This window comes from Conger conger, chromosome 10, assembly GCF_963514075.1.
Source record: "Conger conger chromosome 10, fConCon1.1, whole genome shotgun sequence".
Taxonomy (NCBI): domain Eukaryota; kingdom Metazoa; phylum Chordata; class Actinopteri; order Anguilliformes; family Congridae; genus Conger; species Conger conger.
Window position 1 is genome coordinate 29175718 of NC_083769.1, and position 276093 is coordinate 29451810.

Below are 276093 nucleotides of genomic sequence, written 5' to 3' on the forward strand. Positions count from 1 at the left end.
TAAACAAATTCTCACATTAAATGAGGCATTTTCACATTAAACAATGAACTACTTTTTAGTTGTATCCCATTCAACACATTTGGGCACCTCTTTAGTGTGCTATTGGTCAGTTTAAAGTTCTGAATGACAGTCCTTGACAAAGTGTGAAATAAGAAAAGTACAGGCTTTTCTATACTCAAACTTGCCAATCCAGGAAGCCTTCACAAATGTGTGAGCTGGTTGACTGAACCGTTTCCTTTCAGTGATATATTTATATATTTTTATATATATTTTTATTTATTTATTTATTTATTTATTTATATATTGAAATGACGTTTGATATACAGCATACTCATCAGTTTGTTTGTTTTTCGGTTTATTGCTATTGTTTTTTGATATCCTGACTCTCAAACCAATGTAAAACAGATATTTGATCATGTCACATTGTCAAAATAAAGTGCAAGCATTTTCCTAAAATCAACCTTAAATCCATTTCAATATTTAATGTTTAAACATTTAATATATAAATAGTATGATTCTCAAATCACCTGTGGTTGATTGTCCTCAGAAAAAAACCTACAAAATATAATGACAATGTCAGTGATAACACTGCAGTATTGACCAGTTCTTTGATAAACGTTTTATGCAAATCATGGGATAAATGCCCCTCACATATTTGGCCAGATGTGGTCATTTTCCCTGGGCTTAGCAGGCGGTGCTCAGTGCAGGCTGAAACGTGCTACTTTAGCAGGTTGTTGGTAAGCAGGCTGGAGTCCGGGGCAGCGTGTGGCAGCCACAGCCTGGGCTCTGTAGACCCCACCAGCGCAGATATCCCCACTGAGCCCCGCTGCTGGGCTCTGTAGACTTCCCAAGCGCAGATATCCCCACAGAGCCCCGCTGCTGGGCTGCTTTCCACACTGCGCTCCACGGCTAGGAGGAGGGGCTGCTACATTCTATTACCAAACTGAGCCTTTTAATCAATAAAGAGATAAAAGATATTTTAATCAAAGACATATTTCCTTGTTTGTGTAATGCCTCCGCGCACATAATCTTTAAACACTGAAAATGATGCATAATGCTCTCCCAGCGAGCCACTCATCCATATAAATAAAAAATAAGGAAGTCAGCAGAAAAGCACACCCGGCGAATAGGCGCACCACAGCCGCCAAATTGCATTAGGACATTTATATTAAAGAAAATTGCATCCTGTAAACTCAAATATTATCCCCCGCCGCCCTCCTCCCCCACAGCTGGCCATTGGCTATTAGGACCTGGGCTATTTGTCCAACAAGCAGCCGGCTCCTCACAACAGCAAAGGCCAGCAATGAGATTAGGAGGGAAACCCGACCCGGCTGCACCAGCCTGGCTGAGCTCATTCCCCGCTAACAAGCTGCTAGGCAGGGAGGATCAAGTTCCTGTCTCTGGGTTAAATGCCTCTTGACACCAAAGGACTGAGGAGAAGGAGCTAGTGCTGTTATTTCTTTTCTATTTACTGGCTGTTAGAGAGTGGGGTTGGTGCGTTACTCTGCACTTTACTCCGGTTTCTGTCGCGCCGCAAGTTCTGGAGGTTTGGTACAGGTGATCGGAAGGGAAGGACATTTTTACATGACGCCTAAGTGATCTTATATCAGGTTTGTAAGGCTTGTATACTTACAACCAGGCAGTAACCCTTCTGCAGCCCAAGGTGAGATTGTGAACTGGGGGGGGGTTGCTCGGTGAGCGGGCACATGGCCTGTGTCGCCCATGCCTAGAACCGGTTGTGGTTACATCAAATCCCAGACACTGCTGGCAGTGATAATGGCTACTGATCTCAAAAAGAGCAGCAAAGATGGGCTTCCTTTAACAGGCATAAGCCCGCTTATTCAGCCTCAAAGTAGAGCGCCTGTCATTAGCATCGACTGGTCTGCATTATTTGTGTGTGTGGGGGTGGGGGTGACAATTTGAATTAAATTCAATGAGATTAATTCAGATTCAGAAAATGGGCTATTAAACAGGTTATTTTGTGCACCAGAGCAGAGATATTAAGGCCTTCACTGAAAAACTACATGCATTAACATGTACTAAATGTATTAACTTCTGAAATGGACCAATGTAATTATCTAAAGAGCTGTTCACCTGGGGCAAAACAATGGAAAATCCCAACTACGGGAAACAACAGCACATACAATCTTTACTGTAGACGACATGAAGTCTCACTGACAGGTGACAGTGGAATGCAAAATCTTACTGCTGGGTGACAGTAGCATGTAAACTCTCACTGACGGACAACTGGCACACAAAATCACACTCAGAGCTGAGAATGACACTTAAGATCTTTGTGAGGAACGGGAATAGCTCATAACTATGAATGAAGGGTGGCAATGGCCCATAAACTCTCACTAATGGGTGACACTGGCATGTATGTAAAGTCTCACTGACAGGTGACAACTACCTGAGCATTAGCAGTCCCAGATTACAACAGCAGCCATTCCGATCATTTTAAATCAGGCACACTGGCTCAACATTAATTCAGGATTAGCAGGTGGATCCTTTCAATGTGGACCAATAAACAATAATCTGTAGTGGTGGAATCAAGTCCAAAACGTCACCCTGCATCAATCTCCTGGTGCAGTCACTGCAGCCTCAGCCCAGCGCTGCTCCAGGGCTGTTTTCATGTGGCGATGGTAGCAGGAGCGATCTTTTATCAACACAGAGGAAGTGGGAACAGGCGAGCAGGCAGTGCGCCTCGGAGAGGAAACAGCAGCCCCTCTAATAATGATTCATGCTTTCCGTCAGCCGCCCTGACAGCCCAGGTTCGATCCCTGTTCACAGCCCTGTAACACGATCCCCTGGAACATCATCATAACTGCATGTTGGTGCTGTTTGGGCACTGACATATTGATCTGACTTCAGTTCAGAGAGGTGATAGATTACGCCCCACAGTGGATGCAAAAAACTAGAGGGGAGACAAAGCAGGACCTGGGGAGGTGTGTAGGAGGAGAGAGGGGACGGGGGTGACAGGGTGGGGAACCTCAAACTCCGTCTAGCCAGTAAACCAAAACATAAATAAAGTCAAAGATAAAGCCCCAAAGTGACTGGGGGCTTACCAAAACATGGCACTTTGGATTCACCTCTGCCTTCGAAAACATCTGTGTGCAGTAAACTAAATGGCCGACGATGGTAATGAGTCAAAGGTACTGAATGGGCACGACGAACGACCATTAATCACCACATCGCCAGGTAAGCCAATCAGAGACAAAAACCAGAGGCAGAAGTACGGTTTCCGAGCACTGTGAGCCGGCTGATCTGGTCACAGATCACCAGAATCAGGCTGGAGCTAGTTAGGGCCTTTACTGGGCAGCCTACAGCCTGAGTCCCCCAGGACAGAGGGCCTGAGAGCCCAGGAAAGGCTCACACTAACTACAGAGGAAACGCTGGCCGTCAGAGAGGGCCCATTGTTCTGCCAGCCTCTGACAGGGCATGATTTAGCACCGCAGAGGCACTGGGCTCAGGTCAGAGTCGAGCTGTGGGCCCTGAACTATCTGCCCGTAAGATGGCAGCATGAATCATGCCTGACCCAGGGCTGGCCCCTTTCCTACACAAACATGACAAATCTGGTGTTTATTTACTTAACAAGAAAAAGCTGAGAAAAAGTCCCGAAAATCAATACAGAGGACAACGGGCTACGCCACGCTCTTAGTTTCAGCACTTGGTGCCGTTTACAGGCTCAGTGACGCGGTTAACCTCCCGACAAACACAAATTTAAAGGCACAGGTGTCCATGTATGTCCTTCCATGATAGAGGTGCCCTGAGACGGAGGCCAAGGACATGTAGAACCTACCAAACTGCGAACTTTGTGAACTTGCAAAGCCTGAGGATGGAAAAAAAAAGTTGTCTAGGTTCCTAATGGTGTGTCCTGTTTTCTGAGCTGTTTGGCTCGCAAAAACAAGCACATAGTCTAGCCTGGTGATAGTGAAGCAACTTGACTGGTGGTTCTGCATGGACGCACAGGGATCCTGTGCTGTAGGGCGTCACGCACACCATCTCTCCCTGTGACAATGAGAAAACAGATCAGGCATCTTTCAGAGAGGGGGCAAAAAAAAAAAAAAAAAAACCTGTCAAGGTTTCTGTCATATCTTACATCACCGCCCCATCCCTGGTAAACCAAGCCATGGCCAAGGATGAAAGTGCTGGAAAATGGAAGTAATTCTAAACCATTTTCTGCCCAGAAGCCCCCAGCATCAAGAAGACAAATGGGTCCGGGGCAATGACAGAGTGCCTGGCCCACAAATCAGCAGCCACTGCCCCGGCCACTCCTCCCCCTGATCGCCCTCCTCCATTAGTCATCAGCACGCAGAGAGCAGCAGCCAAGATCCGTAATTAGACAAGGACAAATAGCTGGCCGCAGACACGGATGGCTCTCTCCGCTAAATAAGGGGCCGTTACCATACCGACCGATGGGCAGGGCGCGGGGATCGGGGAGAGGGACTCTGCCCCGCTCAGTGGCAACTCATCTGTTATCCCCACACGCGCCCTTCACCCCCCCCCCCCCCCCCAAACCCGCCCGCAATGCAACACACGCCCTTCACTGACACCCCCTGAACCCGCCCACAACGCAACACACACCCTGCACTGACACCCCCTGAACCCGCCCACAACGCAACACACACCCTGCACTGACACCCCCTGAACCCGCCCACAACACAACACACACCCTGCACTGACACCCCCTGAACCCGCCCACAATGCAACACACGCCCTTCACCCCCTGAACCCGCCCGCAACGCAACACACACCCTTCACCCCCTGAACCCGCCCGCAATGCAACACATGCCCTTCACTGACACCCCCTGAACCCGCCCACAACGCAACACACACCCTGCACTGACACCCCCTGAACCCGCCCACAACACAACACACACCCTGCACTGACACCCCCTGAACCGCCCACAAAGCAACACACGCCCTTCACCCCCTGAACCCACCCACAATGCAACACACACCCTTCACCCCCTGAACCCGCCCGCAATGCAACACATGCCCTTCACTGACACCCCCTGAACCCGCCCGCAACGCAACACACATTCTACACTGACACCACCTGAACCCGCCCGCAATGCAACAGGCGCCCTTCACCCCCTGAACCCGCCCGCAATGCAACACACACCCTTCACCCCCTGAACCCGCCCGCAATGCAATACATGCCCTTCACTGACACCCCCTGAACCCGCCCGCAACGCAACACACATTCTACACTGACACCACCTGAACCCGCCCGCAATGCAACAGGCGCCCTTCACCCCCTGAACCCGCCCGCAATGCAACACACACCCTTCACTGACACCCCCTGAACCCGCCCGCAACGCAACACACACTCTGCACTGACACCCCCGGAACCCGCCCACAATGCAACACACGCCCTTCACCCCCTGAACCCGCCCGCAATGCAACACACGCCCTGCACTGACAGCCCCTGAACCCACCCGCAATGCAACACACGCCCTTCATCCCCTGAACCCGCCCACAATGCAACACATGCCCTTCACTGACACCCCTGAACCCACCCACAATGCAACACACACCCTTCACCCCCTGAACCCGCCCACAATGCAACACACGCCCTTCACCCCCTGAACCCGCCCACAATGCAACACACGCCCTTCACTGACACCCCTGAACCCGCCCGCAATGCAACACACGCCCTTCACCCCCTGAACCCACCCACAATGTAACACACACCCTTCACTGAACCCGCCCGCAACGCAACGTACGCCCTGCACTGACACCCCCTGAACCCACCCACAATGCAACACATGCCCTTCACCCCCTGAACCCACCCACAATGCAACACACACCCTTCACCCCCTGAACCCACCCACAATGCATGTGGACATGCTCTGCGCAGGGAGCTATCTGATGCTAGGATGCTGGAACCATTTTTCGGGAAAGCAGACTTAGGCACTGCAGGGGCAGAGGTCATATGGTACTCACCTCACCTTGTTGCAGCAGGACAGTGAGATGAATGTCACAACCTCCTTCAAAAATAATCACCACACAGGCTACCAAAGCAAGATCTGAGCTGCAACTCTGACATCGAAAAAGCAGAAGCCAGTCTTCACTTGCATAGTGTGTACAATCAACACCCTAAAATTTATGTGATACTAAATATACATATATCCTGCCCCAGTAATGCCACCTATGCAATGCTGTTGAGCTGCAAACAGCTACAACAGTGACACATACTTGGTCAAACCAGCCTTCAACTGAGAACAATATACAACCAGCACCATAAGATAAATGTGACAGTCAAAATGCTTCTTGCCCCAGTAAAGGTGCCATCACAATGCTATTAAAGATGATACAAGCAACACAGTAAAATGATTAAAAAAGACTGTATTTGGTTTTGTGCTCCTAACAGTAACTAAGTAATCAAGTCAGCCGTTATCAAAGAGGTCATATCACAACGAGGAAGTGTTCATATTTCATTTCCAGTATATAGTATGCCCAAGGAGACCCAGCCATCATCAGCGGTGTTAAAATAAGTAGACTAAAATGCAATCCCAAACAAATTGTGGCCCAGTATTTGAAACCGCTTCCATTGTGTGTTTAGGCAGAGAGAAAATCCTGCTCTGTAATTTGTTTGTGGAAGGTCAAACAGAAAATAAATAAATAAAACAAGGGCAATAAAAGGTTTCAGAGTACATTAAGCGTAACATTAGAGGGCGGAATTAGCAAAAACGAGTAGCCGGCGAATCAGATTACACAGGGCAGTCGACAAAATATAAATTGCCAGTCTATGAAAAGAGTGTAGACGAAACTCACAGAGGAATGGGGTTTAACGATTGTTTGGACAGGCCCAGCGTTCCGTGCAGAGAAGAGCTTTGGGATCAGAGGGGCCTGAGGACAGCATGAGCACCATACGGAGAGCTGCGGGCACTAGAGCGGTCTCTATTGATTCTGCCTTTTCCTAATTATTTTTATTGGATTTCATAATCATCATTAGGAAAAAAAAGTCAAAACGAAGCAGGAATTTCACGCCAGTAATCACATTTTAAATGGGAAAATGAAGCTGCTTATTTAATTCACGTCTCCAGCTGCTGAACCATTGTGAAGAATTCCTTTGATAGTGCGAACACAGACACGTTTTTTAAGAAAATGCCAAAGATCTCATGCTGACTATTTCCCATGCCAATGTTGTTTAGCGTCGCAAATTTGCTGCATGATTTAGTCGGATCGGTCACACCCTCTCCCCCAATCCCGCAGCTTATTCGCAAAACACTTATAACTTTGTTGCTTAGTAAGAAACACATGGAAATGAGTGTCTGCCAGGAGAAAAAGCATAAGTCTGGAGAAGACCAGTGGGACCCTCCGGATCATCACTAATCTAATATGATCAGGCCTAAGTGCTGGACTGCACATGTACAGTACCAACTTTTCAGAAACTGTCACCGTTTACAGCAGACCATGACAAGAAATAGTCTCTAATCCACAATTCAATTCTGGTACAGCTTGTAGAAAAAAGGATTGCACATATACATACATATTTACGAGTGAGAGATGAGTACTGTATTTCTGCACCTGCATGTGTGGGGGTAACGGAAATGATGAGAAGTGAGAAGTGGAACCACAAAGCTTCAGCTTCTCTCTGTGAGACCTTGACAGAGAGAAGGAGAATGAGAGACAACATGCATTTATGTCTGTGCATGTGCGTGCATGTGTGCGCATGGGTTCAAAGTGTGGTGGCAGCAAATCAGCCGTCAGTTGAAGGGGAAAGACAGAGCAGCGGACCATTACAGCACTAAAGATCAGCAGCCAGGAGAGTGGAACAAGCTTACACATTTTTAAAGGGCTGACTGCCTATGAAAGATAGCAGGGCTCATGAGCAGAGAGAGAGAGGGAGGAAGGGAGGGATGGATGGAGAGAGAGAGAGACAGAGAGCAAACAAGAGACAACGAGAGAGAGAGCCACTGAGAGATACCCAGAAGAAGACTAAGAGAGGGGGTGAACAACAAGCAAAGAAGAATCATCCAGGTGAGCACCTCAGCATGACAAGAAGGTCCAAACAAGATCAAAATCTATTTTATATCAGAGAACAAGTTTGGCTATACTCAGAGGAGTCTGGAAACCTATTTCCCCCTGTGTAATTACTTTGAGTGCAACAGTCAAGTCTCTCCTCTGCGCTGCCTTGATGGCATTTTCAATCCCCCCCAATCGGTTTCAGAGAATTAAAGTCATAGATCAGCTATGCTTTTTACATCAACTTCTGCTGTCGCAAAGAATGTTTTAGCTTGTTTCATTTCAGTTTTTTGTTTGTAATCATGTGGAAGTGCGTTTCTGTGCATTTGTGCTACCGTGCTTGCACTGTCTGAAACAATCGTAATAGGGAAGTCCCCATTAAAGGCCACTCATGACACAGCTAGGCGTATAGCACCTGCAACAAAGAAGACTCCTCTGCCACCAAACAGGGTGCAAACCTCCATTTCCTATCAGTACTCGCTGAAAGTGATCCACTCAATCAGCCTAACCGATCTCATTATTTGCTCATTGACACATGTTAAACGTTCTGCCTTTTTCTACTTTCCACCAGGCCTTTTATATTTCATGATTTAAAATGTGCACTTGAAACAAGGTACAATGCCCATAAAGCATTTTTAAAACTTGGTACAGGGTGGTAAATTAATCCATTAAATCATGCAATGGGAGCACTTAGGTAATGAGAGCATGAGGGAAACAGCAGCAGGGACACCAGAGTGGTCAACACTTCACCCTGCAGATGAATCCTACACAGCAACATTTGATACTGCCATGTCTGTGTGCCACAAGCGAGACTTACTCACTTCTCAAGAGTGTTCAAATAATAGCAGTGCGTTAAACAAAAAAGTGAATAAAGTGCAAATATTTTTGAATAGCTTTTAGTTCAATATTTCAAATGTAGTAGAATCATTACACATTCAATTCCAAATCAAGGTATTAGTCAATTTTATGAAGTCTGTGTTATTCTTTAACAGGAAGCAAAGAAAAGGAATATTAATCTGTTCAAAAAAATGGCAGTGTTGATATTTTTCTCTTCAAACTCTCTTCAAACTGTATAAACTGAAGACATTTTTCAAGATTTAACTTCACTTTAAATTACTGAACTAATATTTAGTTGCATAACCATTGTTTTTGATAACTGCTGTGCATCTGCGTTGCATTGAGTCAATCAACTTCTGGCACCTAGAAACAGTTAGTCCAACCCAGGATGAACAAACTCCATTCCACAGTTTCTGTGAATTTTTGGGTTTTGCTTCAGAAACTGCATTTTTAATGTGACCCCACAAGTTTTTGATGGGCTTGAGGTCGGGGGATTGAGCTGGCCATTCCATTACCTCAATCCTTTTTGTCTGGAACCAAGATGCTGCTCGCTTACTTGTGTGTTTGCGATCGTTGTCTTGTTGAAACACCCATTTCAGGGGCATTTCCTCTTTGGCATATGGCAACATAATCTTTTCAAGCATTTTGATGTATTCAAACTGATCTATGATCCCTGGTATACAAATCCAACACCGTAGTATGAAAAACATCCCCATACCATGATTTTTGCGCCACCGTGCTTCATGTCTTCACAGTGTACTGTGGCTTGAATTCAGTACCCAGGGGTCATCTGATGTACTGTCGACGACAATTTTACTCTCATCAGTCCACAGAATGTTACACCATTTCTCTTTGGGCCAATCGATGTGTTCCTTGGCAAATTTTAACCGATTCTGCACATGCCCTGTTTTCAACAATGGTGCTTTATGGGGGCTTCTTGCTGATAGCTTAGCTTTGATCAAACATCTTCTGACTGTAACAGCACTTACAGGTAATTCTAGATCATCTTTGATCTTTCTGGAGCTGATGAATGGCTGAATTTTTGCCATTCTGACTATTCTTCGATCCGTTCTAACAGTACTTGCTCATTTTCTTCCACTTGTTCCAGGATTTTGTTGCCATTTTAAAGCATATGAGATCATTTTAGCTGAGCATCCTATAATTTTCTGCTCTTCTTTATACATTTTCCCCTCTCCAATCAACTTTTTAATGAAATGACGTTGTTCCTCCGAACAATGTTTGGAACGGCCCATTTTACTGAGCAATTCAGAAGGAAATATATTTTATAGCAATGTGTGAAACATTTGAGTCCCTTCTTCCTTAATAAAGGACAATTAATGACACCTGTTTTTTCATATAATGAATGAATTCTCTAATTAAACTCCACACTGCTGTTATTTTGAACACGCCCCTTTCAATGAATGAGTTAATTACTCAGAACAAGCAGCGTGCATGTCATGACAGTTGGGTCTGTTGTTTTTCTATTACACTACTACATCTACAAGTAAAGTATTATCATGCAGAAATATCACTACTACTAACAGCGGTTCATCAGGTTACTGATGTTGTACTGCTATTTTCTTGAACAAAACTGTACATGTGTTATCGCTCATGCCTTTTCTAACCAGTTTTTCCATTTAGAAAAACCCATGATTTCATCCATTCAACCAAGGCCAGGTGAGTAGAAGGCAGTTATGAAAGCCCAGGACCAAAATCAACCAAATTCAACAGCAAATTGTTTTGTCCTTAAGTTTGAGTGAAATATAAGTACAACTACTGTCAATTTCTTACATTGCACCTTACTCCTTTAGCTGACATTAGTGAAATATTATGAAAAAGAAGAGATCACTCTTTTTTCACTCTCCTTCAAAGAAGTGCAGAAGTGTAAGAGAGAGCTTTAGCAATGCCACTAGAGGACTATAACCAGCACACTGTAAGACATAACTGCCTTCATCTGGTGTTCAGTGCTCCAGGTGTCTATGGGTTATCAGTTATTGTCACTCAGAGATAGTACCACTCCTGCAAACAGCACTAGTGTAGTAATGTAGCTTTTCCTGTAGTACTCTGTGGCCTGTATCATGGAAAACAGTCACTGTCTGGCAGGTGTGTATGCATGGTTAGGGATTGCAAATCTCCCTTTGCAGGCAGGTAGTGCAGCACTGAGTCATGAGGAATAAATGGCAATTCCCAATTCCAAATTGGGTAGAAAACAAACTTTCTTTTGTCTTTTTAAAGACAAAAAACCTATCAGGCAGATTTGATCTAAGACCATTAATTGCTTGAATATGTCTGACTTGACCAAGTTGAAAGTATTTGAGGCTTATTCTTACTATTATTATTATAAGAGGTATTCAGGCGAAGACCAACGCCCTCAAATTCTATCACTGAGGATTATAAAGTAGACCAGCACTACTGCCTGAACACAATCCTGGACACCAGCACATTTCCCACAGCAGAGACTTTTACTGAGCAAATGAGACACAGTAAGAGAATGACCAATTACAAACACTGCCTTCCTGGTTCATAATGAGGGTGTTGACATGAGAGCCCTGCTGAGGCAAATCCCACCGTGAGCCCAGGACTCTGGCAGGTGGACCAGGGCAGGCTGGTGGAGTGAGGTGGATGGCTGAAAAGTGGTGTGTTGGGGGGCACGGGTCAGCGGAACAAGTTTAAATTCCAGTGAAGATGTTTTTGGCCTTGATCACTGGGTGGATCGATTCGGGCTGATTCCCTCTCAGATACGTCTTATTTTATTAGTGGCTTCGGCCTTCTGCAGCCCCATTCCAGTGTGATCAATACTGTGGCTGGGACGGGCTGTATTTTTCTCACTTTTAGTGCCTTAACGCTGTTTAACCGTGTCACCTGATAAACGGCGGGCCCTCCCGAAACGCTGATTTCCTATTGATTTCTCCCTCACTCCGCCATCTCTCGCCCCGTCAGTCTCGCATTGTTTTTATCTCCAGTTATCTCCTCAATCCCTCCGCCTTAAAGAGCCACGGGGCCCATTCCATCGGCAGTGCCACGGAGGACAGTCACGCTGAAGTCTTTCAATGCTACGACAAAAATGTTCTACCAGGCAGACAAGCTTTGAAAGCGTAGTGTAGTATTGATTGGGTACGTTTATAAAGGCTTTACTGTATCTGCATTTATAAAACATTCACACTCAACATTTTCTGAAGAAGAAGCTAAAGATTCAAGTTTCAGACCTGCCAGACATCTGATTCTTGAACCATGAATCTTGCCATGTATTTAATTGAAAGTGTAACTGAGCAAAGATAATTCAAAAATGTAGTTAGTGAATTAATTTCAATTCACCTCCTTTTTTTCCCCACTTAAAGACTGAAATATAAGGGCAGTCTGCTTCTATCAAAAATATACATTTTATGAAGGTAGCCAGAATGCCTGTAACTACCATTCCTCTAAATAAGCAGAACAAAATGTCCACTGTCCTGCTCAGACACCGTTCATGAGAATGACCTGAAGTCAGTCACTTAGGGACTGGCTCACTACTAGAAGTTTGCAGCTGGAGAAATAGCATCAACTCAAACAGCATACAGCCTCTGCACGAGCAGTATTTGGGCCTCATAGCAGAGAGAAAGACATTTTAAGCAAAGTTACATTCCTTATTTCTGCCACTCATAAGTCAAAAGTTGTGGTAACAGATATGCCAATGGTGGAGCCAAGTCAAGAAACAACTTTAGGTTAGTCTGCCATCAAGATAGTTTTGGTTTGCAAAAAAGAAATGGCATCATTGTGTAGTTTGATGGGGTTCAGGACAGCCAGAGTCCAGCACCCAAAAACAAAAAAGGTTAGGGAAGGACAAATGTGCCACTGCAGAACTCCTGCCAATCTTGCAAATAGTTCTACAGACTACAGACACACATTTCTAAATCACGTTGTGATCCTACCCCATAACAGCTGTCTATGGTATGAGAAGGCTTTGTTGTGAAATCCCAGTTAATGGACCATCTCCTCAATTTCCCCTTCAAAGAGAGAGGATTCTGTCTGGCCACAGCCTTCAGTCGAAATACAACGTGCTACACAACTCAATGGCTCATTGCATTATTTATGCAAAATTAAAGCGGTTGCTGCTTCCCCTCTGGAACACCGCATCCCTTATTGATCCCATTCTGGAAGTGCTTCCATAAATTTCTCCATCCCAACCTTAATGGCACAGTGTGCAGGGCCTTATCATTGCGTGATTTAGGGACACACACTGTAAATCGCTGGGATTGGAACTCCAAGTTACCACATTGCATACCATAGGTCTTCTTACTGTAGTTTATTTGTTTCAGCATGGGTTTGTGTGTGCGTGCATGAAGATCACCATGTTTATCTAAGAAATCCACAGTTTAAATAGGAAATCATTCTCCAACTCCAAAAATCTTTAGGAATTAGGAATTTGGAAAAATGGGCAGCAGGGTTTAAAAAAAATGTCCAATAACTTGTGAAAATCTAATTTACAAGTGAGTTGTGAATAAGTAAAAAACATCCATAAAACTCTGTTATATAGTCTGCTAAGGCTGGCTGCTTGGCTTTTATTAGGCCTCTCAACCTTTTACAATGGGTTAAGTGATAAACTGACATTCATTGCCAGCTTGCCAAGTTACACAGCGACACGTTTTGAGAAGCCAACCGTAAAGCCATAACAAGAGAGGCAGAGGCAGGCTTTTCTATTAACACGGGAGAGGCATTTTAGAGTAAGCACAGAGGACTCCCTGCTCCAGTTGCCACCTCCCGCGACCGTCAGGCAGACTAGTGGATCACTAGCACCACCTCGTGGCAGCATCTCCCCATCACAAAGCCCAACGCATTAATCATGACCAGGGGAGTGTAAAATTCAATCGGCTCCTTCCATCCATTTCGAGTTGCCGTCTGAAGGCCGGCCTTGTGTGGCTGAAAAAACCTCCCTACACTTCATCAGGACCCCTACTTCATAACAAATGGAGTGTCTTTCTCATGGAGTTCTGCCATCAGAAAGCAGCGTTCTCTCTATCCATTTAATTCCAGAAGCAGTGGAAGGGTCAGGGTAGGAGCACCTAGCTACATTGAGTACCCAGTGCTTCCCAGTCACGCAGTAAACTACCTTTTAGGAATTGTTTCTCAATAAGAAATGATCAGTCCATTTATCTGCAGCAGGCTGGCTGTCTCTTTGCCTAGACCTCCAATATTTTTCGTTTGACCTGATCAGGGCTATAAACTAGACTGAGACACTTTCAATTTGTCACCTGAGCAGGGAGCTTCAACAACTGATTGCATCTCCAAATGTAAAAATTCCACCTGCTTGAAATTCTTTTTTATTTTTTCAGCCATTTTTTTCAACCGCTTAGCATTCCGAGCAAAATGTTTTCCCCAGTTTCCCCCGTGCTTTGCCATAACTCTGATCCATCTACGGAAGGTATATTATTTAGTCTTACCAATGAGAAATGGACATATCTTTAGATTTACTGTACTACTTGTGCTAAAATGTGAGTAGAATATTAAACCACAACCACTATGCTTTAAAAAATCAAGAGCATAAAGTCAGGAAATTCAAACAACACAACAGAATATATAAGACCATAACAGAATATTTGAATCTACATGAAACCATTTACTCATGCTGTCTAAATTTAATTTCACATACAATACCATGCCAGCTAGAAAAAGAGCACATTCAAAATCCTTATAAGATTAAAAGGGATGCAGCCTATTCCATATTTTTCCATTTAAAATCTTAAACCTGTTTTACTTAATGTTTAGGTTCATTTTTCTGCATGAACACACTTTCAAATGGCATACTATCCATTACGTAACATACAGAAGAAATAAGTATAAAAAAACCAGCATATGTTAATGTTGCACAGTTGCACATACAGTGGCTTCAGAAAGTATTCAGAGCCTATCACTTTTTTGCACACTTTGTGTTTTAATTTGAAATGGATAAAATAGCTATTTTTGCCCATCAATCTACACTCAATAACCAATAATGACAAAGCGAAAACATGTGTTTAGAAATTTTTTCTCTCATTTACATAAGTATTCAGACCCTTAATTCTGGATTTTGTAGAAGTCCCTTTGGCAGCTGTGAGTCTTCTTTGGTAAGTCTCTACAAGCTTTGCACTCTTGGATTTGGGCTGTTTATCCCATTCTTCCTGGCAGATCCTGTCAAGCTCTGACAGATTGTATGGTAAGTGTCTGAACTACCATCTTCAGGTCTCTCCACAGATGTTTTGTGGGGTTTAAGTCCGGGCCACTCAAGGACAATTAGTGACCTGTCCCGAAGCCACTCCAGCATTCTCTTGGCTGTATGCTTTGGGTCATCATTGTGCTGAAAGGTGAACTGTCGCCCCAGTCTGAGGTCACGTGCACTCTGGCGCAAGACCTCTCTGTATTTGGCTGCGTTCATCCTTCCCTCAATTCTGACCAGTCTCCCTGTCCCCGCGATGAGAAGCATGATTCTGCCACCACCATGCTTCACTGTAGGGATGGTATTAGCCAGGTGATGAGCAGTGCCTGGAGTTCACCAGACATAGTTCTGCCCAAAGAGTCAAATTTCTGTCTCATCAGACCAGATAATATTTTATATAATATATAAATAATATAATATTAGTCCTTTAAATGGCATTTGGCAAACTCCAAACTGACTTCTGTCTAGCCACTACCAAAGGCCTGATTGATGGAATGCTGCTGAGATGGTCATACTTCCGGCGGATTCTTCCATCTCTGCGGAGGACTTCCAAAGCTCTGTTAGAGTGACCATTGGGTTTTTGGTCACCTCCCTGACCAAGGCATTTCTTGCCTCTAGGAAGAGTCATGGTAGTTCCAAACTTCTTCCTTTTGACAAGTATTGAGGCCACTGTGTTCCTGGGAATAAAACTTGCAAAAATGTTTTCCCTGTCATTATGGGCTATTGAGTGCAGATTGATGGGCAAAAATCACTGTACGTCATGATATTTCTCATATGACAATAAGCACTTCATGACGTATTTATTAGACTTATTTGTCTTCTTCTGCTGTAGCCTATCCACTTAAGAGGTTTGACGTGTTGTGTGTTCAGAAATGCTCTTCTGCATACCACCTTCCTGGCCCTTCTCTTCAGACCTCTTTTATTAACAACATGTTTTTGCCTGCAGAACTGCTGCTCAAACTGATGTTTTTTGTGTTTCACACTATTCTCTGCAAACTCTGTTATTTATGAAAATCCCAGGAGATCAGTGGTTTCTGAGATACTCAATCCACCCTGTCTGCCACCAACAATTATTCCACGGTCAAAATCACATTTCTTCCCCACTAACATTTGGTCTTAAAAACAGCTGAACCTCTTGACCATGTCCGCATGCTTTTATGCTGCCACATGATTAGCTGATGAAATATTTGCATTAACAATCTGTCGAACAGGTCTACCTAATAAATTGCACACTTAGCGTAAGTTTAAAATAATACATGTATAAATGGTTTTTAGACAGGTATTTTGACAGACACAAATTATTAGAAATGGTTCAGTTAGGCCTTAGAAGTTAGATGTATGGAGTGGGGCTCTTGTGGCATGCATATCTAAAGCATTGTGATAAAACGCTTGTAATTTACTGTCACATCATCACCTTCCTCCAATACAAGTAGGGATTAGTACCTTGCAAGGATCTTGCAAGCCTTGTTTACAATATTCTACAGATGGACATATTCATGGTAAAGCCATTTATCACTGATTGCTATATCACACCCCTAAATTCACGTTAACAATTTATATCATTCATTGACATAATAACACTCCAATAGCACATGGATAGGAACATTTAATGGACTTCACTACACCATAACTATCTAGTTTAAGGAAGTCAAAACTATTATAAATATGGCTTCATCACAATGCACTCCGGCACATTTATATGAATATTTAGCAATGTAATGCCTTTATTTCCTTTTAGCTTGTATAACTCGACACTTATGTGAAATCTCTTCTGAAATCAGGTATAAAACGCGGCCCTGATCCACATCCAGATCGTGGCACAAATGGCTAAGAAAAGACAATACAATTAATTACATTTAACAATAATTTCTGGTGCACTGTGTTATGTGTCATGCAAAGTTATAGTGAGACCACTTGCAAATAATAAAATTTTTAAGCAAAGCTAAGACATAAGCCAAGTAATTAAGTTAATAATGGAACATTTAAGTAAGATGTGCAACATGGCCTGACAGAAGGGGTCACCTCAGACGGATGTAATGATTAGTGTACAATAACATCTTCCCTGTTCCGGCATTAGCAGATTTCCATCATTGAACATGGTTAATGTGTCTCCAGCAGGATGGAACAGTTAGTGTCACTACTGTGCAAAGTTTATGCCAACATGTGTAAGGACAAGGTGATAGAAAACCTAAACTTTGAACAAAGCTAATCATAAATTGTGCAAGTCCAAGAGTCCTGTCTTTTAAGCACAGTTAAATATTCTCCAACAGTACAAAATATCCAACACAACAAGGTGCACAATGTGGGTGAAGCACTAGTTATGAAGACACAATAAGGTTAACTGTAATGTCATGATTTTTTTTTTAAAGCAAGATTATTAATGCATGATGATTCTCCCTTACAGTAATTGAATTATTCTTTGCATTGCTGCTGCCATTATTACCATGATTTCCCCTGAGATTGAACTGTGTGCACGTTTGCATTTGGTAAAGGACAGGAGAGCACTAGGAAGGATGGATTTAATCTGTGAATGCCGGTACAGAGGAAGGCCCTGCCCAGCCCATGGTGTTTCGCTACAACTCCGCGGAGGTAATTGAAACTCTGATACACTCTCCACGGCAGAGCAAAGTCCTCCTTCGTCTCCGTTTCCCTGGGGAACCGTGAAGATGCGCTTTCTGCCGCTTCAGACCGATTGGAGGACTAAGCAAGGAAGTCAGCCCCACTCTCTGAAACTGCTGGGGGAGTGGGGGGGGGAGCAAGTGTATTTACATTTCCTCCCCCTGCTCCGATCGATGGGATTCCCGGAACCCGACACCTACCGCACACCGGAGGAAAAAAAATTACACTTTTAAAATGTCTTTTAATGACTTTACTGCTTTCATTACCATCGGCATTTGTCAACACTGTTACCATATAAGATGCATTCAACAGATATTGAAAGCTACAACTGGAACAGAGCAAGACATATGCAACCACTGTGTATTTAGTTCATACACAAGTAGGCCCAAAACAGATAGCATATTTTAAACAGTATTAGAAGTATTATATCAATAGGTAAACTGAAATATACCATAATAATAAATATTAGTCATTGACTTTCTGATAATGAATGCTTTACTAAAGATTCTTCTTTTTGGTAAAATTATTATTATTTATTATCATGAGTATTATTATTAGTTTTTATTATTTTGTTTTTTTTAATTGATGATGACAAAATCAAACTACAGTGACTAGCCAGCTCAGGCACACCCACGTAAATATCTCTACCTACACTTTACAAATCAATTCACCATCCTTTCAGCATAGGCCTCATCCAAACGTGTGCCCATGTATTTGCATACCATTTAAAATGGTGGTATCAGTGATAATTCACAAGTGTCAGTCAGTGCTATACCTAAATGCATCATGTAATACAATAATAATCATTATTATTATAGTTGTTGTTTATTGTTGTTATTGTTCTGACTACTTCTCCTGTCTTAATTCAAAAATTAGGCAATGGGCTGATAAGCTTGCATAGAAAGCTTCTGAGAGCATCTTAAACCATAAAACTATATAGTGAGCATGACACAAGTACACTACATCATAATATTACGGGTACGGGCACATGTTTGTCCATCTACATTTTAAGAACACATTGAACACATTGAGACCGAATAATAGCTATGGATAAGAGTGTCTGCCAAATGCCAATAATAATAATAATAATAATAATAATAATAATAATAATAAGAATGATAATAATAATAATAATAATAAATCCCAATCAGTGTAAACCCGCATAGGACTCAACAGAGCTCAACAGGAAACCCATAGTTTATTTTTATTTTTAAATAGTTGACCTTTCAAAACCATTTCAAGTTTTCAATGGGAAGTAAAACGATGCCTGGGGTTCTCCCTACTCATGGCAAGCAAATGAACAGATATGACAAGGCTGACACCATTTGGCGATTTAACGTACTACACGGTTACGTTTGGTTGGTTTACCATAGAGCATCAGGGAGCCAGGAACCTGGAGCATCATAGATGCTTCAAGATATTGCCCTGCCTTTTAGGTAGTCAACATGTACTAGGCTAATCATCCAAATCCTCAAGACAGTCGTTAATTAATTATCATTTCAAAGGCTTATAAATACACAAAGAACATGATACATACAGGTTATATGATAAAACACGCATTTAAGGTTTGATATCTAGTGTTCAAATTCCCCAGCAATAATGTAATGTGCTCTTTGTAATTCTTCGTAAAGACCTTAACCCTGAAAACTTTGCATGATAGAGTCCTATGTTTTATAATGACTGATAGGCATATCCATTTGCAAGAAAAAATAACGGAAGACAACATTTTAATCACACAGGTCAGTTCAAAAGATTATCTCTGCACGTTTCAAATAAAAAAATATTAGCCGATTCTTTAAAAGCAATTGTAGGAGTAGCCTATTGTCAATTTGTCAATTTTTTTATTTTAAACAGGGAACATTTGCTCTTGTTCATATGAAAATAAATATTAATATTTGGCTATTCAGGCCAAAATTTAGATTTTAACGCCTTTATGCGGTCATGACATGGATATGGTGACTACTACCCAGGCAAATTTAAGATGGTCCAAATGTAAATTAAAATCCAAGGAACCTTCGCTTACCTTTAAGTTCAAGTGCGTAGGAGAATGCAGACTGACCCGGTCCTAGAGTAAGCTAGCGATCGAGTGACTGGCTGCGTATTTCTCGATTTGATTCAACCACTTCGTCACTTTGCAACATAGGCCCACTTTTATAGCATAGTGGGACGCTTCCCTACTGTAACGTGTAACATTAAGTAGCTGTAGATTTGTTTAGTTTATTCTCGGTACAAACTACTTCAGCGCAAGATTGCAGCAGTGACATACATAGGATACGCCGGGGCAATTACAGCAAAAATGCTTAACGACGAAATTACGTCGTTAAGCGTTTTATAGACCAACGATATACAGTGTGCTATATTCCGGCATTTTTGGCACCATAACTATAACCATAAAAGACGAGGGGGGAAATATATTTCTTAAAACGTGTATTTCACAATTATTGTCACCTATAATTCTTATTAATAATTTTACTTCTTAAAGTAGTCTTTAGAAACACATAAGCAGTCATCGTTGACTTCTTTCACTGTGGTGACAGATGCCAAACTTAGTCATCCATTAACTTGGGGAAGGTAAAAAGACACAAATGGAATGAGCCTAAAGGTTGACCTTTATAAATCAGGCAATAGCTATAAAACAATAGTTAAATATCGCATACAAGCGTATTTTGTGCTGACAAATAATGAAGAGGGTGGTACCAGAGTTTAAAAAAATGCATTCCTTGATTGCATGCTGCAGTCATCAGTTCTCCAAAATTATAATCAGACAACACCTCCATACAAACAAGCGATTTGGAAGGCCAGAAGAAGCCTGCACTGTCAAAAAACAAATGTAAGTGCGGTTAGTTTGTTAAACAAAATTTGACAGGACTGGAGTTCTATCGTCAGATGCAACGAAAATAAAGCTTTTAGGCCACAAACACCAGAGGTGGGTTTGCAGAAAAAGAACAGTCATGCACAAAGTAACCTAATCGGTGTGATGTTTTGTTTCCAAAGGCCCTGGGAACCTTGTAAGGATGCATTGGCACCAAGGAAACTGTCACGTACAAGAAGACCAATCTCTGCCAGATAAAACTGGGTGGGCTGTTTGGATCTTCCAGGAAGACAGGACAATAATCCAAAGTACAAAATCTTGACCAAAACCCAACTTAGTGAGCTGACGAAGAGCCAACAGGCAAAGACAACAAAGTATATAGTATGTATGAAGTATGCAGAATGCTGATTTTCTTTGAGTAAAAATGACAGTTAAAGAACTCTTTATTTGATAAAGTAATGTGAAATTTATCCAGTATGTTATTTTCATACAGAAGATGCCAATAAGGGCACTATACCATGAAATACCGGTATCATATTATGACTAGGCAGGCCCGAGAGGAATAAAATAAATGAATGAATTGTCAGTCTGCAGTTCAAGAGTATTTAAAAAAAATAAAAAATAAAAAATAGAAAGTCATATCATTCAAACTATTCAAATGGTAAATGGTTGGCATTTATATAGCGCCTTTATCCAAAGCGCAGTAGAACTGATGCTTCTCATTCACCCATTTATACACACACGCCGACGGTGTGTGTTTTATACACACCGACGGTGATTGACTGCCATGCAAGGCACCGACCAGCTCGTCAGAAGCATTTGGGGGTTAGGTGTCTTGCTCAGGGACACTTCGACAGAGCCCGGGCGGGGGATCGAACCCGCAACCCTCCAACTGCCAGACAACTGCTCTTACTCCCTGAGCCATGTCGCCCCATGTATTCACCTAAATACAGGTGTACATTATACCAGCTTGAGAGAAAAAGATGACACCAAGAGAACCGTTGATTGAATTCATGATCTTCTGGTTTTATTTTGAAATGTCCTGGACAGACCTTGGGAGATGCGTCTAACCAATGGGAAACTTCAGAGCTTAGACTACAGTCAGGCTGAGTACAGGTTTATGTAGATAGGAGGAGAACATCTTCTCGCAGTCAACTACTTAAATGTAAGACTAGAGGTGATCATCAGGTGTATTTTGAGTATTTAACATGCAAGAATATTCAATTGTATATTTACTTGTGTGTTTGCACATAACCATAGTACTTCTGTGGTGGTCAGCAACAGTGAAACCTAGCCTAATAAAAGACACCAATTGATAGAACCATGCAGACATTTGCCAATAAAGTTATACAGGTAACCTTACTGAAATGAAAGCAGGTTTCAGTGGAGTAAAATTACTTGAAAATCTTTTTTATCTCACTCTCAGAAACTTGGTACTAAGGGCATAAGTCTTCCTGAAAGCTTTTTTCAGCAGGTTATGGTGATAGGTGGCCATCCAGAAAAACAGGATAGGTACAGAGAATGAAAATGAAATACAGATTTTAGTGTTTCCCCTTTGAGGGTTCTGCACTGTATGTGCACTCATGGCCTAAATCAGGTTAGATTCTACTGCAGTTAAGACAAAAATGATTACTTTAATTTTAGATTGGCAATTACTTCTGGTTTAACATGGACCTGAATGAAGTTGTACATCATTTGCCAAAATTAGCAAAAACAAAAACACACTTTTCATCTCCATGTGACAACTTTTGGCACTTGCACATTTCACATATTAAATGCCCGTTACAGCTTGATTTGGCACAAAATAATACAAGCCCAATAAATCCAAGCTTGGGAAAATGAACTGAGAACTTCACAGGAGAACAGTCATAAAACAATTGAGCTTTCTGAAAGTGAGTGGAGCATAAAACCATTCAATCAGTTCAAGCTTTGCTAAGATGTACACCTGGCTTTTTCTATACTGTATCCTTAGAGATAAAGCCATAAATCCTAGATTCTCACTCCTGGGTGGAAAGCTTAGTACGGCCATTACCAAATCTGAGAGCACAAAGCTTGGATTCTCTTTCTAAAATAACCCCTGGGTCTGTCAAACATGTCATATTGTCATATTCCCTCTTAAACTGTTCCGCGTCATGCCGTAACTTAAAAGGATAAAAAAATAAATTCCACCTGCATCTGGCTAACAGACGGCCATGGGTGTCAGCCAGACTCAAGCTTCCGTTTCTATGTACAGATGTGAGAGAAAGTGAGAAAATAAAAATATAATACATCCCTATGTACATGACTGGTGGACACAGTGTTGGTGCTCCTCTTTGGTTCGCATGTCCCACTCCCCCTACACCACTCGTTTCTACCTCTCATTCACTTGCGTATGCAAGCGCTTCTGGCGAAAGCTATGACCATCCCAGCTCCCGCAGGTACGGTCCATGGCAGGAGGCTGTGTAAGGGACAGTGGGACAGGACCTCTGGCTCAGATGACTTTGGACCTCTTGCTGCTCAGCGATCCATGCTGAGAAGACAGAAGAAGGGGCAAATGGAGCGACGCTTGACTTAACAAGAAATAAACATTTGGCTTTGTTCAACTCCGAATGCCTGCTGTCTGTATTGTTATTTACCCTGATAACTGAATGTAATGTGGGTAGAAGAAGGGAATTGGAAAAAGGCAACTTTAGTATTTATCAAGTTTAATTATGTTGAATGGGGGCAGGGCCGTATTCCATTGTCTCCAACATATCTACTTAAAGAAACTAATGTAATGACAGATACTAGCACCAAAATGTTTTTTATGAATGTATTTTCTTTTACCCAATCCTCTTCGCCAGTTTTCCCATATTCAAGGATTTCAAGGCAGTTCTTCCTGGCGTTCAGTTCATACATAGCTCAGAATTTCCATATATTCTTGAGCTCATAAGACTGACTCTCTATATGTGGAAAGATTGCTAAAGTAAAAAATGACCTCATGGTCCAGAATGAAGAACTTTAATTTCTTGCTTCAATAAAGCAAGCACAGAACCCCACAGCCCCTCATAACCCGCGTGCATCTTTCACGCAGGAACAACCCAACACTAGTCCTCAACCCTGCAGATTTCCATACCTTGGCTTGCTTGTAGAAGTGTGGTGCCAGCTCTACCAGCCAGGATGACTCCACTGCAGTCACATCACGCATAAAGTACTGGGAGGTTTGGACCACTTCATTAAACACCACCCTGAAGAAGAGAGGAGCAGCTCAGCACGACACAGCTCAGGCAGTAAGAGCAGTCGTCTGGCAGTCTGCCGGTTCGATCCCCCGCCCAGGCTGTGTCGAAGTGTCCCTGAGCAAGACACCTAACCCCCAAATGCTCCTGACGAGCTGGTCGGCACCTTGCATGGCAGCCAATCGCCGTCGGTGTGTGAGTGCGTGTATGAATGGGTGAATGAGAAGCATCAATTGTACAGCGCTTTGTATAAAAGGCGCTATATAAATGCCAACCATTAACCATTTTACACAGAACTGACAATAAGTGTGAGACAAAGGATGCAGCTTGAGCATTACCATCAATGCACTGGAGACACAAACTCAGGATGAAACAGACAAAACATATCCCTAAGGAATTAATTCTACACCTTGCACTCACTGATACTTTATTAATGAAGAAGATATCATTGTATTGAGCTAGCAACTGAACAGCAGGGTTAGGAAGTAGACTATATGCAGGACTATTAGTCTTGCTGTGGTCCTGTGTTTACAAAAAAAGATGTCTCCTCCCCCACCCTCATACACTGCTTTTTATATCTCAGTTTTTCAATAGCTGTCGCAATTGAGGAAAAGCTATTCCAAGGTTGACTCTGATTTTTGAACGAGCCCTGACGGCTCGTTGTTTCCCCATTCTGTACTTGTGCTTCTTAATCAGCCATTACTGTTGCTAGCTAGTGACAAATGCTCAGCTGAAACTGGATCCCAGCCCACAGGATCTGTAGCCACATTAACCCCCCTACACACAGAAAAGAGCATCAGGCTCAGAGACTAAAGAAACGTCAGAAGAAATACAGGCAGAGATGCATGGATTCGACAAATGTGCAGCATAGATATGACTGAGCATGGTTATTTGATATTTCAATTATATTTTCAAGGCAATCCTGCATAATATTCCTTTAATGTAAGATATGTCACTTCCATGAGTGCAAGTATTACATGGCCTGAAACTACAGACTACAGAGTGATACCAGGGGACTGCATGTTCACAGAGCGGCACTCTCACCATTTTGGGGGCTTCTCACCAAACAGGACTGAGTTAGGATGGATGTGCAGCTCTCGGTCATCTCGAAGAGTCCTAATACAAAGATTCCAGTGTGAGACATGCCAGTGCAGTCAACATACAGTCTTCCACAGAGCACACCTGTTACCAGGATCTACACACAGAATCAAACAGCATAAAAAGGTCAGATATTTACAGCGAAAGTGTCATGTTATGGGGAAGTACCTATATGAGCCTGAATGGTGCATCCGGGCCGCGTTGGCGAAGAACCCAGAGACGATGCAGCGGAGGATCACATCGGGGTCCCCTGGAGGGCCACACAGGAGGTGAGGGTGGGTCAAGGACAAGGATTATACCCAATGCCAGGCAGATAGCCATGTTAGATTCAGCGGACCTACCTTCGCTGGAAGTGCGGGGCACCTTGAACTTGTTCATAAGACGACGGAGTTGCTCCCTCACTGACACCGCACGCAGGAGCCCCTTGTAATTGAGGAAGTGCTCCTGGCACCACTGGGAGCTCTTCTGGTGCTATGGGAAAGAGCCAGAGGGATGGGAAGGACATTGTAATACATAATACCACAGATCACACCACACAGACACAAACGTACACGAACACACACACACACAGCAGCCCTTACCTTGATGAAAGCTTCATACACATTGAGCATCGTGAGATGGTCCCCTTCAGCCACGGCAAACTTTCGGTGCTCCTTAGCCTGGGGGCAACGAGACAAACATAAATATATGCGCAGTGTAAACAGCCTTGGTAGAGGAATGGTCTTCAAAGACAAAACAACGGACTCACTGGGACTTGCTTTGGTGCACAGACGGACTCAACACTCTATGCCATGGGTAACAAAGGTAGACAGCAATGCCAACTGTGTCCAAGAGAGAACCCCAGACAGGCACAAATTCTCTGTGCTATGGGGTGTGATGACAGTGACCATGTTTGAGCTTATAGAGGGCAGAAGTATATTGGAAGTAGTAGTTCAGCCTCACCTCCTGTCACCACCCTGTGAGAAACTTAAATCTCAGGATGAACGTGCAAGGGTCGCAGGCAGGAAATGCTTAGTGCCAATCAGTCTCCATGAGGAAGACCATCCCTGGGAGATAAACTGCGGGCTGATTGGCGTTCCAGGCTAATGCGCCTCACTTCGCACACTTTTTGGATAAATTGTTCTTGGACAAAACATTCAAACAGGGTTCACCTCAGAGGCAGAAACAATGTAATAAGGATGCACTTCAGATTATGGTAACCAACAAACAGGTGACAAAACAGGATGTACAATGTAGGCCATCTAAACTTTGCTGGCTGGACACGCAAGGCATGGGTGAGGTGAAAGGTGAGACAAAGGATATGGGACTTGCCTTTTGTTAGTTCAGAGACAGGAAGTGCAGAAGAGTGAACTACAGGGTAGACATCCGCCTGCTTTGTGGGGACGCACAGTCTACACTGGTGGTCAGATGGCTTGATTATAATGGCGATTCCCAACAAAAAGAAAACATTGGCAATGTAAAACTGAGCCTGAGCGTGTGGCATTTTCAAAAGGAAGCAGCACAGATTCGGCAAGCTTATCTGTTAATTTAAGTCAGGTGTGCCGCGAATCATCTTGGGCTGTACACTTTTGGTAGCTGGATTTTATAACCTGCAATTCAAAATTCCAATAGTAAGCTGCCAATACAGCCTCCTAAAGAAGCCTCCATTTGAACAGCCATGATCCCAGTGAACATGACGAGGCGATGCAGATTCATAGAGCAGTGCACTACTACAGGAAAATATGTTTTTAAATGCCATTTAAGGTACAAGCTTCCCTATTATTCACAATACTCTTGCGATTAAACGTTATTCTTAATATCACATTTAAACACTACCTTTCTGACACGTTTATTCCATTGTTGAATTCTCCAGTCTCATCCATTCTGCCAACAAATCATTTCAATCATTTCATGCTCTGTCTCACTTAACTAATGAATCACCTCAACCACAGGCTAACTATTATGTGTACATCTAGCGTGTCCAGAGACAGACGATAGTAGCGTGTCCAGAGACAGACGATAGTAGCGTGTCCAGAGACAGACGATAGTAGCGTGTCTAGACAGACGATAGTAGCGTGTCCAGAGACAGACAATAGTAGCGTGTCTAGACAGACGATAGTAGCGTGTCTAGACAGACGATAGTAGCGTGTCTAGACAGACGATAGTAGCGTGTCTAGACAGACGATAGTAGCGTGTCTAGAGACAGACGATAGTAGCGTGTCCAGAGACAGACGATAGTAGCGTGTCCAGAGACAGACGATAGTAACGTGTCTAGAGACAGATGATAGTAGCATGTCTAGAGACAGACGATAGTAGCGTGTCTAGACAGACGATAGTAGCGTGTCTAGACAGACGATAGTAGCGTGTCCAGAGACAGATGATAGTAGCATGTCTAGAGACAGACGATAGTAGCGTGTCTAGAGGCTGTTTTCAACAAGCAGCCAAAAACTGGAATTTTCTGGTCTTGTTACGAGACGTTTCTCACCAGCATCAGTGTGGTTGGCTCCAGTAAGTCTGCAGTAGGTCTGCAGCAGGTTCAGCCACCAATGGCAATGGAACAAAACAGTCAATCTTTTTTGCCCACAAGGACATGTTGTTGAAATAGGTTTTTTTCTAATGTCTCTCTCCCCAGATTTGTAATCAGTTATTGTGTCATTTGGACAAACACACTTTGGGGACGACACAGACCATATTATTCTCCATTGTGCAGTCATTGGCTCAGGTACAAGAGGGCGGGACAAAAACTTCTGCGGTTTCACTACGCTCTTCACAAGCCCATGGAAAATCTATAGGTGACATCACACTGAGTCACTTAGTCCATATTTTTTCGAAAGTATATGGTTTTTAACTGATTCACAGGTTACAAACCCAGCCAGCAAAAACACGTGGACAAAATGTACTTCCAAAGTAACATTTCCATAACATGATAAAATCACAAGAGCCTTCAGACTTTGTGGTCCACGGAACACATGACATTCTGTGATGCCAGTGGCTACATGCTGCTCACTGATTGGTTGCTGGTGTATTCTGCTAGATTACACCCCACATTCAAGTGTGGGAGGAGCATCACTGTAAGGAAGCAGGCAGGTATACAGAGAGGTGAAACTCTGCAGGACCTTCAGCCCTCTAACAAACACACACAAGATCACTGTCATTTGCAGTACAGCAGGGCCCCCCTGGCATTGCAAACCATGTGACTCACAGCTGCCTTCTTCTGGTTGGGCGGCACCATGAAGATATTCTGGATCTGCATCATGGCTGCAATAGTGGCGATCTCCTTGGAGCAGCCAAAATTCCCAGACTCCAGCAGCATCTTGGCAAACATGGGGCTGAGAGGGAACTCAGCCATGCGCACTCCCATGGGGTCGGTCAGACGCCCATACTGATCCAAACCTGAGAAGCAAGCAAACAGAGCGTCATCCACAGGGAGACATGTGTCCTCTAGACAAACACATTGGTGTAAGGATGATCTTCAATTACAAAAGCTCTTGGATACGGTCATCACATGAAACTCATTTATCAAAAGACATTAAGCGTAATGCAAAAGATCCCAACATAAGTCTTCTTACCACCCAGGGCATAAAGCAGCTCCAGAGCTTGGACCATGGACTGGGCAGGTGGAGGCTGCAACACAGGTGGTGACCGTTAAGATCAAAGCTCAACATTGGCACTGCAGTGACATTAGCGTTTGGAAAACCTGGCACCGAGGAGGCTTACTGTTCCAGAACACTCGGGCATTGAGTGTTAAAAAAGACAGTAAATCTACAAGACCATCAAATGCTTTTATTTGTTTCTAATGTTTCCCTTTTTCTCCCAATTTGGCATGCAATTGCACCCTATCTATTCCAATTATTTGCGTTAGCTGGGGATACACCGTTTACGACCCCGTCCCTCAGCAGCCCGGATAGTTCTGGCGATCCAGACCGACACGCTTTCTTCAAGCCGCATGGTCTCAGTGCCCATGACCGTGTTTCCGAGGCAACCAGGGCGCTGTGGTATGCGGTGATCCTACTAACCCCTGCCAAGTCCCTCCCACAGAGCGGTGAACCAATTATGCCGCTCCATGTGAGCCGGCAAAACTTGGCTTTGGCAGGACCGGGACACAAATCCCAGTCCTCCCTGTGCAACTGTAATGAGCATCAAGGTCCGTTATTTTAGCCGTGCACCACGACGGCTCCCTAAGACCATGGAATGGTTTTAAGAGCAAAAGAAAAATTATTGGAGGAGAATACTGAGACTATGAATGAGTCTCAGTGACAATATCTTCTGGGGCTGCATGTTACAGTTAAGAATTCTGGTGCAAATGAGGGCTAGCCAGGGTGAGACCAGGACAGAGGGGGTCAGGTCCAGGAACTCACGGAGAGGAAGTTAAATCGAAGCACATTGTCTATTCCCAGGGCCTTCAGCTGTAGGATGACCGGAGCAAGGTTTGTCCTCTGCATCTCTGGGACTGTGGCAGGGGGCAGCTTTTCAAAGTCCTCCTCTGGGTCATGACAGGAGGGGAGAAGTATATCAATGCACAGGCAACACCAGTGTGATGGACAGCAGATGGACTGGGCCAGTTTGAGGAACCCACGTACCTGTATACAGGCGGAAACACTTCCCGGAGCGGTTACGACCCCCTCGGCCTGCCCTCTGGCCGGCCGAGGCCTTAGAGATGGGGGTGACCACTAGAGACTCAATCGCTGTTCTGGGATTATAGGCTCGTAGCTTGACAAAGGCACAGTCAATAACAAACACAATTCCATTGATGGTGATGGAGGTCTCGGCAATGTTGGTGGCAACAATCACCTGGATCAAGAAAAAGGAAACCCTCAAAAATCGGCCAAGGCCAGGAATATTTTTAAATGTTGCAAGTTTATCAAGACGCAGCTGTATCAAAGGTCATGGGTTCAAGAATACATTTAGTTCCCAAAATGTCTATTTTATTTAACATAGCCCATTAGTTAAGCAATAGCAACCAACCCCATGACAGCAATTGTATTAAGAATTCACCTTTCGCACAGTAGGGGGTGCCCTGTCAAAAACCTTCATCTGTTCAGCGTAGGGCAGACCAGCGTACATGGGAAGAACACGAAGGTGCTTCTTCATCCCAAACCGGGAGAGAGCCCGAGCCTGCTCCACAAGCAAGCTGGCCACCTTCTCCACTTCATCCTGCAGAAAGGGTGGCCTCTCAGCAACCATCCACAAAACTTCACTAAGTAAATTACTGAGTAAAATGTGTCCCGTAGTTTCATCTGCCATGTTTATCCAGGGTATAAGAATACCATTCCCTCACACAAAGAAGAGCCATGGAAACAGAGCACATAAGCATACCTGTCCAGTGAGAAAGGCCAACACATCACCATCATCCTCTGTCTCATGGATCTTCAGCACAGTCTCCACGGTGGCCTTCACATAGTCTGGAACAGGGCTGGCGAGAGGGGGAATTAACTGGAATGAAGCCAAACTCTAGCTGGGTTTCACACGCACACAAACCCATCACAGGCACTTGAGTGAGCTGCAAACATGTACATCCCCCCCCCCCCCTTATGGTGTGTTCTTTTACTGTAAGTCTCAGTCCTAGAGATCTAAGGGTGAATGAACTAGTTTTAAGCAGTGGGAGCACACTGCATTAACACCTGAATCCAGGAGAAATGTAAAGCTTTGTCCTGTTGTTGACAGACATGCTGCTGAGGAAGCATTGGAGGGGTGTAGCAGTGTACCTGACTGTGTAAAAGACATCCACAGGGAATGTGCGGCCTTCCACAGTCAGAATACCACAGGTGTCCTTGCTGGGGTCTCCAGATTCATTCAGGTTGAAGAACTCTTGAAATTTCTACATGAAAGGAATGATTAAACTTAACTGTGGCAGTCTCACCTGAAGAAACTGCACTGGTAATCTTGTCAGTTTCAATGGCAAATGGTTTGTTTATTATGAAGTGATTTTTTTTTACATCCTACATCAGTAATCGGCAAGAAACTTCTATTACAAAAAATCTGAGCACTGCAAAGCACCCCAATTACCAGAAAAAAGCCTGACATCGTAATGAAACGTGAGATTTAAATTAAAAAAGCACTGAGCACACCCCGATTGTAAGCAGACTGCTAGCCACTATGCAAATCTGAGCCTCATTTAATTGTTCTTCAATGACATTGAGCTGCAGGCAATAAAACCTGCTAAGCTTTCAATGAACGCCTGTAATCAATTAATCATCTCTTTCTAACCCTCACTGTAATCCCTTATCTGAATGGAGAGACAAGATCACCTTGGCATCCAGAGTGGCAGAGGCCACTATCAGACGAAGGTCCCTCCGCTTTTTCTGAATCTGGTGAAGGAGAGACAGGAGACATTTCAATTCACAAGTAAGCACTGTAGGACTGAAGACTGCCCAGCATCTTTTGTCCCATTTGTGTGTGTCAGACCAAAAACAAAGCCAGTACAAAAGGAGATGGACCTTCTTCAGCAGCCCAATGGCGATGTCTGTATACAGAGTCCTCTCGTGGGCCTCGTCCAGCATCAGGACACTGCAGACAGAATCAGAGTCAAAGAGTTATTCGGACGGTGGTGATCGGACAAAGACGCACATTCTTTATTAATGACTTTCTCATTTAAATAAAAGGCTCTTTATTGCTAGCAGAGTCATAGCTGAGTATGGGATTACATCTATTGGCAAGGCAAGACCCTTAGACAGCAGCTATATGGCTGAATAACTCATACTTCAGTATGGTGGGTTTGGTTCTACAAACAGCTGGATCTGCACAAAGCAGGCTTTACCTATATTTCTTCAACAGCGGGTCAGCCATCATTTCTCGCACCAGCATGCCATCTGTTAGGAACTGAAATTGAATCAGAACATTGTTCAGTTGTTGGATGTTTTCAACCACACCAATTTAATAAATCACACTCATTTCAATAGAACAAATGATGGTTAGAGGTTGCAGCACCTTGATACGGGTGGCATGGGGGTCAGAGCAGTCATCGAAACGAATGGTGTAGCCAACCTCATGGCCCAGCAGGGCACCGCGTTCTTCTGCCACGCGATTAGCAACCTAGGATGAACAGAACGGGACATGATGCTGTAAAACTGCATTGTGAACTATGAATATTAATGAAGCTAGCGCACAGCAGCAGTGTCTGGGGTGAGACAGGGACAGGAAAGAGCACTGACAGCAGGATAAACAGTAGCAGACTTACTGAAATGGCTGCCACCCTTCGAGGCTGGGTCACCCCAATAACCTTGCCCTCCGCTGCCCATCCAGCCTCCAGCAGGTACTTGGGAGAGAGAGACAGAGGGGAAGATGGAGAAGGAGAAAGAGATAAGGAGGGGGTGAGATTTACCAGTCTCCATTTCAAAACTAAACCAAAACTGAAGATGAGAGAAAGGGACAAATGAGTCACAGCACAGATGGAGAAGAAAAGAAAGTACTGCAGCAAGCTACACTCAGGCGATGCGTGTCTCATACCAGTGGATGTTAGACTGACCTGGGGGATTTGAGTGCTCTTCCCACAGCCTGTCTCTCCTACAATCACAACAGTCTGGTAGCTCTCCACCAGGTAAAGGATATGATTTCTGTGCTGAATTCAGAACAGCAAGGCAAAATATGGTGGGTCACTTGCAAGCCTCGATATCTCATCAGCATAACTTAGCATTTAGCACATACAGAACAATATAAATCAGGTCTAACATTGTTAAATGCTGGAGGGAATGCTGGAGGGATTTCAAAATTAAATTTTCAAATATGCAGAACTGATATTTTGAGCAATAACTGCCTTATTCCATCTGCATCCCAAAACAGAGGAGTACTGCAACTACCTTGAAGACTGGAAGTTTCTGCCGCTGTTTTTCAATGGACAGAGCGGTGAAGGGGTTATATATAACGGGGGAGCCAGTAGTCTCTGTTGTGAGCTCTCGCTCTTCTGAAACCCCAGGGCCTTCTGATCCTGGTGGGGGGGAGGAAAGAGTCACTTTTATTTAATTTTTTTTAGTTTTTAGTTTTAGTTTGAGCAATGCACAAAGCACTAAAATAAACTTTATAGACCTAAGAAATAACCCTTCAGATTTAATCACCTCCGATTTATTTGGCGAAGAAAGGATCTCCCACTCTACCTCAGCTGACCTGTGGTGAGTGCTCTGGTGCAAAATGGCTGCTGTGCATCACCCACTCTGCTACACAATGCTGCTGGCTGAGTGCTGTAAGTGCTTTGACTGAGAAAAGTGCTATATAGATGCAAGGAATTATTATTATTATTATTATTATTATTATTATTATTACTTCACCCTACAGGTTTTCAATTGGATTGAGGTCTGGCGACTGAGATGGCTATTGCGAACATTGATTTTGTTGTCACGGAACATTTCTGCATGGATTCTGAGGCTTTAGGTCACCGTCTGGCAGGAAAGTCCACCTACAGCCAAGTCTCAGCCTTCTGGCAGAGGCTACAAGATTATAAAACAAAATTGCCTGATACCTAAACGGGGGAATCCGTAATGCCATTGATCTTAACCAGTGCCCCTGGACCTCTGGTATTAAAACAGCCCCAGAAGTCGATTGCGCCCTACCATATTTAACCATATGTATGAGGTGCCTCTCCTTGTATGCATCTCTGTTACAACGCAAATTATGCCGAAGCTGTATGTGACCAAAACAGCAAGTGCCTGGAGTTTGCCAAGTCATTTCAATTATGATTGGACAAGGGCACTATCCTCAGAAGAGACCAAAATTGGACGTTTTGATCAGATACAGCAATGGCATGTTTGGCGTGAAATTAAATAATTGAAATAATTATTTATTATGAATATGCAAATAAGTAATTATGCATTAGGCAATTAAATATTTATGCCTGATATTATTGTTTATCCTCCTGGAACCACCCAATATGAATCACCCACATTAGTTTTTTTAGCATGAGGGCCTCACTCCCTAAACGTCCCACACATTTCAGGAAAAGCATTTACTCCCCTCTCAAATCAGGTCCCAGGCTAATTCATTTTAAATGTGTTCAATGTCTCTACCGCACATAAACTCTCTCATATGAAAATTATTCCAGTCCACTCTGTCCCTACGATTCTATCCACAGGATGGATAGCTTTCTACATATGGTGTAGCAGTGTTCCAAAAAATAAAGATTCAGAGAGAAGATTTCCTTCAATATCTACAGTACAACAGTCTCATGCTTACCAAGAGTGCTACTTTGCATTGGCTTCAAGTATCTAAATTTCCTATCCCATCACATTGTTATCCTGTTTACTGGTTTCACAAAATAAACTATAGCTTCATGCAGAAATGCCACACTCCTTCTCTTGATTATACGTTTTCTAGATATTGTGTACACAACATGTAGGCTTCAATGGTACATATTCATGAAACGTTAATGATTGGGCGTCTAAAGACGTATTCGCGTATATAGAGCAGAAGAATGCAGAATATAATCTTAATAATCTACTTTCCAAGGTCCTTCCGGGATGGTTTTATTTCGTCACCTGACATCTCCTTACATTTTGTGTAACTAAACATGACTAACACAAAACAGAAAAGTTGTATAATTCTCTAAAGGTCCAATCTGGGAATGGGCATTCTTGAAAGAATGGAAACTTGCTTCCTTGGGTCAACGTTAACGCACTAATTTATGTGTAAATATAGGTTAGGACACATTGCAGCCACGCTACATTTTCCACGCTCCGTTTTATTTTGACATAAACCGTGGTATCAACTTTTTTTCCCCCATGTTCACAGTGGTCATAGACCAGTTTGTCCCAATACAAATTTAATTCCAGCGTGCTAGCAGAGAAGTGTAATGAGAATGACCTCAAACATACGATGTAGGCGAAAAACAATCGTTAATTAAAAAATGGTTTTCCCCTTGCAGGCTGTCCACCTGGTAAGCAAGCTGTAGGGTATTATGGTACCAATAGTTTATTGCATCTTGCTTACCTAACTAGTTAGGCAAATGGATGCCCGCGTATGTACAGATACCCAGCTACCAAGCTAAGATTTACGTTCCGCCGTTTTGGGGCCGACGAAACTATTCCCCATTGCAAATCCTGACTACTAAATATTCCACTTTGCCTTTTGTATTATCGAGCAGTATGTAGTGTGTTATATAGATTGCTAGATTGTCAGTAAATTCAAGTTAGCAGGCAACTACGGGGCTAGCTAACCATGTAGTTCTATTCTGCCTGCTCAGCTAGCTAGCTAGCAAGGAGGTGGAAGCTGGTATGTTACAGCGCAGCTAGCGACTCAGCTAGGTTGAAATGTTACGATAAACATTTAACACTTCCCGATTACACTCTGAAGTGTAAGGTCGCGGAAATGCGGTCATGTATAGAAAGCAATTAACTGCATAGCAAGAAAGTAAGTTAAATCTCTTGATATATCGATTACACGCTTACCGGGTTTCCAGAATTTCATCGTGGAAAGGGGCGCCGCCATCTTGACACAAACGTCATATTTCAAAACTTTATTCATTCGCGATTCTCGAAGACAACCACAAAAGGAGCATGTGAGGTAACGTTATTTGTATTTATTTTTTTAACTTGCTTTATACAAGCCAAGACGGGGTCGCATCGCAGTCTGTCTAAAGTGAATTTAATCAGGAAGCGCAAATATTTTTATTTTGTTGGAAAATATTTAAGCGCCACGTTAAAATTCCTGGACATTTGAGGAGGTTCTGCACTATAATGCAATTACTCCTGAGTTTGACCATTTATCAAGCTAAAGAAAACATAACAGGGTCCATATCAGTGTGCTCGAGAATTACGCTAACATGGTTCGGCATATTTATGTTGAGTGCCAAGTTATTTTGAAACCGTCATCGGCACGCCAACAAAAAAGTTTTTGCGAAGTAACTCGGCACTTGTCAGCTTCCTTGTTACTGTAAATGCTCTAAATTGATCCAATAATTTGCTTTACATTTAGATAAAATCATTTCTAAGCTTTTTGTTTTTTTATAAGCAATGCTCGTCTCAAATGTGACTCTTTTTATTGCCTATTTTACAAGTGAATCAGCGCAGGTGTATACTGCCAACTGCACCAGAGTAATTAGCTGGGGGGAAGCGAAGACCCTGCTTCCACGACCCACGGAACAACTATCCTTTTTAAAGACTGTCAATAACTATCACCTAGAGAAGAATTTGGTCAACTCGAAAAAATAGTGAAATTGTGTCAAACATAGTGTATCCTCAGAAAAATGAACACCGTGTTATAGGTAAGCTTATGCCTTACAAATGGAATGACAAACTTGATTGCACTGCACAGCCACAAAACGAATTTGAAAAAGGCCAAATAAAGCCCACCTTTAATTGAATTCCCAAAAGATGTCAATCACCAAATACAATCCCTCAAATAACCTCACAGCCTCATTAATTTCATATTACTCTCCCTTGTATCAGAATCAATAATCAATTATCCCTCTATTACATTCTCTATCAGTTAATCAACTACAAAATGCTTAATTATGTCCAGTTAAACAAGACATGAGAAAATACAAATAAATTGGTTTAATACATTTTGCATTTGATAAAATGGAAATTCCACAGATAATTTACATATTTTAAATTAAGCTCTGAACATCTGGTAAGATTTGATCTGGAAGCTACTTGAGACAAAACAAAAAAAAATTATTAAATAGTTAAGTGTCCTGTTTAATACAATGCTATTTATAAGATACAAAAAAATCCATGGCAGTGCACAGGACAGTTTTAGCTTAAAAATCTGATGCACAACCAGTCTGGAAGGTCGCTCCTCAGGTACTCATGATGCTCTCCTCCAAAGACCATGTGTGCTACTGAGAACAGAACACACAACCTTGGGTTTCAAAGTTCTCATCTTTACATCTTAATGCAACTAAGTTTCCATACTCTCTCTGGTAAAATGCATTCTTCACAGCTCTTCAGTCATAATGTAGTGCCGTGTAAAATATTATCCATACGACCTGGGGGGGGGGAAAGGGACAAGGATCAGTTCACAATGTTTTCTTCTATTAATAAAAACAGAAAAAAATGCACACCCCTGTTCTAATGGAATCACTCATTTTTTATTTTAAATTTGAATATTTGAGAAATATGAAAACAAAGTAATGTTCGATACCCGTATTGCATCCCCTTATTAACATAACACAACAGGAGGTGCCTTAAAGTATCAAATTTTATAGCATTTCATAACAATATCATTACTAAGTCAATTGTGCAGAAGTATTCAAATTGAAAAGAGAATATAAACTTCATTATTTAATATTACTTCATTTTGAGAAGTAATTTATGTTCTTGTTAACTTTAATTTAGAAAGTAATCCTTTGGGTTCTTTTCCTATCAGTCTATCAAACACAAACCCTCTTACGACATTACTTTTTTTTTTTTGTCACTACACCATTTTTGTCATAAGCAAATTCTTCAAGGACCAAAATTTTGTATGGCAGAGAAAGGTACAACAATATTCCCTTAAATGAATGTGCACTGCAAATGACTTGCCAATCCAGTCATTACTTTGAGATATTTGGCCTGATGGTGGCGCTAGAGGAAAGGTCATGGACCCAAAAGCAATTGTTTTCTTTGGAACATGAATGAAGGACAGACAAACCGACAGACGGACATCATTACATAACAAACTCCTTGGAGGCAACAACATCACATGATATAAGGATACTGCACTGTATGACAAAGGTTGGCACAACACAATTGCAGTCATTATCATAGAATTTCAGAGGAATGTGAATCACTGATTTGTCAGAATATCAGTGCAGTGAATTATATAAATGAACAAAATTGTAATAATTTTAGAATGGACCTAGAAGATTTTTTATGAACGAACACCATTAAATGCATAACACGTTTTGGTGGTCAAAACTTGAAATTGTACCTACAGATTGTGTTACAACTTTCTATAATTGGTGTGCCCAAATTATTTCAAAACTGTCCCAGCTCTAGTTAAATCATTCTTATCAATTAGCTCTATTGAAGTAGCAATGTAACAGTACTATAAAGGAAGTACATGTACCAGGAATAAAGCGAAGGAGGTCATGAAGCCTTCTTTGGTGAGCTCCCATGTCCCTCCATATTCCTCTTCATCCACCTGTTGGAAACTGCTGAAGTAGACATACAGGAGACCAGCATTGATGATGCAGAATCTGGTGGAACAAAGACCATGTTAATCACTCTTTCATACCAGACTTTCACATCTTATACATGTTGATTAAATATATTCTCATTGGCACAAACATACCTGATGCTCAATGGTACCAGAGCAGTGTACAGTGTGGGAATAAGTCCTCTACCCTTACATTACAATATCAAAAATTGGATTCATACACAGACAGTGATTGCATTACCCACATCTATCACATCACATTCATTCTTTTTTTATGTTATCGTTATTATTATTCATTTTCAGTGAGGTTAGCTGTGTGGAGCACTCAAATGTAGTTGCACATTTACAAGTAGTTATCTTTTCAGTGCTCCAATTTTCCCTGTGTAGGAAAATGTTTTATTCGGCTCATTAGAAAATGCAGCAATCAAAAGACAATGCAACCAAATAAGGCATACACTGTGTGGAAAAGCATGCTTATGAAGGACACTAAAAAACAAAACACTACACAATCAAAAGTAAGCGCATCTACTACTACTACTACTACTAGAAAAAGGAAATTTGTGTGTAGATTAATTCAAGATTCATATTCATGATCTTCTTGCTGTTCATCTCAGAGCAAGTGTTCACATCAAAGGATGATACTTACATGGCTATTCCCAAAAATCCTTTCAATGGTGCAATTCCCCAGATTACTCCAAGCACAACAGCAATGATTTGCCGAAACCAGTAAATAACATCTAAAAATTCATCCTGCAAGAAGAAAAAATAACAAAAACGGGAAATGGTGGTTTTCATATACATTTCACTTGCACTGGAGAAAATGGAAAGAAACCTAGCTATGCCACAAATCAGCTGTGCCCAAATCAGTGGTGGTCCAAAACTCCATAATATAAAATCGTATATTAAATTTTAATTACTTGTATACTGCATGACAATAAAACGGTTTTACAAATTATATAATCGAGTCTGTAGCGCGGGGGTTTAAAAATGTCATGTCTTATAATGGACTGGGGCAATACTATTGATAGGCCAAAAGATAGATTTAAATAATGTCTTTCGCTTCATTCATTTCTTTACAACATCAGACTCCAAACCTAGAATAGCTTAATGGACAACACAGAGCGTCCAGACATCAAGGTATACATCAGAAAACGTCCCCAGCTAGTTCACCACACGGGGTTTGTGAGGAAAATCCTGTTGCCTGATCCTCCAGATTCCCCAGATTAAATCTGTCGGTATCCCCAACGTGATTTAGGTACAGTAGCTAGCCAGTTAATCCTCATTGAACTGATAGGCTAACTCAGCTAACTAAAGCCACGTTACGCGTTCATATGTATTGTGGGTGAATCCGATAAGCTTTTTAATAATAAATGTCCAGAATAAATACGAACCTTCTCTTCCCATACGGCGTTACTATTGAACACTTTACTCCATGTGGACAGTTTTACGGCCCCATTGGCCAAATGAACTTCTTCTTTCTTTTTTGAGCTGCTCGTCATTCTCCGCGACGACAATCGAATCTAAGACACGTTTGTGAAATACTTCTCTATAAAAATGAACAAAAACTTAAATCCTTCAGATCACAAGTGTTCACCCCTCTGTGACAAAATTGCTCTTGCTCCGTCTCGTTTCTTTCTACTGGTTCAATTAATTGCCTCCACTCAAAACCACTCGAAAAGTAATTTCGTGAAATACTAGCACTGCTGACTCTACAGATTGATGTCGGACAGTGTACAGTGTCGACGCATGTGCAACCTAGTTTGACCTCATACTAAAAGCCAATAAGACGCTGCGACGTTCAAGCGTTAAACCAATCTCAGCACTATGATGCTTTGGGGGGTCACAGAAATAAAACAGCGACATCTACAGTTGGAGTACTCCGACGATAACCCGATTACCCCGTACCTCACCGGTCATTACTGGCTGGGTGTTGAAACTTGCGGATCCCCATGCTCAGATTTTATTTTGCGTTCTTTATTGTACTTTATTGTTCTGTATTGTACTATTATCATGTGTGGTGTTGATGGTACAGAGCAAAACAGGTCTTGCTTACAGAAAGACAAATAGATGATAGACTATGATTACAATCTCAGACATAAAGGTACTAAAAGTGCTGAAAAAGATACAAATGCTTGCCGCTGGGACAGTCCCCTATAGATACATACAATTGTACCCCTAGCCAGCAATATACAATTAATTAGTTTTTTTCTTGTACCCGAATAGAAAAATACTGTACTTCCAGGGAACGTTTCATTGATCATTGAAGAACAAAAATGTACCTCTACTGTTACTATTTCTGAGAGTGTACCAAATGTTTGGCATTTATCCAAATGCTGTACAATTGATGCTTCTCATTCACCCATTCATACACACTCACTCACACACCAACAGAGATTAGCTGCCATTCAAGGCACCAACCAGCCAATCGAGAACATTTGGGGGTTAGGTGTCTTGCTCAGGGACACTTCGACACACCCAGGGTTGAATCGAACCGGTGACCCTCCAACTGCCAGACGACTGCTCTTACCGCCTGAGCCAATGTCGCCCCTGTGACATTGTTGCCCCTGTGACATTGGCTCTGTTTGTAATCGAACAATTCCCACATGGTCAAAGCACAGACTCAGAGCTTTTATTAAAGTGTATTTTAATACATTTTGGTTTCACCAAGTAGTAAATACAGCACTTTTTATATGTAGTCCCCCATTTCAATTTTTGAGACAAATTAAGATAATGTTAAATTTTTTTTGCATTTGAATGGATCTGTCTGGGAACTGTGGGGTGGGGCTAGATTCAGCTGTAAATTATGCTGATACAGTATAGAACACATTTGTTAGCTAAATGGGTTTAAGTCATCAAGGGTCCAAATGATGGGACTCTGATCCCATCTGCGCTTTGATCACGTGTGAATTTTTTTATTACAAATAGAGAAAATAAAATATTAAATCACAAAAAAAACGAAAAAGACAAGGTGATTCCAAACTTTTGAATGGTAGTGTTTTTCTGAAAATCTAATTTTAGATTTAATATTTAATAGTTAAATATTCGCTGGCATTACTGTCTTGAGATTGGCTTAATTTTTTGTCAAATAAGGTGGTGGTGAGAATCAAGTTAACGTGGAGCAGAGTAGATAGGCCACATTTTCAAAATTCTACCAGACAGTCACAATCCTCGGACAAAATTATAACTGCAATTATTGGCAGAGAGCTACACTCCCAAGCAAATAAAACACACAGAGAGACAGTAATGGTCTGTTTATATCATACACAGACCCTGGAATATACAGGAGCAGTGATAAGCATATACTTCAAAAAAACATTTTTGTATTTATGAACATGGAAGGAACTGTTTGCTCACTGTAACAATTGTAAAAATGAGGAAAATGCAATAATTAAGATCTCTCTCCCTCTCATTGTGTAAAGTTGCAAGATTTGAAGAAGAAACGGAAATGCAGTTAATGCTGAAATATTTAATAATGTTTATTATAGAAAGATAATTAGAATCCGATCATTACAAATCCTGTTTGTAATGAATACCTAAAAACAACGTCATCCTGCCCAAAGGAATCACTTTAACTATCTGTAACAATTATTCTGTCCTCTTCCAGAATTAAGGAACCTAGCTCTTTGTTAATGAATGATAAAGATAATATTAATGATAAAGTGTAGGATCCAAATGTGTCATTTTCTGAAGCATCATACACTGCATATCTGCTAGTAAGTATTTCTAAAGGGCGGCAAAGAGGTCCTGGGTTCGAATCCCGGTCAGCCGGGGCCTCTCTGTGTGGAGTTTGCATGTTCTCCCCATGTTCACGTGGGTTTCCTCCCACCAAAGACATGCAGGTTAGGCTGATTGGAGAGTCTAAATTGCCCGTAGGTATGAGTGTGTGAGTGAATGGTGTGTGTGCCCTGCGATGGACTGGCGACCTGTCCAGGGTGTATTCCTGCCTTTCGCCCAATGTATGCTGGGATAGGCTCCAGCCCCCCTGGTCAGGATAGGCGGGTTAAGTGGATGGATGGATGGATGGATGGATTAATCAACAGGATCCTTAAAAGGTGTGGGCGCATGGCTATAAAAACAAACTATTTGGGAGATAATGAAGAATTCAAAAACAGAGCAATTGATAACCAAACATGCATTGTGGAAACCATAAACTGTATAATAATCATGGTAACACATTTAAGGCACACCTATGTGTTCCTGACAACCTCATTAGGAGCCTATTGCTTCCTCTCAGGCCTGAATTAGATCAATTTAAACTTTTCTGACCTATTTTCATGCAGTTTCTTGCAATATAGCACAAAAAGCACATAGTGAACATATACTGTTCATGGCAAGCATAGCCATTCTGACATACTGTGGCTGAAGATGGTAAATAATCCCAGTAAACAAGAAAAGCATCCAATTAAGAAAAATAACAGATTGTTAAAATTCTGGTGTTGCAATTGTGTTTGGAACAAAAAGCAGTGTAAACAGCCGCCCACCTAGGACTGAAGTTGCAGACCCTTGATATACAGTACAGTATGCCATCTTTCTTGTGCATGAACTATACATGCAGTACAAACTCTGTATATATATATATATATATATATATATATACTATACATATTCATATTGTTAATATTGCATGTATAGTTCATGCACAAGAAAGCTGAAAAAAGGTTAGAGTTGATTCCAGGCATTTCATTTGCATATTTGCTTTTGGAGTCTGTTGCTGTTGTTGTCTCTAAACATGAGCACTTAGCAACAGATCAAGAAAACTCTCCAGGATGTGGGCATAGAAGTGTCAAAGTTAAAATAAAGAGAAGATCACACCACACCTTAGAGGGTTCACTGCATGATGCAAAGCACTGATAAGCCTCAAGAACAGAACAGGCAGTTAAAATTATATTTAACTGTGGAGAGCTGGTACAAACTCAGATGGGCAGATGAGTTGAATATTACCCTGTACCAAAGTGATGGAAAAAGGAAAGTGTGGATAAATGAAGGAACTACTCATGATCTAAAGCACCCCGCCCCCATCTTTGGTGAAGGTAGTGTTATGTCTTGGGCATGTGTGGCTGCCACTGGAACTGACTCATTTGTTTGTGGATGACATGCCTGCTGGAATGAAGTGTACAGAAATATCTGCTCTGAACCAACCAAATGCCTCAAAACTCATTTAACCTAAGGCATTTAACCTTGCAGCAGGACAAAAGCAACCAAGGACCAAAGGCTAAAAGGTGGAATATTTTTGACTGGCTAAGTCAATCACAAAACTTAAATCCAATTGAACATAATGTTTTTCATTTGCTGACAAGACTGAAGGTAAACATTCCTGAACTGAAGATGCCTGTAGTACAGGCCTGGCAGAACATCACCAGGGAAGATACAGTGTCTAGTAATACATATGTTACTTACTATACCTTATTTAAGATTATGCTAATTTGCCCAATTATTTATGGTCCCTTAAAGTGGGGTAGTCTATATATAACAAAAGGCTGTAATTCCTACATGGATCATCCAATGCAGATATAGTACCCACAAATGAAGGCTGACAGCTGACAAATATCGTTTCATTGTCCAAATATTTACAGGCCCATATGCCTATACAGTAAATACATAAATGTTGCTGTTCAGGGGGGGGGACATAGTGTCTTATAAACAAACAAAATAAAGACTATTTCTTTTACAGAAGGGTGTAATATTGAGATTGCAGCATTGTTCCAGCCAAGTAGATGGACCAATTAATGTAATTGTCTAGCAGGCTATGCAAAACAATAGCACCATGCTTCTTTTCACTGCAATATGGCACGGGCAACCTCACCGTTTACTTTTCAGGAACGTAATAATGACTTTGGGGTCTATTCTATTTCTCCTGCCGAAAAACAAACTTTACCCTCTTGAGTCAGAACATACATACACACCTCTCGCAGATGAGAGGGCTTTGCTGGTGGGTGACGCTTTTGATCACGTGTTCTTATCCTGGGTACGTACGTCGTATTTTCTTTTCCCGTCTCTTTCTGGCCGCCGGATCGATTCGAAATAAACAAGACCAGTGAGCCTATTCTAGCTTGTCGCTGTGGACACTGTCGGGTCTTGTGCTTGATTGTACCCAAAGCAGTCCGAGGGAGAGGGTCCTCCCCCTCATCGCAACTGGTATTTACGGGAGCCCAATCGTATATTATTTATTTATTTATATGTCTAGCCACATATTTATTGTTTAAATTTCCTTTTTCCTGGAGCAACTGCAAGGTAAGTTAATTTATGTTGCCAAATACGGAGTTTTACCTTCACAAAGTTGTGTTAGCTTGCTAAGAGGTTTTGCTCCAAGGTGCAAGGCAGTGCATCTAGCGTAGCTACATGGAGTCGCCTGAGTAAAATGGCGACAGTAAGAGGGGGGGGGGGGGCAGGCGAGAGTCTATTTTTTGGGAGACATAGCCCCCCCTTGGGATATGTAGCTAGTCCATCATGCCAAGATTGCTGCTAACTAGCTAGGTAGTCCCGTCGCTAACTCCACGAGTAATCGAAACTTCAGCAGTAAAGCGCAGGCTTGATAACGTTTGGAAACTACATTTCGACAGTCATCTGTCATATTTCCGATGCGCATTCACATTGAATCTTCTGTAGTTTGTGATTAATGCTGGTGTATCACCTGACACAAAGGTACCTTAACATTACCAGTTTCTTATAACATCCCATTATATCTGTGCTGTCAGCTTGCTGAGAATTGACGTTAGCTATAACGGTATAAATAGTTATTTTTTTGACACTGGAAATATTATAATTTGATAACTTTGGAATCTGGACCATTAACGCATTAACTTTAACTTAGTCCCTGTCGTAACTTAACTAAAACGACAACGTGTAACTTAGCTAGTCTAACTTGTGCGTATGGTGAATATCATATGATCTATTTTTTATTACATTCATAACGTTATATAGTGTTTACTATTTAGTTTCCCATTGTGTTCAAAAGGGGCGTGTTTTTTTTTTTTTTTTTGAGGTAGCTATAAACTGTATGAATAGCTTCCTAATACCTTGTCTAGTGTGAACTATGTAGCTGTTACTAGCAATAAGGTTATATGGAACTATCTAGCTATAAATCTGAAGTAGGAAGTTAAATGTTTGCAGCTTAGGCCCATCTCTAAAGGTCGAGCTGATGTTATGCTACAAAAATCAAATTATTTTGAGATGTTTCAGATTCTGAGCTGTGGCCTTTTTTTCCAATTTCAATTAATTGCTGTGATCCTCTAGATTAGTTTATAGTTCAGCTTTTATTTAACATTTTTTGTTTCCCCTCACATTTTCACTGTTTTGAAAATCTTTCTTGTGCCTAAAGCTTGTTTGATCTCTACATAAGCACCCCAGCCATACATCAACCAGTTTGTTATGTAATGAAACTTCACCCACATTTCAGTGCTCCCTCCCGTTTTTAAAACGGAAGGCAAGTGATTTTGGGGTGCACTGCACTTTGTACACAGTACTAGTTTGTGACTCCCCTCCTGTGCAGTAGTGCTGCTGCAATGCCACTGTCTGCCTTTTCGTAGGCAGGTGAAAAAAGTGTCTCTCAGCCCATTCAGAGATTGAAACTTTGGCCTTCCTCGGTTCCTCACTTTGCCTCTTTACAAACAGTCGCATTAATAGCACTTTATCAGTGGATAAAGGGTTATTTCAAATATTGATGGTGATGATCACTGCAATTTTTAGAGTCAGTTGTACTATGTTTATGCTGATGTAGTTATCTCTCAATGTTATGATACTGCATTGCTTGGCTATGCTGTCCTTTGGATGGCAGTTCATATAATCCTCTTCTTTCCCTATTGTACAATGATAACAGTATAAAGCCAAAGATCTAGGCTAATATTTCCTCAAAGCAGTGTACCTAACAGCAGTATGGAGAGCAGAACTTAAAACAAAATATTTTAATAATAACTTTGCATGATGAGGGTTCATTTTCATTTATTTTTCAGTCTTCTTCATGTGTGCTGGACCTTTATTGGTTACTCACCATGTATCAGACAACCCTAATGAAGGCAATGCAATGGCAATTTAATTACAAAAGATTTTTATAGAACAGATTAAGGAGAGAGTCCCTCTGTTGCAAGCCAAAAGGGTTTGGTCTGCAAGAGCCGACATTGTGGCTCCTCGTTGGTTCGGAGACTGTGATGTCAGCCATTTTAGGTTGGACAGCACAGTGCTACGCCATTTTTTTCTTTTGAACAATGTTAACACTTGAAGTGCTGGCTACAGAATTATGGCATCCCTCTCTCCAAAAACAGCATAGAGCTCAAGCATATTTGCCTTTAATACAATGCATTAATTTTTTAAAAATGTAAGCTATTGGCCTAGATAAGTTACAGGCCGAGACATTTATCTTGAACAAAGAATATAGAACACAAAATCAGTGCTTGGAAAGGCGGACTATTCGAAAGATGGAGAGTATCAGTGTCTTCTGTAGGGCAGAGGTCTGTCCTGTGCTCCAGAAGGTGGCCATTCTGTACAGGCAGAACTTGTTTACACCAATTACCAAGTGAAAGAGAGAACAGTCCGTCTCCCCAGTGAACCAAGCCAGTCAGTCACACAAATAGAACACGCAGGGCTGGGCTCTGGGCAGCCGGAAAGAGAAGGCCGATCACTCACAAGCTCGCTCCCACTGTCAGCCACACCTAAGGGACACGTACAGCACGCGAACCCACCAGACCAACACTCGAACACGGAGTCGTCATTCCCAGCGGACCGTGGAAAAGCAAAGCTGCAAGAGTCAGGAAACCTGTCGGTGTAGTCGACTTTTGCACATATGGGTGTGAGTGTGTGGTGTTCGGGGGGGGTGTGGAAGTGGGGTTGGGGGCGGTAGTTGCCATGGAAACCGTAACACGCCAGTGCTGACACTAACCCGTCTCCCAGCGGGCCAGGACAAACTTACTCAGGGAAGGGAGAGAGAGAAAAGGGCTCCATGCTGCACCAAGAATGCTGTGCAGATGCTCAGAACGACAGACCAACAGACAGACCGGGAGTACAGTGCATGGTATTCAAACTGCATCGCTGAAAAAACCTGAGGTCTCAGCATTTTCAGAATTAGTCATGAAGGCAAATTGCTTCTCTGTAGCATTCAGCTGCTATAATTGACACACAACGCATGCTTGTACATGCATAGAGGCATAAAGAACATGATGATATGTTTTTGAGTTCACTGCCAGGACAAGACATACTCATAAGATTTTCCATCCAGAAGGATTTATTAAAGTAGTCATATTCAAAACAACATAGGCCTATGTGGAGGTTGCTTACATAGTTTTTGTTGTTCTTGCAAAACATCTGTATTGCTTGCAGGTATTTCCCAATTTGTATGTCATTCCTTTATTAAAGATGTAATATTCAGACTTAAGACCCTCAGCTACAATGCCCGGATCCCTTACCCCTGATCGGCTGTCAGTGCTGTTGACTGAATACAAGGAGTGAGTGAATTGGCAGGAGCTAGAAAATGAACACCTGTGGTAATGTTATAAAATGAATACCATTTTCTAACATGACTGGAGCTGTAGCCTTTCCCTGGCTGTCCATTTGAAGTTCAGTTCAGAGTGGAACATTCCAGAGGCTTTTGAGAGAGCTGAGGAGGAGAGGATGTTGTGATTGTGTGCAGTGTGTGGGGGGGGTGGCTATTAGGGTAGAACATTCCTTGCTGATACACCTCGCTGCTTCCCCTGGAACTACACCAATGCCCCCCCCCCCTCCCAGAATGCTCTTGCCCAACCCCCCAGACTTTTCCCCCTTCCCACGGGCTCAGAAATGTGTGATGGTTGGTACACGCCACCCTCCCCAAAACCTTTTGTGCTAGCCACTAGAAACGGTGCGCTATAACATGCCTTCCACACCAATGGGCAATTTTATAAAATAAAACCTAGTCGCATTACTGTACTGTCAGTAGGGTCTACTTCACTGTCCCTGATACTGCCACGTGCCCTTCTGCTTTCTATGCCGTCATCCAGCCTGCTCTCCTGTTCAGCTCCTTGCCTATTTTTTCCAGTTCAAGGTATCTGCTGGTAGCCTCACAGACAAATCCTTTGACCTGTACCAAAATCACAACAATGTGCCAGTCTTGGCTGTTGTAAACTTCACAGCTGATCTTTGTTTTCAGAGTCTTACCCTGGCCTTTAGGGCAGCTCTCCCTACAATAGAACATTGTGTTCCCTAGACTGAGGCAGACTCTCACTCTGTCCCTAACAACCCTTCATACATCTATTAATGATCTCCTAGTATGATAAATGTATGTATTTTCATTGTATTTATGAGAATGAAAAGAAGACTCTGTGAGATGCTGAAAATCAATAGTGTCTCATATTTTAAAAAGGTTTTGCATCCCTTTGGTAAAAGCTGTCGGCAATAGTGGATATCGGTTCAAGTGCAGTTTGCAGTCTTGAGTCTGAGCAATATCAGTAGTCACCGTGAGCCACCTAGTTAGAGTGTATTTAAATTAGCTAGCCCTGTGCATCAGTCTGGGGTGATGATGAGTTTGAATCTGCAGGGTGTCCTGACTGGTCTTTATTCTAATCATGTCGCACTTGCAGTGTCCTAATTAATGTGCAACCTAATTTTACTTCCTGGCTTCATTTAACTGTTGTTATTCAAAGCCATTCCCACAGCTGGTGGGTTGACCATTTGTGTAGGTCTGTTGCTAGATAAACACTCATGTAGGTTCACATGGATCTGTTTGGGAAATTCACAGACCTGTCACAATATTTTGACTCCTGGTTTAATGAGTTTGAAACCTAGTACATGCTCACTAGATAATTGAGTGTTTTGGGTTTCTGTATGGGATCGCTTGAGTTTGTTATTGAAGTTCCAGATTCTGATTCTAACCCCAGATTTGAAATAAAGTAATTGTCACTGTAGAAGGGTCCAAGGTATCAAATGAACCTCAAACCATCATGCTGTTGTCAGATATGCTGCAGGGTTTTTTCTCCAGAATAATTTTTCCATTGGGTTCAGTATTATTCAATTATTCAGGAGAAACAACCCTTGAAGTGATCCATCCATATCTACAGCATATATGGCGGCAGCATGATCGTTTGAGGCTCATTTGATACTTTGGATCCTTGATGACTGAAAGCCATTTAGGCAAAAAATGTGTTCTATTCTGCATCAACATAATTTACAGCTGAATCTAGTTTTTTTCCACTTGTTTCGGGTTTTTGTTGCCATTTTAAAGCGTATGAGATCATTTTAGCTGAGCATCCTATAACAATGTTTGGAACGGCCCATTTTACTTAGCAATTCAGAAGGAAATATATTTCATAACAATGTGTGAAACATTTGCTTCCCTTCTGCCTTAATAAAGGACAATTAATGACACCTGTTTTTTCACAGAATTAATTAAACTCCACACTGCTATTATTGTGCACGCGCCTTTCAATGAATCAGTCAATTACTCAGAACAAGCAGCGTGCATGTCATGACAGTTGGGTCTGTTGTTTTTCTTGAACACAACTGTAGGCCTGTTTGCTATGTATCATTCATAGTGCTTACAAAACTGTATGAAATCAGTTGGCTTTTCGCTTAAAGGCCTTTTGTTCATCCGTGAGTTTTGTGTTAAGGAGGATGGGAGGAATGGGTGGCCTGTAGGCTTGTACTCTCTGACCGCAAAAAGCTAACCTGTGTGGACCTTTACCCCTTTCCCGTCAACGGCTCTCTGCGGGTTAACGGCAGGCTGATTAAATTTACCATGACCTTTCTGGTAGAGTGAATGCGTGCATTGGATGTGTCCAGCTGGGATTAGAGAGTAAGATGGCGCTGACCTAGATCTTTGCCAGGAAGGCAGACTTGAGGCAAGACTTTAAAGCGTCTTCTTGGTGACCCAGGACCACTCTTATGTTAATGCTGGCGGTGGAGTGCAAAATTAAGGATAGCTGTGAGAGGGTGATCCCATGATTGAGTCCTCTTCTAGCAGTCATCTCAACGAAGATAAAAAAACGACATTAAAAATTCATGGTGAGCCATGTTAGGCAAATATGTCACGTAGTGAAGCAGAGATCATTAAATGACCGTTTAAGTAACAGCCCCTTTTCTAATGGATATTTCCATTGTTCATTGAGATAATTGGCTTTCACTCTGCCCTCTGAAAAGTACTGGAAGATTCTTTGATGTGAAAAAACCTACAGAAGGCGGTGGGCTGGAGCAGACATCACCCTGGCAGGCGGAAATTCTGACTCAGAGCTTGGACATTTTGTTCAGTCACTGACATATCATGACATTTTAGCTTGGTTAAAAAGCAAAGGCACAGTCACATTCCTGAACCCGTATTAAAGTGTAAAGTTGGGTAAACTGGGTATAGTGGAATGTACTTTCATTTACAATACTGTGGTTGTGGTTATCCGTTTCGCTTACTCTTATTAATTTGCCTTGTGAAATTCCACTTCTGTAGTGTAACAAAACATAAACCGGTCCTCAAATAAATATGACAAAACCATTATTAGATTTAGCCTACTAAATCCAAAGGAGTTCAGAATTTCAGCTTTTATTTCCTGGTATTTACACCTAGATGTATTAAACTACTTAAAATATAGCACCTTTGGTATCAGACCGTCCAATCATTAGGTGAGAAAAAGTATTAGAACTGAGAGTATTCAAAGGTACAATAGCTAAGATTTTTAAAAACTGTTACAAGACCATTTCTGATCATTGAAAAAGGCTCACTGAAATGTTGACTCACCCTCTGTCGGCACCCCCTATTTTGTATAGCTCATTGGTTGAAAATTGGTTCTAATTGCCACAGCCAATTGTGCGGGGGGGTTTCAACGTCAGCGTGTTCACAGAGAAGTTGCTGCAGTTCCTCTCTTGAACATTAGAAGTAAGAAATTACATATTGTACCTTTAAGTAAATAAAAGTAAATAACAATAACTACATCACATTCTACATTCTTCTTTTGTAATGCTTTTCCAAGCTTTTACTGCAGCCTCTTTCAGTTGATATTTGTCTTGGGGGGGGGGGGGGGTTTCCCCATGAATCTCCTCTTCAGGAGAAATGCATGCTCAATTGGGTTAAGATCTGGTGATTGACTTGCCCAGTCTAAAACCTTCCACTTTTCTCTGTTCCTCCCAATTAGTTTGGGCCCATTTCTCTGTAAGTTGGCAGACATGATTTTGGAGACTTCTGAATTCATCCTGCTGCTACCATCATGAGTCACATCATCAATAAAGATTAGTGCTGGTCCACACTTTTGCCCTTCCATCACTTTGGGGGAGGTTAATCTTGGTCTCATCAGTTAATAAAACTTTGTTCCATGACTATTGTGGCTCATCTCTGTACTTCTTCTCAAATTCTAATCTTGCCTTTCTTATAGCAAAAACAGTAATTCACCTTGCTGTTCCGATACTTTTGGAGGTGACTATATATGATTGCTGTACTAGACAACAAAACAAAATCTTACAATATAAAGTTTGAGGCCATAGATGCAAGAGGCAAATTGAGGGTGTAATATTAGTAGGTATGGCTGATAATCCACTTGAAACTACAGATGAAAGCTTTCATTTACTGCAAATAATTGTTTCAGAAATATGTATGTAGAATTGACTATCACCCTTTTCCCTCTTTACCCCTATAGGTGCCTTTTTCTGCTTTTTACCACCACCCAAAGTGTGGACCCAGCTGCAAAGATCACCAAAGTTCATGTAGCTACACCACCTGTTACCCATGGCTGGTGCTTGATGGAAACCTGAGTGCACAACATCAGACTGCATTAAACATCTTAGCCTTTTGCCATTTCACATTCATCTGTGTCTTTCAAAGCCATGGCCAGCAAGAGAAAATCCACCACCCCCTGCATGATCCCACTGAAATCCATGCATGTGCAAGAGGAGGTGGAGCCAGAGGGTGATCCACCAGACTGTTTGTCACATCCAGGCAAGGACAGTAGCTCCCTCTCTGGGGAAGAGACATGTGAACAGGGCACCCAGGAGGTAATTGACCCCTCCAGGCCAGATGGGGACAATGCACTTGAGGAATTAGGCACTTACATCTGCCGACCATGCGGTTTTGAATCCCAAGACTTAAATCTCTTCCTGGACCATGTCTACAGTGGACACGCTGACTTCCGGGCTGAACCCAGCTTCCATTGCGTGGACTGCGGGGTTTCCACTCAAAAGTTTGAAGGACTGGCGCTACACAATGCCCGAGCTCACCCCAGTTCAGCAGCCACCACTCTGCAAGTAAGGAGGCGAGACCGGAGGCTCACAGTGGAGCAGAGCTTGGTTTTTGGCGAGGGGTCAAAGGAATCTGAAATCTCCATCACCAAGACTCCCATCATGAAGATGCTCAAGGGTAAGTCTGAACTCAAGAGAATTGTTGTGTCCCATACAGCAGATGAGCAGAGCCTGGACTCTGTTGCCAACAAGGAGGCGGAGAAGAAAGACATGCCTACAGTGACGCATGTGCCCACCATTGTCCACAACGGAGGACCCAGTAAGGTGACTGTCCCCTCAGCCATACAGATTGTGAATAGCTCAGGAACACTGCCTGTGCTGAAGACCGGAATCACGCAGGTGGTGTCCATGGTGCAGAACCGGACTATTCATCAGCAAGCCCCCATCTCAGCCTCCACATCAACCTCCACCAGCAACTCTAGGAACCTACCAAAGGTGATGATCCCCCTGAGCAGCATCCCAACCTACAACGCTGCCATGGACACCAACAGCTTCCTCAAGACCTCCTTCAGCAAGTTTCCGTACCCCACCAAGGCCGAGCTCTGCTATCTCACCGTGGTCACCAAATACCCGGAGGAGCAGATCAAGATCTGGTTTACAGCACAGCGGCTCAAGCAGGGAATCAGCTGGTCGCCAGAGGAGATTGAGGACGCCCGCAGAAAGATGTTCAACACCATCATACAGACTGCTCCCCCCACGCCGCAGCAGCAGCGCCACAGTCACCACACCTCCTCCCAGCACACCTTCACGGTCCTACCGGCCTCCCTGGGCCCCAGCGGCATCCCACAAATACTGCAGGGTAGCCTGATGGGCCAGGGAGGGGTGATCGTCACCCAACCAGTGATGGCCAACGGGATCCAAGTCAGCAGTGCCCCCGTTGCCTTGGCGGTCACCCCAAAACCCCAAGCAGCAACTAAGCCTCTGATGCAAGCCAGGCCCGCCGCTGCTCTGGTTGCCGACAAGGGCCTTAGCATGGTTGTGGGCACGGTTGGAAGCAGTAGCAGTGGCAGCACTGTCATTACCAGCAACATTGCCAGCAGTGTCATTACTAGTAATAGCATCAGTAGAAACACCAGTGTTATTAGCATTACCGGAAGCAGTAGCAGTAACAACTACAACAACAACAGTAAAAGTAATACCAGCAGCAATAATAACAGCAGCACCAGCAGTACAAGCATCAGTACCAGTAGTACCAGCAGTACAAACAACAATAGCAGCAACAGTAGTAACAACAGCATCAGCAAGGTGACAGACTTGCAGCCACCAGCCCTCAGTGTTAGCCACAGCTCTCGCACACTCCCCAGTAGTTTCTTGGACCCTAGTTTCTACAAGAACAAGAAATCACAGGAGCAGCTGAGTGCCCTCAAGCAGAGCTTCATCCGTTGCCAGTTCCCCGGGCAGGAGGAGGTGGAGAGGCTCACTAAGATCACTGGACTTACTGTGCGTGAAGTGCGTAAGTGGTTCAGCGACCGGCGCTACCACTACCGCAACCTTAAGGGTTCGCGCTCTGGTGTAGGAGGCCTATTCAGCGGGAACTCTTTGCTGGACCTTGCTGACAGCCCTAGCTCCTCCGAAAGCCCCAAAGCCAATCAGTCTGCACAAAGCCCTCCACGGCAACAGCAGCAGCAAATGTCTCCATCTACCCCAACCCGCCGAGCTCCACGGCAACAGACCCCCGATTTCACAGCCATCCGTTACAAGGAACGAGACCCCCAGCAGGTGCGTGCTCTAGAGGCCAGCTTTGGCCAGGACCCCTCGCCCTCAGAGGAAGAGGTGGGCCGGCTGCGTGCCGAGACAAAAATGACCCGACGTGAGATCGACGGCTGGTTTTCAGAGCGCCGGAAGAAGGCAGCAGCTGAGAAAAAGAAAGAGGAGGCGGAGAGGGCAGAGGAAGACAATCTCACTGAGCAGGATGCCGAGGCGAAATGCGGCATGGAGGATTCTCCACAGACATCCTCACAGCAACACGTCAAGGAAGAGAAACACAAGGACGAGGCATCCTGCTCCACACCCAAAGTCAACCCCATAAAAATTAACCTGAAGATGCTCAAGGTGACAGAGTCCAGTGGGGCTGAACCTGAGAGTGCCCAGGCAGCAAAGGTGGAGAGCCAAACGACTCCACCGCCATCCACCTCCTCCAGTGATGGAAAGAACTTGCCCGACCCATTTCATCTGCTCAAGCAGTTTTTTGTGCGAGCCCGCTGGCCCAACAGCGCCCAGCATGACGATCTTTCTGCCAGAAGCGGGCTACCGCGAGCAGAGGTGGTGCGCTGGTTTGGCGATGCCCGCTACAGCCACAAGAACGGGCAGCTCAAGTGGCTGGAGAGCTACCAGCAGATGGCAGAGGAGAGGAAGGACCGAGAGAAGGCTGAAAGCACCGTGCTGAAGGATCACTTGTCTCTGCATGGGAAACTGGAGGAGGAGCACGTGAAGGGGCTGGTGGAGTTGAGCGGGCTCAGCGAGGAGCAGGTCCGCCGCTGGTTCGCCACACAGGGGCCCTCGCTGCTGGAGAGCGAGGTGGCAGCGACAGCAGAGCCAGTACTGCAGGACCAAAGGGCTGTGAAGGAGCAGCAGAACAAAGCAACCGCTGATGCTGCGGTCTTGATTAATGACACTGCACTGGCCACCAATTCCCAGTCTGTGAATCCCAAGCAAGGTGAGTCTTCAGCTGTGTTGAGTGTTTTTAGGAGAGTGCGTGCGAGTATGAAAGAATGGCTCACCCTTTATGACAATTTCACAATGTTCAGGATACAATTTATTTAGGTTGGTGGTATGGTCATTGTGTCAGTGCCTGCCATTATCTCAAGCAGAAAATTTAGGCTGAGATGGTAATGATGGTCTCAGACCTTAACACATTCACTGTATCAATGAAAATGGCTAAAATCTTAAAAGTGCATCAAAGAGCACCGTCTGCCAAGTAATAATACTAAAGAGTTTGTGCCACTTTTTGTTTTTTTATTGCCTGTGAGACTGTGAGAGCATGCTGTAGAAAACAGACATTATGCACAGCATGTCCAGACAGGCACCGTTGTGCATTCATTGTGCCAGCACCATTCTAGAAGGAGTTTGATCCAGTCTGGGGTATTTTACATTGCTGGATTAAATTTGAAATTGTCCACAATTCAGATGGGAAATGGAGGGGGGGTGATCACCTCTGGAATTATCCCAAGAGGTGCCGTCACAGTACAGATTGTTCTGTGGAAATAATGTAATGTGTGCATTTCAGGTACAGATTGAAGAGTAGGCGGTGCCCCAAGGATGAGACCTGTGGTTAGAAGATAGCCTTTTTGGGAGCTTTCAAAATGACAGCAGACAACTGTATTGCTGGAGACCGTAAATAATCCCAACCCCCCTCTGAAGTCTCTTTGTGAAAGAGTACCAGAGTTCCCCTGTCTGGGCGATTGAGACACTCCTCCCCCCATCCACATGGCTGTCCGGCCACTGAGAGACTGACTGCTTCATGGGGAGAGGGACGGGCAAGAGCACTGGCCAACATGGAGCGCACAAATGGGATGGATATTGACCAAGTCAATCCAATGAAGAGGATCATGACACTGCAGAAAGAACCATTCGTCAGGAAGATGGAGTGCATGACAGAAACAAGAGCAAAGGGGTTTCATTCATGACTGAAAAGTATGTCTAGGACATGTTTACTGTATTTTAAATTTTTAGCAACCAGTACTTCAGCACAGCTGTATTCTTATCTTGGATTCTGGAACTTAACGTAAAAAAAGAAAGAAAAGAAATAGGTAAGCTTTACCGGATTTGAAATTTACCAAGGCTTGTTTCCATTTTTACGGATCACACTATTTGCAGAATAAAACATGAACCGAATGAGTGTTTTTCTACTACGTCTCCATAATCGACCAATTGCACAGTTGAAAATAAACTGGACAAAAACATAGCAATTGTTGAATAAGTACTTTAATTTTCAGGCTTGAATATGTATCATATGAAAGGGAAAATTAAAATTTATACTTGTAACATTTTCCCCCCCATAGCTTAGGCACATTACAGAAAGGCTTTGTTTGTAAATAGAATGTCAGTAACCAAAAAAAAAACAAAAAACATTTGAACAGGAAATCTCAGTCGTATGTACAGAGGCACAAGAAAGATAGACAGGTCAGCGACGGCAGAGTTGGGGAAAAGCCTGTTTCCGTTCACATGCACTAACTCCTACATCACAGACAGACATGTATTCAACCAAAGGAGTGCATGACAGGAAGCCAGGGCTGGCATGGGGAGGTGGGTCCGCCTCCCCGCTGCCCGCACACAGAATGGAATGTTTGGACAGCGGTAGGAAGTCTGAAAGAGGGTCAAATACATAAGGCGTCTTCTGAACATAGTGTAACAAGCCTGTGGGTTTCTCATGTATCCCAGTCTGAGTGTAGTTTTCATTATTCAGTCCACTCTACGCAGGTCAATGGACCAAGTAAAGCAAAACAATCTGGGTTTTTATTTGCTGTAAAATCAAAACTGGCATGATGGGATGGCAAAAAGATATCTTTTTTTTTTTTTTTTTTTATTCCCCCAAAGAGGGGGATTTTAACAGCCCACAAACTGGTTTTCACTAAACCGAAACCATATGGCTTTCATGGAAATTCAGTTGTAATAGCTGACACATTTTTATTTGTAGTTACTAGTCCAGTGCAGCTCAGCTACCCAGTTTACATATTACTATACAAATGTTTAAAGCTGTATGGCTGACTTTCAAACATTTTGCCTTCTCCACACCCCCAACATTTCTTCTCGTCTTTAGTACGAGAGCAGTAATCTCCACAGATTGATTGTTCCTCTGGCAGAATGTTTCTTCTGGGTCTCTCACTAGTAAAATCAAACACTTAAAATACAATAAGAGTCTTGAAACAACAATCCCATTCCATTCCACACTGTGGAGATGGGGAATGCAGATTTCAGGTTGCTGCATAAGACGTGACACTCCACTGACAGATTAATGAAAAATTATTTTTTAAAACACAATAAGTCAGCATAAGAGCAAACACTGTTCCTTTACAGAATGGCTGATCTTGATGCAAATTCCAGGGGCTACATGCATGATATGGTGACATCTGCTGGCAGAAGGTTGTTACTGCAATATACTGCAACTTGAACCCCACCCCAGGGTGGCTTTCCTTGTGCAGCATATGAAATGTGAACACAAATCATCCACTGCCATCAAGTATATCATTGCATAACATTTTTTTTTTAAATGCACACTTTGCCACAGATACAGGGACAAATGCAAAGATTGATGGTGGTCCCTTTTATTAAATAATCCTATTTGCAATATTAAAGGAATAGCTTGCTTTCTAGAGTTTAAAAAAATATTTCAGTTTTAGTTTGCTTTTCATGAGCCTGGATAGTTTTGTGGGCTGAAGGACATTTTACATATTAGCAGAAGTTCCTGCAGCCTTTCCGCTTTACAATGGTTGGTATTGGGACATTTACAGGTGCCGTGGTTTAAATTTTATAAAGTCACTACATGTAAATCCAAATCAGCTTGTACAGTGAGATCAAATTCACAGCAACACAATTATATTGCATTTATTCGCAATTCCAAGCAAGATTATCCATTTTGTTTTCTTTGCTTGAATGTAGCAGTCTCAGGTTGCTTATTCCATTGAATTAGGTAATTACCTTGGTACAACCTCTGGAGGCATACTGTTCCTGTTCTTTGGAGTTACTTTAAGTGTATTTTACTCTAAACCACAAATCTGTAACCCCATGTAAAGCCTGCAGGTAATCTGAAAATTCTGTATCTAAAATATTCTTCATAACACTTGAGAACAGTCTGGCTTAAATGAAAACATACAATAAAGCCGGAATATATATTTTACTGTACAACGTGAACCATCCCTTTCGGAACAAATTGCCTTTACTTATAGCTCAATAAAACACTTTGCTCAGCTTGGTACTCATTTTTAGCATACTGTGTGTGACTGAAGACAGCCAAATCATTCTGCACAAACTGCATAGAATGACTAGGGTGTCAGTCTTAAAACAGTCGCATATTGTCAAAAATAAAAAGCCCTCAACAAGCTAAATGTTAAAAACAAAATAAAAAGGCATACTCCAAGGCACCTACGAGCAACATGTGGAACACAATGTCACAGCTAAAATTGTGTCCCTTCACAATCTTTTTTCTGAACAGCTAAAAAAATATTCCCCCTCAAGCATAGACTTCATATTCCAAAGTCAAAAATCAAGTGGTAATAAAATGGCTTTGGCTATCACTGGGGTAACGTACATAGAAGATTGTAGAAGGTTGGACAACAAGGACATATTTGCATTTTTATCATGATCCAGTTCTCCTCAAGAGAAAAAGGGACAGCATGACAAAGGGCAGAAAGGTACACACGCACACACACACACACACAGCAGTTAGTCTTGGAAATTAAACGCATGAAGCACTGCACTATGATTGAGAACTGTTGATTATGTTCAAAATGTAGAAACTGAAAAAGAGCAGGCTCTTTGACTCAATGTAGCGCTGTTCAAATGCCCACAACACCAGCGCTTGGCCTATAGCGTGCTCGCAGTCTGAAATCTGGGCTCTTTCAGTAAAATCAGTCAATATTGTCCACAAAGTGAATAACGTTAAAGTACGAGACAAGGTAGTTTGCATGTACAAACACGCAATTCTCAGTTCACATCTCTTTAAACTAATACGGTATTTACGCAAGTCTCCTGTTTTTTCTATTCTATATTCTTCCGTCTTTGTTGAGCAGTTCAACAGCCTTTAATATGAACTGATTTGATTAACCAAATGCAGTATCTTGTAAATGGATCATTTACAACTGGAACTGTATGCCTTATTGTTTTTTTTCCTCTACTTTACCTTTCAAATCACCCTGGGCATCTACCAGGCGTGCAAGAGTACAGTAACCGGTCAGTCAACCATGCATCTGACTCGTTGAAGAATTAAAAACAATGTGAGATGATGTGCCTGCTTGTTCCAATGGTTGCTGCTTAAAGACAGACAGAGCTTTCTTCCCCATGTCTTGTCACGATTGTTATATTGCAGCCTGACTCTGTCAGTGGTCAGCGTTGGCTCAGACTGAATGCTCATCTCAAAATGCCCGCATGTAAATTAAAAATAAAAATCACATTGTGAAAGTTTAAATTGAAGTTTAAATAAAAAACATGAAAAACAAGCTCTTTGAGAGCAGGTCAGCTGTTGCTGTTGCCGTTCAATGGCAGACAGCAAGCTGGAATAAATATATTTATATATTTATTATATATATATATATATATATATATGTATATATGAGCTGGAAAAAGGGAAAAAATAACCTGGAATCCGTGTCAAACTGATGCCAAAACAACCTGAAGAATCCTGCTGTGGTTGTGTCTGTGGCACAGTGCTCGCTCACAACAACTCAGATGAAAGGCTGTACTTCTTTTTTTAAAGTTTCCGTGACCGATGGCTTTCCCCCACCCACACTCCCTCTAGCGCAGTTTTCTGGGGAGGCCAAGGAGAGAGTAGAGGAAGAGCTGCCTGAAATGTAGGCCAAAGCGGTGACGTTTCCATAGAAACAGCTTTCACAGCAGTCAGTGACATCATCACTACAAGAGGACCTCGATTTGGGCCTTGTTCGGTCTACACCCGGTTCTCACCGCCAACTCTGGTCCTGCGAATTAACCTAGAGGGGAACAAAACAAGCTCAGGTATCACTGCTCCAGCTACACTCTCCTACAAGCACTGTGTATGCCTCTCAAATGTTTCAACAGAGGCATCCTGGGAAGGAAATTCAGTACACACCAGTCGTATTAATATTTTGTCGTATTAATAAATATGTGGTGACAAATTCAACATTGACGCAGTTCATTTTACCAGAACAAAACACAAATCACCATACTTGAAAGCTACTCAAGGGGACCCAGATACGCAGCCACGCACAAGCACTGACGGCTGGACCCACCTTCTGTTCTGAGGATCGACCGAGTCCAGGAGCGTCTCCTGGGAGACCCGGAAGTCATCCAGGGGCGACTGGTAACGTGCTTCGAAGGAACCCTCGCGCCCACGGTAGCCCATGGCCTGGGCCGGGGAAGCGGGGAGGGAGGAGACCGAGCCGGTGGAGGAGGTGGAGCCTGTGTCCCCCAGCCTGTCCCTGCCCACGTGGGCCGCCACAGACGCAGCCAGAGGAGGACTCAGCACCTCCCCGTTCTCCAGCTGTGTGAGAGAAGGGCAATGTGAGAGCGCGCTCCACACGACCACCACCAAAATGAACACAGACAAACAGGCTACTACAAATCTGGAGTAGTTTACTGTTATGAGTGGTCCTCATTCAAAACCACATTGACCTCAACAGTATGTGATCAACAGCACCAGTGGTTCATTTAAATGTAGTCATTTAATGTAACTGTAGACTTGTACTGCTATTGAAGCAATATGACTGAAGTTGCTTTAAGCCTCAGAAGTCACACACCATTTCACTTCTAGGTGGAAAAAACAAAAACATCACTTGGGTCAGTAATAATAAATGTTTTTTTTTTTTTTAGCACTAAAAATACAGCACTATTAGGCGACAGCCTTATGTCAGTGGGGGCCCAATGAGAGGTGATGACTCCAGCTAAAGCATAATATATAGTGGCCAGAACTTGATAGATCCAGATTTCAGGATGGGATATAGGGATAGGAGTCATGTCACCTACCCTGCCACTGAGGATGTCCATGTGCACCAGTAGGGAAGCCAGCTCCAGGTCCTCATTGTAGCTGTTCTTCAATGGGACAGACCTGTAGCCTGTACAGACAACCATGGACTTAATTACATTTATATATGCAATATACTGAGGATGTATTTTAAATTATATTTTAAAGGGAATCCAAGTAACTTTACTCAAGTTAGTGTGCATTTCTCAGTTGAAAAGTATAGACATGCACTTAACTTTAAAACGTTTATTGCCAATGTTATTTGACCGGAGAATGACGGGGTCAGTGGCTTGTCTGTACTGCCGCACTAGAACCTGCTCCTAAGCAAGTGCTCCTTGGGCAGGGCCAAGTCAGTACCTGTCTTGAGGCCGGCGACAGGGAAGGTGGCCTGGGCCAGGAAGTTCTGATCGTTGAACATGTCAATCTCATACACTACAAATCGCAGGAAGGCAAACTCCGAGTTGCAGACAGTGAAGAGGAAGGGCTTCCTTGGCCATATGGGGTTCAGACCGTTGTCAGCTGAATGGAAAGGTAGAAAAAGTAGAGGAATATAGAGAGAAAAAATTATTTTTACATATATAAATTGAAAAAATGATTTTCTGGGCCCAAAAATATTTAGCTACAATTAACTTAAATGTGTAATAAAAAAAAGATAAAGATTTTACATTCAATGTTCTAGACCACTCTGACAACCTCATCCTGTTTCCATAACAGTCCAGTGGACAGAAAGGAGCCCTTAGATGCTACATAGTGAATATCTTGGAAACCACAGGACCCAGGAGGAAAGGTCTTCCCTCACCTTCAGAGTCTGTCTTCTGCTTGGCATTGTCATACTCCGCCCCACACACCTCCACCTCGATCAGCGGGCACACGATGCCACGCCCGTGTTTGGGCAGGTGGCGAGCCCCCAGCACCTGCACCCAAGTACAGAGACACCACATTCAGAAGCTTGGCCTGAATCACTGAATCCTGAAGAGGCCTAGCCTGGCACACACAGGTAATTCACACTGCAAAGCTACACCCGAGTTACATATTCTTCTCCAAGTTTAAACACTGAACACTGTAGGATCCTATCCTCTCTAACTTCAGGTGAAAATAGTGTAGAACATAGTAGAGAGGAGGAGAGTAGTGTGGAATTGTGAGGAGGAAGTGTGAATTTCAGGAGAATTAATGTTAAGAATTGAATATGAATTTTGACTGAAGGGAGTAGTGTGTAGCTTTAATTAGCACAAAGATGACCGAGACCGAGAGAAAGAGGAAGAGAGTCAGGGTTAACTCTGAGCAAAGGCGTCACAACATTGTGGAATACGAGGTCAAACTGCGAAGAGCTGTGGGAAGCAAGGCACAGGGCAGAGTAAAGGAGTGTGCCAAAGTTGTAAACATTACTGTAAATGTACTGCAAGCACTTTGACACCGCTGCCATGACCACAGCCGCCCACAGCCAGTCGAGTGTGAGTAAGGAGCATCACATTTCTATAGAAGGCTGGGGGACATTCAGTAAGGCAAAAGCCTGTTCTGGAATAAATATGTTGATAAATATGTTCTTATGTTGATAGAATTCTGATGTTCAAGATTTCATGTTTTATTTACAATTCAGCAGGTTTTTGGCTTTAGCCATCACCTTTGACAGAAGAGATAATGGTAGATCCCAACAGTTTCTGGTGGTTGATGCACAATTATGTGGCAGTTGGGCGGTGGAAGTGAGGGAGACAGCGAGAGTACCTCTATCTGCAGGGTGATGGGCTCCAGGCCCCGTAGAGAGTGTCGGTCAAAGGGGTCAAAGTTCTCATCTCTCATGATGGCAGGTTGCAGCACATATCCGCTCCGGCCATTCAGCATGAACAGAGCCTGGTTCATCTGCATGGGCTTATCTGGAGGGAGAGGAACAGAGAGCAAGCGATATGTCAGAACGAGAGTGAAAACATACATCGAGTGAATGCATACATTTGTGCGTGCATGTGCAGAGGAAACGGACAATGCTTAATACAGAACAATGCTCCACCATCACATAAAACATTCAACCTCAGGTGTACGTGCACTCAACACAAAATTAATAGACCGGTGATGGTGTCATGTGAAAAGCCCGGTGACTTGCTATGTGTGACCTTTTACCATTTTCTTTTCATTTCCAAATACTTGCCTGTACAATGAATTTCATGATATCCATACATGTTAGAAGACACACCAAACTGGGTTAGGTTTTCAAGAACACGCAGTTTAAAAGCTTAGCGATGTGGAAGGGATCCAGCACACTGAGCATCCTCCATGCTCCCCTCCTCGCTCACCTGCAGTCTGGAAGTTGAGTGCCACCAGCTGGCTGCCGCACAGCCACATGGGCAGGGGGTCGTAGTTGGAGGAGTCGAGCCGCTGGCCTTTGGGGTAGATCCGGGACAGCTGCAGGCGGTTGTACTGCAGGAACTTCTTGCCCTTGATCTTGTTGACGTACTTCTCCGCTTTGGTTTCGGGGAAGGAGGACATGTCCCGGTAGCAGGCACGCTCCGTCCCAATCTCTGTCAGGGAGAGGGCAAGCAGTGCCATTAGATGCCACTTCCTGTACAGGTCGCCCAGGTGACATTCACAAGTATGAATCTGCATGAGTCTGAATTTATTCTGATCTCACGCTGCCATTGTTTAATTTCTGATGGCGTATGGATGTGGGCTCAGAGTATTGACCTAAAGACAGAGCGTTTTAGGAAGAACAATCAAAACAGCCTTACTGTCCTCATCAAAAGGCACAGGCCGGCAATAGATGACCAGATCAGACAGTTCCAGGGCGATCTTCTTCCTCCTCTCCATCATCTTCCCCTCTTCCAGCTATCAGAGAGAACATGTATTTGTAGATTACTACATACACAGAGACCACCATACACAGTCACAACAGCAGGCTTTGTGTAATACACAGAATGACACCATCTTTCCGGGTCTTTCCTAGCACTGTGCCCAGAACTCTTGCCCTGTGCTTTGCCTCCTGGGCATCCGTGCATGCCAATGACTGACCTTGGCTTCCGAGGTCATGGTGACCTCTCGGATCTTCAGCACCCAGACCTTGAGCTCCTCCTGCGTGTTTGCGGCAATGTCCAGGACCTGGGGGGCTCGAGGAGAGGCCGCAGTGTACAGGGAGAAGACGTGGGGCCGGCTGCCCTTCCCATCCTGCCTCACCACTTTTGAGAGGAGGGAATGTTTCCAAAAAAATAAAGGAGGGAAAAGCAAAACCCAGTTAGGAAGCCTGGCCATCAAAGCCATTACTGCTGGCATTTACAGAGAGCACTTTCAGCTGATATAGCAGAATAAAAAAATGTTTGTGACAAAGACATGCCTTTGTCGGCATTGCATTGAGAACACTACAGAGTAAGAGGAGAGCCGATAATTCTCAAACATGCTACCTTTCCCTCCTCTCCCAATGAGACCTTAAGTAAATATTAGGCAGGCTCATAGTGTGAGTAAATGAAGACATCACGTGCACATTTAGCTGTTAGTTTATTGAATATTTAGAGCATGTCAATGCAGATTAGAGCAAACAGTAGAGACTTCTACAGAGGGGCCCGGGGCAAGGTGAACTGTCCCCTGTGCTGCAGTGGGGGAGGGGGGGCACCACTCACCGATCTGACAGGAAGACACGTCCACACTTCCTCTGAGGAGATCTCCCAGAGGGCTGTTCTCTGTCAGTGGCTGTGTTTGAACAGATGGGGGGGGGGGTTGTTAGCACAGTACAGGCTCATTCTGCAGTCCCTACCTCAGTGGCCCACAACAAAGCAGCTCCCTTACCACTTACCACTCGAGGCCCCTTTCACAGTCAATACAGCCTGAGCGTGTGTGGGTCAGCTACGGCATGTGACTGACAGCGCTTTTAACACCACTAAGCCTGGTATGTAAAATCTTTACATGCAGGCAAAGTGCTATAGCAAAACTTCACATATGCATTGTGAACGAGCGGGAGAGAAGCGTACAGATCTGTCCGGTTCCACAACGGTGGGGCTGATCTCCTCCACATAGTTGGCTGGAAACCAGAGCTGCTTCTTCCCGCCACAGTCTCCCTTCCACCTGGTGAGAGAGCAAAGGATTAAACTTTCTGTTCTCTGGACACCTAAACGCATAGCAAACCCCATAATCCGCACCGAAACCACCTTTATTTTCTCCTCCTGTTATAAAGGTTCTATGATAAATGGAAAGGAAACCTGACATTTGCCGCGCGGTTTTGAATGATGGGCGTGTGGCGCACGACTAGATCGCACTACCCCACTTCCTGCCCCAGTTGGCGTCACTCACCAGCCCCCTTCCTGTTTTTCCACGTTCTGGATGAGAGCGTTCTTGCTGAAGGAGAGCTCATCATCACGCTGAGCCTTGTACTCATACAGGGCTTTCACAGTGCACTGTGGGAGGGGGAGGCAGAGGCGTTAGCACAGCAACACAAACAGAAGAGGGAGGGGGGCGCAGACCCACACGTGAACATGTGTGCGTGCATTTCGTAGCCATGTGCTACTGCAGGCAGTGACAAAGTAATGTTTGCAACCACTGTGGGTGTAGGTGGTAGAAATCGTAACAGATACACAACCGCCTCAGCTGCTCTGGAACACGCACCTTAAATGTGGGCATTTGATTGGCCTCTACATAGAATCCAGGATTGCGTCCCTCGTACAAAGACCCATAGTCTGGTTCCTGTGGGGGGAGAAAAAGATGAACAATAATCAATCTGTTCTTTAAGACCCAGTCCTATCAGGGAAATGCATCGGGGGCAATACACAAAATAGTACTAAGAGGTGATGATGAAATTACTTCACTACATCATTCCCTACTCAATCTGGCTGAAAAAGGGAATGCTTGTAGACAGAGCGGCATCGCCGACAGGACAGTCATGAGAAGGGCTATGGTGGCAGCGGCTGGCACAAGCGTATGAGCAGCTTGGGCCTTCAGTAGAGCTGGTTACAGGAGGAACTGAAATAAAGGGCAGGTCCAATAGGCACTTTTACAATAGAGCCAATGGGAAAGCGAGATCATAAGGACACAGAGAATGGACCAGTTAAACTCATAGGAGGCTGAACTGTACAGTGTGGGGTGGCATTGTTTAGACTGGTTTGGGTGTGGTTATTGAAGCTGGGATAAAGGAGTGCCTGGACAGTGTGTGCTGGGGCTCACCGCCGTGCCGATTTTCTCCAGGGTCTCCTCATTGATGGGGTAGCGCAGCTTCATTTTCCTGTACAAGGGGTGCTTCTCATAGTAGCTGATGAGGTCCACCAGGCTGTCAAACTCAGAGGTCCCCAAAACCACTGTCTGACCCTCCTGCTGAACACGGCAGTGCTTGATCTTGCCCTCTGCTCTGATTGGTCAAAAGGGAACAAATTCTCAAGTGACAAGTTCTCAAATCAGAAAAACAGACACACACAACATTATCTATCAGTACTGACAGAGGACACACAGCATTCTTTATCAGTACTGTAAGATCACTAGACAAGTACAAAGAACAGCCATTGGCCCCATTCTATTCCAGTAATAACTGAGTTTAGGAGATATTAACCACATTCTCGGTTTGAACAGAAAGGAAATGGGTCACATCCTCCTGCAGTACATACTGAGAAACGGAGGCAAAACTCGCTAACAATACTAAACAGGGAGAATAGTTACAGCTCAGAATTACTTTCAGGAGCAAGCACAGCAGACTAAATGTTTTTGCAATTCTAAATACTTGTATAAGAAATAACCATACTAAGAATTAAAGTATGATGAAAGGAATAGCACTATTAAGAATGACTTGAAGAATATTTATTTTCAAGATGTTAAAAACAGAGGAGCAGTGGAGTCAGAGAGGGTTTAGGGTTACCTAAAGGAGATGGCAAAGGAGTTGGGCTCCGTCCTCTTCCTCACAAGGAAGGCCCCGTCTCGAGGAACCCTCATTAGCATGTTCTCTGCCTGGCTCCTCGTCAGGTTTGCATGATACCACCTTACAGGATTGCACAGACACATGATATTCCATCACTGGTGCAGGAGAGACAGCATTATTGTTGGAAGATAAATAAGGGCAGTTTTGCATTATTCTAGAAGAAACTAGGACAAAGAGAAAGGGGAGAGAGAGAGAGAGGGAGAGGGGGAGAGGGGGAGAGGGGGAGAGGGGGAGAGGGGGAGAGGGGGAGAGGGGGAGAGGGGGAGAGGGGGAGAGGGGGAGAGAGGGAGAGAGGGAGAGAGGGAGAGGGAGAGGGAGAGGGAGAGGGAGAGGGAGAGGGAGAGGGAGAGGGAGAGGGAGAGAGAGAGAGAGAGAGAGAGACGGTGTAGTGGGGAGACTCACTCCTTGCTCTCGTGGGCATTTGTCTGGGGGACAGGTTCTGTGAGCTTCATCTCAAACTCATTGCAGCGCAGAGCCACTTGCTGGTAGTGCGTGATGAGGGCGAACAGCGTGTCAAACACCAGGTTGTCCGTCAGGTAGAACTTGGGGCTGCCGGCCTCCTGGCGGGAATGGATGCGGCAGTGCTGGACCCTTCCGGAGCGCCTGGAGGTCAGGGTTTGGGAAAGGGCCTCCATGAGGTCAGCATGGGTCAACTGTGCTCATACAGTCATTGTAGCAGCAAACTGTCAATGAGAACATCCACCCAGAGGAGGAACGCCCAGGGGGCAGAAAGTTCTACCAAGGGTTTCTTCCACCCATGAACTCAGTCAGCTCATCATGAATATTCATAAACCGTAATAATTCAAACTGAAACCCCTTACCAATGCAGGTGCTGACCAGGTTACTACAAATCATTTTTTGAGACCAGTGTACAATTACATAATATCAACCTGGAACAAGTAGTTTGCTAAGCAAATACAATTTTGCTAATTGAACAGGACCTATCATTAATTGCAGTTAAAATCTGCTGTGAAATTGTAACTGCAATGAGAAGCAACAAACAGGCATAACCCTCCACTGTTAGCCCAGAACCTGAGAATGAAAAACCAGCACAGACCATGACAACCATATATTTAATCAATGGCTGATCTACAGTTGTGATCGATGCTATAAAATGTACATAATCCAGTGCGGCTGGCTCACAACAGCCTTAATTTATAGGTCTCAGAGAACATGGACGCTGAGATGGCAGACGTGTCATCACTACCAGAAGGACAGGGTGTAGTCTCCCACGAAGGTCTCGCTCTCCCGCACCAGGAAGGATCCATCGGGAGCGCCAGTCTCCAGGCAGTATTCAGTCAGCAGCCGCTCGGCGATCTGCCTCCCATCCCGGCCCGCACCCAGCTTCCCGTGAAACCACTTCTCTGTCACGTGCTGGTCCATGCCATTGGACACCTGGGACAGACAGAGCAGCTGTGGTGAGACGCCTCGGGCATGACGCAGGTCATATTCATTCAGAGTTACTCAGACAGGTGAGTGCCCTGTATCCATTTACCCACGACATCACCGCCATTAATGCTACAGCACAAAAACAGCGGATTGTCAGATTGGTCTTCCTCACCTCTCTATGCTCCTCTTCGTCATCGTTCCCTTGATTGTTTGACGTCTCCTCAGAGTAGTAGATCTTGCTGCTCGTCAAGACGAAGAAGTGAGGATACCACTCCTGAAAAAGGGAGGACGTGTCAACCACGCCACCAGCAGAGAGGATGTCCAGGAAAAGAGGATACAGCCATTCACAGTACATCATCTCCAAACCATATTATGTAATGTCATTAATTTCAGTGTTTGAGGAGGTTTAATGATCAGCAATGTGACCAGTGGTCCTCACATGGTTAATGGGGTCCTCCAGGTAGAGAATGCCATTCTTGATTGAGTTGCTTATGTCATTCTCTGAATATGGTGTAGAGGTGGAGACTTCTTCATATGCACTTCCCTCTGCCAGCTTCTTGTGCTGCACACAAGGATGAAAGAAGATAAATTAGATAAGACTACAAAACACTTCAACATAATAATCTTCTCAATGGTTCATGCCAAAATGTATGCCCCCCTTTTCAGCGGCAGCAGGTTTGAGAACAGAAAAACAGTCTGATGCACACAAAACATAATAGGATTTCAACCCCATATCAGCCAATATGCTGATATGAAAAGTGCTCTCAGAGGCTCACCTTGATGAGGATCTTCTTCTTCAGCTGATTGGGAGAGGGGAGCCCATCAGCTGAAATGTCCACAGCCTTGGTTAGCAGCATGTCTCCAAACACCTTCTTAAAGAAGGTTGCCATGTTCCGCTGCTGGACAATACTACAGTGGTCCTCAATGGAGAGGATGACAGGATACCTAAACAAGGACACATGGGGGTTGGGTCAGACAAACTTCACATTCCCCTGCTAATATTTGCCTTACCAATGTCAAACTTGTAGGGATGATTTGAATTGGGCCACACAGAAACTAAATGTTTAGGAATACTCCAAACAGCATGCCTTTAGTAAACATTTTCTGTGGTGTTCACTCTTTCCTGCACAGTGGCTGTTTTTTTAACTGAACAATTAACAACTCTCCCCAGAGGCAAGAGTGAATATAAGCTCTTAATGGCCATCTTTGTGTTTGTCCACAACTGAAATGCATGCACACAATTTCCAACAGAATGTGCCTTGATCCTGTCTAGGGCTACAAAATGTACACATACCAGTCGACATTTTGAAATCTGGAGCTAGCCACCATTTATATACCCATCAGCAAGGTACATGGATATTTTCTGAAACAGTTCTGCAAAGTGCAGCATGGCATCTACTGGAATGCACTCCAATGCAAAAAGCAGTTGACGCCATTTTCCTGTCTTTGTGTTGAGGACCTGGACACAAACAGGATGGGAGCTGGGTGATAGGTTTGAGCAGTGCCCACATGCAGGTTCATGCTGGAGGGAGGGACAGGATCAGGACAAATGCAGCACGAGAGAACAACCCCATGCAGACTCACTCGGATGTTATGAAGGCGTGTTCCTTTATGGTAGTCAGGACGTCGTAGAACTTTATCTTGGTGGTGAGGGTGTGTCCGTGATAAATCACTGGCATTCCGTCAGGCCCATCCCAGCAGTCCACTGAAAGAAAGACACACACACACCTCAGAAAGCTCATTTCTCATGGGCAGACCCAGAAAAACTATATCATTTTGTTGGAAAACAAGCTGATCATAATGTTCCATTTGTATTCATTTTGGAGATGTGCATTGTCTGACAAATGTTACGGATTGCTGGTCTGTAGCAGATTTGGACAGCAAATTGGTTGAAGTGGGCTGAGTGGAAGAGGAGCCACGAGGTGTCGTGAGATCTGACTGACAGGTGGGCAGGGTATGCGTGTGTGTAAGTGAAGGCGTACTGGGAAGGGCCACTCACATTCTATGCAGCGGCAACCCATCCTCAGACAGCGAGAGTACGCCTCCAGAGAAGACTCGCTGGAAAACTGGTCACCTGTCAGGTAGCTAAAAATAGAAAAGCCTTTCAGAGTTCAGGGCTATTATGACATACTTGACAGACACTGCCCCTTTCAGAATACAATGTACACATGCACCATTTCACTGCAATGTTATACACAAGAAAGTACACTGGTATTTTCCTATCGATCTTGAAAATCTATAACATTCCACTTCTCATAACAAGTGACTAACCAGTTAATATATTTCTATTGGAATTAAATGAATCATAATTTTAAACCGGAAAAAAATGAGCAGACACAGAAGACTTTCAGGGTTGCCGTCCCCTGATCTCCTTACGTGTTGTGGGAGGAGGAAATCCAATAGTGCGACAAAGGATTGTTCATGTCCTCAGGGCACACCTGGTCCAGCTTCCAGTCCCAGATGGTGTTTTCTTTGGAGAACAAGTAGGTAAGGAACTGTGGAGAGAAAGGGGGTCGGGGGACACACTTTAAGGGTTGCGCAGAGAGGGAAAAGGTCTAGGGATTGTGGGTCAGCATTGGCAACTATTGCGTTTTTGGGACAATATCTCTGGTGACTGGTGGACATGATAAACTGGGTGAAACTAGCAAAGGGTAAAACTCACAAACACTTCTTCACTCATTAACCATCTTCATAAATGCCTCTCCGCATAAACACACTTTCTGCATTTGCGCTGTGCATGAAAGACCTGCCATGACTCAGGTGGTTGAGCTAGATTGGAGGATCCCATTGCAGCTACTTTGCCACATGAACATAAAGCCATGGCACCATCATTACCTTGAGGGACAGAGTGGGAGGGAGGGACACTTCAGCCTCCAGGGCCGCTGAGTCATAGCCAATCTACCTCTGTACTTTATGGCTTGCTTTTGATAAACAACCTTTACGCTTTTCACAAATGGTTTTCAACAAATCCAGAGTCCTTTTAATAGCAGATTTACCGGTCTTTGTGCCACTAAATTGAGCCTACAGCGCCAATATCAGGAGATCAAATCTAAAACAGCTGTGGCTCACAGCAAACAACTGAATTCAGGTCAGCTCTGAAAGTCCCAAAACCAGAAGTTGTACATGCATGCCTGGGAGAGGGCAGAATCAAAGCGTCTTTTTTATAAAAGACCCTTTGACAACCTCCAGTGAATCAGAGCTGGAATTAGTGATGATCTGGCCTCATTCCATCATTTAATACACAGGCAGCACATTAAAGCCCCAGAAATACGCTCAAATTTACTGAGTGATGTATTCCAGATCACTTTTTTCAGTGTTCAATGAGCTAAATCTAGCCCAGAGCCCAAAGTCAAACTGCCACCTTAATGATGGTGCCACCTCTTTCCAGTTCAATACATTTCTTCACAAGTTTAGTTTACCATCAATTTACTATGATGGCTAACAAATCTGTCGCAGGAAACTACTGGGCTGAATTCATATCACTGATGATAAAGGTGTTTTTCAGCTTCTAGTATATTCTTCAGTGCACAGTCACTGTTTGTTTTGTTCAGTTATTTCTAAAAATGAACCATTTTTTCCACATTTTTGTGTACAGACATGCTGACCACACTGCCCTGAATTATGGACCATCAAGCATTCAGGAAAATACAGCACATTCCTTCCACTGGAAATTACACAATCAAAAATGACAAACCTTCAACCGCTGTGAAGGAGGGTCACTTGTAGAAAAATGTAATATCCACAGTCATTACAGACCTCGACTGAGAAGTCTTGAAACCACCAGAGTTAGTGTGATAGCTGAAGTGAAGATGAAAGCTTGGTGTCCTCCTCACATTCCTCATTGTGCCTGTAGGGAGAACTCACCTCCTCTGGGTAGAAGAAAGGCTGCTCGATCTCCCTCAGTGGATCCTTCAGGTACTTAAACATGTACTCCTGCACCTGGTTATTGTCTGTGGCCCACAGCTCCTGCACACACACACATACTTCAGAGAACAAGAACCAGGCACACTGAGCCCCCCGTTCACTTCCCAGTCTCCAGGGGCATCCATCACTCCCTTCCTGACATTCAATACCATTGTAAGGCCTCCATCTTATGCTCCAAACTCCTGGGGGAACTGCACAACCAATGCCCTTCCTGAACCATTGATAATGATACATAGATAATGTCAAAAAGTAAAGACTAAAAAGGATTCAGAACCATACTCCTAACACCACTGGGCGTGCCACTCAATGCGGAACACGATGAGTAGGTCAGCTGGTAATGCTCCTCACCTTCTGATACTCCATTAGAAAGCTCTGGAAGTCCTCCAGTGTGACTCTGGCTTGGTCAGGTCTCTCTGTGAACCTGCAGGATACAGCAGGGCAGGGCTACGTTATTACACAGCTCCACAGCAAGACAGTGGTAAAGGACACAAAAGATTCTGGAAATATTTGATCAAAGTAATGACTTGCCTCTGTAGGAAAGGAATTTCCATCTGGAAAAGAAACATGGGGAAAGATAATTTGCCTGGTATACTATATACACATAATTATGCTTTATGCCAAGCTTCAGCATTAACATTGCTTTCATAATCACAAGGAGGATGCAAGATGCAAAACTTAGTTCCTGAAGTGGAGAAGTAGTCTCATAGCCCATATAATTGCACAGCAATAGTAAGGAATGTGCTCTCCAGATTACCATATTAATAAATAATGAAAGCCCTTCCAAGATTTTGCATTCACTGTAAATATTTCACATTTCTTTACACTCAAAAGGAACCAACAACACATCCACAGTGACAAACTCCAATGAAAAAGCAACAGTGATACTTTCCAAAACACAATAAAGCAGTCATATCAGAAATGAGACAGCTGCAAGCACGCAAACAAGAACGTGTTTCGGTTCACCCTCAGCCGCAGAGCAGCCAGAGGCCTAATGGCTTTTACCAGAAAAATCTGTCGGGAGCTAAACTGGGAGGTATTGATTTGGAAGCCATTAGAGAGCAAACGCACGTGGCTGATGCAGATGGGATAAAGACATTCTGCTGATGGGGGAAAGGGCGGCTCGGGGAACGGAAAATCATGGCAGACAATTATGATCAAACAGGTGTGCGCACAGGGCGTTTGATGACATGGCATGGCCGAAGATGGGGAGAGTTCAGGCCATGCATCCTTCAACACCCAACTTCTGAAGAACCCCTATAGTTGTTTCACAAGCATTTGTTGGATCCCCAGTCTCCTGCTCCCTCCATCACACGCATACTCACAGACTTCTGGGCGTCGAACATCAGGCTGCGATACAGCTGGGCAAACTGGCTGTAGGTAACGTCCCCGTTCCTCAGCTCCACATCCTGAAAGCAGGAGGAGAGATGATTGATCTGAAATAAAACCTACAGGCGTACATGCTTTGAGAACTAATAAGGTTACAAAATGCTGGAATAAGGCAAACCTCTACTTTTCTACTCCGCTTTTCATTGACTGCTTTTCAGGTGTTGTATTACAAGTTCAATAAAGTTTACGCTCGTTCACGTTCTGGCAGCACTAGTGGAACTGCCCTTCCCAACAACCCTACAGGTCAGCTGTCAAACACAATATGGCAAAATGATTGCATACTTCAGGTGCGTGTGAACAGATGAGGTTACCCCCAACACACATGGTCCCTGCTATGCATTCAATTGCACCATGTTCAGAGCCCACAGCTGCAGCCTAGCCCATTCAGCCTGCACCTCCATCTATGCCAACACAACTATTTATCTGGGACTGCGTCCACAAAGCATTGTTCATTATGACTCAAGTATAAAGAGTGTTATCAGAGCAATAGTCTCCTTCTCCCCAGGTTCCTTGCGGTAATGGAATAGGAAGAGGTCAAAATGTTTATATACAGGATGCAATTGGCATGATGCATGGACGAGCAATAAAGCAATAAAGATGCCAACCCAAATATTAAATTCGCAATTAGTAAGAATGTGTGGGAGTTAACCATTTCATCGTCACAGCACAGCAAAAACAACTCCGCATCCATCACTGAAGATGAAATATTCCAATTGAATCCATTTCATGAAAAGCTAGAAATGGACATGGCCAATGATGTTATGTCCTTGAACAGAGCTCTTTGGCAATATGCACAAGCAAATACTGCACCAGAAGGTGCTATAGTAAAGAACTAGAAGACAGAAGGAACATAGGACAAAGGAAGTGACCACCTGGTTACCACAGAAAATCTGAGCCAGTACACAGTAAGCATTGAGGTAGAGTAGAATCAGCAATAATGCAAATGCAATGTGTTTGTTGATATCCTGAGGAAGCAAGGAAGCTTCACTTCCGAAAGTGCTCCACATCCTTTCAGAGCAGCATCACGCTTTTCCCTCACCGGTCCAGAGTACACAAATCAAATCCACGCTGATACACAAATATACCGCTGCCACTGCTGACACAGGTGATCAAGCAGTTTGCACACAACCATTCTTATATTAATGCATCAACATTCACATCCTCATCCTGATCTAGATCCAAAGGGCACGCAAGTGGGAGCAGGGGAAAGGCAGGGGGAATCTTATAAAGCCGAGCGTGTTACCGGAAACTTCTCGCGCAGGAATTTCATGTTGGGGACTCTGTAGTTGACCTGACCCAGCATGCTTTTCAGATCCTTGCAGGAAATCCTAAAATAAAGCAGAGACAAACACAGGTATTAAAATAAAATCCAGAGGGTTGAGCACTGGACGACTGCCATGTTATGACACTGGCGCAGGACAATCACGAGGAAGCTGCTAGAGAACAGAATACAAACGCTTTCCGTTAAGCTAACGTATCCACCTTAATTCATGCATGGTGGAAGAGACCATTGCGTATGCGGTTGTATAACAATGGCTGCGAGCTCTGGAGTGCTAAGGAGACCGGCCTGGCCTATCCTCTCTCCCCTAGAACTGAGGGCATGTTCTCAGGTTGCCATGATGACTGCTGACCTGAACTGAGGTCAGGATAAGCCACTGTCCTGAAAGGAGTAATGGCCGGAACTAGGACCAGCCCTGTCATACCTCTCACCGAACACAGTTTCCACTCATAACATGACATTAATGGCAGCAATAGTGCACTGAAATTACAGATTAATATATTCGATTCAAGATATGTAGTTAATGAGGCATTATAAACCAAAGCATTAATAATAGTAGTAGTATGTGCTTTAGTATGGAAATCATATTACCACCTCAAACAGGATATATATTTTATTGAAAAATAAATTGCCAAATAAATGTGCAGGCTTATTGAATGTTTCCATGGTTGAAAGACAAACAAATGCATTAGAAACTCTGACAAACATGCCATGAACAGGCCATCACAAAAGACTGCATAGGTGCATTACTTGGCATGTCAGCTAGAAAAACCATCAGAAACAATACCAACAGCAGGATCAATTGAGAACACTGCAACCCATGCCTACTGTAAAATGTCATTACCAACCACACCTATATCAGATTAAGAGATGAGACTAAATGCCTGAAGATATCAAATGTCACAGAGGAATCTGGAGCCTGCTTCAGGAAAAGGGGAATTGGAGATTAACAATGTTTCTTCTGACCCCAAGAATGCAGCAGGAATGCCAACACCACTCATACTAACCATGACATCAGCATGAAGCATCAGCCTAATTTCTTGAACATTATTGCTTTAGAGAAATATTAATTCTCTTAATTTTGGTCAGGTGTTTAAATACTTTCTTTCCTCCCAATGATTTCTGAAAACAGAACTTACTTGTCTTCTCTGTTGCGATCAACTGCATAGAATTGCTTCCGTAACCACCTAAATGTAGCAAAGAGAAATAGAAAGAGAAAGTGCAATTACTTTCCTGAATCTTTCCATGGTATAATTCAATAAGTTAAGAGAATTACAGGACATCTCTTATACATGGCCCAGACACACATGCTGAACCTGACTTTTGTCGATGAAGACTGACCTCTCGACCTGCAGCGGGGTAGAGGACTGGAGTGTGTCTGTTACCAGGGAGGTCAGACCCTTCTCCCACATGGACATCTCCTCATCCGATGTGGCTGGAACACAGACAGGCAAGTCAGCAATCAGGAGCAGGGGGAAACAGACATTCAACTCTAATGCCCACTTAGGACAGGTGAAGCTTGATGATTAGCTAAAGATAAAAAACCGTGTGTGATCGTGTGACCCTGCCTGCATGAGAGCATTTCTGTGTATAGGCATATTAGTCGGTATGGGCTGTGTACATCTTAAACTGTGTCCATCTGTATGCCTGCACATGTCTGTGTGGGCAAGCTTGTCTGCCTGCCTGATACAGAAACGCATGCATGAGCTTCAGTCAGTCTGTTCCTACAGGTTGGAAGGGTACCTGCCAGGCTGAGGGCCTTGAGCCGGAACTCGGGGCCGTACAGGATGACGAAGCAGTGCGCCTGGTCAGGCCGGGCAGCGGAGTCCTCCACATAGCGCTCAATGTCCCGCGACTTCTGCCCCGACCGGATCTCCTTAATCTCCCGGATGTCGACTGGACAGGAAAAAGAGGGGGGGATGAGCAGGACGGTCAGTGCAGGGGACTCTACATCCTGGGTACAGGTACTCAAGCCCTAGCTCAGCACCTTCAGCAGGACGCTCAGCAGCACAGAGGCCATCAGTCCCCAGGCTCATCCTCACCCCCTCAGGAACAGAGAATGCACTTACACCAAATCCCACGACACAACCCAACAGCCTCCTGGAGAGAACCTTTTAGCAGGAGATAGACAGGCCTCAGCAGACCAGATATCAAATTGCAGATCTCTGATGCTGGTCTCAAAGCTAGAACACAACAAGAGTCCCAGGGGGTGGAGCTACAGTTTGCTCCCTTTGATTGGGGGGAGGGAGAGCCAGCAGGAGGACCAGTCCTGGGACACCAGCGTGCCTCACTGAGTGGTGTGCGTTACTAAACAGATCCTCTCTGAGCACGACAAAGGAGCCCTGTCTGCTGCGGAGGAGAACATGGGCGTGGACCACCCATCCCGCACAGTGCTGCCATTTAGGGTCTCCCCATGGGCACAAATGACAATCAGCATTTTGGTTTGTTTTGGGTTTTGGTTGAGTGTGCGTGTGTGTCAGCATTTGTAAGACTAGCAGTTTTGGCACTCCAGCAGTTTCGTGTAACCCAATTGACTGAGTACACAAGCTATGTTCAGGTTCCTTACAGTACCACATTCCACTCAAATGTACTTTAAAGATGAACGTAAAAACACTGCCTGAGTTAATTGAATGTCATTTGTTGCGCCTATTGGGAGTGTGAGTGGCAGGCTCGGGGTGATGTAATGCTCGAGGGCTGCAGTTTGCAGCAGTCAGCACGGAGGCGGCTGCCGCTGGATCTTCCTGCCCTAACCGCACTTCCTGTGCCGCTCCACTACCTACTTCACACCATCAAACTCAACTTTCAGAGGAACACCTCCGATCCAGACACACACACAGACACACAATTCTTTTGGGGTTCAGAAAGATGAACACGAGACAGGGGTTAAGAAGTTCAGCTTTTATTTACACCTAGATGCGTTAAACTACTTTGAACATAGCATATTTGGTATCGGACCACCAAATATTTTTAGGTGAGCAAAAGTATTGGAACAGAGAGTATTTAAGTGAATGAAAGAAAACACCGTTTGTTTCTCCACACTTTGACCTTTCTTTGGCATCAATTTGGTAGAGGTTCATGTTGGTCCCATCAGTCTATAAAACTTTGTTCCAGAACTTGTGGCTCATCTCGGTACTTTGCAAACAATCTCGCCTTTTGATTCTTACTACTGATGAGTGGTTTGCATCTTGTAGTATAGCCTCTTTATTGCTGCACTCCAAGTCTTCTTCAAACAGTTGATTGAGAATCTCCACAGAGCAGGGGTGAAGGTGTTAGTGATGTCACGGACTGATGTTTTGGAGTTTATTTTCACAGCTCTCACAATGTTTGTCAGCTGCTGTGGTTTTCCTTGACGACCAGTTCAATGTCCGTTGCTCAGTATGCTAGCGGTTGTACAAGCTATCCCCAATGACATGTTCCAAGTTGTTTAACAAATCTACATAAAAAAATACCAGGAAATAAAAGATGAAATTCGGATCCATCCTCACATGTACATCTTTCGAGCTCAAACTCAATCGTCTTCAGTGTACAGCACAAACAAAGGAATTGACCTTGCTGTTTATCAACACAAACACACATACTACATCCACACTACTGTGCTATCTTGCACCTTATTTTGTCTCACGTGTGCATTTTAAATATACAGTGGTGGGAACCCCTTCCACACCTTGATCTGCACTGGTCTTAATCTCGTAATCTTTCACACCAGGCAGCCCACTGCCACATACCAATGCTACTCCTACCCATGCTGTAAATATTATGTATAATGAGCACAAAATAATGAAAGTGAATAAAACAGAGCTGTATAAAGGATAAATATACATTCTCAACCCTAATTATTAAAGACTATGACAGCATGATTTTATGACCTACAATATTCGTTTACCTCAAATGCTCATGGTTAGTGAGACACATGCGCACACGTGCACACGCGCACACGCCAAGAGCTGTTCACTTTAGTAAAAACAAATCATTATATGGGGGGGGTGAATGGTTAAAGCTTCAGTATTTACTGAGGAGCGGGTTTGCACTCCCAGTATGGTTGGTGCATGATGCAGCAGTAAAATTGGGCTGCCGCACTGAGGGTGGGGCACAGCTGGAAGGACCGCGGCATACAAGCACCTCTGATTGTCCCGGATTGTCCCAGGACACAGACATCAGCAGTACATGGATGATTAAAAATAAACAGGGTACAATTGGCCACTAAATAGGGATAACAGGGGGGAGAGAGAGGAAAAAAATAATAATAAAAAAAATCATTATTTGCCAAAATGGACCACTTAAGATTAGTATAATTTGTAGTAGTACGGCAGTATACCGCCTGAGACCCAAATCAACAGCCATGAGGGTTGTGAGCCCCCATTTGAATATTAGTGCTCCAAGCCCTGGAACGGGGACCCATTACGCAAGTTAACTCACACTGATCTCAATAAATCAGGTTTGACTGAACAGCACACGGACTGTTCTGGATAGGATTACAGTAAAGATGTTTTATCCGTTTATGTTGTCAATTAGTTAATTCAGTGAAACAATTACATTTGGGGCTTGGGACCACAATGTCTGTAAAGCGTTTAGTGACATGACCTTTGCGAGAGGCAAAATACAAATAAAGCTGAATTGAATGGAATTAACCATGGTTATGAACACCAATTTTAGAGACAGCTACCCTACATGATCAAGAAGCCAAATTGAATAGTTGGTCACCAGAATCCTTAATTTTCCAAGTAATTTCTAATGGTTGGCATTTATATAGTGCCTTTATCCAAAGCGCTGTACAATTGATGCTTCTCATTCACCCATTCATACACACACTCACACACCGACAGCGATTGGCTGCCATGCAAGGCACCAACCAGCTCGTCAGAAGCATTTGGGGGTTAGGTGTCTTGCTCAGTGACACTTCGACACAGCTCGGGTGGGGGATTGAACCGGCAACCCTCCGACTGCCAGACGACTGCTCTTACTGCCTGAGCCATGTTGCCCCCATTTCAATACGTTTGCCTTCAGATAACTTATCGTAGATCACCTTTATGATCACACAGGCACACGACACAGGAAACCATGCTTTACATCCTGCCCTGCTCAATGATTTAAATCAAAAACAGTCCGAAAAGATTTCTGGAGGTAAATGTGTAAAACAGCTTAAAATATTTATTTCTTTTTTTTTTTTAATAATACAAATAAAAACATTTTAGAAAAGAGTCTAAGGTTTATAATCAGCTTATGATAGTGATGGATTGCAAATTATTTTTTCCCCTTTTAGGTGAGGGCTACAATTATGCAATGCTATTAAAACACACACACACACACTCATTTAAAAAAGATGTAAAGTTCAATGTGTGGTTTCCAATTGCTAATAAAATGAAAATGAGCACAAAATAAGCAAAATTCCATTCCAAATATTGAGCTCCGAGAGCACGGCAGTGAGATGCTCACTTTACTGCATTTCAGGACAAGGGAACACAACAACCACTCCCCCAATTACTCGATTCCTTACAAACCAAAAGAACCTATATCAAGACACCAGATTTGAACCTGGGCGATGTTGCAAGCAGTCTATGAACTGGTGCCCATAGCAACAAGACAACTGCTCTGGGTTTAGGTCACTAGAGGTTCCTCAGGTTTAGCATTAACAACTCCAAAAACGCACCTCGCACCAAGACGTTACCAGTCCATAATGAGCAGTACTACAGCAGTACACTAGAGGGGCAGTACTCCTGTAGTACTGTGTGGCCCACAGTACACGCAGCTTTAGGCGCAAGTATATCAGAGAAATTAAAGCACTTGATCAGCAATGCTCCTCCCATGTTTCACAAAAACATTATATTTGCCACAGGGCTAGTCCACACTGCATACATTTTCCAACTAGATCTTTGGGACACTGGCTTATCAGCAGTCCAACATCCCACCTTGCTGCAAGGAACTTTTGCTTGTCAGGTTAAACAAAGTAATACAATTAGTTAATGCATTATGCATGTCAACTGAAAATATACAGACCACCATGAACATTTCAGTTCATGAGTAGTACCACTAACCCCTAGACCTAGAACTTTAAAAAAAAAAAAGAAATACAACCTATATATTTTCCCAACATATGGGAAATGGAAAGCTGAACGCACAAGGCCATCGGTTTCCACAGCAGCACTATCGTGTCATGGTTTACAAATACTACCCCAAGCCCACATCCAAGGCAACTGCATTCACTCTGACATTTCTCTGCGTGCAAGTAACACTGCACTTTCAAAACCCACGGAACTTCTCACACAAACACTCATTGTATGCGTGCATTTTTTTCTTTACTGAAACACCACTTTCGGCAAAGATGTCACGTTCATCAACAGCTGCAAAGTAATGACGCTCTCACACACACACATCCTACATGGAAATTACGCTACGCCCGCCAGATATTTTGTGCAAAAAATGGGGCAGTAGTAGTATGAACCTTCACAAATCCCCGAGTATGCACACATTTTCCTCTTGGGGTGGGGTGAAGTAGGTGTACCTTTGAAGTATATTACTGTACATTCCTGGCTCCCAGTCAAACTAATGCACGACTGCAATGCTGTCACCCTATAAAAATCAGGGAAGTTTACAATGCAACTTCATGCAACCCTACGCAGCCCAATTCTTATAAGAAGGCAGAGCCTGTGAAAATATAACTTTACAAGTTTTGAAACATACCAAGTATGTGGCCTTTGGCTAGGCTATATTAAGCCTCATTTCCAAACTCACATTATAGCCTGTAGCCTGTTGGTTTTCACTGCAACCATAATTTGCCACCACTACTCAGCAAATTAGAGATCTCAAGCTGTTGAATGAGTGGTGCCTTGTTAGGGTTGCCCTACAGAACATTAGATCTCCAGGGGTAGGCTTGGATAGCCCTGATGACTTAGATCCATTATTCTGGAAATGCTGGGGCCTTATTCACAAATAGAAAAATAATGGGAGTGCCAGTTCTAACTTCAAGACACCTACGTTTTTGAAGAGTGAAAATTCACAAAGCATTTTAGAATTGAAATCAGCTCCAAAATCTGCAAAACGTGAGGGGTTAGTCAATATGCCCAAATTGCAAAATCCCCAAAATTTCCATTTCCAGCAGTCAACCTCATAATTGCATTAATGTTTTAGGAACATTTAATAACATTGCGTTAAGAAAGGTCTCAATTGCAAGGCTACAGTAGAGTGGACAGAAGTGGGAAGGCCAAGGTCAAGAGGTTAAACTATTTTTCAGACCAAGCATCAGAATAGGGATGAAATGAGATTTAATAACTGACTGTGGAATGGTTGTTGGTGCCAGACAAGGCAGTCTGACAAACAGCTGATCTCCTGGGAAAAGCAAAAAACATCCAGTGAGCAGCAGTTCCACGGGAAAAAATAAATAAAATAAAAAAACCACATTGTTCATGAGAGATCAGAGAAGGGTAACAGTAATGCAAATAACCACACATTACAACAGTGGTATGCAAAACAGCATCTCTGAACACACAACGGGTCAAACCTCTTAACTAGGCTACAGCAGCAGAAAACCAGGAAGTCAATAAAATAAGCCTAATAAATACCTAATAAAGTGCTCAGAGTGTGTGTGCTCCCATATTTCTTTCTTGGCTTTGAGAGTGATCCAGACTGCAATTTCCCCTTAATAATTGCAGTCTTGAACCATTTGGTCAAGTAGTAGCCGAAAAGCTGTTCTTGCATCCAGTTTGGTCTTAATTTGCAGGGCAAAGTAGCATCAAATTTGTCAGCCAGTCATTCTAGCCTAATAATTAAAAGGCTGTTAAATGCATCTGATAATTAATTTAGGAGCTGCCATACATGCAAGAGGCTCACAATTGGCTGAATATACTAGACTCCTCAGTATATTGGTTTCCTGTTCACCCGGTGACACTTTGCCTATACTTTAGTTTTGAAAAGATCTTATCCTATCAATTAGCTACAGTGGGCTTACCTAAAAAGCTCATTCATGAAACACAATGAGATCGCAGCAGCTTTGTGAATAGGTTTGAAGAAGAAACTAGGAAAATCTTTTAGTCACATAGGACAACTCTTATTGGTAAGAAATGTTGTTTCGTGACTACAGCACCTGGTAACTTTGCCATTTAGTCTAAATTTGCACCACACATTAGTGGCCATTATGGGACAAGACTCCATGGACACTTCAAACACAAGCTGGGCAGTCCTCCATTAGTCCAGATGAAGACAATGACCATGGGTACACGAGCCCACTGAGACAGACAAAACAGTTAAACGTAGCCTAAACAGCAACATTTTTGTCAAGGCAAGACTGATATTTTGGGTACAATCCAGTAAATAATAAATGTGTACTGATCAACTTCCTGCAAGAATATGGTCATCATCATAATTTCATATACAGTATACTGTATGAATTCCAGCCCAAACAAAATGACAGAACCTAAGCAAAATATGGCCACCCTTGTCAAGACCACACCTCACATCAAAGGTCACCACAATCTTTCATACAAATCTTGCTGAAAGTGCAGAATGAGGCCACATCACCTCATGAGGAGCCGAGATGCCCTCATGAACACATGCGAAGCAGCAGGTTTCTTATTCACTGTATGTGCAATAGCAACAAGTTTAGTATGAACATCTAATCCTTCTACCAAAATACACCACATGCAGTATACCAGTGTTGATGAGCCTGTTAAATGACGGTTGAAGATAAATGAATCAAAGGGATATCACATGCCCAGAAAATTTTTAAATCCCATCAAGAACTGTACATTATGCAATCAACGGTTATATCTAGTTCCCATCCAGCAAGCGATTCCAATCACCATCTCAAATCTCTTTACCTTAAACAATTTTTAACTGGCTGCAGCAGTGACAATATGAATCAAATGACCGCTGTGCATCCTCAGCTCTATGCATCCAAAAAATAAATTCACTAAAATACCAGTCTTCCTTTGTTGGAATTATGCATACAGACGACTGATGTAAAGCTGTGAGCAATACCTGTGGTATTTTGTAGTGTAGGACACCAAACAGAATATACCCGTTATAAACAAAGGAAGGCAGAAGTGGCAACAAAACAATTCTGACAATTACTACAAAATTCAGAGAAAAAAAATAATAATAAATTGTGCTGAATGACAACACTGATTAAATGTATAAACCTGAAGCAGAAATGACAACAACCAATTATGATTCTGCCATTGCCAAGGGGCAGAGAGAAGAGTTTGACATGGTATATCTTTTTATGCCTGTGCTTTGTGGCATCTATAAATACCACAAAATGCTAACACTAAATACATTGGGGGGAGGCAGTGCTTTTTTTTTTTTTTTTGTATACCAATTTTACAAAGCATTACTTTGATATTTCTGGCGATACTTTTGTGCAAATACCTAATATGGTATGGCAAACCAGAGATTGCCATCTAAATTCAATATGCAGTGGATGCTTAAATGAGACATCACACAAAAGAAGGATCAGCAATTTTACAAGGATGCAGATTATGATCAGTGCTTCATCCCCACCTTGTGTGTTACACCTTTATACCTTTGAGTTCTTAACTGAAAAGACCGAAGAATGAGATTCTTCAGATTGTTGTAGGTGTGAATGCAATGATAGAAATCTTGCAGGTGTTCATTCAAGGACAATCACTCTTACTAGACTAGAGATGACCTTCCCTTTTTAAACATCAACGTCACCCCTGCCTCACCTCAGATTAATTTGTGATGTCAAATCACCTGATTTCAGGGATTAAAATAACAAGACTTCAGTCCTGATGCATGTCTCCATAGACACATACAAATATGTGCTAGACATTTCAATTGCTGATTGCAGGCAAGTTAATGAAATCCACCCACAAAATATAATCAGGCTGACCCGAAATTCAGTCAACCTGGTATTTCTACCTATAGCAAACAGTATTTATGGCCCATTCTGCGGTACATTACGACGATGAGAACACAACATGCATAGCAAAACTAATTTAATTAGACGACTGAAGCCCACAATATAGGCAATTTCCTCATTCTATTTTTCGTCAATATACCGATAACACATTGCACAATCCTATCCCGAGTAGGAGGAGGAAAATAATTTCTACCAAAGCCTGTCACCATGAAAACGGAAAGCATTTACGAACGCTTCAGTCGTCACTAAATTTCCCGTAGAAGCAAGTGCTGCTATTTCTGTATCTAGCCTACATTATTAGGCTGCATTCGCCGATATCACCCCACTTGGAGTATCAAGTGGCGGCTGTGAGCTCACATGTATGACAACCACCTTCAGAAAAAAGAAAAGAAAAGAAAAATCGTTTAAGCCTTTTTCCCCCCTCTGCTGCATCCGGAGCAGAGTGCAGCTGTGCGCCAGACATCCTGCATCGCCTAAAAACTGAGGGAACGAGGCGACAGTGGATTCAGCTGTACTTTGGCGTTATACATGGCAGGCGAAATGTAGTCCAAGACATTATCCAACTGCAATTAGCTTACTATATAAGAATAGCCTACCCAAACACAAATTTTGTAATTACTGCTATCAATAGACAATTCCATTAACCTGATTTGTTTTTCAAAAATGGGCCTTGGGGTTGCTTCTCTCTCCAACCAACTCGGCCTCGCGCAAGGCAGTGCGGCAGCTAACTGCACAGACATGCATAGGAATATACATTTTAAATGTTCCATTAGAACGTTTTTAACTGAAAGGGAATACCAAATATTATCTGTCGTTGCAAATGCGTTTCTGCTGCTGGGTTTGTCAGTCATAACGTTTCAATTTCTAAAATGTGAAGACCTGTTTAGCTATACGTTTGTACTAGCCACCAAAAAAATTACAGGGCAGCTCATTAGAATGGTCTGTAGAGTAACCTGTACACACCTGAATGCATGGCGCCCATCAGCTATAATATTTTAGCAGTCGCATCTTCTCGAGCATGCAATTACCACATATTCGAAATAAAGAATTTGTTTCCTTCACCTTGTACCTCAGCCTATAACACGATTCCGATAGTGTCAAAGGATTAAACTTTAAGGCGTTCCGCAAAGTTGCTAACATACTCACTTTCTCCTTCTATTTTATCCGTGCCTCTGGTCCATATAATTTGCCTAGTCTCGAGTTTGACTTGAAATGTTCTTCTCTCTGGCCGCTGGGACTTCTTTGAATAAAACAGGGTCAAAACGGTGCCCAGCTCCAGGTCTCGGTAAAGGTTGTTAATCTCGGTGTCATTTTCAGTCCAGGAGATTCCTGTCGTTCCAGCCATGGCAATTTCCCCTTTTTGTTGTCTTTCTTCAGCACAATTTTCAAACTGGAGCTAAGATGAAGATCCCTAAGGTAAGAAAAGAATCTGGTCACCAAAGGTTTGCAAAGACTTGTATAATTGGTTTGGGCAGAATTTAACAAGATACTATTTTTAGGTAGTTAACATTAGCTGTACAGGAGCCCACCAACAACTAATGCAGATAGTCACACCCTGCAGTCGTCAAGTTTTAAGATCTAAAGTAAATTTAATTACACAACGTTGTCTTTCGAGAGGGGACGAGAGGGGAAAAAAACTTCTAACCACAAGAAAATGTTAAATGCATTAAGAAGAAATATAAACACTTCAAATGCATGTGAGCTGATTAACAAGCAGACATACATTTCCCACAACGATGGGCTAGTGGGAGAAAAGCCACAGGTTTTTATTCCAATCGAATCGGTAAAACAATTAGCAGTTCATCGCACTGCAGCCACTAGCTGGCAAAACAGCGAATTATAGTAATTTGAATTTGGGTTTCCTTTATAGCCTTACGTTTCTCGTTAATTTAGTAAGCAGCTACAAAGTTTCCTTCGTTACTTCGGTCTTGTGCCTTTTTGTAACTCTCAGCATGCCACTGTTGCTAATAATACACATTTTGAACACGTAATGTAGGAAAATCCAGATTTTTCTTCAGGGCCGAGGAAGAAGCAGATGTGAGCAAGGGGAAGTATGGCTGGTCTCACTGCACTCATTTCAGGTAGCTAGCTGCAGTATTTTTGTCGTCTTTCTTGTAGCATACCATTCGCCTTACCTTCTCAGAATGTAATTGCCACTAGCTCAACAAAAGCAGAACACGTCGTCTCATTGCAATCTCGGTCCCGCACATCGTTGTGCCAACCTTGGCTATGTTGTCGTCTTCCTCTTTTGGTGATTATATCATCGCACGTCTGGGCTTGCTAATGCTTTTTAGTCCTGAGAAAAGACTTGTGGTTTTTCCCTCAGCGTCCTGTGAGCTTCCATCGAGTTAGCCATATGCAAGCCTGTCCGTTTCAGACACAGTAGCGGCCCTTCCCCCATCCGACCCCCTATATACAACAAAGCATCGGATAGATCTGCCTCTTAAAGACACAGGTTTGACTTTCTGACTATTAGGCAGATGTTCTTCCAGTTAACCATTGGAATAACGTAAACCATTTAGCAAACTCACTACTCTCCTGTATTGTGAAAAAATCTGTTCAAATAAATAAATAAATATAAAACGAATGATGAAATAGCATATGAAAACAACATAAAGTCAAATAAAAATGGGAAAACATTTAAAAATATTTATTTAAAAAAATGATGAAATAGCAAATAGATTATTAAAAAGCCCAAGTAATTAGTCGGGTTTTAGCTTGCTTTTAAAAATCCTTGTGTGGGGGGCATAGTGGCTAAAAGCTGCTTCTCTGCTTTTTTGTTTAGTACACTAAGCAGCTCTTGAACCTAAGTTAGGGAGTAATAGAGATTTAAGAAGGTGCTATAACATTAAGACCTTTTTATACAAGTGAAAGTACCTTAAAACCAATTCTCAAATAAACAGTGAGCCAAAACATGTGTACTGGATTTTGCTAGAAGTCTTGCAGTTTGAGTTTGAATCTTTCTAAATTAGTAATCTCTCTGTTGGAAGGCCAGTGAGTAGAGCATTACAGTAATATAATCTACTAGAAATGAAAGCATTCATTACTTTGTCAGCGTTTCTCAGATGAAAGAATGCTGTTTGGTCATTTTGTTCATGTGGGCTTTAAAACTAAAATCAGTCAATTACACCAATGCTCTTTACTTCTGATTGAGTCTCCTGAGCTAGGTATCTGAGTCTAATAAAAAAAAAAGTGTAACCTTATTTGGATTAAAAGTATCTGTCTTTTCCTTTTATTTCCAACTTCAAAAATTGTCACTCATCCATTGATTGATAGAAGCCAAACAGTTGGTTAAGGAGCATAGGGCTTTTGGGTCATTTGGCACAACATACATTTATAATAGAGTTGAGTGTCATCTGCATAACAGTGAAAGATGACATTGTCGACTGATGATGTGACGTAATGGGAGCCTCCAAGTGCAAATGCACTCCATGCCCTTTTCTTTGACCAAATTATAACAAAATTACATGTATTGAAATTTGTTCCGGTCGTGTCATGACTAACTAATATTTTGTCGGGTTAATTACACGTTTACATCCTAAGAAATCTGATTTAGTCTGAAAGACTGCACCCAATATTTGTTTGATAAATGATGTGTCTTGGGAGGCAGAAGTGGTGCACTTCGTGAGGTAGGCTTCCTGTCACACACACGCACACGCACATACATCTCAGTGCTGAGGGAAAATGAGTGGAGAGTAACTCATACCCAGATCAACCTCATACTACATCATGTATTGAAGACAGGTCAGGCAGGCATGTAAAATAACTGTTGTCTTTGAAGTTAGTCTCACGACTTCACGAATGATTGCAAGCCTGAACACTTCAACATAACCGAGGTGCAGGGAATTTCTTTCGGCAAATGCATGCATATTGCTGAGCGTTCCTCTGGAATACAGCGTATAGCGAGCTTTTTATTTTTTATTTTACCATTATTTGATAACGGGCATATATAATTACAAATACAAAAAACGAAAATTGCCTTGGGATGACTGCGGTAGCCTATATAGGGTATGTGTATTAAGATTGTTTCTCTCTGAACAGAAATACGTGACGTTGATTACTTACACATAGCCGAATTTTTGTTTGTCACGTTTACGAATGTGACCGAAACACTTCCATTTTAATTGATCTGTATATGGTCGCGTTTGACAATTGATTCGAGATCATAGCGCTCAAAATGTCGGCTATTTCTTTCTGAATATGACACCACAGGCAAATTATATAAAGATACACGTTGGGTAGGCTGTAGTATTGTAGGCTATGACTGTAGCCTTTCGAACCTTTTAGCCTACAAACCAGAATGAATGCTTCTTTTGTAGACTTCACATATTCAACCTGCTGTGATATCCTTTTGTGCCATCAAGAAACTCCAGGAACTCACACAAATTGAACTAGATATGGATGTAGAGAGATATGCTGTAATTACAGTGAGCACCATAATTCATTGGACAGTGATTTGTTTTTTGTCATTTTGGTTCTGTATTCTAGCACTTTGAGTTTGAAAGGATACAATGGCAATGACAGTTTAACATGATGTAGAATAAAGTAATCATTTTTAATATTTGGTCGCATATCCTTTGAATTCTGTAGGCAATAAATGGTTTTGGCCTAAACAACTGTACTGAGTGTATGCCAGCGGATGGCTCTGGAGGAACCTGACGAAAAAGTTAATAAAGCACAGCATTTCTGTTGGGTTACAAACTCAAATTTCAAGTTAGTGGTCAATTTCTGACAGTCAAGTGGTACATCATTGTCCATTTATCTTTCAGTCTGCTTTGTATGTACAGTATGTGCATTCTTATTTATGTTTTGACATAACATTGTTATGTAGTGTAGGGAAATGCATTTTCTGGTCTAGAAAAAGTTCACTTCATAAAAAGCATATGTACCTGGAGTTAAATGTTTGTTTATCAACTGTCATTGTAATACAATGCAGTCTGTGTGAATAGAAGATATTCCAACATTGATGGACAGGAAAAAATACATCTTACAGGTGGTAGGCGGTTTTGGAAAAAAAAAATGTATCAGCAATTATTTTTCACCTGTGTGTTTAACAATCAAATGACAAACCCCTTCAGACATTTTGTTGCAGAGCACGCCAAGAATGATTACAATGCACACCAGAGCTCTCTGTTTATTATATGAAACAAAACTATTGGTCATTTATTAAATGTGAGATACATGTATAATTCCCATGAAATAGCATAATTATGAATCTACCACAAATACTTAAAATTCAAATTCATTGCATATTTTCTTGCACCACTGCATTCTACACTGTACATAAACCTAAAAGGAACTTTTAGCACCCTCCTATGGTCAATGAGAAAATGAACAAATCACAATCGTGGTGACCCATGGCGAAGCGCATAATGCAGGCTTCTTGTACTACAAAGTAGACCCCATGAAAATAGGCGAAAACTTCCAAGCTCTGGTTTAGGCTTCACTTAAAAATGCCTTTTGACCGTTGCATCTTCTGACACAAAAACCTTTTAACATTCTGTGGAACTACTTTTGCATAACAGTGACTTCATTTATAGACGTAAAAAGGCCAAAATGTTCACCCCCACCCAAATACAATTATACATCCAATTGTCCACTTTCGAGTAGCTGCTGTCGAGCATGCTTCCAGGCCTCATTAATCAGAATACGTCTGATGACTTGTGTATGGAAAGGGGTTCATTACATCACACCAAGATTGTTGCACTTATATGAACATGGTGTAGCCTTGTCTCAGTTCCTCTACGTTATCTGTTCATGAAAAAATCTGTTGTACCAGGCCAAAATCCAAAAATGTTAAAAAATCTAAACTACATATACAGAATGATGTTTTTCCAGGGACACTACTGTGCAAGTTCCTTCACACACACACACACACACACACACACAAGGGAACAGAATGTTATATATTGTATTTTTTTATTTTTAAATAACCTACAATGGCAAAAAAATGAAGGCTTGGACAAGAGGAGGAATAAGCTGGTAAATAATTAACATTGGCTGCTTATATTAATGCTAATGCTTCCTATAACAAAACCAAAGTAGAGAGTTACTTTTGAGATTTCACATTAATTCATGTTTGACTGCACCCTCATTCTTTACACAACTGCAAAAAATAAACAGCCTACAATTGTAGTTGTAACTTGATGGTTGATAATGTGTGTTTTTATTTTGTTCCTTCACTTTTCTCCATCTCACTTTTGGGAAGAAAACTTCCCAAACTAGTACTTTAAATAGCCATTGCTTCAAGTAACAAAGACGGGACTGTTGTTGCATTAAAATTAAGTTAAAACCAAACAATGAGAACCATGTATAAAGGGATTTAAAAGCATTGGTTCACAAATACACGTAAAAAAATCCCTGATAAAAACTGTAAAAAAAATCAAAAAAAAAAAAAGAAATCACATTCTGTCTGCTAAAGTTATATTAACAGTAAGTGTTTGCCTGTACACCCTCATTCATGTTCAGAAATACACAAAATTCAAAGTTTAGCTAAAATTAACATTTAATACATCACACACTCACTCAAACACACAGCTTCTTCAGTCATTTCTCAGCTGATCTTGCATTTCACTTTTAAATTTTTTTTATTTTTATTTTCACAAGGCGTGGGTGTACTTTAAGGAACTCTTTGACTTATCTTTTTCTATTAAAATATAGAATTCATCAATAAATCTTAGGGGGTAGAAATGGACCAAATATATATATAGAACACAAAATAATAAAAACACAAGCAGTTGAACTCTTGAGCTCTTGAACACAGTAGCTATAAGCCTCAGAGTTTTTAGTCCTCAGGTGCATTGCCGATGCAGGGTTAAGCCAGTTTGGGCCGAGCATCAAGCCACTGTCATTCCCCAGTCCAGGGGGATTACTGCTATGTGGGTGTTAAGGGCAGTCACTTTGCACAGTCTTCCAGTGTGGACACCTGAAGCCACATTAATCAGACTACCCATAGTCACTCTGCAACCCCCTTCCCCCAACCTGAGCCCTTATGTCAGCCTCCTGTATTAGGACCCAACTTTTCCTCTGACCTCCTCTTTCTCCTTGGTCAGGCTGACCACAGGGTGGAATCAGTGATGCTACAGACATACTTTTAAAACGTCTTTTAAATCACAATGGAAATAAATATTTGGAACTTTAAAATGAGATTAAAATTCAAAGTCTTCATCTGCCATGTCAATGGCCCAGGCAAACTTCTCCCGCTGGGTTTTATTATAGATTTTCTCAATGGACACATCCCACTTCTTGCACCTAGAGGGAAGAGAAGGGAAAGGAGGGAGAGAGACCGAGCACCATTAGTTACGAACTGATCAGGGGAAAGCCTTTGTGCACACTGGCATGGTGGAGACGGCTACATAGACTAAGGTGAAGTATTCAGAAGTATGCAGGGCGGCTGCCAAATTCCCAGGCAGGTTGCTATAATCCCAAAGAAGATAGAGAGCTGCAGGAAAATGTCCATTCAGCTGGAACATTTGGCATCTTGGCAACCCTTTCCCCTGCTATTGTTACTCCAAATTGCAAGTGCACTTCCATCCTCAAACTCCCAATCAGGGCCATATGAAGCCATTTCGGAGGTCAGACATTCAAAGGCAAATTTGAGGCAAAGCCTCCATACCTTTCAAGACCAAACTCAACATTTCTTGGAAATCTTCTTCTCTCCTCAATTTATTCAAATGATTATAATTACATTTAATTATTTCAAAACAATTACTACTGCATTTTTTTTTTTAAAGCACAACATCAACAGCTTCGATTCCTCGAGGTATATGTAATACCAGGCAGTGGTGGAACGCTGAAACCCCTCTGAATGTTGGATGAGCACTTACCAGGCTACCGAGATGCGTGGGTCCAGGTAGTTGAGTTTGGAGGTGCCCAAAGCAATCTGCTTGTTCTCCTCACGGTCTGTTGCCTGCACTTCAAGTTTCATCAGCTGCTCCTCTATCCTCTGCACAGCCTTCTTCTTGGTATCCACAGCTCTGAGGACACAGGGTGAGAGGACCCCTCAGAACCTCTGTATGGCTGCTGACGTAACACATGCAACACAGCCCACACGCCACCTACTTTTTGGTCTTCTCATCTTTCCGCATTTTGGCATCTGCCTTGGCACTCTTCAGCTCTCTCCTGGCGTCAGAGAGCTGGTCCTTCTTGGCATCTATCTGAGACCATGCGCAATCATGAGACAGACAGACGTGTCAGCAAAATAAACAGGAAAACAGGCTGAAGAGGATGACAGGATGACATGGCAGCAGCTTCCTGCTGCCATGATGATGGTGGAACACCTCTTACCTTGGTCTGCAGGTTCTGCATGGACTTCTCAAACGTCTTGGGCGGGGCTCTCTGATGGTTACACAAGATTGCCACCGCTCTGTTGGCCCGATTGTAGGACAGGATCTTGGCAGGAATGTTCTCCTCAGCTAGAGAGAGAGAGAGAGAGAGAGAGAGAGAGAGAGAGAGAGAGAGAGAGAGAGAGAGAGAGAGAGAGAGAGAGAGAGAGAGAGAGAGAGAGAGAGAGAGAGAGAGAGAGAGAGAGAGAGAGAGAGAGAGAGAGAGAGAGAGAGAGAGAGAGAGAGAGAGAGAGAGAGAGGTTACAGTGGAGATCCTGTAGTGATTAATCTACATTCTCCAGTCTCACCTGTTCCAATCACACTGCTGGTGTGTTCTCAGAACATACACCACGCTAATAATAGGGAGTCAAGGACAAACGTACAAGATGAGAACATTTATTTATTAATTTAGCCTGCGTTTATTGAGACCAAGACATTCCACTTAGATTACATATATTTTAAAGAAATACCTGGTCAAAATGGCAGCACTGCAATACATAAAGACACGCAAAGACTATTCAAGCTATTGAATAATCATGAGAATATATTGTGAGCTGAAGAAAATCCTCATATTTATTACAGCTGCAGCACTGTACTCGGAGCTGGGTGTAGAGGTGCTGTTCAGAGCCTTCACAGACGATGTTACCGGGCTCACTTACGAGTGGTCAGCTCCTTCAGCTGCTGCTGCAGGGTGATGGAGGCGTTGTAGGTACGGAACACTTTGGCCGTCAGTCCGTCCATCAGCTCCTGAAGGTGCTTGTTCAGAATTGATGTCTGGGGGACAGAGAGAGAATCAAGTGTGTGATTCTTGCATGCAATACCACAGGAGGTACAAGCAATTATGCCATGTGTGGATGAATGTTTAAGCTCCAAGACACAGCTTTGCAGAGGATGCCTAAAACAGCCCTGCTTACATTGAGGCGGTCAAAGAGGTCATCTTCTGGCTGTTTGTTTTCCAAGAAGAGCTGAAGATTCTTGAAGACCTGAAGATAAAATTACAAGTACTTAATGAAATCAACAATATGAAAATATACTCAGTGAGCACTTTATTAGGTATTTTAGACTCCAGTCTTCTGCTGCTGTAGCCCATCTACTTAGAGGTTTGACACGTTGTGTGTTCAGAGATGCTCTTCTGCATACCACCGTTGCAATTCTAGGTCATTTGTGTTACTGTCAACTTTCTGTCAACTTAAACCAGTCTGGCCATTCTTTGACCTCCCTTGTTAACGCATTTCTGCCCGCAGAACTGCTGCTCACTGATGTGTTTTTCACATCATTCTCTGCTAACTTTACAGATTGTTTTGTGTGAAAATCCCAAGAGATCAGCAGTTTCTGAGATACTCAAACCTGGCACCAACAATCATTAGACGGTCAAAGTCACTTAAATCCCATTTCATCCACATTCTGACATTTGTTCTGAAAAACAGTTGAACCTCTTCACCATATATGCATGCTTTTATGCATTTAGTTGCTGCCAAATATTTGCATTAAGAAGCTGGTGTACAGGTCTACCTAATAAAGTGGTCACTGAGTATAAGAATTTTTGCATTGTCCAAGGAAATATTTCTTAAAAAGAGCAAGTCCTATGACATGGGTATGAAGTGTGCATGCGTTTAGTTTTAAGGCATTTGAATTGGTTCATTTCACCAGAGTGAAAATACAGAACACTTGGCTAATGTGTGCAAACAGTGGCAATTGTATGTGTGCATGTGTACAAGAGTGTATTAAAACACAATAATGCATTAGATGTTAAATGCAAGTATTAATTTGAGAAAAGCAGAGAATTTTTGGCTGAATAAAAGTAGAAAGATCCACTTTTGTGCTGAATGCGTGACCATGATAGTGAAGGTACATTCAATGTGTGTTGAATGTACAGGTCTGTGGCTTTCTGTCGCTGCCCTCCCTCCCTCCCTCCCTCTCAGGATCTGCCTCGTTTCTGTGCCAGTAATAGCAGGAAACAGACCTCCCCGTGAGGCAGTGCTGACGGAAACCCTTTAGAGCCTAGATCACCTGTCTGTACAAACATCCTCCCACATTATCTCTCTCTCACACACACCACCTCTACAAAACCTTCCCACTGCCTGATTATTGCAAACACATTAGAGTTTACAAAACAAAAATAGTGAACAGCCTCATAATCATATTCACATTCACTTTGTTTTCTATTTACATTTGTGAGTGTATTCCAGTTGTAGCTGAAGCAGCAGTGTCTCCAGTACAAAGTCAGTTCCCATTTGATTTCTGTACTCCGTTTGACAGGTGTTCATCTGAAGAGTATGGACACAGCCCTTTTGCAGTCCTCACTGCTTCATGTAGGGGCATTAAAATTACAAGCAGTCAAACCAGCTGGTCTCCGCCTCCTCTTACCCTCTTTTCCACAGGAATTTTATTGTAGTAACGGATGGAGTCCTTTCCCAGGAAATCAAACTCCACCACAAACTCCTGTCCATCAATCTCGGGGTACAGTTTGATGTGCTCCACTCGCAGAGAGCAGCAGCCCACCGTGTCTGCAGTCTCCCCCTCCTCCTTCTCGTTCCCCGCTCGCAGGGCTAGCTGTGTTTGGGAGGAGAGAGGGCACACAGGCTCTTATGGCAGTGTTATGACAATCTGTACTGAACACTGTCCTTCTATGGGGTCAAATAATCAAGGATGTCAAAATGGCTGCCATACTACTAACAAAAAAAAAGGACAAAGGAGATCTGACATAGCAAAAATACAACCCTACTTTAATATGGCAAAATGCCAGTGTTGTGCTGAATGTGCATCATTACTTACCTTACTGTTCTTCAGAATGCACATTTCACTGGCATGTTGTTTTATTTGATCTAAAAATGGCTGACGATTTGGTTGTGATTACCTTGTAGTGATAATTTAAGAAACCGGAAATCAATGTTGCTAAAACCACCATCTGTTCAGAATAAAAGAAAACCTTTTCTGCGTGGACTCGGATGAGATTCTTGATGCAGCCACACAGTGGCGCAGTTTCCCCTGGATTTTGGCTCCTCACCTTGTCAATGAAATACAGGGCTACAGCTCTCTGGCGGATCCTCATCTCCTTGGACTTCCAGTCATCCCGGTACTGCGTGCGGATTCGGTCCACACACTTCTTTAGTCTTCGGGCCGTCTCATACTTCTGCCAGTCCTTCTCTCCCTGCAGGGGGGAGCGCAGGTGCATGGACATGCAGAGGAGGGGTTACTTTCAGGGCCTCAGATGCACAAGCACTTAACTACTTTTACTGTATGTACGGCTTTAAATACGTTTTTTAGTTGTGAGATGAGATCTAAATAACCTCTAAATTCAACAAAAGTTAGGTCATGGAATTTATAAAAACAACACTAGTTTTCTAGCCAAGGAACAACAGGTCTTATGGCAGCAGTGATAAAAAAGGTTACATGGATTAATTGGTTTTATTTTTCTTCAGACAGTTTCAGGAAAGAATATTAGGGTCATCATAGCCCAAGATGGTATTCTGCTACACTCTACACAAAGTACAGATAATAGAATGAACATATTTATCTTTATTAAAAAGGTATTACTACAGAAAACTCGATGGCACCGGCACTCAGACGCAGATATTAGCAGAAAACTAGGAAATTAATAATTTCGCTGACCTCCATCACAGCCTACCTTGATCCTGGAGCTGGGGTTAAGCATGATGTACTTGATGGAGCCCTGGATGTTCTCGGTCCAGGACACCAGCCACGTCACCTTGTTGTCGTGCCGCACCTCCTTCCACTTGGTGCCTGGTGGAGGTTTGGGGTGTTTGGAATCCCTGGAAATGTGCAGCAATTTGGACACGGATTACTACAACATGGAGGCTACGCAATCCGTTTCCCATTATCTGAGCAACTGACAAAGTGCATTCAAGTCGAGATATGCAGATAAAAGATGCCATTACACATGCAAGTGTCAGTACACATGCCAATAACATCAAGTGCCATCGCAGACACAAGAGTGAGTTTTTTCTGAAGGGAGTATGAGACTTCCAAACAGTATTTAAGTTTATAAATAAAATGCATTTCAGTGAGTTCAAACTGAATGCACGTATTTATTAGTGCACCCCCCCTATTGTTCAGGTACCATTAAAGCACAATGGCAGGGGCTCAAGCAGTCTGCTCGTTTGGCTCCTTGATCTGTAAACCTGAAACACTATTCCTTGGAAACCAATGCACGAAATGTAAACAAATTCACATGATTTACATGCATTGTTTCAACCAACTTAAAAGAAGCATTTTCCACCCCCATTTATTTATACATTGAGTGGATCATGGCTTTAATAGTTTTTCAGCTGGATAAACCAGCTGGAAATCAAGAACACACCAATCCCCCATCTGGACCTCAGAGGTCTTCAGAGTCATGTTATTGTTAGCACAGGCGAGGCTAGCGGCAACATGTGCAGGAAACGGCCTTTGACACACTGTCACAGGCAAACACTGGGATAAACACACCGGCACCATGTGGCCCCTAACAACACAGCAAGCAGCATACAGGACGGCACGCCGTGTTTCAGTCCTCCAGCTAAAAATAGCACCGCAGCTAATAACAAAACAGCAGCCCCCACTACCACCATGATGATGATGACTAACTCCATGACAGAAATACTCTGGGGCGGAGCTGGGGAGGAGGTCAGCAAGCAGAGGAACAATGGTTTCTTGGGAAGCGGAGGGCAGGACAATGCAGATGGAGATGGAGAGGGCTTCTACTGGTCAGAGGATGCAGAGACCCCCACACCCCAGAGAGAATGGCATCAGCCACAATAAGCATCGATAAAGATCACACTATCGACACACAGTGTTCCAAACCACCCACTGCAGTCACAAACAGAGAAATGCTTAAATACTATGTTTACCAAGATCCAGACATGACTGTGGAAGCTGTAAATAGTAGTCCTGCAACTCCCTCCTTGCCAGTCTACCCTGTGAAACCCCTCCAACTCCTCTGGAACGCTGCAGCCTGGCTGGTCTTCAACCTGCCCAAGTTTTCATATGTTACCCCCATGTCGTGCAGTTCAAAACACTGGTAATGACCTTCAAGGCCTTCAAAGGTGCAGGTCAGGGTTCAGCCATATGCCCCCACTGGCACCCAGCGAGTGGCCACACCAGGCTGGCTAGCAGTCCCTTCCCTGTGACAGCCTGGCCCTCACTTGGCCAGGTCCAGACTCTACTCCTGCCTGGTTCCCAGGTGGTGGAACAGCCTTCCGCACTACGAGAGCCAACTTCTAGCCTTGATCACAGAATTAGACCCAACACTTACACCATCTGACATCTGAGCTACCTTTCTTGTAAGTGTATGAACGACAGCCGAAGGCTGTTCTTGTGTCCCTGTCCAAACATTTTACTGTGATCTACTCTACAACAGAAACAGTGTTGGTGGCCAATTAGCTAATTTAGCCAGGGTAACTGATGGAAACAAAAACATGCATACACTGGCCCACCAGAAACAGATTTTACCACCTCTGCACAAGACTAATCACCATTCACCTCACGTTTGGACTTTAGTATTACATTACAATTTACTGCTTTTTGCTTGCTTTTCATTAAGTTAGATGCATGTTCTGCCGATTGCTTTATATGAAGTGTATATGTTTCTGTGGTCTATTCCTTACCGTCAGTGCAAACTCCTGTTTTTATGCCACTCAGAAGTTAATCATTGACCCAGTCAGTTTGGAATATTCACACCAGATGCCGTACTCCTTTGTAAGTTGGATTAAGGCATCTGTTAAATACCTAATTGTAGTTGTAAACTGTACTATAAGCAAAAACATGATACAGAAGTTAACACTCTGTGGGCCACTGTTATTGTATCTTTGGCCTAATGCTAATCAAATTATCTTTGCATGAATGAAAATCCATGAATGAATGAAAATGCTCCAAAATAATTTGCTCTAGATATCATTCAAAGGGACATAGAGGCCTCTTGTGGTTGAAAAAAGCAAATGCATGCATGACGAGGTGAAGCTGGAACAGTGGTTCCAATCCTTTTTACAAAGTGGGCAACATAAAATTCTGACTACAGATAACCACTGGGAAGAGATTCCATTCAATATTTGCAAACAGTGTAATATTCACTTTCCTTTAAAAATTGTCCCTGTATAGTAAAAAATGTTTTTAAAAATGGCAAGTTACTCATCCACTGCAAGTGATTGAAATTTGCCATTAGAATAACTACAAGATAGCTACATAGATTTAACTTCTTCATAGATGCACCTCTCTTTTTAATGCTCATTTCAAAAATGAGCATTTTTCTGCCACGGTTTAATTTGAAACAATTTCAATAAATACATTTCACACAAGAACTATGATCCAGTATGTTAATGTGCACTTACATTTCCCATCTACACACTAAAGATTAATTTCATGAGTGGGGCCCCAATTCACCGGAGCCTGTAATTCAAGTGAAACAGGTTTGGCTACATCCCCACAGTGTCTAGTTGAACACGACTGGCTGTGATTAAGTGGCAATTACCTAAATAGGGAAGCCAATCTGATTTGCACAAGTAATCATGTTAAATTGAAAGTATTAAAATTACTAGGATTAGAAATTATGAGACTATTATACAACATTTATATGTTTAGTCATTACACAGACATACTTATCCAGAGCAACTTACATAAATGCAATATTGAATATTATGCAAATGTCAAAAGCAAATTTAACCATTAATGCAGAAATACTGTGAAATGTGAATTACATGAAAATATTTTGTATGATTCTTCTATTGAATAAGGGGCATCTCTTTTCTCCATCCAAATGAAACATCCCAAAATCACAGTTCACAAATTATATTCTGCCACTGGTAAACAATTGTGTATTACTGACAGGTGAACACGAGTACTGCTGAACAAAACAAATAAACGTGTCAATCGCTATGGCTACCACTGTGAAATAGGGTGCAAATTAGTGTAATTAGTTGTAATTCAAATAGCTTGCTAAAATGATTCAGGAGCAATAATGGGATGTTGTTAATTGTCCAACAGGAGGCTCCAAGAGGAGGCTTATCGGCACCTTGCCACTACAGAACTGCATTTATAATCTATAAAACCCATTTAGTGAAAATACAGCCTTATTTATGAGCACATCTGAGGGGTTTTATTCCCTCAGCTCTCGACTCCAGACCAGTGCCTCTCAAGCTTTCTGAGCCCACACGTTCTGTGACCCCGCCCCATATGAAAATGTACCCTGCAGTCCGTAAGTATTTGGACAGTGGTACAATTTCTGTTCTTATGGCTCAGTACTCCAGCACATTGGATTTGAAATGAAACAATGAATATGAAGTGCAGACTGTCATCTTGAAGGTATTTACAGCCATATCAGGTGATCCAATTACATCCCTTTTACATCGTCCCTCCATTTTAGTGGACCAAATGTAATCAGACAGTTGACTTCTCTGCTATTTTGGATTAGTCAAGTGTATTCACTCGCTGCATTAGTGCAGGTATAAGAAAGCTTTCAGTACCAAGTCTTGACTTACCAAACAATATGCCATAATCAATTGTTTGGAATCAGTAGGATCATCATGGACTAAGTGTTAATGTAGTTTAATTAAGAATTAAGTGACTTCATTTTAGTATGCTCTGGTTTACATTACAATATAATTAATTTGTGTGTGGATCAAGTCAGACTGCAAATGGTGAAAATGGTTCTTTTTCTTTTTATTTTTTTATTTTTTTATTTTTTTTTTTTTTTTTTTTAAGTCTACCATTTTTATTTTTAAATTTAGCTAGTGATTACCCATGACAATGTAAGACCTGAAAAACTACAAAACAAATTAAACAGGACGAGAGGGACAAACCATTTAGGGATTTTACCATTTTGGTTTCACCTTAGAGAAATGACAGCAGTTTTTATACAGCCATTTATATGCAGAGAGCCCCATAATGTTTGGGAAAGACATGTATTGCACTCCACAATTTAATCAAACTATTCCGTGAGATCAAGTTCTGGTGTAGCCTACTGTATTATTTTCGGACTGAAATAATGTGTTCTTCTTCATTTGTATTGTGTTTCTGTAAAGTTCTGCATGTTAAAAAAGTTACCCATAAGGCCATGAGCGAGCCTGGGGAACCTGCCCTGATGCCCGCACTGGGTAGCCGTCCTCAGCTCACTCACTTGCTGCAGTTGATGATGATGTCCTCAGGCCGGATGCGGCGTTTCAGCATTCCCATCTTGGGGTGGTCCCCTCGCCCACGGAACAGCCCCGGGGGCTCAATACGGAAGTTTCCAATTCGCTCCTTGTGGTTGTCCATCACGCAGAAGCCATACTCCTGCAAGGTACGCTCATTCTCCTCCCTGATTTTCTACAGGCCACAAAGAGAAATAAAACCAACGTAATTACACATAACTAAACGCTTCATTCAAAATCAGCCCGTGTGCAGTTCTTCCTTGTGTTTTAATGGCTCCACACTCCACAGCCAACAGGAGAGGCTAATCTCCAGGACTTAAACAGAACCAGCAGGGTCAACCACTCACCTGCTTCTCCTCTTTTGTCATCTGCTTTCTGGCCTCTGACTGTGCTTTGAAGTAATCACTCATCTCTGTGAAATCACACTTGTTTAAGTCAGAAATCTTTGATTTCTCCTCCGATGTCATTTCCTGGGGATGGGGGCCAAAATAACAAACAAACCAATTTAGTCAATTTAACTGGAATATTGCAAGAAAGTCTCAAAAGGTATGAGCATAAACTGCCACTGCCATGTGGAAATGCATTACAATAAAAAACTAACCTGTCATCCACTGTTAAGTTAACACCTCTGAAACACTTCTGACCATTCATCACAATTTCCTGAGAGCAGGGACACCAGAATAATCAAATCCCTTACCTTCCTCCAGTCTTTATAGAAGTTTTTGCGGAAGATGTCCTTGGTAGTATACTCATGGTCCAGCATTTTGGCAAAGAAGGTGGCAACTTCCTCAGCTGGTGCACTCAGCTTCATTGGCTTCCCTGTAGAAAACCCAAAATGGGGAAGAAGCCATTTAACCACATGAGTCTAAATGGCACCAAAACAATCACCCTCACCTCATCACTACTCTCCGGAACACCCTACAAGCCTTGCCATTTTGAAGATTCCCCGTCTGGCCCTAACGATTTGGCCCTTGTCAAAGTCACTCAGGCCTTTATGCCTGCCATCCAACACATCGACTATGAGAACAAACGGTTCGCATACCGTCAAATCCCAGAACATTATATGCGCCGTTGTTATGAGATAATCAACATTATTTGCTTGATTAGATTAGATTACATTCATGGCATTTGGCAGACGCTCTTATCCAGAGAGACATACAGTTGATTAGACTAAGCAGGAGACAATCCTCCCCTGGAGCGAAGGCCCAAAGGGCCTTGCTGAAGGGCCCAACATCTGTGTGGATCTTATTGTGGCGACACCGGGGATCAAATCACCGACCTTGTGTGTCCCAGTCATGTAACTTAACCACTACACTACAGGCCGCTCTTGATCTGTGTGTGTTCATAATGTTTTGGCTCATCGGTGCATCTAAACATAGACATTTCACAAAATTTAGCATCCATGATTGTGTTTTTCTTTACACATTAGAATATCAAAAATACGGAAATACTTACGAGTAACCAATAGTCAGAATATTTGTACCCCTTGTCAGTACTTTGAATGGGCATCATCCCAATGTCCTATCAAAGTATGAGCACAGTCCAAAAGCAAATTCTTATTATAAATTTCACTTACCATCATAGTAAAACTTGACATTTTTGGGAAGAGGTTCATACGGAGGCGCAAAGACCGGTCCCTTGTGTTCCAGAAACCTCCATTTTGAGCCGTCGGTGTACCTCTCTTCCTCCCACCTACAGACCATATTGACCAAGTGAGATAAGAACATCAGAGTATCAAGAAAGGGTGTGAACTGACTATTGACTATTTCCATGGATGTTTGTGACATCTACATTTTCTGCACCCCAACTCAAAACAGTAAAGAGGAAAATATGGCCGATTTTTCTGAAATTTGATAAGGCACTACTTTCTTCACGTGAAGCGGTAAATTGAGATTTATTTTCTCTATAACCTTGATTGATGCAGTGACACTTATACTTACTGGTAGTCCAAAGGTCCACTCATCAGTCAATGTCGAAACTAAGCAAGTCAAATACATAAAGTATAGATTTTAGTGAGTTATTCCTCTTTAGTCTCCTGAATCATAGCTTGGGCCAGAGCTAAGCTTCACTGTCAGAGTCAAAGTTCCAACTTCCCCTTGCAATCGTACCATTTCCACTTCTCCTCTGGCTCCTTCTTGGCCTTCTTTTTGCCATCGCCTTCTCCTCCTTTTTTATCTTTTGTCTTCTTTTTGGGTTTTATATCCTGACACATCCAAAATGAAATGAGCAGTTAACTGGAGAAGGGATTCCTTCATCTCTGCAAAGGTAAAATAAGTGATGAGGAGTAAAGAGAGCAGGAGATGGCACCAGGTTGCTTACCTCCTCCTCATCCTCTTCTTGTTTCCTCTTTTTCGTCTTCTTTTCATTTTCAATCTTAATTTTTTTAGGCTTGAATTCATAACTGTAGGGAAGACACACCCAGATATCATTACCTTCACAACCAATACTGTTGAAAATGACAGCCTTCAGAATGTAGCTACTTGGACTAATGCGAAAACCAAAATTACTGGCAACATTTTATTCAAAGCCTTTATTTTCCCAATGATTCAGATAAAACATGAAGCTGTGAGTCAGTAAATGTATGCACGTGCTTGCATATTTGACAATATTCAGTGGATTGTTCTTACAATATTAAATGATAAACAAAAAGGCCAATTTGCATCTTACTCAACTACCCTGGGGAATATGCCGAGTTATTGAGGGGATCAGCATTATCACATTGGCTCAAATTACTCACACAGAGTAAAATATAAGTCAGTTGTTGGCTATGATTCCTCCATTTTGTTTTTGTGGTCCCATTTTAAATCAAATTATCCAACTGTCTTCAGTGAAGAGACTGCAAAGAAACATCTCAAACCTTTTCCAAAATTAAATGACACATCAGCTGACAACTGGCAAGTATTTTCCTGCCAAATCAATTCAATTAATTCAGTCAAATACCATATCTGGTATGGTATGAAACGTGAAGGGATGTAATAATAAGAGTTGAAAACATTTATAAATCCTAAGAGAGGTACCCTCCAAAGCTGATGGGGTTCACAGACTGGATCCTAAATGACTCTTCCCCCATGAACATGAAAATACTGATAATGGCTTCAGTTAACACAAGGGCAGAGATCTCTTCAGAAGGAGGACAACAGCAGACGCACTCACTCATCATGGTCCCGTTCCCTCTTCAGTGACTTCTCGTGTTTGGGAGAGTGATAGAAGTCTTCATTTTCAGGTTCTGACTTAATATGAGGGGGACTGAGGAAACAAGAGGGCAATTTTAGTAATTCAAGCAAATGTAACCTAAATAGTGAGAAAAAACAAGGACACTGCCTTTCTGAGAAATACACAGAATCAGACAGATATGGTGCTATGGTGCCGACATTTCATCTTACAGCAAATCTTGTCAAATCTTGTCAAATCTTGTCTGACCACATCTGCATGCTTTTATACATTCAGTTGCTGCCACATGATTTGCTGATTAAATATTTACATTAGCAAGCTGGTATACAGGTCTACCTAATAAATTGCTCACTGATTGTAGCTTTGACAACTTGAGCTGCAAAAAAGAAATTGACAAGGCACTGAGATTTGAAAATGAAAATGATAGGAGTTTGCCCTGTAAACTATTTGTCCAAATGCACTTTAGTATGTGTCTAAAGCAAAAAAAAAAATGAACGGAATGAACATGATCCAATTATACCAACACCAATTATTCATTGACTTCACTTCAAACTGCAACAAGGTCAGACAACTACCTGGAAAACCCGTTTTCCTTTTCTTTCTTGGGCTTGCCATCAATACTAGAGGACTTGCTCTGGGGGGAAAGTAGAGAGACTTATCATAATGAAATCAAAACATTATGACAATTCTAAGTAAACAACAACCTACTTCATACCTCCAGCAGTTGGGATCTGTATTGGAAAATAAATGATACTTGGATAACAGTAGACACACTGCATCCACTGCCTAGGCTAATTTAATTAAGATTGATAACTGAGCAATTCTACTGGAGACCAACAATATACCCAAGGGTTTTGTGGACAATGACAGAATTATTTTTCCTGTAAGCTTACCTTTTCGTCTCTTCTCTTATCTTTGTCCTTGTGCTTGTCCTTGTCCCTGTGTCTCTCCAAACCTTCATCTTTGTGTTTCACTTTGTCTTTGTGTTTCTTTTCCCAGAAATCCTTGTATTCGCTGGAAATCATAAATCAGAGACAAAACAGCACAAAGGAGATTAGCTAACGCTCACAGATTAAGGGGAAACCAGGTGGACTATCCAGCTAACTCTGTGCCATGATGTACCCCGCAGTCTGGCACGGGATTCTGGGATTACACACAAGGCCATAGAGTGCGCAGGCTGGGCAGGCCTCAGTCAGCAGGGTATCCATCTCATCGCCGAATGGAAACTTTGCTGGCTGACTGGGTGCCAGCAGAGCACGCTATGCAGTCCACGGGTGTAGCAACCGTGCAGCTCAGCTGCTCTACTGCAGAGTGCTGGTGACCAATGGCGAAAGGCAGGCCTTCCAAAGCAGATCACAATTATTTCAAGAACACACACAAAAGAAAAAAAGGCCCATTGCCTAACATTCCGAATATTCTGTTTCATAAGCGCTGATCTGAAGCCAGCCAAAATACAGAGCACACCACTTCAAAAACAAAACGACAAATCATTTGCAGATGTCATTGGAAAAGAGTTACATTCTTGAACATGTAGTATGCCAACAGAGAGGAGCATACTACACTACATATGAGCATATTGAGAAGTAAAAATATGACTTTATGATATGACTGCTAAATAAAAGGAATGAGAATGTGTGTGTATGTATGTACCCAGCTGGGGGGACACTGACCACATCCAGCACCTCTGCATATCCATTTACGTCCCCACCCACCAGGGAGTGGGACCAACAATGGGTGGAGCTGGACGCTACACGTTAAATGTTTTTGGGGTAGACCCTGGACTCAAAGCCTGCTGCTCTCCTGTAGCCATGCCATCCCCTCAAGGACACTTCAATCAAACTGCTTAACTGCTTAGTGCTCAGGGTGATCTCACCTGACACATTCACAGTCATGTGTTTTATTGAAATATAGTGTGCTTCAACCACATGCCCAGCCACCATTCCGCTCCTCTGATCGCCCCCTGAAGCTCAGCCAGTGGTGAACTTGAGGGGGGTCAGAAAAAGCACAGAGTGCACTTGAGAGGATGACAGCTGTGAAAGAACTGGCTTCAGGTACTTGTGTGGTTTATAGCCCTATCTATGAAGCACTTCCTGTCGGTCAATATGCCACTGCCAATCATCGCCCTTCAGAACAGAAAACAACTCTGAACTCTGAAGAGACAGATAGAACGAGAGAGCGATAGGCAGAGCACTGTCAGTCTTAAAGCAGAAATGTTAGTGTGGGTGATGAATGAGACAGAAAACAGAGAAGGGAGGGGAATGGCATACCTGTTAGTACACTTGGATTTCTCCCGCTCCTTGTCTTTCTTGTGGTCTTTGTGTTTGCGATCTTTGTCCTTATGCTTGTCTTTGTGTTTGTGAGAATCTGTGCAAGGAAAGACCCACATTAAAAGTGTTGCCCACAATAGGAAAGACAACGTAATTGGAGCATTGTCTGGCAAGATGAGAAACATTCGTCTTGCCAGACAACGTCACAGTCGAAAAGGATAGAACTCTGTAACAAGGTGAGAAGTGGCACAGCAGAGAATCACTTCCTGAAGGCTTCCACCTACAGTGTTGTTCCATCAGTGTTATCCACCTACTACTGCACTGAGCAAGATTACGGTCAGGAAATTGTCAGAATTAAAATGCATTTCCTGCTTTGCTGGTTCTCTGAATGCAGGCCAAATTAACACAAAATCTGCAAGGCAGAGCCAGGGTATGAGTCTGCATGAGCATGTCCATGATTTGCCAGATATTTTTTAGAACCAATCTCCACTCTCATAAACATCCATTTTAAAGGGTGAACATCTGGGTCCAATCTGAGCTCTCCCTGCTCTCATCTCTGCCTAGGAAAGGCTGACTAGCTGACTGGCAGGAACCATGAACTCAACAAGGCCCAGAATCTGACAGCACAGAACTGTGCACCCACTCTGGGGTGTGAAACTCTAACTACATAGAGGCAGCTGCCCTGAGACATGACCCTGGGCTAAAACGCAATACCACAGATCCTGCCGTGGGACTGAAATATACTGCACATCTACTGCAGGTATGAGGGCAGAAGGGAATTGGTTTGCGTAGAGAGAATTTAAAGGGTGGGGAGGATGCAGGGGAAAATTACATTCTCTCTAAGGCAAAATGATTCAAATAACAGAATGAAGAGTGAGTATAAGCGGTGAGCTGATCCAGCATGAGATTGAGGATCACAGTGATTTGTTTTTGTCACCGAAAACACCCATGTAGCGATATGAGGAACAAAATGAGCAGGACATTCTGCAGCTGATTTTTTGTGCATGTAAAGTGTTGGCCAAAATCGGCTAATATCAGTTGCACTGCTACATACACAACTAATAATATACTTTTCTGAGGAATATAGACATGAAGGCTTATAGAACATATCTGTCAGAATTTAAATCAATTGGGTAAACAGTTGAATTCGTTTTTGAGTATTAGTTTTTATTAAACCCTCACTCAAACACTATGCCAACACATGGCAAAGTGATGTCATGAATGTTAACAAAGACTGCTCCATTTGGCATATTGCCAGTTAATTATCAGTCCATCATTAATGAGTCTGTGCATGGAATATTGCCAAGTTCTCTTTCGTCTGCACACGTGAGATAATTCCATCACAGTAATATGATCCATATCATATAATAACCTTCGTATTGGTGTCAGTGTGCTGGCAGTACCATCTCACCCCTGGAAGAGCAGGGTTTAATTATCTAATAACCAATACTGACAGTGACTTTGACTCAGGATAACACTCTCGCCTTGTGAAAGAGGTCATATTTCAGATCTGGAAAACCAGCAGCCTCCTCATTCAGTCGTACTCTCTCCCTGCTCTCCGTTATTCATCAGTCCTTCACAGGGGTTAGCACAAACCAACAATTACTGCACATACTCTCTTCAACCAGAGACCCAGAGGACTGATGCAATGTGAAACTGCAGCCATGCTCTGCCTTCCACATCACTGATGATAACCTGTTCCTAGTCACCAGACTTTGGGGCAGTTGTGCAGAAATGTTTTCAAACATGCAACAGTCAAAGAGCTTTAATCAAGCTGTGATGTAGAAAATGTGATTATCTGATGTTGTGTGTAGTTTTGCTGGTCCTTGAAGTGAAGCTCAAAGCGAAAAAAGGCTCACAGTACGAGCATGATCAGCATTCTGCGTGATGTGTCCCACTGGCCGTGTCCCCGTTAAAAGCTGCTTCACTGGAGAACTGACAAATTTACAAGCCAACTTAAGGGCTTGCCAACTGCCTGCAAGAGGTCACAAAGCAATCTATACATACAATAATGGAATGAAAACACCATTAATACCTCTGGAGCACTTCTGAACAAAGAGCAAGTGAAATTGTTCAAATATGTCCTGAAGACCCATGTACTCAAGGTAACAAGTCATCTTTTCAACAAAGCATGAAATAAATTGCATAATAGAACTGGATGAAAAATGGGATCTATTACATTAGCACCAGCTTATTTGCTTGTCCTGAAAATGTAAAATAGTGATATCAAAAATCTACAACAACCACAACCCCCCCAGGTCATAAGATATACCAATACCCAAAACTTTATGAATATCAATTTATTCAGCTAGCCAGTACCTTATGAAATATACATTTATTCACGTATTTTGCAGTGAGTTTATTCTTAGAATTTTAAGTAAATTAAACTAAACCCATTTGAGCATTCTCCCCAAATCTCAGTTTTTATCATAACCTCCTTCTTAAAATACACACTTCATCCAACTCAAACCTCCTTTTTTAAATTTAATTAGCTACTTAATCTGGCAAATTTATAAGGCAAAGTCTGCCAGAGGTGCAAATACAGATGAGAAGTTAGGATGATCACATTAAGAGTCAAAAACAAGGGTATCACTGCAGCCTCACCACAGAACACATCCTGGCCTCAGTTGGTAATGAAAAAAAGAAAGAAAAGAAAAACAGCATTAATTCTCATTGGTGTAATTGGTGCACGCAGCTTAAAATTTGTTGCATTTATAAGAATAAATTCAGGTCATGTGGTTGTCCACATTCAAGCATACAAGGGAACGATTTGCATTATCATTTCTGGAAAGGAAATGTTCAAATAACAATAAAAAAGACTAAATAAACAGAAATACCGTCTTTTGTTTCTGCTGAAGAAATTCACTCCAGGGAGCCTGTCAAAATCAACCCCAGCCTTTCAAGCTGGCATAGTCTGCAAGGTTTCTGACAAGCTGCCACAGGGTACAAATGAACGGCTGGCCACTGCAGTCCATCAATACAGAAAAACTAAAAACTGAGTATTTCAGATGTAGTCCTATTAGATTAATTGGATCTGTTCTTGATTCCAGACAGGTGTTATGCTTCTGTTCTGAATTTCCACAATCAGTGGAAGACTAAGCATGTCACCATCCAATAATGAATATTCACTGTGTCACTGTCCGCATCCTCATTAGCTGTACAATGTTTTCAGAAAACTCAACCAGAGGAAGGTTTGTAATGATTGTTCAAATAATTTAAGTGCAGTGAAATTATCTTTGAAAAGAAGGGTGACCCTGCCAAACAGCTTGCTATGCTTATTTTATCACATCACAATCATATATGACTACATGGCCATCTCAATGAATAACAACTTCTGCAATGTCTGGGGTGTATTCCTTAATGATAAATAAAACAAATATGAAAGTGGTGTTCTTACATCTCTGAAAGGTGAAAGAAGGAAACTATTCAAATAGGGCACCCTATTGATATGGAATTCATCCTACTAATTTTCTGCCCAGATGAGTCACAGGCATATTCATCCCAGTACATGCATTACTCTGGTGTTTGATTATGTGAACAAATGAGCAAAGGAAACCTGCCTGCTCAATGCAAGTGCAAGTGCAAGCCTAGCAATTTCCACACAGAGTCATTATCTGCACTGTAATATTTTTACAACAGTCATTTAGCTTCTGATGCAAAAATGCACAGAAATACTACAAATTGTCAATGCTATGCGTTATCCTCTATGCATTTTCTATTTGTAATGTTACGTTAGGTGGCCCCCATATATAGGCCAAGTGTAAATACACAGGAGGGCTGGAAGATGAATAAAAACATATGAAAACTGACAATTGACTTTTTCTGCACATTGAGCATGTGGCATCCCAGTTCCAGTGCAATCTCATGAATGACATATCCTCAGAGTTCATTATGCACAACAGAGCCATGTAAAATAAAAACATAAATGTCCGATAATTTAAAAGAAGGCGACCTAATAATGCATTGTGCACCAATATTCAGTGGCACATTTCCTATTAACAAGGATATTGCTACTCTAATGAATGATAATTCCATGACAACTGGATAATGTTGTGAGTAATGTTGCCCGAGGCAACCCCCAGGAATGCTCAAGATCCAGTAATAAAAAAAGTAATACATAGGTATGTTCATCAGATTTAGGAAACCTGGGTTGGAATGTAGTTTGGGATGGTATGTTTCAGGCATATGAGATACCATTCCTAAGAGTATCACTTACACACAAGCAGAAAGCACTTGGGAATTCCATATAAACGTACATGGGCATTTATATGGAAATCCCCAATGATCATTCCAAATGATCTACGCAAGCATGATCCTATGCATGTGCATATGTTATTTGAAACTGTTTTCAAAATCATTGGTGCCCAGCCATGTGCCCAACCTTGGATGGCAGAGTATACAGGTTTTCATTCTAAACAATCAATACTCCAGCTGATTTCACAAATTAGTTCCCTCATCTCTGGTTGAAAGGTCAATTTGTGAAATCAGCTGGTGTATTAAATGGCTGGATTGAAATCCTACATACTCTCCTCCATGGTACATGATTAGGCACCCCTGATGTAAGGTGACCTTGAGCAGGCACCAGATACATGTATAATTACAATTATTATTAAAATCATTAGAATAATGATGCAGTGCACAATAAACTAAAATTGATCACCAAACTTCTTACATACAATGACAATTGCAGGCTGAAATTAATATTTAACACCGCTAACTTGGTACCATACAGTACATGTGCCTGTAGTGTAGAATAAGCTTCCCATCTTAACATAATATTGGTCAACAGACCCACAAATATGGTCTTTCCCACCTCTGCAGTAATACTTCACTGATCTTAAAAGCCGTGTTGTTTTGATATGGATACTGCACCCACTGGTTTGCACATTATTATGATGATAGAGCAGCATCAAAAAGCTAACCTCTGCAGGCAATATAAAGCACCAGAGAAGTTATTTGAACAATGTCACATGCTTGCTCAGTTTAGAGTTGTGTACAACACCATTATATGCACTTAAGAGTCAGATCAGATTACAAAGCAAAGCCTTTACAAATGGTGAGCAATACTTTCACTACATAGGAGAAACTGAAACGGGGTCTTGTGCTGTACTGAGTGTGGACAGAGCTGTATTTGTTAAAAAACAAGATGTGAAAGGGGAAATTTAACCAGAGCATCACCAGTATCTCAATGCCTGAACAAGTGAGTAACCCCTTTACTCATTGGCCAGGAGCAGGCTTATGCAGAGTGTATCATGCTTTCTGGAGGCCATTCAAAACAGTTACTTGTGCTCTGCATATACATTTGACCGCAGAACCACCGTGGGAACATAGGTACACCACTCATTACTCTGCCCCATGTGGGCTAATGATAGCAAGTGGTGCAAGCTTCAAGAAGCTTCAAATAGCTTGAAAATGCTGGATTTCCATGCCTTCTGATGCAGCATCAAAAATACAGGGCATTTATGAAATGCAATTTGAGAAATTGGTCCAGTCCCCACTTTTCTGAATTTAAAAACAAAGGGCAACAATGGCCACCACACTTTATTTATTTTTGGCCTCTTTTCCTACATTGCATTGCCAACCACAAAATCTTCCAACCATCTGAGATACCATTGCAGATAGCGTGTGGTTGCAATTCCTCTAACCCATAACATCATGTACTGAAAATTGCTGTTCAGTATTTTTTTAAATGACAGCCATTAGCATGTTATGAGTCTGCATTAATAATGTCTTTACAAATAGTTGGACAAAATAAAGTACCTCACTCATTGCATGCAAAATCTTGTTAATGCTTTCAAGGACCTATGAAAGTATAAACTAAATTTTAATATAGCCAGTAGGATTTGGTTCATTTATATGACTGAAGCACACTTTAAATGTCATCCGGATTTCTTAAATGGCAATTTACACAAGTATATGCCAGTCAGATTGAATATTACTGAAACATGTCTTTTTAAGAAAATGCAACATGAGTATGTTAAATACAATGACAGGTAAATTGCAAAAGAAAAGTGCAGACACTGAAATGAAGCTCAGAGGTCATCTGCCCCACTCACTCTCCTGTGTTCTTCAATAACCTTGTAATTAAAGTAAATTCGTGGCATGGTAAGATTCCTTGTAACAGTTAAATTGAGCTACTGTACATAAAGCATCTGCATTCGTTTCCATATTTTTAGCAATACACTGTTACCATAATAATTTGAAACCAAGTTATCCATAATACACTGGCACAAGAATAACAGTGGAACAATTTTAGTTCAATGAAACTGGTAATTACATTTTTTAAAATGTGTTAATTAATTTAGCTTCCATCATAATAAATAAGATGGATGCTGCTGGTATTTACCCTGCAAATCGAAGATGACCTAGCCAGATGTAAACATTTGGAATGGTAAAAGTTTGAATCAAAGTCAAATGCACCAATGCGATTTTTGTTAACTAGATGACATACGAACAGAACAGGTTTTAAAATGTGCGTAGCGTACACCCTGCAATTGAACACATAGCATCCCTCGCCCCTCCATGCCCAGCCTCCATATCACGGCGATCTGCTCTTCATGTTCTCGGTACTCAGACAGCTCAGCAGAGGAAAAGAAAATGGCGCAGAGACTAAGTCCTCAACCCCCAAATCACTACTTTCGGCACCATAATACGACCCTTTAATGAAATCTTCGAACACAAATAAGGTCGTTTTCTTAAAAATAATGTACGGCTCTACCAGAATCCGTGTCCAGATGTAAAAATTTAAAATATGAAATGCCATTTATAAGCCCTTCATTTGAACAATAGGCGCTTGTGAGCAGAGCAGAAGGGACTTAGTCTCTGGGACGCCATTTCTGTCCTTAAAACTGGCTAACGATAGCTGGCCACTAGCTAACGTACCACTACCAGGCTATAGAGAAAACGTACAAAAACTAACGTGGGTCAGTATTGACATCCATTCTCAGTTTATCATTGTAGTATAGTAAACTTACCATTAACCCGATATCCAGAATCGATCTGCAAAAAAAAAAGAAAATATAATATATAACCGTTAGCTAAAATAGTTACTAAAGGTAAATAACTTCAGTTTTAGTGACAGTTAACTTAATGTTAATTGTTCAAAAGACACGGCTGGGTAGCATGCCAAGTAAGATTAGGTCCAAGTATGAGAAAATGTATTTTAAAAGCACTATATGTGGCTATTGCTAATTGTGAACACAACAGCTATGAATTACTGACTCCATGTGGCTTGCTTGTTAGTAAATTATCATCATGACCACTGGGCAGACTGATTTGCCGTGTACATTTTTTTCCACTGTTGTCAGCTTTAGCTAGCAAAACGTTGATTGTCTGCCGTTGTGATACGACTAGCCTAAGCAAAGCTTCATCAATCATGACACAACAAAATATTTCTGAAATTAGATATTTGCGTTACCTGGGAGTCCTTGTGTCCATGATCTCCACTCATTGTCAGTTCGATTAATTTAAAAAAATAAAATATGAAATGTCTGGGATGAAATACCGGCGTGCAGCGGTGCACAGAATGGAGATTGAAATAGTTGTGTAACAGACTAAGTCCGAACTTTCAAGAACTGCGCATGCTCCTGTCCGTTTAAACGAGGAAAAAAGTGATCTGTTCAATAGAACCTCCCTTTTCGAAGACGCTCTCTGGGTTTTTGGTTTTACCATGGTCGGAACGTTAACTTTCTTCTGAAATCATGGATGACCGGGTTGGTAGCGTTTGGCTGCAATATGAAGGATAGAAGAGCTGCAATCAAAGATTGTTGGATGAAAATTAAACAGCACATAACCAGTTATTATTTACTCCAGAAAAGTCTACAGTTTTAGCATATTTTGTGTGAGAATACTTGGCAATCAAGCTACTATGTTAAATGTAGCCTACTTTAAAACTTTTTGCAGAGAATTTAGTACAAAAAATGAATGCAACAGATTACATTTTGCACACCAATTTCACTGATTATATGACATCAGTGTTGATAATATTAGCTTGAGGAATTACACAAATCATTTTTTTGTTTGATCGGTAATAACTAGTTTGTTATATCTTTGTTTTCTTTGTGCTCAGTTTGACAACAGTTTAAAAAAAAAATCTGTCTGAAGTAATATTAGGTTCCTATTCCAGAAACTGCACCTTTCAATGGCCTCCTTGTTTACCCCTGTCACTGAGCAGAGAGAACACATAATTAGAGTTGTATGAATCAAATTATGTGGAGGCCATCCCTTTGCCATGGAGATATCCTGAGAGGATTGCCACCAACTACAGTGCAGCGTGAGAACAGGATTTACACAAAAACAAAGATGCCCATCAAAAAAAAAGTCCTTTCCAATATAGAGCGTGTTACTGGTGCTGCTACACAATGGCCAAATAATCACAGAAATGCTGTTCAGAGCTTACATTGCTTTACTGCAATTACTGTTGCCTGCCTCTTTCAAACTGCTGTCATTGTATACATAATTCCTGTTTGTCTCAACAAACAAGACACCTTTGGGTTGCTGCTTCAAAGATTGTAGTTGCTACTGTGCACAGTGAGAAATAGATACTGGCAGTGGAATATTAGATTCTCACACTTGTGTTCAAGAAAGAGATGTTTCAAAATACTTCCTCATTTGAAGGCAAAACACGGGCTACTGGAAACTGCACATTGTTTATTAATGTAGTATTAGTTTTGTTTCTCATTTGTGTAACTCAGGTGAATTAAAAACATTAGCAGCCATGTGTAAACATGATCTTTGGGTCTTCACAAACTATTTTATGTTAAAATACTGATTTTAAAGTATACTAGGTGTTTGACTTCTAACAATCCTGGGTTACATCATTTGAAAATGGCAAACACTGTTCAATATCACATACATATTCATGTATGGAAAAGGTTTAAGCATTATGTGCGTACAGGGTTACTCATGCCTATTCTTTCACCTTTTTCAGAGGTTTCCTTTTTTCAATTCCTTGGAAATTGGCAACAAAACAAATACACACATTGTTCTGCATACATTCATAATGCCTTCATGGTGTTTAATTGGTGTGATATCCAAAATAAACTTAAAAGTTTAAGACAAAAATGGTAATGGGTGCATGGCAGACATGGCGTCCTTCATATTCAAAATTGTTAAGATTATTTGCAAAGAAGTTCAAGACAAACAGATTATGAAGCACACCCATGGGTCATGTATCCATCTCAACTACATCCCATGAGATATTTCTGAACTAGCAAGTCACTGCATGTTCACTGAGGAACAGCGTGTATACAGGAGAATGTACAGTAGAATGTGTCCCAGATGCAAATATTTTCAGAAAGCTGAAGGCTTGTGCATATGTTTATATATGCTCCTGAGTGGCATAATTTATCATTCTTTCAGATGACAATGGCAAAAACTTAGAAAGTAGAATTTTAATCAATTAATCAAATAAGTGGAATTATCAAAAATATAGGCTTCAAACAAATACCTGAATGTGTTGGAGATCTAGAACTACCAACTCCTGAGAATGACATAAGTCATTGACCTCAAACTGAGGCTGGTTTGATACCTCACTCAGACCATTGATGGCTTAAACCTATTTATCAAGAAAATGTGTTCCATACTGTGATTATGCAAATATGGGTCCTTCTTTCTTTTATCTCATAAATTAACACTACAGACATGTTAGAATATTTTGAAAAGCTTTCTACACCAAACTTTCAATCCTTTTTATATTCATTTTCTACCATAATCTGTTTTATATTTGTCAGAAGGCAGTCATTTTGAATTTCACTATGCAGTTTAATGAGAAAAACAAACATTTAATCAATTAGAATACAATGAATGAAATAAGTATGCCATTTATTTTTGTTCAAAATATACCTGATTCATGTCAGTGCTGTCATTCCGATCACAACAGCAAAAAATGCTTGTAACTCTTTTCAATTTAAAAGTTACTTTGCTACCATGGAAACATAGTTACAGTCAAGCTCATGTATGAGGAGGATAAAGATTCTTGAAGTGATGTCCTGAAGGTGAATTTTCACTACTTACTTGTCATCCCAAACACTGATTTGGCTGTGATGGTAATGACAGGATGTGGTGTATTATAGATTTGTATTTCTATTTCTCTGAAATATTATTTTCTCCACTTGGATATTATGGGACACATGAAAAAATATTTATTTTCATTTAAGGGGGTAATACAATAAAAGGTTATTGCATTTCAGAAAAAAAATTGCACATTCACAACATTCAATATTTGGCATATTTATTTAATGATTTGAAATGTCTTTAAAATCACATTAACAGTTATCAAACACAAAACACATAGAACTATGAGAACTCAGTGGAACAAGGAGAAGAATTAAAATAAATGCTCACAGCTGAATAACATAGTGAAACAAAGTGGAAACGAACACTAGATAACCTAGGTGAATGGACATAATTGCTCTAGTTTAGCAACAGTGCTGAACGTGCAGGTGGTGACAAGTCTACTAAAAGTGGGAAAAACTGGCCTGGTGGCAAAGCAAAGGGTGTGTGGGTGATGCAGGAGTTGAGGTGAACATTCTGACATCCCGGGAGACGGGTGGTCAGATTTCCTTGGAGCTCGGCACAGGGCTCAGTCTGAACACCGAATCACAGGCCTCCAGCAGAACCTTCTTGCATTCGGTACATATGTCCTGGCTGTACCAGTCTCTCATGGCCAAACCAGGCTGGGGGAGTGTATTTGTGATATGAGACTCCAGGACAAGGGGAACCCTTAAATAAAAGCACAGACAGAAATCAAGACTGAATCAAACAAACATATAAACTAATTTCTTTTATCTGGAATGTGTTCCAACATGTTGGGCTTCTGTAAAATGGGACAGTAATGACCTGAATATAATAATAATAATAATAAAAAAATAATAAAAAAATAATAATAATAATAATAATAATAATAGCAACTGAACATTGTATGCTGCTCTGTGGCTCTGGCCAAGCAAAACTTTTAATTAAATGCTGCCTTGCAATATTCAAGCATTAACCTGTAAGAACGCAAAAGTCTGTGCGATGGTGATGATGAAAGCCTGAACTAACCTGGTATGGTCCCAAGTCGAGCGCTCTCTCCAGAAGTGAGATACATCCCGTTCACAGCCGTTGCTCAACACAATCTTCTTGAAAAAACTCACTGGCAGGTTCACACACCACTTATAGGGCAGGTGCATCTGTGACATGTTCCATGGGGGGGGGAGTTTGTTTAAGGACAACCATTCCGGAGAGGGTCAGCATGAGAACAGAGCAGCATTGAACTCCACTTATCCCAGCATGAAAGAGTAATTAACAGCATTCTTACCTTCATGCAACATTCAGGGCACACAACCCTGTGGGACAATCAGGACCGAACTCAAATTCATTAAAAGGAACAGAAACAGGAGGTTCTCAGACAGCCCATCCAATATCATAAATCACCAGATGATGTAGCAACATTAAGGAGAATTATTTTTCTTCTCTAGGTGCTGTGTGTTCTAGGTGTTTTTTTTTGTTTTGCTTTTTTTTTTTTTTTTTTTTTACCAAGCTAAATATGCCATTCCTTGTTTGGCTAAAATCAAAATGACTAAATTGTAGATCAAAAAATATAGAATTACTCTCCAGTGATCCAGTCCATAGATTATACTTTGCTTATAATGAAATGGAAAAATTCTGTGAAAAGCCAACGTTTTGTAAATAGAATGGAATAAGTGTACAATATGAAGTATTAATATTAAAGTAGAATTTGTGTAAGCAGAAATGTGCAATGCAGTGGGAGCAGTTTACCGGTTGCAAAGGAAACAACAGTTATGCCAGGTGAAATAAAGGCTCCTCTTTGAACAACTTGAACATACCTGCAAAATGGCAATGAAAATGTCAGTGCAAGCTAAATTTATGTAAACTATTAGAAATGTCAGTAAGCCACAATGACAACTTAGACACTCCCTCACCCTCCATTTTTTGAATCTGTCAGAGTATATGTTTTTCAAGGTCCTCATCTCAGTCTGGCGCCTCTTGATGACTTCAGAAATAGTAAGGGGAACATTAACCTTGGCACAGCTCCTTTCCTTAAAAAAACAATGGCTGCCATGAAAATACATAGGAGGCTAGTAAGGCCCATTTTTAAGCTAGAACTTTAGAGCCAGCTATTGTAATACTTGCATGCAGTGAGCTCAAGGCAAGTTCTAGGTATAGGCAATATATGCCAATATAGGTCACCTAAGGCACAGTCTGTCTGGGGTGGCAGCACGCTGGTCTGCAATCGCCATCTCCAGCATACACCCCCCCCCCCCACCCCAAAACCCAAATCTACACTGAACTCTGTAGAGGGATTACTAGCCATATAAACACCATAATGTCTGGGAATTAAATCTAATAATTTGAGCAAACACACAAGTTTGTAGAGGTGGCTGCCAAGTGAACAGGATCTAGAGTGTCTTCTTGATGAGCCACAGAAGGGGTCCAATGGTGAAGATGAAAGAGCAGGACAGAATTCCCACTCTGGACCCACTGTGGAAAAAAAAAAATTATAAATTGAGAAACCTGATTCTCAGGTCCTTGGTGTTAGAAACAGCATAATGTGGTAGTGGGAATAATGCTGATGGTTGCACAATCAAAGTTTGAAGTGCTTTAGTAAATATCCTTCTGTGTTTAACTGTTGAGTTAACACTACATAAAGGGTATCCACAAATCAAGAGGTAATTTTGGCAATCTTGTACCTCCAGTGTTGACTTGCTGGAATACTGGCTCTTTGAATGGCTCCTCCTACCATAAAGAGAGGTCATCCTTTACATACAATTCCATTGAATTGTATCACAGTCATCACAGATGGGGGTTAACGGCTCAATATTCCATTTCAGTTTTAGTGAAGCCACAAAGAACTCGCTACACCACTTCAAATGCATTAGAATCCCAGTCAACAGAACAGGCTTTCCACCAGTAACTGTTGCTATGCAACGATAAGCTTTCCTGTAGCATAGTCTAGAAATTGTCGGTGCTAAGTGAAATTCTTGCTCAACTTGATTAAGGAGCAAGTGTATGTCTTAGCCAAGGAATACAATTTAGTTAACGTTAGCTAGGCAAGTTCCGGAAAGGCCTGGCACACCACACTGGGACTTGAGTTTCCCCATACGAGTACTGACATATTTGCAGGCCTTCACTCCAGATTTCAGAAAAATTCTGTTATGTGGAGTAAGTTTTTCACTTTCCTACCTAGGTTTGTTTTTGAATAGATTATTATGCTCACATCTTGACCATTAAATTAAACTTGGATAGTTATGATCCTTGATCTGTCCTCTAAAAGAAATAGCTGTTTTTATGTATATTCAGTCAGGTTCCCCGTAATAACCATTTCCCCCAAAAAAATGTTGTTCCCGTGGGGTTCAGTCAAATGAGGTTCTACTGTAGTCTCCACATTTAACAAGCTAAGTCGAGTCAAGTCAGTAGCCCATAAGACTCCACCTCAGTCTTAGGTGTTAGGAAGGGGCTCAACAGGAAAGGGTTGTCTTCAGTTGCGGTGCCCTCACCGTAGGGAATCGGACAGTTGAGGGGTGAGAAACAATCATCTACATTGATAAGCAAACATGAGACAGGGGGAAAAGAAAACCCAATATCAATATCACTTATGTCATGAACATCTGTAGAATGTTGTACGAACACAGGAAGAAACAAAAATGATGGGGAAAAATATTTAGCACTTTAGGTACCTTTATCAGAAAATCTCTTTTTGCGTGAAGACAAGAGTTTCAGTTGGTCAGCCTTTCGGATTTCCCCCATCAGCAGCTCATGGAGACTGGCCTTTTCTTTGGGCCGTGTCTTAAGTTTCCGTTCCAAGGCCTGCAGAAGATGAACATGCAAACAGGAGCAATCTCTAACCAAGTCATGGATCATTGCAAGTGATTGCACAGCACTCGTCGCACAGAGGGCAGGTTCAACAACATGGCAGCTGGGGTGAATGACTTACCCCGTACTCGCAGTAAATACTATGATACCCTTTAGAACTCACAGGTTTCAAATTAGACCTTGAGGAGATGGCCTTCAGGAGAGCCTCATGATGTCCAGACATATAAGTTTTGCCAACTGTCTGGGTGTGACATAGGAAGAGAGCAATATGAGGCAATACAAGAATGCAACATTCTAAAACAAATGCATCAAGCCATCAAGGTTGTACCTTCAGTCAATAAATGCCTCAAACACCACACACAAAGCCTTATGTGCACAATGAGCTAAGGATGAAGGGAAATGGGCATAAGCATCATATGAAGGGAGTGGGGACCGACAACTGGTCTTGTAAATCTCAATTCCAACACAGCCCTATTTGAGACAAAGAATCTGCTACCCTGGAACATGAGCAACGACAATAGGTGCCTCACCTGGATATTGCGGAGCTTGTACCTCTTGATCTTTATGTCCTCCAAGAGCTGCTGGAAAGGAGAGTGCTCAACAGGAAGGGGAGTGCTCAAGTTTAACCATTCCACAGGCCTGAGTGTTACCCCTCTGCATAAGTCCTCCATCAAGTGCTTCCATGCAAATACCTAGGGGAGGAAAGGAGATGCATCGTCCTTCAACCACAATTCAAGCTGGATTTTAATGCTTTGTCTCATCTCAAGTCACGTCTGTTCAGCATGCGCTGTTCTACAATCTAGAATCCAGAACTGTGTCCTTACCCAGTGCGGTGCATCCTGAGAAACCGTTCTTGTTTCTGGTTCAACAATGATCTTCTGCAGAGCCTAGCAATCATTTGAATTATATAAAAATGTTATAAAAATGTATAGATTTGCAAATTAAATAAATAATGAATTATTTAATAGCATCCATTTGGTGTCTGCTGGATCCAAATATTATAGAAAGCAACACATTGAATCATTGATTAGTGCAATTAACCGGACCATACTACACTGAACGATAGGCAGATCTCCCCATACACTTTCTTGCTGCAAACCACTCCGCTGGATTATCTTACATCTTTGTTGCGCTGAACGTTGTGGAAGTACTGGCACAGTTCCACAGTGTCGGAGAAGAGGGCTGAACAGATGTCTCTGTAATGACGTGCTGCTTGAGCTGGTTCATACAGACGGTTCTCACAGATCTGATGGAGAAACCATGGTCTGATCTCAAAGGCAATACTTTGTATTGGGACATTTTTAAACACAGCAGTAGCAGGTTCTAGCTCTTCCCACTTGACAGCGTCTCTTCACACACTCATTTCTCCACGGGTTATCTACGCATTAAGCATGTGCTTTGTCACACAGTACACAGCCACCAGTATTGCTCCCATTGTACATTAGTCCTCTGCCACCAGAGGTCAGGATTGCCTCTGTCAAGCCCCTTCTCAAACAATTATCCCCTTTTCACCACCACAACAGTCGAAGGGTGGGTCCAAATTCTAATACTAGAACTACACATGTATACTATCATTTGGTCAACATAAGGCGGCTTAATATACCAGTAAAAAGTAAGATGGACACACTACATCGTCACAGGATGCAGACACTTTACACAGTGTGCATTGATGACAGCAGCTAGTTGATGTGAGGAATGAAAACAGAAAAAGATTTAAAACATAAATATGAATTGATTAACTACATTCTACAATGTTAACTACAACTACAAGATTTCAATTTTCATTTAAAAATGTAATTTTTGAATGCAATTCACTTAGGAATATCTGCTTATACAAGTACACATGTCATAATTCAATGTTAAGTGTTCATAGACAAGTTTACGGTTTAAAAGCATTCTTAGGTTGTTTTTTTAATGTTGTGGCTGATGGGTATATATTCATGGAAGCTGATGTGTACTACAATATGCACAACCAAAAAAATGAGAAAAGGGTACAACAGAAGTAAAATTGTAATACAATCAAGATAATTTTACCAACAAAGTCTTCAGGAAGCAGTGCGTGTTCCACTGTTATAAATAAAAGTAGGTAATGAAACACCCTTTTCAAAGACCCTCATTCACAAAGACCAAGTTAGCAAGACAGCTTTCATGGCACAACAGGAGGCAGGCAGGATGATGGATTAAACTCAAGGATGCATACCTGGATGACCTCAGAGAATGTACACAAAGGTTGGAATGACTCCTGCATACTCTCCTGCAGGTTCACCTTGGTCATCTGGCACAACAGAACCTCGAGGGTTTCATTTAGCTCCCTCTCCACACTGCTATCCAGACCCCAGTCTAGGCAGGAGTAGATCAGCCTTCCCAGGTAATCCACCAGCTGCAGGGGAAATTCCATCACAGGCATGGAAGAACAGGGAACATGGGAAAAAGAATAATGTTGCACATAAATCTGTTGAAATTATTTCTAATATAACAGGGATAATGAACATCATTTACCTCATCCTCTGTCTCAAAGGCAAAGTAGTCTAAAAGAAAAACATAGCATACAAATTTCATCCATACAAATTACCTTTTGAAATGCCATCTTATTTGTTTCACATCTTAAGATAAATAAGCATCTTAAAATTAGCCAAATCATCTGGTGAATGAGAGGCATTAATTGTAAAGTGCTTTGGATAAAAGCACTCTATAAATGCAGTTCTTTTACCATCATCTGGCACTGGGGTAAATCATTTTGACTTCATAAGACTACTTAAGATAAGTCAATAAATTAAGGAAAACAATCTTAAGAGAAGAAACCCCATCTTAAATAAATTGTTTTTTCAATTTAATTTAAGCTTAATATACCCATCAACATTTAATTTTTACAGTGCATTATCACTTCAAATGTAAAGGCCATGAAGAGTTCTGATTACAAACACTGAAATAAAGGTCCTCTTACCTGTGCTGCTGTCGTCCATTCTGAGACAAACATTCCCATCATTTATCAGCAAAATGTTATTTCTACCAGGGAGCTGCACCATTCTCCTGGACGTGTAGAACTCTCCTCTTCTCGCATATTGGTCTTCAGATAATAGGGTACATAGCTGGTAACACAATGCCCAGGCTTGTTCTTCGTTTATAGGCTGGTCCTGCAGCTCCAATATTTTGTCCAAAGAAATTTGACTGGTAGCAGTGACATACACGGGGTATTCCATTTACTTGAGGTATGCCCCAAATTCGTTAGTTCGTTTGAACGCTGTTCTGTAGGCGATGGCTCTCAAGATTCTGATTGTATTTTAAAATTCGGCAAATTCGATAGCAAGCTGGCCCTATCAAAGGCAATATAACTGACGGCGAATATAAACGGCCCTTGTAACCTGTGATTAGCCGAATAACAAACACCTGGTCGGCACTGCGACGGCTGAGAACCAAGGGTCAAGGAGCCAGCAATCCAATATATTTTTTGGTGCTGCAGCTACATTTATTTCTTATTAACGTAGGGAAACCTAAATAAATACATTCGATTTAACAGGGTGAAGGAAGGGTAAAAACACCCAGTAACACAATAGCGGTAGCGATTGCTTGTAGATATGACTGTTCACCTGACCAATTTCTGGGAAGTAGCCTAAACTGGAGCTATCGTACTCGGACTACAATCCCGGAAGATGTTGATGTTGCCCGGAAATTATAACTAGGCTACTAGCCTAACAATAGAGATAAATGGCCAACTGTGTAAACAATAATATCAGTAGCCTATTAAACTAAATATTAGAATTTAAGGAAAGTTAAAGTCCCAAGTCCAAGTTAACAAAACACATAGGGATCATTCCAAGACATAAACGTGAACTAGGCAAATGGAATGCCCTTGCGATCGAACTGGTCCTTGCTCCTTCAAAAGTCAGTGGGAAGCCGCGACAGTTAATGTCCAAAAAGTGGAAATGACCCATGAGGCATGGAAAAACATGGAACATGGGGCATGGAACATGAAGACCCATTTATTACCCATTTAAAAAAGTGAATGAAACATGTTTGTTGAGGTTCATGATGCAAAATCAGCGGGAAAATGGGGAAATACACCAGACTACTCTTATGCCAAAAAGACATATTAAAATTGTTCTTCTTCAGAATTCTTCAAAAATATAAAGATGTTTCTGAAGACATTTATGATTAAACAAATCTTAATTTCAACAATAGAGGAAAGTGTTTGGATTGAACATAAACTGGGTATATTTACATGTAGGTGAAACAAAGTGGAAATGTAAACCTCACTTGAGACCATGAGGCCTGAGTGAGCAATGACACTTTCAGAAAAGTCAACGCCAGAGAGACATTGGAACTGTTCAAACTATAATGCTCCAAGGCTAGTCTTTCCCATTAATGGCAGCAAAGTGTTCAGACATAGAATTGCTTAATTGTGATGTGCATTCTATTCTATTAAGTCCCACCACTGCAAAATACTCTTGTACCCTGCTTCTTAAATCATGGTAAAGATGTTGAACAAATCATAACCGCCTTCATCCATTTATTCACAGGAGTAAAGTAGTAGAAAATTTAATTCAGCTTTGCGACAAAATTATACAATACAGACGTGACATTTTTCATTACCAGGGGCCTAAACATAATTAATCCAGCATTTGAAACATAAAAATCAAAAAACTGTCTAAATAAAACCTCACATTGCAGCGGGAGACAAACACCAATATCATATTTCTTATTAAAACAATTATCTGTACATGGTTAATCCATTAAAAAACACATGGAAAAGGCAATAAAATAATTCACAAACATTTACAATTCACAGGTTAATAGTACAGGTGTCATTTTGATTTCCTTCGCTTGGCCTGTGTAGGACTGGCCCCAGTGTTTGCATCTGAGAGAGAGAGAGAGAGAGAGAGAGAGAGAGAGAGAGAGAGAGAGAGAGAACATAAATTTCATAAAACATAAAAACATAATTTCAAGAAAATCTAATTTGTTTCATTTCATTTTTCCATTTCACATACTGTTAGACAAATACAAGGCACATCATGCAATATCTGTTACAATAGGAAGCAACTTTGCCCCAAGTTGTTTCTCTTTTAACTCTTGTGAAGCCAATGCATTTAAATAGACGGCGAAACATTTGCTAAATGCGCCAGCTCTCTGGAGTTGTTCCCCACACAAGATGGGTACGCACTTTGTTGTACGTCGCTCTGGATAAGAGCGTCTGCCAAATGCCATTAATGTAATTTAATGTAACAAGATGAACACATGCCACAGTGTTTGGGCTTTGTGGGAGGGACAGAGTGCACCACTGCGAAGGAAATGGGTGCACTAGAATTACAACACAAGACAAACCATTACTAAATGGAATGGGCACAAAAATAGTTCTCTCGGTTTTCTTGTTTTCATCATTGTGGGAAGCTAAAATCGTAATTGAAAATAAACCTTGATGTATCGCCCAGCCCTAGTACACAGCACATTTAAATAGCATCTTATACAAAGCTAAAAGAAATTTGACTGCATGGATTGATCCGACAAGAATCTCAGTCTTTGTCACAGAAGGCTTGTATGGGCTGAAGAGTTTCTAAGATTGCTGAACCCCTTCTCCAGTAGTGAGCATATGCTGGTGAATGTGCATGTACATTTCTGTGCATGTACCTTTGACAGTGGTGGCAATGGTGGAGGAGGCGGATCCAGGCCTTGCTGTCCTTTTCCTCTGCCCATTGTCAGATGCATCCAGTGCAACTGTGGCCCCTTCTTCGGACTCCTTCTCTGCTCGCGAACTGCGTCGGCTCGGGCCTTTCACCTTCTCTGGGGCAGCCCTGAAGACCAGGGGCAGGAGGATCATTAATAACAGTAAGAATGCAATGGATCTTAGGGGCATTTTGAAGTCATTACCTGTGCCTTCCTTGTTTTTGCCTGGCATATATTTTGTCAGTTTATGAATTTGTTTGAAATGTCATTCTGTTTTTCAATGGCTCTCCAGCTTGTGCTGACTGGGACGTCTTTCAGCTGTTTTTCCCCGCCTAGCACAGATTACGTCCGTCTTCATTCAACAGTATTGGGAATAGTTGACATCATGTGTGTACGTCCAAGCAACACACATACATACCTTTGGACAAGGCTGACGGGCGTCTTTCTTTTCTTTACCCATCTGTTATAGAAGTGGAAAAACAGCAGTAAAATACTGTGATGTTTTTAATAACAGATTCAAGTAAGATTGATCAAAGTGCCCCAATGCCTCCTAGACTCTGGAAATGCCACTGAAAATAAAGTTGAAGTAACTTTTATGAAAAACTATTTCTCTAGCAGTTCTGTTTACTAGTGTTTTGATTAAAACAAGTGGTGTATAACACAAGCTAATAATTTAGAACTCAAATCAATGGCTATATGTGTTGCATAAGATGCATAATGACATCATTCAGATGTGCCGTGCAACACATCTTATTGTGTATAGTATGTCTAAAATCTTGTTTTCCCCATGTTTCCATGTTCTTCCCTCAAAGTACAAAACTGCAGACAGGCTCCATCAACAAAATGAGGAGAAAAGGTTAACATTATGAAACCCCAAACTTTCAGTAATTTTGGCCTAAACTTATTAATTTTTAAATGTATTCAGGACATCTTACCCCCGCTCAGTTACAGTAGCCGTTTCACCTCCTGTGTTGGACAGAAACATAAAACACAGAAACATAAAACCACTATTTGACATATTTAAATCCTAACCTCAAACTAACAGCTCTCCAGGTGTTAGCTTCCCAACACTTGGCAACAAGACTGTTCTATATCACATGTACACTGAATGATAACGAATCAAAAACCATTTTAATGTGATACAAATAAATATTCTGCCTTGCTAAGTTAAACACAACTGCCAGATAGTACTATATCCATAGTATTCTTCTGGTGTTTTAGCAACTCTTCCAATTGAATATGAATCATGCAATCAATTACTTACCAGTTTTCTCACAAATAGGTCCTTCTTGCTGTGGAGGTTCAGACTGAACAGACACTGAATGGAAAATGGTTTTAAAAAACAAGGTTATCTAAAACAATACAATTACACTATTGGATTACTCTCAACAGTATAGAAACTGAGGTTATTTATAGGTTAACAATGTGAATTACCAGCACTCTGGCTGCTCTCTGGCAATCCCACGGCTTCAGGTGCATCATTCTGTGGAGCTGGCATGCTGATCTCCATCACTATGGGGGGGTTCTGTCCCCCCAAGGGGTCAGGTGGTGTTGCTGTTGCCAGAGAGCCATCCGATGGGTTGGGCGGTCCAGGTTTTGTTGGGGCAGTTGGAGAATAAACAGAAGGAGTGGGAACATGGACAGGGGCTGGCGTAGAGATGGAAGAACTGACGGGTTTTACAGGGGCTGTGGCCACAGTTCGATCCACTGCCTCCAGAGGGGCTGTGCTTCCAGAAGCTTGCTCTGGCTGTGCTCTGACCTCTAGGGGCTGGTCACTAGCCTTCTGCAGAGGGTCAGACCCAGTTGTGCCTCTCTTTGAGACAGGTTCTTGCCCTGGTTTACCCTTGGCAGAAGTAGCTGTAGGGGACAGAGGGCTTCCCCGCGCACTAACGGCAGTTCCTGGGCTGGAGCACACAGGAGGTGATGCTAGGGGTTGGGAGAAGGGGGAAGAAGTAGCAACACTGTGGCGGGGAGATGGTTGACTAACAGGGCTCGACTTCAGCACAGGTGTCTCGGCAGAGCTGCAATCCTGCTTCATGGTTCCAGAGAGTAGCTGTTGAGGAGGCTGGGGTAGAGAACCCATGGGAGTTGCCTGGCTTGAGGACCTCTGAACCTGCCCAACAACTGCACGACTGGCTTGGCTGTTGGACGTGTTAACTGGGGAGACCTGGGTTGTGGTGGCTGCGGGTGTGACTTGTATGTTTGTTGACATTTGAATTGGCCCCACCATGTTTCCTGGCTGGGACATTACATTTGTGTTGGGAGGCATCGAAGAGGCAGGAACTTGAAAGATGGAATTGATGAACATTGGGGTGGTGAGGAACTGAGCAGGGCGAGTGTTCGCACCAGCTGGAGCGGACGTCTGCCGCCCCTCCTGAGACCTGATGTTTTTATTAGGAAGAGTAACAACAGTTGAAACCAAAGCAGGGGCTACGTGGGAGGTTGTGGTGGATGAACTTAGAGGGTTGGAAGTGACAAAGACGGTGATCTGGTTGGGAGAGATAGTGGCAGACGAAGAAGCCCTCTGCAAGACTGCAGATACATTTGCCAAGGAGTTAGGGCCAGAGTTGGGGTTCATGGTGGGATTGGGACTGACATTTGAGTTAGGACTAGAACTAAAGGTTGTATTAGGACTAACGTTAATCTTTAGATTGGGGCTGATATTTGGGTTAAATTTTGGACTTGGCATTGGACTGAGCTTAGATTTCAGCTCTGGGTCGTTCGGCAAAGAGGGAACACAAATTTCAGAGCTCTGAGAAGTGCTTGAATTCCGTTGGGTCTCTGGGTCGGTGGGGAGACGAGGGCTCTCCCCCTGGCTCTGATTTCCTTCGAGGAAACTGTCCTGGGTTTGTTTCAGGGGGGTAGTTGAAGCACAGGAACTGTCAAGCAATTGATTTAGAGAGGTTGGGGCATCCCTGAGTACAAGTGAAGAATCACATTTAGGTTCCTGCTGGGCTGGCACCTGGGCCTGGACCTTCTCTGTCACAGATGCATCCACTCTTGCTGGTTCTTCCATCACAACTTTAAGCTCCTGAGAAACATGCAAGCTAGTCATCTTTGCCAGTGGAGAATCTCTTTGAGACTGGACCATTTGGCGCTGCTCTACAGAGGTCACTTGACTCATTTCAGGGGTGATACCTTGTAAAGGGATCTGAGCCTGCTGTAGGTCCAGCTGAGCTGGCGAAATAGCAACAGGGCTAGAGAGGACATGAGATGGATTAACCATGATGTTTTGAGGGTTGACTATGGCTTGCTGGTGTGGGGGAGAGGTGAGGGCAATCTTGGCTCCTTTCTGCCTCCCCGGGCTGGGTGTGGTCTTGCGGCTCAAGGCTGGGCTGGGTCGCCTACTGTTTCCTGGACTGGTTCTTTTTGTTGGGCCACCCGTGGGATGCTTATCAATTTTCCCACTTGCAGCTGCTGTGCTGTTACCTGTGGAGAATGCCTGTTGTCCACTGTTGTTATTATTTGTTAAAGAAGTCAGATTGGGTGGTGCCTGTCCAATCGCTTTCAGGGTTGTAGGATTGAGACCCTGTTGGTCAAAACCACGATTCAGATTAGGCTGCCTGGGAGGTAGGGGAATGTTTATCTTGGGTGGAAAGAGCCCAGCAATGGATGCATTTAATCTTTCAGGGGACAGACTGATTTCTGAAGGTTCTGTGCTGGGAGGGCGATTTGTTGGAGTGAGCGGGTGGTGGTATGCTTTGGGGCTGGCTCGATTGGGCGTCTTAGGTCGGGAGCTTTGCGAGGTGGTGGGGACGCTAGGAAAATGGAGGCCATGTGAGACTGGCATGGGACCTGCTTGCTGGGGCTGGAGCTGTTGCTGTTGCTGAGGGCTTGCCCCCTGATGTTGCGGGACAGGTGAAGGCCCTGACTTCATCAGGTGTGGGTTAGGACCTTGGTTGAGGACCAGCTGGGGAGCAGTGTTGCCAGTCTGTTGAACCATTTCATGGGCTGTTCTTTCCTGCATGATGTGCATGCCAGGGCCTTCCTCTGAGCTCAGTGGTGGACCTCCCTGGAGCCCATCAGGGACTGGCATCCTCCTAGCACTGCCAGCTAATTGAGGATTGACCATGAGGGGGCCTCCCCTAGCCTTTTCTGGGGAAGGTGGGACACCACCATGCCCCTGCAGATTGATCATCACCGGCATGCTGCCTGGCTGAGAAACAGGCATTTTCTGTCCATCTGCTGGATTTAAGAGGCCCCTGGGTGTTTGCCCACCCTGTGACACGGGCATCCTGTTCTTAGCTTGTTCCTGCATCATGAGCATCATCATCATATGCTGCTGCTGCTGCTGCTGTTGTTGTTGTTGTTGTTGCTGCTGCTGTTGCTGTTGTTGCTGATGTTGCTGTTGTTGCTGGTGTTGTGGTTGTTGTTGCTGGTGGTGGTGTTGCTGTTGTTGTTGCTGCTGTAGCTGTAACTGATGTGGATGGATCTGGGGCTGACCTTGGGGAATCATCCCTGCCTGGCCCGGTGGTACCTGCATGCTCTGCATCTGTTGCTGCTGCTGTTGTTGCTGCGGTATGAACTGAACTGGCATTTGCTGCAGGGCCCTTTGGTCTCCTGGCTGACCTGGAAACCCTACAAGAGAACAAAGTTGGAGGCAAGAACCAATTACTAAAAATGAGCAATTCTAGCTGTAAATGAGAGCCAGGAGAAAAGCCACAATGTTTTAAAACCCAACTATGGGGAAATTCATTTAATTTACTTTTGGTCTTTAATTTCACAATCACCTGTGGGCCTATTGTTGAATTCTGACAGTTTTTGGCCAATCGGGTCCATTCCAGCTCCTTGATCCCCACTCAAGCCCTGTGCCTCAGGGTCCTCCAGTCCAGGGGGCTGCACATCAAGACCACTGTGGGAAAAGCCAAAACTCCTGAATGCCTTCAATCTTATCAACAAGAAGAATTACTGAGGACATGCAAAACAAATATTATTCTTACCTCATAATGTGGTCAGATTGCTCTCCCACCAGTCCTCCATTTCCTTTGGCCTTCTTCTTACGTGGGGGCTTCTTTTTCTTGGGCTTGACCTGGTTGGCACCTCCCTGTTTTCCACCAGGACCAAACTGACTAGCCGAAATGTCACTCTGCAGCAGGTTGACCAGCAGGGGGCTTGTGAGGGTAACATCTTTGTTTCCGGGGAAATTGCCTCCCTGAGGACATGGGCCTCCCATACCCATCTGTCCACCAAACTGGGGGTTGAAGGGCATCCCGGGGGCAGGGAAGTGACCATTTCCCACCTGCATGTGCTGACTACCCACCATCATCTGCTGCTGCTGGGCCTGTATTTCAGGGAGCATCTGCTGTAGGGCCATTTCGCCAGTGCCTCCGCTGGCATCTCCAAGCTGCTGGGAATGCTGCTGCTGTTGTTGCTGCAGTTGCTGAACAACTTGTTGCTGTTGTTTTTGTTGCTGCTGCTGTTGTAGTTGCTGCTGCTGAAGTTGCTGCTGCTGAACCAAATGGTGGCCTCCTGGAAGCCGCATTTGTGGTCCATGGAGGCCCATGGCCTGGTTAGGATTACCATTCATTGGAACTTGCTGGGGTTGTTGCTGTTGCTGCTGATGTTGCTGATGTTGCTGTTGCAGATGCTGCTGCTGCTGTTGTTGTTGTTGTTGCTGCTGCTGCTGTTGTTGTTGCTGCTGCTGCTGCTGTTGTTGTTGCTGCTGCTGTTGTTGTTGTTGTTGCTGCTGTGGCTGTTGCTGAACAACTTGAGTCTGGAATTGGGCCAGGTTACCCTGCACATTTGGTGAAGGGCCCCGCATCATCTGCCCCTGCATGACAGCAGCCTGACCTTTAGCCCCAAAGGCCTGCTTGTTTCCTTGCATCTGACTGGCCATCATCTGCTCCATCATTGCGTTCTGCTGCTGCAACATTGCCTGGTGCCCCTGGGTTCCACCAAGCTGGCCATGTCCCTGCATCATTGCCTGACCCTGCTGGGGCATCATCTGCTTAGGAGGCGTCATCCCTCGTTGTGGGCCCATGCTTTGGCCACCCATCAGCATTTGTCCCTGGTTGACGAGCTGTGGCCTGGATAGAACTGTCTGACCCCCGCCTTGGCCTTGTACCATCTGACTAGGGGAAGAGGAGATGGGCTGGTGCTGCATTCCCATCATCTGAGGCTGGACGCCCTGTGAGGATGGACCTATGTTCCCTGCAGCAGTGGTTCCCGGGGGTTGGTTAGCCACACCACTGTGAATGCCCATCATGTTGGTCTGAATAGAATTAGGCTGACCATGGGACCCCTGCATGTGGTTTGGTCCTGAAGTAGAGGGCTGAACACCTGAAATACAATTACAGTATAAAAACAAACTGAGAAGGACTGATTGGTGGTAACCCTGCAAAGTAAACAAAACTACAGGGACAAGCTAATTAAACACACCTGCACCTGCCCAGGAACTACACAAGCAAATGAGCTAAATTCAGGCATGAGCAGCATCGCCTAATCATTTTAGTGATTAACCCAGAGGTTAACCCTCCTCCAGACTAGCAAGTGACTGTGTTAGAAATACCATGGTAATTGTATGGTTTGTCATCATTCTCTGAGTACCTGTATTATTGCCTAGCGAATTTAAAGTATCAGATAGCATAGAGGGTCTTGCATTTGCTACTACAGTTGCTGATAGATGTCTCTTTGGAATAGAGCATTAACACATTGATCAAGCAACAGAAATGAAAAGCCCATGAAGAATAAATGCAGGCTTTAAATGTAAATAAGGCAAAAGGCATTTGAGACAGCTGTGTTTCAAACATGGCGGCAATATTGTCTATAATATTTACAAAGCTCTTGCATTCCCAATAGTAAGGGACTGCTAACTGTACCTGCATGTTGAATGTTGCTACTCTGCAACTGGGAATTGGTGCTTGACACAGGAGTTCCTGCTGGGCTGGGTGTCACCTGGCCTTGTATGAAGTTCTGATTGGCTTGTGCATTTGGGAACCCCAAGGAGAGACGTTTGGACATACCTGCAATTAAAGATCTGGTTTAGTTTCTGTGTGAAATATTCCAAAATGGGATGAAAAGCACCAACACCATATTAATCTTCATTTTTTTTGTGTTGAAAGACTTACCTCCCATTCCAGAGTGGGGGACTTGACCCTGCTGGGACATAACCATGAATCCAGATTGCACATTCCCTTGCTGTCCCAGCACCGCCCTGCCTGGAGAGCTTACAGCTTGAGGAAAACCCTGAGGCGTGGTGGAACGGGGGCCCAGTGGGCCCTGGTTCTGCCCAATCATCGGGGGAGTTCCAGGAGAACCTTGTTGGAAGGGAGAAGGGGAAGAAACCGGGGACTTAGCAGTGAGGTGGCCCTGCTGAGCCGCCTGGGGCGAAGGAGGAGGAGGCCCCCTTGGCCCACCCAACCCTTGAGGTCCCTGGAGCCCTTTTGGCTGGGGTGCTGCAAACTGAGGATTTCCTGGTTGTTGCTGCTGCTGTTGTTGCTGCTGCTGCTGCCCCATAGTGTTGAAGACCTGACCGGCTTGCTGGCTGCCAAAAGGGTATGGAGGTGGAGGATGGCTTGGAGTCTGGACTGTTGCCAAAGAAGGACGTGGTGCCATCTGAGCATGTGGGGGGCCCTTTCTCCAGGCTGTACCCATGGGGCCTTGGGCTGGAGGGGGCTGCAAGACCCCAGAGGGCAGCTGGTTCCATCCAGTAGGGACAGGCATCTGATTTTGGTTAAATGGGGGACGAGCACCACCTAGCTGAGCAAGCTGAGCCTGCTGATGCTGGAGCTGCTGCAGAGTGGCTGGGTTGAGCTGGCGACTGGCCTGCATGGCCTGAATGTGGTGACCCTGTGGAGGCATGGGTGCTGGGCCATGGGGAGGCTGTGGATGTTGAACTTGCTGCTGCATGGCCAGGCCTGACAGCATAGGGTCCAACGAGTCTGCATGCAAATCACATAAAAAACTAAATGAACTGCACATTACAACCTTATTGGTATGCGTTTGCGACTGTATTGTGTTTTAGAAGTGCTCATTGCTTTCCTCTTACCAGTCTGGGAAGGAGGTCGGGGAGCCCTTGTCTGAATCTGCCCGCTGACCCCTGCAACCATAACCTGACCCGACATGCCTGGGCCTTGGGGCCCCATTGGAACTGAGGGGTTGTTCATCCGCAAACCTCCTGTGAGTCAATAAAAGTCCAATAAAATTTTAATCTTCTGAAACAGAGGGGTGCATAAGGAGGGAGGTGCTGACTAACATAGAGCAATCATAAAAAGAAAGAGTCCTACACTCCATTATGCTCCTAAGTAATTTATTGTAAAAACCAACATTTTGACACACAGAGTCTTCTCCAGGGTATATGACTGATCACAGTTGCAATGATTTAACCGGGCTAAAATGAATCTCAAAAAGGTCACAGATCACAAGAAATCGGACAAGAGTCATAATTGTTTTGGGTACTAATACTTTACTTGTCTGGTGTACTGGAACCAATTAAACACTTTCAGCATTGTTGCTAAATATATAAGGTGCACCTCAAGAGTGGTGGACTGATGATTTCTGCAATATGCAACTTTCCAATATATTACAACGAAAAAGCACGCAAATTGTTTAATAATGCTTTGCATGTACAAGCTTGTATGGCAGGGTATACTGTAAACTTTCAGCACCATAACAAACAATCCGTTTCTAAAGAACATACTGTTCTTAAAATTAGCATGACTTTTCACAACATGATAATGTGTTTCAATGTAGCACACTGCTTAAGACAAATAGAATACCACCACAAGAGATCACAAAGCAGATATTTGAAACACTGTGCCTTAGTTAAGCAATAGATAGGGCTTACACTCTCAAAAGCTAATACAATGTCTTTTACTTACTGCTCGTACCTAGTCCACAGACAAACAGAAACAATTCCACATTTCTGTCCCATTTCTAATTTGCTTAAATGTTATTCTGCCTGATATGGACTGTATTTTACCAGCTAATGTATTAACTCAGGCTACTTTGAGGGATTGCTTCAACAGATTCTCAATCCATCCCTATTATTATTATTATGTATATCTTTCACAACCGATACTGGGCCAGGTAGTGGAGGAAGGGCTCGCTGCCTAGCTGCCTAGCTGAGTTCCACCAGAGATTTCCTCCCACCGGGGATTTATCTTTCCATTGCATGAGTGCCTTTTTTCTTCCCAGTTGGGAATTACAGTAGGTTTACATCACTTGCTGTTTTTTGGGGGTTTCAGGCATGCTATACAAATAAGATTGAACTGAACCAAAAGCAAAAATGATGGCTCATCCTGCAATAAAGAAATCTTAATACAATTCCTTACCAGGGCCTTGTTGCATTGGGAAACCCACATCCATCCTCATCTGATTGGCTGCAGCAAGTGGTCCATTCACCCTGACCTCCTGACCTCTGTTTTGCACCATGGCCACATTTATAGCACCTTCCCCTAAACATGAAAGAGTATGGAGCAAGCGATTAGTCTCTTTTTGTTAGTTAACCAGTTGATTTTCTGGTAGCCTTCACCAATTTAGTTAACTTATATTTGAACATACAAATCAGGTATTAACCGTTATAATAGCTCAGATACTATTATATTTTGAAAACAATTACCACACTCCTTCTTAGCAAAAGTATTTTTAAGTAAGGTATCAAACAAAACTATCAAATTGTGTCATTCCTCCTGTTATGATCTTGTTTCCATTCAATTAAGTCCGGTAAGGGAGCCCATTTTGCCATTTCATAAATGTACATGGTCAGCTTGACTGTTCTAATGACCATCTTATCTTAAATATATATAAAATATTCAGCTTCTGAGCAGTTAGCAAAAAACATTCATTATAAAATGGCTGATTTCATATATATATTGCAGAGTACACCTCCTTAAGGTCTAGTAGTAATAGGAATACCAGAAATGCTATAACATGCTCAAATACAAAGTACATGGTACAAAATAAATCTTTCTTTGGCACAATACAATTTATTATACGCTGGCTGGTATGAGCTAAAACTTCCATTTCAGTACAGCTTAAAAGCATCACATATTCGTATTGTACCCTCAATCTGGACAGACAGTATTCCCAGATCACGCAGCTGCTGGTGGTTGTTCTGTGCCAGGAGACGCAAGCGATCTGCAGCATCTCGTGGAATATTGAAAGTGACGCGGACACTGTTCCAGGGCTCCACGTTTTTGGGCTGCAGCCTCTCGGAGTCTGGGAGAGTACAGGTGGATATAAGGTGTGAATATGTGGACATTCAAATCGATATGAGTGCAATAGTTACTCATGAGGCCAGTTTGTTTACTGGTTGTAGGATACATATATGTCAATTTCATATCCATTAATCTAGTTTTACTAGAAGTGAAAAATGCAACTTGTATAAAATCGCCTATTCATCCTTACCTAGTTCCAACATATCAGGGACATTACTTAAGATGTTGTCCAATTTCTCTTGGAAATCATCATCATCCATAGTTCCCTGGAAGGCAATGAAAACGGTAGAGACTTCCAACTGGGCCAGGGATCGACAGGGAAAGTTGTTTCCATGGTTGCTGTCCTCATCCTCCACTCCAGAGTCCTCTGCTTTGGGATCACCCGTGAGGGTTGCTTCCCCAATCAAAGACTGAGTCGAAGCCTGTCCCTGTCCCTGTCGGTGCACCATGGCTCCTTGTAAAGGGCAGCAAGAGTGGTATGACATTGTCGATCCTGCTGGGCACAAAACATGCTAGCTATGGATGCGTGTGGTATCGAATAAAAAATAATTTAGCCCATTAAAACTACTTTCAGGGTGCATGATTTTCACAGGTTGGTAGTTGGAATCACAACAGACACGCAACCATCATAAACAGCTGAACATTCTTGGGAAAGAGTAAGTCACAGTAACTAGTACTGTACGAATCACCGTTAGCCTCTTCCGGTGTATTCTGTTATGCGTTTGATTCCTTGCCATACATCACTGAACAGGTAACATTAGTGATTATGGTACCGTTTTGGTTAAACCCAATTTCTACAAAAAAGCAACACACAGCAATAGATACTGTCAGACAACAAACGATCCATACAATAATAAACTTGCGCCAAGGAGGCTTATTTTCAAAGTTAACTCTAGAACCCTTTGGATTGAGAACAGAAGCAACAATACAATAGAGAAGTTGTGCAAATGGATTAATTAACGTCGCTAGGCTAGCTAATTAGCTTGCTGGTATCAACCATGATACAAATAGTGACTAATTTACGGAACGAAACCAGATTGTTGGCTATCTGGCGAGTTGCAATTCCATTCCTAATACATTACTGCTGAATTTAGTCAGCAAACAAGACACAAATATAGACTTAAGAGTTATAAAAAGAGATATTCTACATTCGCATTTTGCGTATAGCTAATGTTAGCTAACGTACAGCAGACTAACGTTATTTCGAAGCAACGTTAGCTACAGCTAATTAGCTAGCTAACGTTAGCTACCAAATCCCAAATCACTGACCAGCTGAAATGTATTCTAATTTTCAGAAATCGAATAACTAGCTAATACAATTCTTAAAGGCTAAATTCAGGACAAACGTGTATTTAAGTGCAAGGACTATTAAGATACAACTATTGTGGTTTTTACCGATGCACTTCAGATGAAGCCGATGCAGCGAAACCACCTAAATGACATTTAGCGACTTGGTTGGCAATCGCGCATTTCCTTGCGTAGCTAAACCATTTCGCAGAGTAGCTAGTTCGCTAGCTAGCTCACTAACATTGACAATCTACCCAATGAGCTGAAGGTATGGCGGCATTTGACATATTTAACTTCCATATCTACAATACCGCAACATTCCCATATGTTTGTTTTTACAATGCATATCTTCCAAGCTTCATTTTCAAACTCAAAACTGCTCGGAGCATAACCAACTAGCTAGCCATCCACCGCAGGCCGTGGGTTAGCTCGCTTGCTTGCTAGCTAGCTTCTCGTTACGCCACCGTAGATGTCGCACACGAACAAGCTAGCTACACATAACGTTAGCGAGATAGCCTACACACCGGCTCCTCAACTGGCTAACGTAGAGCGACAAATAGCGGTGTAAAGTAAAACATCGAAAGCACAGTTGCCGGTAGCTAGATTATGGGTTTTGAGTAACGTTGGTAATGTTGCATCTTTTTTATTTATTTAAATCAAACTGATCCTACAAGTAAATAAATTAACCCTTACCAGATCACTCCATTGGAAATAACCCCTCCTGTTCATTAACAAAACACGGATCAAGCAACTGTGACAACACGGAGGGGGGAGGGCGAAGGGTTGGAAGAAGGGAGGGTTCCAGTCAGAATGAATTTTAACCCCTTTCGTTTTTTCCGTTTTCTCAGGAAGCACTGCTAACTTTCATTCTCGTAATGAGCGTGAAATCATACAATTGAAATGGTGATCCATAATACTACTTTGTATTTTTATATAGATATTTTTTCACAATTATATATCGTCTCCACTTTACGTTACATGCTGCGCAATTTGCGTAGCCCGAAAGCGGAAACGCCGAGCATTGCAACAAAACTGATCTGGATTGGCTGGGAGGTGCCTAAAAATTGAGTAAGACGAAATATGTCGAGGACAACTCGGCCAATCGCTAAGTTGATTTTCTATGCGCTCAATCGGTCGCATGGAGCGCTGTTTTTGTCATTTGCTGGAGTCGAGCAGTTATGAAGTGTTTTGTAGACATAATGAGCGTGGAAATATGTAACATTCACTATCTTACTTCATAATGAGACATGAATAGTTTGGAAAGAAAGAAAAGCAAAAATTGCATACAAAAGCCAAACATGGATAATACAGTGAAATTGTTAATCGTATGTAATTTGCTTTCGAATTTCACCATGTGAAGCAATAACCGTCAACCAGTCGACCATTAACCTTTTGGTCTGATTGTTCGTATCTGGCTGCAGTTGTTTTACGAGGATAATGCATTAAGTGGAAAACTTGGAAAGGCCGCACAAACTGTTCTTGTAAGTTGTGGGACACAACAACACAATCGTCTATTTATTTTCTATGCTGATTAAGGAAACATGTTCATGTCACAGCACAAATTCTCTGTGAAATGATTCTTTATGAGAATGTTGGAGCATATAATGGCCATAAAGTCAATCTGATCAATGAACAATTCGCAGCTCAATGTTTACTTACATTTAAAAATAGGAATGGCATTATGGATAGCCTAACTGCAAGTTCTCTAATACCATTGAGGACTTTGAAGTTTCCACCTCTCACCTAGCCAAGAATCTTGAGGTGACAATCAGTGCTTTGCCGCACACATAATAAGTATCCTCTACTGCCAAAGCCTGCAGGTTCTTCCTCCACAACATACGCTGGATCCGTCATCTCCTGACAGAGAAAGCCGCCCAGCTCCTAGTCCAGGCAGTCGAGCTCTCTCGCCTGGATTACTGCAACTCCCTCCTTGCTGGTCTCATTGCCTTGTGCTGTCAAGACCCTGCAGCTGGTCAAGAATGCTCCGGCCCACCTGACCAGCAGTCAATCCAGGTCGGCTCATGTCACTTCCCTCAATGGCTGCATATTGCTGCTTGCATCCCCTTCAAGGTGCTACTGTTGGCATTCCAGGCTGCTAAGGGGACTGGCCCACCTTACATCCAATCTTTACACCCCAGCAAGACCACTGAGGTCTGGCAGCTCTGGATGCCTTGTGGTCCCCTCACTACAAGCAACAGGTTGTAGGGCTGCACATGCTGTTGCTGTTTCTCAGTGGTGGAATGACCTGCCTACCACTGTTAGAACAGCGGAATCCCATATTTTGACACAGGCTGAAAGCGCACCTTTTCAGACTTTAACTTAGTCCTCCACCACATCCCTCTTTTATACCATTAAAATAAATATGCACTTACGACTATTTTTTATATTTATGACTGCACTACATGCAAGTGTTTCGCTATTTATGAATTTGATATTTTTCAATTGAGAAACTTATGCACTGTAAATTGTCCTGGATTAAAATAAAGATTGTATGGGATGCTGTTGCACACTGCCCCTCAGCCTGCCAAGATGTCCGAAGGCATGATATCCATAACTCTTTAAGGAAAGTGTTTCATCCACCACTAGCATTTAATGGACAGCAAGTAAAAATATGAGTATTAGTCACTTATCTCCAAAGGAATTTAATGTGAGTTTGGGATAGTTCAATTAGGAAACCTTGTCTAGCAGTCATTCCTTCCAGGCTGAGTGGTGTTACTACAATTACAAATATGGGAAGTACATTGAGAAAGTCAAAATCTTTTAGTGATGTAATGTCACTGCTACAGCATTGGAGTCTACAGAAGTACTCCACCCATATCTTCCCTCTGCTGCTTGCATTTTGTACAATTTTACTTTTAGATGATTAATAAACTTTTTCTATTTTATACAGGTTGTAACATTAAAATATTGTGCATATTTCTTCATTAAAACGGCTAGTTGCAGACAAAAATAAATGAACCCTTCGTATGCAAGCGCCACTTAAAAAAGCAATGAAATGTAACAAAAGAAACTCAATTTGAAGTGTTCCACCTCTTTATTACAAAAACAACAGAGTATAAGTTCAATAAACAATATCACCTGTATTAACATTAAAATATGAATATAATACACAGTACATAATGGCAAATGTATTGGCGTCTGCTTTTTAATGGGATACAACTATTTTCATTCACACATTGAAGGTGAACTCAAATGCGCCATTAAATAAGCAAAAATAATACAATGCACCTTAATTCCATATGCATCAGAATTCATGTCAACTGCCCCTCTCTTTAAAGCAATGAGTATCATTTCTTGGTTCATAACATGCTCTTTATGCCACCGTCCCTTTATGACTTCTGAAAAGCAACCATTAAAAGATAAGGTCAAATGAAACTAAATTAATTTGATGGTGAAAGCCAGTGGCCCATGACACAATCTGGAGAATAAGAGCATAAGAGATTAATCAGACAGCTGGAGGAAAAAGAGCATATGATAAACACCTCTGAATTTATTTTGCAAAAATAAAGATAAAAAATAAATTAAATAAATTAAGATACCGTCTTCTGATTTTGGTATCTGGACATAAAACCTAATTTGATCTTTACCACATTGTTTGCAATGCACCAACAATAATCACAAGTATCCCAACATAATGTGCATTTTGAAAAAAAATTTAAATAAATAAATAAATAAATGAAATCTATTTGTCTCCCCACAGTAACTATCAAAACAACATACCAAAAGTATAACATCACCAAATACAGTTATTGCACGTTCAAGCTATTTGGCTAGTGGTAGGTAGCATAATTACCTGTAGAAACAAGTAGGCAGACAAAAGAAGCAAAAAGAAGCCATTTAAACCACTGTAAAAGATGTTAAATGTGAATGCAATGCTTCAAGGCATGCTGTGACTATTTAATTCGTATATAAAATAAACCTTGAGAAAGCATATTATAATCTCACAACACAGGGAATATAGAGTGCGTTGGTCTAAACATAATAAGCTAATTTTATTTCAGACACTTCAATCCCTTAATTTGAGGACATTCAATAAAAAAAATAAAAAATAAAAAAAACATTGTCAAAAAACAGTACTTGATCCCAAAGGAAAGGTAATCTGATATTCTCCTAAAAACAGCTAAATAAACTCCATTTAGACATCACCATAAATGCAGATATGGTATTTCTTTGCCTCAGATAAGCACAAATAAATTAATTTAAAATGGAATAAATAGCTTAAATGTGTCACATTGATAATTCAGTATTCAATCTTGTACATCAGCCTTGAGCAAACAGATTGGTTTTAGTAGTGAAAATATACAGATGATACAGACAAGAACATAAGATAAATGTCTTAAATATTAAAAATACAATGTTGCAGGAAAACCAGTTAGCGTTAAATAACTTTATGCTCCATCAGTCATTCATCATACATTCAAGAAAAATGCCTTTCACAGACCACAAATCCAGCTAAAAATCAACAACTGTTCCAATGAATTATTGCTGTTGATCAATTCCATCAAGTTTACAAGAAATAACATCCAATGTCAAGACAAAGCTGTAGATCACAAAAGGATCACTACTGTATTAATATTTCAGTAAACATACAACTTGTGTCCATTCCAACACATTCAACCAGTACCCAAGATCCATAGTTTGCTATACTTTTCAAACAACTCACAATTTCACACAGTAAATTCAATACGTTATCAAAATGGTGTAGATGTGAGACTTCCCTACTTCAGAGTGCTCCAGGCATTATGGTACTGAAAACAAATTTGCTGTATATTATGCATTCACCTGCACCTTCCATTCAGAGATAAAATTGCTAGAGACAAGGCAGAGTCATGTATATGGTTTGGCTTTGATGTGTTCAGGATGGGGTGCTGAGTGTCTGAGTGACAGCCAGAGGTGACTGTACCAAGAGTGCGCGTGCAGGATGGTGGTGTTTTTTTCTGCCCTTCTCCCTACAGGGGCAGCATTGATTTTTCAGTGCCTATATACAGTGAGCATGCCAAGACCACACAAGATGGCAGACAACATGCCTTTTCCCCATGCCAGCTCTGCAAAGGCCAAATTTGCTGCTTGGACCAACCCACGCCCCCCCTCCCCCTGCTTCCCAGGCCTCTCTGACCTTGCAGTAGCAGGAGTCAGGGCATGGACATAGTCATAGCTGAGGCATCCGCACTGCGGGGGTCCTTCACCCCAATGATCAGATCATTGGTCCTTCTTGTCCCCTCTACCAGAGAGAGAACCTCCACCTTCTGCACCTCATGCCCCTTCAGCTGCAGGACCTCTATGTCCTCTTCAAGAAACTCAGCTGAGGAGTGAGGAGAGTTACAGCAGGGTGGGGCAGAAGAGAGATTAAAACATGAGAAAGGACAAAGAAAAAGATAAGAACTGAATTTGACTGTAGCTAATCAGTATTTTGAACGCATGCTATTCCATAAATCTGCAGAGAAACCCTGAGCAAGAATTGAGTAGTCGTGGCAGTACTCACAGTCCACGAGAAGGTTGTCGGGCTGAAGTTGAGGGTGAAGCCTTCCATATGAAAGGCTGTCACTTAGGTTTTTGCGGAACGATAAAACGTTCATTAACACCTGCAAAATCAAAATTTCCACAATTAGTGAACACAGGGATGGTCACATCCAGTATGGCTGCAGGTCACAGTTAAAAATCTAATATTTAAAAAATCTATTCAGTCCTCACTAAACATCTTAGAAATGTCTGAAATTCTGCAATACTATTATAAATTAATATTACATTTCTCAAATTGAAATTACCCTAGATGATGTAATGATAATGGAATCAGGGACAGTCTATCTATAGTAGCCTGGCGGCCAGTTCCTTCATATCTTCCATTTCATTATGATGTTCAGGGGTAACAGGAGATTCTAAGAGGTTCCTAAGTACCGTGTCCAAGGACATTCATTTCCATAGTATTTTCCTTGGTCACACCCAATGAATATTCAGAGGGCGCATCAAGTTTTTGCCTCATTGGGGCAGAGACCACGCCATCTCTGCCCCAATGAGGCCATCTGTTCAGTCTTTTGAATTTGTGATGGAGGAGGAGAAGAGCAGAGTCACTAACCTGGGCAATGCCACTGAGCGCATGGTCTCCATTGGAAGAACCAAGGGCCATGTAGGTGCCACAGAACCCTGATGATGGCCTCACTGCAGTAGGCAAAAGAAAGGACAGTGGCCTCTTCCCTGGCTGAACACTGTTTCGCTGGATAGAAACAGATCACAGATGCTCAACAAAGGTTATGCTTGTCAAAATCAGCTGTAACAAACCAGTTTTTTATGCTCTGGCATGTGCGAGTTGTTGTGGATGTCCATTATACGTATAGAGTATTTGATTCTATACTTCCTGTTTGATATGACATTTTGTTTTAGCGTCTCATTTCTGGACATTCTTAAAAATGTAATTTATGTCAAACACTGCACACTCTTGTATGGCTTCAGAAAGTATTCACTTTTTACACACTTTATTGTAGATTTAATTTTAAATGGATGTTCTTTGCAAATGTAATAAACATGGAAAAACTAAAATCTCTTATTTACTTATGTAAATGAGAGATTTCAGCTTCTGATTTTGAAAGAATTTCTAAAAACATTTTCACTTTGTTATTATGGGTTATTGAGTTTAGATTGCCAATTTTAGCCATTTAAAATGAAATCTACAACACGATAAAGTGTGCAAAAAGTGAAGGGGTCTGGGTACTTTCTGAAGCCACTGCATACATGCACTCAGCGTTGGAATGTTATAACAGCACTGATTCTTCTGCTGTATAGGACATTACAGAGTTGTTTGAAGTCAAGATGAGAACCAAGGTAAACCACTTCATGTAAGCACAGTTTTGAGCTTATGTGGATGCAAAAGATTTTCAGCAATTATAAAAGTTAGCATAAGTAAATTTGAGATGAAGGAATGCGTAAGCGTCAATACTGGGTTGGGTGGAGTGGGACTCTGAGTTTTGTTTGGCCAGGAGAAGTCTAGGATCTGGCTGTTAAGGAGGATCCCAGAAGAGCTCACAATTCTACTTCCAAAAGGCCGGTTCAGGGAGCTGGAAGATAAGACAAACATCCACATTTACACTCCACTTTCCAAGTGGGATCCGTACAGTAGAACACATACAGTTCAAAAACAAATTAACAAGCTTTCCAAGCTGTTGCAAAAACACAGAAATTATGAAGGTAAGAAGGTTTCACATAATTTTTGCTGTCTTTTTTTAACCTACTGCTTCCCAATCACAAAACAAAACACATTTTGACTTACACTATTTTCCCTTTGCCTCTTATACCCACCCTCCCCCAAAAAATAAACAAGGAAAGTACCTCATGACAGATACAATGAAGTCATCTGGACCCATGACCATCACCTGGCCTGCAACTGCCCCATTCTCCAGGGCATAGAAAGGGGTGTAATGTCCAGGAGGGGAGGCCTGGGAGTCATTGATCATTTGACGAAACAAAGCAGCCTGGGACTTACTGAAACCCAAAAGTAGAAATGATACTGCTGTTACCACCTCTAGAAATGTTCTGTCATCTCTTTTAATCGTTTTGCCATTTCTGTGCGCCTTCCAAATAGATTTCACGCAGTGTTAAGCCTCATAATGTCTACACCAGACGCCCACACTTTTACCTCAACATCTGAGCTACTGACTCAGAGACAGAGGAGTCAAACATGGGGTCACCCAAACCACTGGCCATAGCTAGTGCAATTTTGAGAGCCTAAAGGAAAAATAAAGGAAGGGAGACACAAATAAAAGACAAAAGTAATTGGTTACAGCAGACTTATTTGTGGGGGGGCACATATAAAGTAAACCTAGGAAGGATTCAACAACTGACTTCTTTGTTGATATAAAGCAGGAAGATGACCTTGTTAAGGGGGCTCTTGCAGTCATACCTCGGCCATTAAGTGGTAGGTGCTGTTCCTTTGCATCTGGCTGCTGATGTTGAAGCCCTCCAGGATGTTGAGGGCTGCTATCAGTGCTGCCCCAGAATGAGGAGCGGGGGCTGCCAAAATTTGATTACCTGCAGAAAAAATACTATACTGGTTATTGTAACAGAAACTCAAGAGAAAAGCAGATGAAGTTATGGATGGCCCAGTCAAACAAACAGGTATGAAACTTTAACATACCCAATTATGGTTTATCAATATCAAGCTTTTTATAATTACTGATGCAAAAAGTGAGAATAATGAGTCTGAGCTGAAATGCTTTGTACTGATAGCACTTATCACTGTTGCTAAATAAAACAAAAATGGAAAATCATCAGTGTTTGATAAGGGCAACAATAAAATTTTTGCAACAGTTTGCAAGAATTGACAGTCAGTCACTGAAAAGGAAATGTATTGCTTGCAAATTGATATTAAAACAAGTTTTAAATCTACAGAATAAGTACCTTATTATTTAAGATTAAGGTTAAAGTATGCAAGTAACAATTCAATTCAAAGGATTCACAAAGATTGGTATTTTCAAAGATCACTTTCTGGATGGCAGGTTCTTTACTTTTCCAAACAACTTCCATTCCTGGTACATGACTACCATTCTTTCTTCAAAGTAATTAAATATATATTTAATTCAATTCATATTCGTGTACCATTTGACAATATTCTAGAGGTAAATTTCTAGAATCGTACCCTGATATAGACCCTCCATTGGCTGCTGTAGAACAGTGCTGTAGTTACTGAAATCCTCTTCAGTAAGAACTCCGCCTGCAGCTCGCACCTATTGCAATTAACAATGAGTGAATAAGCCTTGTCTCAGTGACATTCAACACATGCTTACTATTTAGAGCATTTAATTTGTGTAAAACTGATAGAAAGAGGCTGAATATACAGTTATTCAATTATAGTCATAATCATGGCAAATAATAGTATTATTGTGCCAGCTATTGAGTACACAACATTAACTGAAGAAGATGTCAACAGATAACACAGTTCAAAGCAGCCCCTAACTTTCAGCATGAAATAAATATTTAGTTATTTGATTAATTCTTTAACCTGTATTTACATGCAGCAAGACTGTCTGGGATTCTATCAAAAATCTTAACTTGAATATCAATTAAAATATATTTTTTCCCTTCACACAGTTTGGAAAGTTCAGCAATCAGAAAAACATCAAGTAAACTTGAGCATGTGAAGACAAAAATAAACACAAGCATTATGCATTATAAGTCAAACTGAAGGACAAATGTTGATTGAATACAGGCCTGAGTTGCACATCACAGCAGTCACAGATCGGAGATACACTCACTTCTGCTGCCATTTCCTGGGTCAAGTTGCCATTGTAGAACTCAGAAATCCCACGTTCTGCAATTGCGTCCAAGATGGCTGCCAGATCAAGGCGTCTTGTGAACAGGCCAGAAAGGGGGGATTGTCCATCAGGAAGAAACAAATCCCTGAAACTTTCTGAAATATTCTGATCTTTCACTTTGGACAAGGCCTCAGCTGGAATTAGAGAAATTAATATGAAGAAATAAGGAAAAGTCAGACATAAAAATAGCCTAAATAAAATAGCAATATACATCTGACGACATTTAGCAAAAAAACAAGTTTATTAAAGAAAACATCTACCCAGGTCATGGGTAACATTAAATCCATTCCTGGCAACATCTGCAGCCATGGTAACCACCTCCTTCCACGGCATTCTGGGAACAAATAATAAAGAATACATTTATATTTAACATAATGCATACAACTACCCATCATTATCAAAATATTTTGAACCAATGAAAAGCACTGGAAAGACTTAAAATGCTAAATGGACTGGATCCCTGACTGAATCCTTCATTAGTACTTTAAGTTGTTAACTCATTACCACATTACATTTTACTCATTATCCCATGGAATGTGTCCCCTGACAACAATTAGAGTTGCTAGTAGTAACACATGGAGGACCTAGGTGAAACTTTAAGGTGAGCTGAAAAGAGCTTATGAGTACAGTCCCTGGGGCACTACTACAGTGTGTTCCCAAGCCAGGATAACAGGCTGAGAGGTATACGTACGCTGAGGGGTGTCATTTGTGTGTATACAAGCAAGATACGACGATTTAGAGGGAGATGGGAAAAGGACTGAAATAAATGACCTCACCCACTTTTATTTGCAGTCAATAGGAAATGGGAACATCTAGCATCATATTATGAGAAGTCATTTCCTATTTTAACTGCTAATGACACTTCCACCTTTCACAAAAATTGTATAGACCGCAGTAGGCTTCTCTGCACAATATGTGAACATAAACACAATGACCCCATTCTCTCTCACACACTGATGAAACAACAACTTTCATTTTACCTTCCATAGAGCTGATGGGCCTGGTGCAACCCACTGAGCATGCCTGGGACACCTACTAGCAGACCCAGCTGGAACACAGTGGCAAGGACACAGAAACCGATCTCAAACTTTCATGATTTATTATTTTTACATAACTGCCTAAAGTCCCTAAATGTATAATGTTTTCATGAAGTGGGTGAGCAGTGAACACACACAATTTATTTTTCTTACTTTTTGTTCCAGGTTGAACTGCAACATATCCTCATGGATGGCAGAGGGCGCCGTTTCACGGAAGTCAATCACCCGGCTCTCATTCTTGCGTATATCATGAACCAGCATTACACCTCCACTGAAAAGGAGGACATTTTTATAAAATCTGTCATTGGGATTCTGATCTGCAAGAATACCTTGATCAGAGACTTACTGGAATTTACTAGAAATGTGTCCTTCTTCTGTGTCTGAACTCTATGCAATTACTTATGAAATACCTCATTTGCAACCTACTAGACTGGTTTGTCAGACATTGGTTTAATCATAGGATTAGGTGATCAGGATTCCACTGGTTACCAAACATTGCTTCACAGTAATAAGATGTTAGTCAAACCAGAGAGTAGTCCAACACTCAGACTTACCCCCCAATGCCAGATGTATGTGGGTGAATGATGCCCAGACATAGGGCAGCAACAATGGCGGCATCTGCAGAAGAACCCTGCTTACTCAGGACTTCAAACCCAAGAGAGGTGCAGTGAGCAACATCCGTCACCACAGCTCCCTGACTGAAGATCTGCAAAAGAAACAAAATCCTTACACCGTCAATACAATATTATCAGCATGAGTAAAAATATACTTTCCGATGTACCCATAACAAATGAACATGATTACCACTTTAACTGAGCAATGGCTGAATCAAGCTGTCCCCAAACAGGCCCAATAAATGTTTCTACAGTTGAGCATGTCATGTTATGTTTAGCATCTAAGCTATTCAGCTATTTTTAGGAATATAGCCATTCAGAGGTTTGTTGTTTCTAAAGCAAGAAAACAGATTTCATGAAACTGCAACAGCTTGTATGGTGACTGACATTATACCACCAGAAAGTGAACTCTCTCTTTAACCAGGTGAAGTCCACAAATGCATATGCTGAAGCCTGTACAGGGGCCCCAGCTTACGTTTGTTGGCTTTGGGAATGAACAACAGGTGAAAACTGGTCACTGCTTGTGGAAACACACCTGAGGGTCTCCAAAGTAGATCTGCATGACTAGTGCAACGGTGACCCCTGTTGCGAATGTGAGGCAGGCAGTGATGATGATTGTGAGGCCGTCCTGCCGACAGCTGCAGTCTTCGGCCAGAGGATCACGGTGGGTCTCCCTAAGGGGAGTGGCGTCATGACTGGCCAGGTCCGATGCCGAAGAGGGAAGGCGCTGAAGTCGGGCTGACTTCAGAAAAAGGTCGGGGTCTGTCAATTGCAGGTAACAAAATAAATTTTAAAAAAACATGGTCAACATACATGCTATGTTGTCCATGTTTACACCAAGCAGAAGGATTCATATGAAGAATAATTATCGTATCCACTGCACACAGTCCCTGCTCAAACAATTATGTTCCGTTAAACGTCAAATGTCAAATTAGGCTTATTATATCGAATTTTCTTTCCCTTTTAAAGGAACAACATGACATTGTTGACACAACACAAAGACACAAACATTGCATGTGTAATACAAAAGACATGGACAAAACTTCGTCGTAAGCATCGAAATCGCATAAAAACTATATTACGTAATTTTATGCACTTGGCCAAGCTAAGAACTTACCTGTTTCTTGTTCGCTCAGAAAGTTGTCGTCGTCTTTGCGGGATTTCACCGTATTCTCACCCGACAAAGCATCGTCCTCTGGAAGCCGAGGGAAACTGGTGATGCTCATATAATCGACTGGGGAATAGGCACTCCCGAGCGTTGTCTCCTGGCTAGTATCCTTATCTGCCATATTGCCACTGGAATATCCGGCAACGGCGTCAGCGGCGGGCGTATACATTGCTACACCACCTGTCTTTCACACGGTAGAGAGACGATCAAATATTACGCACCAGTTTTCCACACCTATATATAGACCCGGACTTTATCAACAGATTTAAAAAAAACCTATTGCACCTTTATTTTATTGCACCTTCTTTGAGAGTTCCGATTATAGACAGCCAGTGATGTTTGCTGATAACATCAGAATGTTGTTAAAACAGATTTCACTGGACGATAAAAGGTTTCACTTCATTTTCTTTCCTGCAAAGAGAACGATACCATAATATTAGAACTCCATATTATTGGAGCACCTGCTCTGACGTATCTTAATTAATGTTGCAGAAAACCATGCGCAAATTTGCTGGTCTGCACCGGCTATTCTAACGCAGACGGTTATCAAAATACTTTGATTTAAAAAAACTACAAGATTTCTGGGATAAATTAATAATTTCCTACTCAAAAGACGCTGTCTCACATACAAAATACAACCTAATTAATGATGCCAATATTAAATTAAACGCGACACCGCAATTTACCACAAGTCACATTTCTTGGCAAAAAGGCATTCTCATTCTGCGCTATGTTGTTTCAGAGGCTGTCGATAGAGCATAGCCTAAACTCCATTATGCACGCTTCACAAACATGCATCGACGCATTTTTGTGGCTTCTCTTTTAGCAGTCTTACCGTGAATGCAATGTAGGCCTACCTTTTAAATATCAGCGCTATTGATATTGAACGATGGTTTGTATGTTTAGTTTCATGAGATTTCTAGCGTAAGCGGCGTTTTACACAGGTTATCGTCCAACCACCACCAAACAGAAAAAAACCCTCAAAGAACAGCTGACCGCAGAGAGAATGTCATTGTCTTAAAGGTACAATGCAGTCACAATATGTGTACCATCGCAGCTGAGGTTTGTATTTCCAGCTTTATCCGGGCATATAAATGCTGGCTTTCTGGAGATTTAAAAGTAATCCACATACTGTACCTTAATGCTCTGACCGTTACTGGTGACCAGCAGGAGTTTGTTCCACCATAACATAGAAGAAATGATGTCTAGCCTATATTTGCATCCGATCGGGTCTGTAATCACAGAATGTTACTGCTTAATGTCATCGCACACATACATGACTGTATAGCCCACAGTTAATAATAATGCTGGTCCAAATACAATAATGTAAGAAAGTAAAGAAGACAAACGTTTACACTTTCAGGAAGTGAAAAAGCTAATAAATGTCTGAGCCGCGGAACAAGACATACAACTACAACAATTAAAACCAGGCTCGTATTTCTGGGCGTGTACTAAGCGAAAACGTGGGGTGACACGTAAACCTACTGTATCCTTGTCCTTACCGCACAGTTGCACAGCTACAATGAGCACCTTCTACGCCTTTCTATACTCGTCTGTGTCATTCTGTGTATGGCCAGTAGGAAATGAGAAAATTAGTGTGTTTGAGATATCATAAACGCTACTCACAGATATAAAATAAGATACATTTTATTGAACCCTGTGGGATAATTTCTTCTCTACATTTAACCCATCCAAGTTACTTAGGACTAGTGGGCAGCCACATTGTAGCACCCAAAGACCAACTCCCAATTCTAAGGCCTATGCATTGGTCAAGCCACTGGCAGGAGTATACCTAACCTAACATAGCCTACATTGCAGGAAGAAAATCTGCTTGAGAGCCTGGATGTATCCATTTAAGTTAAGCAAAACATATTATTTGTTGTTCAGGCAGCCATACCATTCAGTTTATAACATATAACTACATATGTAACATTATAAATAAACTGTACACTTGTTCTGCTTTTCAGGCTACTTTTAATTGTGTATTTAACAAGTTCTATTGTAGTTGGGATTTGTTCATGTATAAAATGGCACCTCCATATCAATAAACTCTTTGGAAGAGCGGCATGAAGACAGCCCTTACTGAGCACAATAAACAAAACCAAGCATCTGGAGTTTGGCAGACCTCATTGTAATTATGTTTGGAAGAGTGCATTCAGAAAATGCAATGTTTTGGACATACACACTATCAACATGTTTGGCAAAAGAGGAATGTGTACAAGGAGAAGCCCCTTAAACTTACTGCCAAATATGGAGGGGGCCATTGATACTTTGGAAATGTTTTGCTGCCAGTGGTACAGGGGCACAGTTTCAGACCAATGGCACAAATAATTCAACAAAGTACCAGGAGATGTTCTGGTTGTCTGAGACTTGGTTGAAGATAGATTGTCCAGCAGGAAAGAGAGACAATGACCAAACAACTCAGTCTCCAGACTTAAAGACTTAAAACCCATCAAAAACCTATGGTCTGAACTGAAGAGGGGAGTCTATAAGTACAAACCCTGGGATTTCAATTATTCTGAAAGGTTCTGCATTGAGGAAATGTTTTCTCAAAAATTATCACACAATACAGGAAAAGGCTCATGGCTGTCATCTTTGCCAGGGGTGTTTCCAGGAAGTATTAAACCAAGGGTGTCTATATTGAAGCGTGAGAATAAATTTATTGAAATAAAAGTATATAGTTTTCTCATATGTTTGAACATAACATATTCATCTTCATTAAGGGTGCCAATAATTCTGGAGGCCACTGTGTATATATAAACATTGAAAACCTGGGATTATTTTTTCATGTAATCCTGGAGATTAACAGAAAGTTTTAGGATTTTGAAAATTTTAAAACAAATTAAAGTTACTTCAAAGCTTTGCAAGAACTACTTGAGCCAAAGAAGAGCAAGGAATATTGCACAATCCGCAATTACCTGACCGCAAACCCACTGAGCATTTATGGGGATACTTGAAGTCTAACAAAAACTGCCTAGGCATTTGGCAACATCACAAGATGCTCTTTGGAACATTGTCAAGTAATTCTGGAATAACATGGATCATCAGGTTTTGCGCAAATTTGCGTCCAAGACACCTGAAGTGTATGAATGGGTGAATGAGAAGCATCAATTGTACAGAGTTTGGATAAAGGCGCAATAAAAATTCCAACCATTTACTATTTACCATTTACCCGGTCAAAGTCACTTAGATCACATTTTTTCCCCATTCTGATGGTTGAAGCACCTGACCCATATCTAGACAATTGTATCCATTGCACTGCTGCCACACAATTGGTTGATTAGATTGCATGAATAAGTAGCTAGGTGTAATAAAGTAATAAAGTGCTCAGTGAGTGTATATGCTGGTTTTAAATTGCTATGTGATGGTATGGTATATGTAATTCAATTACATGCAATACAATAATGTATTCCTAGACCCCTCCCTTTTCATGTCCCTGATAACAACTACCCAACTCAAATAACTAACAACACTAGCTGTCCTCCTTTTGCGCACGCGCGCACACGCGCACACACACACACACACACACACACACACACACACACACACAAATTGACACTCCTGAGGCCTCAGGTCCCCATAAACCAGAGATTAAAATAATGAGACATGATTCAGGTGTCAACCTGAGTCTTTATTCATCTTTTTGCCTGGTACCTGCATTTCAGAGTGATTGCTGGAACCCCATCCTTTGTTTGCATAAGTCTCTACTATTGATGGACTTCTGTCCACTGGGGATGGAAAAATCAGTACATCACAAAATCCATGCAGAAAATTGAAAGGCACAATCACCATAGATATCAGATACACCAATCTTTTAATATATATGTTTTTTTTCGTGTGTGTGTGTGTGTGTGTGTGTGTGTGTGTGTGTGTGTGTGGAGTGGGGGTTGGGGTAGGGGGGTGTTACGCAACACATTGGTAAACCCCTAACCAGTTTAATCATTTGGATGCATCTGGTGTTCAGTATATTTCTCTGAAGCTGCCATATTTGAAGGGTGCAAAGCAAATAGAATCCCCCAACATTCAACCCTTATATCTGAAATATGATAGTAACAATAGTTCTAATAACAATAGGACAAAATACAAGCATTTTATTTTTCATCATTTCATCATTAAATCTAAGTTCTCCCCTCCACTGCCTCCCCCTCCCCCTCCCCGTACTGCCACTCACATTACACACACATAGACCTGGTGGACCTGTTCTGTTACATGATCCTGCAAAACCACTCTACCTTACATCACAGAAGAAAAAACAAAAAGGGACCAGAGGTGAGTAAAGGAAAATAAGAATGAAGACATTGTGGTGGGCCCCAAGCAAAGCTAACCCCCTTTAAGGGTGGGCCCCTGTAGCTCCAGAGTTACATGTCCCGTGGTCCCCAGGGGACCTCTTTATAAGAAGCACCATGAACTGAGTCAGAATATCAACCCTAGAGGCACTGTGGTTTAGCAGTAAAAAGTGGGCCAAACAGGGCTGAAAGGACCCAAGTGGGGACCACAGGGAGCTAGTGCATTTACTTTCAGGTAACATACTCAAACAATACCACTGCTCATGCATTTAGGGCTTCCCAACAGTGTCTTAAAATAATCAAACAGATACACACAGTGAATTTATGTGATAGAATTGGCAGCAACAATATAGGGAAATGCTGGTTTGTGTTAGAAAAAATATTGATTTTCTACAGATAAATGATACTAAAAATCATATTTTGTGCTAACTGAAACAGCTTCCCCATAACATTAAAACTCTCAAGAGATCTCTCTGAAAGTGTTGGATTTATCTTAAAATTACTTAAATGACCCAACAGTCTTAGTAATGATGACAAAGACATGGCCATCTCAAATTGAATTGACCAATTCTCCGTATTACCTCTAGGGGCAATCTTGAAACAATTCCTGGTAATAAGGTTGACTCATGTGGAATACATCAGTGAATTCAACAACTATAACTGGAAACTGGGGTTCAGAATGTATCTTGAAACTATTGAAACGACATACTAGTCTGTCCTGATGTATGCTGTTAAGTGGGGAGATGAAGGAAATATATCCTGAGTACTTCTGACACTTTGATCTCTTAAGAGCAGGGATACAAACTTTTAAATACAAGAAAACAAATGAATAATTCTTAGTTTAGCTTTTAAAAATGCACATTTTAACCCGTACACAAAAGCATACATCTCTCACACAAATCTCAGATAGGAACAACGCACAGCACACTGCTAAAACTCACAAAAAGATAAGACGAAAAAATGCAAACTCAGATCCATTATTTTCAATTTACAAACTTTAGTATATATATTCATATACTTCAGCACCATACTTAATGCTAAGCTTTTTTTTTTTTTACTATTATTCTTAATAAATATGCATATCTTTAGGTGGAGGACAAGGTTACATTTGGATGTGCTATCAAAGAAAGACGTCATGGGAAAAGTACACCAGGGTCAGAAACATACTGTCCTTGGAGACTGCAAGTTTGAACCAAAATCAGTGAAACAGATCAAAGTAACACTGAGCAGAAACATCCATGAAAGCAGAAGGGGGAGGGGGGCACAGGGGGGCAGTGGACATAGAGACTGGCTTCCTCCCCAAGCACGCTCATAATACTGTTTCAAAAAGATGGAATTGGCTTCAATAGGATGTCACTTGGGCAAGAGTGAGGTCATGGAAATGGTAGTGTTTTGACAGAAAAAAATGTTGGAGGTGCAAAGAGGAAATAATTCCCTCTGCCTTCTTAAGGTATGGATGTTTCACAGTGATGGCATGAACTCAGCCAAACTGCAGCACTTGGATTTGCATGACTACGGCATCAAGTGCTTTTCGTCATAACCTCAGCCACTACAAGGACAGGCTTTCACAGAGAGACACTGGAAAAAGGGAACCCTAGAATACCTCCAGGTTTATTCAGTCTTGATAACCTACAAATTAAATAAAAGAAAGAATTAAGAAATAAAGATTTGCCTCCTATACCGTCTTTTAACTTACTTAACACACGTCATCCCACAACCCTGTAAGAACCCAAAAACAAAACTTTTTGAGAACACAAAAAACAAGAGATTCTCATTTACGTTGCTTATCACCTCTATATGCAGATTTTCTAATAGTATACAACGAGATAAACTGTAATAAAAGAGATTTAAGTCACAGTTATGCTACATAATCAGCATTTCAAACAGAAAGACATGATGAGAAAATGTTCCTTTCATAGTACTGTAGCATATGTTGAGATAAATTGCTTTATTGCATGTGATTATTGCTATATTGATGAGATATCAGATAAATGAAACTTCCATTAAATGGTTCAAAGAGTTACTCTTCACATAGCACATTTCCTTCCCAGTTCCCTACTTCATGCACACCAGGGCTCTCCAAAATGCCATTTAATGATGGCCAGGTTCTTCTTTTTAATGATGCATACAAGCCAGATCCAAAAGTCATTTATAAAACAATATGTGAATGAGCAGTATGTACATTTGTATGCAATCTTAAAATGTGAACAGCCCTGATGCACATCCTTTTTAGTCAATCTTGCTCTCACATTCCTCTACCTGCATTTAACCCTCTGTGTCCAAACCCTTCCCCTGTCCCTGAGTAGCCATTTTTGTCCATTGTCTCCTTGCAGGGTAAACAGAATAAAGTCCCACTAAACATGACCTGAGATCCTTCATCACTCCAAGGACAGAGGAAGGAAGTTTAACACATTTCACGGTATTCTTTTCTTCCTTTTTGAAATGATAAAAAAAAACTTTTCAATTCATGCTTGAAAGCAAATGAGGGAACAAGACTTTACATGAATGTCCTTGTCCTGACTTTTCTGTAAAGACCCCTGTCTATAAATATGATCACTTCCGCACACATGCACCCACAGTCACACGCACATACACTGTATCAAGGCAGAAGTGTCTTTGAGGAAAGCCTGTCCTTGCCCAGAGACCTAAAGACAAGGTTTTAACCTTTAACCTCTCTACGCTCAGCTTTAAAGCCTTCTTGAGATGCCTACACAGATAAATATTTAAAGCACCTGGGATTTCATGCCATCCTACATTTTACTGCTAAATAAAATAGGAGGCCCAATCTATTTCAGTGATTCCTTGGGTGTTTGGGTCAAATGCATCCCCTTAGGGGAGAATGAGAGAGAAAAGAATGAATAGCATTTATAAGAGAAGAGTGAAACAGACATGCATGTAACAGTGACTCTTTCTTTCTAATATTACAATGAGAACAGGTACCCTGGTTAGACAAAAACAGGAAAAGTTTAAATGTAAAGGAGGGAGGGCTTGTTGAGAATGAAGTTGGAAGCTGGAGAAGGTGCAGAGGGGGTGATAAGGTGTGGGTGAGGGAGTTATAATGCCCTCGGTGTAAACAGCACCCCCTCCAGGCTCCTCAGTGGCTGCAGCTACGCTGGCATGGCTGATGCAGGAAGGGGCCGCGGCCGTGGGCGCCGTGGCGGGGGGCCTGCTCCCGAACGCGGTTCTGCCGCTGCACGCGGTTGCGGCTGAGATGGCGGCGCTCGGACCGAGCTTTGGCCCGCTGCACGCGGGGCATCTGGCTGACTTTGGCCAGGGGCCCTGCCTGTGCGGCTGCCCCCCGGGTCACCCTGCGGGGCATGCTGGTCTGCACAGCAGGGGGCTCAGGATCCGTCACCATGCTGAGAGAGGTGGGAAAGAAAGGACGGGGAGAAAGCACAAGAGGGCAGAGAGGGAGATGAGAGAAAAAGGTAAGACGGTTGATGATATTCACATGAATAAGTCATAAAGAAATTGGTTACTTTTTCTGTTATTAGTCAAGACAGAATAATGCACACATGCTGTTACAGATCCTGTGAGTCCCTACTTACCTTACGCTGACGGCCAGGCTGGCTGTACTCTCCTCGACGATGGACAGGTTGCTAGGGGAGACGTAGACGGACATGCTGGGGTGCTCAATTAGGAGGTCCTCCATGGGGCTGGTTTCAGCAGTGGCCCCTTCTGCAGTGAAACAGGGGGGAGGGGTGACAAACCAGCTCTCATCCATACAGCAGCGCTCAGGGCCGCTGCTACAGTCACTCCGAGAGCCTGGGGATGCCGGGGCGGAGCCTTGCGGGAGAGGGGAGGGGCCAAAGAGCACTGCCCTGTCCTCTGCCCCGTCGGGAAAGACAAGGAAAGAGAGTTCTACTGCTCTCATCCTACCAACTTTAGTCCTGTAGTGATTGCATGGGGGAGGGGCTACTGTCTGTGAGGGCCTGCAGGGCTCCACCCCCAGACAATCATTATGTGCCATGGAACATGGTGGTGCTGGGGTTTCAGTGCTGCCCTCCACTGACACCCAGCCATCTTCCCCTGAGCACCAGGCAACATTCCAAGGGACCAGCAAGTAGGTAGCATTCATACACACCAGTGTATTTTTGGGAAAGGCAGGGAAATATACCCATGCAGGCGTGAAGGAATATAAGCACAATGGAAACACACACACAAACACACCAGTGTAGAAGTGTGAAGATTCAAATAAAATGGAGGGAAGAGGGAGAAGATAAAAACAACAAAGAAAATAAAAAACAGGAATCATTAGTTACTATAACGCCCTGTATTTTACTTTGATACAGGCCAGTAACAGACCCTGCCTTGCTCTCATACTAATTAGCCTAAGGCTAATTCAAATTCAGGTGCTAAAGCATTTGTAAAATGTAGAATTCAGCTCACATTATTTTAAATATTTTTAATGGTGGTTTCTGCAGGCACTTTGCAGAAGTAGCAATAATAAAAAAAAAAGAATTTTGAATTGGAAATTAAAAAATGTATAATCTTATACTTGCTTTAAAAAAGTATTTCAACACCCATCCCCAGGTTGTACCGTCTCCCATTCCCATTGACTTTTGAGCTCAGGAATTTGAGATTATTCAATCAGGTGGACAGTACACAAAGCAGCATGGATGAGAGCCCATGGATCCATGGATTACTGGATCTCACAGGGTCTGACCCCAACCAAGAACATAGATGCAGAAGGACAGTTCTAGCCAGACTGTAGAGTGACACTCACCAGGCAGGTTGACTAGTAGCCATCCTTCCTCGTCTGCTTCAGTCACACATGGCTTGGGTCCCTTCAGGTCTGTAGATGCATCTTCAACCTCTCCAAAGAACAGGCTGCTCAGACGCTGAAACATGGCCAGGCTGAAGGGTTCTGTGGTGGGCTCAGGTGGAATTTGATGGAATTTTGGTGGTCCTCAGAAGAAGTTGTCTTTTATATTAAAAATTCTGCCTGATTTCTTTATCTTCACACAACTGGCAAGGACAAAAGATGCATGCACGTTGCCTTGGCTTTCTTCACCTCACTTCTTCCTGGTCTTGTTGGTGGATTTTCAATGGAGCCAAAATGCTTGCTTAGTGCAAATGTAAGGTTTGACTTGATACTGGTGCAAAGGCCTGTTTGATTCAGAGATGAGAGACACAATATAATTTCATAAATTACAATACTAATTACAATTAATATTCATAAGCATACCATATTAAAGTACATTGTTTGTCTTCCACTTGGACCATTCTCTCAGTGTAACATCCTCACTGTACTCACCACATCATAAGAAATATTCAGTCCCTTTTTAACAATGTATTCTACATACCTATGTTTTATCAGTTGCCTCTCATGCACAAACACACACAGTTTTAAGTAATTAGAAAGCATAGAATAATATAAGGTGAGTGCAGTGAGGATACTATAGTTTAGGAAAGTGACAGTAAACCCCACATGAGCCAGGACCTTGAGAGATTGAATTGGAGTGGCCAGACTGCTATTTCCTCTGAGAGGGGAAACTTGTGACTGAACCAAGAAAGACATTTTTAAAAAGGAAAACCTAAATGGCAGACATTCCAGTGACCTTTTATGGTGTGTTTCCAGAGTTTGCTAGATTAATCTAAAAAGAAGCCATTTTCTCAGAGGAAGATTATTAATGTGCTGCAGGTTTTATCTCCTCTTCAGCACAGACCAAAAATGACTGTTCTGAAATTCTGCAAGCTCACTGTTATAAAATGACATATCTTCCTGATTAGATTAGTGCAGCTGACAATATTTTAGTTCATGCATTTCAATGATGATGATATGGTTTCTTTGGGGTGAATCAAAACACATTTTTTATACATACAGGTATGTTGCGCTAAAAATAAAAGCATCTTATATGTTACAGGGATGACCTCCATGGGCATCACTGCACATCACACACACATTTCTCTGGTGAGGAGTAAGAACAGGCCCCTATCCGATTTGTATGTAAACTAAGGCCTTGACCCCCAATGATCTGCAATCTGTTTCTCTGTCAACATGAGTGACAAGAGATTAAGTCATGCATGAAAGATTAACAGTGTGTCAAAGCAGATATTGTGAAGATATTCTTTTCACTCCAGATCTCAGTTTCTGATACTAACTTCACACTTCACTGACCTGAGGTGACATAGCTGGGAGCAGGTACGTCTAAACATAACTGGTATCATACAGTAGTTACATACAACTTTAATTATAAACACTGAGGGACAGATGGAAAAGTCACAGGTAATCAATTTAGAATTGATTGATATTAAATGATCATATGTGCAGTATCATACATCATAAATGTTCATAAGTCATAGCTGAAGCTTAAACCATTATGTGCCATCAGAGCTCAGTGCAACCAAAGACTGTCCAGAGCTGAGACTTTAGTAGTGAATATTTTTAATCTATAACCAATGTACCAGCACAAAATGTACCAGAACTCTATTGCCAACCAGAACATCCTAGACATGGAAGTACGGGAGACAGCCTGATTATATGGTCTCTGATGCATTTATGTCTCACAGTCATCAATGAAGCCATTTTGATGCTTACACTCTTATACAAACTGAAGCATCTCCTTAAAATGGCTTCCCCATCTTATTCTGTTTTTCTACAGATAGATCGGCTGTTACATCATCAAAAGGCTCTCACTAATAACCACACAAACTGCAATACTTTATCTGGCTCATGCTGAAGTTGACATAACTGATATTCTGTAAATTGTGTTGGAAACTGAGATCTGGGCTTTGGCCACTGTCATTATTTCACTTCCATTAACTTAATAAAGAAATGAGCTTATTTGAGAAGATATGTCCTAAAGTTGCCTTTAATGTTATCTTCATAGATTTGTAGTACACAGAACCAGTTAATGAATAATACTGCAATTTATATATGTGTAGTGGATTCATTCAAATGAAATCATTTTGGCTTACATGACCTTTTCATGAAAATGAACAAGATGCATCCATTAGAAAAGCTACAGCTTTCATTCTCATATATGGTGAATGGCTAATGACTGAACACAATCAAATTCACAGGGGACAACTGTCCTCCTGCTGAGTCCCATTGTCAGAGGCCAGCTGCTTGAGAGCATACGGGGGATGGGCAGCTAAATACAACCACCGATGAAGACGAAGATGAAGATGAATCCACCTGCAAGGCCTGCTGAGGCCTGAGGAGGCTGATAAATGGAAAAATAACACAACCAGATCTGTCCACATTGCTCTGAAGATCACTCCAACCATGAAAGACACGCACAGTGGTTAACATGTGTGAGGCCTCTTCCCCTTAACTGAGTCCAGGTGGCTGACCTCAGCAGACCTCAACCAGCACTGTAGGCATGAATAATGCAATAAAACTCACATCCATATAGGCACTAAAAGCTGCATGTCCCATATGACTGCATCAGGGCAATGTTTAATAACCTGACCATCCAAGTATGCCAAATTACTTCCCCAGTTCATCGCGCCAAAATTATCAATGTTTCGGAAAATATTTCCATAATTCACTTGTTTGCCTTGGCCACTGGACAGGTTTCCAGGTCTATGACAGGCCTTTTGTTTTTGTTACTGCTTGAAAGGGGATTCCACTAATCATAGTATGACTAATTTCTTTTTTTAAAGACAGCCCCCACTTCAAGCAGTTTGACTTCACAAAAAATATATAGGAGGTAAATATCTAAAGTGCATTGCAATTACTTTAAACCTTGGTACTACAAGTAAAATAGTACAAGGTTGGACAAGGTATATTGATAGCATGAATAATATAAGGAGATTAAAGTTTTTTCTAAAAGATGACCATGCAATTGCTTATAGTAATATCAGCTATAGTAGTGGGTTTGCAAGCACTACCAGAACATTGAGCAGTTTTGTTAAGAAGACACAGTATATACGTTCTGAAGCAGAAACAGAAACAGAAAAATGTTGTTCATGGCAATACTGACACTGAGGTGATCATGACATGCACATTCAATAGCAACACTGGCCCATTGGTATCTTCACTCTGTTTACAATGCAAATCCATTCAGATATTAATCAGGGCTGAGCTCTTAAATTAGACTGAACACTATGTTTGTGTCCAAGATTTACAAAACAACAGGGAAAGAAAATTATTTACTAAACTGACCGATAAACTATTATAAATGATTCAATATTATGTGCTTTATTCCAGTGAACAAAGCCCTCTTCTACTTCTCCTGAGACTTGAACCCAGGGAGCTTGATTTGACCTTTACCAATGGTCACATTCAACCAAGTCTCATTGTCAACACTTGGCAAGGGAGGTAGTCACTTGATAAAATGTCATCTGCACAAGGAAATTGGTTTTGTGAATTCCTGTTGATTAATGGCAACTGACACAGCAAAGAGAAAAAAAAAGCGTCATTATGTTGTTGCAGTGCACCACATTAATGCAACCACAAAATTAATGCAAAAAAATTGCCTTGGTGGCACGGATGGTGCAGTTGGTAGCACTGCCGCCTCACAGCAAGGAGGTCCTGGGTTCGAATCCCCGTCGGCCGGGGCCTCTCTGTGTGGAGTTTGCATGTTCTCCCCGCGTTTGCGTGGGTTTCCTCCGGGTACTCCGGTTTCCTCCCACAGTCCAAAGACATGCAGGTTAGGCTGATTGGAGAGTCTAAATTGCCCATAGGAATGAGTGTGTGAGTGAATGGTGTGTGTGCCCTGCGATGGACTGGCGACCTGTCCAGGGTGTATTCCTGCCTTTCACCCAATGTATGCTGGGATAGGCTCCAGCCCCCCTGCAACCCTGTTCAGGATAAGCGGGTTAGGATAATGAATGAATGAATGAAAATAGCCTTTGTACATCCCTCCATAATTTCTGGAACTGTTGGTACAACAATATTGCCAATGGTGGAACCATAATCTCATCAGACGAATGAGGGAAATTTGATATTACAAGTCAGCTGTATACGTCACACTTAAAAGTAGCCTCAGTAATGTTTGCCATTTTGAGTCATTGAGGTTTATTATTATTATTATTATTATTATTATTATTATTATTATTATTATATATGTACTGTTGAATATCTGGTTGATTCCATTGTAGTTAGAATTATTTGTGTATGTAGCAAAGCTATTCATGTAGCAGCTTGTGGGCTAAATATAGCCTGAAATAAGGATACTATTGCTGAATTAATTGGCCACTTTGGTCTTTGAGAATATAAAAAAGTATTTGGACACAAAATGTGAATGTTCAAGTGTGCATCAATATGTAGCTCATATGCCACTAGTCACAGAGGAATATGTTAAAATTAGGAACATATTTTAATAACATATTTTCAGAAGGCTTCCACTTTGCTCTAAATATGTATGCATAAATTGTTTATATATGGAATGTTTTGGTCAATATGTACCATTTAAAAAAAAAAGAAGTAGCTGAAGCATCCTGGCTTATACCACTTTTGTTGTGTAACAAGAGTACACCAGTGTTTACAGATGAAAAATGTACATGTCATTTGCAAGGAAAATCAAGATGCAAGCAGTACAATCGTGTTTTTTGCATGGGATGTGATACCTGTTCTAGAAATGAATGTTAATTATAGAATAGGCTAAAAGTTAGTAGCATAAACAAGACAACTCCTGACACTTAAGTGAGAAGGAAGAGATCAACACAAATCAATGCACATCTTTTTTCTGCAAGCGTGTAAGCTTCAACCTGCAATTAATTTCATTTTCACTTGCCATATCTTGCGAAATCATACTTTTAGGGCCTCCAGCAATCAACATGTTGAGTTAACTCAATAGGCTATAGCAAGAATGATGATTATCCATTTCATGAACCAATAATTTCAGTTTTAGGATCAGCACTAGTCTGTTTAACGCCAGAAGATACAAATGGCCTATTTAAAAAATATAGACTATCGGCCTACAGACGATGTGTGAGGAGACAAACATAACCAACCGACAGAGAGAGGAATGGAGCTAACTATAGATGTAAAAGTCTTCCATGGATACTTCTAACCACTTCATCCTCCTTGTATTAGGCCTACTGTGCCACTAGAGTGTATGAGACAGCAGGAGATACGAGCTCACTGTGCAAGAATATAGAGTTAATCTTAACATTATTTATATTTCGTGGACATGGTTAAGGACAGCGTGCATATAAAAAAATAAGCAATCCTCCAACGTAACGATAATCTGACAGATGGGCTGCGGACGCTCTGCTACGCAGTTTGTACTTGAGTGCCAAAGAGGGAGGGACAGCTGAAATAAATAGGAGGTAGGAGGAGCTTTGCAAACAAAACAAGGCCTCGTACGTAGGCTATCGTATGACGATTTACTTTGACGTCACCGAAGCTGCTGTGGGCCAGCCTACCTAACTGGGGTTGGGAAAAAAACAGGAAAAAGATGAAAGAGAAAATAGGACGAGGGGGTAAAAATATAGACAGTGTAGAAATTATTATGAAACGAGCGTATCCTTCTTACGATGAGAGCAGCAGGGACCGTTTCCCTTCACTAGCATTTGTCACGCATTCACCCAAAAGATGCAAACGCAAAAAATAAAACACAAAAAACATTGCAGTCTATGGATACGGCATCACTAAAACCATGGTTACGTTTGAAACAAGCCAAGATTACGCTTAGAAGATTTTTTCTTTTACAGTCTATTTAAAGGGGACTAAGTCCTTGAAATAAATCCCAGTCGAATGCACAGGCTAAACATTAATTATCCGTGCAAGCTAAACGTCAGTTCTACAGAGCGGTGAGAGCAAGGGGTCAGAGCAATGACAGACCGACACTATGAAAACTGACGTTGAAAAATCGATTGATCCACGGGGAACCGTTTTCTGTATAATGTTGAAAGCGACATTAATATTACAGAAAACACCGATGCATTTCATTTACAAAAAAGCAAAGCGAAAATGTCATGTTTTCGTTTTCCTTCCAAGTGTCTCCTTTGTCGAGCCTTTGACAATTCACTAAATGTACCCTGCGGATGTTACCACTGTTTTTGATGGTTCGCATCAACCATCGACTATTGAACACAGAAAAACCTTCCATAATTTCAGGAAATATCTGTAATAATATCACTAGGTATATATAGGCAATGTAGGTGAGTGGTCTGTACGTGAAAAGAAGTATCTCACAAGCCACAGTGTGCAGACTATTCCCCTGAATAGCCATAGTGAATACTGTTTATAAGCACCACATTTAGCTACAAGTACAGCAAATATGATCAAAATAAGAATCGTGTTTCTTTTGAAAATAGCCAATGCATTATTTATACTTGACTCATATCGTAGGCTAATTAGCATATTCTTCGGTAGTGTAGATGAATACCATACATTTTGTACAAAACACAAACATATCTGACCGTAGTACCATCTTATGTTAGATGAGAAACATGAAATACAAAAATAACGGAAATTATATTAATCGCTTACCTGCCCTCGCAATATTTTTCAAGTTGTAAACACGGTCATCAAAACATTAAAATAACAGTTAAATCTTAAAGCACAGCTTTAGGTAGCCTTTCAATGAGGTAGGTTTTTATATTATAAAAATAAAAAGGCTTTCTTCTCAGAAGAAATACTCCATGTAAAACTGAATTTTCGCCGCTTATTTTTTCCTAAAACCTGCAGCTTTACACTTGTTTTCCTCCTGCAGATTTTCCTGCTGTTATTGCTGCGCCCAGCTGATCCTTGGATCAGAATTTAGAACATACCAAACAGCTGATCGTGAGATCACAACGCTCATAGTAACGCCCTTTCTCCGCCCATTTGGGTTGTTGACCAATCCACATTTTACACAAGCCACAAGCTCGGCCTCAATTTAAAACGACGGGGGTTGGGGAGACAGAAATGTCACCTTGTTCAGTGAATAGAGCAATTCCACAGAGCTTAACGAACACAAGGAAGCCATCGAAGTGCTGCGGCAGTATGATTAAAACAATGAGTCCATTGATTTTATCTTAAAATTTAGCTAGGCTAGAAAAGCAATTACATTTAACGACAATGTTTACATTTCATGTTAATTGCATACAAATAAATACAAACGAAATTTAATTGGCTCACACCAATTATTTTAATAGGTTATAGGTTGTTTTATTTTAGAATTTCGTTATCATAAATTAAAAGAAAGGGATTTGCTTTAAAGTAGTTTTTCCAGATTATTTTCATATTCAAGGTTTCATATAAACTATTCATTTTACAAGAGTTAGGTGTTCTGACTTACATTATATATTGATTATTGGAAACCTATTCAGATAGGTACAAGAAGAAAATGCTCACCTCCCCTAGCAATCATATAGCCTAATACAACGGAAATGCATCCCATGGCTTAACATAAGAGTTGTTGTAAAACACCTCTTCTTGAAATATTTGTAATATTCAAATTATGTTATCCTCCCTCCCTTTCCATATTTTTATCTGATGTGAAAGGGAGGAGCTTCAACTGCTACTTCAGACAAGTAGCCATTTAGACAGGACCCAGTCTGAATGCAGTGCCTAAGCAGCCAATAGAGGCCCATTGCTTTAAAAGCTTTGGTCTTGGTGAAAATAATGGGAATAATATTTATATTTATGTATAGTTATCCAACCTGAGTGTGCAATTATGATTTAGGCTGCACCATTTTTTCTAACATTTCTAACATACATATCTTTTATATAGATTCCCTCCCATCCTGCCAAATGGAAAGCAGGAAAGCCAATAAAAAGGTATAGATCAAACACTTACAATACTGTCATTTTATTTTTTACATCAAAATATTTTTTTAAACACTGATAATTAGGAAGCAAAACAAAGAACACATTGAGCTCAAAAACCTCAAACTGTTATTAACTTTACATTTTATTTTAAGCTGAGAGGTGGTATCCGCTATGGCAGATAACAATGTACAATGTGCCTTTAAGTATAGAACACATGCAGTCCTTTTAAGATGGCTCAGCCCCCTCCCAACACAGGGCAAGGACCCGTTGGAGTGGTCATCTCTGACAGGACTCTGGTCCTCACCTGATCTCACACCGCCCTTAAAAGGGCTTGAGCTAGGCTTCAGATCCCTTCAGCGGGCATGAGTAATGAAGGTGACTGCTAATGGGATTCAGACAGCCTGGGAGGGAGGCTCTGGGTATATTATTACCTAATCCTCAGGACAGGGCAAAGTGACATACTCAATATGACACAGAGACATATGAAACCCTCAATGACCCAGGCCCATGCAGGATAGTCTGCACAGATAGGCCTCTAAATGCACAGTGCCGGCCAATCATGGCCTGGGATAATGAAGTCCAAAGCTCGCTCTGACAGCATTGGCAGTGGATACTGTTCAGGATGTTATTTTTAAAAATTGAGGCTTTGAAAGGTTCTTGACATTTTCACAATTTTACTGGCCGACTGGCCTACATCAACAAGGTTTTCAGGCCTGCCATTCTTGGGCAAAAGTGATCATCTCACAGATTATAGTTTGCTGTACCCTTGGAGGCAATTTGGAGGCCAGTTAAAATCTCCCATAAGACAGATGCAAGGATAGATCTTATCAGATGATGCTGAAATGATTCAGGTATGAACATCATAATAAACAGTATGTTGTTACATAGCTATTTTTAAAGAATACCACAGATACCAAACAATGTAACAAGAAGGAAAAGGGTTGGTGTAATTGCCACTTTGGGTGATTTGCTGCAAACAAATGACTATTTAAAACACAAACACCTCCCTGGTCAAACACACATGTTTCAGTCATGAAAAACCTCTACCTAAACACTTGAGAGCTTTCTCTGCAGGTATCTGCTGCATTTGTGCATGTGCTTTGGTAAAGCTGTTCACATTAAATTCAAAATGAAAAGCTCTTGAAGATGTTGAGGAAGCTGTCAGCATATCCTGTTCCGTCAGCTGCTCCACGCCTTGTTGGCGTCTTTCAAGGTTGCCTATGAGGGCCAGTGCATTGAGCGTGTCCTGCTGCAATGTGATCACAGCATGCTGCTGCTGCACCTCAGTGTGGGCCTGGGCCTCTTCAGTTACCAGGTGCTAAGCAACATGGGACGCGAGAAGGACAAACCGCCTTCTTTTTCATTCCGTGTCTGCCTGACACCTGCAGCATGGAAATTTCCTGAACAAGTACACCCAAGTATATACAGCACTCAGTGGTGGTGTACAAACTATGTATAATGCAGACATTAATATAATTATGTGTACTATCCATCTCGTAAGGAGAAATAGTACCTGCACACTGCTCTTCCTTCTGAATGTGATTATTTTCTTGTGCCTTCAGATGGAGAATGTTTTGACTGAGGTCCAGAGGTCCAGGCCTTTCCCTTCAGAAGTGGGAGAAAGGCCAGATCCTGACCCCACACGTGTTATTATATTATGTAATGAGCTGAGTGTGCTTCACACAAAGGGCCCTGTGGTGCTGCAGGTGCATTGTGGGTATGTAGTTGTATAGGTTCAATGGATGCTGCACTGTAGTTCTACAGGCATGCTAAGAACTGCCTACAGTTGTCTTCGTCAGACTGTTAACAGTCAATCTTCCTCTCATTATCATAGCACTAGCCATTCATCCCTTTTCCAAATACACTGAACCTCACTGTGCCCAATGCAAGGGTATGGAGCTGAGGGCAATGTGTGGCTAGATGCGAAATGTCTCCAGAGCAGACATAGGAATTTGCAGGAGGGAATGGATCGTAGAAGTTGGTTGGTTGTGTGGTAAACCTGATGCACTTAGTTTAGAGGTAAAAGAGGGGGGAGGGTGTTAGGGTTAGCTCAGTGTTTGACATGCACTGTGAATCCACCCATGCATGATGGTGCGATTCAGTTGTTCTGACCCATCCAAGAGCGATTTTTATAGAGTTATACAGTGGGAGCAATAATTATTTGATGCCTTGCTGATTTTGTAGGTTTGCCCACTTACAAAGAATGGAACTGTGTAGAATTTTAATCATAGGTACATTTTAACATTGAGAGACAGAATATCACAAAATAATCCACAATAACAACATCATATAAATTTTATAAATTTATTATGATATTTTTGCATGAAATAAGTATTTGATCCCCTACCAATCAGCAATAATTCTGGCTCCCACAGTCATGGATGGGTCTTCCAACATGACAATGACCCAAAACATACGGCCAAGGCAACAATGGAGTGGCTCAAAAAGTAGCATATTAAGGTCCTGGAGTGGCCTAGCCAGTCTCCAGACCTAAATCCCATCGAAAATCTGTGGAGGGAGCTGAAGCTTCGAGTTGCCAAACGACAGCCTCGAAACCTTAAGGATTTGGAGAGGATCTGCAAAGAGGAGTGGACAAAAATCCTCCCAAGAACTGTACAAACCTGGTGAAAAACTACAAAAAAACATCCGACCTCTGTGCTTGCCAACAAAGTTTTCTCCACCAAGTATTAAGTCCTATTGTTCTATGGATCAAATACTTATTTCATGGGAAAATATGATATTCAATTTATAAAATTTATATGATGTTGTTATTGTGGATTATTTTGTGATATTCTGTCTCTCAATGTTAAAATGTACCTATGATTAAAATTCTACACGGTTCCATTCTTTGTAAGTGGGCAAACCTACAAAATCAGCAAGGGATCAAATCATTTTTGTTCCCACTGTAGGTGTAGGGCTGGATTCTTGCTGGGCAATTCATGCTTTTTTTTTTTTTTTTTTCCAGATTTTTCCCTTTTTCTCCCAATTTGGTAGCCTCCCAAATTTTACCTCGTCTGATTCAATTGGAGGTAGGCGTATTAGATGTACCGCCCGTACCCCGTCCCTCGGCGGCCCGAATGAGAGCGACACGCCTTCTTCAAGCCGTCTCATCTCGTGCCCGTTGCCGTGATTCCAAGGCGCCCGAGGTGCTTATTGTGCCTTAGGTGCTTATCTAATAACCCTGCCAAGTCCCTCCCTCTATTATTGCTGCCCCACGTGAGCCAGCCAATCTTGGCTTTTGGCAGGACCGAGAATCGAACCCCGGTCCCCGGTGTGCAACTGCAGCAAACTGCAACCGCAAGTCATGCTTGAGCCTCTGTCCCCCAGTCATGCCTGCTTCTCTTCTTCTGAAAGCTGCTCGCAGATGATAAGATGACAGCGCAGATGATAAGATGACAGCTGTAGCAGATAGACTTGGCAAGACGTTTTGGACATAAAGTGGTTTCAGCTCTGAGCATTTTTAGAAACCATCCATCCATCCATCCATCCATCCATTATCTGAACCCGCTTATCCTGAACAGGGTCGCAGGGGGGCTGGAGCCTATCCCAGCATACATTGGGCAAAAGGCAGGAATACACCCTGGACAGGTCACACACACCATTCACTCACACACACACACACTCATACCAATGGGCAATTTAGACTCTCCAATCAGCCTAACCTGCATATCTTTGGACTGTGGGAAGAAACCGGAGTACCAGGAGGAAAACCACGCAGACACGGGGAGAACATGCAAACTCCACACAGAGAGGCCCCGGCCGACGGGGATTCGAACCCAGGACCTCCTTGCTGTGAGGCAGCAGAGCTACCCACTGCACCATCCGTGCCGCCATTTTTAGAAACCAACGTGGCAGAATTTCAGACATTGTAACTTGTAAGAATTTTAATTTGTCAGCTTCATTAACAACGTAATGGCATATAACTGTGTGCCAGTTTTACACGCAATGATTGCTATTTAGTGAAGGAGAAAATTCACTTGCTGGGGTTCTGAAACTATTCTTTCAGTTTTATTATGTTCTCAATTGGCACAGGCAGTGTGATATATCTATCTATCTGGTAGGAGTTTGGATGAAGGCAAGAAAAGCAACTCCAAATGACCTTGCACTGTGACATCAAGCCTCCGGGGTTATACATGATACATGTGTATATTACCAGATTAAAAAAATAAAAATAAAGCTATTCTCATCTTTGGTTTTTATGAAGCATGCAGCCTGCATTCAAGAAAGGAAGTAGCATGACAGTACTACATGTCAGAGAAGCACCTCAAAACAGCAAGAAATTGATAGGACTGAAAAATGGCTCTTGCTTTTGCAATTCCAACTTGCAGGGAAAAAAATGTCTTCATGTAACTTTCTAGACAACTACCATTAGAATACCACTCCAGATTAGGGAGGCTCTGGATTAGGGAGTGGACATTTGCATAGAGTTGGAGACGTAGTGGTAGTAAGAGACAGGAGTGAACACTTCGCTGAAACTAAGCAATAATCAGGGATAGCATAGGAAGGCGGAGTTATAGAACAGCATGGAAACTATGAGATAATGCTAGTGAGTTAGTTCCGAGATTAAATCTAAACTACCCAATTTAAGTGACTGTTAGTTTGTTAGTTAGACAGGCAGTAAGTGTATTAATATGATTAGTACTGTACAATATCTAAATTAGTATCAGTTAGTAAGAATAGTGCTTTACAACATTATCTAGAGAGAGAAGCCGGAAGGAAGGAATGCGAGGCTGGAAGAAATGTTGAAAACCCGGAAACTACCGAAACCACCCGAATAGTGAAGCTCAGAGACAGGGGAGTGACTCAGGCTCAGAACATTCAGACAAAGACATCACAGGGGATCACGAATACAATGACTGTAATGGAAACAATAAGCAAACATGATTGAAACAAGAAGAAAATAGAATAAACATGAAAAAATAACTCAGGAACATTACACCTTTAGACAATCCAGATCTATTGAAAAGGCAGTTTGTATCCTTCATTACAAACTAACTGTCTTCACAAAAACACAATATATATTAAAATTGAACTAATAATTTAATCCTATCCACTTTGGCCCCTTGTGGTTGAATCGTCAACATCTGAAATTATTGTTGTGGTCATATTTATATAACACAAAAAACTGTGAGAACAGCAGTTTAGATGCTTATCAGCCTCTTATTTGCAAAGCAGGGCAATAAAACTCCAGCCTCCCCCTTGCCACACTCATGGTTTACAACCCTCATCTCCCCACAGACTCAGACAATAAAAGGCATATCCTAACAATCCTTGATACCATTTCTTTAAGTCAAAAAATGATGTTCCAATATAAGAACAAAAATATACAATTCAGAAGTTGCATGAATTAACACAGTTTTTTTTTCGTAGCTCACCTTTATTGCACATCCGGCTCACATATTTCCAATTTGGTAGAAATGTACATTTGTTTTGCAAACTATTCGATACAGACATATTTCTGGAACCAAATATCCCACCTGGTTATGAAGCTATTTATTTTGTCATCCTTTCAGCCATTTTAGAGAAAACTATGTATTTGCTGGGACCATACCTAAGCAAATGTTATCCTATTGTAATGTAAATGCATTGCATTTCATTTCAGTACACAACTCATATAAAACATGGTAAGCTTCTTGTACAGGGTTTCCTAGCCGTTCCTACCAGGTTTAATGTCTCATATTCAAGTGAGGGTCAGTGCAGGAATATCACTGCGTTCACATAGAAGAATGAATATACAGGATTTGGACTTGCTATAGAATAAACTGTAATTATACTGGCTAACGTGGCTTACATGGCTCTAGTTCACCTAATTTTGAAATAAAATTCCATTTTAAATGCGATGTAGGTTGGTTAGAATGCATGAAGGTGAGTAATCCTTTTTGGGAGAGCTTTTTGGACACTTTGGGCATGCTGTATAAAAACATACTCTCATAAATGGTAAATGGTTGGCATTTATATAGCACCTTTATCCAAAGCGCTGTACAATTGATGCTTCTCATTCACCCATTCATACACACACTCACACACCAACGGTGATTGGCTGCCATGCAAGGCGCCGACCAGCTCGTCAGGAGCATTTGGGGTTTGGTGTCTTGCTCAGGGACACTTTGACACAGCCCAGGCGGGGGATCGAACCGGCAACCCTCCGACTGCCAGACGACTGCTCTTACTGCCTAAGCCATGTCGCCACCTGTACATGCAAAATGTACATGCAAATTAAATGTACATTCTGTGACATGTGTTCTGTCTCAAATGTCTGAATAGTACAAGCCTCTTCTTTCATGTAAGTTTCAACCATGTGTGTGCAGTAAATAGAGATATTGACACTTTTGTAGGTCTAGTACAAAATAGGTGGAAATTTCCCTCTAGGGGGGCAAAGTGGAAAGTGTTAAAAGCTCAAGAAAATGAACTATCCATTTAAGGAAGCTTCAGTGAATGTATTCCCAGATTTTTTCTACCTCTTCTTTCACTCCTTTCTGGAAGAGCACAACAAAACCAACAGAAAATGTCTTGAAAGAGACCTGATTGTGTTTCAGGCCTGTTGCATGCTGCCCACATTATATGCACTAGTTTATGTTCCCTCTTTCTCAGTTCTGTTGACTTTACCTTGATATCTCTTGGGTTCACTGCTGCTTGCAGAACCAACACAGTGGTGGCAATGAGCCAAGGGCTCCCAGCATGCTTTTCTTCTCTCTCCTCCAGAGATGGACGCTTCAGTGCCCTCATGTACCATCTTCTCCCTACAAGGGTAACAAATGCCACCACTGCACTTTGTCCTTGGCAGCACAGGGCATAGGCTATGGGACAGGCAATGTGCAGTGGGATCAACACAGATGATCCAGCCAAACACTTCCACAAGGAATATTACCAGTCCAAACAAGACAGCTATTTCAATCCCAGATGGATTAGAGTTTCCTGGTTACCCCTGTGAAAGTGTTGTCAAAGGACCATCCCTCTCACCCGAGCAAAAGGATACTTTAATAACATTACATTGCATTGCTTTGTTTCCTTATATAATTACATATAGGATGAAACAAATCTAAATTGCTGCCAATGTATCAAGCAGAAATGAATCTGAATAGCATGATAGTATTTAAACATGTTTCTATACCTACAATCTACACACCTATGGATTCTGTGCCAAACACACATACAATGTGCCAGGTTCAAGAGTTCAGAGCACTGCAAAGGGTCACTCTACTCTCACATTACATAACCTTTCTCAGACAGTCCAAAAATATTCCTGCCCACTGCACAGCTTCCCTTGATGGGTCCAACTGGAACATGACCTGAAGGCCTGCCAGTGGGGTACCATTTTACAGGAATACAGACTAAGGTTTTCACGTTTATATATGACTTATGCAATGCCATGGTTGAATACTCAATTCTGATGGGCTGATTTTTCCATAACAGCCCGGCTATGAAGCAGCGCTGTCAAAAGCTTATGAATCATTATATCACTAAACAAGGCAAATGCATAACTGTACCAGTAAATCTTTTGGGTTAACACAGGCTTTATACATTATTACAGCAAATCGCACATAGTGAGCAAGTTAACTACACTCAGCGGAAACTTAGAATGTTTATTTTCCATGCAGACTGAACCCTGCCAAAAAGAAAAAAGGAAGAGCAGCTCTACAAATTATGTGGCTGCGTCATACTAACCCGTCCATGCAGCTACAGGAAAGAGGGGCTCTACAATTTATGTAGCTGTGTCATACTAACCCATTCATGCAGCTGGGTTTACTGGAGTGACTGATGCATTCTGACTGCACTGGGTTTCATGGGAGCCCAGAGAGCACACTGTTTTGTTAACACACCCTTTATATGTAAAAAACATATTTATGTTGACCTGCACTGTACAGACCTGTATTCCTGGTGTTCGTGCTGCTGCTAGGCCAAGTGGATGATGCAACAGTTCCAGTGTATTGCAGTGCTACACACACCAAGCCTTAATCTGTGCAGTTCTAATATGCAGGTAAACCAGGCAACAACAGAACCAAGGTGTTGCATTGCATTACACAATTAGGTTGGTCTAAGCCAACTGACTACACATTTAATGATTCAGATATTTGCTTCGTAATACAGAAAACAAACAGGGTAACGAAAACCGGTCTTTCTGCATTCCAAACAAATAATACCACAATACCAGAATGACAACCTGTTTTTGTGTAGAAGGCTTAAGCCATCATTAGCCTCTCCCATTGGTCATTTGTATCAGCATATCATAAACACTATTGTTTATTGCATAGCAGGGAAGAAACACTATGGCTATTTAAATAAACAATGTATTATCATGTAATAATATTAACACAATTCATTATCTATTTAATGCAGTCTCAAAATATTTTTTGACAAAGTAATACATTTTACTGGCTTGTTATTTCATGTCACCCTGTTAGACCTTATAGAAACTATGTCAAGCTCCATTTTGTTTTTATGGTTTTTTTTACCTCTTCTGGCCAACAAGTGGCGCCATTTTGCAATTAAGTACTTTTACTTTCCAAAATGCTACAATATAAATGTAACCTTTTCCAAACTTCATTGAAATTAATTTAATGTAAGTAATTAAACATATATTTATATTTTATACTAATGCCACCAACATAGGAACTATGTTTACTCAGACTGGTAGTTATTAAATCAAGACCTTGATGCAGTTTTGTAAGAAAGGTTTTGTATCACTAGCACAAAGTTATCCATGAGGTAATCGAATCAAAGAGAGCCTTTTCCCCAACTCAATTCAATCTCATCAAAATGCAAGGTATATTTTAATGATACACACACTCTGAAATAATTTCTGATACTACAGACAAAAGTATTTTTACAAACACATTTTTATGCATTGACTGGCTGCTACAGCAAGCTGTCTCTGGATTCCCATTGCACCCTTGGCCGCTTCAGGCCAAGACCATCTAAAACATAATTCTCAAAGTCACAGATGAAAGACCAATCATTCCTTTGAAGCTGTTAGCAAATGGCCCCTTAATTATACCCATTCAGAATGATGGCTACAGTCTCAGAAAAACAAGCATCTGCATTATAGTCTCATCTCCTGTATAGTCTCAGCACCACAGATCGCCTACATTTCACTTAGAACTCAGCATCCCACAGCTTTAATAAAGGATTTACCCAAATCTATTTTTCAATATCTTATACAATCACGTGATATCCTTATAACATCAATCACTCAATAGGTAAAATAAGACAGACACTGCAGAAGTGGCCCTGGGAGAGTACAGGACTGTGTTTCAGCTTGCTTACAAATTGGCACCACGACTGAATGGCGTGTGACACACTGGCATAGTTAAGTGGAAGAGCAGGTGATGAAAAACATGGATTACAATCAGCTGCATGGAACAGAAAGCTCTACATTACATTACATTAATGGCATTTGGCAGACGCTCTTATCCAGAGCGATGTACAACAAAGTGCATACCCATAACCAGGAATAAGTGCACTGAAAGACCCTCGACCTTGTTTTTTTTTTTTAACAAACAAATAAACAAACAAACAACAAAGCAAAAGTGACCAAACTTAACTTGCCAAACACTGCTTACCTAGCCAAACTAAAAATACCGATACACAAAAAAGTAAATCACAGAAAGACAACAATTAAGGTTCACAGGGAGGTAGGGGGGGTTCATTCCACCACCGTGGAGCCAGAACAGACAGTAGTCGTGAGCGTGAGGTCTAGGACATGGGACATCTCACTGAGGAAACTAAAGTAATTTCATTTTCATCTCTAAAGAACGTGTTGCCGTCAATGCCACAGTTTTGAATTACAAGTATCTGATTTTTCAAGAGGATTCTAAAAGGATCTCTGTCATGAGTGGTGTCAATGGCTGGCCCTGGAGAGCTAAGGCCCAGGAGGTCTTATTAAACTACCAGCTGACAACTCAATAGGGGACAAAGGGCCACAGATAAAGATCAGTGGACAATATTCACTAAACTCATCAATTAAATTAGCAAATATTCACAAATGAATTATACAAAAAGGAATACCTACCTCCCTTTTCGTGTCCTCAACAATATTTTCTATGAAGCATTTTCTATCAATGTTTTAACCCCAGTTTTATCCCACAACTGAAATGTACTCCATTTTGGCAACCCAAGCCAACTGAAATATTGTCAAACAGCACCAGCTGCTGGACCTTTTAGGAATTAATTTAGAGTTCAAACTGAATTTTTGTGAGTGAGTGCCTTCTATCTGTGTTCATAAAAAATATATAACTATGTTGAAATAATGATATCATGTATAACAAAATACTACATTTGTTTTTGCACAAAAATATATGTACACATGCACATAAACACACACACAGTTGTGTGGAGGACATAATTATTATGTGTTTCATGAATAAACATGTTTTTATACGTATATACTTTTGGTTAAGAATCTATTTCCATTTACAGTTACTGCATATAGCTGACTGTTATCCAAATTGGCTTAGAGTTGACTAGATTAAGTGGGGCCAATCCCCCCTGGAGCATTGTGGGGTTAGGGGCCTTGCTCATGGGCCCATTAGCTGCACTGATCTTATTGTGGCTAGTAGACTGGGTCTTGAACCACCAACTTTCCAGACAAACACTTTAGCCACTAGCCTCAAATAGAGTAAATAGCATTAACCAATATTTTCACCCTTTGCACATCAGAGTAGTTCTTTCCCTCAGCCTGCAGTACAAATTGCAGCCTACAGTTCATACTTTTTCTCAGATAAGCTGCAGCCATGGAGGATGTTCCAAATCAATCAAAAGGCCAGCAATAGATATAATGTTACTTCACTTTCCCAGTATGAAAGCTAAAGTATACTGAGAATACCTCTGGGCAAATTCTGCAGAGGTTTTTTTCCCCAAATAAATTATATATTTTTAAAGTAACAGGTTAGATTTGTCAGGTGGCTAGATTTGTATAATTATTAATTTGCTGTACTGCAGGCTGATGTCAAGAAGTTGCTCTAAATGTCCATTATGTTTGAAAGCTCCTCCGTGAAATAATCAAAGCAATCCATCTGCACCTTATAAATACCAGCTGGGTCAGGATAGCACCTGGGCCTGGATTCAGCCAATCAGAAACACTGGATGTTCTATACTTCAGCAGACACAGTGATTATTTTAATGCTCAAATGTTTTTACCACCATAAAAAACAAATGTCATATACTGTAGGCAGGCACTGTTGTTATTTTGTTTGGCTATTGGTGTAATGAAAATGATATGACAGGAAAAAACCTATTGTGATGGTTTCACAGCTATCTGAAATAGTAAATAATTCACGTGTGTAATCTGCTGAAGAGAAGAGGTTTGGATATCTAAAAATGTGAGATACATTTAATTAAATTCAAACATAAAATACATCTGAAGTCTGCCGTGAGGTGTAAGAGAATGTAGACTACCTCTATACTGCCTCACAAGAATAGCAGCTATGGAACTATGTAGCCTTTGCCTGTAACTCTCTAAACATGAGCATGACTTGGCCTGCTGGACCGTAGATGAAGCTTCATGAAAGCACAGCTGCTGCTGATGGGTCGTTTGAGAAAATCGGTCACTCCTCACTTATATAATTTCCCTAGCCCACTGGTAGGGATACAGTGCTGGTAGGGGGCCAAAGTATGAATTAAATGTTAAACTACTGTCCTGGCTGCATTTGGCCTTCAGGAAAATAATAGTTAATTCACCCAAGACCTTGTTTAACCACAACAACTTGATTTTCCCCAATATGGAAAATCAAAATCCCAACGCAGTGAACATTTTTAAGGTGAAAAGTTGGTGAAATTCCATTGAGGCTACATTCGGTTGAAAAGTGAAACTTTTCCAGCCGATTAGGACAAAGCCAGAACATAGCCACGTAAAACCTGAGCTACACTGTGATTAACCTAGTCTGTTTATGACTAAATGTCTCTCAAACTAGATTTACACCTCTCTAGATATCTAGCTACTGCCTTTTGCTCACAGGGAACTGTTAAACAAAGAGTATTCAATGCTTGCTTTTCCATAGTATTATGGCCCAGGTGGGTACCATATGTTACTGGCAAACGTGTCTTTTGTAAAGTATTTTTGTTCCACGTCTTGATGAACAAGCACAATGTATAAAGGATGTTGACATGTTTACATCCACAGCTGTGTCTGGCATAAGCATGACCCCCATGGTCATGGTTAGGTCAGAGTTCACAAATGTATAATAGTCAATGCAAGACTGTGAGTTTGATGGCAGAGCTGACACTCAATTCCACAATTTGAGGGTATGAAGGAAATGCATTTGACAGATACAAGACAGTTCTCAAAGCATCATGCAACAGGTAACAGCAGCAATGCCACTCTACTAGGAAACTTTGCAGCTGTATATTTTGTTAGAAAAGTACCTTTTGATCTTGTGTACTAAGGATGCACATCTGACCAAGAAACAGAAATGGCCAATATTTTTTATTTAACTGCATCTGGGAGTACAATATGGACAACAGAGAAATAATAAACAATAAGAGGGTGTCTTTACATAATTAGATTTCAAATAAAATTAAGTTTTTCCATATTACATGCCAGGCTGTCTAATTATGCACCTATAAGGGAAATGTATGAATACTTTACAAATGGCAAATGGTTGGCATTTATATAGCGCCTTTATCCAAAGCGCTGTACAATTGATGCTTCTCATTCACCCATTCGTACACACACTCACACACCGACGGCGATTGGCTGCCATGCGAGGCACCGACCAGCTCGTCAGGAGCTTTTGGGGGTTAGGTGTCTTCCTCAGGGACACTTCGACACAGCCCGGGCGGGGGATTGAACCGGCAACCCTCCGACTGCCAGACGACTGTTCTTACTGCCTGACGACTGTTCTTACTGCCTGAGCCATGTCGCCCCATAAAAGTGAATAAAAGTGTTTTTTTTACAGAAAGCACTTTTCTTCATAAGGCTATGTTGCGAATATACATCCCATATACATCCCATGATCTGTATTGTTGAGCATAAGCTCCAAAAAAAGATATTTTTGCATGTTCATTGTTACATACTGACACATGAAAAATATACGTCAAACATTATGAGCAGCTAATTTAGCAAATATGTCAAAACTGCTCTGTAGACCATGCTGATTGTGACTCAGTAAAACCTTTCACTTGGTACTTTCCATCTTGTGATGTTATCCAAGCTTTCCATGTGTAAACTGACTGGAGGCGTGCAGTGATTTGTTTCCTAAACAGCGTGTCCAACAACGGAAGTGAAATGTCAACAAGCATTCAACCCAGAGAGAAGTCATGGAACACCAGAAAGTATCAAAATTTGAATGGCCTCTTACGATAGGCTTAAAAAAATGCGCGTAGATGTGGCCTCTTCCTGTGCTCGACCACTTGGCAAACCAGACCCCAAATCACAACAGCCATTCTATAATGTATAAGGTATAGAATAGGAGATGTTTATGATATGCAGCAAAAACCCATAATGGAAATATTGCCTATAGAATCACAGCAAGTATATGAATTAAAGTGATTGTGCTTTGAATCCTGTTGCAGTATAAGTTGCTTATACATCTGAACATCAGTGAAAGGCTGAATGAGGTGCATACAGGCTGTGAGATTCCTGGGAAACAGAACAATGGTCCTGTCAGAGGTGTCCCCTTCATTCACTAGGCTATGGCATTTCCTCAGTCTGCCTTTTTTGCATGCTAAGCAGGCCCACTTAAACCTGTAACATTCCTGTCTGAAGGGCACTGACTGACAGTGCCCCTCAGCTTGGCCAAAAAATGAGCAATTTATTAGAATCAAAGTTGTACTGGACATGTTTTTACAACACAGCCAAAATATATGGTACAGAAAGAAGTGTACCCAGAAATACATTTTTGGCAGCTCCCTTTTAATTACTCATGTGACTTACGTTTTTTTTTTACTATTACTTCTAAAAGCATTTTTTCCAATGCTGAGCTTAGAATGCTCTGCACCAAGATGCAGCGTGGCCAAAACTAGCAAAACTCAGCAAACATGTTTCAAAATTAAATAATTCTACCAAACATCAGTACTAGTTTTCTTACATCAAGAATAATTTGTCAATCATACCACAATGAGCTAAAAACACTTGCAACAGGTGGCATTGCTATAGGTGCACTTTTTGTGTCAATCTTTCCAGTACATCATTTTGTGCTCTCTAGTTTCTCTTCTTTGGTTGATAGTACCAGCCATGTATAGAATATTATATATATTTTCCATTACAAAACAGAAAGGCACATCTTCACTGTGTAGAATGCTCCACAGTATAAGCAAAAGGGACAGGCCATAAATGCTGAAGCAAAGGCTTTATTGGCATACAGCAACTATAAATGAGAATGATGAAGCACAAATTAATCTGTAATACAGCTAAAATGATGTAGTTTACAGTGGAAAAAATACTGGAATTCACAGGTTTTAGTATACCTACTTCATTTGGCCACATGTTCTCATCAACATTGTGCCTTATATCCTCTCTTGCTCTACCCTGGGGAAAGAACCTCCTTGCATGCCTGATCCATCCCTGGCAGACATCAGCTGATACATCCAGTCTTCCGGCATCCATCCATGTTGAATGGCACCTCTCCCTCTCCCCTCCATTATCCAACCATTTTTTCTTCCTCTTTCACTCACTACTCTATTCCATCCTTATGTTCTGTACTTCATTTTGATTATATTCTCTAAGTTGCATGTTATTGCATTTGAGAAATAATTAAATAATACTTTATTTCGCCCTGCTCTTGAACAATATCATTCAAAAGACGTCAACTTTTATAGATGGTCATGATGGACCACGCATTTTAATGTGTTTTTGGCAAAGCAATGAAAAAAAAAATTTCAGTTTGGTCTACTAGAGTGCTGTGTCAAGAACTTTGACAAAGTAAGTAAAGCAGTATCGAAATGCCTTTTAGCAGTGGTAAGAAAAAAGGTTAAATTAAAAAGAATTATGCAAATATTCTCCTTTAATACAGGCTCTGTATCGAATTTGGTTTTCAATGAACACTAAAATATGCCAGTCTTATTATTAGAGGCTGCCCCCTGCAGGGCATATTACGGATAGCATGCAATATCCCGTCATTGGAAAAATGCTTGAAATCACTTATTTCTACAGAAACGGCAGTCGCTCTGCATCAAAATAACAGATAACGTGCAATATTTATTTTCTGAGATAAAGATAAAGGAAGATTCATACGGATGCAAAATGGTTGTTGTACTGTGATTGTTTTACCATTGCCTTCTGGTATTTTCTGCTTTTTTCCAAGATCACACCTGTCATTCACCAGCAATGCCAGCAATAGGCCGTATAAATGTATTGAATTTAATTGCCAAATCATCATTATTTAAGAATCAATCCTTACAGCTTTCCGTGCATATTTTATCAAGATTTAAAACATGTTTATAATTTACTCCGACAGGAGACGCTAGAACCATCGTTCTCAAAGCAAATAGGCAATATCGGTTAAATGCATGTTAAGCACAGCAAAATAAAATAAATTAACTTTACTGTGTTTGGGTCAAAGTCATTTAAGGGTATAACCTGCAGCCCTACTCTGATTTGCTTATACTTGAAAGCACACGTTGGGTGTAAAGAATGCTATTCAAAAACAACTGATTGTGGGAGCACGAGTAGGCTATATGCTATCTAATTTATCGTTTCATATTTTACATTGGGCCAACTCGAGTTTTCCAGAGGAAATGCCAATTAATTTTTAAACGAGTAAAAGGAGTAGGAATGTCAGTAGCGCTGAAAATCTGCAGTTTTATCAATGGGCAATCATGTTTTATGTCGAGGCTATGGATGGCAAATTGGGAAGTGAATGGAGAAATGCGACTGATTAGCATAATCTCTACTGGAATGCGTTCCGCAGAAAGAAACAATGACAGTTCTATTGTATAGCTTGATGTACCTTGATCAATGTGACTGCCGCAGACTTCAAATGTGTACAACTTCCAGTTCGCGCCTCGGGGCACCTGTTTTGCAGTAGGCTCTGACACGTTAGCTGTGTTGGATAGGGATGGGTTTAAACTGGGAGGCGGAGATACGCCTGCACACCCCAGCCCCCTGACTCATCCAGGGCGAGTATATTAGAGGCAGAATACAAACGAGCTACACTGTCACTCGAGATTATCGAGTTAGGAAACAAGTGACTCGGGACATTCCAACGGGACTTTGATCTAATCCGTATATTGGTGAAGTGTAATAGTTTTTAGTCAGTTTTCTCGTCAGGATCCATTCGGGACATCACCTGCAAACCCAACACAAGATTCTCGAGTTACGATTTAAAAGAAGAGAATAAAATGCCTCGATCTTTCCTCGTCAAGAAGTATTTCACCAGCAAAAAGCCCAATTACAGTGAACTGGAAAGCCAAGCTGGTGAGTAGCCTAAGTAAAATGCCTAAACTGCGCTAGTTTTGAAACGCAGTGGTTCACGCCACCTGCTTTTAACAAGAGCAGCACTTGCCAGGCAGAAGTAGCCAATTTGAAATGCTTATGTAAGATATATTTTGCTGTTCTGAATGCAGTTGTTTTCTGAAAATGCTTCTGTCAGGGATTTGTAAAATCAGTTGGTAACGCATTTGAGTGATTGCGATATGTGGCTCGCACAAAGGCAACTATTACATGCGTTTATGGGTCCATAGGCGACACAGCGTAGAGGGAGATGTACATACTTGGCAAAGCCGCAAGTGTATAGTTAACGGTTTATGCAACACCAGTGGGCAATTCTGTGAACTTGGTAACATTACTTTCACCTCCGTAAAAGCTTCCCCAGAAAACCCCGAGCCCGTCACACAAACAATCTACATATGAATGTAGCTTGTTTAACAGTTGGACATCACTTCCAGTGCTTTAGCAACCCTGTGTCAACAAGCGGAGGAAATAGCCCTTAATAGGCCGTAGTTGGTGTAACTTCTGAGATTCAATTCAGAACCAAGCACCTCACCCACATTTTTAACAAGGTGCACTGATAAAACACCCAAGGACCAACAGAAGAAACACACACACACACATTTTATTGGTGGCACTTCAGACTGTGGGGGTTAGGTATGGGAAATCTATGTTTTGGCATCCCTTCATGTTCTTGTGAAAGCTGTGTGATTGTCTTCAAATAATGAAAACTTATCACAGCTAAAGCAAAGGAAAAATGTTTTCCAACATCTAGCTAGGCACCAGACTTGACGCAACGTTTTCTGTGTTTACAGATCCTTTCTCAGCATTGTTGCCAGAAAGGTACCCACTGGCAGAGCTGCCAACTGGAGAAAATGCTGCCTGCTATCCCACAGGGCTGGTGTGGAATGTGGGTATCCTGCCCGCCCTGTACACCCCAGTGTCCCCCAGCGCCGCGTCCCCTCCGGGGCCCCTGGACCTCAGCTCCCAGTCCAGCAGCAGCAGTGAGGAGGATGAGGGTCGCACGTCTGACCCACCCAGCCCGGAGCCGGCCGACTGCTTCCAGTGCACGCGCTGCAGGAAGAGCTACAGCAGCCCCGCCGCCCTCTCCCGCCACCAGCTGACCTGCACGGGGGCCGAGGAAAGGGCCATGGCTTCCGGGCGCTCTGCCTTCCACTGCAAGCACTGTCCCAAGGAGTACAACAGCCTGGGGGCCCTGAAGATGCACATCCGCTCCCACACCCTGCCCTGCGTCTGCACCACCTGCGGGAAGGCCTTCTCCCGGCCCTGGCTCCTGAGGGGGCACATCCGCACACACACAGGTCAGTGCTCTCAGCGGCACCGCACACGCGCTCGTCTCGCTATCGACGTTTCCTATCAGAGAGATACGCAGGATTGTTTGCAGGACTGTTTGATTAGTGCAACGCCAAGACTGAAAGAACTAGTGGACAAGATCAGAGGGGGGAGCGTTGTGGTTTGTTATTCATTGATGACCCTTTTGTGTGGACAGCCTTGTAGAATAATCTTATCTCTCCGATGCGTTAGACTGTGCGTGGATAACATTGTGAGAGAGGGCACAAAGGACAGTGGGCAGCCTGTAATTAAGCCTTCTCCTGAATATTTCTTATCACGATGACAACCTTCCTCTTTTTGTAGTGTTTGCGCTACTTGTGTAATGCTAGAATGTGATCAATGGTTAGGCTAGCAGTGCAATTGATTGTGATGGTTGATTGCCTGATTGATTGACCGCTTGTCCCCTCCCTCAGGCGAGCGACCGTTCTCCTGCACCCACTGCAACCGTGCCTTCGCCGACCGCTCCAACCTGCGGGCCCACCTGCAGACCCACTCCGAGGTGAAGAAGTACCAGTGTGGGGCCTGCTCTCGCACCTTCAGCCGAATGTCCCTCCTACACAAGCACACCCTCACCGGCTGCATCTCCTCCTAGAGCCACACGCACCCACAGACTGAGAACCCCCAAACTAGTTTCAACAAGGAACCCCACCTCCCCCTCTTTGGGCACACTTGAGTCACCCTTTGCCTGCGGAGGGCTCACGAGGGACATCTGAAGAGAAAGAAGAGAAATGTTTGTACGGTGTGTGGCTTGGTATGTGAAAACTGATCTCCTCTTTGATGTGTGGATAAATCCTCAAGTGCCTTTTACTCTGTAATCATGGCCAAAGAAAAGCAAATATTTTCCCCCATATGAACTGGATATGTGTGATGTGCTCATGACAGTGATATGCATTTAGATTTGTAGGTGGGGCGTTGGTGGGGGCAGGTGGACATGTAATTTACTCCCAGGGTGCCCTGCGGTGCCGGCTGGCCCGGGACAGTGGCCTGCTGCAGCTGCTTGTGTGTGTGTGTGTGTGTGTGAGAGTGGGGGTGTCTCTCAGCACGCTCCACACACATCCAGGAATGTATTGAGACAGCTGCCCTGGTGCTGCACTGCAGGGACCGGGTGCTGACAGGTGCGTTAGCCCTGACCTATCGCTCAGCCGACAGGTGACCCCCCCCCCCCCCCCCCCATCCCCCCTTACTCGGAGGCAAACAAGATTGAGCATGGCAGCGTCGAGACCGCATGGCTTGCAGAGTGGCGAGGTGCCTTGTGTGTTGCCGAAAGACTTCCTTCTCCAAACTGACCATGTGCAGTGGAATTGAGGGGGGGTCTGTTCCAGCATTTTCTGTGACATCTTTTCCATTTGCAACATTACCTTTTCTCTTGGTTGTTTCAGCCAAGTTATTCCAATGCACTATAGCAGATTGTAAATCTATTTCTTTTCATGTGCAAATGTATATCTACGATTGTTGGAGAGCCGTAAGTGGTTTTGTCTCTGACAGAAAGGAAGCTTGCTTCAATATTTCAGTACACTTGGTTTAAGTGAGATGGTTCTCAAACCAAAGATATTCTTCCAAACTCAGATGGTCATGTTTTACCATTTTTGTAAATAACTTGCTTGTCTTACAATATGCCATATTTGTTACTTTGACTCAAAATACTGTTAACACCAAGCCCCATTGCTTGGCTACAGGTCAAAATGGTATGTTCTATATGCCTTTTTATCTTTTTTTTTTTTTAAGTATAATTTATATAGGGGAAGCATTTTGAAAATGCTGTGCAATCTTTTTGACAAACTAGTTTTGGTTTCTGTTTTTTTATTTTATTTTTTATCTCCTCACTTTTGTATGGCTGATAGATTGGCATTCAATAAAGATAATTTATGTTTGTAAATTTAAAAAAGTGTCAAGTTTCTCTTTTTACTGGGGCGGTGTGAGGCTTAGAGGGTGTAGGTGTTGGATGGGAGAGGACAGGTGAGTGGGTGAGTGTGTGGAGTGACAGACAGGACACCTGAGCACACCTGCTGGGTTTCAGCACCCGTTGCGCACGGCGGTGACTCACACTGTGTAAACACAGCGTTTCTGCGGGGGGGGTGAAGGCAGGTGGACTGCTGTATTACGCTCGCTGCCCTACAGTAAACTGGCCACCTGAGCCCCCTCACAAGCCTGTGTATCCAGCAGCAGGGGAACCGCACTCGGCAGCTCAGTGCCAAACACACGAGATTTCACCCCGCCGCACTCCTTGGCCACGGCCGTGTGGTTGAATTGGGACTCCTGGCGGAGTTGCCTGACGCCAGACAGTCTTGCTCGGTAACGATGCGTTTCCCCCTGAGTCGGGATTGCGGGGGGAGGGAGGGGGTGTACCTCAAAGAGCAGGCCAAGACTATAACGTTTAACGTGTAATCTAAATTGCAGTTTTCCTGACGCCATTCCTTAAGCATTTTCAATGGGACCTGGTGTTCAGGTCCTGGGATTGCTGCAGAAGGCCTGCTCAGACAATGAGTCAGAGATTGTTGAGTCGGGGACTGAACTTTAGTTGATCCCCCTGGTGTCAGATTCGGCTGTGGCAGAGAAGGGGTGTGTGGGAGGGTGGGTGATGGGGGTGATGTAAGACATTTAGGAGTGCAGTTTCCCCCAGCTTGAAAACGATATCTTTTTTCTGCTCTATGTCCTTTTTTAGTAATGTGCACTGTGGAAAATGCAGTTAGTTGTAGTGTGCGGCAACCATAATTGATGATTGCGCAGTTAGGAATGGCTGCTTTTTCCTTGGTCTTGTTTGTCCCACTGAACAGAGTGGCTTGCATGGTTGTGATCTCTGTGGGCTGCTGGAGTTGTATTGTATGTCTGTCACTAATGGCTCAGGAATGCCACATTAGTCAGGACCCACAAGTGGCATGCTCACAAAACACCAAGAGTTCCAAACCACAAGCTCCTTCAATGCAGCCTAACCTTAAACATATAAACCATAGCCAAGCTGAGTTTATATTTCATTATCACAAATAATACACATTCTCTCATTCCCTGTGTGTGTGTGTGCGGGAGGGGGGTGGGGGTGCTTATGAGTAAGATGAGTGCACTTTCCGCTGACTTGCCGATTGCACGTTTCAAGAGCAATATTGTGGTCTGTGATTTATCGGGGAACCTGCTATTTATGTCTTAGTAAGCCCTGTTCAGTGTGCCTTGTACTCCATTTATGTCTCTGTTTTCTCTATGTGCTTATGTGAAGGACTGTCTATGCAGAGGGTAGGCATCTGTCACGTCACATGAAGTCTCTAATGAATCTCTTTAAGACAGTTCAAGTCTCAGGCAGGAAGCTGGCAGTTTATATTGACCTAGTTTGGAGTGGGGCTAACCTCGTTTTTCAGCAGGAGCAGCCTTTATTCCAGCCAAGCCTTGGAGCCTAAGCCTGGGACACAGGAAGAGGGCTGTCAGCCTCATATAAACACGGCTCATCCTGGAGCACTGATAAAGGGCCCGGGGGCAGTTCTCACAGGCAGAGCGCACAGCGAGGGGCCGAGACACAGTAGAGTTTACCCACACAGAATACCGCTTTTCGTCTCTCTGCATCCCATACCTTGTCTCAAAGCACTCTCCTGACCATCCTCTTCTCCCAGTAGTCGTCTTCACAGTCTTCCTCACACTCCTCTCTGCTGCCCTGCCATCATTGCAGGCTTCTTAATGTTCTCTTCCTCAGTATAGACCTCAACATCTCCCTCTCCTGAAAGAATGATTCAGGGACATGTGGGCTGGCAAACCCCACGCTATCTACAAAACAATGTTATGTTCCCACAAACAAAGAGCATGGATAATGCCTAAAGGATCCTGGAGAAGCCAAGAGAAAAATAAGGAAAAGCACCAGGGACGGTGACGTACTAGGAGGTCAAAGTGTTTGTGTTCGTTCACCATATGTTGCAACTGATCAATGACATGTGTTGTTCGCTCCTGGCCAAGGGAAAAAACTGTGTCAGGAAGATCCCTCCCACGCTCTCCCTGTCTCTAGCGTCAGGCACGCGAGCAGCCATTTATTCACTCGCTTCTCCGGACAAATAAACCTAACATATCCAGAGACAGGAAGCCACCCCAGCGAGGGGCCCAGACTGCATCCTGCTCCCGCAGTCACACGGGCCTTTCCTCCATCAAACAGGGCCCATATCAATGCCGGGAGGGGCCCTGCAGCCCTCCCGTCCAATCCCAGCCCTCCTTATATCCTTTCCTTAGCTGAGCATAGAAGAAGAGACTGTTAGGAGAGGTTGCGCTTTCCATCAGGTGCGTCAGTATGTATGAGGTGATTTGTGTTGTATGTATGTCTGTCCAATGCTGAATTATATTCTATTCTGTCTCCTGGCCTATTCTGTCTCCACAGCAGGATTTCTGAGCTGCTCCAAGCTGTGACATCATATCCTAGTCTTGTATGCATTGAGGGCAAACTGGAGTAAACTAGACTTGGATGGTGCTGGCATGCCACAGGCTATGTGTCAAACTATGAAACACTAACAAGGGCTGAGACTGAGCAGAGCAGAGTGCCACACCATGAAAGGAGGGAAAGAGGGAGAGAGGAGTGCAGAAAGAGAGGAGAGAAAGAAAAAGGGAGAGAATGTATGATGAGAGAGCTAACGACAGAGAGCCATCTGAAAAAGAGAAAGGGAGTGAGAAAGAACAAGAGGGAGGCAACTTTGTGTTGTTGGCTTCATTTGCCTTTGAACTGCCATTTCTTTTGTTGCACCTGGCGAGAAAAATAAAAAAGATCACCTGCAGTCACATACTTAGAGAATGTGCTGGAGGTATTCGCCCTGAGGAGGCAGTGGCCGGGCTCAGAGACGCAAGGTGCACTTTTGTTCTCCTGTCAGGACCTGCAGGAGCCTGGAGGACTGTGAGGAGGAGTGTTTAGAGTTCTATTGTTCTGACGCATTCCACTTGGCCAGGGACCAGGGGAGAGGGGGGACCAGGGGAGAGGGGCGGTGAGCGTTGTTCAATTGGGAGCCTGCCCAGCATGTGCAACGAGAGCACAGATTGACTTCCCACTTCCCCTCCTGCCACCCCCCCCCCCCCCCCCCCCCCCCCCCCCCAGGACCCCACAGGTTCACACATGCACCTGCCTGAAATCCACACCCGGAGGCTTATGCTTATCTGCCCATCGGCAGGGTTTACAGCATCTCCACATGTGCTGCAGGGACAGTGTCCCCTTTCAGTCCGGAGCCCGCCTGTGTTTTACCTTGTTCTTACGCTTGTTCTCTGACATGTAAGACTGGAACTGTAAATCTCTGTAATGTTGCAGACGACATGTAAAACAGACACATATACACATGATTGCAACCATAATGGTGTGACGGCAGTTTTAAAATTCTGCAACTCCCTGGTGGAGTGCTGCAGTTGTATTGATGTATATGATTATTTACCACATTTTCATCAGTTAAAAATCTCATCATATGTAAATAAATAAATAAAAACAAAAAAACACTGAAAACCAACCGGGATAATGGAGTTTACTAGGCAAATAAATAATCTCCCAAACTTGTGTGTTTGAGTCTGCAGAAATCAAGATGGATCGCTTGCATGGGCATATGAAATAGACTACCAACGACAGGGTTAATCTGCATGTCAGAGCGACTGTTCGGGGAAAAACAGGTCCCTGCACAGAAGGTGGGAGACAGGTGTTAGAGACAGGAGGTGCCTTCTGGCCTCGGGGTGTGGTCAGGTGGGGACACACCTGTCCCTACTTGCAACAGAGACTCCAGTTACATAGGAGAGCTGGAGGACCTGTGGTACTCAGAGACACACAGTCTGCACACATATGGTCACTCAATGTGATCAGCATTGAAACCCACATGCACTTACACACAGACTTGTGTGTCACGTCATTCTCTCACCACACACCCGCACTCACATGCAGACACTCTTTTATTTACTCAATGCTGTTCTCTCCTCTCTCAGACACGTACTGTACACACAAAAGCAGACACATACTATATCTCTCTTGCTCTCTCTCTCCCTCTCACACACACATGTGCACGCACACACCACACACACACACACACACCGAGGGGCAGAGGGAGGGGTAGGCAATGGCCTGGGAATGACTGAGCGATCTGTAGGGCCCGCCAGCTTGGCTGAAGTCCCCAGCAGCATGCCTGCAGCTGTCACACTGAAATTCTAACTCCTCCACCTGAGTGTGGCCCACACAGGGGTGGCTGTCTGCCCGGGAAGCCAAAACAACAGGCAGATTAAAGAAAAGGACCCCCCACCCCTGACCCCGTCCCCACCCCCCCTCCCTGCACCACACCGCAGGCCGTCCTGTGGCCATGGGGCAAAGGGGCACGCCCCAACTCCTGCCTCAGTTTTCAACCCGTTTAATCATTATACTCCAGGTTTCCCAAAATACATCTTTAAAACCGAGCAAATAACCCCATCAAAGGATCACATCTGTGATGAAAACCCAGCACAGGCCTACGCGATCTTACCCTAAACTGCACAGCAGCCATATGCGTACAAGTCAACAAACGCGTGTTCGCAGGCTGGCTTTGCTCATCTCTGTCATCTGTCATTCTATTTCCACTCTCTGATTATCACTCCCCAGCCCTCTCCTGGTTCTCTTTGATTCATCATACCTTTGTGCTCATGTTTCCAGCTCTGCTGCCCACAAAGCCACTGGCGATGCAAGCAGAGGAGCTGTTGTCAAGCCAAAGAACTTGGACAAAGAGCACAGCAGAAGAAAATGACTGAGGACACATAAGAGCCTGGTGCAGATGCCAAGCACACTAATGCACTCCCCCCTACCCACACACACGCAAACACACACACACACACACACGCTGAAGTCATTACTCTGCAGCTTGTTTTTTTATTCAGCCCCAAAGAAAACAGCCCCCTGAGGAGAGTGCAGAGAGAATTCCCACACGACTGGGCCAGGAGAGCTGAGCAGCGACCAACCCCCACCGCTCCACACAAAGGCTTTCCAGATGTTCCCACATCCGTCCCACTGCAACACGCGGCCACTGGTGACACACATACACACACAAACACAAACAAACAAACACAAACACACTGATATATACACACATTTACACACACGCACACACATATGTTTACACACATTACCAAACACACGGACATAGAGTATGTATGCACAAATTCATACACACGCACCCACATACAAGTATGCACAAACACACACCACATGCACACGCAATACAGCACATGCTATCACAAATACACACTTAGAGACAAATGAAATTAACATAAAATGTTGATATACACTGTTGATGCAGTCTTGACCCAAACTGCTCAATCAGGAGAAAATGTTTGTTTCTATGATGTCACTGGGACAGGGGGGTCAAGTGAGCGGGAGCTGAGGGGAACTCAAAGAACTCTTCATTTGGGTGCGTTAAAAAGCCCAAACAAATTTGTTGAAATACAACCTATGCACCTGGTGCCAGCTCTGTAAACCACTTGCTTGGCAACACAAATTTTGAGACTTCATTTACATAAATCACAGTATCACGACCAAATTAATTTAGACAAATCATGTGTCTTCACTTGAAAGAAAAATGAACTGCGCACATTGCCTTGCTAAACTTAGCAAGTATCTGTTTTGCATGTAAGGACAAATAACTGGGTTGCAGAGAGATGTAGTGTCATACACTTTGATGTTGTGCCATTCTGTTATCTGTTACTATTTACTAAAGTCAACAACAGCTCTTAAACCTTTCCCACTATCATTGCAACTTTGCTCTTTGGTAAATCTCGCTGCCCGATAGTTTGATGATGGAGGATCACTGGAAGAGGACATTGAGTGTGAAGAAAGTGCGACACAACTCTCTCTCACACTCACACACACACGCACAGTCAGTAAGAATATATTCGTCAACGCTGCAAAAGTTTGTAAGAGGAAAAATCTGAGAGGAAGGCATTGCTTCACCTCACTTCTTCCCACTCTCCTGCTTTTGCCTCTCTCTCTCTCTCTCTCTCTCTCTCACTCACACATAATGAGCACAGGAAGCTGTAAACATCAGTTAACAACTATGCAGGCCAAATGGGACATGACAGCAACAGGATTTCACATGGTCGAGTGTGAGGTGTTCAGCTTAACACTGGAAACGTCACAATGAGCAGACTCAATGGACCGCAGAGGCCAAACACACAGAACACATTTCTGCTGAAAGAGAGAGGAAGCCACTTCATCGCATTCAGCTTTATTCCTTAATGTGCACTTTCCACTGGGCCACTGGTCAAGTCAGACACCGCTTAAAGCCTTTTAAAAATGAGCACAATCCTCAGTGTCAACTGGGGTACAAGGCTTTGTGAAAAACGGATTCTATTAATACTCACAAGATACATATACAAATCCACACCCTTTACTAAGTCTTTAGCTAGAGGAGGACATGAAAACAAGTGCACCAGAACTTCAGCGCTTTCACACCTCACACCAACGTCATCTGCTTTAGTTTGTACCTTTAACAGTGATGTGTAGAAAGTCTTTCTCGCCTTCACCACAACGAGCGCTCTATTAAAGGACTATTTTTCACTAGGATGCTAAATGAGCAACATACGCTTGATTGCCCAGACAATGACACCTGAGATCAAAGTGGGGGTTTGTGCATGATGGCAGGGGGCAGAGGGGGTAGGGCTAAACACCAATAAAGCAGTGATTGACCCCCCCTTTGCCCCAGCATGTCTCGTCACCGTCCCAATTCACAGCCTGAGGTAGCCTCTGGGAATGTTATGAGAGTGCTGGGAGCATAATAGGAGTCTTGTAGAGGGGCTGTAGGAGTGTTGAAGGAGCGTTGCAGGGGGGTTGTTGGTGGATGCAGTATGGTCTAACCTCACGCACATCAGCCTAACCCACAGCCTGCATGACAGTAGTCTTCACGGCATGATGAAGGTTGAGGTAAGTTAATCAGAGACACGGCAATTCAGTTTGGAGAACCAAGGGATGTCTAGTAAAATGTCCCAGATCTCTAAAGCTCCTCTGGGTGTTGGAATGCTGTGTGTATCCTCTGGCTACATCTGGGGAAGCAGCGTAGTATAATGATGAGGAAACTGAACTGGGCATGTGGGTTTGATTCCCAGCTGGGGTGCTGCCATTGTACCCTTAAGTGCAGTACTTAACGTGAATCACTTCAGTAAAACACCCAGCTGTATAAATAGATGGTATGTAAAAGTGTAATCTGTGACTGTTGCTCTGGATAAGAGCGTCTTCTAAAAGTCAAAATATAATGTAATGATCAACCTGCTGTGTGATGTCATCAAGATCAATTGAACTTTGTTCTCGATTGGCTGATCAGGCCCAATGAATGCTCAGCTGTAAGCACTCAGGAGGGTGTCAAAGGTGAGGTAAGATGTTGGAGGGGGGCTCTCAGGAAGGACACTGAGTGGGGGATGTTGGCTGACTGCCTGCTATAGTGCAGAGCGAGAGAGAGAGAGGGGTGGGGGTGGCAACAGAAGGGCAGGACAGCTTTTAGCCTGACCCATATTTCCAGAGTCCTTCCCAGCCCCCCTTAAAAGAAAACCTTCCAACTGCCTCTACCATCTCTGATGCTCCATGTATACCTTTTCTGTGGGCCTCTTCCTCTTCCGCAGTCTGCTTTTGATTCCCTGCTAGCCTGCTCCCTCAGGCACCACCCCACCTCTCCACAGCACCTCCTCCATCCAGCACCCCCCTGCCCCATTCCTGCAGATCACCCACAAGCCCTCATTAACCTCCTGGCATGGGGTGGATGCCGATCAAAGCACGGCGCTCACCGCAGACTCTCCGCGCAGTCCTGCTGTGGGGGTCTGGAGCCGGAGAGGCTCACCTCCCAGCGAGAGCCCAGACAGACATGGCCTTGGCGGGCCCAGCTGGGTCTTCACACGGCTGGGATCCTCCCTCCCTCTCCCACCCCTCAAGCCCAGCTCCCTCTCCCTCATTCCACACATCGCATTCCTTCCTAAGTGTGTCGGCTCAGACAGCGCATTGTCACTGCTGGCCCATTTGTGTCAGGGCCTGAAAAATACAAGTGCTTTATTGGCATGGCATACAAAAGGAGCATACTGCTCAAGCATAAATATTAAGAAAATGCGTATAAAACATGGAGTAACATAGTCAATTCTGAACGCGTAGCAATAACAATATTTAGAATAAAACCTCTTTTCCTTCCTCCTCACCTCAAAAGGAACTTAAGAGCGACTGTAGAAAAAAACTACAGTGTAAACATGTTTGATTGGAGGGATTAAGCCGTACAATTAGTCTTGAAAGGTCGCTTGACTCTGATAACATCTTCCTAGAGTTTCATTGGAAAAAAAACAAATTAAATGTGCATTTTCATATCATAAGCCTTCAGTAAAAAATGAGAGTGTGGGATGGGGTATATATCATGTTGAAGCTTGAAGATACCAGTTGTGTCTATTACCAGAGTTAGAAGACATTCATTTTCATTAGGCAACCATTTGTAAATGTCAAAGTCACACTAAATACAGTCTAAAGTGGCCTCAGAAAGTATTCAGACCCCTTGACTTTTTGCACACTCTATTGTGTTGTAGATTTCATTTTAAATGGATAAAATTGCCATTTTTGCCCATCAATCTACACTCAATAACCCATAATGACAAAGGGAAAACATGTTACTAGAAACTTAGATAAACTTAATAATTTATTAAAAATCAAAAACTGAAACCTCTCACTTACATACATATTCAGGCCCTTTTGTGGTCAGGTGCATCCTGTTTGCTCTAATTATTCCTGAAATTTGTCCAAAACTCGATTAAAGTCCACCTGTGGCAAACTGAATTGATTGGACATAGTTCAGAAAAGCACACACCTGTATATATAAGGTCCCACAATGCACACTGCATGTCAGGACAAAAACCAAGCCATGAAGTCCAAGGAACTCTGTAGACAACCACGATGAATACTTTCTGAAGCCACTACACTTTATTAGGTAGACCTGCACACCAGCTTGTAACTGTAAATACCTAATCGGCCAATCATGTGGCAGCGACTTAATGCAAAAAAACATGCAGACCTGGTCAAGAGGTTCAGGCCAAACATCACAACAGGGAGGAAATGTGATCAAGTGACTTTGATCATAGAATAGAATTTGATCATTAAAGCTTTAAAAAATCTAGTGAATGGCAGTTCTTGGAGCAAAAATGTCCTGTTAATTACATGAATGGCATTTGGCAGACACTCTTATCCAGAGCGACGTATAGTTGATTAGACTACTTAGCAGGAGACAATCCCCCTGGAGCAATGCAGGGTTAAGGGCCTTGCTCAAGGGCCCAACGGCTGTGTGGATCTTGCGGCTACACCGCGGATCGAACCACTGAGCTTGCAGGTCCCAGTCATGTACCTTAACCACTATGCAACAGGCTGCCCTATGAGAGGTCAGAGGAGAATGAGCAGACTGGTTGAAGCTGACAGGAAGGTGACAGTAACTCCAATAACCATGCGTTACAACAGTGGTATGCAGAAGAGCATCTCTGAATACACATGAACATGTTGTACCTTGAAGTGGGTGGGCTACAGCAACAGAAGCAATTCTAATAAATACCTAATAAAGTGGGTACTGAGTGTATAAGTCAAGGCAATGTGCAGATGTTGGTTCCATTAGCAAGTAGGGTTTGGGGGGTGGGGGGGGGGGGGTTGGTGGTTGTGTCAGAAGGTGATTGACAGCAAAGTCAGGGAAAAAAAACAAATAAACTGTGTAGCAAAAATCAAGTGCAGCATAAGGGAGTGGGAGCTAAAGTGGAGGGAAGGCACCTTGCAACAGCTGGTCTCAATTATCTGAGCAGGGGGCAGGGGGGGTACAGGGGCACAGGGGTATGGGGGGAGGCAGAGACCACTGGCGCCAGGAGGGGGGCAACAGGTCAGGGAGGATGAAGATTATCAAAATACAAGCAGGCAGTTGGCCCCCTTGGTCGGTGCAGAGTGAGTGTGTGTGTGTATGGGGGTAGGGGGGAGGGGGGGTGGGTATTCCTCGCCTGGCTTAGGGAAGCAGTGCCACAGGATGTTGAGCTGAGGTGGGGGGGAATGGCGTTTTGCTTCCTCTTCCTGACAGATAACCCCTTCCTGTCCAAAAACAAACCTCATTCTACTCTGAACACCATAGAAAGGAAACCCAGTGTGGTACTTCACCCTGGCCACGACCTGTGGTGTAAAAGAGCCTGGAATGACTCACAGAGATTTCTAGAACAGGCACGAACAGTGCTTGTCGCCCCTTTACAACACACTCAGTCTTGTGCTGGCAGTGGCAGAAACGTCTTACACAAACTTCTATTGGCTTCATTTGAGCAGCAGCTGTAGCATTCAACAAAAACAGTATTGGGACAGTCCAAGAAATTTGATCTCCTTTGGAAACGGCCACTAGACAGACTACATTCATTTTCATTAGGGCGCAAATGTGGACTGATAATAATGAACAGTCATTATTGAAACACATTTGGCTGCAGGTTCCACCTCACTCAATCAACAAACAATATTTTCAATTTGCAGAATGGTATCAAAAAATTGTACCATTACATTAAAAACATACAGACAGACAAGACAATTGTAGGCTGAATAAATGTATGACTGAAATTTTGCATAGTTCTAAAACCCTATTTCTACTATTAGCCTAATTATAATAGGACTCGAAGTATCCTCAAATTAAAAAAAGAAAATACCGTTCTGAAAACAAACTAAAAACAAATCTAGTTAAAAAATTATCACACAACAACTACACTAAATGGCTTATATCAATGAAATAATAACCCTCATGCAAATTACTTAAAGGTGGAAATGTATAACAGCTGGCCTTGCAATTACTCAGACTTTTGACCAATGTATTGTCTTGACAACTTCTAAAGGGCAAAGCAACATTTGTTTGGATGTTAACTCCTTGTGTTGGTGTACGAAAGGAACCACAAACTGCAGTCCCATTTTCAAGGAAAATACCACACTCTAAAGAATACTTATTTCACAAGACTAATCTGCAACAGAAGTTCTGGAATCACTTAAAACAAGGGAAATCTGTGAGAGGTGTAGCAGAAAGATGGCAACTCCAGAGGCAGTACAGTGGAGGAAAATACAGGGGAAAAGCCTGATACTGCCCTCTAGTGGAAATTAGAATGTTCACACAGACATACTGAACCCAAAGATTCCTATTTCACTATGGCAATGAATTAACATTTTGTTTTCCGACTTTAGTTACTAAATGAGCAGAGGTCAAACCAAATATAGAACAGGTGAAACATTTTTAAAGTTGAAAATATATTCAAAATTGTACCAGATTTATGTTCCACATCCACATTGGTTACATATAATTAAGACTAGAAAGGATTGTTTAATATTGTTTTTCAGACTGACAACTTCCACATTTAGTAGGAAACAGATCTGAAATATACATCTTTGTGAAGATCTTGAACTCACAACCAATGCGCTGCTTGACAAATTTTGTAATTTTCTATTCCATGTATGCGGTGCTCTGGCAGAATTAATGGCATATGGCAGCTGGTTAGAATGGCATGTATTAACTATGTATTAATTATATATATATGTATATAAATTATCTTCATTTTCCTTGCAATTAGAGAAAAGGTAAGGACCAGATAAAGCTAATCCACTTGTGTGTTTATACTTGTATGTCCTATAAAGTGTGTTTTAAATATGGCAAAGGCCTTGTCCTTAACAAGTTCACCTTGATTCTTACAGTTGGCCATAAACAAGGACTTCAACCAACAGAGTAGGCTAGCATTCAGCTAAATTCTCTAGAAGCAATTTCAAATTGTCTTACAATAATATGAAACCAACTCAATTCTGTGCTGCCTCCTGTTTGAGATCTGTTCCAAACCCATCCCACCTGCCCAGGCTGCTGTCACGTCAAGACACACCCTAACTGTTCCAGTCAGAGCTCATGAGCTTGAAATGGAGCAGCAGAAATCTTGCTGTTAAACACATCAGTGCATTCTTCTAGACCTTTCCTTTTGTTTTCATTGAACAAAGACAATTAGATTGGTAACTGAACACAGATTTGCACTTCAAAAACAGCCTCTTGTTCTTAATCAAAGTAACTGACATGCGATACTGATTTGAGTTGTGCTGTTTTTCAATATATACACCAATCAGCTACAACATTAAAACCACCTGCTTAAACCATTAAACCATAATCAAAAAATTCTAAAAACTGTATAAACTTGTCTATAAACACTTAATATTTCATTATATGATATGTGTAGTTATATGAACTTATATAAACATACAGTACTTTGCAAAAGTTTTGGGCAGGTGTGAAAAAATGCTGTAAAATAACAATGCTTTCAAAAATAGAAATGTTAATAGTTTATTTTGATCAATTAACAAAATGCATGAACAGAAGAAGTGAATGAACAGAAGAAAAATCTAAATCAAATCAATATTTGGTGTGACCACACTTCAAAACAGCATCAATTCTTCTAGGTATACTTGCACACAGTTTTGAAGGAACTTGGCAGGTAGGTTGTTCAAAACATCATGGATAACTAGAAATTTTTTTTTTAATTTATAAAAATAAACCATTAACATTTCTATTTTGGAAGGCATTCTTACTTTACAGCATTTTTTCACACCTGCCTAAAACTTTGCACAGTACTGTATAGTCATAAGTGAATTGCATTCAAAAGTTGAATTTTTAAATGAAAATGAAAATTGTGTAAGCTCAGTGGGAGGGGGGAAGTGTATTGTTTTGTTATTTAAATATCTTAGTACTTACTGTTCATGATGACGTCTATCTTAACAGATGCTCCAGGACCTGTAGAATTTTTCATATTAAAAAAAATAAAGACCATCCGCCATATTTAAAAATCCACCCTGCCTGGCACCAACAATCATTCCATGGTCAGTCACTTGGATCACATCTCTTCCCCATTCTGACATTTGGTCTGAAAAACAGCTGAACCTCTTGACCATGTATGCATGCTTTTATGCCTTTAGTTTCTGCCACATAGTTGGCTGATTAAACACTTGCATTAACAAGCTGGTGTACAGGTCTACCCAATAAAGGGATCGCTGAGTGTATGAAGCACAGCAGTTTATTGATTTGAATTATAGATGTGGTCATGGACGTAAGACTTAAAGGTGGCTGTTCAGTTAATTTCTCATCTACTGTACATCTACTAAGGATTCAAATATAAAAAAACACAACAGTGAATGATTCTGCTGATTCCATAATGATTTGGGCAAACTAAGACAAATCTCTCCACCTCTGATGGTACGGTAATCAATAGTACCTTCTTGTCTATCAAATATATGCCTTACTAAGAAAACTGATTCAGTCTTTGACAGTCTTTTTCTGTGAATTAATTCAAAGCCATGATCTGCAATATAGCAAGTCAGGAAAGTCTTGTTTAATGCATTTAACCCCCCCCCCCCCCTTTACTTGTGCCATTGGTTTTATACTGTACTTTGTACTCATGTGATTTTTATAGCCTAATTATGTATGTGCTGGTAATGAAGGCTTGACTGCAGCCTCTTAGAACATACTGATAAGACAACCTAAATGAAGAATAAATAAAAATGATTTCTTTCAGAAGAGAGGGATGTCTTTCAAGGGGAGAATGCTCATGTATGAGGAAGTACAGTCCATGAGGAAGTGGCCAATGATTTGAAGAGCATGATATTTACACAAACCATTCACCAGAACGGAATCCGATCACATACTGAGAATATTGTGGAATAATATTTTTCACCCCCATCAACCATTTCATGAGTCACATAGGCGCACATAGGCTCAACATTCTAAAGTGCCTTTAAATTGGCGTTTCCATCTTTTGTTCACCTCCCATACACAATATTAGAAGGTTGTTTTGGTAAGGTACGCAAAATAACTTTTCATTTCAAGTTATTATTTCTTGGACCCGTTTAAAACCACATTAATTAATTTAAACACCTAAATATACCAACTATGTAATATAAATCCCTTTCAGGTGGATGAAACCGTACTAATGCAGACAATGGTGTTGGAAATACTAGTGATGCATACTTGGCCGCACTGTTATACAGGCCATAACACTTACCACGGCATTCCCCCTGACAGTTCTAATTGATCTGAATGCATCAGCTACACAGTCTTAAGATAATCTGGTTAGGACTGAGCACTATTGGTGCTCAGTGTTCCTGAGATATCACGTTCACGAGAATTACATGAGGTCACAGTGACCTTGACCTTTGACCACCAAAATCTAATCAGTTCATCCTTGAGTTCAAGTGGAGGTTTATGCCAAATTAGAACAAATTTCCTCAGTGTTCCTGAGATATCGCGTTCATGAGAATGACATGAGGTCACAGTGACCTTGACCTTTGACCGCCAAAATCTAATCAGTTTATCCTTGAGTCCAAGTGGAGGTGTGTGGCAAATCTTAAGAAATTCCCTCAAAGTGTTCCTGAGATATTGCGTTCACAAGAATGGGATGGATGGAGAACGGACTGACAACCCGAAAACATAATGCCTCTGCGCCGGCAATAGCCGTGGCCGGAAGCATTATGTTTTCGGGTTGTCAATCCGTTCTCTAAGAGATCTAGGGTTAAAGATAGACAGGTGAAAAACAAGTAGCAGTAGCTTAGGGGACTCCTGTAGAGGAGGTAGGGTACAGTGTGAAGAAATGAGTCTTCAGACTGTGGCGGACAGGTCGAGCAAGCCGGCCTGTGGCAGCAGAGCAGAGTGGTCGAGTCAGAACTTTGAATTTGATCCTAGCAGCACCTGGGAACCAGTGGGGTACTATAGCAGGGGCGTGATGTGTGAGAATTTTGGAAGACGAGTTGGGCCACAGCATTCAGGATGAGCTCTAGCGGCTAGATGGCGTAGGCTGCAGAATTGCAAATAGTGAGTTGCAGTAATCCAGTCGGGAGATTGCCATAGCCTGGACTATTGTGCGTGTCTGTATTAGTAGGCAAAATTCTCCAAAACATAGACTCTTACAAAGGTCTTACCTATTTGAACAAAATAGTGAAATTTATGCTGACCATCAGTTTGCAGGAGTTTGAGGAACATGAAATTTCATAATCTTACATTCCTACACACCCACTATTCAGGTGTTCAAAAATATTTAGTACTATTTTGAAATCAGGGCTGCTCAATGAATATCAATATTAATAATAATTAATAATAATTAATAACTATGTTTTAAGTGAAATGTTTTGCACTTTCTGAAAGCCTAAAAAAAGGAAATTCAATTGATCAGCCTTAAGACTAACATGAGCCTACTCTCCATCAAGGCATCAGCACCAATCTCTGACAAAATGCTACAGCCATGTGCAATGTCTCCTCTACATCAAACAATGTTTGTCACCACTGGGCAGACTGTTCAAGATTCAAACCTCTCAAAGAATTCATCATCTTGGAGTAATTAGGTAATTTTGCATATTAAAGTTAGAGGCAATATACTTATTCAGCACTTTTCTAAAGCATGATTTATTCCCTCACCACCCTATGGAAAATCCCTGCTATGTCCAGCAGTGTCACCCACAAATCACTTTGATCATCACAGTAGGAAAACATTTCATAATATTGTATGTAATATATGCAATTAATGTTATCGAAGATCAGTGCTGAAACCTTGACGGAGAGCAGGCTGATATTAGCTTTAGGGCTGATCAATATAATTCTCTGTCTTTTGAGGCTTTCAGCAAGTGCAAACATTCCACTTAATCTTTTTTTTTGTGATTATTCTTTACACTGGGATGTTCAATTACTTGATAGGTCATTATAAATCTGTAAAATAAAACCCTTAGCTGAGAACTTAAAGAATCAGAAAGTAGTATTTTTCTTTTTCCTTGGTTGAACTTGGAGTTCTCCGAAAGCTTTTGGTTTTATATCTAGCTGGCATGCATAACGATGCATCATTTTAAACTATAGTTATCGTCATTCTTTTCATTTCAACGATAATTCTGCTCTCTGAAACACATTTAAAATCTTAAGGACATGTGAACTGTCTTCCATCAACACTATATTTGCATGTTAGCTTTCCAAGCAAGATTGTATGTTCTCGTATTGAAAAATATCCCGCATCAGCCAGTCGGTAGCCAGCTAATTTGTACAGAATGTGGTAGCATAGAATGCAAATTGACAGAGTCTGTATAGCAAACATTAGAGCTAGGTTGAACACCATACATTGAGGTAACTTAGCTAGCTAGTTAACCTAGCTAATAAAGGTAGAATGGCTGTTGTTAGGTCCAACAGTTAACTACTTACTAGCTAGCTAGCTCTGCTGTACATTACTCATAAAAATGAATGAAACACATTGGTATTAGCTAGACTAGTTTGGCTACGCATTGAGTGTTCAGAGATACTCTTCAGCATACCACTGTTGTAATAATTGAATGTGGTATGCAATAATGGTTGTAATGTACGGTTATTTGCGTTACTGCCACCTTCCGGTCAGCTTTGACCAGTCTGGCCATTCTCCTCGGACCTCTCTCATCAACAAGGCGTTTCTGCCTGCAGAACTGCTGCTCACTGGATGTTTTTTTGTTCTCGCACCATTCTCTGCAAATTCTAGAGACTTGTGCTTGAAAATCCCAGCAGATCAGTAGTTTCTGAGATACTCAAGATATTCTGAGATATTGGTGTCTGGCACCAATAATCATTCCACGGTCAAACTCACTTAGATCACATTTCTTTCCCCATCCTGATGGATGATGTGAACATTAACTGAGGCTCCTGACCTATATCTGCATGATTCTATGCGTTGCCACACGATTCACTGATTAGATAATCGCATTAATAAGTAGGTGTATAGGTGTTCCTAATATGCTTAGTGAGTGTATTTCTAAATCTAATGCTATGCTATGCTAACTTATTAATGGTATTGTTATGTCCCCCTGTATGTGTGTGGCCGGCTCCTTCAGGTGCAGTCGCTTAATTGCCTAATTGATTGGTAATTCTGTTCAGCTGCAGAAAAGGATAAAAGGTGGCAGCTTCTACAGTTTGTCTATGTTTTTGGAAGAGACTTGAGAGAGTCAGTTTTGAAGGTGCCTTTTTAGACTGGTGTGTTTTTATAATTGTGATTTTTGTGCTGGTTTTGTTTACAGATTTTCTGTTCTTGATTCATTTGTAATGTGTTTTTTATTTTTTTATTTTGAATCTGGATTTTAATTTGAAGAAATTTGTTTTAGGTTGTGCCCCCATGCTCCATGGGAGAGGTTTTGAAACGGGAGCGATAATGAGGTTCAACATTCTTTTATATTATTTGTAGCATAGAAGCAGCACCCTTGAGGGAGAAGGAAGGCCATTGAAGTATTTCTGGTCCATCACTGTTCCAGTTGGTGATTTATTTTCCAGGAAGTAGGTCAAATTAGAATTGGGTTATCTAGGACCGCCACTCCTGCAGTCACACCTCCATCAGAATATTCGGAACTCTTGGTTCTAAGAAGATGTCCCACACACTCATTGAGCAGCATATTTGTCCCCTGTCTGTGTGAAAAAAAATGCACGATATATGGCAGACAGATTTTAGCACAACAACATTGTGCTGAAACAGTGGAATTGCATTTAAATGTAAATATATAATGTATCTGTTTACAATTATAGTATATCAGACCCTCGAAACACCCACAATGCTGCTTTGGCACCAAATAATTTCATGCTTCAATCTATAATTGTATGTTAATTTTTGTGAATAAGCAAAAATGTTTAGATTTGTGCCAGGTGAAATCATTGTAAAACAGGGTAAATGATAGGCCATTGTAGGCCATAATATCTCCATTAAGGGAAGTGTGTACCTCACATAGGCTCCAAAGATGCCCAGCTCACTCAGACACGTGCTGAGTTTGAGGGGATAGCCACTCCTCAGCAGGTAGTTGTAGACAGGCTGGGGATGGACCTTTTCCATCAGAATGTAGGCTGCCCTGTCTGAGCTGCCCTTCTCTCCCAACAGCACCTGGCAGATATCTGCACCATAGATATTGTTACCTGCCAGAACAGAACTGCTCATCAGCAGGTGGGTCATAAACAGCAGGGAATAATAGAATGCTAGAATGTAAAAAGCAGCGCTGCCTTACCCCCTCCCTCCCTCTGGGGTTTCAGGACATACTGGTCTGGGTTTGCCAAGGCCATCGCCACAGTCTTGTCTCCCTCCTCTCCCTACACAACACAAAAAGAACCATACACATCAGATAGCGGCACAAAGGACTTGACGCAGGCATCAAATGCAATCATTTTTTTAGAGTGAGGTAAATGTAACAATTGTAATATTTACAATGTAAATATGTTTTTTTCACATTGGGGCATCAGGCCAATTTATTTTCTGGTCACTTCTGGAATAGTCAAATGAAACTTTTGTGTGCGTGAGTGTCCTCTTTATGTTGTTGATTTTTATAATCATCTTTAATGATTTATTGTGTCAAGAGCAGAACAGTAAGCACATCTAACAAATCAAAACGGTTCTTTTAAATGAGGATAACATTTTTTTAAATTATCACTGTGTTGTTCAACTTGAGCTTTGGAAATCAGGAATTTCTCACCTCATCCAGGGTATAAAGCCCAGCAAAGGTTGCTCGCATCTGAGCTACAGCCTCAGGGTCATCTGGAAAGAACTTCTCAAGGACACCAGGTCGGGCTAGCTCCTGCTGCACTTTCTTGGTTCCGGCCAAATGGGTGGCGATGTCAGGACACTTGACTGCCAGGGACCGCTCCATCATAAGCCTCGCCTCCCAACTCTGTACAAACACATTAATCAGGATGAGTGGTATGTTTTTGCTCATCAGACACCCTTATTCTGAGCACCAGACATTCTGTACAGCAAAAATACTTTCAAAAATGTATTACATGAAGGGTTCTTAACATGAAAACTATACTCTACTATAAAGATCAGTAAATAGTTAAAACTGCATTAATTAAGTACACTGTACTGTGGTGTACAGACCTGTTCCCTGTAGTTCTGAGGCATGTACCCATTGCGAAAGTACACTATTGCAACTTCTTGACCACCTCTACAGAAACAAAAAGTCAATTTTACTTGCCATATTAGGTAAAACATTTTTATTTATTATTGTTTTTACTAAATATTTCTAAAGAAGTAATGATCATAAATGTATACATGACAAATATTTAACATCAATCTTTTTAGGTAAGCTTTAGGTAAGGTGGATGTTTGAACACATTTAAAAAATATAGTAAAAATAGCTGTAGTGGATTTTGAACCATTTAGACATGTGTTCAAGAACATGTGTTCAAAAACCTTATCTATGAGGAGTCAAGTGATGTAAACTAGTTTTCCTTCATTATACGATCTACATGCTGAAAATATCAGCATAAACCTACACAAACAGCCTCTTGTCCTGGTCCAGCAATCCAGTCTTGCATACATCCTCAAACCGCTTTCGTACAACCAGAATATTTCTGCACACAACAAAAGTAATTTAGAAGATGCAGAAACAGTGCAGAAACAGTGACAGAACTAACACTACTGTAATGTCCTACACAGCATCAAGAGTAACTTTGTGTCAGGAATTCCTGTGAAATCATGAATACGAAAGAAGCTTATACTCTCTTAAGAGTTCAGCTAATCAAAACATTAACCACTCCCTGTTGGACAGCATCGCCCTACCTGTTCCACAGTTCATTCTCAACATATCGTTGGTCATAGATATTAATCTGAAAATCCTCCACCAGAAACATGACCACAGCCCTGCAGAAAACAGGATCAATGCTATTAAATATTCTGCTATTACATTGTGTTTAATCCAAACAGTAATGAGAAGTGAAGTAAACCCCGTTATAGTGCCAACCTCAATGACAGTTATGCCAATAGCATTATTGCCCCAAAAGGAAATACAAAAAGTTGTTTTTGTATTGTATTTTTGTAAAAAGACAGGTTTGCAGGGGGTCGAAGCAAGAGTCAACCGAGTTTGACAGTAATAGACTAAAATTACAAATTCAACAGGCTCAACTTCAAGGTTACATGAATGTCAACAATCTAACATGGGTTTTCACATTGCGCATGGAAGCACATCGGAGACAAATTACTATTCACCTAATTACAGGAAATGTGATGATAGCCATCATTCAAGACTCACAACTTACTCAGTGCTTTCCACATCAGCGTTCTAAATCAGAAATAAATCACGCCTATTTACCAAAGATTGAGCCAATTGCAAAGCTAATGCATGATGACTGTCATGGGGCTTTCAAAGCACTCTATACAATATATCACATACCTCTCAGAGCCATACAACTTCCAGGCCAGAGCCAGGGCCTTGGCAAGTCCTGCCGCTGGGTTATTGTCCAGGATCATTTTCTGCTCTTCTAACCGGCCAGCAACCTTCAGAATGTGCCTGGAGGGACAAGAGAAAGATGACATTTTCATGAACATATTTCACTTTGTAGGATTCAGGACTTGGCGAGCCAATGCCGCCCCCCTCCATTATTAAAAATTCTGACAAAGTAGGCTACATGAGTAGAACAGAGTTTCTTTTGAATAGCTTGTCAATGCTTTTAATTTGCATTGAATTAATTCCCTCGAAGTCCAAATGTGACATTCAACAACCATTTTATTTTTTATATGAAGAATTAGCACAATTATGGCCTACTGGAAACATTTCAACCCAAGCCTAAACTTTCATGAAATAAAAAATGAAACAGAACATGGCAGAGCAGCACAATGGAATCCAGCGATGCAGGATCGTTTAGAATATGAAAATTAACCTCAAGAAAATGATAATATTCAGATCTAGCAGAACGTGTCAATGTGAAAAGCAGCATCTCCGTTCAAATGCAGGTTTTCGAAAAGTTCGACTTATTCGAGTATGTTGTGGCAATATACATTTACATTTTTGTCATTTAGAAGACAGTTTTAATCCAAAGTGATTTGCAAGTGCATAGGTTCTTTAACAAGCTAAACAACATCACATCCATGAATAGCAAAACACCCATGAATACATTTATACATATATATACATACATACATATACACACACACACACACACACACACACACACAGACGTGGTCAGATTTGTTGGTACCTTTACAGTTCATTGAAATAATGCTTAATTCCTCCTGAAAAGTGATTTGATAAAAAGCTATTGTGTCATGTATACTTGAATACCTTTGGTATGTCATAGAATAAAATAAAGAAGCTGTGAAAAGAGATGAATTATTGCTATAGATATTATAAAATGGCCGGGACACATTTGTTGGTACCCCTTAGAAAAGATAATAAATAATTGGATTATAGAGATATGTCAAACTAATTAGTTCATGTAATTGGTATCACACGTGTCCAATCTTGTAATCAGTCATTCAGTCTATTTAAATGGAGAAAAGTAGTCACTGTGCTGTTTGGTATCATTGTGTGCACCACACTGAACAGGAGCTGGGTGGCTTTCTCCGTCAGGAGAACGATAGATATAGTGTATATTATGGAGGAAGAACCTGCAGTGCAGGATATATGTGGAGCAAGGGTGAGATGGTTATCAAGGGTCATCCCAAGTTTCTTGGCTACATGGGAGGAGGATACTACAAAGTCCTTGACGATCAGTCGATTGTTGGATAGGACTTAGCAAAGATATAGAGAAGCTCACTCTTGCCAAGGTTAAGCTTCAAGTGGTGGGAAGTCATCCACGCAGAAATATCAGCCAAGCAGGCAGAGATCTGTGTGGTGACCTGCAGATTGGGAGGGAAGGAAAGCAAGAGTTGAGTGTCATCGTATTAAGAGTAGCAAGAAAAGCCATGGGAAGAGAAAACAGAACCAAGAGACATGGGGTATAGAGGGAAGACGAGAGGACCAAGAATTGAGCCCTGTGGGACTCCAGTTTATAGGGGGTGTGGGTCAGAGACTCCTAGGAAGATAACCATGCAAGTGCAGATCCTGTGACACCCATCCCAGTCAGCGATGAGAGCAGAATCTCATGGCTGACTGTACTGAAGGCGGCCGACAGTTCAAGGAAGATGAGGCCAAAGGAGAGGGATTTGGCTCTAGCAGAGTGGAGAGTCTCGGGGACCGCGAGTTGGGCAGTCTCTGTGGAATGGCCACTCTTGAAGCCGGACTGGTTAGGATCGTGAAGATTGTTCTGCCGGAGATAACTTGACAGTGGGAGCAGACTGCGCATTCCTGAGTTTTAGATAGGAAGGGAAGAAGAGAGACAGGCCGGTAGTTGTTCAGAGCAGAGGGGTCAAGAGTAGGTTTTTCGAGAAGAGGACTGATTCTGGCCCTCTTAAGGGAAGAGAGAATATTGCCGGAAGAAAGGGAGGTGTTGATTTGAGAGGAGAAAAAAGGGAGAATTACATTAGAAATGGATTGTAGAAGGGGAGAAGGGATGGGGTCAAGAGTATAGGTGGTTGGATGATTGTAAGATAATTAAGAATATAGAGACTTCAGTCTTGTGTTTCAGTTGTAGAAAAAGGCCCTATTTTGTTGGAAATGATTACCACCAGAAGTGGCCTTTAAAGGGTTATTTAAATAAAACAAAAAATATCCGTGTTCACTTCTGTCGAATACCTTGCTTTATTCGTTATTCTAGATTTTTCTGGGTGTAACCCTTTTTTCTTTGTATACTGTGTCTGAAAAGCATGTGGCCAAAAGGATGGATTGGCTACTGCAGTGGTGCATTGGCTGGGCTTGTGAGAAACAGTCTCAGTGGCTAACTGTTAAGCAAGTTGCTAGCCCGCATTCACTAAAGTCAGGTAGCTGCAGTTAACTAAACTCAGTTATGTACATTGGCTGGACATGGTGGCTGGGTCTGCACAGTTCTGTGTATTATTTGGATATTTTTTAAGGCATATTTTAAGGAATCCTGGGCAGGGATCTCATGCCGAAATCCAGGATTCCCAGATGTGGCGGACAACTAAATAAAACTAATGCCTGATTAAACTAAAAGGGACAATGAATGTGTGTGTTTGAGCATGCATGCTTATTTTACAGAATTTTGCAATGGTTCCAGGCAGGCTAGAGCAGACTGAAAACCACTGGTGCCATGTTAGCAGTGGCTAGTCGAGGTCCTGCCCATCATCACTATTGTTTAGCTAAAACTAGCTACCTCATAACTTTGCTGCATATGGTATTTGCAATGAAATTAGTTGAGCAGTCGGAAGTACGAGATTACAAAACTAATCCAGAGATAAATATCTAGTTTTATTGTTGGGCGCACTTCATCATCTTGGGGGTGTAGGCGGGGACAAGTTTGGATTGTAAACACAGAAGTGAAGCAATGAAAGTAATCCTGCATAGTATGCTTTTAATGAAAAAAGTTACCAAACACCCAAATCACCCCAGTGAAAAATTGCACCACCTTTAGCAACAATAATTGCAACCAAATACTTCCTATCATTTCATATCTGTATTTCACAACACTGTGGAAATACAGATATATTTTAGCCCACTCTGCATTGGAAAACTGCATTAATTCAAATAAATTTTAAGGTTTGAGTTTGAAGGTTTGAGAGCACTTGCTTGTTGCAAGTCCTGCCACAGCAATGCTACTGGGTTCCATTTAACTTTGCCAAGTATCTTGTCTCTATTTCATAGATCACATTAGTCCTATTGTTAAAATAAAAATAAAAATCGAATTAAGCTGTTCCACTACATTTTGTAGAAGATAAAAATAAAATAATATGTATGTACAGCTTCCCTAATGTGAAAAATGTTGCCTGGATCCCTGCCCCTATTCATAACATGAAATCATGGGAAAATCTTACATTTACATAAGCAAGTCAACAAAAGCTGGTATTTTTGTACACAAAAAAAGGAGAGCAGACATTTGTAAGGAGGCATGTTTGACTTTATGCAGAGAAGGTAACCCCCTCATAGGGGGGATTGCTATATCACTTGAGGGTTGTCCGACAGACTGTCTGCCCTGTCTTGCCCTCATGTTCTCTTCTCACAGTGCATGCTGTACCTGTGAACAGCTGGAGTCCGTGAAGAAAGCCCACCACAACCGGCTGCAATGGTGTTGATCTCGATCTGCTTCAAGGTTGCGTTTCCATCTGCCTCTTGGTTGAGCATGTAGTCAGAGCGATTCAGGCCCACAACTATTGGCTGAAAACCACAACAAACAAAATGTTTATCAATCAATGAGAAATTATCATGTACAATTATTGCTTTCACGCTCCCTTCTACCCTCACTGGTGAACAAGACCCCGAGATACTTGAACTCCTTCACTTGGGGCAAGCAGCGTCAGCAGTAATGCGGGCGCTGCACCGGACCGTTGTGGTGAAGAGGGAGCTGAGCCTGAAGGCGAAGCTCTCGATTTACTGGTCGATCTACGTCCCAACCCTCACCTATGGTCACAAGCTTTGGGTAGTGACTGAAAGAACGAGATCGCGTATACAAGTGGACAAAATGAGCTTCCTCCGTAGGGTGGCCAGGCTCAGCCTTAGAGATAGGGTGAGGAGCTCGGACATCCGGAGGGAGCTCGGAGTAGAGCCGCTGCTCCTTCGCGTCGAACGGAGCCAATTGAGGTGGTTCGGGCATCTGATCAGGATGTCTCCCCGGCGCCTCCCTTTGGAGGTTTTCCGGGCTCGTCCAACTGGGCGGAGACCCCGAGGGAGACCCAGAGCCCGCTGGAGAGATTATATATCTCTCCTGGCCAGGGAACACCTCGGGATCCCCCAGGAGGAGCTAGAATGCGTTGCTGGGGAGAGGGACGCCTGGAATACCCGGCTTTGCCTACTGCCACCGTGACCCGACTCCGGATAAGTGGGTGATGATGGATGGATGGATGGATTATTGCTTTGAAAAACATCTTCACTGCACCATTCATGACATATACACTGGACAGTTTTTTTCTGGAAATAAGTGTTCAAATTACAAATAATTGGTGGACGTTTCACTTGCTGGGAATTGGGAATATCCAGTCCGTTTGTATTACATGTCACTCAGTGTTATAAATTAGACTTCACTGGGCTCCATGCTGCTTGGGATAAAGACATTTCAATTTGTAACTTCTTAGCTTTTATTAAAGATGTGTTTTATACATTTTGGTTTCACATTTGAAAAATACTAACAAACGAATGCCTCTGAAGTGCAGCATGGAAAAAGGAAATTCCAGAAATGCATCATCACTTTCTGCATCACTTTATGGCACGGTTAACTTGCTGTTTCAGCAAGTTATGTTTACTTATATTTCTTGAATTATCTTAATTTCAGACAGAACTACACTGCTAGATACAAATCACTAGTTAGCCATAAAAAACAGGATGGCTAGGTTACAGTTTGCCAACAAGTACCTAAAAGACCCTGCAGAGTTCTGTTTCATTTGATGGCAAGAGCCAAGCGCCCCACCTCAACTGTGAAACAAGGTGGTGGGGGTGTTATGGTTTGAGCTTGTATGCCTGGCAGAGGTACTGGCTCACTTGTCTTTACTGATGATGGCAGCAGGAGAGTGAATTCTTCAGTGTAGAGAATAATCTTAGTGAAATTCAAGTAAATGGCTCCAAATGGACAAAATGTCATAAATTTCTGAGGAGTACAGAATTAAATCAAGAAGAAAATAGGCCCTTGTCCCAAATGTTACAAAGCACATAAATTAAGAAATACCTACCTGGGAACAGCCCTCTTGAAGAATGAGCATGTATATATTGAACAATCTTGCAGTGAAATCATCCACTTTGATAGTGCTGGGGGAAAATAATTTAAATGAACATCCTATTTCCCCACTATGACACCTTAAAATGAACTTTTACTGTAGAAAAATAGCAGAACTAAAATGAACTCTCTGCCAGCTCTGTACCAGGAACGTGTGCAGATATTGCCCCCAAACTACTTTTTCCTGAAGTCTACAATGGCTGGTTTGACCACATGTATCAATTAACTTGTTTTCAGGCCATGTCGGAAAGTGTAGTCCATATCTTTTCCAAAGAAAAAAAACTTCTTCACAGCTGTTGGTGAGTTCAAAGTATCCAGCCCACTGTAGTTCTTTACAAATCAGGAAGGGTAGAGGTGTGTCCTGATGTATACCTCAACCAAAATTAGCTCTCTTTCTGCCAATATCTCTGGCAGATTTGGCCAGCCACGCAAAGAGAATTCATCAGTTATGCCTTGATCTGTTAAATGTGCTGCCTTTACCTATGCAGGTCCCACCAGATTACCAATCATACTGGGATGGAGGGGAACCACCTTTAGTAGCATATTCTCATATACTCTCTCTCTCTCATTCTAATGGAAGCTGCATTAGCACAAAAACATGAAGTTAGCACCTTATTTACATCAACACAGGACTAAATTCCTTCTATACAACAGCAAGCATGCAAGGCTGGATTCTGATGTTACCTGGCCAGGGCTTCTTGGAGGAATGTGGAATCCTGGCTGATCATGTCCACCAGTCGGTTAAAATTTGTCTGCACTGCGAGCGCCTGGTCGAAGAGCACTTTTGGCAAAGGGGAGGGAAAGAGCGAGAATGGGGCGAAGCACACCACCTGCAACCACAGCAGAAGATAAAGCGCACTCCAAAAGTATGGTGACAGTAATGTTAAGTTTGGATTTGCATTTGGATTTGAGATCAAAAAATGAATATGAGAAAAGTACACACAATCCAGCTTAATTTCATGCCATTTACATGCACATGTTTTTACCATTTTACATAAACAGCTATTTTTGTATTGTTCCTCTATTTTCAGCTGTGCAAAAGTAACCCAGAATTAATTCGGGTAATCTGGGACATTTTTTGCAATTTTGACTTCTGCAAATTATTCTGATCTCTTTCTAACACATTAGATCAACACATTAGACCTTTCTGAAATCCTTAAGATGTTTTCTAACCACACCAGAAAGAATTATGTAGATATCATACCCAAAGGAGACATGTCAATCCTATTAGTGTTCTTTGTGCCAAAAATAAATAAATCTGCCTGAATTTGATAATCTGGGACAGGTCGCTTTGTAATCTGGGACACTGAAAAAAGTCTAAATCACCTTAGTTTATGCATGCCAAGATCAATATAAAAATATTTTTTAAAGCATTATTAGAGAACAGAAAGCTGAATAATAAAACGTTTCTTATTCATAGAAATGTCATTAAATTATATAAACATATAAAAAGTCATATTATTTTTTCATAAAGAATGCATGAGGATAAATACTTTTTTCACTCCAACCCTAACAAAGCACACCTCATGCAACAGCTACAGATCTCATTGAGCTACTTAAGTAGGTATTAGTAATAGTATCAGGCGTGCCAAATTAGGGTTGAAGTAAAAACCTACAGGACGGTAGAACAGGTTTGGGCAGCCCTGTTTTATCTCTTCATGGGATTAACAGATCTACCATGTTAATTCATTTAAATTCATTTGAAATATTCTATTAAAATTGAATAACATTTTTAAAACTACGACTATTACAAAAATTCAAGCAACAGCAAGCAAAAATGAGATTAACCTATAATTAATTAGGTTATTCATTTAAATTATCCATTCTATTCAAATTGGGGCTACTTGGGGAACAAACAGTCCTGGCAGGTGAGATACCCATCATCATCAACCACGCTATTATCTTGACATCACCCCCATGAAGCCATGTGAGTTCAGTCATATGACATACATGCTAAACCTATTGTGTAAGCCCTGTTGACTACATTTTCTTAGAACAGGAAATGAACACAGGGATCTTAGGTGTCCCGCATTACCCAATGTCCCAGATTACCCGAATGCACCCTACTATAAGTAAATCAAAGCAAGTCTAATATTTGGTTGAATAGAACTTGGAGATGCCTCCCCTGCTTAAAATTCCAGCAAAAATCCAAAGTTCACCTCCGACGAATTCGGCGTCTCCTTTGTCCTCATTAAAACGCCATGCAGAACAGCAGTGTCTTTGGCCACAGCTTCTAAATCCCTGATCAGCACTTCATTCATTAACACGTCCTCTGCCATTGACATTGAAGCCATCTGCAAGATCATGGTATTTAAAAATTCCGAAGAACTACGCAACTTAAGAAACCATGATGTGGTTCTTAATTTGCGTAGAAACAATCCTGGGTGTTTGTGATAAAAGGAAAAGCACAATTTCACAAAAGCATGTCCACTGCTATACCTAAGATTTTATACATTGCATAGGCGACTCCTCATCACGATTTGTGTCTGGTCAAAATCAAATGGCTATTTAACAGTCAGCTATCAAAACAATTTAGCTAGCTAATATAGACGACAACCACAGAAACGCTAAGGAATATACATTCACATAGATTTTAACAGATTTTAACAAGTGATTACACGCAAATGCATTTAGCTGTGGGCACATACCAATTAAGGTTGACTTGCACCACCTAAAGTTAATTCGATAACGTTAGTGAGATAAACACACGAACAGACCTTGTTCTTGTTTATGTTCTTCGTGGAAGTGGTAGTCAGCTTGCGTTTCAGTAAGATGTCATTGCTCCAAATCTTTAAGTCTATCAGGGGCGTGCGCAGGAATGGTAAAGCAACATCTGGGGCAGGGCGGCATACAGTGACAAGGTAATGGTGCTCCGCTGTGACCGTGTGGTGGTAGTGACTATCCCAGACACTGAGACACGTTGATTTACGTGAATTTGACCAATAATTAGGCTATAGCGAAAACGATGAATAACTACACAACTTCTTGTGTTAGCTCCAAACAGCACCTGAAGCACAACTACAACAGTTTGGCACAGGCTTATTTGGCTGAGCTGTGTACGCCTGCCCGGTTCCTCGTCTCTCCTTCGCAACAGATTCCCCACCACACTGTCACAGAGGAGCACCATTACCTGTGCAACCCTTTCTGTGATCTATGTTGACAATTATAATGGAAGGGGCTTTTCAAGCCAAACTGAAGAAGTTTGTTCTAGCGTTATTGTACATAATTGTATACTAGTGCTTCTCTCTGATAATAATAATAAATGTCCACTGTCCGACTACTACATAACGTCACAGGATATTTAAATTATCTCGTCCTTCTTGCATATTGAGCTTAACGTTTATACTTAAAATTGCATTATTTTTTTTAATACTTTAAAATAGTGCAAGTGTTGCTGTATGCTGAAACACAAAAACCAAAGCTGATCTGGAAGTAATGTCTTATGTATTAAGGTCCTTACACACCGGACGCGTATTTTTCGCGCGAATAATTCGCACGAAAAAATATTTTTTAGAACTGCTGGTTTCCTATGAGTCCTTACACACCGGACGCGAATATTTCGCCGCGAAAAAACGACGGGTTTTTTTTCGCATCCAGGAGCGAAACTTCTGAAGTTTCGCGCTGCGAATAAACGCATCAACCAATCACATTGCGTGGAACGACGTTACGACAATGTACACTACGCACGGTACAGCAAAGAGTGCCACAAGTGATTCCAGATTAGTTTACAAAACCATATAAAAATAGAAAATGGCGGACCAGTTCATTGTTTGTGTGTCTCAAAACCCCGTGTTATATGATAAGGAACATCAACAGTACAAAGATAATGACGTTAAGGACAACGTGTGGACCAGCATCGCCGAACAACTCGGCTATCAGGATTGTAAGCTTATGTAGTTTACTTTTGGAAGTAGAGTTGGTAGCAAGATAAAGTGTCAGCAGGTTTGGCTAACGTAATGTCAAAATACGGGAGGCACCGTGTGTAGCTTTTTACCCGGACACTGCAATAGACTAACCAAAGTAACATAAGACAATGAAGCATACATATTGGAGCACACATGGGCTTTATATGAGTGCTCCTGTGTCGTATTTCAGGTATTATTTGACTTTTGATGGCTGACATGGTATGTTTTGATACCGTATTTAACATACCGTTGATGATTTTAGTTGAAGATGCTAAGAAACTATGGAAGAGCCTCAGGGACACATATCGGAAGAAAAGAGAGGAGAAAGACACAACCAGTGGAGTCGAGTGAGGAGGTAGAGGACCACATCGTCATCACTGGATGAAGCTGAATCCATGTTTTTTTCGTTCTGAAACTTAGGCGAATCTTTTGTTAAAAAAAAATAAATAAATAAAAAGTCTCGCAAAGTCGCAAATTCGCATCGCGTCCGGTGTGTAAGGACCTTTAGTCATGAAAGTTCCACTTTTCAGAACATTGTGAGCTAACTTGCTGTTCGTAACACGGTCAGTCTACTTTACAGTTTTCTTTAGGCAACAATCATTTTTTATTATTCAATCGTTTAAAGGTATTTGAAAACGCATTTTTAGAAGCCTAAATTTCCCACAATACAAGTTCACCCGAACTTTGATAATGAGCGTGTTTATGAGACCTGTCAATTAGTTATGACGTGCCCCTACTTTCCTGTAGGCCAGCGGCGCAAACTGTGGGTCACAATTTATAGGGGAGTGGTTATCCTCGTGTGACGTACTACTAGGAGAACATTGTCAACCGGTTGAAAATAGGATTCTGCATTTTAAACAAAAGACACAATATAGCATTATTTATAGAATCTGCATGCTACCGCCCTCTGCAGGGTTGATACAAAACTGCCTATAACTATTTGTTGGGAAATAGTTAAGCCTATTTTATTCACATTGATTTAATTTAATATTGAGCCGGGAAGTAGTAGAAGCTGCGACATTATTGAGAGACTCCAACAGCACCACTTATTTAACATATGCTTCTTGAAAACACAATGTGAAAAATTAGTGTGATATTCAACAATCTCAAAGAACAGCACTACGAGAGAGTTCAGACGTTCAGATCATTTTTGGCAACCCAATATTCCAATTAGCACACCCTCATGCTATGAAAGTACTGTCATTATATGGGGTTATAGGCTACGAGATGCAAATAAAAAGAGAAAGAGAGAGTCAGACGGAGGAGAGAGATGAAAGGAGGGTGGCAGATGCAGAGTCAGTGGGGAGTTTGGAGAAAGATTTGAGAGGGGGGAGTGAGGCGGCGACAGGGGTAGCAAAGCAAAAACGTATGGATTACTGCGCAGTCTGATCGCCCCTGAAAAGCCTGGTGAGATGGATTACAAATGTATTGTGGATGAATTGCAGAGTCGCCACCTAATGCTCGCCATGCTAATAACCAGGGATATTAATCACTGCATACATAACAGTTTCCACCACCTCATTGCAATTATCCTGGTAGCTAGCAATAGCATCCGTTGGGGGATTTGTTTCCAAAATGACTTGAACCACACATCAGTGTATTCAAATTTTATACTGTAAAAATAAACGTAAATGGAAACCCGAAATGGGGTGCAGTAGATTTGTGGAAAAAAGAGATTAAATCCGCAGTGCTGAAACCGCCACAAAAAAAATAGTGTTACCTCCTGTTGTGCATTCCAAAAAATGTATGGAAGCTTTGATAAGACTGGTGAAACTGTTGATTTTCTTGAGAGACTTCCAGAAAAATACAGTGCACACAACGGAATGGAGAAACCTGGAGATAACATACCAGTCTTATCCTGTATGGACGGTTTGCGGAAAGAGCTAAAAGGATACCTGCCTTCGGGAAATGGCTCCCCAGGGTAATGTCTCGTTCCAAAACCCTGGTGGCTGCCCCGGATGATGTGCAAGAGGTAATATGACAGAAAAGTTTACAATTATTTTACTGGTTCAGTATAACAATGCGGGTTCTACTATCATTTTAAAACATGCATTTTTATTCTCTCCTGTAGGGGTGACCGGGGATGGTTTTACTCATGTATGAATTGCTCATCTTCAAAAAAACTTTTAACAGTAATTCTTATATGAAATTAAAGCTTAAGGTCTTGGCTTGAAATTGGTATTCCAACAGGAAGTAATTCACCATGAAAGACACTCTGACACAATGTGACAACCAACTCCATCACGGGTTCGGTTGTCACAGGGTATGGGGTTGGTTGTCCCTATGGAGGTTCAATAGGGTTTCAGTGATAAATTTGGATCTTAAAAGAAGATGTGTAACTTTTTTGTTTTTTAAATAGACACACCAAATAAGTTTTGAAATGAATACCACCTCTATAATAGTTGTCATCAATGCCCCTTCTGTTTAAACAATAAGATTCATGCAGGTGAATTATTGGAATTATCTTCTGTAATGAGAAGTAAAATGAAATAATTTGCAGTGCTAAAAAATCTCTTTGTGAAAGACACTGTTTTCAAATAAATCATAATGAACAAGTTGCCTAATTGGGCAACAACAAACAGCATGCAAAGAACAAAAGACACACAGCCTTAAAAGGTAGCATACATATCCAATATTTTCTAACAGGTAGGGTAATGAAACAACAATGAATAAATGTAGGCTATTATGTGCACAAACACCTGAGAACAAAAACAATATAAAACTCAGCTTCTCTACCTTTTCAGTACGATGTGTCTAGTAAACCCTGTGCTTCACTCAGAGTCACATGAGTCACAGTTCTGACAAATGTACACCCCTGGTTTGCCAGGGGTGCAATCTTTGTGAGCCCACTTCTGGCAGCAAGCACATCTAAGCCATACTTCCCTGGACTTGTTATTGGTGTATGGCTCAATACAGACCAGGCAGAAATATTAATCTTCATCAGAGGACTCTTCCACTGGCCTTGTCTTCTTGGCTTTCTTCTTTTTAGGTGGGACACTACTTTTTGAGGGCTGAGGAGCATCTTTGGACACCTTTTTCTGCCTGAAAATTCTCTTTTTAGCATCGGCAGACATTTTTTCATTTTCAATCTGTGCTTTAACAGGAGTATCAGTTAGAACAGCACTCCTGCATTTTCTCCTTTGCTGGACCAGTTTCCTTGGACCAGCCTTTGGAAATGGTTGGATAACTTCTGGCGTTGGAAAACTGGTTGAAGCGGTGGCCTGAGCTAAGGCCTGATGTACCCCGGTGGAGGTGGCATTAGCCAGGGGCTGCTGCATGCTTGTGGAGGAGGGAGGAGCTAGGGCCTGCTGTAGTCCAGTGGCGGTGGGCGGGGCTAGGGCCTGCTGTGACCCAGTGGAGGTGGGAGGAGCCAGGGGCTGCTGCATGCTGGTAAGGGTGGGAGGAGCTAGGGCCTGCTGTGGCACAGTGGAGGTGGGAGGAGCCAGGGGCCGATCCGTTACAAAAGATGGGGCAAACTCACACTCCTCAAAGACATCCCTGTTAAATGGGTAGATGCCAGTTACCCTGAAGCCTGACTGGATGTTGGTAGGGGTTGCAGCCAGTGGGTAGGCAATGGTTACAATACCTGGGATGTCATAAATTGACATGGTCTTCCCTGGATTTTGCAGCATCCAGGCGTCACAGGCAGAGCTGACATGTTTCTTGAAAGGTCCATACACTGACCTGTCAAGGGGCTGAAGCTTGTGTGAGCAGTGTGGATGGAATGAAAGGATGACAACACCATTTTATTAGGCGTAGTCAAGGCCCACCGCAGAGAGATGTGACCCGTGATGTGACCCGTCTAAAAGCAACAGGGAGGGCTTCTCCTTGGAACATTTTGTGTGGTTGACAAAATGCTTCAAGAAGTCCACAAAATGTTCCTCCTTCATCCAGCCTGAGCTGTTTGCTCCCCCTCTACTTCCAACAGGCCCATTCTTCAGGAAGTAGTCTCTGAAATTCACCCTGGGGAAAATAAAGTAGGGGGGGATGCTGTTTCCAGTGGCAGAAACAGCCGCGATGGTCACGAGGGTTCCCCTTTCAGCTGAGGTGAGACTACCCACTTGTTTGTGGCCCTTCCGTGCAACAACTTTATTTGGTTTATGAACGGTGGTTACACCGGTCTCATCCATATTCCATATGTCATTAGGCCCAAATCCATATTTAAGCATGACTCTCTCCAGGTTGTCAAAGAACAAGCCAACATTCTCTCTGTTGAAGCTTGTAGTGCATGCCAAGCTTGTTGCCTCTGGTGAGCGTATGGAGAGAGAAGGGTGGCGCTTCAAAAAGCCACGAACCAGTCCGCAGTGGCTCGACTAGTGTCACTCCAGGACTGTGGAATAGTGATGTTCTGTGACACCGCATATTGGAAAACCAGACCACTGATTTCTTTGGGTGCAAGACCGTAGTAGATATCAGAGGCCCTTAAGACATAATCTTTTAGCTGCTTCTCTTGGTCATTGCTGAAAATCTGGCGGTTTTTTATGTAGCCAACTGGCACTGATGGAGTGGTAGCCCTGCCCTCTATGTCATCACTGGACATTTTCTGGTAGTAACGGGTCAATGTCCTGTAGTTAATATTGAAGTCTTTAGCTGTGCTATGTATGCTCTTGTCTGCTAGCTTCACCTGCCTCACAGCCAAAAGCATAACATCTGCTGGCGTACTTCCCCTGTCTGTCTTTCTCTTGAAGTTCCTGACCATTCTACCAACAAAAAACACAACAAATATCACTGTCTGCATATCCTCAGCTGAAAAAATAATTTCTCAAACTTTAGGGGTACCCCCAGAGCAGAATCTGGACAGATGCCCAGGGACAGCTAAGGCCATGTAAATATGCCAGAGATGGAGGAACTAGGAAGTAGCATCAGGGTTTGAGTCGATTTTTCTCTGGATAACCCCTAACAAAAATGTGGAGTGGATAATGTATTTGGAAGATGGGGGGGGGGCATGGTTTACTTATGCAGGATTCATAATTGTTGTCAGATTAGAAATATTTGCCGTAATGACATGCTGTTTGTTACCTATACTGAGATCCTTTCTCACCAGGGTTATTGGGACACAAATGCTGATGAAGAAGGTGGATGATGCAGCAAATGAACACCTCATGACTGTCCAAGTGCAGGCACTGCATCCAGACTGGGGTATCACTGCAGGTCCAGGATATGTGAACATGCAATCAGTAATTTATGAGCAAGCAGATTATTATGGTTAGTCAATGATAGTCTGTAAGAGTTACCCAATCTTTTTACCTCTCTTGACAAGAGTGGGAGGGTTTTTGGTTGTGTGGCTCAGGGACATTGGTCATCTTTTTGGGACAGAGCGCAGAGAGCATATTTTATACAATATATAACTGAACATAGGAAACTGCATGATATAGCAGGTTGTTCACTGTTTAGGTTATTGGCCTCTGCAAGTCTGCCCCCAAAAATGGCTGATGATTGGACAGGATTTCAATGCAATTTCCAGGTACATGGATGTGACTGTTTATGGTGTTCAGTTAGACACAGTGCATTCTGTTTCAAGGTGCGAGTTAAACATGTGAAGGAGAGAATAAGCCCTGCACTATTCCAGGGGGAGTGGCAATTCCAGGATATTCTTCCCTTCTTGGCATATTGGAATAAGGGGAAGCCTAATGTTATTCTAAAAGATTTTGAAATCCCAGGGACCCAAAATCGAGAGGCAAATGGTCTGCAGAGCATATCACAAGTATATTGGTGAATATGAGGCTCAACAATCCACACTTGAACGACTTGCTGGCAAATGCACAGTGAAAAAGAAAGCACAACGAAGCAGAGGGCAGTGTAACCAAAGATTAGATGATTGTTTGTAAATAATGCTACAGTGGGCATTACATGCAAGTGGATGCTGTAGAGCAATTCCATGTACATGGGGGCAAAGTAAATGACTATAAAGTGATTAAAAATGAAGTTTGTGAAATCCAATATAGTTTGTGAGACTTAATAATCATAAGGGGGGAAATGTTGGAAATAGTAAGTTGAAATGTAATGCATCATATACCTGCATGGTAATATGTACCTAATATGCAGTCATATCAAAAGCCATATTTATGTGATAATCAATGTAAACAATTGTGTATTAGGATGTTTTATTTGGCTAGGTAAGCATTGTTTGGCTAGGTAAGTGGTTCATACATTGATCATACATTTGCATGTTGCGGTACTATGATTAAAAAAAAAAAACATGATGAAATAGGCCCTTTTCCTTATCTTTGTTGTGCAGGTAGCAGTTGAAATTGTACTTCCCTCTCTAGGGTCCTTTATCCTAGGTTATGGGTTTGCACTTTGTTGTACGTTGGTCTGGATAAGAGCATCTGCCAATTGCCATTAATGTAATGTACAAACAATGTGACTGATAGCCCCAAGTGTGAAATCAATATATGCACTCATGATTGGCAAAATGCACTTAGATCCAGATAAATATGATAAATAGACAATATATACTCATATAGGTATGTGAAAGTATATTGTTGTGTGAAGCCACACAACAATATTGGATCTCTGGGTCCTGCAGGCCCTCAAGGAAATGGTGGAGGGAACATGTATTTTTAGAACCACACTGATTTCACAATACTGGCCCAAATGGCACCAACCAATCAGAATTGAAATATCCTTATCAAGAATTGTTGGGCTGGTTCGGTATCAACACCTTGGCCCCTCGCCACAGGAGTTCCCCAGGGCTCAGTCCTAGGCCCGCTTCTTTTTTCTCTTTACACTCACTCCCTTGGCCCTGTGATCACTGCACATGGGCTATTTTAATCTTGATGATTACAGCTCATGAAAATCAAAAAGCCTCAAAATATTAGAATATTACACAAGACCAATCAAAAAAAGGATTTATAATACAGAAAGTATGTTCATTTAGGCTTTTCCACGATATTCAATTTTTTTTTAGATGCACCTGTATATATATATAAACAATTGTATCGGTGCATTGTATCACTTTGTTCTTTCTATCCAAACAAAGCTCTCGTTCTCAAAAAATACTATTCTTAAAAAATAGTAGCTTGGTATGGAAATGCTCAAAATACTTTCAGCTCGTCAGACATATACTTAAAAAAAACATCGGATTTTGTTGTCAAAAGATATAGCTAATTTATGTTAAATATTATATTCCCGCAATGATATACTTACCCCTGAAAAGGGGCAAGTACTTCAAAGTACTCCGAAGTACCCACATTCACCGTGTGGTCTATGGTGAAAGAGAAGACAAATTAACATAATCCTACAGCTGAGAAAAAGGCTAAAAAAGGCAGACAAGAGTAAGAAATCAGTGGAATTTTATTTTCCAGCTGCAGCCAGGTACAGAGACAAAGCAAATATAGATGAACGTACATAATAATGATCGTCTCTGCAACAGCGGTGTCAAACTCCAGTCCTGGAGGGCCGCGGTGTCTGCTGGTTTTTGGTGTGTTTCAGCACAAGAGATACATTTCAAAGTCTTTCATCGGTAGCTGGCTGCTGATTGAAAGGAAACCACAAACACCTGTAGACACTGTGGCCCTCCAGGACTGGAGTTTGACACCCCTGCTCAACAAAGGTTTTTATTCTCATTGTCCTGAAAATAAAATTATCAAGAAACTTTGCTTTCAAACATGGAAATCACGCTCTGTCCAAAACGTCTTGTAGTTCTAAACCTGGAGGGACTTCAGTATCAACTACTTTATTAGAACTCTGTGTGCAGGTGATGAATGGACAGGTCTGAACAACATTGAGCAGGTCAAGAGTGAGCACTCTGAGAATGAACAAGCAAGGAGACGAAGAAACACACCACATTGTGGTCACTGCAAACATACAAAATGTAAACCAAACCTTACCCCAAACAAATTAAGTTATTCTTCTCTCAAGGACCATACACTTAATGAGCACAGTTGCTCAAAGGATTGCTTCGATTGATTTAAAGTCACATCTAGGAATGAACCTTCACCTTTTTAGGAGCCAAGTATTGTGCTGGCTGGACAAAAGCTTGTGATGAAGGTGCAAGGGAGATGAATGCAATGAACAAAAACAGCTATATATTCTTTTTATTTAATTTTTTTACATAAGCCCATATGAAGTATACGAGTAATAGTTTAAAACCAAGGCAAGAAAAAAGAAAATATACATTCAAGAAATAAGGTGTAAACATGATATGACCTTTGAACAAATTCAAATAAAACTCACAATGTCATTCCAGAGATATTAAGCAGATCTAAATAACGTCTCAAAGTGTTCTACATCAGGCAGAATAGCAGACTGTAACAGAACCATAAGAACAATTATACATTTCAACAATTTCACGAGTGCTTTTGGAAGTGTCGTGTCTAGGAACAGTCCAATTTGTCGAAAAACATCTTCACGAGGGAAAAGACACCACGGCAGCAAGCTGTTCAGGAAAATCAGACTTTATTTAGCATAAAGTGCATAAAGCCGGACCAAAAACATGGACCTGGACTGCCATTTTTACACCCATTTTATACACCGTTAAAACATCATTCAATCACCCACACTGTTCTTATCTTAACTCCTCCTAAACCATTAGCTGACTTGGCAGCGCTACCTTCTTGGTTCTGAAACCATTGTGGCGAATCGCCCTATTGATTTCCAAAACAAAAAAGGATTTTATTACATACATCTTGCTTTGTAGGCTGTATTTTTAACTAAATGGAATCATTAACATAGGAATCATGTAAAACATGGTGCTATTCACTGTATAGTGTTTTCCAGAACCTTCTACGACCTATAGATCGTTTTTAGTACTTTTTGCAGCATAATAATCATTTTTGGTACTTTCCACTTCATATTAATTATTTTACTCAACTTTAGATTACACATGGGTCACTTATGCTCTTCTAACACAAACTTATCAGCAGTAAATCATTGAACATATACAGACATACTAAACATTTGATTACTATTCTCTTCTAACATTAATAAGATTAATGTTCTATGTTCATTTGATTGGATAACAAGCAGCGTACATGTGATATTGATTATAAGAATCATTAAGAGTTTTGGAGAAATCAGTTGTACAGTCATATCAGACACCCAACGTCCTTGACTGTCTGGTCTACACAGTTCAAGACGGGGCCCCCCCTGCCAGCTGGCTGCTTTACATATGGGTTCACTGTGTAATTCTAGCACAATTTAGCAGTTAATCAGTTTGAAACTATACAGGGTACATAACATACTTTAATATGGATATATTGATACACTTTTAGCATACATCGTCAAGAGTCTTGAGGGAACCAGCCTGCTCACAAAGGTGGAGTCTGATTTTGACTTGTGATTGTTTATCATGCTTTTAGGAGGGAGATCTTTTGTTCTGTGAATTTTCCCCTACAGAAGTAGAAATGATCTCTCTCCATGTTGCTTTGATAAAAGCAAGTACAGATTGAGCACCTGAGACATTTATCGTGATGCACAAGATGTTTGTAAAAACCCTGCCATTCTGAATCCAAAATGGCAGAAATCATATTGACATGTTACACACTACAAAGTCTGCAGATATACATTAAAACCAAAATTCAATAAAATGTATAAAAATGAAACAAAATAATGTTTCCCAGAACAATTCAATAATCTGGACAGAAAAGACAGAAAAAACAATACAGACTGTTGTTCCATCATAGAAACTATTTCTTCACGATCTTTCCCTTAGTTGAAGAGTTTTGCTTTTGCTTTTGAGACACAATTCCTGCAAACCCCCGTCACACTGCCACCTTCATTATCTTCATCATTATCATTATCACGATTACACCAGCTCGCCTTCAGAGGGGTCAGTTCTGGGGCAATCACATCTCCATCCTAAATGAGTGAGGAAAATATCAGTGGGGGATGCAATTATTCTACTGCATTAAAATACATTACTGTTATAAGATTCACATTACTGTCATTAGTCATGATGTACAGCTGACCAATCTGAAACAAGCACAGTGACTATTCGACTTTGTTGAACGACAAACAGCCCCTTCCCCCAAAATACATACCATACATACCATAATCTTGGACTTGTTATTTTCCAATGTTTATGGCAGGGGTACTCAACTCCATGCCCTGCGGGCCCAAGTGTCTGCAGGTATTCCTACTGTGCGCTACACAACACATCACTAATTATTTTACTTACTTGGTTCAGATAAGCTAATTAGTGAAATCAGGTGGTGTAGCAGACGGTTGAAGCAAATGCCTGCAGCCACTACAGCCCGCAGGGCGTGGAGTTGAGTACCACAGGTCTTTGGGAAAGGTACCATATTGGTGGGAAAAGGGGCTGTTCCAAAAGGGGATGTTTACCTTTGGCTTGGTGAAATCTTTATTGATACACCACTGCACAAAGTACTTCTTGGCTGCCTCCAAGCTCTTTCGATCAGTCCTCTTGCAGTAGACCCGGATCAGTTGTTCAGCAAACTTCTCTGGCAGGAGCTGGGACACCTGTGGGCAAGGCAGTCCACTGCCAGGCATTAGGAAATGCACAAACGATGGATGACAAGTGGTTCAAGAAAAATATGATTTATCCTAGTGTACTTAGTGCCTATGATGGCAACATATACGGTCCCCTCCAAAAGTATTGGAACAACAAGGCCAATTTCTTTTGCAATACACTGAATACATTTGTGGTTGAAAGTGAAAAGACAAGAACACAAGACAAGAGCTCAGAATTTCAGCTTTTATTTCCACCTAAATGTGTTAAACTACTTAGAACATTGCACCTTTGGTATCAGACCACCCAATTTTTATGTGAGCCAAAATATTGGATCAGAGAGTATTTAAATAAATTAAAGTAAGTAACACTTAATACTTGGAAGCATATCGCTTGCTTGCAATAACTGCATCAAGCCTGCAACCCATTGACGTCACCAGACTGTCACATTTTTTTGTGATGCTTTTCCCAGCTTTTACTGCAACCTCCAGTTGTTTCTTTCGGGGGGTTTCTTCCCTTCAATCTCCTCTCCAGGAGGTGAAAAGCATGCTCAATTGGGTTGGTAATTGACTTCGGCCAGTCTAAAACCTTCCAGTCCTTTGTTGTGTTGGTGTGTTTTGGGTCATGTTCTTGCTGCATGATGAAGTTCCTTCCAATTAGTTTGGACACATTTGATGTGATTTTGTAGACTTCATCAATAATGATTAGTGAGCCCACTCCAGAAGCAGCCATGCAAGCCCAAGCCATGACACTTGCGCCACTGTGCTTCACAGATGAGCTCGTACGTTTTGGATCATGAGCAGATTCCTTCTTTCCACACTTTGGTAGAGGTTAATCTTGGTCTAATAAGTCCATAAAACATTGTTCCACAACTTTTGCGGCTCATGTCTCTACTTCTTTGCAAATTGTAATCTTGCCCTCTGATTCTTAGTACTCATGAGTGGTTTGCCTCTTGCAGTATAGCCTTTATATTGCTGCGCTCTAAGTCTTCTTCAAACGGTTAATTGAGATGCCTTCACCCCTGCGCTGTGGAGATTGTTTGTGATGACATTGACTGATGGTTTGGGGTTTTTCTTTACAGCTCTCACAATGTTTGTCATCTATTGCTCAGTTCGCCAGGGTTTTCTTCCTTTTTCAGGACATTCCATGTTGTTGTACAAGCCATCCCCAATGATTTCCCTTCTTTCCTAATATTCAAAATGGCTTGCTTTTCTCCCAAAGACAGCTTGTTGGTATTTGTGTCAGTTCAGCTTTACTAACATAAATGCAAAACCCAAGGCTAAAACCAAAGGTAGACATTCAGAACTAACCAATCAATCTAACAGGACACAAAGAAACACCTGTCAGTCACATGTTCCAATTCTTTTGCTCACCTAAAAATGGGATGGTCTGATACAACAGGTAATATATTCTGAGTTCTTTAACAAATCTAGATACTTACAATAGTTCTTCAAGAATAATTAGAAAATAATTGAGCTGTAGTACATTTTGGAGAAGGAAGACTGCCTAGAGACAACCAACAATGTCATCTGAAACTAATATCAAACCTCATTTGAAATACACTTTTTGGATTATAGGATCTAGCTCAATTGCATTCCTCACAAGTTCCTGTGCATGCTTCGTCATGTTTGAATATGTAAACAGAAACGTCACACCCAACACCACCAGTGGAAAACTGCAATAGAGGAGCAATTTCCAAAAACAAGAACACATTGAATCAATCCAGCTACAAAAATGCCACCATGAGAAGGTATCAAATATGTTCATTTTTAATATGAAAAATTTACAAACACTTTAAATCATCTTATGAAGTGAAGAGAACAGAACAAAATGGCTTCTATTCGTGTCCAAGTGAAAGTGTCCAAATTAGTTTCAAGTCTACACTGCCCAAGGAAACATGAACTGCACACTTGATTATCTTTAAAACAGGAATTATACAGAGGCCTTCCTACGAAGAGAAGATAAATCTTCCTACCTGGTTTTTGCGGATCTTGATGGCCTTTGTGGGGTCATCTTTGCAGTAAAAATGCACGCGATCGATCGGGTTCTTCCGTTTCATCCCATAGTCCATGTTAATAATCTACATAAGTAAAAAGAACACAACAATAGGGCACCAGCACACAGCACAAAGCATATGCCAACATTACTATGAATTTGGTCAGGGATTTTGCAGCCACACATTCCTTCATTGCAGCACCAGGTGTCTCTGGCCACCAGAGTGAAAGTAGTGTGATTAGCATGAAACAGAATATTATACCGAGGCTGGCTCTAGCTGCAATGTGAACAAATAACATTTTCAAAAAACAACCAGAGGACGGATAATAAATTGGCTTTGCGTAAAACTTAATATAAGACTTAGACTGAAAATAACACTGCCAAGCACAAAGACCAACAATGTACCAAAAACCTACAGGTAAACTGAAGATTAAAATGAAAGAATTTGTTGATCGAGCTTTATGAATATTTGTCGGTTGTATACTGGGCTCATAAAATGTGAATGGGGTCATGGCTTGTTTCATTCTACTGTCACCCAGTTAGGATCCAAGTTGATGTCACTTTTATGACCAAGTATTTGGATTATTATAATAATTATAACCAACCGAAATGGTAGGCTTAAGGCTTCAATCAGAGAACAGCTACAAGTCCTCTGAATTAGACATCTGACTCACATTCACGATGAAATCTTCAGCCTGAAATGGTGTTCCGCCAGACAGAACGTCTGTTCCACAGGAGGGCACAGCTTGGGCAACGCTGGCTGCCATATCAAGCAGCTTATCCTGAAGAAAAATTGACAACACACTGCCCTAGTCAGAGCAACAAAATAATCTACGACAGAACATTGGCACAAAGTAGACAGTGGTATAAAGGCACCGATTTAGCTAGAAATGCTGCATTCATCTGCTCGGTCATGGGCTCCTGTGATTCCGCCCATACTCTCCTTTACAGAAACTACAGATTGGCTTATCAGGTCTCACCTGTGTGACCAGCACAGGCCTCTTGGGCTGGGTCTGGCCCAAACACTTGTAGAGCTTGCGACAATTGATGTTCTGCAGGATAGCCCGAGCGTCATCCAGCTCTGGGGACGAGGAGTACAGGATCTGCTCAAAGATGTGGTCTGAAAAGGGAACGGGGGAGAGGCAGGGGATACTTATAATTATAAAAATTCAGATGTGGAATGAGACTCTTTCCACACCAGAACATTCTCAAAAGCTCCACAACAATGAACTACCCATTTTGGGCTGCAGGAAATCAGAGTCTTCCATCACTAGGTTACAGATATGCAAAGCAGCTGACCGGTGAGTTTGGTGTAGGCCTCCATATCGTCGATGGCAGTGGAGATGGTGAAAGTCTGGCCTTTGGAGCCTACAATCTGGATGTGCTGGTCAGCCTTCACAAAAGCCTCTGTTATCCTGAAGACAAAAAGAGAAGCTATTACTGTTTACATTCACATCATTGTGGCAAAGTAATCCAACAGAAGACTGGATGTCCTTTGGAAAGTGTGAAAGTGCTCACATTGTTTCAATGATGTTTCCCACTTTGTGCTGGTAGGCCCGGCGATGAAGGCTGTTGCGCGTGTGAAACATGTCATACAAGTTCCCCACTTCCTGGAACCAAAACAAAAGGCAAGTGTAAAAAAAAAAAAAAAAAAACCCAGGAAGGTCCCCCAAACTTGATGAAAATTATGTTCATGCACAGGAACGGCAGTTGTCAGAAATACATTAAATATATTATAGATTCAGAGACAGACTGAACCCACAACCTTTGCAGTGATGACTTTTTATCCCACTCCAAGCCTTGATCAGGAATGTTCAATACACATAATAGGAGGACGCAGACAATTTGTGACACCTATCAGCAAGGCTGTCACGTACTGGCCATCCTGCTGTGACTGAACTAGCTTGTCTGCTGACTCCAATAGCACCTGATCTCTCACTCCCGGTCACTATTCAACTATTGTACAAACTGTATTTTAATACTGATGGGATCAAGGGAATGTGTGGCCAGTAGACATATTGGCATCAGAGACAGGTTTCTTACACACATTTACTCACAAAACCACGTAACTACACAGCCTAAAGCTAAATAAACTATTTAATAGACCCCTCCTGTCGGAGGCACCAGTACCTTGTCTCTCGTGCAGATGCTCTTCATTCCGTTCACCTCACACACGCGTGAAAACTTCATGAAGCGTTGGTAGTCAAAGTTATTTTGGATGCCAAGGTGGTAGCAGTCTCTAATGATAGAGATGTGGCAGAGCAAAATGAATTCATAAAGATCATGAAAATGGGATATTGGCTTAAAAAAAAAATAATCGAAAGAACAGATTTACAAATTTCATATGTGATCGTAAATTGACTGATTATTCTGGGGTGGACAGAGCTACAGTTTATACTTTGCAGGTCACTTATCTGAAACTCACAAGCAATTCAAAGACTCGGGCTCTCAGCTTAATAAAGCTAGCAATTTGAGATATTTGTATTTGAAAATTGTAGTTGAAATTTGTATACTTCATGCATTCACATCTAGCAGGAATGTGGAAACTTGGTTGCAGTATGCCTGTTTTGCGATAATTTAAATCATGGAGGTTTTGGGTATCAGTCAAATACCAGTTATTGATATCAGCCCCAGAACCTCCATGATATGCATATCCAATCCAAATCATTCACCTGGCAAAATAATCCCACTTGTCCACATCAATTCCATTTCTTTTGTTCGCCACAATCTCATACAAGAAGGATTTTGCTTCTGGTCTTCCTTCATATGGCCACTGCAGAGGTAATGAAAATGAAAGAAAAACATTAGAAAACTGAAATCTTAAAGAAGAGAAGAGAGATGTGAGAACAGGAAACAGCTGGTGTGTTTGGGTTGTGGAGGTGATGTACCGGTCTCTGCTCCTGGCTGAGTGGGACAGGGGTCTCCATGGGGCCGGCTATCTGCTCCTCGATGAACAGCAGGTCCTCTGGCAGCACCAGCCCATGCTGCTTCATCACCGGCTCCAGATTGTTCGCCTTGATCAGGTGATTGAACATCGCCACAGATGCAATCTCATGCTAGAACACGCATAGGCAGGCAGACAGACAGACAGAAAGACAATAAGCCATAGGTACCAGCGTAAACCAATATGCAATGTTCAGGCAGAGTCATGTTAAAGCAAAAAATACAGGCAGCACAAGAACAGGACACAAAATTAACTACATACTTATTTAACATGTACAGCCAACCATGACACCATTTTGCTTTTTCCAGCAGTGAAGTGAAGACATAAAAAACAAAAGTAGATGTTGAAAAATACCTTCCATTTTAAACCAGGCCGTGTTTTTGGGATGAATATTCCATCAAACATGTGGGAGAAAGGGCCATGTCCTGAACACAGCAAGAGGGATAAAGAGTGTTAAAAAGTGGCCAGTTAATATATATATATATATATATATAAAAATGAGCAAACATAAAACCCAAAGGATAATAAAAGAAAACCATTGTACAGGAGGGAAGACAATGCTCCTTATAGCAGACTTTTTTGAACTTTGATAGATAAGTAAAATCATCAGATCATTACAGTACCCTGTAACTTCCATCACGAAAGAGATGAAGTTCTGCAGGTGGTATAGGCTAATATTCTGAGATTGTTTGTTCCCTTATACTGGTAAGAAGAACTGACTCACACTATATCCAGTTATGGCTACCACCATACCAACCATTTGTGGTATGAGGAAGATGTATGGATGGAGAGACAGTGCGGACAGTCAGTTCTCCACACCAGTAAGGAGTAACATAAGTCATAATTCAGGCTGAGACTGTTTGTCCTCACACAATATTCACTTATGGCTAACACCAAACCAACTATTCGGGGTATGAGGAAGATGAATTGATGGAGGGACAGTGAAACTCACCAAGGTCATGGCATAGTCCTGCAATCTGGACACACAGTATGTCCCTCTGACTAATGAGAAGCTCAGGCTGTCGCTTGTTCAGGGCCTGGACCAGCTGACCTGCCAGGTGGCCCACACTGCCAGAAAGACAACATCCTTCTACATTATTTACAGTACATTATTTGGTCAGCAGATTCTCCGACCTGAGGCAAATTGGACCCAATATTACCAATTTACACAGTGGCTAATTACAGACACAGTAAGGGTTATGCATATTTTCAAGGATACGATTCTTGAGGCCCACCTTCGAATTAAAGCTAGCACAAATTATATGAAGCATCAGTTTCAGCAGACTGTTTTAAGTGAATAAATTATAAACATTTTAATAATTGAATAATTATTATTTTTTATTTTATTTTAATTGATCAAGGTATTTTTGGGTGGAGGGCTGCATGTCCACTTCACTTTTACAGACAGCTGTATCAAAGTCAACATAAACCCCCCGCCCCCATATCCAAACTCAAAATACTCATTCGTAACTGGAATTATGCCTCTTCTTCGGTGAACAACCTTGCAAGACCCAATGGCAACAGACACCAATTGGGAAGTTGTGCCAGAAGAGGACGTACCCGACAGAGTGTTCAAACCGGTTGTGGCAGGCTCCAGGATATACAAAGTAAACGGCTCCCAACTGCTTGATGTGACGCAGACGCTGGAACTGAGGTGTGTCAATAATGCTCACCAGCAAAGGGTGCATTTCAATATGGCCGTGGATAGGGTCATTGAAAACCTGCAAGTGCAAGGAGAACATTTATCAAAGCATTGGAAAATACTAAAGATCAATAAATAACTAGACCTGCTTTACTGACATCAAAGACCTAGAAAATATAGTGTTATGCCGGGGGGAACAGAGGAATCAAAAGCAGACTGGGGTGAAGAAAAAATGGCGGATTTAATAGCAACAGCTGGGGCAGACAGAGCAGAGTAAAAAAAAACAAGCCAAGGTCAAAATCCAGGGGGTCAGTCCAAAAAGGCAGAGGTACAAATATCCAAAAAGCATAGAAGAGTCCAGGGAAGCAGGCAGGGGTCAAAACCAGAAAACCAGATAAACAAGGGCAAGGACTCAGGAACAAGGGCAAGGAAACAAGGAGGCCAGAACTTGGGGAAGGAATCAAGGGCTCAGGACAAGAAAACAGGACAACACGAACTAGCAGCGTGCAACTGAAAAGTACAGGTATAAATACACAGGGGAATGAGACAAACTAGGCGGGGCATGGGAGTGAGGGCGGTCTAACAAATAAACATCAGGTGAGACACATGAAAGGGTAATAGGACAATAACGAGGGGAAACGAAAATGCAGACTGGATTCACAATGACACACATGTAATACAAACGGCTCCAGACTAGAGAGTAGACAATTGCAGAGAATCAGGAGATGCAGAGATAGAGGTGCGAATACTTCGCTGAAACTAAGCAAGTAATCAGTGATAGAATAGGGAGGCGGAGTTAGAGAACAGAATTGAAACTGGAGATGCGTTAATAAGTTAGTTAAGTGATTTAACTTACAAATACCCAAAACTAGTGAATGTTAGTTTGTTAGGTTGACAAACATATTAGTGTGTTAGTATAATTAGTAATGTACAAATTCTATGTTAGTTGGGATTAGTATATTAGTGCTATGTACAAACATGAAATAGAGAAAGCAGGAAGTAAGGAATGCATGATTGGAAGGAAGATTGAACCCCGGAACTACCGTAAACACCCGAATAGTGGGGCACGCAGACAAGGGAGTGACTGGACTAGTAAACATTCAGACTCAGACATCACAGGGGAAGACGAGTGCAAAGGCTAATGAATGTAAACAGAACACCAGACATGAATATGAAAAATAATAAATTACAAGAATGATGATAATAAACAATGATAAACTAACACACAGAACACAGGAACATAACATATAGAGAATGTGTAACACACAAGTAGTGTTGTAGAAAACCAAGTATACATTTAAACCATTTTAAACACTATAAATAAAGAATATCTCCCTTATCTCTTAAATGTTGGCTCATTTGTATAAAAGGTGCAAACAGTTTTACCTTCCTGATGTCAGTCGAGATCTGCCACAGCTTCTTGAAGCAATTCAATATCTTTAGTTTCATGCCCAGGGGTCTGACAGAAGAACAAAACCACAAGAAGAATACATAAATAAATAAAATCCCACCAGGCAAACAAAAGGAAAGCAATCATGAAGGGAACCGAAGTTTTGCTTTTCTCAGGCCTGTTTTTCCCCTAGTGTGACTAACACTCATAAAGCACCACACCCACAATCCCTGGCACAGCCCAGTAGGCAGGCAGCGGTCTTGACTGTAAACCTACTTACTTTATGCCCATCTTTTCCAGATGTGATTCAACAAGGTATGGTAATCCCACTCCGGTGATCTGTTCCGCTGTGGAGAGAAAACAAGTCAGAGCACATTGTTACATCTCTCCTGAGTCAGATAGGTGTATGTCATAATAATCAGTTTTTGCTGGTTATGCCTGACCAAAAAAAACAACTAGATAATGCAACTAGATTTCATTTGATATTTCTGCTCTACGAATGGCCAACTGTGCCTAAAAAAGTTCAAGATGGAATTACTGTCTCCTTAACAATATCCTCCTCTATATTTCAAACTCAGTTGTAGGTGAGTTGAGTCTTCTGTAGAATTGCTTATAGCACATATAGACATGCAGGCCCTTCTACGACAGGTATACAGGGGCAGCCTGTAGCATAGTGGTTAAGGTACATGACTGGGACACAGTTGTCTAATCTAGTCAGTCTAATCAACTGTACGTCACTCTGGATAAGAGCGTCTGCCAAATGCCATTAATGTAATGTATACTCTACAGGCAGCAAAATGTAACAAGTAGACCGGCGTTTTCTCCATGGTACTGTAAATGCACGTTACACCCATCGTTTTTCTTCACTCTGTCTTGTCGCTATGAAACAGAAACACGTACATGGCTCAACAGTCATAAAATGTGGACAATGTGAATGCCCTTTACGTTTCAATGTGTTGCAATGTCTACTCCATGCGAATATTGCAGCACATTTCAACGGCCGAAACGCTTTCGGTTCTGCCGAAATAGATAACGGGGATACGCTGTTTAGTTCAATCTAAAGAACCAAACACGGCTAAATACATGTCAAAGTCTGAAAAGACAAATCGTGGTTTTACTTTTTTGGTTTGTTTTTATAATGCACAGTGCACTCTTGAGGAGCAGACATTTCCTCGATGAGGAAGAAAATACAATAACCTACCTCGGAACGCGTCCACCCATTGATCGAATCCCTCTCTTCGAAGGTAACTGCAAGTATCTTCAACATCCCATTCCCTGTAGTCAATGTGCTCCCTCAAAACGTCCGACACCCGCTTTTCCGGTGTTCGAAAGTTGATAACTTGCATTTCTTCTCTAGGACGTTTTCGATTTTCCATTTTGATTGCCGATTGCCAAGGAATGAAAGATAACTAATTCATATACACTATACACTTGTCAACCAACGCCTCGTTGTCTGTCTTCCTATTGGTTCCTTCCTTATGTCTATGTCTATGTCTATGTCCCCACCCACCCACATGAAATGGACTGGTACTGCGAATGTTCATTGTTGATAATCACCATCTTGTAAAGTTGAAAAAGGATATCAATATAAATTGTTAATGTAGTGAAGTGCTCCCAGAAACCCTTCTTCATTTGATTTGGCATTATACTCATACCAAAAGTCTATGGAAGGACTTAGGACGTAGATTTATTATTGACTCTGATTTCACACTATTAATTAATTGTAATTAACCTAATCATTAATTATGATATAATCAAATGTCATATCCACAAAAACAAATTTAATAACTCTAACCCTTATTTAAAATGTTTGAAATTGAAACCAGAAAATGCATATGAGGTTGAGGAATGACGGAGAGCCAGGCGCGACTAAGGGTAATCCCTTGTAAGCGGGCACGCGAACGTGTTCGCCACTAAACTCCGGGAGGCAGAGGGAGCGGAACACAACTCGGAGACAGCGCTGATCAAAAAGAAAATAGCCCCAAAAAACCGCTTAGGAAAATAAATCAACCCTTAAAAACCAGGGCGAATAACACAACCAAAATGAGGGCTAAAAGGCGAGCCCTGTAACCCCGGACCGGGGATCCCAAAATAAAAGTACAACCTAGTATAAAAGACTAGGTCAACAAAATAAACAACCGTGAGTCGCAGCTCCGGAAAACGCACAAACCAAAATACATACCGGGGACAACGTCCCTCACCCACAGCCGAAAACAAAAAGAGAAAAAACAAAAACAAAAGAACCTACAGGAAGGCGTTCGCAGTGTACACACACAACGAGCAGAACACCTCCCTTACCTTTTTTTTTTTTTTTGAAATGCAAAACCAGCACAAAACCTGACTCAATTAACAGCGAGTCTACCGTGTGCTTACCAGCTTGGTGGCAGAGCGAACAATGACACAAAAGCGTCGACCGATGGTCAAAGAGGGCTTTAAATACCTTCTGGAGGTAGACATCCCGTTGGCACCAATGAGCACCAGGTGAAAATGTGGTGGCCACAACCGGTACTACCTCCCAAACCCTTGTGCACCTCTTTTGATATATTTGTATGAATCATTAATATATTCTGGCTTAATATGTATATTCTGTCCCCTGGCACTTTATTTTTATTGCATTTGCTATTCAATGTAATAGAAAATGATTGATGAATGTCACTTGATGAACATGTTCTGTATTAAAAAAATAAATAAATAATAATAATAATAATAATAATAAAAAATAAAAATAAAAATAAAAATAAAAATAAAAATAAAAATAAAAATAAATAAATAATAATAATAATTTAAAAAAATAATAATAATAATTTGATTGCTTAATACTTATATTCTGTACAATCAGCAATCGAAACAGTATGCCTACAACCAGAAGTACAACCCCCTTAATTTACAATTAACAATCCAACACCCACCTGAATATGGGGGGAAATAAACCAAATGCTGCATCAGCAAACAAAATAAATAAATATAATATAATGCAGTCTCCGAAAATACTTCCGCAAAGCATGGACTGATGTTTTTTTGCTCAAAGGAAAGATTGTGAGTTCCAATTTAACAGTTCAATGGGAGTTCCTAACTTCTACTTCTAGCTCCTAGAAGTAACATTTAAGGGGTTGTGCATGTGTACGTGTACATATGTATGTGTGGGTTTGTGTGTGCGGGTGTTTGTGGTTCAGTGTCTTGGCTGGCATTGGCAGGTGGAACCTGCAGCTCCAAGGGTAAAAAGACATTAAACTGTGTGAAGATTAGCACATGACTTAAATGAAACTGGCACTGTGTGGCTCTGTGTGTACTACAGACACTGTGTGGCTCTATGTGTACTTCAGACACTGTGTGGCTCTATGTATACTACAGACACTGTGTGACTCTATGTGTATTACAGACACTGTGTGGCTCTGTGTGTACTACAGACACTGTGTGGCTCTGTGTGTACTACAAACACTGTGTGACTCTATGTGTACTATGGGTCGGCAATGCAGAATAATGATTTGGGAACTGGCCTATCACCGAGTATCACTGAGGCGGTTGGTCTGATTCACTGGAGGGCAGTGCTGTTGTACCCTTGAGCAAAGCGCACCTGGATTACTCCAGTAAATATCCATCTGTTTAACTGCATTGCAACTTGCCCTGAATAAGAGCATCTGCTGAATGTGTAAATATAAATGCAGTCCAAATGCCTGTTTATGGTGCTGGTGAGAGACAAGCAAAGGATGTAGTGGACCAGTGCACTGTAGGTGACTCATTTGCCTGAGGAAACGGTAGCATTCGACAAACACCACGTTTCTGTTGCGGTTATAGCCACATTGTCTCATTCTATTGCTGTGTTGTACAGTCAGAGGTTTCAATACAGTGGAATCCATGCCCTGAATGTATAAGATAGTTTAAAATCTAACACGTGTGCTCCTCTCAATCTCTTCAGGTGCTGTAATGAAACGTTTTATTTGAGTCCATCCATCTAAAGCTCAACCCAGGTAAAACTGAAATGATATTCATCCCTGCTAATACCTCTCCCCATCTGGATCTCTCCATTTCCCTCGGGGATACCACACTCACGCCGTCACCCAGTGCAAGGAACCTCGGTGTGGTGATGGACAGCAGACTGTCCCTTTCCGAGAACATTGCGGCGGTGACCCGGTCTTGCAGGTTCTTCCTATACAACATACAGAGAATCCGCCCCTTTCTCACCCCCTACTCGACCCAGCTCCTGGTCCAAGCGATGGTTCTGTCCCGCCTGGACTACTGCAATTCCCTCTTGGCTGGCCTCCCAGCGTCCGCCATCAGACCCCTCCAACTCATCCAGAATGCAGCAGCTCGTCTGGTCTTCAACCTTCCCAAATACTCACATGTCACCCCCCTGCTTACTTCCCTCCACTGGCTGCCTGTCATGGCTCGCATCAAATTCAAAACATTGGTGCTAGCCTTCCAAGCAGTTAAAGGGTCTTCCCCAGCTTATCTGCAAAAAATCATCAGACCCTACACCCCTGCCAGACCTCTTCGTTCAGCCTCCACAGGCCGCTTGGCACCTCCCCCTCTCAGAACCTCCACCTCACGCTCACGACTACTGTCTGTTCTGGCTCCACGGTGGTGGAACGAACTCCCCGTTGAGGTCAGAACTATAGAATCTCTCCTCACCTTCAAGCGCAAGCTGAAGACACACCTCTTCAAGCAGCACCTCTCCCCATCCCTCCCTACCTCCCTGTGAACCTTAATTGTTGTCTCTGTGACTTGCTTTGTGTATCGGTATTTTTAGTTGGCTAGGTAAGCAGTGTTTGGATAGTTAACTTTGGTGACTTTTGCTCTGTTTGTTTGTTTGTTGTTGAAAAAAAAAAAGAAAAAAAAAAAAGGCCCTTGTCCTTATCTTTGTTGTACAGGTAGCAGTTGAAATTGTACTTACCTCTAGGGTCTTTCAGCGAACTTATCCCTGGTTATGGGTATGCACTTTGTTGTACGTCGCTCTGGATAAGAGCGTCTGCCAAATGCCAATAATGTAATGTAATGTAATGAATGGGGGCGGCCTGTATCTTAGTGGTTAAGGACTGGGACATGCAAGGTCGGTGGTTCTAATCCGCACAGCCGTTGGGCCCTTGAGCAAGGCCCTTGATCCAGGGGAGGATTGTCTCCTGCTTAGTCAAATCAACTGTATGTCGCTCTGGATAAGAGCGTCTGCCAAATGCCAATAATGTAATGTAATGTAATGGGTTGGAATGTCCTTAAAGATGAAAAGCCCAGCAGAGGATGTTCTTCCTGCGGCAGTTGAAGAAGTTCAACCTGCCAAAGACAATGATGATGCACTTCTACAATGCCATAATTGAGTCCATCCTCACCTCCTCCATCACCATCTGGTATGCTGCTGCTACTGCCAAGGACAAGGGCAGACTGCAGCCATGGATGGATTTATACGCTCATATCCAGAGCGACGTACAACGAAGTGCAGATCAAACACAAGTACAATTGCGAAGAGGACCTGAGAGGACAGTACAGTTCCGAGTCCTAGTGTAACCATACAGATAAAATCGAAACCCTTGAAGAATACATCAACCTCCAAACTAGGATACCACAGTTGGCAGCTAGAATACCCCGAGTAGAACAATACAATGGCTAATACAAAAAAAAAAACCTATACAACTATATAAGTGCCATTACAGTCTATGGCATATATAAGGCAAATCATGGTGGTGAGTTAGGGAGGGAAAGGTGTAGCCTGAAGAGATGAGTCTTCAGTCTGCGCTTGAAAGAGGTCAGAGACTCTGCCGTTCTGACATCCACCAGGAGGTCATTCCACCACCGTGGGACCAGGACAGACAGCAGTCATGAGCGAGAATTGCAGGTGTGGCGAGGGGGAGGCACCAGACGGCACAAAGTGGCAGAACGGAGGGGTCTTGCTGGCATATAGGTCTTGATAAGTGATTGAATGTGTACAGGGCCTGATCCCGTAACTGCCTGGTATGCGAACACCAAAGTTTTAAATATGATGCAAGCCATAACAGGCAGCCTGTGGAGGTTGCTGAGCAGGGGGGTGGCATGAATGTCTGGGAACATTGAATACCAGACGGGCTGCAGCATTCTGGATCAGTTGTAGGGGTCTGATGGCAGATGCTGGAAGGCCAGCCAGCAGAGAATTGCAATAGTCCAGGCGGGACAGGACCATTGCTTGGACAAGGAGCTGAGTGGAGTAGGTGATGAGAAAGGGTCGGATTCTCTGGATGTTGTACAGGAAGAACCTGCACACCCGGGTCACCGTAGAGATGTTCTCGGAGAAGGAAAGCCTGCTGTCCATCACCACTCCAAGGTTCCTTGCTATAGGGGATGAGGTCACTGTGGTATCCCCGAGTGACATGGAAAATCAGAGAAGGGAGAGGTTAGAGCAGGGATGAAGATTACCTCCATCTTACCTGGGTTGAGCTTTAGATGGTGGTTTCCCATCCAGATCTGGATGTCTCTCAGGCTGGCGGGGATATGGGCAGAGACCTGTGTGTCTGATGGGGGAAAGGAGAGAAAGAGTTGGGTGTCATCGGCATAACAATGATATGAGATGCCATGAGCAGAGATAACAGGGCCAAAAGAGCTTGTGTAAATGGAGAAGAGGAGGGGTCCGAGGACTGAGCCCTGGGGGACTCCTGTAACAAGGGGGCGAGGGGTTGACACTCTTCCAGCCCAGGACACCTGGGAGGACCTGCCAGATAGATAAGATTTAATCCACTCAAAGCTGTGCGACAGATCCCTGTAGATGCCAGGGAGGCTAAAAGGATGGAGTGGTTGACGGCATTGAACGCCGCAGAGAGGTCAAGAAGGATCAGGGCAGAGGAGAGGGAGGTTGCTCGTGCAGCCTGAAGGGACTCATTGATGGATAGGAGTGCGGTCTCCGTCGAGTGGCCAGGTCTGAAGCCGGACTGATGAGGGTCCAGCAGGTTATTCTGTGAGAGGAAGGAAGAGAGTTGGTTGGAGGCAACTCGTTCAATGGATTTGGTAGAAAAGGAAGGAGAGATACCGGACAGTAGTTTTGAATGCAGGAGGGGTCTAGAGTGGGATTCTTTAGGAGTGGGGTGATGAACAAATTTCTCCAAAAATGTATTTGTAAATGGGGAAAGCAAAGTTTAAAAAACCCCTTAAACAGACTGAATACTCTCGTGACGTGAATTGTTTGTAATCCACAATTTTAGATTTGTAATCAGAGTTAAAGGTTAGACAATAGGTAAGATTTTTGCGTTAAAATATTGTTACAAGACCATTGTAAATCCCTTCCTATCATTGAAAAAGGCTCACTGACATGTTGACTGCCTGTGTTTATAGTCGTTAAATTTGGGTTTCAAAGTGTACATTTGTCGGGCTGTCACTGTATCAAAACATTGTGCAGCTGTACAACAATTCAAGAGTTCATTGGTTGAAAATTGGTTCTTGCTGCCACAGCCAATGGCGTGGGGGCTTATTCTGATCGTTTGTGTAGCTGCCCAAATTGCACTCCAGACAAGCGATCACCGAAACTCTGTATACTATTGCTTATTATCCAAGCAAAGACTACATATCTAATGATAAAACCATACCAGTTTGTAATCGGTAGCAACAAGCACATTCGCTGTAGTTAACTTGACAAATGTACAAATATCCACTTAAAATATATAGGCTAGATAACTAGTAATAGCTCATTTGCTTGTTATTACTGATAGTGAACTGGTATTGTTTTCTAACTAGGTAAGCAATAGTATACAGTTTCAGTGATCACTTGTCTGGAGTGCAGCTTCCCGAATTTACAAATATCCACCTGAAGCACAATGCTTGTGCAATTGCTATGTTCGTATTGCCTATATTTTACATTTGCAAATTATTTTTGGATATTAGTAAATTCGTCAAGCTAACTATAGCTAATTTGCTTGTTGCTACCGATAACAAACTGGTATTGTTTTAGAACTAGATATGTAGTCTTCGCTTGGATAATAAGCAATAGTACACAGAGTTCCAGTGATCGGTTCTCTGGAGTGCAATCTGGGCAGCTACAGGAGAATAAGCCCCCAAGCCATTGGCTGTGGCAGTTAGAACCAATTTTCAACCAAAGAGCTTGAATACTTGCACAGCTCAATGTGTTGATACAGAGAGACGGCCCGACAAATATACACTTTAAATACCCGAATTGAAGGACTATAAACAAAGGCCAACATGTGAGTCAACATGTCAGTGAGCCTTTTTCAATGATTTTGTTTGACACCTGGCGGTTGTCAGGTCCGGCGGTTCACTGACGTTACGTTAACCCCTTCCCCGGGCGGAGACGAGTATATACGTTTTTAGCGAATGTGTTTTTTTCAGTCACGGACGAGTAAACACGTCTAAAACATAACCTTCAAAAACCAGCTACAGACGAGTTTATCTGTCGATTCTGGGCGTTGTTGAGCCTTTCTAAGCATGAAACGAGTCTACTCGTCGATTCATACGTCTGGCAGAGGTGTTAGCTTTCGCTCAGGCATTTCAAGGGGCGCCTGTTTCGTAGTTTTCCTACAGTAGTCAATGCTCTCAGCGGCATTTCTTTTGATTCGCGCCATTCATTCGTTGTTTATTATTTTTTTCAACAAATTACACCCCAAATGTTTAGTTCAGGGGAAGATGGTGAATATGAACCTTCGCTTAGAAGCTTGGATACATCTGATGAGAGATAATACCATTCATACATTTGCTGACTGAATATTTGCAAATAAAGGTCATTTGTGCTATAAAATAATTCCAAATAATTTAATTCAGAAGTAATTTCATTCATTTATATTTGCAAATCATTTTAATTTCTGCTATATTTTTGCTAGTATATGTAATAAAAATCCCCTTTACTTTTGGTAATAAAATACGGTTTATGGCAGCATGGATGGTGCAGTGGGTAGCACTGCTGCTTCACAACAAGGAGGTCCTGGGTTCGAATCCCCATCGGCCGGGGCCTCTCTGTGCGGAGTTTGCATGTTCTCCCCGTGTTTGCGTGGTTTTCCTCCGGGTACTCCGGTTTCCTCCCACAGTCCAAAGACATGCAGGTTAGGCTGATTGGAGAGTCTAAATTGCCCGTAGGTATGAGTGTGTGAGTGAATGGTGTGTGTGCCCTGCGATGGACTGGCAACCCGTCCAGGGTGTATTCCTGCCTTTCGCCCAATGTATGCTGGGATAGGCTCCAGCCCCCCTGCGACCCTGTTCAGGATAAGTGGGTTCAGATAATGGATGGATGGAAATACGGTTTATGGGAAGACGAGTTAACACGTTTTTGCCGAAAAGGGTCTTTTCCAGATAAAATTTCAACCACAAAAATGGGAAAAAAATGAAATGTTATTTTTCATAATCAGCATAAAAAATACTATATTAAATATCATTTAAAAAATTCGTCTGAAAATGACTGTTTTTTTTCCAAAATAATTGGTGGGGAAGGGGTTAAATCACTTCAACACATTCTCACCGATCAAGGGATAGACAGACAGACAGCAGTGGATAAATAAATTTAAGATCGACAGACAGACAGCAGTGGATAAATAAATTTAAGACCGACAGACAGACAGACAGACAGATAGACAGATAGATACTTGCACCTGTCTCAAGTAACGTTAGCTAGCTAGCTAGCCCCGTGTCTTGTATATAATTTGTATAGATAGATATATAGACAAGTATATACACATACAGTAAATCCTCAAATTGTGTCCGGGATTCTATTTGAAGCCAGGCCACCGATAATAGCCGGGGGCGTGGCCGATTCGGACAAATAAAGGCCAGCCCCCAAATACAAGCCGGGGTAATATTGCCTACCAGTAGGGCTATCAGTCCATGAGCACTAGAAGACATTGTTTCGATTTAACTCAATTAAATAAAAGAGCTCTTCTTAATATTTTATATTGTTGGTTGGTTTAATACTGTTGCCAATGAAAAGTTGTTGTCCTACTACACCATGGGTGTCCAACACGTGGCTCTCAAGCTACCAGTCGCTTGCCGCCCCCTTCTAAGTAGCTTGCCAAAAGCTGAAGCAGTATACATTTAAACACAATTGTTGCCGTGAGTGCTCCGTGGCCAGGCGGGTCTGGGGCCTTGTTTGTTCCTCTGTCTCCCTGAGCAGGTTCCTGCCGAGGTCCTCCCTGATGGCTGAGGGCATCCTCTATGGTCCGCCGGGGGGATGCAAGTCCACCGTGCTCCAGCGTCAGTGGAGGATCATAAATACCGTGAAGCAGGTCCTGTGGGAGACGAGGAACATCAAGGTCTACCAGAAAACATCTGTAGACCTGGTCACTCTCCGGAGGAGGATACAAAACCTCCTCCAGGACGGCATTCTTGTGGACATGCACAGTAGTAAGAACCTGGCAAGAGAGAAGTGGGGGGTGGACCACTGGAAAGAACTCATCATATAGTCCACCCCCCCAAGGGACACAGAAGCCTCTCGGGAAAGTAAACCTGAGTGAATTGGACTTGTTTCTTTACTACTTTTCCTTTTTTAAAATTCACCTTTGTTTCGTTGGATTAGATATTGATTTTGTCAAGTTTTGTAAAGTATTTTTTATTTTTGTTATCACTTTCAGATCAATAAAGTTTGTTTTCATTCCTTTGATGTCTTTGTCTCATTAGTTTAAGTCCCTGTTTAAATAATTATTTTGTGTTAATCAGTGTGTTTTAAAAAAAGCAAAAGAATTTTAAAATGCAAAGAAATTATAAAACCCAATAAAACCACAATTGTTGCCGCGAGGCATTCCAGTCTACGAATTTAATAAAAAGTAAATCATGGCAAAATTAAAAATGAACTCAATTTAGGCTACCTGGCTACGCAATAAGGTTTCAATGTATTTACAGCACAGCGCACGTTCAATGAATGAATGAAAGCGGCTGCCTTGGCTCGCAATAAACAGACGGGTGGAAATCCCGACACTCTTTCAACTACATAAAACTTAACAGTGAACCATTAAATACCCCCCAGATTTCAGTGCCCATCAGTCCCAACATTTAGCAATAGAATCAACCAGTCCAAAAGTAAATTAAATCCCAAACCAAAGCGAAAATCTTTTGATAGCGGTATGCTGCTCCAAACGAAACGCATGTCTCACAAAAAAACGCACTTTAGGAAAAAAAGATCCTTAACTTGCTGTTATCAACGCTAATTTGTTATTGTTCATGAAGGCTTGTCTGGCAAGTTGTTATTTTATGGATCCTGGACTTGCACGTGATTTATTGTGTTTGAGAATATTTGCAAGAAACTAAGTCTGTTAAGACTGACACTATGACTTACCAAACGGTGTTTCCTGATTAGCCTACACTAACTGATTTCTGAACGGTTACAGGAAGTGTTGAACAGTGTTGGCCCACTTTAAGTGTAGGCTTTTACTTTATTTCTAAGAATAATATTCTACAACAGAAGCCTAATAAGAAATAAAGGCCTGCCTCGAATACAAGCCTGCCCCAAATAAAGGCCTTTGTGCAGCCTAAGTAAATAAAAGACCCCGGACACAATTTGAGGATTTACGGTATACATGCAGGCGCATTTTAAAAAATGTGAATATCGCGGAAAAAATCGTGTAATGAATTCTAGATTCATTAGACAAAGTGAAATATTTCAAGGCTTTTTTTGTTTTAATCTTGATGACTACAGCTCATGAAAATCAAAAACCCTCAAAATATTAGAATATTACATAAAATCAATCAAAAAAGGATTTATAATACATATATATACAAAATAAATTGTATCGGTGCATTGTATCGCTTGGTTCTTTCTATCCAAACAAAGCTCTCGTTCTCAAAAACTACTATTCCTAAAAAATAGTAGCTTGGTATGGAAATGCTCAAAATACTTTCAGCTCGTCGGACATATACTTAAAAAAAAAAAAGTCGGATTTTGTTGTCAAAAGATATAGCTAATTTATGTTAAATACTATATTCCCGCAATTATATACTTACCCCTGAAAAGGGGCGTGTACTTCAAAGTACTCCGAAGTACCCGCATTCACCGGTGTGGTCTATGGTGAAAGAGAAGACAAATGAACATAATCCTACAGCCGAAAAAAAGGCTAAAAAAGGCAGACAAGAGTAAGAAATCAGTGGAATTTTATTTTCCAGCTGCAGCCAGGTACAGAGACAAAGCAAATATAGATGAACGTACATAAAAATGATCGTCTCTTCAACAGGGGTGTCAAACTCCAGTCCTGGAGGGCCGCGGTGTCTGCTGGTTTTTGGTGTGTTTCAGCACAAGAGATACATTTCAAAGTCTTTCATTGGTAGCTGGCTGCTGATCATCTACTTTATTAGAACTCTGTGTGCAGGTGATGAATGGACAGGTCTGAACAACATTGAGCAGGTCAAGAGTGAGCACTCTGAGAATGAACAAGCAAGGAGACGAAGAAACACACCACATTGTGGTCACTGCAAACATACAAAATGTAAACCAAACCTTAGCCCAAACAAATTAAGTTATTCTTCTCTCAAGGACCACACACTTAATGAGCACAGTTGCTCAAATGATTACTTCGATTGATTTAAAGTCACATCTCGGAAAGAACCTTCACCTTTTCAGGAGCCTTGACTCTGATGCCACATCCAGCCAGCAAGTATGCCAAAAGCTTCTGATGAAGGCGCGAGGGAGATAAATGCCATTAACAAAAATAGCTAAATATATCCTTTTTTCTTTTTTTACATAAGCCCGTATGACGTATACGAGTACCAGTTTAAAACCAAGTCAAGAAAAAATAAAATATACATTCAAGAAATAAGGTGTAAACATGATATGACCTTTGAACAAATTCAAATAAAACTCACACAATGTCATTCCAGAGATATTAAGCAGATCTAAATAACCTCTCAAAGTGTTCTACATCAGGCAGAATAGCAAACTGTAACAGAACCATAAGAACAATTTCACATGAGTGCTTTTGGAAGTAGAAATTATCTCTCTCCATGTTGCTTTGATAAAAGCAAGTACAGATTGAGCACCTGAGACATTTATTGTGAGGCACAAGATGTTTGTAAAAACCCTACCATTCTGAATCCAAAATGGCAGAAATCGTATTGACATGTTACACACTACAAGTCTGCAGATATATATTAAAACCAAAATTCAATAAAATATATAAAAATAAAACAAAATAATGTTTCCAAGAACAATTCAATAATCTGGACAGAAAAGATAGAAAAAACAATACAGACTGCTGTTCCATCATACAAACTATTTCTTCACAATCTTTCCCTTAGTTGATGAAGAGTTTAGCTTTTGCATTTGAGGCACTATTCCTGCAACACCACGTCACACTGCCACCTTCATCATCTTCATCATCTTCATCATTATCATTATCACGATTACACCAGCTCTCCTTCAGAGGGGTCAGTTCTGGGGCAATCACATCTCCATCCTAAATGAGTGAGGAAAATATCAGTGGGGGATGCAATTATTCTACTGCATTAAAATAAATTACGGTTATAAGATTCACATTACTGTCATTAGTCATGATGTACAGCTGACCAATCTGAAACAAGCACAGTGACTATTCAACTTCGTAGAATGACAAACAGCCCCTTCTCCAAAAATACATATCATACATACCATAATCTTGGACTTGTTATTTTCCAATGTCTATGGCAGGGGTACTCAACTCCATGCCCTGCGGGCCCAAGTGTCTGCAGGTATTCCTACTGTGCGCTACACAACCTGATTCACTAATTATTTTACTTACTTGGTTTAGATAAGCAAATTAGTGAAATCAGGTGGTGTAGCAGACGGTTGAAGCAAATGCCTGCAGACACTACAGCCCGCAGGGCGTGGAGTTGAGTACCACAGGTCTTTGGGAAAGGTACCATATTGGTGGGAAAAGGGGCTGTTCCAAAAGGGGATGTTTACCTGTGGCTTGGTGAAATCTTCATCGATACACCACTGCACAAAGTACTTCTTGGCTGCCTCCAAGCTCTTTCGATCAGTCCTCTTGCAGTAGACCCGGATTAGTTGTTCAGCAAACTTCTCTGGCAGGAGCTGGGACACCTGTGGGGAAGGCAGTCCACTGCCAGGCATTAGGAAATGCACAAACGATGGATGACAAGTGGTTCAAGAAAAATATGATTTATCCTAGTGTACTTAGTGCCTATGATTCATTAATTTGGCAACATATACGGTCCCCTCAAAAAGTATTGGAACAACAAGGCCAATTTCTTTTGCAATACACTGAATACATTTGTGGTTGAAAGTGAAAAGATGAACACAAGACAAGAGCTCAGAATTTCAGCTTTTATTACCACCTAGATGTGTTAAACTACTTAGAACATTGCACCTTTGGTATCAGACCACCCAATTTTTATGTGAGCCAAAATATTGGATCAGAGAGTATTTAAATAAATTAAAGTAAGTAACACTTAATACTTGGAAGCATATCGCTTGCTTGCAATAACTGCATCAAGCCGGCAACCCATTGACGTCACCAGACTGTCACATTTTTTTGTGATGCTTTTCCCAGCTTTTACTGCAGCCTCCAGTTGTTTGTTTCGGGGGGTTTCTTCCCTTCAATCTCCTCTCCAGCAGGTGAAATGCATGCTCAATTGGGTTGGTAATTGACTTCGGCCAGTCTAAAACCTTCCAGTCCTTTGCTGTGTTGGTGTGTTTTGGGTCATGTTCTTGCTGCATGATGAAGTTCCTTCCAATTAGTTTGGACACATTTGATGTGATTTTGTAGACTTCATCAATAATGATTAGTGAGCCCACTCCAGAAGCAGCTGTGCAAGCCCAAGCCATGACACTTGCGCCACTGTGCTTCACAGATGAGCTCGTATGTTTTGGATCATGAGCAGATTCCTTCTTTCCACACTTTGGTAGAAGTTGATCGTGGTCTAATAAGTCCATAAAACATTGTTCCACAACTTTTGCGGTTCATGTCTCTGCAAATTGTAATCTTGCCCTCCGATTCTTACTACTCATGAGTGGTTTGCCTCTTGATGACAATGTTTGTCATCTGTTGCTCAGTACGCCAGCGGTTTCAGGACATTCCATGTTGTTGTACAAGCCATCCCCAATGGTTATTTCCTAATATTCAAAATGGCTTGCTTTTCTCCCAAAGACAGCTCTTCAGTTCAGCTTTACTAACATAAATGCAAAACACAAGGCTAAAACCAAAGGTAGACATTCAGAACTATTTATTGTTGAACCAGTCAATCTAACAGGACACAAAGAAACACCTGTCAGTCACATGTTCCAATACTTTTGCTCACCTAAAAATTGGATGGTCTGATACAAAAGGTAATATATTCTAAGTTCTTTAACAAATCTAGATACTTACAATAGTTCTTGAAGAATAATTACAAAATAATTGAGCTGTAGTACATTTTGGAGAAGGAAGACAGCCTAGAGACAACCAACAATGTCATCTGAAACTGTAATATATCAAACCTAATTTTAAATAAACTTTTTGGATTATAGGAGCTAGCTCAATTGCATTCCTGTGAATGCTTTGTCATGTTTGAATATGTAACAGAAATGTCACACCCAACACCACCAGTGGAAAACTGCAATAGAGGAGCAATTTACGAAAACAATAACACATTGAATCAATCCAGCTACAAAAATGCCACCATGAGAAGGTATGAAATATGTTCATTTTTAATATGAAAAATTTACAAACACTTTAAATCATCTTATGAAGTGAAGAGAACAGAACAAAATGGCTTCTATTCGTGTCCAAGTGAAAGTGTCCAAATTAGTTTCAAGTCTACACTGCCCAAGGAAACATGAACTGCACACTTGATTATCTTTAAAACAGGAATTATACAGAGGCCTTCCTACGAAGAGAAGATAAATTTTCCTACCTGGTTTTTGCGGATCTTGATGGCCTTTGTGGGGTCATTTTTGCAGTAAAAATGCACGCTATCGATCGGGTTCTTCCCTTTCATCCCATAGTCCATGTTAATAATCTACATAAGTAAAAAGAACACAACAATAGGTCACCAGCACACAAAGCATACGCCAACATTACTATGAATTTGGTCAGGGATTTTGCAGCCACACATTCCTCCATTGCAGCACCAGGTGTCTCGGGCCTCCAGAGTGAAAGTAATGTGATTAGCATGAAACAGAATATTTTACCGAGGCTGGCTCTAGCTGCAATGTGAACAAATAACATTTTCAAAAAAAAACCAGAGGACGGAGAATATAACACTTAAAGACTGAAAATAACACTGCCAAGCACAAAGACCAACAATGTACCAAAAACCTACAGGTAAACTGAAGATTAAAATTAAAGAATTTGTTGATCTAGCTTTATGAATATTTGTCGGTTGTATATTGGACTCATAAAATGTGTATGGGGTCATGGCTTGTTTCATTCTACCGTCACCCAGTTAGGATCCAAGTTGATGTCACTTTTATGACCAAGTATTTGGATTATTATAATAATTATAACCAACCGAAATGGTAGGCTTAAGGCTTCAATCAGAGAACAGCTGCAAGTCCTCTGACATCTGACTCACAGTCACGATGAAATCTTCAGCCTGAAATGTTGTTCCGCCAGACAGAACGTCTGTTCCACAGGAGGGCATAGCTTGGGCAACGCTGGCTGCCATATCAAGCAGCTCATCCTGAAGAAAAATTGACAACACACTGCCATAGTCGAAGCAAAAAAAAAATCTACGACAGAACATTGGCACAAAGTAGACAGTGGTATAAAGGCACCGATTTAGCTAGAAATGCTGCATTCATCTGCTCGGTCATGGGCTCCTGTGATTCCGCCCATACTCTCCTTTACAGAAACTACAGATTGGCTTATCAGGTCTCACCTGTGTAACCAGCACAGGCCTCTTGGGCTGGGTCTGGCCCACACACTTGTAGAGCTTGCGACAATAGATGTTCTGCAGGATAGCCCGAGCGTCATCCAGCTCTGGGGACGAGGAGTACAGGATCTGCTCAAAGATGTGGTCTGAAAAGGGAACGGGGGAGAGGCAGGGGATACTTATAATTATAAAAATTCAGATGTGGAATGAGACTCTTTCCACACCAGAACATTCTCAAAAGCTCCACAACAATGAACTACCCATTTTGGGCTGCAGGAAATCAGAGTCTTCCATCACTAGGTTACAGATATGCAAAGCAGCTGACCGGTGAGTTTGGTGTAGGCCTCCATATCGTCGATGGCAGTGGAGATGGTGAAAGTCTGGCCTTTGGAGCCTACAATCTGGATGTGCTGGTCAGCCTTCACAAAAGCCTCTGTTATCCTGAAGAAAAAAAGAGAAGCTATTACCGTTTACATTCACATCATTGTGGCAAAGTAATCCAACAGAAGACTGGATGTCCTTTGGAAAGTGTGAAAGTGCTCACATTGTTTCAATGATGTTTCCCACTTTGTGCTGGTAGGCCCGGCGATGAAGGCAGTTGCGCGTGTGAAACATGTCATACAAGTTCCCCACTTCCTGGAACCAAAACAAAAGGCAAGTGTAAAAAAAAAAAAAAGGAAGGTCTCCCAAACTTGATGAAAATTATGTTCATGCACAGGAATGGCAGTTGTCAGAAATACATGAAATATATTATAGATTCAGAGTCAGACTGAACCCAGAACCTTTGCAGCGATGACTTTTTATCCCACTCCAGGCCTTGATCAGGAATGTTCAATACACATAATAGGAGGACGCAGACAATTTGTGACACCTATCAGCAAGGCTGTCACGTACTAGCCATCCTGCTGTGACTGAACTAGCTTGTCTGCTGACTCCAGTAGCACCTGATCTCTCACTCCCGGTCACTATTCAACCATTGTACAAACTGTATTATAATACTGATGGGATCAAGGGAATGTGTGGCCAGTAGACATATTGGCATCAGAGACAGGTTTCTTACACACATTTAATTTCTACTCACAAAACCACGTAACTACACAGCCTAAAGCTAAATAAACTATTTAACACTACCTCTGCTCGGAGGCACCAGTACCTTGTCTCTCGTGCAGATGCGCTTCGTTCCGTTCACCTCACACACACGTGCAAACTTCAGGCAGCGTTGGTAGTCAAAGTTATTTTTGATGCCAAGGTGGTAGCAGTCTCTAATGATAGAGATGTGGCAAAGCAAAATGAATTCATAAAGATCATGAAAATGGGATATTGGCTTAAAAAATAAAAATAAAAAGGGAAAGAACACATTTTTACAAATTTCATACGTGATCGTAAATTGACTGATTTTTCTGGGGTGGACAGAGCTACAGTTTATACTTTGCGGGTCACTTATCTGAAACTCACAAGCAATTCAAAGACTCAGGTTCTCAGCTTAATAACGCTTGCAATTTTAGATATTTGTATTTGAAAATTGTAGTTGAAATTTGTATACTTCATGCAACACATCTAGCAGGAATGTGGAAACTTGGTTGCAGTATGCATGTTTTGCGATAATTTAAATCATGGAGGTTTTGGGTATCAGTGAAATACCAGTTATTGATATCAGCCCCAGAACCTCCATGATGTGCACATCCAATCCAAATCATTCACCTGGCAAAATAATCCCACTTGTCCACATCAATTCCATTTCTTTTGTTCGCCACAATCTCATACAAGAAGGATTTTGCTTCTGGTCTTCCTTGATATGGCCACTGCAGAGATAATGAAAATGAAAGAAAAACATTAGAAAACTGAAATCTTAAAGAAGAGAAGAGAGATGTGAGAACAGGAAACAGCTGGTGTGTTTGAGTTGTGGAGGTGATGTACCGGTCTCTGCTCCTGGCTGAGTGGGACAGGGGACTCCATGGGGCCGGCTATCTGCTCCTCGATGAACAGCAGGTCCTCTGGCAGCACCAGCCCATGCTGCTTCATCACCGGCTCCAGATTGTTCGCCTTGATCAGGTGATTGAACATCGCCACAGATGCAATCTCATGCTAGAACACGCATAGGCAGGCAGACAGACAGAAAGAAAGACAATAAGCCATAGGTACCAGCGTAAACCAATATGCAATGTTCAGGCAGTCATGTTAAAGCAAAAAATACATTCAGCACAAGAACAGGACACAAAATTTATTACATACTTATTTAACATGTACAGCCAACCAAGACACCATTTTGCTTTTTCCAGCAGTGAAGTGAAGACATAAAAAACAAAAGAAGTAGATGTTGAAAAATACCTTCCATTTTAAACCAGGCCGTGTTTTTGGGATGAACATTCCATCAAACATGTGGGAGAAAGGGCCATGTCCTGAACACAGCAAGAGGGATAAAGAGTGTTAAAAAGAGTCCAGTTAATATATATATAAAAATGAGCAAACATAAAACCCAAAGGATAATAAAAGAAAACCATTGTACAGGAGGGAAGACAATGCTCCTTATAGCAGACTTTTTTGAACTTTTATAGATAAGTAAAATCATCAGATCATTACAGTACCCTGCAACTTCCATAATGAAAGAGATGAAGTTCTGCAGGCGGTATAGGCTAATATTCTGAGATTGTTTGTTCCCCTATACTGGTAAGAAGAACTGACTCACACTATATCCAGTTATGGCTAACACCATACCAACCATTTGTGGTATGAGGAAGATGTATGGATGGAGAGACAGTGCGGACAGTCAGTTCTCCACACCAGTAAGGGGTAACATAAGTCATAATTCAGGCTGAGACTGTTGGTCTTCACACAATATTCACTTATGGCTAACACCAAACCAACTATTCGGGGTATGAGGAAGATGAATTGATGGAGGGACAGTGAAACTCACCAAGGTCATGGCATAGTCCTGCAATCTGGACACACAGTATGTCCCTCTGACTAATGAGAAGCTCAGGTTGTCGCTTGTTCAGGGCCTGGACCAGCTGACCTGCCAGGTGGCCCACACTGCCAGAAAGACAACATCCTTCTACATTATTTACAGTACATTATTGGGTCAGCAGATTCTCCGACCTGAGGCAAATTGGACCCAATATTACCAATTTACACAGTGGCTAATTACAGACACAGTAAGGGTTATGCGTATTTTCAAGGATACGATTCTTGAGGCCCACCTGGGAATTAAAGCTAGCACAAATTGTATGAAGCATCAGTTTCAGCAGACTGTTTTAAGTGAATAAATTATAAACATTTTAATAATTGAATAATTTCAATTCTTTTTTTTTTTAATTGATCAAGGTATTTTTGGGTGGAGGGCTGCATGTCCCCTGCACTTCTACAGACAGCTGTATCATAAAGTCAACAAAACCCCCCGCCCCCCATATCCAAACTCACAATACTAATTTGTAACTGGAATTATGCCTCTTCTTCGGGGATCAACCTTGCATGACCCAATGGCAACAGACACCAATTGGGAAGTTGTGCCAGAAGAGGACGTACCCAACAGAGTGTTCAAACCGGTTGTGGCAGGCTCCAGGAAATACAAAGTAAGTGGCTCCCAACTGCTTGATGTGACGCAGACGCTGGAACTGAGGTGTGTCAATAATGCTCACCAGCAAAGGGTGCATTTCAATATGGCCGTGGATAGGGTCATTGAAAACCTGCAAGGGCAAGGAGAACATTTATCAAAGCATTGGAAAATACTAAAGATCAATAAATAACTAGACCTGCTTTACTGACATCAAAGACCTAGAAAATATATGTGAATGTGAGAATGTGTAGCACACAAGTAGTGTTGTAGAAAACCAAGTATACATTTAAACCATTTTAAACACTATAAATAAAGAATATCTCCCTTATCTCTTAAATGTTGGCTAATTTGTATAAAAGGTGTAAACAGTTTTACCTTCATGATGTCAGTCGAGATCTGCCACAGCTTCTTGAAGCAATAAATTATCTTTAGTCTCATGCCCAGGGGTCTGACAGAAGAACAAAACCACAAGAAGAATACATAAATAAATAAAATCCCACCAGGCAAACAAAAGGAAAGCAATCATGAAGGGAACCAAAGTTTTGCTTTTCTCAGGCCTGTTTTTCCCCTAGTGTCACTAACACTCATAAAGCACCACACCCACAATCCCTGGCACAGTCCAGTAGGCAGGCAGCGGTCTTGACTGTAAACCTACTTACTTTACGCCCATCTTTTCCAGATGTGATTCAACAAGGTATGGTAATCCCACTCCGGTGATCTGTTCCGCTATGTAGAGAGAACAAGTCAGAGCACATCGTTACATCTCTCCTGAGTCAGATAGGTGTATGTCAATATAATCAGTTTTTGCTGGTTATGCCTGACCAAAAAACTAGATAATGCAACTAGATTTAATTTGCTATTTCTGCTCTACGAATGGCCAACTGTGCCTAAAAAGTTCAAGATGGAATTACTGTCTCCTTAACAATATCCTCCTCTATATTTCAAACTCGGTCGCAGGTGAGTTGAGTCTTCTGTAGAATTGCTTATAGCACATACAGTGGTGTGAAAAAGTGTTTGCCCCCTTCCTGATTTCTTATTTTTTTTGCATGTTTGTCACACTTAAATGTTTCAGATCATCAAACAAATTAAAATATTAGTCAAAGACAACACAAGTAAACACAAAATGCAGTTTTTAAATGAAGGTTGTTATTATTAAGGGAGAAAAAAAAATCCAAACCTACATGGCCCTGTGTGAAAAAGTGATTGTTAAAACATAACTTAACTGTGGTTTATCAAACCTGAGTTCAATTTCTCTAGCCACACCCAGGCCTGATTACTGCCACACCTGTTCTCAATCAAGAAATCACTTAAATAGGACCTGCCGGCAAAGTGAAGTAGACCAAATGATCCTCAAAAGCTAGACATCATGCTGAGATCTAAAGAAATTCAGGAACAAATGAGGAAGAAAGTCATTGAGAGCTATCAGTCTGGAAAAGGTTATAAAGCCATTTCTAAAGCTTTGGGACTCCAGTGAACCAGAGTGAGAGCCATTATCCACAAATGGCGAAAACATGGTGAACCTTCCCAGGAGTGGCCGGCCGACCAAAATTACCCCAAGAGCGCAGCGACGACTCATCCAAGAGGTCACAAAAGACCCCACAACAACATCCAAAGAACTGCAGGCCTCACTTGCCTCAGTTAAGGTCAGTGTTCATGACTCCACCATAAGAAAGAGACTAGGCAAAAATGGCCTGCATGGCAGAGTTCCAAGACGAAAACCACTGCTGAGCAAAAAGAACATTAAGGCTCGTCTCAATTTTGCCAGAAAACATCTTGATGATCCCCAAGACTTTTGGGAAAATACTCTGTGGTCTGACAAGACAAAAGTTGAACTTTTTGGAAGGTGTGTGTCCCATTACATCTGGCGTAAAAGTAACACCGCATTTCAGAAAAAGAACATCATACCAACAGTAAAATATGGTGGTGGTAGTGTGATGGTCTGGGGCTGTTTTGCTGCTTCAGGACCTGGAAGACTTGCTGTGATAAATGGAACCATGAATTCTACTGTCTACCAAAAAATCCTGAAGGAGAATGTCTGGCCATCTGTTCGTGACCTCAAGCTGAAACGAACTTGGGTTCTGCAGCAGGACAATGATCCAAAACACACCAGCAAGTCCACCTCTGAATGGCTGAAGAAAAACAAAATGAAGACTTTGGAGTGGCCTAGTCAAAGTCCTGACCTGAATCCTATTGAGATGCTGTGGCATGACCTTAAAAAGGCGGTTCATGCTCAAACCCTCCAATGTGGCTGAATTACAACAATTCTGCAAAGATGAGTGGGCCAAAATTCCTCCACAGTGCTGTAAGAGAGTCATTGCAAGTTATTGCAAATGCTTGATTGCAGTTGTTGCTGCTAAGGGTGGCCCAAGCAGTTATTAGGTTTAGGGGGCAATCACTTTTTCACACAGGGCCATGTAGGTTTGGATTTTTTTTTCTCCCTTAATAATAAAAACCTTCATTTAAAAACTGCAGTTTGTTTACTTGTGTTGTCCTTGACTAATATTTAAATGTGTTTGATCGGAAACATTTAAGTGTGACAAACATGCAAAAAAAAATAATAATTAAGGAAATACTTTTTCACACCACTGTATAGACATGCAGGCCCTTCTACTCCAGGTATACAGGGGTGGCCTGTAGCATAGTGGTTAAGGTACATGACTGGGACACACAAGGCCAGTGGTCTAATCTAGTCAGTCTAATAAACTGCACGTCACTCTGGATAAGCGCGTCTGCCAAATGCCATTAATGTAATGTATACTCTACAGGCAGCAAAATGTAACAAGTAGCCTGGCGTTTTCTCCATGGTACTGTAAATGCACGTTACACCCATCGTTTTTCTTCACTCTATCATGTCGCTATAAAACAGAAACACGTACATGGCTCAACAGTCATAAAATGTGGACAATGTGAATGCCATTCACGTTTCAATGTATTGCAATGTCTACTCCATGCGCATACTGCAGAACATTTACACTGCCGAAACGCTTTCGGTTATGCCAAAATAGATAACGGTGATACGCTGTTTAGTTCAGAGTCCTAAAGAACCAAACACGGCTAAATACATGTCAAAGACTGAAAAGACAAATCGTGGTTTTACTTTTTTGGTTTGTTTTTATAATGCACAGTGCACTCTTGAGAAGCAGACATTTCCTCGATGAGGAAGAAAATACAATAACCTACCTCGGAACGCGTCCACCCATTGATCGAATCCCTCTCTTCGAAGGTAACTGCAAGTATCTTCAACATCCCATTCCCTGTAGTCAATATGCCCCCGAAAAACGTCCGACACCCGCTTTTCCGGTGTTCGAAAGTTGATAACCTGCATTTCTTCTCTAGGACGTTTTCGATTTTCCATTTTGATTGTCAATTGCCAAGGAATGAACGATAACTCATTCATATACACTACCACGACTTCGTCTGTGAACGGCAAATCTAATGTCCGTTTGCGAAGTCGCATTTGATTAAAAGAAAAAAAAAAAACCCTGTCAGTCGGCTTTTCAACCAACGCCTCGTTGTCGGTCTTCCAATTGGTTCCTTCATTGTGGGCTACCCACCATAGACATGTATATATGTACGGCGCGAATTTATGACGTCACATGAAATGGGCTGATACTGCGAATGTTGATCGCTGATAATCACTATCTTGTAAAGTTGAAAAAGGATATCAATATAAATTGTTCATTTCGTGAAGTGCTCTCAGAAACCCTTCTTCATTTGTTTTGGCATTGTACTCATACCAAAAGTCTATGGAAGGACTTAAGTAGATTTATTATTGACAATATTGACTCTGATTTCACACTATGCCTAGAAAATGTTGTTTGGTTTCAGTAATGTCAGAACGGCAGAGTCTCTGAAATAAAATAAAATTATATTATGTTATTAACCTAATCATTATCTTAGCTAAATTTCATATCCACAAATCCAAATTTAATAAACCCTTATTTAAAATGTTAGAAATTGAAACCAGACAATGCATGAAAACAATCTTCTCCTCCAATAACAAGAAGGCTATCAAAACTCTAAATTTGTGCACCTCTTTTGTATGAATCATTAATATATTCTGGTTTAATATGTATATTCTGTCCCCTGGCACTATTTTTCTTGCATTTGCTATTCAATGTAATAGAAAATGATTGATGAATGTCACTTGAATATGTTCTGTATTCAATGAATAAATAAATAAATAAATAATTTGATTGCTTAATACACAGGTGTCAAACTCCAGTCCTGGAGGGCCGCAGTGTCTGCTGGTTTTTGGGTTGTTCCTGGCATCAGTGGTTCATTAAAGTCATTGATTGGCTAAGGAATCCACACACCTTGTTCTCAAGACCTTAATTGACAGTTGATTGAAAGGAAACCAAAAAAACCTGCAGACACTGCGGTCCTCCAGGACTGGAGTTTGACACCCCTGGCTTAATACTTATATTCTGTACAATCAGCAATCGGAACAGTATGCCTACAGCCAGAATAAAAAAACAAGTACAACCCCCTTAATTTACAATCCAACACCCACCTGAATATGGGGGGAAATAAACGAAATGGTGCATCAGCAAACAAAATAAATAAAGTAATAATGCCGTCTCCGAAAATACTTCCGCAAAGCATGCACTGATGTTATTTGCTCCAAGGAAAGATTGTGAGTTCCCATTTAACAGTTCAATGGGAGTTCCTAACTTCTACTTCTATCTCCTAGAAGGAATATTTAAGGGGTTGGAATGTCCTTAAAGATGATGGACCTCAACGGATTGGGGGAAAAAAGAATTGGATTGGCATGAGCCAGAACTGATTCCAATCAAACACTGATAGAATATTGTGGAATGACATTTGACTGCAAGTGCTTAGTTTATTCAAAGTGTAAGATCCACAAACAACCCAATAAATAAAAACAAATGCAAGGCAATTTAACTTACAATTTTATATTTATTATTGGGAAAATAGGTTTTAGACTTTCCTGTAAAAACCACACCTTAAGTTTGAAGCTGGGTACGAATCACCATGTCTAAGCTGATCGGTTATGCTTATGATTTTCTTGTGAAATTATTTGTCACACCAACACCACCTCAAAGTACACTTTTAGAATAAATTCTCCATAAAATATAAGGAGGTAAAGTGGATGTTTCATGAATTATATTTCCGGTAGAATACCTATTAAATTGCGTAGTGTTGAAGTCAGGGTTAAAAGTATGCGTTTCATGATTTAAATAATAGCTATATGCTGATAATTTAGGATTTCGATTCGTAAAAAGTACTGTTTTGAGTCTTTAGATTGCCAAAAAAATTTCCACAATTGGACTATCTTAAGGCCAATAACAATGGTGTCTGTATTCATATCACGTCCCTACTCATGCGATTTAAAAATCCGACTCAACTGGCCTGATTTTAACTTAATTAAAAATAGGATACATTTGTTTAATCAGTAGCCTATTGCTGGCAACCTGCAACCAATGTCAAGTGCAACTGTGGAAACCCGCCGCCCTATGTCCCATGAGACTGGCCAGCCGAGGATGGATAACGTCATCTTTGCTATTGTGTGTGCTACACAAATCTGACTACGCTCGTAACTACGATATAAATATATATATAAAATGGAAAGTTGCATGTTGAACGACTTAATGGTTCATTTCGAGCTGGTTCGTGCCTTGCATGGCAGCCAATCACCGCTGGTGTGCGTATGAATGGGTGTATGACAAACATCAATTGTACAGCGCTTTGGATAAAGACGCTATATAAATTCCAACCATTTACCATTGACCATTTTCCATTCATTTGCTTATATAAAGTTGTCGTTGCTGGAGTCTATGATCCATTTAGCAGTATACCGGAAATGCTATTCAGGGGCAATACAGCTTTACCACACCATACACTTGCAACAGTCTTACCAATTTGAGCACAATTGTGAAATTTGCCCTGACAATCAGTTTGCAGGAATTTGCTGAATATGAAATGTCATGGTTTTCAGTTCCTACACACCCATGTTTCAATCACTTTTCAGGTGTTCATAAATCATTTTCACAAAATAAAACTTTTTTTAAAATTAATACAATTTCTCCATGAAGGCTGCTCATCTATAAATATCAACATCTAAACTAATGTGGTTTCTATGGAATGGACATTTTTTTCCTCAAGCCTAAAACATCTTTTGAAATTGCATGCATTCAGTAGTACATCAAAAAATATGCATTTACAATTTTTTAATATTATTTGGAGCATATAAGCAGTACCCTTGAGGGAGAAGGAAGGCCACTGAAGTATTTCTTGTCCGTCACTGTTCCAGTTGGTGGTTTATTTTCCAGGAAGTAGGTCAAATGAGAATTGGGTTATCCAGGACTGCCACTCCTGCAGCCACACCTCCATCAGAATATTCTGAACTCTTGGTTCTAAGAAGATGTCCTGGGCACTCATTGAGCAGCATATTTGTCCCCTGTCTGTGTGAAAAAAAAAAAAAAAAAAAAACCATGATTACATTATACATTAAAATTTAAATGAGTGACCAAACAATTACAGTATTTTCAGACCTTCAAAATGTCTGTGTAGTCAATACACCCACGATGCTGCTTTTGCACCTAATAATTTGATGCTTTATTCTATTATTGCCTGCTATTTTTTGTGAATAAGCAAAAATGCTTAGATTTGTGCCGGAAGAAAAAAGTGTACTCTATACCAGGGTAAATGATATGGCCATCATATCTCCATTATGGGCAGTGTGTACCTCACATAGGCTCCAAAGATGCCCAGCTCACTCAGACATGTGCTGAGTTTGAGGGGATAGCCACTCCTCAGCAGGTAGTTGTAGACAGGCTGGGGATGGACCTTGTCCATCAGAATGTAGGCTGTCCTGTCTGAGCTGCCCTTCTCTCCCGACAGCACCTGGCAGATATCTGCACCGTAGATATTGTTACCTGCCAGAACAGAACTGCTCATCAGCAGGTGGGTCATAAACAGCAGGGAATAATAGAATGCTGGAATGTAAAAAGCAGCGCTGCCTTACCCCCTCCCTCCCTCTGGGGTTTCAGGACGTACTGGTCTGGGTTTGCCAAGGCCATCGCCACAGTCTTGTCTCCCTCCTCTCCCTACACAACAAAAAAAGAACCATATGCATCAGATAACGGCACAAAAGACCTGTGACGCATCCAGTCAGTACAAGCAAGCTTCTGTTATTCATTGAAACCAATCCTCATTCCCATCAAACAGGTCTGGGGTAAGTTTCCCCAATTGTGACATGCACAATTACAAGAGAGCTGTTGAAAATGTCACACTGCCCAAAACATGACGTGAGGAGCATATTTAACAAGTAACAAGAGTAACAGACTTGCCTTCAGTTAACTCTTCAGGCATGTTTCAATAAGGAATCAAAATGAAATTAAGAGGTTTGTGCCAACAAATTGCACTTTCTACAACATAATTGACATGAGACAATAGGCTACTAAATTTACTGAGGCAGATTGAATTGCCTTTTTAATAAAAAAATAAAATCACTTTCCGAAAACTGCTCATATCTGAAAAGGCACATTTGTGGTAGGGTGAGGACATAGTTTTAGGTATGTTTAGATATGCAATTGATTTGTCCTCTATCAGTACAAAGGCTGAAGGGGATTAAGAGAGCACACACAACACTTCCAGACATGCTGGAGATACTTCAAGACATGCTTACTGCAACAACATACTTTGGGAAACTCACCCCAGTTCAGTGGATGGAGAAAATGTGGTAACACCACTGAGTTGTCTCAACAACATGCACAAAATTATAGTCATTTTGATAGTCATTTTAAATGACCACAATGATAGACATTTTGATAGTCATTTTAGATGACCACAATGATATTCATCTCGTGGGAAGCATCGAAATGGCATCAAATTTGTACAGCAAGGTAAATATATCAATGTTATTTCATTCATCCGTTAATATCCATCCATCCATCCATTATCTTAACCCGCTTATCCTGAACAGGGTCGCAGGGGGGCTGGAGCCTATCCCAGCATACATTGGGCGAAAGGCAGGAATACACCCTGGACAGGTCGCCAGTCCATCGCAGGGCGCACACACCATTCATTCACACACTCATACCTATACCCGGAGGAAACCCACGCAGACACGGGGAGAACATGCAAACTCCACACAGAGAGGCCCCGGCCGACGGGGATTCGAACCCAGGACCTCCTTGCTGTGAGGCGGCAGTGCTACCCACTGCACCATCCGTGCCGCCCCGTTAATATCTATTATGGAAATATGTTTTCAGGCCAATTTCTTTTCTGGTCGCTTCACTGGAATAGTCAAATAAAACGTGTGTCCTCTTTATGTTGATGATTCTTCCAATCATCTTTAACGATCTATCAGATCAAGAGCAGAGCAAAAATTAAGCACGTCAGGCAAATTTTTATCATCACTCTGTTGTGCAACTTGAGCTTTGGAAACTAGGCATTTTACATTTACATTTTTGTCATTTGGTACATACATGTGCCAAATGACAAATACACATGAAGTGTTGTTCTAAACATACAGTCATCCGAAGTGTAATTTGAGGGATAGGGATATCAGAAAGGGGGGCGGGGGAAATCAGGAGGTAGGACTAAGGTACAGTTTGAAAAGGTGTGTTTTTAGTCTGCGTCGAAATAGGGGGAGGGATTCTGCTGTCCTGACAGTGGTAGGCAAGTCATTCCACCACTGAGGAACCAGAATGGAAAACAGGCGTGAACGTGCAGCTCGACCGCCAAGTGCTCGTAGTGAGGGAACTAAAAGGCGACCAGAGCTGGCAGACCGGAGTGGTCTAGCTGGGGAGTAGGGAGTGATTAAGGATTGTATGTAAGGTGGGGCAGTCCCCTGAGCAGCCTGAAATGCCTACACTAGGGCCTTGAATCGGATGCGTGCGGCAATAGGAAGCCAGTGGAGGCCAATGAGGAGCGGGGTGACATGAGCCAACCTGGACTGACTGGTGATCAGGCGGGCTGATCACCAGTCCTCAACAGTTAGTGAGAGGTCGATTGTCGGAGAGGATTTAGCAGGGATTTAGAGAAGCTCAGTTTTGGCAAGGTTAAGCTTCAGGTGGTGGGAAGTCATCCACGCAGAGATATCAGCCAAGCAGGCATAGATCTGTGTGGTGACCTGGGTATCGGGGGGAAGGAAATAAAGAGTTGGGTGTCATCGGTGTAAGAATGGTAAGAAAAGCCATGGGAAGAGATAACAGAACCAAGAGACATGGTGTATAGCGAGAAGAGGAGAGGACCAAGAACTGAGCCCTGCAGGACTCGTGAATGGCATCGACCGTCTTTGCAAAGAAGGAGACAAAGTCATCAGGTGTGAGTGATGAGGGAGGTGGGGGGGGAGGGGGAATGTAGAGGGGGAATGTCTCACCTCATCCAGGGTATAAAGCCCAGCAAAGGTTGCTCGCATCTGAGCTACAGCCTCGGGGTCATCTGGAAAGAACTTCTCAAGGACACCAGGTCGGGCTAGCTCCTGCTGCACTTTCTTGGTTCCGGCCAAATGGGTGCCGATGTCAGGACACTTGACTGCCAGGGACCGCTCCATCATAAGCCTCGCCTCCCAACTCTGTACAAACACATTACTCAGGATGAGTGGTATGTTTTTGCTCATCTGACACCCTTATTCTGAGCACCATACAGTACTGTGAAAAATTATTTGCAGCCAAAATACTTTAAAAAATGTATTAAATTAAGGGTTACCATACTATAAAGATCAATAAATCATTCAAAGCAAAATCAATGGTAGGTTGTAGCAAATACACTCAGGAAGCACTTTATTAGGTATTTATTAAACTAATGTTTTATGCGTTGTGTTTGACGTGTTGTGTATTCACAGATGCTCTTCTGCATACCACTGTTGTAATGTGTGGTTATTTGTGTTACTGTCAGCTTTGATCAGTCTGGCCATTCCCCTCTGACCTCTCTCATCAAAAGGCGTTCCTGTCAGCAGAACTGCTGCTCACTGGATGGTTTTTTGTTTCTCACCATTCACTGCAAACTCGAGAGACTGTTGTGTGTGAAAATCCCAGGAGATCAGCAGTTTCCGAGATACTCAAAACATGCTGTCTGGCACCAACAATCATTCCACGATCAAAGTCACATATCATATTTTCCCCCCTTTCTGATGGTTGAATGAACATTAACTGAAGCTCCTGACCCGTATCTGCATGATCTTACGTATTGTATTGCTGCCACACGACTGGCTGATTAGATAATCACATGAATACATAGGTGTACAGGGGTTCCGAATAAAGTACTCAGTGAGTGTATATTGCAGGTCATGCCACAGGCTTTCTGCAGACTTTGGCTGTCTCACTTGCTTTCCAGGTAATCCCAGACAGCTTCAATCAAGTTTCTCTGAAAAGCAGTCTATTACTGAACAGGTTACTTTGTTCTTTAGTACTGGTCAAAGGGTAAACTCAGATCTGCTGAAAAATAGAGACCAGAAAAATAACAGTAACTGTGTACAGACCTGTTCTGTGTAGTTCTGAGGCATGTACCCATTGCGAAAGTACACTAGTGCAACTTCTTGACCATCGCTACAGAAACAAAAAGTCAGTTTCACTGGCCATATTTCATGAATTCCCCAAAAAGTAATAATCAAAATGTAAATTACAAATATTTTATGTCAGTCTTTTATAAAGAGTCAAGCGATGTAAACTAATTTTCCTTCATGATGCAATCTACATGCTGAAAATATCAGCATAAACCTACACAAACAGCCTCTTGTCCTGGTCCAGCAATCCAGTCTTGCATACATCCTCAAAACGCCTTCGTACGACTGGAATATTTCTGCACACAACAAAAGTAATTTAGAAGCTAGTGCGGAAACATAGACAGAACAAACACTACTATAATGTCCTACACAGCAACAGGAGAACTTTGTGTCAGGAATTCCTATGAAATCATGAATGCAAAAGAAGCTTGTACTCTCTTAAGAAGAGTTCAGCTAATCAAAGCATTAACCACTCCCTGTTGGACAGCATCACCCTACCTGTTCCACAGTTCGTTCTCAACATATCGATGGTCATAGATATTAATCTGACAATCCTCCACCAGGAACATGACCACAGCCCTGCAGAAAACATGATCAATGTTGTTAAATCTTATGCTATTACAGTGTGTTCAATCCAAACATTCAGCAGTAGCATTTTTCCATTTTGTTAATAAAATATGACCACATTTATGGGCAAACTACAGTTTCAGCATTATTAATCTCAGCCAAATTCTTAAATTGACACATTTAAACAGAATTTTCACAGTGGCTGCATGCCATCTATGCCAAGCCATTACATGACTTAACAGACACAAAAGCGGACAACAAAAGTGTTTCAGGAATACAAAACTGCATTCACCAAGACCCATCTATAATCAATAAATGTAAAAGTTAACTGAAATGCAATATCTGACAAGTAATGAGAACCGAAGTAAACCCCACTATAGTGGCAACCTGTAATAATGCCAATAGCATTATTACCCCAAAAGGAAATACAAAAAGAAGAGGATTGCTATTGAGTCTTTCATAAGTCACAAGGACAAGTTTGCGGAGTGACAAAGCAAGAGCCAAGTAAGAGACAGTAATAAACTCTCACTAACATTACAAATTCAACAGGCTCAACTCCAAGGTTACATAAATGTCAACAATCAAACATGAGTTATCTATGAAATGTACAACACATTGCTGAAGACATTACAATGGATTTATTTAGAATGGTTGTGAGCTTGTGAAAAGGGGACATATCAGCCTTAAAGTTCAGAACGCATTATCTCTCTTCTTGATTCACGCTGGGCATGGAAGCACATCGGAGACAAATTACTATTCACCTAATTACAGGAAATGTGACATGACTATCACATTTTACCCAGTGGTATCATCAATATGGCAACAAATCACTCACAATCTTATTTACCAAAGATCGAGCCAATTGCAAAGCTAATAGACGATGATTGCCATGGGGCTTCCAAAGCAATCTATACAATATATCACACACCTGTCAGAGCCATACAACTTCCAGGCCAGAGCCAGGGCCTTGGCAAGTCCTGCCGCTGGGTTATTGTCCAGGATCATTTTCCGTTCCTCTAACCGGCCAGCAACCTTCAGAATGTGCCTGGAGGAACAAAGGTGCCATTTTCAGAAACCTATTTTCAAGTCATTTGCAGGTAGTAGTATGCCAGAATGAATATATATATATATATATATATATATATATATATATATATATATATATATACACACACCAGCATGACGTTTTGAGAAAGGGTAATAGTGACTTCTTAAAGATGTGTAATGAGTTAATTGTTCTTATGTTAGTGGGCAGATGCTTTAAATTTTAAAGGCACGCCTGCCAATTTCTTTATTGGTTCTGGGAACAAAAAAGAAAGGTTGCTGAATATGTCTAAGAGGGAATGCGGATATGTATGGTGTTAGATATTGTTTTAAATAAGAGGGATAGTTCAAATGGATACATTTGAAAATACATTGGAGCCAGTGGAAATGTCTTTGAGCATTAGGGGGTAACCAGTTCAAGGTTTCATACATGGAGCAGTGATGAGTTTTTCATATATATATATTACATTATTGGCATTTGGCAGACGCTCTTATCCAGAGCAACGTACAGTTGATTAGACTACGCAGGAGACAATCCTCCCCTGGAGCAATGCAGGGTTAAGGGCCCAACAGCTGTGCGGATAATATTGTGGCTACATTGGGATTAGAACCACCAACCTTGAGTCCCCCAGTCATTTGCCTTAACCACTACGCTACAGGCCGCCCAATATATATATATATAGTTGGATAACTGTATAATCTAGGCATGATGAGTATGGGAAGAAAATGTTTTGGAATAAATGCTTTTCTTATTTTAATTCAATATTCCAAATAAATGGAAGATGGAAGTACATTTTTGACTCTTCTTATATCAGGGGTTCCCAATTGACTTGCGAGCAAATCTCGACCCCAGCATTAAAAATGCTGACATACAGTAGGTCAAGTCCAAATGTGACATTGAATCATCATTTAATTTTTTTATATGAAGGAGCATCTAGGCAATTATGGCCTAAACTTTCATTAAATAAAAAATAAAATGGATCATGGCAGAGAAGCGCTACAAAATCCAGCGATGCAGGATCGTTACGAGACAATTGGCCTGAAGAAATCCATAATATTCGGATCTAGCAGAAACCACGGGATGGAAAGTGTGGCATCTCCGTTCCGCTCCGTTTCCGAAAGTTCGGCTGATATGATGTTGATATGGCACTTGTGCAGGTCAGCGCTCTTTAAGTTGACATTTCTCTTTTTCGATGCAATTTAAACGTTTACTCGCTAGCTTGCTACAGCTGGCTATTGTTGTGTGTGCGTGCGTGCGTGCGTGCATTCAGTTGCGGGATAGCGCTTGCTCTCTTCATAACAAAAGCCCAGCTTTCATGTACACCGCGTCCACATGGGTCCTCTAGATACTCCGGTTTCCTCCTACAGTCCAAAGATCTGCAGGTTATGTTAATTGGAGCATCCTTAGGGTATGACTGCGTGTGTGAGAGTGACCCGTCTTGGATGTATTCCTGCCTCTCCCCCAATGCATGCTCCACCATCCAACTCAACAACCCTGTCACCAGGAGAGTGGTTCAGAAAATTGATGGATTTATACAGCCAAAGAATCAGGGCGCCATCTGTTGGTGGGTTTTCAGAATTCCATGATGTGTTGTACTGTACATTACATTATATTACATTACATTAATTTGGCAGACGCTCTTATCCAGAGCGATGTACAGTTGATTAGACTAAGCAGGAGACAATCCTCCCCTGGAGCAATGCAGGGTTAAGGACCTTGCTCAAGGGCCCAATGGCTGTGCAGGTCTTATTGTGGCTACACTGGGATTAGAACCACCAACCTTGCGTGTCCCAGTCATTTTACCTTAACCACTACACTACAGGCCGCCCCTACAGGACAGCATACACTTGATCAGACACCATAAACATAGTTAGTGGGCTCCAGAAAAAAGGCTGCATTTAATAAACAATGGATAATGATCTATATTTTATGTTCAAACCAATGGGGAAAAATATATACTTTTATTTCAATACATTTACTCTCATGCTTAAATGTTTCTTATTTCGTAATAATTTTTTTCTGAAAACCACAGCCAAACTTTTTCACCCTTAACAATTATTGTAAATAAAATCAAACAAAATTGGCAATACAATTTTACTTAATTTAGTTAATCTCAGTCAACAGTAACTGTATTGGGTCAGTCCATCACTTCCGGGTACAAGAAAATACATAAACGGTTACACATACCCTTTAGCACTGTAAGGGCAATAATGAAAAGACATAAAAAGTATGGAATGGTTGCAAACTTGGCAGAAAGAGTATGCAAGTACATATTATCTCCATGGACCCCATGGACATGAGGCACGCCATAAGTAACCAGTGGTCCAGGGGCACTATTTAAGTAAGGTCTCATTTCATTTTGCCTGGATCCCTGCCCCCATTCATGACATGAAAAAACCTAAATTTACATCAACACACCAACTCCACTACAAAGACTGGTGTTTCTGTACACAAAAAAAGAGAAAAACTAAAAAATGAGAGCAGACATGCCTCCTTACAAATGTTTTGCTTTAGGCAGTGAAGGTAACCCCCTCGTAGGGGATTCCTACATCGCTTGAGGGATGTCCTACAGACTGCCCCCCTGTCTTGCCCTCATGTTCTCTTCTCTCAGTGCATGCTGTACCTGTGAACAGCTGGAGTCCGTGAAGAAAGTCCACCAAAACTGGCTGCAATGGTGTTGATTTCGATCTGCTTCAAGGTTGTGTTTCCATCAGTCCCACGGTCCAGCATGTAGTCAGAGCGATTCAGACCCACAGCTATTGGCTGAAAAGCACAACAAGTTACATTTTGAACAATCAGAGAGAAATTATCATGTACAATTATTGCACTGAAAAACATCTTCACTGCACCATTCATGAGCATATACACTGGACAGTTTTGTTTTTGAAATGTATTTTATGTTAACTTCAGACAGAACTACATAGGCTACATTGATAGATGCAAATAACTAGCTAGCACACAAAAACAGGATGGCTGGGTTACGATCTGCCAAGAACTATCTGCAGAACTAAGACCCTGCAGACTTCTGGAAAAAGATCTTGTGGACAAAGAGACCAAGACTAATTTGAAACAAGTTATGGCAAGAGCACAGTGTGGAGGCCAAAAGGAACAGCCCAAAAATCAAGGCACCCCACCATTTACATAACATTATTATATCCCAAACATTATGGTGCCCTGAAATTGGGGGTATGTATACATTCTTGTGAATTTGCAAATGGGGAAAGCCAAAAACACCTGAAACAGACTGAATACTCTAGTGACATGAATTGTTTGTAATCCACAATTTTAGATTTGTAATCAGAGTTAAAGGTACAATAGGTAAGATTTTTGTGTTAAAATATTGTTACAAGACCATTGTAAATCCCTTCCTATCATTGAAAAAGGCTCACTGACATGTTGACAGCCTGTGTTTATAGTCCTTAAATTCGTGTTTCAAAGTGTACATTTGTCGGGCCGTCACTCTATCAAAATATTGTGCAGCTGTACAACAATTCAAGAGTTCATTGGTTGAAAATTGATTCTAGCTGCCACAGCCAATGGTGTGGGGGGTTATACAGATTGAAGTAGCTGCCCAAATTGCAATCCAGACAAGCGATCACTGAAACTCTGTATACTATTGCTTATTATCCAAGCAAAGACCACATATCTGGTTATAAAACCATACCAGTTTGTTATTGGTAGCAACAAGCAAATTAGCTGTAGTTAGCTTGACAAATTTACAAATATCCACTTAAAATATAGGCAATACGAAGATAGTAGTGATTTCACAAGCGTTGTAATTTAGGTAGACATTTGTAAATTCGGGAAGTTAACTAGTAATAGCTCATTTGCTTGTTGTTACTGATCATGAACTGGTATTGTTTTCTAACTAGATAAGCAATAGTATACAGTTTCAGTGATCACTTGTCTGGAGTGCAGCTTCCCGAATTTACAAATATCCATCTGAAGCACAATGCTTGTGCAATCGCTATGTTCGTATTTCCTATATTTTATATTTGTAAATAATTTTTGGATATTAGTAAATTTGACAAGCAATTTGCTCGTTGCTACCGATAACAAACTGGTATTGTTTTATAACTAGATATGTAGTCTTCGCTTGGATAATAAATAATAGTATACAGAGACAGTGATCGTTTGTCTGGAGTGCAATTTGGGCAGCTACACGAACAAGCCCCTTGGCTGTGGCAGTTAGAACCGATTTTCAACCAATTAACCCTTGAATTGTGGTACAGCTGTACAATGTTTTGATACAGAGTGACAACCCGACAAATGTACACTTTGAAACACGAATTTAAGGGCTATAAACACAGCCAGAGGCTGAGTCAACATGTCAGTGAGCCTTTTTTAAATGATAGGAAGGGATTACAATGGTATTGTAACAATGTTTTAACACAAAAATCTTACCTATTGTACCTTTAAATATTAAAAATACGCCCTTGTCCCAAATATTACAAGGCTCATTGTATAAACTAAGAAATGTCTGTCTGCCTACCTGGGAACAGCCTTCTTGAAGAATGTGCCTGTATATATTGAACAATCTTGCAGTGAAATCATCCACTTTGATAGTGCTGGGGAAAAGGAATTATTCAAATGAAGATCCCATTTCTCCACTGTGAAACCATAAAGAGAACTTCTACTTGTAAAAGAATAGCAGAACTCCTGAAAACTCCACCTCTCTACCTGTAGCTTGTGCAGATATTGCCCCAAACTACTGCACTTGCTGCAGGTACCCATTTGAATGAAGACGACAATGGCCGGTTAGGGCACATTTTTTAATGAACTTATTTGTATGACTGGTTTCTAGGCTAGACTGCCTTGCAGAAGATAAACTTGAAGCCATTGGGAAATTCAAATTATCCAGCCCACTGTAGAAAGGGTAGAGGTGCGTCCTGATGCATACCTCAACCAAAATTTGCGTTTTGGCTGCCAATATCTCTGTACAGAATTTGCTTTGGCCAGCTGCCCAAAGAATGAGCAAAACGTTTTGCGGTGGAATACCCCTTTAACATTTCTTTTCTCGGATTTCTGTATAGTAAAGGAGATCAAATCTGCTACAGTTTTCAGACTGCAGCTTTTGCCTATGCAGGGCACACATCTAAATCCAGGTTGCCTTTAGTAGCATATTCTCATATACTCTCTCACTCTACCGGAAGCTGCATTAGCACAAAAACATGAAGTTAGCACCTTATTTACATCAACACAGGACTACATTCCTTCCATATAACAGCCAGCATGCAAGGCTGGATTCTGATGTTACCTGGCCAGGGCTTCTTGGAGGAATTTGGAATCCTGGCTGATCATGTCCACCAGTCGGTTAAAATTTGTCTGCACTGCGAGCGCCTGGTCGAAGAGCACTTTTGGCAAAGGGGAAGGAAAGAGCGAGAATGGGGCGAAGCACACCACCTGCAACCACAGCAGAAGATAAAGCGCACTCCAAAAGTGTGCTCACAGTAATGTTAAGTCTGTTGGTTAAGGCGATATACTTAAGGCATTTGGATTTCAGAGCAAAAGATGAATATGAGAAAAGTACAGTACATTTTTTTGTGTTGTCCCCCTATTTTCCGATGTCCAAAAGTAGCCCTTGACTGGATGCACTAGAAGTAAATTAAAGCAATAGTCTAATATTTGGTTGCATAGCCATTTGGAAATGCCTTCCCTCCTGAAATTCCAGCTAGAATTCCAGGCGGGGTTAAGCTGTGTTTATATTTTGCTATAACCTAAGAAATACTATATAAAAAGTAGTATTCCAATCATCGTCCTTTCTGTATTGCTATGTACTATGGAATTTCATAACTATTAATTTGGAATTTAACAAATAAAATCTGCAGACAAAACACTGCAAAATAAACAGCATTCCTGTCTGCCTATTCGCCTCATTGAGCCCCAGTCATTCTTCTCTTGAACTAACACGATTTCAGTTTATCTAGCATTAGTTAATTCAAAATAAAACATTTTGTCGAGCTCCCGAATTAAATTAAAGTCAAAGCAATATTCACCTCCGACGAATTTGGCGTTTCCTTTGTCCTCATTAAAACTCCAAGCAGAACAGCCGTGTCTTTCGCAACAGCTTCTAAATCCCTGATCAGCGCTTCATTCATTAACACGTCCTCCGGCATTGCCATTGAAGCCATCTGCAACAGCATGGTATTTACAAATTCAGAAAATCTACGCAATTTAAGAAACCATGATGTGGAAGTGTTACCAGAGATGAGTGCTAACAGCCTACATTCTATAAGTATAGACAGCTAAAAAAGAAGCATAGTTCCAACAGTCTTCGGTGCTTGTGCTAAAAGAAAAGCAATGACAAAAGCTTGTCCAGTAATTTAGCTAGGAAATTGCATACTCATCATCATGATTTGCACATCCAGCTTAGACATGCTGTTTGTGTCTGGTCAAAATGAAATGGCTATTTAACGGTCAGCTAAAAAACTGTTTACCTAGCTAATATGTTACGACAACTACAGAAACGCTAAGGAATATACATGTAACATTTTACCTAAACCATTTCATGCAAATCCATTTAGCTGTCAACTTACTAGCATTGTCATCATAGAACGGCACATACAAATTAAGGCTGAGTAGCGTCAACTATAGTTAATTCAATAACGTTGGGGAGACACACGAACAGACCTTGCTCTTGTTTATCTTGGTGCAAGTGGTAGTCGGCTTGTGTTTCTGTAAGATTGCTCCAAATCTTATATCTATGTACTCAGCAATCACAAAATAATCTTTCCCTATCCGCTGGTTCCGCACACTCGTGTCAAATGAAGCATCTCTGCTTCAACCATAACTCGTTTTTCCGGTAACCACAGGCTAATCATTACGCGTAGTTTATTGGTAGGTAAGAAAACACGGATGCAGGATCACACGCGAAATTCACGCCGCTTGACTGCATACATGTATGGTAGTGAAGTAACAGGAAACTAGCCCTCTCTCCTCATCACGCTTAAAACCCACCAACCACAATGTGATCGTGCAAAGTCACCCTGGGGCTAAGCTTTTACGGAAAAACAGAGTACATTCGAGTTTATAGGCCAACAAGTTACCTAGTCCAAACAGCTGGATTCTGGCCAGGACAGACCTCTGTAGTTGAAGCGAAGATGGTACAGGAAAATACAAGATAAACATGTTATTAAGAAAGTTAATGGCGATCAGGGTCTGGAAGTTGTAGTCCAATTATAGTCCCCATAACGTTTTGCGAGAAAATATTATTGATTAATCTACTAATCAGAATACTACTTTCCCATACGCATGTTCTAGTTCTCGGGGACAGATAATCCACCGAGTTTATGCTCTCGCACCGGCCATTGGCTCCGGATGTCATTGGTCAAAATGTATCAGGTGAGCTGACAAGAGCACCAGCACACATAACAGTGGGTGCGTCCCATTAGCCGGAAAGTCCATACTCCGTAACTCCACTCCGCTGATCCACTCCGTGTCCCAAAAGCCGATATTTGTGGACTCCCTCTTCCTCTTTCCGAGGAAGACGAACAAAACGGCCTCCTCCACTCGGTTTTGTATAAAACGATGTATGTTTCAGCGGAAGTCTTTTCACGTTTCTGGATGACTTCATCATGCTCACGCCCATATACTATGAAAACCCAACCCACAAAATTTGTCACTGACCCGATCCAGAAAGCAGAGATGGCAGGGAACTTGTGCATCCTACCTGGATTGCGAAATCTCAGTTTGTTTTGTGGCTCATATCCTACAAACAAATTCGGCAATTTAAAACAGGGAAGCGGGTTTATATATTTGTTTGTACATAAAACCAGCATGACTCTAAATAAGCATGGCAGCTATAATTATTTCAGTAGCCTACATAAACATGCATGGATTAATTTATTCAACCAACCGTTTCCAAATGACATATTTATAACCAATAAGTTAGTTACAGATGTTACAGTGGGAAATAATAGTTTGAACATAACTAACATATGAAGTACCATATAGGCAAGGCTATGTTTCACTAATCTACAGAAATGTTCCTGAATTAGTGTATGTGATATACAACTGATGTCATTGGATCAGGCACTAAGAGCAGTCGTCTGGCAGTCAGAGGGTTGCCGGGTTAGATCCCGCCCTGGGTGTGTCAAAATGTCCCTGAGCAAGACACCTAACCACCAATTGCTCCTGACATGCTTGTTGGTGCCTTGCATGGCAGCCAATTGCCATTGGTGTGTGAATGAGAAGCATCAATTTTACAGCGCTTTGGATAAAGGCGCTATATAAATGACAACCATTTATAATAGCCAAGAACATAAACTGTTACAGTAGTAGGTGTTCAGAGCAGACACATTGGGATTCTGGGATTATAGTAAATAGTTATGTTTGTCATAACTATTTACTGGAAATTGTTCAGCAAAAAATAATGATTATGATTAGGGCTATTTCTTCAACACAGGATGTCAACTTTGTTGACGGTGTAGCCGAAAAGCTTGTCCCAATTTTCTTCACTCCCCCTCGTTCGCTCCTTTTCTCCACTGGTTAACTCTACTTCTTTGCTCCACATACCTCCGCTGGGGTGGAGGAGTGGTAATGGGGAGTGGAGTAAAGGATGATGGAGTGAAAGATAATGGGACGCAGCCAGAAGCGTGGAGAAGCTTTTTCTTCTTCGGTTTTTGTTGGCGGATCGCAACAAACTGTAAGGTGCATACACCGCCACCTACTGTGCTGGAGTGTGGGGCCTACCTACATGGCCTACCTATATTCTTCCTAATACGTAGAGTGCTTCTTTTCAATAAAATAATAACAATCTCTCTCCCTTTCCAGAATGCCACATTGTGCCTTTATTTATTATTTGTCTTTCTTGGAGGTACCTTCATGGTTAATTTTGAGGTATGCTTTGGATCATTGTCTTGCTGGAATACCTAATCTTTCTTCAACTTCAATATCTGGACTGACCTTTAACATTAGCCTCTAGAATTTCCTCTGGCACAATATTACCTGTACCCCCAGCTGCCACACAACCCCAAAGCATAATGGATCCACTTCCATGCTTAACAGTTGGCAAGGTGTTTTTCTCTCCAAAGGCTTCATCCTTTTTTCTCCAATGGATACCTTCTTTGGTGGTGGCCAAAAAGTTCAATTATAGTTTCGTCCAAAGCACATTGTTCCAAAAGGCTTCAGGCTTCTCATTGGCATACTTCAGATGGTTCATTTGTGTTGAGGTCGTTCTTTCTGGAAACTCTGCCAGGTCTTTTTGGTTAAAGTATGTTGTATTGTTGTCCTGTGAATAGCTAGACCTGTGTTTGCTACTCTTTTTTGCAGCTCTTTTCCAGTGACATGAGGGTTCTTCTGAGCATTTCTCCACCAGGTCCTGGGCCATTCTATCTGAAATCTTTCTTGGTCTTCCAGACCTTGCCTTGACTTCAACTGTTCCAGTTATAGGTAGTTTTAAACATTGAGAGAGTTTTTGTAGCCTTCTCCTTCTTGGTGGAAATGAACCATCTTCATTCTGAAATCCTTGGACAACTGTTTAGAGGAACCCATAGTTGTAAACACCAGATATAACAGCCACTGCCTTAGTAATCATCTTTTTAAAACATAACAAAGAATAATCCAAAAGGGTTCCCAAACTTTTACAGAGGGCCCTTTTCCTTTTTTATTATTATTTATAAACAATAAGCAATTAAAATAAAAAGCCATCTTGCTTTAGAATTTTCAGAAAGGTCTCATGTTTAGCTCTGTACCATCTAGAGTTCAGGTTTGCTTTCAATCACATACAAATTCATTGTAACAGACATTTAAACCAGTTGTGCCCACATTCTTGTACCCCACTGTGAGTAATCTAAATAAATAGACATATAGATGGATAGGCAGGCCGTCTGATATATTATTTCTACAGATTTTCACACGCACTCAGACCTGAATTTACTTGCAATGGGCATTAAATAAAACATTTTTGTGGGCCACATTTCTACATGTACTATGAGTAAGAAAAAACTCTTTTTTTTCACATGGCTGGAAAAAAATTATTAAGGAATTTACAAATAATAAAGCACAGTTCAAATATAAAACAATACACAGTATTATCTGTATCACAATGCACACTATAAAAACAAAGATAAGAATC

The 276093-nt window shown here is 41.7% G+C and overlaps 14 protein-coding genes and 1 long non-coding RNA gene across 42 annotated transcripts; 3 read left to right on the forward strand and 12 right to left on the reverse strand.

Moving 5' to 3' along the window:
• Positions 1–21416: 21416 nt before the first annotated feature.
• On the reverse strand, positions 21417–35147 carry dhx35 (DEAH-box helicase 35). Its single transcript, XM_061257770.1, has 21 exons — positions 35056–35147; positions 32479–32606; positions 32148–32240; positions 31860–31937; positions 31610–31714; positions 31440–31501; positions 31120–31189; positions 30931–30990; positions 30388–30500; positions 29999–30095; positions 29678–29836; positions 29263–29473; positions 29041–29165; positions 28252–28306; positions 27885–28075; positions 25285–25362; positions 25045–25174; positions 24872–24953; positions 24650–24721; positions 23506–23617; positions 21417–22920 (listed from the first exon to the last, which is right to left on the reverse strand). The coding sequence occupies exons 1-21, from the start codon at positions 35129–35131 to the stop codon at positions 22882–22884; spliced, it is 2136 nt and encodes a 711-aa protein (XP_061113754.1). The 5' UTR covers positions 35132–35147; the 3' UTR covers positions 21417–22881.
• Positions 35041–55826, forward strand: zhx3b (zinc fingers and homeoboxes 3b). 3 transcript variants are annotated; one of them, XM_061257768.1, is made up of 3 exons: positions 35041–35170; positions 51325–54578; positions 55149–55826. In XM_061257768.1, exons 2-3 carry the CDS (start codon positions 51512–51514, stop codon positions 55157–55159), a joined length of 3078 nt encoding a protein of 1025 aa, XP_061113752.1. In that variant the 5' UTR covers positions 35041–35170; positions 51325–51511; the 3' UTR covers positions 55160–55826. The 3 variants fall into 3 exon arrangements, with proteins under 3 accessions (XP_061113752.1, XP_061113753.1, XP_061113751.1); XM_061257769.1 differs by lacking the exon at positions 35041–35170 and adding an exon at positions 43646–43712; XM_061257767.1 differs by lacking the exon at positions 35041–35170 and adding an exon at positions 43722–43978.
• Positions 35933–39524, reverse strand: rab5if (RAB5 interacting factor). The gene is made up of 4 exons (XM_061257772.1): positions 39139–39524; positions 38394–38497; positions 37658–37787; positions 35933–36596 (listed from the first exon to the last, which is right to left on the reverse strand). Exons 1-4 carry the CDS (start codon positions 39244–39246, stop codon positions 36555–36557), a joined length of 384 nt encoding a protein of 127 aa, XP_061113756.1. The 5' UTR covers positions 39247–39524; the 3' UTR covers positions 35933–36554.
• Positions 55827–55828: 2 nt separating the features above from the next.
• plcg1 (phospholipase C, gamma 1) lies at positions 55829–86671 on the reverse strand. The gene is made up of 33 exons (XM_061257773.1): positions 86438–86671; positions 85449–85713; positions 76172–76324; positions 75770–75863; positions 75568–75615; positions 74393–74477; positions 73086–73169; positions 72292–72314; positions 72112–72184; positions 71704–71805; positions 70216–70334; positions 69839–69924; positions 69424–69544; positions 68616–68784; positions 68279–68401; positions 68012–68113; positions 67658–67845; positions 66853–67053; positions 66391–66510; positions 65709–65889; positions 65154–65231; positions 64842–64945; positions 64523–64616; positions 64175–64244; positions 63573–63736; positions 63293–63389; positions 62861–63085; positions 62298–62446; positions 61375–61489; positions 60933–61094; positions 60578–60666; positions 59845–60095; positions 55829–59565 (listed from the first exon to the last, which is right to left on the reverse strand). Exons 2-33 carry the CDS (start codon positions 85645–85647, stop codon positions 59523–59525), a joined length of 3912 nt encoding a protein of 1303 aa, XP_061113757.1. The 5' UTR covers positions 85648–85713; positions 86438–86671; the 3' UTR covers positions 55829–59522.
• Positions 86672–90204: 3533 nt separating this feature from the next.
• Positions 90205–113735, reverse strand: top1b (DNA topoisomerase Ib). Of its 3 annotated transcripts, XM_061257143.1 has the most exons (21): positions 113605–113735; positions 113162–113186; positions 106188–106284; positions 104814–104934; positions 104496–104554; positions 103903–103995; positions 103069–103150; positions 102858–102952; positions 102326–102441; positions 101447–101568; positions 101097–101219; positions 100737–100924; positions 96255–96399; positions 95634–95777; positions 94994–95179; positions 93541–93609; positions 93286–93400; positions 92589–92716; positions 92364–92458; positions 92129–92278; positions 90205–91553 (listed from the first exon to the last, which is right to left on the reverse strand). In XM_061257143.1, exons 1-21 carry the CDS (start codon positions 113635–113637, stop codon positions 91451–91453), a joined length of 2289 nt encoding a protein of 762 aa, XP_061113127.1. In that variant the 5' UTR covers positions 113638–113735; the 3' UTR covers positions 90205–91450. The 3 variants fall into 3 exon arrangements, with proteins under 3 accessions (XP_061113127.1, XP_061113129.1, XP_061113128.1); XM_061257144.1 differs by lacking the exon at positions 90205–91553 and having other exon boundaries at positions 92142–92278; positions 92364–92454; XM_061257145.1 differs by lacking the exons at positions 103069–103150; positions 103903–103995; positions 104496–104554; ... (2 more) ...; positions 113162–113186; positions 113605–113735 and adding an exon at positions 102690–102727 and having other exon boundaries at positions 102858–102939.
• Positions 113736–116401: 2666 nt separating this feature from the next.
• On the reverse strand, positions 116402–123616 carry zgc:114123 (uncharacterized protein LOC569174 homolog). 4 transcript variants are annotated; one of them, XM_061258495.1, is made up of 16 exons: positions 122947–123616; positions 122502–122530; positions 122203–122382; positions 121123–121248; positions 120827–120889; positions 120533–120694; positions 120124–120243; positions 119867–119996; positions 119622–119725; positions 118880–118925; positions 118555–118670; positions 118112–118228; positions 117948–118015; positions 117487–117514; positions 117231–117358; positions 116402–116909 (listed from the first exon to the last, which is right to left on the reverse strand). In XM_061258495.1, exons 1-16 carry the CDS (start codon positions 123200–123202, stop codon positions 116741–116743), a joined length of 1842 nt encoding a protein of 613 aa, XP_061114479.1. In that variant the 5' UTR covers positions 123203–123616; the 3' UTR covers positions 116402–116740. The 4 variants fall into 4 exon arrangements, with proteins under 4 accessions (XP_061114479.1, XP_061114480.1, XP_061114481.1 ...); XM_061258496.1 differs by having other exon boundaries at positions 120166–120243; positions 122947–123614; XM_061258497.1 differs by lacking the exon at positions 120827–120889.
• An 880-nt stretch (positions 123617–124496) lies between these two features.
• Positions 124497–138055, reverse strand: ncoa6 (nuclear receptor coactivator 6). Of its 7 annotated transcripts, none has more exons than XM_061257368.1 (15): positions 137798–138053; positions 136008–136310; positions 135663–135818; positions 134933–135055; positions 133648–133776; positions 132728–133540; positions 132479–132622; positions 130601–131939; positions 130391–130512; positions 127095–130238; positions 126925–126978; positions 126596–126626; positions 126079–126120; positions 125625–125788; positions 124497–124857 (listed from the first exon to the last, which is right to left on the reverse strand). In XM_061257368.1, the coding sequence occupies exons 2-15, from the start codon at positions 136300–136302 to the stop codon at positions 124805–124807; spliced, it is 6609 nt and encodes a 2202-aa protein (XP_061113352.1). In that variant the 5' UTR covers positions 136303–136310; positions 137798–138053; the 3' UTR covers positions 124497–124804. The 7 variants fall into 7 exon arrangements, 6 of the variants coding, with proteins under 6 accessions (XP_061113352.1, XP_061113353.1, XP_061113355.1 ...); XM_061257369.1 differs by having other exon boundaries at positions 136008–136313; XM_061257371.1 differs by having other exon boundaries at positions 136008–136271; positions 137798–137861.
• A 2064-nt stretch (positions 138056–140119) lies between these two features.
• Positions 140120–150765, reverse strand: LOC133139647 (glutathione hydrolase 7). 4 transcript variants are annotated; one of them, XM_061259251.1, is made up of 18 exons: positions 150728–150765; positions 150363–150457; positions 149511–149636; positions 149175–149409; positions 148593–148819; positions 147998–148149; positions 147597–147714; positions 147387–147454; positions 146667–146740; positions 146347–146540; positions 145731–145818; positions 144996–145123; positions 144732–144820; positions 144425–144577; positions 144036–144153; positions 143178–143315; positions 142587–142686; positions 140120–142406 (listed from the first exon to the last, which is right to left on the reverse strand). In XM_061259251.1, exons 4-18 carry the CDS (start codon positions 149392–149394, stop codon positions 142237–142239), a joined length of 2037 nt encoding a protein of 678 aa, XP_061115235.1. In that variant the 5' UTR covers positions 149395–149409; positions 149511–149636; positions 150363–150457; positions 150728–150765; the 3' UTR covers positions 140120–142236. The 4 variants fall into 4 exon arrangements, with proteins under 4 accessions (XP_061115235.1, XP_061115236.1, XP_061115237.1 ...); XM_061259252.1 differs by lacking the exon at positions 150728–150765 and having other exon boundaries at positions 149175–149405; positions 150363–150661; XM_061259253.1 differs by lacking the exons at positions 150363–150457; positions 150728–150765 and adding an exon at positions 150083–150217.
• A 2070-nt stretch (positions 150766–152835) lies between these two features.
• LOC133138949 (tumor protein p53-inducible nuclear protein 2) lies at positions 152836–165822 on the reverse strand. 4 transcript variants are annotated; one of them, XM_061258115.1, is made up of 4 exons: positions 165747–165822; positions 158238–158620; positions 157060–157540; positions 152836–156870 (listed from the first exon to the last, which is right to left on the reverse strand). In XM_061258115.1, the coding sequence occupies exons 2-4, from the start codon at positions 158359–158361 to the stop codon at positions 156606–156608; spliced, it is 870 nt and encodes a 289-aa protein (XP_061114099.1). In that variant the 5' UTR covers positions 158362–158620; positions 165747–165822; the 3' UTR covers positions 152836–156605. The 4 variants fall into 4 exon arrangements, with proteins under 4 accessions (XP_061114099.1, XP_061114100.1, XP_061114098.1 ...); XM_061258116.1 differs by lacking the exon at positions 165747–165822 and adding an exon at positions 164901–165156 and having other exon boundaries at positions 157060–157189; XM_061258114.1 differs by lacking the exon at positions 165747–165822 and adding an exon at positions 164901–165156.
• Positions 165823–182268: 16446 nt separating this feature from the next.
• On the forward strand, positions 182269–185720 carry snai1b (snail family zinc finger 1b). The gene is made up of 3 exons (XM_061258463.1): positions 182269–182514; positions 183342–183848; positions 184293–185720. The coding sequence occupies exons 1-3, from the start codon at positions 182439–182441 to the stop codon at positions 184469–184471; spliced, it is 762 nt and encodes a 253-aa protein (XP_061114447.1). The 5' UTR covers positions 182269–182438; the 3' UTR covers positions 184472–185720.
• A 17327-nt stretch (positions 185721–203047) lies between these two features.
• LOC133138944 (glutathione synthetase-like) lies at positions 203048–214461 on the reverse strand. 3 transcript variants are annotated; one of them, XM_061258107.1, is made up of 13 exons: positions 214085–214461; positions 213527–213661; positions 212052–212197; positions 211324–211399; positions 209679–209818; positions 206003–206119; positions 205393–205473; positions 205107–205184; positions 204709–204775; positions 204308–204502; positions 203846–203927; positions 203567–203756; positions 203048–203258 (listed from the first exon to the last, which is right to left on the reverse strand). In XM_061258107.1, exons 2-13 carry the CDS (start codon positions 213659–213661, stop codon positions 203135–203137), a joined length of 1431 nt encoding a protein of 476 aa, XP_061114091.1. In that variant the 5' UTR covers positions 214085–214461; the 3' UTR covers positions 203048–203134. The 3 variants fall into 3 exon arrangements, with proteins under 3 accessions (XP_061114091.1, XP_061114092.1, XP_061114093.1); XM_061258108.1 differs by lacking the exon at positions 214085–214461 and adding an exon at positions 213807–213925; XM_061258109.1 differs by lacking the exon at positions 205393–205473.
• A 602-nt stretch (positions 214462–215063) lies between these two features.
• Positions 215064–221461, forward strand: LOC133138946 (uncharacterized). The gene is made up of 3 exons (XR_009709772.1): positions 215064–215250; positions 215535–217244; positions 220317–221461. It is a non-coding gene; the product is annotated as an uncharacterized LOC133138946 (long non-coding RNA).
• Positions 221462–223655: 2194 nt separating this feature from the next.
• Positions 223656–236108, reverse strand: LOC133138448 (deoxynucleoside triphosphate triphosphohydrolase SAMHD1-like). The gene is made up of 16 exons (XM_061257223.1): positions 234856–236108; positions 233935–234001; positions 233651–233723; positions 232183–232343; positions 231575–231690; positions 230977–231047; positions 230567–230734; positions 230351–230451; positions 229809–229917; positions 229197–229288; positions 228978–229093; positions 228659–228798; positions 228353–228460; positions 227659–227763; positions 225557–225694; positions 223656–225073 (listed from the first exon to the last, which is right to left on the reverse strand). The coding sequence occupies exons 1-16, from the start codon at positions 235028–235030 to the stop codon at positions 224924–224926; spliced, it is 1890 nt and encodes a 629-aa protein (XP_061113207.1). The 5' UTR covers positions 235031–236108; the 3' UTR covers positions 223656–224923.
• A 9562-nt stretch (positions 236109–245670) lies between these two features.
• LOC133138406 (deoxynucleoside triphosphate triphosphohydrolase SAMHD1-like) lies at positions 245671–257455 on the reverse strand. 2 transcript variants are annotated; one of them, XM_061257147.1, is made up of 16 exons: positions 257113–257455; positions 254592–254658; positions 254308–254380; positions 253902–254062; positions 253294–253409; positions 252708–252778; positions 252297–252464; positions 252081–252181; positions 251533–251641; positions 250924–251015; positions 250705–250820; positions 250386–250525; positions 250080–250187; positions 249420–249524; positions 247471–247608; positions 245671–246985 (listed from the first exon to the last, which is right to left on the reverse strand). In XM_061257147.1, the coding sequence occupies exons 1-16, from the start codon at positions 257387–257389 to the stop codon at positions 246824–246826; spliced, it is 2004 nt and encodes a 667-aa protein (XP_061113131.1). In that variant the 5' UTR covers positions 257390–257455; the 3' UTR covers positions 245671–246823. The 2 variants fall into 2 exon arrangements, 1 of the variants encoding a protein (XP_061113131.1); XR_009709734.1 differs by having other exon boundaries at positions 246846–246985; positions 247471–247627.
• A 1377-nt stretch (positions 257456–258832) lies between these two features.
• LOC133139434 (glutathione synthetase-like) lies at positions 258833–273504 on the reverse strand. 6 transcript variants are annotated; one of them, XM_061258976.1, is made up of 14 exons: positions 273425–273504; positions 273065–273101; positions 272015–272149; positions 271276–271421; positions 270511–270586; positions 268642–268781; positions 265902–266018; positions 264905–264985; positions 264625–264702; positions 264383–264449; positions 263282–263476; positions 260921–261002; positions 260642–260831; positions 258833–260357 (listed from the first exon to the last, which is right to left on the reverse strand). In XM_061258976.1, the coding sequence occupies exons 3-14, from the start codon at positions 272147–272149 to the stop codon at positions 260234–260236; spliced, it is 1431 nt and encodes a 476-aa protein (XP_061114960.1). In that variant the 5' UTR covers positions 273065–273101; positions 273425–273504; the 3' UTR covers positions 258833–260233. The 6 variants fall into 6 exon arrangements, with proteins under 6 accessions (XP_061114960.1, XP_061114963.1, XP_061114962.1 ...); XM_061258979.1 differs by lacking the exons at positions 273065–273101; positions 273425–273504 and adding exons at positions 271554–271612; positions 272555–272879 and having other exon boundaries at positions 271276–271372; XM_061258978.1 differs by lacking the exons at positions 273065–273101; positions 273425–273504 and adding an exon at positions 272555–272879 and having other exon boundaries at positions 271276–271372.
• Positions 273505–276093: the final 2589 nt, after the last annotated feature.

Bases quoted from the DNA above. Each gene is read 5' to 3' on its own strand.
- LOC133138944 (XM_061258107.1), bottom strand. From the start codon at position 213,661: ATGGCTTCAATGTCAATGGCAGAGGACGTGTTAATGAATGAAGTGCTG. The intron at 211,400-212,051 runs GTAACATCAGAA...ATTTTCCCCCAG, and splicing joins CTCCAAGAAGCCCTGGCCAG to CACTATCAAAGTGGATGATT. The intron at 203,259-203,566 runs GTACACACTTCC...TTTTTCACACAG, and splicing joins ATCTTTGGAGCCTATGTGAG to ACAGGGGACAAATATGCTGC.
- plcg1 (XM_061257773.1), bottom strand. From the start codon at position 85,647: ATGGCTGGAACGACAGGAATCTCCTGGACTGAAAATGACACCGAGATT. The intron at 68,785-69,423 runs GTGAGTCTGCAT...GTCCTTGTTTAG, and splicing joins CACGCCTTCATAACATCCGA to GTATCCTGTCATCCTCTCCA. The intron at 65,890-66,390 runs GTAACCCTAAAC...TTGACCAATCAG, and splicing joins TCCTTTGCCATCTCCTTTAG to AGCAGAGGGCAAGATCAAGC.
- LOC133138949 (XM_061258113.1), bottom strand. From the start codon at position 157,766: ATGATTCCTGTTTTTTATTTTCTTTGTTGTTTTTATCTTCTCCCTCTT. The intron at 156,871-157,059 runs GTAAGTAGGGAC...CACCTCTCTCAG, and splicing joins AGCCTGGCCGTCAGCGTAAG to CATGGTGACGGATCCTGAGC.
- snai1b (XM_061258463.1), top strand. From the start codon at position 182,439: ATGCCTCGATCTTTCCTCGTCAAGAAGTATTTCACCAGCAAAAAGCCC. The intron at 182,515-183,341 runs GTGAGTAGCCTA...CTGTGTTTACAG, and splicing joins TGAACTGGAAAGCCAAGCTG to ATCCTTTCTCAGCATTGTTG. The intron at 183,849-184,292 runs GTCAGTGCTCTC...CCCCTCCCTCAG, and splicing joins GCACATCCGCACACACACAG to GCGAGCGACCGTTCTCCTGC.
- top1b (XM_061257143.1), bottom strand. From the start codon at position 113,637: ATGAGTGGAGATCATGGACACAAGGACTCCCAG. The intron at 102,953-103,068 runs GTAAGCAACCTG...TGGATGTGTCAG, and splicing joins AAGAAGAGGATGAGGAGGAG to GATATAAAACCCAAAAAGAA. The intron at 93,401-93,540 runs GTAAGCAGGGCT...TCTGTCCCCCAG, and splicing joins ACCTCTTTGACCGCCTCAAT to ACATCAATTCTGAACAAGCA.
- LOC133139647 (XM_061259251.1), bottom strand. From the start codon at position 149,394: ATGTATACGCCCGCCGCTGACGCCGTTGCCGGATATTCCAGTGGCAAT. The intron at 148,820-149,174 runs GTAAGTTCTTAG...TGCAATTGACAG, and splicing joins TCTGAGCGAACAAGAAACAG to ACCCCGACCTTTTTCTGAAG. The intron at 147,715-147,997 runs GTAAGTCTGAGT...CCTCCTTTTCAG, and splicing joins CATACATCTGGCATTGGGGG to TGGAGGTGTAATGCTGGTTC.
- zhx3b (XM_061257768.1), top strand. From the start codon at position 51,512: ATGGCCAGCAAGAGAAAATCCACCACCCCCTGCATGATCCCACTGAAA.
- dhx35 (XM_061257770.1), bottom strand. From the start codon at position 35,131: ATGAATAAAGTTTTGAAATATGACGTTTGTGTCAAGATGGCGGCGCCC. The intron at 31,715-31,859 runs GTAAGTCTGCTA...TGTTCATCCTAG, and splicing joins GAAGGGTGGCAGCCATTTCA to GTTGCTAATCGCGTGGCAGA. The intron at 29,166-29,262 runs GTACGTGGGTTC...GTCATGACCCAG, and splicing joins GTGTTTCCGCCTGTATACAG to AGGAGGACTTTGAAAAGCTG.
- zgc:114123 (XM_061258495.1), bottom strand. From the start codon at position 123,202: ATGGAATACCCCGTGTATGTCACTGCTACCAGTCAAATTTCTTTGGAC. The intron at 122,531-122,946 runs GTAAGAGGACCT...TTTTTCTTTTAG, and splicing joins AATGGACGACAGCAGCACAG to ACTACTTTGCCTTTGAGACA. The intron at 120,890-121,122 runs GTAAGATAATCC...AATGATTGCTAG, and splicing joins ACGTTCAGCGCAACAAAGAT to GCTCTGCAGAAGATCATTGT.
- rab5if (XM_061257772.1), bottom strand. From the start codon at position 39,246: ATGACGAGCAGCTCAAAAAAGAAAGAAGAAGTTCATTTGGCCAATGGG. The intron at 38,498-39,138 runs GTTCGTATTTAT...TTCTTCTTGCAG, and splicing joins ACGCCGTATGGGAAGAGAAG to GATGAATTTTTAGATGTTAT. The intron at 36,597-37,657 runs GTACATGTACTT...CCCCCCCCCCAG, and splicing joins CCTCCTTCGCTTTATTCCTG to GTCGTATGGATAATATTTTA.
- LOC133138448 (XM_061257223.1), bottom strand. From the start codon at position 235,030: ATGGAAAATCGAAAACGTCCTAGAGAAGAAATGCAAGTTATCAACTTT. The intron at 234,002-234,855 runs GTAGGTTATTGT...TTCTCTCCACAG, and splicing joins ATGGGTGGACGCGTTCCGAG to CGGAACAGATCACCGGAGTG. The intron at 231,691-232,182 runs GTACGTCCTCTT...TCTTTCTGGCAG, and splicing joins CGGTTTGAACACTCTGTCGG to TGTGGGCCACCTGGCAGGTC.
- ncoa6 (XM_061257368.1), bottom strand. From the start codon at position 136,302: ATGTCATACCACTCTTGCTGCCCTTTACAAGGAGCCATGGTGCACCGA. The intron at 133,541-133,647 runs GTAAGAGGAAAG...ATTTGCATGCAG, and splicing joins CCGACCTCCTTCCCAGACTG to ACTCGTTGGACCCTATGCTG. The intron at 130,513-130,600 runs GTAAGAATAATA...CTTTTCCCACAG, and splicing joins CAATCTGACCACATTATGAG to TGGTCTTGATGTGCAGCCCC.
- LOC133138406 (XM_061257147.1), bottom strand. From the start codon at position 257,389: ATGCGACTTCGCAAACGGACATTAGATTTGCCGTTCACAGACGAAGTC. The intron at 252,182-252,296 runs GTACATCACCTC...TTATCTCTGCAG, and splicing joins TCAGCCAGGAGCAGAGACCG to TGGCCATATCAAGGAAGACC. The intron at 250,526-250,704 runs GTCAGCTGCTTT...TTCCCTTTTCAG, and splicing joins GGCCTACACCAAACTCACCG to ACCACATCTTTGAGCAGATC.
- LOC133139434 (XM_061258973.1), bottom strand. From the start codon at position 272,581: ATGTGCCGTTCTATGATGACAATGCTA. The intron at 272,150-272,554 runs GTAAGTTGACAG...ATGCTGTTGCAG, and splicing joins GTTCTATGATGACAATGCTA to ATGGCTTCAATGGCAATGCC. The intron at 266,019-268,641 runs GTACAGCATGCA...TTGTTCCTCCAG, and splicing joins CGGACTCCAGCTGTTCACAG to GCACATTCTGAAGGTTGCTG.